At 44.8% G+C, this 250,762-nt stretch overlaps 15 protein-coding genes and 1 long non-coding RNA gene across 35 annotated transcripts; 5 read left to right on the top strand and 11 right to left on the bottom strand.

The window, feature by feature from the left end:
• Positions 1-15,928: 15,928 nt before the first annotated feature.
• Positions 15,929-22,766, bottom strand: hoxa9b (homeobox A9b). The gene is made up of 2 exons (XM_023802593.2): positions 19,903-22,766; positions 15,929-19,420 (listed from the first exon to the last, which is right to left on the bottom strand). The coding sequence occupies exons 1-2, from the start codon at positions 20,444-20,446 to the stop codon at positions 19,182-19,184; spliced, it is 783 nt and encodes a 260-aa protein (XP_023658361.1). The 5' UTR covers positions 20,447-22,766; the 3' UTR covers positions 15,929-19,181.
• Positions 22,767-22,886: 120 nt separating this feature from the next.
• On the bottom strand, positions 22,887-25,794 carry hoxa10b (homeobox A10b). The gene is given in 3 exon segments (XM_023802591.2): positions 22,887-23,906; positions 25,016-25,761; positions 25,763-25,794. Coding segments are annotated over 3 exon segments (1,053 nt in total). The 3' UTR covers positions 22,887-23,631.
• A 3,080-nt stretch (positions 25,795-28,874) lies between these two features.
• Positions 28,875-36,766, bottom strand: hoxa11b (homeobox A11b). Its single transcript, XM_023802675.2, has 3 exons — positions 35,890-36,766; positions 30,735-31,474; positions 28,875-29,951 (listed from the first exon to the last, which is right to left on the bottom strand). The coding sequence occupies exons 2-3, from the start codon at positions 31,336-31,338 to the stop codon at positions 29,719-29,721; spliced, it is 837 nt and encodes a 278-aa protein (XP_023658443.1). The 5' UTR covers positions 31,339-31,474; positions 35,890-36,766; the 3' UTR covers positions 28,875-29,718.
• Positions 30,721-49,392, top strand: LOC111839075 (uncharacterized). Of its 2 annotated transcripts, none has more exons than XR_011992854.1 (3): positions 30,721-30,843; positions 48,751-48,912; positions 49,026-49,392. It is a non-coding gene; the product is annotated as an uncharacterized lncRNA (long non-coding RNA). The 2 variants fall into 2 exon arrangements; XR_002837013.2 differs by having other exon boundaries at positions 48,988-49,392.
• Positions 37,420-41,007, bottom strand: hoxa13b (homeobox A13b). The gene is made up of 2 exons (XM_023802674.2): positions 40,270-41,007; positions 37,420-39,777 (listed from the first exon to the last, which is right to left on the bottom strand). The coding sequence occupies exons 1-2, from the start codon at positions 40,910-40,912 to the stop codon at positions 39,533-39,535; spliced, it is 888 nt and encodes a 295-aa protein (XP_023658442.1). The 5' UTR covers positions 40,913-41,007; the 3' UTR covers positions 37,420-39,532.
• Positions 49,393-52,749: 3,357 nt separating the features above from the next.
• hibadhb (3-hydroxyisobutyrate dehydrogenase b) lies at positions 52,750-71,958 on the bottom strand. The gene is made up of 8 exons (XM_023802608.2): positions 71,839-71,958; positions 69,364-69,524; positions 67,884-67,993; positions 65,931-66,052; positions 57,652-57,785; positions 57,426-57,502; positions 53,742-53,898; positions 52,750-53,484 (listed from the first exon to the last, which is right to left on the bottom strand). Exons 1-8 carry the CDS (start codon positions 71,906-71,908, stop codon positions 53,326-53,328), a joined length of 990 nt encoding a protein of 329 aa, XP_023658376.1. The 5' UTR covers positions 71,909-71,958; the 3' UTR covers positions 52,750-53,325.
• A 1,229-nt stretch (positions 71,959-73,187) lies between these two features.
• Positions 73,188-90,776, top strand: tax1bp1b (Tax1 (human T-cell leukemia virus type I) binding protein 1b). Of its 3 annotated transcripts, none has more exons than XM_023802550.2 (18): positions 73,188-73,267; positions 74,396-74,594; positions 81,124-81,226; positions 81,613-81,797; positions 82,039-82,197; positions 83,737-83,885; positions 84,092-84,182; positions 84,583-84,768; positions 85,054-85,305; positions 85,424-85,597; positions 85,679-85,769; positions 85,856-85,974; positions 86,158-86,283; positions 87,561-87,647; positions 88,684-88,867; positions 88,985-89,133; positions 89,445-89,518; positions 90,021-90,776. In XM_023802550.2, the coding sequence occupies exons 2-18, from the start codon at positions 74,418-74,420 to the stop codon at positions 90,220-90,222; spliced, it is 2,508 nt and encodes an 835-aa protein (XP_023658318.2). In that variant the 5' UTR covers positions 73,188-73,267; positions 74,396-74,417; the 3' UTR covers positions 90,223-90,776. The 3 variants fall into 3 exon arrangements, with proteins under 3 accessions (XP_023658318.2, XP_072572100.1, XP_023658319.2); XM_072715999.1 differs by having other exon boundaries at positions 73,228-73,377; positions 89,448-89,518; XM_023802551.2 differs by having other exon boundaries at positions 73,228-73,377.
• Positions 90,777-91,032: 256 nt separating this feature from the next.
• Positions 91,033-109,480, bottom strand: jazf1b (JAZF zinc finger 1b). Its single transcript, XM_023802525.2, has 5 exons — positions 109,246-109,480; positions 99,753-99,825; positions 97,805-98,001; positions 93,836-94,005; positions 91,033-93,142 (listed from the first exon to the last, which is right to left on the bottom strand). The coding sequence occupies exons 1-5, from the start codon at positions 109,358-109,360 to the stop codon at positions 92,966-92,968; spliced, it is 732 nt and encodes a 243-aa protein (XP_023658293.1). The 5' UTR covers positions 109,361-109,480; the 3' UTR covers positions 91,033-92,965.
• A 3,036-nt stretch (positions 109,481-112,516) lies between these two features.
• creb5b (cAMP responsive element binding protein 5b) lies at positions 112,517-160,015 on the top strand. Of its 3 annotated transcripts, none has more exons than XM_023802524.2 (11): positions 112,517-112,632; positions 119,533-119,610; positions 120,408-120,501; positions 122,595-122,716; positions 125,973-126,118; positions 140,095-140,221; positions 141,168-141,278; positions 152,150-152,452; positions 153,751-153,975; positions 155,246-155,354; positions 156,637-160,015. In XM_023802524.2, exons 2-11 carry the CDS (start codon positions 119,557-119,559, stop codon positions 156,789-156,791), a joined length of 1,446 nt encoding a protein of 481 aa, XP_023658292.2. In that variant the 5' UTR covers positions 112,517-112,632; positions 119,533-119,556; the 3' UTR covers positions 156,792-160,015. The 3 variants fall into 3 exon arrangements, with proteins under 3 accessions (XP_023658292.2, XP_072572099.1, XP_023658291.2); XM_023802523.2 differs by lacking the exon at positions 112,517-112,632 and adding an exon at positions 113,614-113,778; XM_072715998.1 differs by lacking the exons at positions 112,517-112,632; positions 152,150-152,452 and adding an exon at positions 113,613-113,778.
• A 5,326-nt stretch (positions 160,016-165,341) lies between these two features.
• cpvl (carboxypeptidase vitellogenic like) lies at positions 165,342-173,258 on the bottom strand. 3 transcript variants are annotated; one of them, XM_023802501.2, is made up of 14 exons: positions 173,150-173,258; positions 172,943-173,039; positions 172,505-172,705; positions 171,954-172,072; positions 171,075-171,189; positions 170,925-170,983; positions 170,482-170,561; positions 170,290-170,356; positions 170,035-170,157; positions 169,695-169,826; positions 169,276-169,374; positions 168,933-169,106; positions 167,331-167,513; positions 165,342-166,064 (listed from the first exon to the last, which is right to left on the bottom strand). In XM_023802501.2, the coding sequence occupies exons 3-14, from the start codon at positions 172,680-172,682 to the stop codon at positions 165,969-165,971; spliced, it is 1,425 nt and encodes a 474-aa protein (XP_023658269.1). In that variant the 5' UTR covers positions 172,683-172,705; positions 172,943-173,039; positions 173,150-173,258; the 3' UTR covers positions 165,342-165,968. The 3 variants fall into 3 exon arrangements, with proteins under 3 accessions (XP_023658269.1, XP_023658268.1, XP_023658267.1); XM_023802500.2 differs by lacking the exon at positions 172,943-173,039 and having other exon boundaries at positions 173,150-173,254; XM_023802499.2 differs by lacking the exon at positions 172,943-173,039 and having other exon boundaries at positions 172,505-172,644; positions 173,150-173,253.
• A 9,060-nt stretch (positions 173,259-182,318) lies between these two features.
• On the top strand, positions 182,319-190,680 carry chn2 (chimerin 2). 3 transcript variants are annotated; one of them, XM_023802505.2, is made up of 7 exons: positions 182,319-182,679; positions 184,637-184,721; positions 187,916-188,089; positions 188,280-188,357; positions 188,574-188,711; positions 189,005-189,110; positions 189,288-190,680. In XM_023802505.2, exons 1-7 carry the CDS (start codon positions 182,416-182,418, stop codon positions 189,457-189,459), a joined length of 1,017 nt encoding a protein of 338 aa, XP_023658273.1. In that variant the 5' UTR covers positions 182,319-182,415; the 3' UTR covers positions 189,460-190,680. The 3 variants fall into 3 exon arrangements, with proteins under 3 accessions (XP_023658273.1, XP_072572096.1, XP_072572095.1); XM_072715995.1 differs by lacking the exon at positions 182,319-182,679 and adding an exon at positions 184,042-184,251 and having other exon boundaries at positions 184,587-184,721; XM_072715994.1 differs by lacking the exon at positions 182,319-182,679 and adding an exon at positions 184,042-184,251 and having other exon boundaries at positions 184,437-184,721.
• Positions 190,681-195,348: 4,668 nt separating this feature from the next.
• fkbp14 (FKBP prolyl isomerase 14) lies at positions 195,349-197,756 on the bottom strand. Of its 2 annotated transcripts, XM_023802537.2 has the most exons (5): positions 197,619-197,756; positions 197,040-197,178; positions 196,439-196,590; positions 195,980-196,107; positions 195,349-195,809 (listed from the first exon to the last, which is right to left on the bottom strand). In XM_023802537.2, exons 2-5 carry the CDS (start codon positions 197,096-197,098, stop codon positions 195,651-195,653), a joined length of 498 nt encoding a protein of 165 aa, XP_023658305.1. In that variant the 5' UTR covers positions 197,099-197,178; positions 197,619-197,756; the 3' UTR covers positions 195,349-195,650. The 2 variants fall into 2 exon arrangements, with proteins under 2 accessions (XP_023658305.1, XP_023658304.1); XM_023802536.2 differs by lacking the exon at positions 197,619-197,756 and having other exon boundaries at positions 197,040-197,479.
• Positions 197,757-197,837: 81 nt separating this feature from the next.
• Positions 197,838-206,557, top strand: plekha8 (pleckstrin homology domain containing, family A (phosphoinositide binding specific) member 8). 2 transcript variants are annotated; one of them, XM_023802532.2, is made up of 13 exons: positions 197,838-198,074; positions 198,699-198,815; positions 198,905-199,060; positions 199,269-199,399; positions 199,472-199,636; positions 200,026-200,066; positions 200,337-200,455; positions 200,741-201,029; positions 203,283-203,368; positions 203,700-203,758; positions 204,522-204,723; positions 204,861-204,922; positions 205,018-206,557. In XM_023802532.2, exons 1-13 carry the CDS (start codon positions 198,035-198,037, stop codon positions 205,213-205,215), a joined length of 1,665 nt encoding a protein of 554 aa, XP_023658300.2. In that variant the 5' UTR covers positions 197,838-198,034; the 3' UTR covers positions 205,216-206,557. The 2 variants fall into 2 exon arrangements, with proteins under 2 accessions (XP_023658300.2, XP_023658298.2); XM_023802530.2 differs by having other exon boundaries at positions 199,469-199,636.
• Positions 206,558-207,907: 1,350 nt separating this feature from the next.
• On the bottom strand, positions 207,908-218,726 carry colq (collagen-like tail subunit (single strand of homotrimer) of asymmetric acetylcholinesterase). 2 transcript variants are annotated; one of them, XM_023802534.2, is made up of 17 exons: positions 218,433-218,726; positions 217,766-217,875; positions 217,198-217,311; positions 216,149-216,193; positions 215,850-215,876; positions 214,666-214,741; positions 214,059-214,159; positions 213,651-213,677; positions 213,443-213,487; positions 213,136-213,171; positions 212,938-213,018; positions 212,548-212,644; positions 211,437-211,576; positions 210,442-210,561; positions 209,946-210,072; positions 209,715-209,817; positions 207,908-209,345 (listed from the first exon to the last, which is right to left on the bottom strand). In XM_023802534.2, the coding sequence occupies exons 1-17, from the start codon at positions 218,551-218,553 to the stop codon at positions 209,276-209,278; spliced, it is 1,440 nt and encodes a 479-aa protein (XP_023658302.1). In that variant the 5' UTR covers positions 218,554-218,726; the 3' UTR covers positions 207,908-209,275. The 2 variants fall into 2 exon arrangements, with proteins under 2 accessions (XP_023658302.1, XP_023658303.1); XM_023802535.2 differs by having other exon boundaries at positions 214,059-214,121; positions 214,670-214,741; positions 218,433-218,724.
• Positions 218,727-220,692: 1,966 nt separating this feature from the next.
• hacl1 (2-hydroxyacyl-CoA lyase 1) lies at positions 220,693-233,979 on the bottom strand. 5 transcript variants are annotated; one of them, XM_072715988.1, is made up of 17 exons: positions 233,839-233,979; positions 232,057-232,161; positions 231,923-231,963; positions 230,977-231,057; positions 230,800-230,872; positions 230,402-230,479; positions 229,174-229,268; positions 228,885-228,997; positions 228,644-228,779; positions 228,202-228,307; positions 227,871-227,954; positions 227,622-227,723; positions 226,864-227,018; positions 225,656-225,814; positions 225,188-225,295; positions 224,907-225,093; positions 220,693-222,611 (listed from the first exon to the last, which is right to left on the bottom strand). In XM_072715988.1, exons 1-17 carry the CDS (start codon positions 233,887-233,889, stop codon positions 222,579-222,581), a joined length of 1,707 nt encoding a protein of 568 aa, XP_072572089.1. In that variant the 5' UTR covers positions 233,890-233,979; the 3' UTR covers positions 220,693-222,578. The 5 variants fall into 5 exon arrangements, with proteins under 5 accessions (XP_072572089.1, XP_072572091.1, XP_072572090.1 ...); XM_072715990.1 differs by having other exon boundaries at positions 232,606-233,938; XM_072715989.1 differs by having other exon boundaries at positions 232,057-232,782; positions 233,839-233,927.
• A 2,496-nt stretch (positions 233,980-236,475) lies between these two features.
• Positions 236,476-250,184, bottom strand: ankrd28b (ankyrin repeat domain 28b). 4 transcript variants are annotated; one of them, XM_023802589.2, is made up of 28 exons: positions 249,909-250,183; positions 245,832-245,915; positions 245,647-245,725; positions 245,211-245,281; positions 244,922-245,122; positions 244,415-244,502; positions 244,122-244,264; positions 243,799-244,011; positions 242,747-242,825; positions 242,254-242,368; positions 242,090-242,172; positions 241,915-241,978; positions 241,753-241,821; positions 241,506-241,646; positions 241,304-241,415; positions 241,145-241,171; positions 240,865-240,939; positions 240,117-240,318; positions 239,871-239,958; positions 239,678-239,795; positions 239,166-239,385; positions 239,000-239,087; positions 238,842-238,925; positions 238,555-238,700; positions 238,355-238,437; positions 238,125-238,207; positions 237,766-237,857; positions 236,476-237,589 (listed from the first exon to the last, which is right to left on the bottom strand). In XM_023802589.2, the coding sequence occupies exons 1-28, from the start codon at positions 249,978-249,980 to the stop codon at positions 237,324-237,326; spliced, it is 3,186 nt and encodes a 1,061-aa protein (XP_023658357.2). In that variant the 5' UTR covers positions 249,981-250,183; the 3' UTR covers positions 236,476-237,323. The 4 variants fall into 4 exon arrangements, with proteins under 4 accessions (XP_023658357.2, XP_023658356.2, XP_023658354.2 ...); XM_023802588.2 differs by lacking the exon at positions 249,909-250,183 and adding an exon at positions 246,985-247,404; XM_023802586.2 differs by having other exon boundaries at positions 241,915-242,172; positions 249,909-250,184.
• Positions 250,185-250,762: the final 578 nt, after the last annotated feature.

Below are 250,762 nucleotides of genomic sequence, written 5' to 3'. Positions count from 1 at the left end.
CTAAATATTTGTTTATTTAATAACAACCCCGAGGACTAAGCTTGACTGATCTTTGGACCCGGGCATCACCCCTGATCATATGGGGAATTACAGATGATTGGTAAACATATAACCTATTATGATTTAATATTAAAATATAATGAATGATTGAATTGTTTCTCATAAGATTTTCACTTTTAAAACTGCGACAATTCTAAAATATATAAAACTAAGAAAGTTTAGTAGGCCGCTCTTCTTTTATTGCCTGTGTTGCAGACAAAGAGGAGTGTGAGGCTAGCTATCAATCTTGCTAGCCAAAAGGTCTGACAGCTTAGTGCCCCGAGACCGCATTTAAACATTCGCTGTCTTTAACGTGAAGCAGCCGGGCAAAGCTGAAGAGGGCTACATTTAACTGAATGCAGGCTTCATACTTAAAATATAAATGTTTTAATGCTTTAATGTGTAATTTGTTCTGGCTATGTGCATTCGGTGAGTTACAAACGTTTATTTAAAACTCATTAACGTTTCCTACTTGGTATAGCGCCTGCCTTTAGCGCAGATTCAATTGTTTTTTAAAATAGGAATGGTTTTGCAATTAGATACTACCTCTGTGTGCGGGAAACGAGTGGGTGTCGGCATTATGCAAAAATTCAGCTCACTCCAACGCATTTTCTATCTTAGAACAAAATTGTGTCTTTCCCCCAAGTGTTAGAATAACGACAGGAAATCAATTTATTCCGTAGAATGGGTTCGTTTATTTTAGTGTGTCACATAACATCAACGTATTTCAATAACAGACAAAAGCAACGTGTATCCGCTTGACTTTCCTGTTCCTGCTACAATTAAATCAGAGAAGAAATGCTTTCGCGAAAAAGCTGTCAGAAAAACAGGCAGAAAACGTAAGTATATTTAAACTAAATACAAAATTGTTTATTTATCAAAATTATACATCAGGGTAAGATAAAATACAAACAATAGGTATTTTAGTAGCCCATGAACTCTATTTGTAAAACAGTCGCTGTAGATATGGAAAAGAACCTTACATCAACTAATCAACTTTAATATAAGCTAATATTAGCCTACTTTACTGCACTAATTTTCCGAATAAAATAAGTATTATGGGGCTATTTATTACCTATAAATATATTTGGACACTATAAGTATAAATAATCCATATTTTCCCAGAAACGGCTGAAGGCCCGGGTCGTTTAGTTTAATGTTGGAATGGATGTTTTCACAAGTCTATGGGGCGTAACTGCACTATGCAAACATGCGCAGAAGTCCAAGAAAACCAATGATAAAATGTTATATATTTGTACTGAAATACTTTTTAAGTCGGTTGATGGAAGAGAACGAGTCTCTCTTTGATGAAATCCAATTATTCGAATGTAATGCTGCTTCTACACGGTTTTAAAACACTACCTGATATATATATACTTTGATCAAAGGTGGTCTAGTGTGTTTGTAATAACACGAGTCGTATTATCTAAGTCGTATACTGTTTGTATTTCAATTGGAATTTTGATTAACACTATATTAGTATTAGGCCTAATATAACTTAAAGTATTTGCATACTAATATATGCGAGCTGTTAAACATTACAAAATAATTTTGCATTATTTTCTATTCAACAGTATTAGACACTAGAAAGAATGGTTTGACTTGGCTTGAAATACTGTATTGAGTAAATCACGATTGCGCTTCCCCCGCTGTTGTATAGAAGCGGTGTATCTATATAATGTATCATAGGATATATGCATATATTATAACATCCGTTTATAAACCAAGTTCAGAATGCTTTTAATTCAAGTTCATGTGACATTTTCAAGTATGCAAACTAATGACAAAAATCAGCTGTACAGATGTACCTCTGCATACTTTAAAATGTTATATGAACTTCAATTAATGTGTAATATATTAATGTATAAATGATGTATTTTGAAGTTATATAAACTCATGTGTTAACAGGTCCTCTAAGCAATATTTAAATTCATCTAAAAAATACATTTTCGGTGATACTTTTTTTTGTTTGTCTGGGTTTGTGTGCGCACAACAGGTTTAATATAAGGCATTCAGTTTTCAAGCATTTCAAGCATATGCATTAAAACGCAGGGTACCTCAAATTAAGGCATTTCGTTTTGAACGAGATCACCAAAACTCCGAGTGCTGATTTTGTTCAAATGAGCTAGACTGCGTTAAATGTGGTTTAAAACAATTAATGAAGTTCTTTGTGGGTGGCGCCTTCCCCATAGTCCCAGTTTCTACCCACTGATACATCGCAATGTCCATCCAGCCATCCATCTAACAACTGTTTATAATGACCATGGTCGTAGAAAGACACCCTAGACGGGATGAAACTAAAAGATTTAAAGGAACTGCATGTTTTTGGACTGGGAGGAAACATTAGTGCTCATAGCCTACAGTGGAAACACTGGGACAATATGCCAAAGAACACAAACGGAGCCGGGATTCGGACCCTTAACCTTTGGGGGTGGGAGAGAAGAGCACTAGCCCTACCCTATGAAACAAAAAATAATAATAATGACGTATCAAGAATGCATGCTACCTCAATACCATGTCAATGACTAATAAAATGTATCCAAAAAGAAAATTTTCGGTGATGCTTGTTTTATGGACGTAATAGAATCTACAATATATTGGACTGCATGAAGATTTTGCTCTTTGTTTTACGGACAATATGCGCCGTTCTCAGTACGGGCACATGCCTTTGGGAAAGACAGGAAGTTTGCTAATATGCCTCTTGGGGGTGCCGGACATGACGTAGATGCATGGAAATCTTACTGTGATAGTTAGATAAATGGATGTATTGAGTCCATTTTTAAATTCTTCTAACCAGTGGATCCATAGTTAAAAACCTGCCTGGCTGTCTATGTACTGCTGAACTTAAAGGGAATCTCGGAGATGGCATCCTGTACTTTGCGATGCTTTCATTCTTCATCATGCTTATCTGGAAGGAGCCTATTTGGCATTTTTTATTTTTATCGGCAGGATGCTGTGTCGGAACTTTGCATATTTTTTCCGTTAGGCCGAAGATGTTTTATCATAAATCATGTAGTTTTCGGTTCTGCTTAATATGTAAAATCATGCCGCATTCTAGGATTGTTTAATGATAGCGTAGAGATTCTTTATATTGGGTTACTTAAGCATATACATTTATCGGGAGTTGTAAAATAGCTAAGCTTATAAAGTGTCGAGTACATGTATCTAAGTATTTATTTAATGTTATTTGCCCGTAGGTGTGTTATATGTTTGCAGTATCCTGTCTCTAATTTTACACGGATCTGTAGAGGTATAACTCTTAATTTATAAGTCAATGCTGTTTGTCAGAGGCAGCCTAAGCAAAAAAAATTAACCAGCGCCCTTTTAAATCAGCTAATACTCTATCTATCCCGCGTGGCATCTTCTTGAACATGGATTTATCGTATGTTTGTTTTTAAAACAGTTTTAAGATTTATTACAACCATTACAATGCTTATGCAGCTCTACTGCTACTACTAGCGTTCTGTATAGGCTCGCTAACTAAATGTACTATGGTGATGACTTGTCTGTATACCAGACCGGTGCTCAGCAGTTGTGTGATTACGTGGGCGTTAGTGTAAGGAATTTTGTATGTGAATACCGGGAGAATTTAAGCAAATCCCATTCGGGGTATTCTGTTTTATTTATGTAGGCCTATTTTGTATTTGTAATGTTTTACACCCTTGGTCCGCTAAATGGGTGCACATTAAAGTTAGGGCGGGTGTACCGCTATTAGACCGCTGCACAGATTTCCTGTTGGGACGTTATTTCTACCTCCTTGTAATCGATGCAGACAAGTTGCATGAGATACACCTCGGGAGGTGTAGGGCGGCTCTCGGGAATATCCAGATGATCCCTTATCCCGAGGAGCAATTTGTATTTAAGTCTTCTTAGTTTCGTGGCCCATACATTTGACGGGAGCTCATTTGCTAGGGAAACTTCACTGAGTCTGGACGTGAGAGGGTACATTGTTGTTGATTTGTCATGAAAACCGCGTGCTCCGCTTAACAGGTCACTGCTGCCAGCCGCACATTTGTAGCACATCTTGTTCCCTCGTATTCGGCGGTAGTTGGGTTAGACTCCCTTGTCTTACTGGTAGTTTTAGTTAGGGGACATTGTTTTTTTACGAATGACACATTACACTACGTATTCTAACAACACACGTTCTTACCAAGATATTTGCATAAATAAATAGAATACTTACTCTGACAGAGGAATACAACAATTTACTTGTCCCGATTCTAATTAAATTATATTCTTACCATGATAAAAGTGTTTGATCGATACTCGTAACTTTAGTCAGAATAGTGATAGAGCATTTTAGTAGTAGGCCTGTATATGCAGTAGGCCTATATACAGACACAAAGATGTATGCCCCCGTGTTTCAGATATTAAACAAACCGGTCTCAGTCGTTCGTGCCGTACACATTTCCGTACCGGTCTCAGTCGTTCGTGCCGTACACATTTTCGTTTGTGCTGCGTGTCTGAGGGACATGATGTTTGTGAAATAACAGGGAAAAGTTTAAAGTCAACTAGAGGTCAAAAGCATGATAGTCTTGAAACCTTGGCTGGCAAAATAACAAACCAAACTGGCCTCAGTCGTTTGTGCTGCTTTAGTTTTTGAGGTATATATGCTTGTTTACATGGTCACATGACACCACCGTGAAGTTCTATTAATTAATATTTTAAAATGCTTACATTTAGATCGATAGTATAACAGACATGTTTTATTAGATTAATAAGGTATATTCAGCTCAACGTTTTATCGATTTTAACCGTATATTGTTATACAGTAATTGTATATTGTTATTGTTTCAGTTGTTTTATTTATCATTATGGTATATAACATCCTCAGGGCAGTGGTTAACACTGTTGCCTTCCACTACTGGACCCGGGTTCAAGTCTCCGCTCTGGCTCTGTGTATGGAGTTAGTGTGTCCTCCTCGTCTCATCCTGTGGCCTGTACTACGAAGCAGGGTAATTACCTTATCGGGGTAAGTTGTTGGATTTAAGGTAGTCTAGGCAAAATGTAAGTAAACGCATATGAAGTCCATTTAAACTGTGGTACCTTAAATCCGACAAGTTACCCAGATAAGCCAGTAACCCCGCTTTGTAGTACAGGCCACTGGAGTTTCCTCTCATTACTTCAGTTACCCCTACAGTCCAAAAAACATGCTGAGGTTAATTGGAATTATCAAATTGTGTGCATGAGCACGTGGGTACTGTGATGGGTTGGCGCCCCATCCTGGGCTGTTCCCTGCTAGACGTGTAGTCAAGACTGCCTAAACCAAGACCAAGACACTACCCAGACCAGAGGGTGTCGAGACAAGACCGAGACCGAAAAAAAGAGACTCCCTTAACTTTTGTGTGCTTTTGAGGACTGACATGACAGGTACTGACTGGTCCCAAAGTCATCTGACAAAACAGTAACACCTCCAACAACTGTCTAAAGAATGGGAAATATGTAACTGATTTCAATTATACTTAATTTGTAGATGAAAATGTAACATCAAATTGAAGACACACAATTATAAACTTGAAATTGCATCATGTCCCATTGTAGTAGTACTAACCAAATGACACTGTATGATATCAACTTCCCTGAAATGGATTAGGCCTGTTAAGTCAACACAACGTGATATGCAGATGTTAATTGAAATTCAATGGTCACATTTATTTAGTCAAACAACACCATTTTAAGTAAAATACTGTAATCAAACAATACAAAGACATGCGCACACGTCACATGAATCAAATGCAAACTACAAACACTATATACCAATACAAACTGCACATCAAATTGTGCATTAATAAAAATAAGGACAAGTGCTTAAAAGATTCTGACATCTTGATGTCTGCAGTGGCATCTGCAGTGGCATGTGATTACAACACACTGCCAATGATATCAAGCCTGTTGTTCAGTCGGGCAAGAACAATAGAACACAGACATTATGGACAAATAACAGATTGATAAACTAATACAGTTAGATGAAATACTTAAAAATCAGAGAGAGAGAGAGAACGAGAGCATCACTGTTAATAGGCATATTTTGAGAGAGGAAGGAGAGAGAGAAAACAGTTCACATTTTAAAATAGTGGTTGATTGCACTTCAGGAAAAATAAAGATTGCAATATCTTATAGCCTGTGATGCTGGATTTAATGTTTAACTAGCGCTACACTTATTTTGTGCCTATAACGCATATTTTGATTGGATGAGCGCCAATGTCTGAATCACAACAAAATACATGTATATCATTGATTGGTTGCGTTTGAAGGGCGCGAAAGGCGACATAATAATAATGTTGCATTATCGAACGTCACGTTGTGTGTCATGGATACTTTTCGCTCCAAATCTCCCGACCACTATGTCGATCTGAGACAGCAAGATCAAGACAGCGAGACCAAGACAAGACCAAGGGATCCGAGACCAAGACCAAAGACCATCGAGACTGTGACAAGACCAAGACCACGTAAAAGTGGTCCCGAGACCAAGACTGGTCTCGAGACATCCAACTGTATTCCCTGCCTTGTGCCCATAGGCTCCGAATCCTGAAAGTTACAGGAAATAGATGGCGAGAACCCATTTGCGAATACGTTTTAAAGGATTGTTTTTATTAATTCACTAATTAACTTCAGGCAGGTGCTCTGGATGGCTGTGTTAAGTCACGTGCCTCTACATGGCCAAACGGAATATTGCAGTGTTCAGAAGAAAGCCGAACATGTAAGAAAACGAAATTTTTTACATTTATTATACATTTAGAAGTAAATGTTACAACCCAAACGCATGTCATAATAATTCAAATAATTATAGAACAATTGTAAAACATAATAGGCCTAGTATATAGAAATATATAACTACATACATGTATATTACTATTAGGTATAGTGTCATTTGCTTGTCAACACGCCTAGTACGCGAATCAATTAGGCTAAACGACTGGTCGATTAAAAAGTAATTGTTGCACTTAAAACGAGTTTTAAAAATAAGTTCAAAGGAAGTAGTGTGTTCCTATAAGCCGAAACGCATGTACCTGTACCTGCGCTCCTGCGAGAGTGGGGAAGAACAGAGACTGCCTCGTCTTGATGTGCTTCAACTGACCGACACTGAATGGGTGGATGTGAAAGGAAAACAGGCTAAGTATGTGGATTCGAACAAATATGAGTCATTCTCATGAACATTTATTTGTAATTTTTTAAACCAGGTTGACAGCAGACTCGCATTAGGCCTATATTACTCTCTAAAATGTCGAGTTTGCCTCTGGGATAGTTAATCCGTGACAAAACAACTGAATAAATGAACGCATATCTTATTATACTAATTGATTGTCTGCTGTGTCTTACTTGCAGTAAATGGGATGTGAGAATACGCAACGTGCTTTTTTGACTTAAGTGGTAGAATAAACCCCTCACTGAATACAGCTGTTTTAGTGAGATCCCGGTAGTTTTACGTTACTTTTTTCATAATTTTAGATAGAATTATATGTATTTTATCTTAGATTTATTCATTTATTTAGGTTGTGCAAATAGCCTATCACATTAATCGAAGGAAATAGAGTCCCGGGGAAAGAGTGTCGGTTTTCTTCAGTGCGGTATAGTTGATAGTCTACCTCGATGTCTTCTGTCCTGTCATTTGTCAGCCTCATATTGTTGGAATGTTGTATTGCTCATTTTAACTTTTTCCTGCAGTGGAGGATGGAAACAATTATCTCAGCGCTATGTTATCATCTGTGGCCTGACAAAGCGTAAACGATTCGGCTCTTCTCCATACCAGCAATCACAAGCGTCAGACATCGCCTTCAACTGCGTCGTTTTCAGGACCATGTTACAAAGCTGTCTTAAGCTCCGTGAAAGCTTAATAATGTAGTATTGAATAGATGATTCCAATAATATATCTTAAGATTTCTAATCTAAAGGTATAATCTAAATCTAAAGGTATAAACCCAAATGAAAAGTATTTTATATGTGCAGCTAAAAGACATTAATATATTAGTCTATAGCTGGCCATATGTATCTTGCAGATAGGCTACAAACCGTTTAAGATACCGAATCATACTGAAGAGGACTGATCCAGTTAGTCTAATACTACTAAATATATCATATGTTTATATATGTTTATCATATTTCCTATTAAGATTTTATTATTTGGCGTATTTGGATGCTATGTTTGAGAACATCCATAAACCCATCCATCCATTTTCTTTACCCGCAAACCCTATATATAGGTGTTTATCAATACGCATAGGCCTACTTAACTGTTCTCGCGCGCCCGTTTAACTTCATCTTCAATTGCCGAAATAGAGTTCAAATACTCAGGAACAGAAGTACGGAGGACGGTTAAAAAGATCCTCGAATGTCGTTCTCGCTAAGTCCCAAATGTCAAGGATGCATCGTCTGGGAGTCAACCGTGGATTTGAATCACGCATGCGCTGTCGATCTGAGTCAAAGGTGTTAAAGTATAAAACTATTAAGCTAGTTAAGTAATAATGGACTTTTAATCTGCCAAACCTGCACCCTCAGGGTTTCTGACTCTCACGCTCAGCCAAGAAATCCTACGGCAAATCCACATCATTACATTCTAAACCTATAATTAGCTACATCAAAAGCGTCGGGGTAGTTTGCAAACCCTGTAGATTATTGAGAATTAATAAAACTGTTACGTGCATGTAAATGATTGTGCAGACTTGTCTCAAGTTGAAAATCTCAAGCTGACCAAAGTTGGCAATGCTGTGCCCTTACCAATTCTAGAAAGTCAAGGTCCATCTCATGTACTTGCAGGAATTTTCACAAAATGGCTGATTACCTTTAATTGTCTGTATTGACACTGATCCTGTAATTACGGCATACTTGCCAACGAGAACAATCCCATGACTCATTGCGTTCCAAGTAAGTTTCTAGGAGGAACGCTCTTGCTAAGAACAGAAGTATGTTCTTTGGTATTGATAAACTTAAATAGGGAACTGTACCTCGGCAATGGAAGATGACGTTAAACCGGTATGCGAGAACACAAGGGTCAAGCACGCATAAACCAGCATGGACCAGCGCTTTTTTACTACGTCATCACTGTACATTTGACGTTCATTTTGGGGCTTCCTATTGTGATGTGAACAGAAATAAAATAAAATTCATTACAGTTTGGCCACCTTCATGGTATATACATGTTATAGTATAGAGCAACTTGCGAATTAAAAAGAAGTGGAACAGTAATAAGTGTTGCTGTGTATAACAGCATCCATCCATTACCTACACCGCTTTATCCATCTGGGTTGCAGGGAAGCTGGAGCCAATCCCAGCATCATCGGGTGAGAGGTGGGTCCACCCTGGGCAGGCCAGCTGACCTAACCTGCGTGTCTTTGGACTGTGGGAGGAAACCCACACATGCATGGACAGAACATGCAAACTCCACACAGACCTGAGGATCAAAGCCAGGACCTTCTTGCTGCAAGGTGACAGTGTCAACCACTGCAACCACTGCAATCACTGCACCACTGTGCCGCCCATGTTTAACACCAGAAATATTAAAATGCAGTTAATGATATTGACCAAAGACTTTTCTGCTTTGTGTTCTGTGTCCATCTTTGACACTTTCTGTTAGTAATCTCGCTTGAAACTAAAATGGGGAGGGTAAAGTTATAGGCTATTTATAAATAAAACTATTTAAAAATGAAACAATCAAAAACTATGTCTGCCATTTTCCCTTCATTCACAAGAGACTAAAAGGCCATTAAAGTCCTGTGAAGAGGCCACTGTGAATGTCACAGTGGCCATTTGGTTCAGGCCACTCTGCAGCCCCGGCTCAGAATCACATATTCAATTACGTCTCGTACAACACACCACAAGGCTCAGGCTGTTCTAGTTAGTCACATTTTACAGATTATGAAATTATTTTATATATTTCAATAATTTTTCAAATATATTTCAGTGAGTGATTCTGCTGAATGATTAACATTTTTAACTCCCATTACATTACCCCGTCCAACCACACCCAAAAACAAGCCAACAAAATAATTAAAACATTGATAATTACAGTGAATCGGCATATAGTTGGAGATGGATGGATGGAGGAGCTGAGTCTTTATTTGGGGGGGGGGGGGGGGGGGTGATGGCAAACATATATAATATAAAAAGCTATTTATGACTTAAGCCAATAGATGTACATTTATTTGGGGGGACATTTTAAAATAAACATTCTAAAATAGTAAATGCAATTATATTTAAATGACTGCATCAAAACCATCAGCGTTTGTGAAACACAGAAACAGAGGTATAACTGCCATATAAAAATACACATTAAAATCTCCAGATTCGTCTATTTTAGTTTAATAACTTATATTAATTTACATACCTGAACAACAGGTCTGGGACCAGTCAGTATGACAATTTCTATCAGCATCGTAATCAAAACATTATTTGTGTATTTCGTGCAACTAAGGTATAAGTTGTTTATGTCAATGTTACTGCTCTGGTTTGCGAAGAATAGAGTTGAGATGCTGGGTAAGAGAGTGCGATCCTACCAGAAAGGCTAAATCACAGCACAGCTCGGAGGCCAGCGTGGTGCTGCCACTGTGGTAACCCCTTGGAATTTCCCAGTGATGGTGTAAAGAGGCTGTGCGCACAAAGAGAATCCTATAGAGGATACTGGGCGAGGGTGCGAGAGATCATCCAAAAGAATGAAGCATCTTTACTACGGAATTTTGGAGCTGTTACCTTATCTTGTCAACACTGTCTATATAGATTCTGTGCTTCTAATTTTCCTTCTTATTTTGATCGACTTTGTCGGTGTGACTGGTTTGCTGGCTACACTCCTGAAATCATTCAGCTGTTTTATTAAGTATGATCATAGTGACAAATTGACCAGAGTGCCCGAGTAGGAGTGGCAACAGCTCCGTCAGCTAGCAAGACCAAGAAGAATGACTTCAGGGTGATCAGGTAAATCCCTCAGCATGACAGTTTCCTTCTTAAGGTTTAGAGGTAGAAAACATCAAGAGTTTTAATGTCAGTGGAATAACAATAAGGAGGATACACGTTTAGTGCCAGTAATTTATAATGAGGCCAACATTCAAACTATCTTTTATGTTTATTGCAGCCTAAAGGCCAGTTCATACGTCACTTTTACGTGCGCACTTTAGGGCTGCGGAGAGTCTTGCGTGCGGCAGCTCGTGCTCATACACGGATGCAGATGATTGCGATCGATGCAAGGATACGGCAGTGATATTCCTCCAGACCAGGAGAGGGCAGATGTATTGCAACAAACACAAACAGCGTAGGGAAACGGGTAAAGTTTTATCAACAGTTTTAAAGTCTTTAATCTAGGCTTGGGGCATACTACATTAATATGGCATACCGTTCATGTTCATGAGAATGACTCATATTTGTTTGAAACCTTCTTAACGTTACGTCATTCGTAGTTTGTACCTTAAGTTCCAAGGTGTTCTCTGAAATGTTCTTAGCTAAGGATACCTTCTGTAAGAGATACTTTCATAAGGCCTGTCTGATCCAGCCTTAGCTATAACATTTCGATGTCAGCTCATACCGCTAGTGGCTCCCAATGTTCCCACTGCACGTCCCAGAAATTAGCAAAATGCTGTTAAGCAATACGTAGGCCTACACTAATAATTCAGCAGTTGTCAATTGTTTTACTCCACAGCTGATTACCTATTTTAGATAATTAACTTGTAGGCCTTTAGCCTAATGTATGTTGTCCGACTAATTTTAAGAATTAGAGAAAACTGATATGTTACGGTAATGAGTTTGTCAGAATAACCCACAAGAATCCATAGGCCTGTACTTTTAGGGCTTTGGCTTTCTTAATTTCCTATTTATTCAATTCCTATTTATGCAATTGATTTATATAAATTCAGTAAACAAGGTAATGTTGTTAACCAACAAATAGTGTAAATTTTGATATCATTAGTAGCATGGACTGGAAGTTTGGAATACACCGCTGACAAAATAAAAATGCAATCAGTTGCGTAATTCAAATAGGCTTATATGTTACAGTGTAGCGTGCAGTGTATTACTGCGAACCAAATGCTGGTCACTGATATTAAAAACCCTCACATCTGTCCATTGAGAACAGAATGGTTACCAGTTAGGCGAGTAACCTGTTAAGGTAGTTCCATTGGGGACAATTGACCTACTGCATGCATGAAACAATGTGTACTAACATAAGGAACAAATTGTTTCTGTAGTGGTACAGAAAGATTAGCGTTTCATGATCCACCCGGAAACATGCGATGCAGTCAAGTGTCAGTAACTGAAATACCTCAAAACGAGGGCGTGTCCGTTTGTCCCCTTCCCACAGTGCAAGTACATGCACTTCGGTTTACAGGATTGTGGGGACACATTTAAACTTATTTTTTGCTCATTTAAATTGATGTGCTTCTTTTTAATGGGCGAGTCTTTTAGTCTAATTGATTCGTTTTGGGTGGTAACATTTACTTCTAGATTTATAATAAATGTTCAGCTTTCTGAATACTGCAATATCGCGTATGGCCATGTGGAGGCACTTGACTTAATGCAGCTCTCCAGAGTGCATAGTGAAAAATGCAATTAAAAGCTCTTAAGTCGGTGGCGGAATGCAGCACCGTGACGTGCGTAAGAGTCGTTTGCATGCAGCACGTTCATACTTTGTTCTTTTCCCATCCAAAATGTATATCTCGCAGTCAACGGTAGAATACACTTAAGTGAAAAATCGCCCAGCTACGAGTACGGGAGAATAAAAACATGCAATTCAAATTCCGTTCAAATAGTTTTAGGGCGTTTCTCAATTCAGTTTTGAATGGTGCACAACCCTGTTATGTACTCAAATTGTACACAAGCGTTAAAGCTACAGAGAGCCGCTTTTCTGCTAATTTATAGCATAGGCCTACATTATAATTTTATATTGCAACATTGACCTATTATTATTCTTCTTATTATTACGTTGTCCAAAAAAGACTGTCAGTGTGTTTTTTCTTACATACTTAGGCCGACCCGTGTGCTACAGAATAGCTAGCAAAAGTTTAAATAAAGAATGATGTAGAAAATAATGGCTCACTCGTCAATGTACGAACGACATTACGAACTATAGGGTTCTTTAGCTACGAAGGGTTTCAGGAAACACTCGCTAATTAAAAAACGATATTAAGTACTTGATAACGAAGTAGGCCTGTGCATCCCAGACTAGTCCTTTGGATTTATTTATTATGTTTGGGCTTGTTTAAGTTTCGCAAAAAAATCATACATCATACATTATTGAAATAACTGCCCCTGCAACAGTTGTGAAGTTGGATGGCTGGAATAATTAAAAAAAAAAAACTCATGACTTCTGGACTTAAGCCAAAAATGTTTTTTACCGTGTCAACTTTTTTTTTTTTTAATCACATGCTTCACTGAGACGTTCTCCAAATTTAACAAGAAGATAAACGCACATTCAGCAAATACACATTAGGCGCGTTCGCTCGGTCTATATATGCGGGTCACAAATTCCAAACGCAAGGACGTGCTAGTATTGCTCAAAATCGTGAATTTTTGTGTTATTTCTATAATTCGTTCATTTATACAAGTTATGTACAACTATTTCATTAGTTTGTTTAAAACTCATTTAAAGGATTTTACTTAAGTAAAATGAGAATTATTTTGCTAATTGTTAAATTAGTGGCAAGATTTAATGAATCTAGTGACACAGTCACCATATATTTGCAAACTGTATCAAATTTTACTGAGGAAGCTCGATATTGTATAAATGAAACACAGTCTATAATGCGACGCCCGCTGTGTTTTCTGTGTTAATGTTATTAAAGTCAGTCTTTAATCTCCGAACGACGTTGGCCCTACCAACGTATATCAAATACATATGCTGATAACCTTTTAATATACCATTATTTAAAGCGGGCATTTGAATGATAAATAGATTGGAAAAATGTTACAATACTGGTAACAAATTTTGTCAACCGCAATAAGATAAATAATCGAATATATAATAATTAATAGTGTTGTGGGCCTATTTCCTCGGATACAGTAGCAAAAACTACATGCGCTCCCCGCTGCCGATTCCGAGTTTCAACTGTTTCCATACTCGCCTGTGTTTTCTTGTTGCTACCACGTGTTGTTAACACATATAAAGTAAATTAACTACCTGTTCATGATAATCTCAAAATACGTGGATATACCGTTTAGTTGACAAAGTAGCACTGCCGTAGCACGATTTAAATACGGCCCTCTACATTCTGTAGATATATGTAGGATTAATTGTAAAATTGCTAACAATGCAGTTGTAGTACTCGAATATGAGAAGTGTAGATCACTACCTATCCACCCACAGTGTAATATTCATATTTTGCTTCTGGAAGTATAAATGTACATACAAGTCATATTAATAATTTCAGTAAAATATTGAATTTTAATGTGCTTTGGGGGAATTTCTGGGTGGAGTACACAGAGAAGTTTAAGCTTGTTCTGTATTGGCGAGAACATCCATCCATTTTTTATAATGGTCTGACTCAGTCTGAGTCAGGTCTGGGGGGGGGCTTATCCCACGCAGCACAGGGCACAAGCGAGAACTTGGACGAAGTGGGACAACTTATGCAAAATGACACAGGCTGATGAATTACACAAGGTCACTGTTGCAGCCAAACAATGTATTGAGATTCTTAAAATTAAACTGTATATCTTCTGTACGAAATAGCAGATTAGTGACGTTTTTCTACTGAACAACAGCCACTCCAATAGCCATTGTCTCGTTCAAATTGAAAATAGTAACAAAAACCTTGTTATGTATTTCAAATGCAGTATTACGCATGTGTACTATTAACGAGTGGTTATGTGCAGTATTAATGTTGGCGAAGTTGGTGATCGATTATTCGAAATGGTGGAATAGTCCAGACTGATTTTCTTACTAGGCTACTTGATGCACATTTCCATGGTCACTGTGGCACATAAGTAATTAGTGAAAGTTTCAGATAAAACCAGAAGATGTTCCCAGCTGTTTCTCAAATGCTTTCAAAACAGTTAAATTCTAGTGGAATTAAGATAGTGTATGTATGTATATATATATATAGAAATGACGTGTACGCTGCTCTTTACGTACTGCAGTGCAATCAGAGTGTCAGACAAATGCTGTAAATTTATCGGTATCGAAATTATGACTTATCCATTAAGGTTTATGATCCTCACTTTCGGTTCGCTCAATGAGAAAAACCACCAACGCAAGAACTAACACCATAATGTCTATAGTAATAACGGTCCGTCAGCCAGGCAGCCTTCAAGCCCATAACAATGAACCTACCTGAAATTCGCATGCACGGCTACATCCGGAGATTGTGATCCACCTGCGAGATGTACTTTCTGAGCTCATAACAGCTGCCTCTAGTATAAGATAACTGCAGAAACTATTCTATTCAGTACATTAGAAATGCAATTACTGGCTCCCAAGTATCTATTGTAGCCAGAGGTGACCAGAGAGAACACTAGCTATAATATCCTGGGCTGTTGACACTAAAAAGACGGGAGGGGGGGGGGGGGGGGGGGCGGCACGCTGTACGTGCTTATAATGCTCTCTCTGTGCCCTGTATGGCTGAGTGCAGAGGAGCGCTTGGTCAACACTTTTAAAAAGCAATTTCCCCACTATATATATATAACAGTCTATTCACACAGCAAGCAAAACTAGCAGTTTGGCTCAATAATTTCTTCGCAAAACTATTAAGCTTTGTTTTTACGAGTTAACGTGATAAACGACAGAGCTAGGCCCGATAAATATATACTGGGAGTTTTTCAAAAAAAAAAAAAAAAGCGAGGAGGTTCGGTCACATGACGATTAAGAACCAATCGTTTTGTGGTTTAAAGAACTGGAAAGGGCAGGTTGCAAAATGTAAGAGAAACGGCACACGTAGTCCACATTTTTGGAAAATAAAGAAACGAATGGATCAGAAAATCATGTTCATCAGATATTTTATTTTTAATGCACATTTTGTCAGTATGGCGATAGAGCATTTTGAAGTGACGTATTTAAAAATAATTCCAGGACAAAAAACAAAATCAGATTTAACATAGACATAAATGTTGTTTCTCTACCTTGAGCTCCATGTTACAGCCCTATAAATACTCTAAACTCTACATTTTCTAGACCTGCGCTTTTTCAGCTCAAATACTACATTTACGAATATGATGCAGGCCTACTTAGCTATTTTTGATTATTCAGTAGCGGTGAACTAAAAATATATTTCCTTTTTGTAATTAGTAACATTTATGTTTAGAAATAGGTGATATTTTAAAAACGGACAATGAACGTGTCAATTGGCATATCCAATTGCAGTTGTTAAAAACCATTGCCAATTTCCACGTAACTGTTTTTGTTCAGATTTTAGAGCACACCTTTGTAAGAAAAGGTTTTGCTGTTTTTCTTTAAATAATGAAGGTTTATTCTGAATGTTTTAGAATACTTTATACTTGGGTACGCTTTGTATTACATCTTCTTATATTTAACATTTGAATTTGGCTCACGAATATAATGTAAGTCTGCTGTATGCTGTATGAGAAGACGCATGCGCACCTTTTACCGTTTGTATCAATGTTGCTTTAACTAAAGAGAATGAATGGGGAGTGATGAGTTGGGTCTATAATTAAAAGTAGTAGTAGTGATAATAATAACATGATCTATTTGCATAATTAGTAATGCGCGTTTTATGACAGGTTACTCTGATACAACAGGCTGGTGTTAATGTTATGCAGTTTTGTAGGCCACCTTGTGAAGAAGCGATTATTATCCTATAGTCTTAAAATGACGCTACAGTTAGACTATTTGACTGTTCGGGAGAATAAAGCAGAGTACAGTCAGTATCTATATATCATCCTTTGTCGAATTACGTGGGGTGTAGTAAAAAAAAAATCTGAAATTGCGGTATAATTCGTTAACCTACATCATTTTGTTTCTCCAAAAACCTATTCACCCTAAAATGCTCCTTTTTTACGAATCATTGCTGCCATCTCTCGGTTATCTCTTGAAATACCAGAATGAAACGAGTTTGGTCATTGTTATAGTCGATGATTTTGACTAATGTGCCTTTTTGTATATGACTGTTAGTGTTAAAGTCTTGCAACGGATGCCGAGAAGCACGATATCGAGCTAGAATGCGTGATGCTGTTGGGTGCTTATTTACGCAGTGATTGACACACACGCGGACACGAAGAGCTCTTACAGAAGCAAGAAACGAGCAGGTTCGAAAAAGAAGTGACTCGATCTATTCTGAAATGTCCAAAGAATCACCCTTATTTAAAACTTTCCCAGAGCAGGTACAACAAAGAAGGAAAGGGGCCATGTACGGAGACTCTAATAAAATGGGGGTATTTCCGCTTGCCTTTTGTGTAAAGAGGTAGAACAACAAATGGATGCGCGTTTTGAAAGTAACCTATTCGAGGCTAAACAGTCATAAACCAATAAAAAGCGAAATTCCAGACAGAAAGGCAGACCGCACAATTTATTGCGCTATCGCAGGACATGCCTTTGAAGTTTGGTTCATCCGCAGAGGAGCGCTGGATTTAGAAAAATAAGTCCGATATGTGGTAAATTATTACTCAGCTTAATATAGACGTATGTGTACAGTAAAGTAATGTCAAAGCTGATTTTTAATTTCCTACTTTAAATACGTCTCGCTAAATAACCTTATTATTTCCCAATCTGATCAACCTGTTATGAAACGGATTACTCAGTCTCAAACTGTAAATTAAAATGTTTATATAATCGATATAAGTCAAACAGGATTTTGCGTTTTTTTTCCGGAACCTTTGAATCAACTGTCATGAGTCCAGCGTCTTTCTTGTGTTTTATTCTCTCACCCTCGAGCTTGTTGCACCCCATAAACAGTTACAGCCGCGATTGTCTTTTATTGCTGCAGATACAACTATAGCAACGTCCTCTGCCAAAATGCACGAGGAGCAACACAGGCCCGTTCACGCTCACTCAGGATGGAAAAATTCGCCACCTAATTGGCAGTTGCTTTTATTTTATTAATTTGTTAGTACTTTGTGTATTAGTGCCATTAGTACTCCATAAGCATTCCCTGATCCTTTAAATATCGCAGAAAAGTGCAGCAATGAATGTGCAGTCCTTTGGCTTTAACCCACAAGCGGAATAGGAAATAAAACACTTATTCTAGTAGAATAATATATTACTACATTAATATAATTACTGTCGTATATGTTTTGATTATTATATTGGAAGCCACTTTTCATTTTGTGCATATTAGGCTAAAAAAAAATCGAGACTATTTGAATAATATTTAGTATAATTGCAGGATAATCTGGCATTGCATTTGAAGGACACAGTTGCATTTTGGTTCATTATTTAATAATTATTCTTAAAATAAATAAACATTTCAGTTTCACAGGTTTCACAATAATAAATAACTACTCTCAGGTATTCAGATATAGTAATAACAATAATAAAATGCATACTACAATCGCTACTGTTGTTGACAATGCTATCGTTAGGCATACTACTACTTAAGATTATATTACCAGTATTACTAATACTGAATAATAATAATAATAATAATAATAGTGGCAATTTCACGTTGAAAAAACTATACATACCAAATACCCTATCACAAATCACAAAAATATATTTCGTAAGACATATACGCCCTACTTTAAAATTTGATATAGTCTAAGCCTATAGAAATAAGATGCGCAACTGATTATATTGCTGATACATATCGTACTCAGTTTTTAGCCCGCTGAACGACATATAAGAGGGTATATAACCGCTGCATCCTGTTCGGAAGGGTCTCCGTTTAATACGTAAGCATTCGTATCGACGCAATTGAAGCACATGCACCCGTTTCATTTGCAAATGGAAACAAATTTAAATATAGTAAATACACAAATAATGCATTCACCGCACGAAACAACTCATCACTAACAGAATAAAATTATTATCAGATTTTTACAGAATTCCTGAAAACGAAGCTTACAGTTTACGCCAAACACAAAGGTACGGTCTATATCAAACGATATAATACAAATAGATACGACAAATCAAATACAGATGAATTTGGCGAGTTCAATAATTTACCGCATGAAACCTGTATAAGCTGGGAAACAGATCTGTAAATTTTGCTTATGAAGCAAATACCACATAATAGCCAGTTCTTCATTTTCCATTGTATGCTCTTCACCATTTTGTAGCATCAATCGTCTTTTGGTTGGCATTTATTGATTTTCTTCATCTTCATCCTACGGTTTTGAAACCAGATCTTAACTTGTCTTTCAGTGAGATTTAAGCATCTTGCAACTTCGTATCTGCGATCTCGAGTAAGATACATGTTAAACAAAAACTCTTTCTCCAGCTCCAGAGTCTGGTGTTTTGAGTACGGGCAGCGCTTTTTTCTTGTGGACCTTGCGTGAAGCCAGTTGGACACAGGATTATCTGAAAAAGGGGGATCGAGAAATGAAACAACAAATCCAGTGCCTTCTAATGGTAAATTCTGATGCTAACATGAATAAAATACCGTACATTTTTATTTATAGCCAAACGATGGCCAATATGACGCAACGGCACCTTTCATAATATTGGCTGCGTATAACCTAAAAAGCCGGTATTGGTAACCGGTGTCACAAAGTCTGGTATCCCAGTGAAGGTTTGCATATCGCGGTCAACTAAAGTAAACACTTCTTCGACCGAATAAATGTAATAGTTACGTATTGTAGTTACGATATCAACATAAAACGCAACGATTTCTTTGGTTTAAGTTTACAAAGATTTCATTAAAGTGATGGTTTAGGCTACATTTCAGGTAACGCGCTGGACGGAAATATTTCAGATATATATATATGATATATATATATATATATCATATATATATATAGTAAACTGTTTTAAAAACCAATGCACTTGCACGGTGTACTCACTGGAGTCGATGTCTACCTTCTCCTCGGTGGAACCGCTCTCTTCAGTTGGCTCGGAGGAATTGCTGTCGCTGGGGATTTTTTCTGTCACGACTCGGGAAAATCCCGTCGAAAAATCAGACAGAACCAGCGTATTCGATTCAAATGTAGTGCAATCTCTTCTGTCGGGCAAAGGTTCAGCTTTGACGTGATAATGCCCGTTTGTCTGTAGTCCAGTAAAAGGCAGCGATCCAGTAGACGGTTCCAACAGCCATGATCTCATGTATACTCCTTCAGAGCCGACTGTCTGGCCCTGTGGAATGGCGTACGGCTGGTATATAGAGGAAACGCTGCTTGGATGCTGCTCAGGCACTGGGGCCCAGGATGCGCCGAATGGAGATGTTTTCGCTGGGTACTGGCACGGATCGAGGTCGCTATGGTCATTCAGGACAGGCTGCCTCGCATGCTGGAGCCCTGAACTCGAATGGTATCTGGGCACTAAAAGGTCCTCTGACTCTGGAACCGTGTGATTGTCTCCAAAGTAACCTAATGCCCCTGACGCTGACATTTTAGAAACATGGACTTGCACAAAAACACAGAAAAATGCACTGTACTATCAACACAAAATAATCAGGATCTACTTGGCCTCAGTGAGACCTGCGGTTAGCCAGGAGTTGAACGTTATCTGCTTTGTGATTGGGCAGAGGAAGCACGTGACCCCAAGGCACAACAATAAGAATAAATCTGCTCCTTCATTTCAAGATGTTCTTTGTTTTGCTGTCATTTTTGCAAAATCGTATAATTTTATGGAAACAAAACAGATGAGAAAATAAATGTGTGTTAATAATGCCGAATCAGATGCACCTTTGCTGGATGGATTGATAAGTGCGTTGGAAATAGTCGGGAGAAACCTTCGTACGAGGATTGCCATCTTTCTCATACAAAAAAATGGCATCCACTTGATACTTAATCAAAATGCCTCTTTTAAGCCTAGCATGTTAAATTTACTGTAACAAAAAGTGATTCATTACTGTAGTTCTGTAAAAATTAACTGGGCCTATTCACATTTTCCTATAAAAACATTACTTGATTTACCAAATCCAAAATTACAATTATTATTATTGTTAATAGTAATATATGTGCGCTACTGGGTCTGTGTGCAAAGTCTTAATAAATATTTATTAATATATAGAATATTATATGCGTTCATGCGTCTATAAATTGTATAATAAATACTTTATGGACGTAGGAATGAACAGTATTTATCTTGTCCTGTATTGTATTAAAGATACTGTAATATGCAATAACTTCTCCGATTTTCTTCAATTCCTTCACTGTGTTTATCTTCAGTTTAATTAAGTTATAATTCGTAGCTTTAAAAACCATATAGGCCTTTTTATATATTAATCTGCAAATGGCTATACGCACGTTAGACATAATTAGAAGTACGGTTGCATATAAATTTATACTTAACACCGAATGGCATTTTAAATTCAGTAAAAATAAATGTGATACATTTAAGAATTTGGTTTTAGCCATTAGTAACCAAACCCACTTTGAAAAAGTACGGTCCGCCTAAGCATCATTTTATCGTCCATTCCGTCACTGTTTATTAGAACCGAGCGGCAAGTCTGCACATTTTATAGGACCACGATTAATTCCTGTTTACTGCTACAGGATTTTTTCCTTCCAGAAGGACAATCTAAAAAGCAGGACAGCGCGCACAGACACGGGCGAGTGGAGCAAAAAGTTCGTTAAAAACTGTGGCATATAGCCTATATATATAGCGCGTATACATACCACGTAATGCTGTTTATCACAAAGTAAAAGCGACGGCTATAGCCCCAATGCTAGTGGTGTTACATTATCCTCCGGCAGACAACAGACTGATCTAAATATCGGCAATAAAAGCTTTCTTTTATGTTAACCTTAGTGGCCAGCAAATGCATCCGGACCTCTAAGCGCGAGCCACTGAGGTCGCTGTTACGCTCACGGCTCCGTCGAGACTGCAGTGATCGTAACCTAGGCCTTGCAAACCTCTTCTTTAAATCACGCAACAACCAAAGCAAGCTAATTCCAAGCCCACCCCCCTTCGTTCCTTTTCAAGGACCATGCCCAGCTTATTTACAAATGTGGTACGACAACGTGAAGGCAGAATTAAAGTATATTTTGTAAATCTGCGTCGAAATCAGCTGCAAATGTCCACAGAATATTTAAAAATAATGGTACGGATCTAGGCTATTAAAAGCAAATGGGACAAGGTGGAATCACACTAACTTTTAAATTGTAGATAAATAATATATACCACGGTATACAGTCGATGGATCGATCATTCGTTTTTTAGACGATTGTGAGCTCAAGGTATCCAATAATAACTTCTATAGGCGTGGCATTGAACTGGGAGTAATTCAGACAGTTTCGTGTTGTGGCGGTAAGAACTGGAGCCAAACAACATGAAACTACCTAAATCACTCGACAGTACCCTTGATTCCAAAAGAAAAGAAATACCTCTCGTTGCAATAAAAAAGAACGTTCATTGGTGAAAATGAAAATACATGGATATCTTAAGAGTATTAAAATCGAATGTAAAAAAAAACTAGCCGTAGTCGATATTCACATTACAATTACTTAGCATAACACGAAACAATTTCCATATTACACGAAGGAGACATTGGCATATTTAAGATCAAATCTAAGAATTTCCGAGCTGAGTACTACTCAATCAGGTATTCATCTGCTTTGCTGCATAAATGAAAATCCTTGTTAGAGATGATTGACCTCCATCGCTCTTTGTAATACTGAAGTATTCCCACTTATTTAAAATATCAATGTTCAACAGACCAAACGAAAAAACCATACTCTTGTTTAAATAGAATATAAGCTACATAACATTGGGCCTATGAAGAATAAAATGGGGCAAATATACTATATGACTATAGGTCAATAGCAAGTTATAGTTATTTAAAAGCTTTACATAATGAACAATGATGAAATAGAAACATTAAATGTATGATCATCATTAAACTGAATTTTCTTTATTAAAGCAACATAAATTCATTAACGTTTCTAGAGAAACATCTGGATTTTATTTATTGTCACCACACCACAATAAAACATTTTCACAGTACATACTGGATATATATTCCGCCCTTTATATGCCACTTACAATGAAAATGGCTGGAAAGCAAACAATTTGCTTTGATGTCGAAAATATTTTTTTATCGCTTAGTAGCAATAGTGTATGTAAAATATCTATCAGTCTCACAAAATGGGATGATCAGGAAAATCTGCACAATTTGTTTCAAATAGGTATGTGTAATAAAAGTTGTCCACGACAATGCCATATCTCCGCAAATGTGCAGGTAAAGATATATATATGTTATATTCAATGTTTTTAAATGCTTTACAAACAAATTTCATAATGTTTGGGTGACTCATGCACGGTTAACATTGAAGGGGTTTTGTGGTCAAGTCCGCCCGAAATCCTAGACACACAAGTCATTTTTGACGACGGAATTTCTTTCCTTCTTTCTAATAACTGAATGGGTCCACATTTTCACAGAAATTTGACATATTTTTCATCTATATATTCCAACTTAAAATACACGTTGTTTTTTTGTAAATCACCAACATGCAGGCACTCAGAAAAGTCATTAATCAAATACTTCCTGCACAATCATTGTGCAACCGAAGACAGTTGTAAAACCGGATTTAATACTTCGCGCTGACGACGAAAAAAAGGTCGTAGGTTCCTCACGGAAAATTAAAGTTGGTTGTAAGATCCCGAATCCTATTTTCCCGGCTCATTTTCTTCAGTTTCATTCTGCGGTTCTGGAACCAAATTTTAACTTGTCTGTCGGTCAAGTGGACGCTACGGCTGATCTCTAGGCGCCGCTCACGAGTCAGGTACATGTTGAACAGGAACTCTTTTTCGAGCTCCAGAGTCTGGTGTTTAGTGTAAGGACACCGTTTCTTCCGTCCACTCTTCGCTGTTAGCCAGTTAGCTGCATTTTCATCTTTCGTGTGTCCTAAAGAAATTTAAAACAATACATCAGATGCAGGAACTGTAATTTTGCGGGTCCCGCAGAGTCAATCACGGGCCTGTACTCAGCTTGAACTTGATATTAGTTAGATGGTTATCAAATTTTATTTTTCAGACGATGAGCAAAACAGTTACAATATGAATTCGGACTGTTTCTCATTTTCACGTCTACAAAATGTATTATATTTAAACGCTAGGTAATTAGAAATGTTAATCCGGCTGCCTCATTCTTCCCAGAAACAATGTTGCAAAACAAATTCGCATGATTATATGTATAGTAGCGCAGTTGAAAACTGATTTTGACCTTCATAATATTTCATTAAGTTGACTGTTACGAAACTATGACAGTCCACATAATAATTAATAAATTATCGTGATGTTTTTTTCCTCGGACCCTACAAGTAACATTATTTAGAAACAGCCAATTGCGAAAATAATTGATTTTTATAAAATTATTAGTTTGTGCCTTTTACCTCTACAATTAGGCCTGTAAATTTAAAATGATGATAAATAGTACAGTTGCCTTGTTTACCAAATATAAGATTTAGGCCTATCTAAACTCTGCAATTATAAGACAAATAAACGAACCGCATAGCGCTTCATGTTCAGCACGTTTAAGGATATTTATTTCAGATATTTTTAGAGGCAGATGTAATTTAAAACATCTAATAATCCTATTGTTTTAGAATAATGTATCCCTGTTAGTTGTAATAAAGTGTTAGTCCCGAGTGACTTTGTGGTTTAACAAAAGCCATAGTAATAGGAACAGCATGTATAGTTTCGCAATATGCAGATACTTATATACCGAGCATAGTTTATCGTTTCCAAATTTTAACTAATTTAAGCATTTTAAGTCCGATTATTCAACTTCCAAAATAAAGTGAAACTGCCCATCGAGACGCAAATAGTCTCTTGTTAGAACATTTAAAGTAGAGTTAAAGTAAACTAAAACTAAAATTGCAAGGGCTAAATTGTTTTTCTTGCAGCAATGAAAACTCACCGGGATCACACATATATTGCCTGTAACCATACCTGCTAAAACATGCAGTGACGAAGACGGATATGGGCACACCTTTATGGCCGTGTACTACTCACCATTTGTGATCCCCTTTGGACTTTCTTTGCAATTTTCTCGGGGTTCTGGAGAAGGTGACTCCTCAGTCGAGGAGGATACGCCCGTTTCCTCGTCTTTTTGCCTGCCTGGCAAACAGCTGGAGGAGCCATCCTTGTTATCCCTCCTGGCAGGCTCTACCGATGTAGAGGAGGAAGGCGGTGTGTCGAAGTGAACGGGAGGTTGTAGTGTAAAGTGTGACGAATTTGACTGAACATCGTGATAAACCTTAGAAGTTGCGTAAGTCTGAGATAGGCGGAAGTAACCAGGTATCGGGACCATGCCACTATCGCTACTCGGACACGAGCCCGATGATACACCGGAGTAGCAGAGGTCTTCTGTATGTGAAGGTGTTGCAGTCTTACCCGATTCATAGATGGAGTACGTGTTCTCTTCTTTAATGTTAGGCGAGAATGAGCATGAGGTGACCTGCTGAACGGACTGATCCATTCGGCACGACCGCGCCGTGTCCAGCCATACTTGCATTCCCGGCATATATGGGTTAGAAGCGGGAACCATGTTTTGACAAGCTGCTTCGTTTCGTTTGCTCAGTCCTGGGAAAAATCCACAGTTTGGTAGTCCATAAGGCAAATCCGAACCAGGAGGAAAGTACACGCCGCCGCCTTGGTAGTAATCTCCACCGCTTTCAGTTCGGGTGCTAATTAAGGAATCTACCAAAAATGAGTTCCCAGCTGGGCTGTCTGAGCATGACATTGTTGTGGTAAAATTTCACTAGGAGCAGATAACAGTTTGTGGCTGACATTTCTTGAGCAAAACATGCTGAATAAGATTACAGATAGCTCCCCTTCACTGTGCTCATTGATAGCCAATTGAAAGCCGAGAATGCTGGAGACCCCGCCCTTGAAAAAGCACGCAATGACGTGGACACATCAATCAGAGCTTTCAGTAAAAATGAAACAAAATCTTAAGTTTTATTTCCCATTGTTAGCGTTTGAAATAAAAGATATGGCAAAAGACACGTGGGTGTACATTTCACTTTACTGAAAACGGTGTCAAAACGTAAACATGACTCTGAGCATGGGTGGTGAGAGAAGGATTGAATCATTACTGATTTTAATTAGCACAATACAGTATGCAAACGCTTCATATATATCATCAATCTATATCAAAGTCCATATATTGCTAAACCTAAATATGCAAGAATATTTCAAATAAGTGCATATAGTGTGGTAGATTTCGAAACCACAAATCGTCTAACCGTTTACGGACAACTAAAAATCAACCCAGAACGCAACAAAGCGAGAATCTGTTATCTAAATGTAATAATAGTAATTTTAGTCTTAATATTACGCACTGATAACCGGCTTCCATTTTGACATAATAAATCAGTGATTTCCTGGCAAGTAAGCTAAAAAAAATAAAAGCTGTTTTTCTTAGTGTGTTCTTTGATATCATTCTGCGGCATACATATTTAAGTTTAACTTCCCCCGAGAACAGACGTATACGCTTGTCTCTTGGCCAAATCCGTGCCACATCCGCTACTTGCAGGTAGCCTTTCTCTATATAACGTTCTATAATCTGAACTTTTGTTTACATTTTTTTTTCTATGTAATCCTATGTAGGAAAATGTACTTCATGGCTTTATGAAAGAAAAATAGCATGTACTTTACCCCTAATGCGACTTTAAAGTTAAAGAATCGTTGTTTTTATTACAGAGACAACATAAGTACCTATGGGTGCTTTGAAATTACACAGTAGCAGTAATTTTACTTATGGCTTTACTAAACTGGCTACTTTCTTGGCAATTTTTAACTCTCCTTTGACCTGTTATGCAACACGAACGAGTGACACCCTGCAGAGGACAATTTTTCGTTTGAAATAAGAGCTTTATATGATACGAACGGATCAGAATATATAAAAATAGATTTACATTTGTGGTTGCTAAATTTATATTTACGAGCATGAATTAATTACCTTCAACAGGCCCACGGTTCATGTTACTCACTGGCTATATAATATATCCACAATATTATTTTAACAGCGTTTTTATTGTCGCGTGTATGGCTATTGGCCTATATCCTGTTGTAGCAAAGCTTCCGTCATTTGCCCAGTATTTTTTGCGGTAGCATTCGTAGGCCTAGTATTTTGATGCCCTTACGTACAATAATGTGCCGTTTTATTACATCCAGCGGAAGCTTTTATTTTTCACTGGAGACAAAGCCTGTGGATATGGCTATTTAATCGTTTTGTTCGTTTTTATTTCCTCAATACTATCTTTTCATGCTTCTATAAAACGTATGATTTAAAACTGTTCTTTTATGAAACATGCCGGTTGTGACCGCTTGTAGGAAACAGAGGACTATTATAATTTTATACCAAAAGCAGGCAAGAACTGATTCACAGCGCAAGCACGAAGTGTCAGGAAACTAATGTTATTTTACGTTAAAATAATTTCACAGTTTAGTTATAATGTGTTTACATTTATACACGCATACAATTATAAATTGCTGAATTTCTGCCACGAATGGCGTGTGACTTTTGTATTTATTACACTTCATATACGTGAAAATAAATTACAAAAAAAACATCAGCGCTATGATTTAAATCCGGCAAACAACCTATGTAATATATAGCACTTTACCTGATCGTTATCTAAAAAATGCACGTATCCTGCACAATATATGATTTATAAACAATGTTTCATATTTGTAAAATACATATATAATTATGCTTCATAAAACCGAAAGCATCAGTTGGATTAACTTATCCAAATTCGTATTTATATAGAGTTAAACGCCCGGCAGATCTTTACCTGTCTTGCAATAGAGGGGCTGCAGAGTTGTTTTGATAGACTAAATTTTAAAAATCCTCCCGTCATCTTGACATCCTCGGCAATGACATTGATCTGAAGTGCGCCGCCCAGTGGAAAAACATCTGTAAACCAAGCCTGAGTATCGCCAGCAATGTGGGACTGCGAAAGAGCATTCACAAATGAGATTGGAAAGACAGTGGACAACCACTTTCAGTGGTTCCCGTCCTTCTTCTCAAGCCCTTAGTAACAGCTAATAACCTTGGTCTCAGACAGTTTATTGCCGCACTCCGGTTGTGCAAATGCTCCAGACTCAGACAACTTTTATGATATAGTTGTTACAGCAACAGAGAGGATGTGCAGTAATTAGGTCGGAATTCCAGAGATCCTCAAAGGATGCGAGCGGCAGGACCATCGCGTACACCGGCGACCATAAACTTCTGGCCTTCTTTGTTTACTGGTCTTTTTTACTGTGATACATGTCACTCGTTAAGTGTTGGCGGAACAACTAGGATACCCGGTTGAAAATGCTTCAAATAGACGAATAATGTGGAAACGTAAAGCCAAAAAAAAAATCTCACAAAAATAAAATCGAGTTACAGTTCAAAATTTCTACAAGATAAACACGAAAGACAGGTCTTGACTGAAAAAGTGACCTGAAATGTGCCGCATACTTTCAAATGCCATTCTTTCGCGTTTTCCAAACCTAGGGAACAATAAAGTTGCTTTTTATTCCCTGACCAAATGGTGACCTAAAACTAAACGGAAATAAACATTATAATTATATAACGACAATTTAATTTTAGCTCCCATGGTTAAAAGAAAAAAAATATTGTGACGTCTGTAGTCTTATTTTGTAATGATCCTGTTTTGTCTATGGTAACTATCTCCGCGTGAGCGTACCAAGTGTATATTACACCAAGGCAATATATTACAGCAGGACAAGGCATTGCATTACCTATATTTTTATACTGAAAAATCCAATTTGACCTAATCTCATTAACGGAACTTCAACCATTAAAGCCATTCAGCTCAAAATTAGAACGAGAAGATCCCAATGAAAATACTGTACAAAAACGTTTGCTTGAGATAGCTATACAATGTAGCCTATTAATGGTGATGCGGAAATGTCATAAATGAATTTTAATTATACACACTAGCATAAGTACATACACAATTACGCGGTAGTTTTACCAGGATACATCTGAACCTTTTTGACGTTTTATCTGCTTCGCTTGTACGTCGCTTCGGACAAAGGACTCTACTAAAAACACAGACGTAAAGCTTTTCTCCAAACAAAATTATGTTTAATGCTATAAAATCGCTTTATTTTAGCTTGAACATCGTATGACATTTTTGATGTCTAGGCTAGCGAAATGTCTATTTCCTGCTCTTGTTTACTGATTCATATATAAAAAAAAGAACATCGACGATGTGAAAAAGCTACCTTCCATTTAAATTTGTATTCTACTGAAAAAAAATTACTATTTAAACAGAACTATCATATAGCATTACCACCTGCCTTTTAGGCGTTACAAATCATATATTTTTGTCGCACCAAACTGTATACCCACAATGAATAAAACATACAAAACAGTAACACATGTCATATTTGGCTAAATGCGAAAATAAATAGACATGATAACGTCAATGTTCAGTGATTACAATAATTGGGGTTGGGCGACAATACTTAGACAGGTTTAAACTTGTGATTTAGACGCCACTACATGATTGGAATATATTATATACATTTGGATAAAAAAAAACAGTTATTTTCATCCAGGAAAATGTATAAAGTTCTTTTGGAAACATCCAGTTCATTGTCTGCGGGGAATGAATCTACATCCTAGAACTTGAAATTAACCGTCGTGCCTCTGTTTCAACACAGAGGGAAAAGCCGGGTCCACATGCATACTGCTAATGCAAAGGATTGACGGTGTAATATTGTAAACGATCCCTGTTCAGTTTCTTTTCTTTCATTCTCCTGTTTTGGAACCAAATTTTCACTTGGCGATCGGTGAGATTTAGCATTCTGGAGAGCTGCAGACGTTTTTCTTTGTTGATGTACACACTGAAGAAGAACTCTCTCTCCAGTTCTCTGATCTGGTATTTTGTGTAGGGACACCTCTTCTTACGTGTCTTCTGACCACCTAAAAGAAAGGAATATAATAATAATAATAATAATAATAATAATAATAATAATGATAATAATAATAATAATAATAATAAAAACATCATAAATCGGGTTTTAACATAACTACGTAAAATCTTTATTAGATTGTTTTTCTATTCAAACATTATTACTCTATTTAAACTTATTACTCGATACTATGTTTGTTTTATTCTAAAATAAGCCCACGTTTTGCCTATAATAATGTGAACTGTGTGATAATCATTTTGTAGATAATGAATATGAAGTGTGTATTTTGTTGTCTTACTTTAATACTCCATGCATATAGTGATGACGCAAAGTTAGCAATTAACGGTTCAAGATATCATACATGATATGAGAAACGATGTGCAATACATATAAAGCATATTTTCGTATTTTATTTTGGTTACATTTCTATGTTTTCTGTGTAGTCTAAATTAATAAGCTCAGTGAAATTATACTGGATATCAACACTATAAAAGCACCCCTCAGTAAATATATTACGTATTAAAATACAATAACAAGTTGCCATCCAGAAAATCTAAATATATCACAAATGATTTATGAAATAGATAGAAATAGAAATTGGAAAAAGGCCTGAGATTTCCATTGGCCAAATTCAATCGTAAGCACGTGATCTTGTAGTTTATAACAAAGTTTTGTTGAGCAAATCTAAAGGACCCCCATAAACCTTATGCGCTTATAAAACAGCATATAAACTGTTTAACAGCAGCGCGCTAGATTGCGATCTTTCATAACTGGGGCGCGTCTTAGTACGTACTGCTGTTAGATTTCTCTTCATTGTTGCCGGAAGAGGACTCTGGACTGCTGCTGTCTTCTCGCCGCTCTCTTCCCCTTGTTTCCCGGCACGTGTCGGAGCCGGACCCTGGGTTAGTCAGTTTCGTGGTATTTTTGTCCAGCGGGTTGTCGACCGTTCGGTTTTCTGCATTCCCATACGCCGTCTCGAAAAACTGATCAAAAGCTTGGGGCAGCACACCGTTCCTTCCCACGCTGCTATAGAAATTAGTCGTGGAGCTAGAGTTCGAATGGTAGACAACAGAATTGTTTTTCGCGATCATTTCCCCTAGAGATGTTGGACCAGACAGACAGTCTCTGTGAACCATCTCCTCTGTCGCATAGCAGTGCGACAAATTTCCTCGGTGGTGCCATTTACTGGATGTATCAATAGCATAGTCCCGAAAGGTAACCTCTCTCATGGACTGAACCTGCGGCAGGTTAGAAGAGTACGAGTACGTCATTGGTCGAGAAGACGGGGTCTGAGATAAAAACGATGGGAGACTCGAAAACTCTGTTCCCGGGACGTAGTACGTGCAACTGGGCAAATACATATTCGACCCAAGCGGTACACGCTCGTCAAAATCCATTATAGCTCTGTCGCTGGTTTTCCTTCATTAAGTCCTCGTGGCATGGTTCTCTTGCGCCGTTGCTACAGTCTCTTTGAAGCAGATCACTGGAGCAGAAATTTTGAGACGTAGGCTGACGTGGAGATCCATCTCCATCCTAGAGGGGCGCCAGTCATGTGACCGAGAGCAGAAAATGACATTATATTTTGCGCGGGTTGTGTCTAGATTCATGTTGATGCACTGATGCCCTGGGCTGTATATTTGTGCTTAAAATCTGCGTTGAAACGCAGTTTTGCTGTTTTGTCAATTCCTATTACTTCTCGGGAAAGCTCAGTGAAGCTGATATTTGAGAAGCGTATGAAATAATCGACCGACTTTCAGTCTAAACCTGTTAACATTTGTGGATATGATATAATTTACTTGATACAACAGCCAGATTGAATAGCGGCTAATTAGCTTATTCTATGCGGGTAATGCGCACGCCCATCAGTGCACATGGCGGCTGATGTTTTTAATACACATAAGTATTATTTTTTTTGCTTGTTTATTTGACAATTAATTAATCTGTTTAGCCCAATAAATTGCACAATTAAAAGCGATGGTTATCGCAAATTAGCACACTTTGAGTCTTAATCCATCTGTCAATCTGTCTCACTGAGGGCTAACTGTACCTACTAATCAACTGCACGCAGGAAAAAGAAGCCAATTCAAAACACTAAACAGAGGTCTTGTGTATGTCTTTGTGTTATATTTGACGTGTACATGATACATACTTGGCATTGGCTCCTTAGTCTGTATCCAGAAGTAAGAAAAGTGACTTATAAGTGTCCTGCAAACCATTTAACATAAGTTTTCATTTTTACAATACGACAACAGACAACAGCGGAGGACAAGTAGCCGTTACACACATTTCGTCTTTATCTAGACCCACCTGCATTGAATACACATGTATGCATGCATTTAGCTGCTCATTTGGAACGATAAACTTAGTATTTTATATTCTGTAACATCATGGAAGTATTTTAAATCAGTAATTCAGTACGCGTATGTACTGCATTCTCCAATAATAATGATTTTCCATGTGTAGCATGTTATCGTCTTAAAATTTAGGTTCATTAATGCCTGGGGAAGCAAATGTAAAGATATAGTTTCTATAATATAGATGTTTTCAAGTTAAAATTAAAGTGTCTTGGTAGAAATAACGCCCTTTCGTATTTCCTAACAATGGAGAAAAGCCACTCTAATTTTGGAAATGTCTTGGCCGTAAAAGAAAGCAATCCTTGTCAAATGGATTTGTGAAGGTTAAACTGAACAGTTTCCTATGATAGAAAAGGGTAATATAAAATGAGAATTAAAAAACCGTGTGAAGACGATGTAAAATACCAAAATCACGCGGTTCATGAATGAGCCAAAATTACTTGGCCTTTTTAAAATAATCCCGCTTAAAATTACATGCATACGGGATTTGGTAAAAAATTTTCATTAGTTTTTTACGAATATCATCAGAGATCCGCAGGCAGAATACGAATTTGACACATTATCTTCTCTCACATGCATGCGTACATCATCGTTCATTTTAAAAGCTAAAAAAATAAACTGCATTTCATATAGCTATTATGAGTATATACATTTTTAACAAACTACAATAAAGATAATCCAGTCTGACTTTACAATTAATATCATTTTTGGTCCTCTTATGAAAACCAAGAACTGCCACAAAATGTGGTCTTCCGAATATTCTAGATCTGTTTTCGATGTCTCGACAGGGTTCCATTTTCTTTCTCGTAAAAGAGAAAAAATACTTCGTTATGTATGAAATAGTATTATACATAATATAATAAAATACAGTACTATAGTCGTTCCGTACGAATTTAAATCACGTGATCGTTAAACGATTACAGAACACTGAAGTGTACTGTTGTATCGGGGTGTTCGAATACGTGCTTTAAGAACAGCGAATCCGAACTTTAGTCTTTTTTCTCCTTTCTAACTACCAGAGGCATACAGCAGTATACAATGAAATGCTGAAGCGAATGAGGAGGACACCCCCGGCATTTTCAGATGGGGAGCAATAGGTGGAGGCTAATTACAACATGTATGCAGACTGTTTTTTTATTTGTTATTTTCCCAAATATAATTTTAGCATAATTTAAAATAGCTAGAACGAATTATATGTAGCTGTTATATAATGACGAGCAAATATTGTATTTTGACGTATTTTTCAAATAAATATGAGTTCGGACGATATTTTTTAAATACTGTCCACTTTTTGGTTCCCATACTGGTTGTATTTATTTTTAAAAGCCTAAACATTATGGCATCTGTACGTAAACAAGCATCCGGTGGCCTTATCAGTGTGTTAGACATCAAGGTCGCGCGAGGAGGAGAGTCAACTGGGTAAAATTGACTGTGGACAGCATTTAGTGCATCACATGTCCCGGATGAAGTTATCCAGTCATTTATTAAAATTGAATAATATTAGGGAATAATGCAGAGAAAATAGTCATCAATAAAACATGACAATTCTAATACAAAAATATAAAGTGTCTGTGTGTTTAATGTTAACCGACCAGTTTTCAAACCCTGCCACCCCAATGCATTGGAATAACTGCGGGAATTGGACGTCAGTACTGGATACAGTTGCAATGCAGAATAAGTATATTTTGCAATAGATTCTAATTTAGCCGGACAGTATCATAGGTGATATCAGGTATTATAATCATCTAATCAAAACGGACTGTTACGGAAAACCTCGAATGGTTTTTTAAAAAGCAGTGTACAGAAAGTCAATTAATGGAATACCATTCTCCCTCTAAAAAATTCAGAACGTCCTTGTTAGGTTTAATGTCAAGATTGCGATGTGATTTTGTGAATAATGGGTAACAGTTCAGGCAAACACTCAGGTGTGTTTCCATTGATACCTTGCAATTTTTGTTTTATTAATATACATGTTTTTGAAAGGTGAAAACGAGGAAGGCTGAAATGGCAGCTGAGATCGAGCAAATCAGTTTCAAAGTCAGTTTTGAAGGATGTACAGACACCGCACAGACTTGGAAGAGAAATGTAAACTTTGAAGGGTCGGCTGTGATCGATCACCTTACTAAGTGCGACGGTAGGCGCGAACTGGAGGTCAGACTTATGGCTAGACTTATAAGACCTGAAGGCCACGTTCTGATGTTAGTAGCAGCTGAAATTTTCTTTCGTGTAGTTATTTATACAAATCTATGCGAGACGGGTCACCAAATAAAAATGTTCTGTATTGAAATATTGAAAGGGTATTTTCCATTAGGTGAGCAAGCTTAAAGCAAAGACTTTCACGCCGACGTTTAACCTTGTTAATTGGAATGAAACATTGAATGTTTTGTAAAGGCTTCAAAGAAATGTTTTCATAAACAATTGAAGCTTTGTTACATTTTTATAGTACGTTGGTACTATTACTACTGCAACTGAAACTACTACTGCTGTTACTACTACCAATAACAATAATTGCAATGAGATTAATTCTACTACAAACTTGACTCAAAATGGAACCTATAGGAAGCTACATTTTTCATTTTCAAATATCGCTCTTGATATTCATCTAGTATTTTGTAAATGTCAAAGATCGGCAGAAAGCATAATCCAAATAAATTCTCATTATTACTACTGCAGTGTTATACTATTGCTGTATAAAGAATGTAGCATGTCTGTCTCTCTCTGACTGTCTGTCTGTCTGTCTGTATGCATGTCTGTGCGTGTGTATGTATGTATGCATATTGTGTCTGGTGTGAGTAACATTTTAATTATTCCCCCATAGTAGTTGGCTTGAAAGAAAGCAGGGGGAAATGTGGTTCTGATGTAAGACCAGTATGTTATCGTTTTCTTTTTAATAATTAATTATAATTTGTCTCACAATTTCCTGAGTCACTTAAGTTTAAGACTCCAGCCAAGTACAAGCGCACAGAAATCATTGTAACTTTGACCTTTAAATCAAATTGAACTTCACGTACCAAATGTTGAAATTGTCTAATTCAAAACACATTTTCGAATGTGTTTCAGCCATTTGTCACACTGACTGAACATTGGCTAAAAAATCGTGCTACATTTACATTAAAATTCCGTGCGCATAACAATACGTTTGCAATTAATTGATTAATGAATACCTATATAAGATAAGGATTATTTATCCTATTTCAATTATTTGAGAAAACAAATCAGCCAGTAATGTATATTAAAATAATTTAAAATTCATATAAACCAGGCATTAGTAAGTACGTGCACTGCCAATCTGGAAAGATTGTTTATATTTTACATAACACATGCTATATCATTAATATTAAAATACTACTTCATACATATATTTCCCATTGTGTAATACTGAAAATGCCCTGTATACGTTATTCCAAACTACAACAAGCTTAAATATACAGGAATATATACTTAATTATACAGTACTAGCATATACTTGTATATACAACAAGCCATATCGCACATGTCATAGAAAAGACATTTTTCCAATTTTGAGTAACTAAGGCTATTACAGCAACATATTGATTAATCCGACTTTTAGTGAATACAACCCGTTTTACCTACCTTGGGTGACGTTACGCATTTGTTAATTTGTTCTTGATGACTTAATTACTGAGTTTACTGGACCTTATCTTTAAAAGCTGGATTGGGTATATGTAATTCTATACGCCTGTCTCAGGATCAAGGTAACCTATGTTAAAAATCCGCCAGGACCATTGTAGTCTAAGCGATTTGAGAAGGTCAACAGTAATTAGCAGTGCCCGGAGACCTTGTGTGGCAGGGTTTCCTTTATCCACCAAAAGATTGGAGCAAAGAATGCTGGGACATAGTTTTATTACCTCTGCCCGACGACAAGTTAAAAGCTTTTAGCACCACACAACAATGAGCCGATAAAGATATACTGCAACCTCCAGGTTCACCAAAGTAAAATAATGCCCGACGGCACGCAAAACGATATGAAAACTCCGTACAGGCCGTCCTCGTTCCACTCGTCCACTGCTGCGCCATGTATTTTGAAAGTGCACGTGCAGCATCGGCTAAATGGTAGTAAAACTGCTATTACATGTTTTGCCTTTGGATGGCAGCAAATTCCCGCACATCATTCCAAAATTTTCAGACATTTCCGCCCAGTACCTCCGCCTCCAAATAGACCCCGCACGCGAGCCCCTGGTAATACTTAAACGCAACATTTCTGTCACTGCAGTATTAAATCTATGACTTTATTAGCCGGACGTGCTATATTTTAAAATTATGCAGTGTCCAGACTGCATTGTAAAATTTTAAATGCAGAATGCAAATCGCTTCTTAAAATGGTTGTAGTTGACGTGTAATTTCTATCAACACTTTTGCCATGTTAAATGTTAAAATATTTCAGCTGTGGTTCTCAACAATTATAATATGTAATGTGCTATGAACTTCATTCCACTGTATTCATGTACATATTAGTATCCAGTTCAGTTAATAATAATAATAATAATAATAATAATAATAATAATAATAATAATAATAATAATAATAATGAAAGTAAGCCCGCATTCTCAGGTACAAACCCGACAATAGTGAGACACACACACACACATTTATTTTTTTACCATCATCATAACTAATGTATTTTTGCGTGAAATATGACAAATTGTTCTGTGTTGTGTCGATTATAATCTTAAACTCTGAAATGCTGTTTTCAGCAATTGTATTCTTGCCTTTCAAAAGAAGCACAAAATACTTTCTTAACATTTACTTTAAATAGTTGCAGATGGAAATGCATATAAATAAAGGATGAATGTATACATTAACAAATAATAACGATAGAAAAATGTTTTTGGTTTTCGAATGATTTATAAAACAGAATAAATAAAATATAATTGCACAAACGCACCACCATTTTTGTATATATTACTATCACACAAAATTCGTCATACATGAAATTTCATTTAAGCTTCATGTATAATGTAAGCCTAAAGTAAATTTTCTAAGAAAAATATTCAAATCTTCTTTATCCTGCATTAAGATGTTTTTTCCAAATGTGTACTTAAATATTCAAATCCAGACAACATAAAATCACATCGATTGAATAGAACTCATCATTACCTAACGTCAAATTACACAACCCAAAATATTTTATTTACATTTTACATATGTACTCCGATATTATAGATTTATATCATTCTGTCTCATGTAACAAGGCTGCACAAGACGTACTGGCGACGATCATCTTTTGAAGCTCTTTTGCTTATTATTTGCATTGTCCTGTAAGTCACTTTAAAGCGAGTGTCCCCTAAATGCCTATATGTAAACGTATATAACAAAAAACATGAAGGCAGTTTCGAAAGTTCAGTCCGACGTACTTGAAATGTGAAATCTGCCACATTTGAAATTTTAATAAAAAAAGAGTTTGGGGTTGTTGTTATATTTTTATTTACAAACGAATGCCACTCGGTTTGTGTAGTTTTTTTTTTTTTAACTTCATGTGTTTTCTTAATGATTTATTTTATCAGTTTAATTTGGCGGAAAACTAAATAGAAAAATCGGGATGAGCAGAGGGTATATCAAAATAACTGCGATGTAATATTCAAGTTAGACAAGTAAAAAGAAAAACCTCATTAATAAGCATGCGAAAAAAAGATACATTGTAACAAAACATTATAATGTTTTCCCACACATAGTGGTTGAAGGCGAACAATTTAAATGAACTTTTCTGAATTACGCAGTTCGATTAATCAAATTTCCTTTCTTGTTATGCTTGTATACCGTAGGATACTCCTCAAATTTGAGAGTGTATCTAACAGTCAAATTTAACGCATCTTAAGATAATAGCAAAGTACGTTTAATGCAGCGACTTGAATTACTCTTTGGTTAAAAAAATTATGGCATTATCTTTGTGTTTTCCGAGATGTTCAGTCCACCTGTAACTGATGTTTGGTCCTAGTCTGACATGCCGTTTGAGTTTACAACATACCAAGAATTGATAAATAATAAAAAAGTATTCAATAATTCTACAAAGAACACATTATTGCGTGTATATTATTATTACTGCCATTGCTATCTATAAAATCGTTTTTAAAACAGCTAAATTCTAATTTAAAAAGCTCTGCGCTTGCCGGTTTTAAAAATGTGTTAATTACATTCTTAAGACACCAGATGGCAATGTTGTTCTACTTTATACTGAAACTCCTCAACTTCAATTTTCCTCAAGGTCAAGGTATAGTCTCCATCCCGTTTATTCCTTAAAGCGATCCTGTAATTTACCGACAATGCGTCGAAAAGTTCCATAATAAAGAACATATCTTTTCTGCACAATATTTATAAGGGCGATGATGTTCATTTCTACACCTATAGGCCTATATACGTCTCAAAAAGTAAGGAATAAAACAAGTATAGTTTGCATTTACATTAAAAACAATGTTTGAGCGACAGCTCGCTGTACAAATAAATATATGAGTACAGTTTAAAGTCCATGTCCAGTTTTATTTGGACATAGTTTACCACTTTGGCAGACACAGATAACTGAGCAATTCAGACATTCAGTGATTTGCGCTCAATAGTTCAGCGTTAACATACAGTCAGGCTACACAAATACGACAGAGTAGTTATTTGAAATGGACAATCTGAAAACCTTGTTTTCAGAAGAAGTTTAAAATACTAGCGTGATTACATCAGCATTTTCTAACGCAAGGATTTATAAATCTTGGAAATTAAAAGACACGTTTTTGAACATCGTCTCAAATTACTGAAGTGCGAATTGTTTATTTAAAAAGGGATTACACATAATATATTTTCTAATTTAACTACGTTTGATTGTTTTAATCTTGCTGTGTCCTTTTCACGAATCCCCAAAATTTGTCTTAATATTCTTTTAACAATTACAATGGCAAATGACTTAAATATACATTTGGCAAACGTCTTCTTTTCCTGAGAAGAAACTGGACAGTCGTATAGATGCGATTTCACCGAACAATAACCTATTTCCTTCGAATTGGTCTCGTGAACAGCAATCTGCTCCCTGGTCCATGCTTGTCGTACCGCACGGCCATCTATAGCCTTTCCAGCTTTCGTTTCCGACCAGGAGGCCAGGATCGAAGGCCTACGGATTTTGCGACTTTGGCCAAGTCTCCCATCCACTCACGTCGAGTGGCAAATTCTTTAAAGTTAACAAGTCACAATAAAAGACCTTTCGTAAGAGCTTCCCAGTTATTTTATTATATCCAGGCTAACTGGGGTTCTTAAATTTGTTGATGACTTTCTTTTCTTTTACTCTTCTGTTCTGAAACCAAATAGTAACTTGACGCTCGGTCAGGTTTGTCTGGGCGGAAATCCTTCTCCGCTTGTCCTTTGTAATGAATTTATTAGTGGTATACTCCCGTTCCAGTTCCTTGAGCTGTATCTTGGTGTACGGAACACGCTTCTTTCTTCCTCGTCTAGCAGAACCGCCCTCTCCGGCTTGCGACACTGCGTCTGAACGTAGAAAGGAAAAACATTTCATTCCTAAATATACAAACATGCTTATACACACATATACACATTATACACAATTAGTAGTATTCCTTACGCTGTATTCCTAGCTCATGTTTATTATTATTATTATTATTATTGTTGTTATTATTATTATTATTATTATTATTATTATTATTATTTTAAAATAAAGCGCACCAAACGGCTATCTGACATTTTCATATTTTCTTTCACACCCCCAAGAACCTATGAAATACTGAGACTTTCGCCAACTGCGTCTCTCCTTCACTAACATCAAGGGGTAACTATAGATAAAAAGTCGCAATACAAGATATTTTGTAATCGAATAAATCGAAATCAAGAGGTCGGGTACTTGGTACGAAGGAAAAAAAAAAGTTGAAGTACAGCACTACAAAAAGTAACTGCGTTTTAAAAATTACTCACAGGGTTGCTTTCTATATCTGTTGACAAATATTAAGCACGAACTGGGCGTACCTTGAATTGACGATTTCCACAGATGGTTAGCCTGAGTCTGGTCCTTCGCGCAGTAAACCTGACCGCTCCACCCGTTAGTGATACCCCACGGCTGGTAACTTTCCATGGGCAGGAGTGGATCGTGTCTGGGCTCCGCGGGGCCACTTATGGTCGGCACAACGGGCACGTCCAAGTAGCCTGGCACCGACTGGTAGGGACCAGTGGTGTAACCTTGATAGAAAGCGAACTCCTTTGCTCTGGACGTGAACTCCTCTCCCGAAACGGATGTGTCCATATACTTCTCTCCATATGTGGAAGGTTGCGCGCAGGACTTGATGCCGCCGTGATGTGTCATTCTACACGGGTAGTAGCTGCTGCCGAAATAGCCATAGGGTAAGGAAGCGCTGGACGAGCTCTGTGCCGCGGAGCACGGACTACACTGTTTGACAGGTTCGCCCATGCCAGACACTGGAACCTCACTCGACGTGTAAGCTGAGCTCGCAGCCAGGGATGCCGGATGAGCCATTAAATTCCTGCACTGATTTGCAGCAAAATTGCCTCCAGGATATCCTTCCATGTTCTTGTTCGCTTCCTCTAAAGCGTTGTCGTAGAGGAACATCACCGGGTCAATCCAGCGGGAGTGAAGAAGTAATGACGCTGTCATAGCACGTCCAACATTGAGACGACCAGCTCTTTTTAAAATCCCCAACACTTAAAAAAGAGGCACTAACTCTGGGAGAAGAACCGACAGCGACGCGCCTGTGTATAGCACTGCTCCGCGGCTATTGGCCGGATCGAGGCACGTGATATGCAAAGAAGATATAAACATCTCAATTGCAGATAATCAGGGGTTGGTCCCCCTTGCAAAAATTGAACTTGAGATTTCATCTTGTTTCTTGCTTTCGATCGCAGCTGAATTCAAGTGAAATTTACATAAGTTTAGAAAACCACAAGTGGCCACGTCAAGAGTTATTGCAATTGTGTCGTTTTAGGGGATGTTGGATTCTCAGCGACGAAAGAAGTGGCGAGTAGATTGCAAACCAGATTAAATTATTCACTCTGATTATAACCTTAAACTGTTATATCTCAGTTGAAAAACTGTTTTAACGCAAACCCGAGGAAATCATGGGCTCGTTTAAAATGTTTTATATTTACTTATTTTCATGTGCATAAACAGCATATACAATGCAGCTACTACATTACTACGGTTATTTCTTGATGTGCGGCGTATCACCATATTTACCTAAGTCACAATATTGCAATTCAGGATTTTACTGCAGAATTTTTATTTGTTAAGTGACAAGGTGTATATGTGCTTCATAGATATTTGCCTAATCTATAGGTGGTAAAGTGGTTCAAACCGACCTCATAGCATTATGCTGATAATCCGGTACATTCGCGCTCTAAAATACGTGTATACCTTCTAACGATATTCCATTTATCGCAATACAAGTAAGTAGTATGTATTTGGCCACTTAATTTCATTTTCAAATTACTGTATTTAGTTATAGTGTTTAAAATAATATAGTTATCATGGAAAATGCGTATTAAAAATTTTTGTGGAAAAATCAAATGGTGTATAATTCGTTTCTTTGTGTGTGTGCGTGTGCTTAAATTATTTATTATTTATTCTATCTGTTAACTATTACTTAAGTCGGACTTTATCGATTGGAAAAATTGTGTAAAACTGTGTAAGATAAAAGACTATCTTATTTTTAATTGTATAATTTAGAGTTACTCTAAGAAAGCAACAAAATGATGCATCTCTTGTATTACGATTAACCTGGACCATTTGTAAATATGTTTCCCGTAAGACCAGCAGGGAGCTTAGGAACTCCACAATTGCTACAACGTTTCTAAAAAAAAATCTTTAGCTGCCGTTTTGGAAACGGATGCTGTCGGCTTGAGTGAACTGTGGACATGTGATTTGGCAAATATCTTCCATTATGATTCAACGTTCTTTCTTAATCTGAACAAATGATCACGTTATAATGCAGACGCGTGTCAGTCAACAACATAACACTGAAACACTGATTTTTATTTAACGGGTCGGACGCTTGTTTATACGGAATTATTGTTGAACGCACGTTCTGACGTGTTCTCACCCGCGTGAACAGCGTTTCAGTGCCCATTTGCTGGTGCGTTATTATGAGACGGTATCGTCTGTTACTGAAATAATAAAGTTACTGTTAATTATAAGTAGACTATACATTTATTACATTTAATAAAGAACGGAAGTTCGGTTTTGGCAATGGTTCAAGCATGAAATATTGGTAGTGTTTGCATGAATCGAACAAAGCGAGTATAAGCCACCAACTTAGCTCTGTTTTATAAACGGTCACGACGGCCAAGGTCAAGTTGAAAGTTGACGTCTAGCCACAAAGTTTGATGTCATTTACCGTTTGACGGTCTCTTGAATTCCTCAACGGACCGGTAAGGAACTATTTCTCCGTGGCATTTTGGAAATGAACGACGCGCCTGTTCTCTGATTCATTGGTTTTATATAGGTGATTCGGTATTTTTTCCCTCCATGCGGGATAATTAACTTTGCATAATGGGTGACAGATATATCGATGTGATTAGACCAAGTCTATGGGCATCCGGTCTGTTTACGTTTGGCTCTTATCCAGGAAATTTAAGAGGTAAACAGGATGCTGGCTAGCACTCAGACAAAATTTAGTAGGCTATGTAGTGAAATTGGGAAAAATAAATAAAATAAATATGCCGCAACGGACGAGAGTTCCTAACGTTAAAGTTTCTGAGTTGACAAAGGCGCAAAAGCTGGCAACTATTAGATTTCAAAATTAGACTTTCCTGTTGCCAGTCTTACCACTAACTTCTTTGTACACGTTTATAGTGTAGAAATAGGCGACGCATATGTATTGTGGTCTGGTTTGGTCGTTTTAAGTACCGAGGCGAATATTGGGCATTAAGGCGAAACACCATTTTCACATTTTATGTCACATTTTATAATTAGGCCTTTATATTTTCGTTTTATAATCATCAGTCTGAAAGTGTGATTTTTAATTGTAGGCCTATCACGCAATCAATGGTAACAAGAAAATATGCCAAAGTAAAAAAATCGTGCCATTAATAGAAGTTAATATTAAATACTAAAGATTTTGTCCACATTATTATAGTACTAAGAAACTTGTGGCATACTATTAATCCATCCATCCGACTATCAAACCGCGTCACTTGATTATTTGCGGTTTAACCATCTACACAAAAATCGCTAATACCACAGACTAGCTGTGTACAATAGGCCTATAGGATGTTTAATTGGTTTGTGTGTGTGTTAGTGTACAATTCACATAATTTGTGAGTTGTTAAAATAAAGTCATCGTGGAGTTTTTCTTATTTAAAATAGGGAATATAATTTTGTAAACCACTGTGGTTTCATAGAGCAAGATATGAAAGTCTGCAAATAATCATGGATTGTTTTACTTTAAAAAACAAAGGAGCATGTGCAATTTGACACAAGCACGTGCATTAGGGGGAGCGTCATACTTCAGAAGGCATGTCCCTCAATTTCTATATGCTTGAGGAAAGTAAAGTACAATATCGGGCACTAACCCCCCTCCCCCTTCATCGGCTGATCAAAAATATCGACATTTGAAGCTACGAATTAAGCCATGAATGTAAACGATATACTGAAAAAATGAGTTTTCATTTACAGTTATTGTTCAGTTAAATATGTTTGTTTATTGCAAAACAGCAGAATGACCACATTAAAGAACTACTACAAATACTGCTGGCAGTTAGCATGAATTCTGATTTTCCTGGATAAAATCTACAAGGAGATCCAGTAACTCTGTATACTGATAAGAATACATGAATGCTCCGTACTTTCGGTAACTTGGAGTATAGGCCTAATGTGAAAAGTTTAATTAGATTGTAATTATTAAGAAAGTCGGAGCTAGGCCTAAAATGTAGAAAACGTTTAATCAAAAACAATCAGCATAAATGATTATTATAACATAACCTCTGATAATATATAGGCTGCAATTGAAATGATATCAGTGATGGATTCATTTCTGTAATTGAGAAGCGTAGTATATCGTTTCTAAAAATTATTTTACCTGGGAATGCCTGAAGTAGTTTTGTCGTTAAATTATTAACTTTGGTTAATTTCAATATAAAATATAAATTGCAATATAACAAATATAAACAAATTGTGTTTGTAGAGACAAAATTAGAAAATTTGACATTTTTGCTTAGAGAACAATACCATCTGAATTATATATTTAACCACTGACTAAATCTAGGCTTTAATGACAGAAAGAGTTATATTCGTTGTTTTAAAATAATTGTTTTTTAAATCTTTCTGTTAAAAAATATTATTATAATTCGGTATTCATTAAGTTGAATATGTGCCCAGCGTTAAAATTTGAACAATCTCAGTCGTTTCAAATCTCGATCGTTTCTAATTTATGCTGTTTCAATGTCAGCTTGAACTTCGCACGAATCTCATTGTTTTCTGTAATAACTGTATACTTTTCAATTTAATATCGCAGTGTGAAAATCATTCAGTCTCAAATTTTTGCGATTGAATCTTCTGGGCTTAAAACAAAAGGTCCTATTGGATGGAAATTATGTTTTAACCTAAATACGATACAGAAACATCGAGTTTCTCTTCTGCACTGAGAAAATTAAGATACATTTTCCGAACCAAAAGTATGATTTCAGATTCTTACTTCATACCAAAGCCGATGTATTTGTCATATATTCATTTGCAGGGCAGTGCATTTATTTTCCATTGAAATAAAATACGATACGTACATTACACTCTACTATGCATTTGTAATTCATAACCTTATATGATTAACATTTAACTTGCTGAGGGTTTCAGGCTAAGTACATGCTTTTTGCATCATTGACGAGGTGCAATGTACATTTTTTAAAAAGGAATCGTTTATGCACTGTTGCGGCGCAACGTTGTAGCGGTGTGGTAAGCGGCAATAGCCTGGGGCTGTGACGTCAAATGAGCGCTCTTTTGAGTTTAGGTAATGGGTTTCCCTTCCCGAGATTCTAGCCGTGAAAACAATGCTGAGGCCTTAACTATGTTATTCCAAAAACCGCTTTGCTACTTATAAATTAATAAACTAACTGTGACGGGGTTCCGGTCGCTTGTTACTGAAAGTTTCTCCTGCCGCAGTGATTCATTTATTAGTCTGTATGACTATCACAACAGACTAATTACTAAACTAAAGAAGCTTATTTATTGTCACGGCATAATTCCAGACGCATGTAGTTATATAGACTACTTTTGCGCCGGTGTCTGGCATCTTTTCGGTTACTTAATTTGAGAATAAAAGTAGGTGAAACCGTTTTCGCGTATGAAGTAAAACCATGAAGAAATGTGATTTTAAACATGATTATGTCGCAGGGACATGGCCTCTACCACCTGCTTCCTTGCGGTTTGAGGCTTGTCTAGAATTGTAAACGTCGAACACTTGTTAAAATAGTGTGAAGTAACATTACAGTTGCACTACTATGGACGAAGTCGAATGCTATATATAAGACACAAGCACATTAACTACAATCCGTGCAGACACTCATGTAAGAAGAGCTACTGGAAAAATATATCCTAACACTTTAATTAAACTAGTGACGGTTTTATCTGTGGTGAAACAGCTTACAGAACAAACATTCCTTTGCTATTTTCATTTGTTGTTTTATGTAATGCTAAGCGTCGATAGATGGACGTTTTTGGTTGTACTGGCCAGAGCTTGCAGAGGTAAGTGATATCAATTAGTCGCGCATATGCTGCTCTATTCCTTATAACGCCTCTGTTGTAAACTGATATACAGGCATATATCGCTATTTTAAAAGCAACAAATATGAAATAGCAAACAAAGAGGGCAAATTTGAATTCGTTCTCCCAACCGGCCGTCTATTCTAAATTACATGCAAGCTGGAATTTGATTTATTTTGGATACGTTAATACGTCGTTTCTACGTGTTAGAAAACAGCACCTCCAGTCCTTTTCAGACAGTCAATTTCCCTCTTATTTTAAAATATCCATTCAACTTAACTTCTACATGTTATATAATGGGCCTACTTTAAGTTAAGGTGCCGAGTCGAGTCTGTTTTCTAACGTATGCGTGAATGATACCGATTGGTGTAGGGAATAATATTAAACTGAATTTTCCGTTTTAAATATAGCATACTGGAAAAAAAACTGCAGCATTCGTTAAGCAAAGTCATCTGGTCAGCTTTCCTTCACTGAAGTTATTGTATTCAGTTTAATTCCTGCATTTACATGATCTCTGCATATTTAAGTGCATGCGTGTATGTATGTATATATCTGTATGTATGTGCAAGTGAAGTATTCAATTTTCCCTTAAACGGCTTCTCATACAAACTCGGTGATGCGCGCCGCTTAAATTTTATATTTCAAATTGGGTTGTAACAGCTTCCGATTTTAAGGTGCAACTAAATAACAAATTTAGTTTTTTAATGCCAATAAATAAACAATATAATTTCAGTGACTAATTCGTAAAAATGAAACTCAAAATTCCTGTTTTGAATAATTGTGAGGATTGCGCTAAACTGAATTATAGACCTACAAATTAATGTGTGCAGGTGAACATTAATCATACCAAAAATATTTTTTTTTCATGGAATACTTTGTCCTAATTTATATATATATATATATATCACCACAGGTATATTAGTTTACTTCATGGACAGAATATCGCACAAATCAATGTCCAAACATTAGCCATTAATTGAAACTCAGAGCCAAAACGATATACTAGTGGTTAATAAAATACAATTCTTAGACTGATTTAGCTTGTTATATGGCAAAGTTGTACTACCCTTCATTTTTCTGGTATTTTTCTGCGCCTAAAAATGGTCGTCGTTGATTGCAATGCACTGATATTTCCGCTAGGTGTCTACTGTGTTACCCTGGCTCAAGAACAATATGAAATTTCACCACTCGAGTGACAGCTCACACTCGTGTAAACTTCCCCTGATGGGGTAATCAAAAGTGATCCTCAGGCAGTACACTAGAGGAGTAAAAGGAACGCCGGGCTTGGCCTGCATGAAAAGATCACAAACCAACTCCACCCAAAGAAAATGTCTGTAATAGTAAAACAGCTTCCATTGGCCCAAGGTCAAGGACACAGCAAGATAGCTTTCTATCTATCTATCTATCTATCTATCTATCTATCTATCTATCTATCTATCTATCTATCTATCTATCTATCTATCTATTCTCATATAAGGGAGAACATTATATAGAATGCGTTTTTTTTTTAAAGCATTAGGTTATTGCAAAATCTTTTCTAAGTTTTCTTCCAACATGATTGATTTTTAGAGCATTTTATTTGTCGCTCAGTTTTTTTTTATTAATTTGTTTCTTTATTTTACTTGTATATTTTGGTTAGTGATTACACACTTTCTATTTTGTTTCCAGCTTTTAAAAAACAGTTTGGGTAAATAATATGCATAACTAAACTTTTTCTTTAGTTTTCAGTAGAAATATTTTCCAGATGTTCCAACTGTTTTGTTTTTTTGTTTTGTTTTGATGTAAGTGAACGAGTATGAAGTCCATTTAAACTGTGGTACCTTAAATCCGACAAGTTACCCCAATAAGCCAGTAACCCCACTTTGTAGTACAGGCCACTGGACAGGATGTGCGTCCATAAACACAAACACAGAACTTTTAAGCTCCGTGTGGCTGGACTGTGGTTGTACTGACCAGGCAACCTGCCACCCCAATTGTATTATTTTCCAATGAAAAATCCCCATTGCCGTTCTAACACACCAGCAGAGAGAATGACTGGTTTGTCATGATTTTTTCTTTTCTATGAAGGAAAGTGCTCATCATACAATATGTCCACTGGGTCTGAGCAGAAGCCCTCGTTCCAGTGCAGCTGCTTTTCTACTGAACTTTACAGGTGATATCAAGGATGTTGCATTAGTCCAGTGGGCTGCTGCTTTCTATAACCCACTAAATTAAATACATCCCTGTCCTTCGGGCCACAAATCCCCCGAATAGCTAATGAGTATCTGAGCAGGCCGTTCATGTCTGTCGAAAGGTAGCGGGACACTCGGCGTGATTTAAAATGTCGTCACCCTGTTTGGACAACTGCTGTTCTGTACTGCCAAGCAAAACTCTGAAATATCTGTAATGCAGAGCATAAATCTTTGGATTTATTTCATGCACATGAAGAATTATGCCATGAAATAAGCGAAGGAGAGGAGAGTACTATGAAAGGCAGCCACCTCATTTCAGCAGGACGTTGACGCAGGACTAGGTACAATTCAACGATGTTAGAAATGGTAAAAACAAAAAATGGGTGCCATAGGAACAAAATGTCATGCAAGAAATAATATTAACAAGCAGCATTTAATGACTGGGAGGGCGTGTTAGTGCTCAGATGTTTCCAACAGTATTTTCTATCCAAAAATTATTTATCATTGTTATCTTGCCCTCATCTCCAAAACTTTGGTATTACTTAGAAGCTAAAACAGCTGTTTAATCTTTAGGGGATGCATGGTGCACAGGAAATGATGAGTTCTGGGACTTTGATGTCTGGGACCACTGGTGTGTGTTGAAGATGGCAGCCACAAGTGTTTCACGTCTGCACAGCTAAGTTTGGCTGTGAAGCGGCCGAACAACAAAGGAGAGCAAGTCGTATCCTCCTGCAGGTCAGTCACTGGGCTGTTCTCTGAGGCCTGTCTTCACACAAGTGAAAATGTAAACTGCGCTGCATTTTTTTTTAGCACATTAACTGGAGAAGCTGGCATCTGATTTTACACAGAAGGTTGCCTGTAGAAGCCGGCAGAGCAATCAGATGGCCGCTTTGTCCAGGGACTGAGGCTGAGAATGGAGCGAATGCGGGGAAAAGCAGCCGGGCCTCGTAAAGCCCGTGGGATGCAGTGGGGAAACTGTGGTCTTCGCCAGTGGGATGCAGTGGGGAAACTGTGGTCTTCGCCAGTGGGATGCAGTGGGGAAGCTGTGGTCTTCTCCTCTCGCACCGTGAAGTTGTACTGGCTTGTTTTCAGATTCGGGAAATGCTAACTCACAAAGAAAAAATGAAAATGAAACAAACTATAAAACAACAAATGCTGTAGCTCCTTTGGAATTTGATTTAGGATCAATAAAGTACTACAACTACTACTGCTACTGCTACTACTACTACTAATAATAATAATAATAATAAAAAATATGCAACAGCAAAATGAATAACTATGGCAAAGTAGAGCTATATTCTAAATGAAAATATATTTTCGTTATTTTATATATATATATATATATATATATATATATATATATATATATAATTGTCATACAGTATAGTTAGTGGTAAAAGCAGTAATATTTTCATTGAACAGTTTTTTTAAATAAATTAATCTTAATATGAATAAAACTGATGTTGTTCTAAGTTGTAACAGGCAATTATTTTGCTTGAAATTTTTAAGGAATCAAGGGATATTTCTAAAAATGCCACAGTGTTAGTCATAAGTATTTTTAAATTGACTGGGTTCTCACCAGTAAAATGTGAAAAAGTGTTTCTCCTGAATTGCACTACATATTTTCATTTATTTTTCTCATTCAAGTGAACCTCTGCAGATCTATTTCTCAGCTGTAATCCTTCAACCATAGAGTCACTGGCTACCAGAAAATTCCGACATTTTTGATGTGTGTGAATGCAGAGCGCACACGATGAACGTGCACCGACACGCATCCAAGAAAAGGCGCCTTCTCTTTGTTCAGAATTTGCAGTCCCATAACCTGAAGGGCCAGCAGAATGCAGACTTCCCTTGACACCATAATTTTGTAGAGAATCTGACTCCTTCTTGTCTTGGTAGTTTGATTCTTTTTCTTTGTGGAACAAAGTTTTTCAGCCAGATCTGTTTTAATTTAAAGCAGAATGGCTGTTTATCCCCTTTTTTTCATTTCCCCTTCTTGGTTCTGACTTTGCCTTTGGCCAAATGACACTTTGCTGAGGGTCTTCATGGACGGTGAAACAGCTTTTTAAATAGTTTTTAACAAACCATATTTACATCACGTTTACATGTATTTCTTTGTTAGATGTTTTTGTCTAAAGCAACGTACAAGTGAGTCATACAACAACACAAAACAAGCTTACATCTGTCACAGAGCTAACTTACAAGCGCAAGACGGTTGTCGGGATATAGAGCGAACAGATATTGCTTAAAACCCTGCATCAAAAAAAGCTACACATACAAAATTCACCCTAGAGAAAATCTAAGTGCAATATACAAAAACGGAGTGCCAAAGAAACCACTTCACAAGGTAACAAGCCACCAGTTAATAGGTATAATAGGGAGTCTGTGAAAGGGATGACGCCATAGTTTTGTCCCTGGTTTTAATCCCCAGGAAAGGTAGCTGGTTGGCCCTGTTTAATGAAAACCTTTAATTAGCTTATGTATGCGTACCATGTTATGTATATTTACTAACGATCGACTTTCCCTGCTCAGACACTTCATTCAGTGCTCTTTCCAAAAGGCAGGAGGAGGAGTTAATGGAAGAAAAGTTGTTTTTTTTTCCAGGCGTGGAACGTACGCACGCTGGCAGGTTTGCATGGGGTGAGCCGCTGCGCTACGCCTGATCCCCCGCTGTCACCTCGCCGCCACCGAATGCGCGAATGCGTGTGAAGGACGGGGAAGCACGATCGGTAGAGAGACACCTGAAGTTATTACACGGACAGTGTTGCAACTTGCATCGGCAAACAAAACTGCAAAGGAGTCAATTATTATTTCACAGGCGCCAGTTGTGCGCCTTCAGCGGCCCGGTCACGCCTATCCTACTCGCGTAGCTTTTTACAGATTTATTAGCAAATTATATAGCAGTGGTTTCACTGTTAAGATGATTACAATATTTGGCACTGTGAGAATTCAGATACCGTTATTTTACGTAATCTGCACGTTAGATATAGGCCTACACTTCGTAAGAAGGAAGATTATTTTCCAAACAAAAAAAATACTGAAAACATCACCGTACTAATAGTTGAGCTATTCATTATTATTATTAATGAAAATACACAACAGGTATCTCGGTTGTGAATGGATTGCATGCTTAGTAGACTCACTCATTAAACGAAATGAAATGATCAGTGTAGTGACCGAGATAATTTCGTTAATTTACAAGATCATTAAAAAAAACGAATCATTCAAGAACCAACAGGCTGATCGCTGGAAAAAATGAAGGAACATTAAAGCATAAGGTACAATCAATCAATCAATCACAATGTAGCACATTTGCACAATTTAAATACATTAAATCTTAATTACAAATAATTTGTCATTTAAAAAAAAAAATTCTTTTCTTCATGTACTAGATAGGAAGCAAACCCAGAACCATAATCTCATTGTGTTCAAGCCGAACATCAGGCGTTTTAAGGAAACATTTTAGTATGCATGAGTTGAAAAGAAAAAAATATCTTCACTGCACAGCCGTTATGTATGAAAATGCACCGCTGAGACTGCAACTGTCAAATTTTTAGATGATATTTCATGTAGATTGTTATTTTTGCTTAATGCAAACATTGAGCAGGGTTGTGTTCTTGCTTGTTAAAGCCAATTCATCAGGAGAACAATGTGGGAACGTTCGAATGAATGAATAAAAAATGATAGATCATACTTGGTAGAAAGCAATATGTATTACATGCTTGGGATTAAGATTGTAATCATCAAAACCTTCATGCGGTTGTGTTCGTCGCAGTATGTTTAAATAAAGGACCAAGGCAGCGATCAACTTTTTCGATTATTTATTGAGGAACTCTATGGATCGGGCAGTATAACAGAACGACGCCTGCGCACCTCACGTGACTCTCCAATGACACACATGCTGTAATGTTTAAGTGTGAGGCATGAAAAAGTAGGGTGCGGCATGTGGACGGTTCGGATCTGTTTATGAATTCCCAAGATGGTGGCTTCCATGGTCCAGTCTGCTGGGGGGGTACATGGTCTGACTAAAGAGAGATTTATGGCAGATCTCAAACTTCTGCCCAACGAGCAACAGTGTAGCATGAAGGTCTCCAAAGCTTAATGGAAATCTTACAGGTGTGCTTCATGATTATTCGCCACCTCCATTCTCTGTGCTTGACTCATTACAGTCTTGCACCACCATTACAGACTGGAGTCTAACTCGGAAAAAGAGAATGATACTTTGTAAGTTCTATTATGTTCTTAATTAATCATTTCAGGGCCTTCCATCAGGGCTGAGTATCCCGACGCTTTCATGGCTCATATGTTCTATTTTTTAACAAAGTTACGAATGACATAGCATTAAGAAAGCTTTGGAAACCCACCCCAGTGCATTTAGAAAGTTTATATATGGGGAGAATGAGAGACGGGTGTAAAGCAGCTGGAGGTCCGGAAACTTCGGTAACCTAAGACGGCATGTCCTCGTTTTCTCTCGGCTCCTGTCCATTACAAAGAGATACAACACAAGTCTTCCATTGCAGAAATGGTCTAGATGCCGTTGAAGCAAGTGAATAAGGTGACAGTCAAATGTGGTCATGGTTATAGAAATGCTCATCTTTAATTTAAAAACAGAAATTGCACATTAGTAATTGGGGATAACATCCTATATTAATTACATTCATAAATCCCATCACTACCTCCCCTCTAGACCTAACAAAAGGGGAAAAAGGGGGAAAGGAGTATCTAGACAATCAGTAACTAGAAGAATAAAGCAGTGCACAGCTTAGGGATTGAGTGCGGTTATGGAGTCTAAACTTGATATCATCTCCCCTTTAAAACCACAGCTTCTTTGCAGGTCTTCACCCTCGTGCAGTGCTGTCCCCATGATAATTGACTGTGCCTGAAATAAGCATGATTCAACATTCAAACTCACCAAATCTAGAGTGAGAACAGCTGCATTGCACGTGTAACAGATTTGTCCAAAAAGGAGAAACAGGAGTTCACATTATCTACCGATCACCTACCCTCCCTACACTTCAAATGAAAGGCACGACAGATGTGCCCCCCCACCCCCAACCAACCCTTCCTTGAGACTTCGTATTGTGCCTGGAGTCTAGGCAGGCGGGGTCATGGATGAGGGTGGGCTATAGGGCCCCGCCCTCCCTTTCCCTATTCCTCCTCCTCCTCACGGAGAAACTGGAAAACCGAGGAGAAGTCCTTGCCGGCATATCCGCGGGCACACATCATGCGGTAGATCTGGTGTGCCAGGGAGCCCAGGGGGACGGGGGTCTTCGTGTCCGTCGCTGTGTCCTGAGCAAGTCCCAGGTCCTGAGAGGAGATGCAGGTTACTTGGGGAACATCTGCAGCAACATCTGCGTCATTCTCAGGGGGCTCGGTGTAAGTACCGCGCTCATGCTCCTCAGAACACCAATGACAAGCTCGGTAGTGTCATGTAGGACACAGGCAATGAAACATTATAGACGCAAGGATTGGGTGCCCTCTAATAAAATCAAGAGACCAATCATGCTTATTACTCTCTAGTCAAAATTATTCCCTCCCAGCCCATTCAGATAGGTCGTACCCACCTTGGCCATCAGAGTTGTGGCAAAACCACCTTGGTAGTTGTTCCCAGATGGCACCCCCTCCATCACGCCAGGGACGGGGTTGTAGGCATCACTGGACCAGCAGCGGCCAGAGCTCATGTTCAGGATCTTAGCCAAGAGCTTGGGATCAAGGCCCAACCTGCGAAGGTTAAGCGGGAAAAAGAAGAAAAACCTGGAGTCATCAAGATCCTGCCCAGATTCAACCCAAACTCAATTTCTCACCTAATAATTCTCCTGAATACAGTGCAAAGCATCAGGCGTCTCTGCTGGTTAATTACATGGTCCTCAGTCATTACAGTTCATCAAAAAAATGTGCAAGAAAGCATTAGTAAAGCACACAGTGCAGCATTCGCTGCACTGCACTGTCTGCCTGCTCATAAGGGGCGACTCAGAGCCTCTTTAATGTCACGCTCTGCCGAAGATTGATGTCCCCGAGGAAATCCCACAGGACCAGGAGACAGCTGCCTGAAAAGGCAGCTTTAATGGGGAAGCTGCTTCGAGGCTCCTGACCGTGATAAAAGCTTATTGCCGTTTCCCTGTAATTTGGCGGCGAGCATGCAATCCCTTTGGCTCGAGAGCCGAGCTGCGACTTGACAGATATACAGCACGATTCTCGCCGTCAAGGTCCCAGACCGACGAAGCAGCAAAGTGACTACAAGCACGAGAGGCTCGGACGTCAGTCATCTTGCCGCTCTTCAGGTACAATATGGACGCCAGCTTTGCTGGATGGTGTTGTGCATCTCCTGCTCCAAATGTGCATGAACTTGTAACTGGGCATTGAATGGAAGCTCAGCCTAGCTGCCTGGTCACCTTCCAGACAGAACGTATGTTTGTAAGGTGCTACTTGGCTCAACTGCATGTTACTTTGGACAAAAACATCTGCTAAATGAAAAGAAATGTAAAGGTAAACGAGGTGCATTGTGAGGCTGGCATCCTGTCCGCACACCGGCATTATGCCCCTTGGCGCCAGGTAACCCTAACTAGTATAAGTGGCTAATAGATAGATTAAATAATCATATTATCAAGAATTTCATATCTGAATCATTTATTCTTGTGAATTATTAAAGCCATACTGTTGTAAAAGCTACATTTCGTCATGCGATTAGCTGCAAACTGAATCCGTAACATGATGAAGTACATTCAGCACTATCATCACCCTTCTGGCCGACTGTCTTTCGCATGACTGCAGCAGGGCTGAGTGGAGGTCATCTGGGGTCACGTGGCTGCATACGAGCCCCTCGGAAGCGCGCTGGGCACCCGGCACGTGCTACGACCGCTTATAGGTGGCTGTACAATGTCCCAGCGAGCTGCCACGCGACGGGGCAGAACAGCCAAATAGCCAAACCCCAAATGATCCTCAGGACGTCCAGATACGTAGGCGAAGTGTGGAAGAGCAGACAGCACGTTAAATATGGGCTCGGTTTTTATAACTCTGTGCGGGTGGGTGGATGGGTGTGTTTCACAAAATGAAAAATTCCAGCTTCCTCGCACAGTCCCAAGCCTGCCCCCAGTGTGTGTGTGTGTGTGTGTGTGTGTAAGGACCCCTGTGATGGAACAGCAAGCTTATCAGGGTAGCAGAGCCTCCTTTACTGAGCCTACCGGCATATCTTCCTGCATGCATCCATGACAGGTTCTCTCTGAAATGAGACTGGATGGATAAAGCTGTACACGCATTCTGCATATCTGCTTTTCATACGTTATATATCAATGGCTTCCAGGGTTGCCAGTAAATTAGATTTCAATTTCCATATATAATTTTTTATTTTTTTTCCAGAAAACTGAAATCTAATTTACTGGCAACCCTGGAAGGCATTGATACTGTGCTTTTACAGAACCCCCATCTTCAGAAATTAATATAAAGCAAAAGCAAAATTTGGATTATTGTCCCTTAATTAAAACTTAAAATGTCACTGTTGCGGTTTAGTACCAATTTTTTTTTTGCCTTAACGACTCAGAGTATTATTACTTTATTTCATAGCAGGGATGCACATCTCGCATTTTTCCAGCACTGTTACCGCAGGGTTGGATCCTCACGCACGTCCCACCAGCTAAGACCTCTCACACACAGCCGAGAGGCGCGTCAGACTGCGCCGAACACAGCGGCTCTCGAGAAACTGCTCATTACAGACCTGCTAGCCCTGCCAACGCAACAGTTCAGCAGGATTTACAGCACAGAATTTCTGTTAGCAGATGCCAGTTCCCCACCCCACCCCACCCCACCCTCATCTTTGAAAATAAATCAGGGAACCCCCCCCTCCCGCTCCTCCCGTGCTCTGACGCGTCCGCCCAGCAGGCCCAGGGAAGGAGGAACTGGTTCAGCTGCACCCCTGTGACGCCAACAGGGACGTGCGTGAAAGAATGTGAACCTGACGCTGCAGAAGACCGTACCCGAACCTCGATTGTGTGCCAGTGTGTGTGATGTACGTACGGACACGCCACAGGAGCAGACAAAGATGAGATGAAGGGATTACTGTGAGCAAAACACGGCCATTTGGTGTCCCTGGTGACCTCTCGTGCAGTAATTAAGATGACGTAGCTAAAGAATGATGATTCAATGATTATGACAATTATAACAATATTGTATTATGTATTATAACAATATAGGTTCTCTTGTTCTGCACTCGTACCTACTATACTTTTATACTCTGCCTTCCTGGTCGATTGATCTTTTTTTTGAGAGAAAGGTGAAGTTGTACGAGGACTTCCTAGATTCATGTTGGAGAAACTCTTGACAGGCGAGTTTAAAGGTTTGACAAGACATTGAAGGAAATGGACACCATGTGTTTGATTACTTAGACAATACTGCAGGGTCAGTAGTGTCCTTCTGTATGCCTTATCTGTCCCAAGTGGGCATCATTCCCTACTCCCAGGTTCCTCTATTGCCATTTCCACTAACACGCAGCTAGTGCTGGTGCCGGGCTGGTTCTCGCTTGGTGCCATTTGAGAACCTTCCCACGTTTCCACCGATTTCAAAAAAGGACGGAGCACAAAAGTTATAGGCCGAAGGGAGAGTAGAGTAAAGGTTCATATTTATCCTGTTTCTTGGATTTATTTTGATCCGTTTCGGATTGTACGTTTTTATAAGCCGTTTTCAGAGTATGACTCGTTGTGCCCCGTCTCTATTGCCTTTTGTCTCCTTAAAGGCTCCCCCAATTGTGCGTGTGAGTTTTTTCTCGCTCACTGTTTCACCCCTGTCCTTTTAAGAATCGCACAATAGAACGTAAAACAAGACTCTGCTAAAAAATTGAACTTTGCCGTCTGTCTCATGATCTCTTCACTTCTCATGCAGTACAATATTTAATTATTTGACCTTTAACATATTTATAATTTATTAAATCTGGCCAACTTTTGTTTTCCACAGAATAAAAAACACGACGCAACGTTATTCTGCTAGCAAATATTGGTTATGGACTAAATTTTCAAAGTAAGCGGGAGGTTTGGATGCAATAGCCTGTCCCACTTTCACTGACGTCATAGTGGCAAATCCTGAGACTAGCTTTCCTGTGGTCCTGTGCTGGAGCCGTGTTTTTCCTGGCCTAGCGCGGAAGCGAGTGGAACTAGTTCCGGACTGGGAAAAAATCCGGCACTGGCACCGCGTCGGTGGAAACAACACATATAGGAGCTCTATGCGAGTCCCACCTCACTCACCACCCTGGTAAACTTTACCTGATCCCAAGATTCATGGTCTCAGCCGTCCCAATCATCCCAATTGCCAGCAGCATGTTATTGCAGATCTTCGCTGCCTAGAGAGAATGAGCAGAAGCATGGCTGGGGGACGAACGCACCGATAACGCACCAATAACGCACCAATAACGCACGAGGAGACGCGCCCACTGTGGAGCATCTACCCATTACCAGGTACTGGCAACAGCACAGGGATGGGGGTCCTTACCTGTCCTGTGCCAACCTGGCCACAGTAGACCACGTTGGTCCCCATGCAGCTCAGCAGCTCTTTGGCAGCGGTAAACTCCTCCTCTGCCCCACCCACCATGAACGTCAGCTTCGCCGTGTTCGCCGCTCCCACACCTGCCGGAAAGGAGCACGGACACCGTTTCCTGTTAAGACGAGGTACCTCAGAAAGCCAACCTGATGCTGTTCCACAAAAACGAGAGCTGAATTTCAACTCCCTCCTTAGTTGGGATTATAAACCGTCCACGGAATAAGGCGCTGCACACGGTCTCATACATTGATAAATCACTGCCGACTGGACCGGAGTAGAAACAAAAGTACCCCGCAGGCAGCCAATTAGCCCGGCAACAGAAGTCCAGCCGTGCGGCTAAAACGCACACATGCCGCGCTAGGAAAAACGGATTGATGTACACAGGCAAGTTAGCATAACAGGCCCCCAAGACGTTCGTGTTCCTAAGCTGTGCTCGTTTGGAAGAAAAGCTGCTGCCCAAGTTGCCTTTGTCAACAGCCGCCATGGAGACTTCAGGGTCATTTACAATCACTTCTGCCGGAATCTGGTGGAAACACGAAACGCTACAACTACACTGGCCGAAGATTTCTGAGCAATAAGAAATCTGCCATCTTGTGCCCTTTGTTCTTTGTTGGTGTTACACAGCAGTATTTACATGCGTCCATTTTCCTTCCAAACTACTTATGCTGGTTAGAGACACTGGGGCCTGTCAAGCTCCACACAGCAGGGGAAACATCCTGGGAGGGATGCCAGTCTATTGCAGGGCTCATACATCTGCATTTTCGCATTCATACACTACGGGCAATTTATAAATGACATCCCTACGAGTGTACAAACCCAGTGCTACATACTGAGCCACAGTCCTGTCCCCAGTATTTACGAAATACCCTATTTGCAATAAAGTAGGCGGTAGCGTGACCTGAATCCTCGAGGTTATCGTGTGACAAGCCACAAAAGCCGGTGGCAATCCCTCAACCGGTCCCTCCCGGTTAATTCAGCCATAGTACAGTAAGCTCAGCATGCAGAATGAGGTGGTTTCATTTTATGACTTAATACATGACAGTAATGAGTTACTGTGTACAGAACTGTGAGATAAGGGAGGACACAGTTTCGGGAGATGGGCCAAGACGTCTGTCTGCAAACAGGCAGCGTTACCGTGTCAACATCCTGCCAAACACACAGAGTGAAACGCAACACACGCCCACATAAAAACAACACGCCTAAATAACAAAGTCCGATTGGGCGGAGTGCACGCAGAGGACCGGCACGTCGATGACGCAGGCGGGAGATGTCAGAAACAAGAAAAAAATATGCCTTAAATTAATCTGCCTTAATCTGCGCATCAATAGCGAAAAGTGACCGGGAGCTCAGGACAGAGAAAGGAGCTACACAACATGAAAAAGGTCTGAAAACAAGGCAACACGCACACGCCAGTAACGACAATGAGATTCAGTTTCAAGTTAAGCATATAAAATTAGATGCAGCCCAGGAACACTGGGATTTAATCTCAAATTAGGCACCTAAAGTGAATCCCTACAACTAACTTCAACTCCCGTGACAGTATTTGCATACGTTTATTCCAGTATGCAGAAGCTCTGCCAATAATTGTCCTGCAGGCCACTAAAAAGGAAAGAATGTGGTTCTGTAGCCAAAGAGGGGAATGTCGAGTGCTTTGCCCCGCCCAGTATTTCTCCATGCCCTCCTGAATAGACCAACCCTGCATGGTGCCACTATTACAAATAGTTACCCTATGACAACCAATCTTTAGGCTGCTCTGCAGAACAGACGTAAAATTACCTCTGCCCCATTAAACGAGGTTTGCTTATAGATTTAAAAAGCCAATATCGTGTACCGCCACCATCTGTTCATGGCAAAAACCTGCTTTTTTAAAATCACATTCATTTAATCCTCATGCATTCAATTCAGTCTATGTCCTACATGCCAATATGTGTATTTCTCTTCTTGCTTATGGCGCTATTGTCCATTATAGAATTTATACAATGTCTCTAAAACGCATAAATAATTCTCTTTAAAACATAGATACCATTGTCTCTTGAGGATATAATTTCTTTAAGAACAAAACTGATACTTTTCTAGATTTCTCCAATCAGTGGCCTCGCATACAGACAACTTGCCATCACATCTCTTCCATTAGGGGGGAAAAGAAAGAAAAAGAAAAAAAACCCACAAATTTATTCATCTAAGAAAAAAAATGACTAAATTTCTTCTACCAAGACTAGGACTAGGGTAATTATTTTTTTCCTCAAATTTTAAATGTTTATTGGACTCATTAAACTGCAAAAGAAAACAAAACAAAACATGATTGTGCCAAATACATGATTGATCCAGGCCCGGCATATCAACTTCTGACAACAGGAAGGAAACACTCAGCTGGCCAGTTAGCCAGTGCGGTACTTTTTTGATACTGCGGTTCACGTTTGTGTTAAACTCCTCTTTTGTTCTGGTACGAACAAAAAAGGAGTTCAGCATAAAATTTCTCACCAACCCTCCTAGGAGGGATTTTCTTCCTTACTGTTAAAATGATTATGACCGTCTCAGAGAACGCATGCATTTAAAAATATCTACTAGATAATCTTGAAAAGGAATACATAAAATTGCAAAACTTGATACATTTTCTTTTCCTATGACAGTGTAAAAATGTTTCAGCAAAACCTAAACTCCCAGCGCTATAATGTCTGTACCGAATTGAAGGCAAGAGAAAGGGTTAATCTAGCGAACTCGCCGTGAGAACAGCATGTGCATAATCAGGGGCGTTGCTAGAGATTTTGTGTCCCATGAAGGCATATCATATTGGTCACCCCCCCTCCACCATCCCTGTGCATAACATGCAACATTGGTATTAATATCGCACTTCACCTAGCCCTATAATAATATACTACAGCCATTTTTCAAATTCAGTAGAAAATACCCTCGCCTTGCGCTGTGATGTCATTCAGTGCCAGTACCGGTTTTAACGCCAATGGAAAACCAACACCTTGAAGTACCGTATTTTTGGTACTTTCTTGAAGTACCAAAAGTAAAAGTACCTGGTACACTGGAAAAGCACCCTGTAAAGAGAACACAGAATAATGGGACGCTTGAGACTCTCTGGGCGAAAGTAGGGGCACTTGTTTCGATCCAGCTGATGTAACAATGTAGAGGAACCATTGTAAATTAGACTGTATAGAGGTGTGAATCAGACCGTATAGAGGTGTGAATCCAGATCGCAGCTTTATTTAATTTTTTTTAACAATTAATTGTGCAGCCCTAATCAAGACTAATGCATAATTCACAAGTCTACCCTTTCAGGGATAACATTACCTCAAAACAAGTTTTAGTTACCAACACTGCCAAAAATGATATAATCCTATATAATGATATAATGCCTATAATCTGGATCGTGATTTAGAATTAAAAACTTACGAAGTTAACAAAGATGAGTAAGAGCAGAGAAAAACCCCCGCTTACATGCTAATTGGGGAAGCAGCTTAGGAGACTCATGTACAAATAGGGTCAAATAGGGATACGGCGGGGGCATTGAAACCCTGGCAGATTCGGGGGAGCAGAAGCCCTTGAATTTGAAAAAACATAAAAATTATGTAAGGGGGGGGGGGGGGGGGGCAAGGTGACTCGTCAAGGGGCCTTGATTTTTAGCTGTGCCCCCTCGAGTAATGCTGACACTCATTCAGCTCACCTGCTAAACCTGCGTCTTGTTCAGGCTCCACCCAGAGGACAGACCCTACTGCCAGTCAAGCGCCACAGCCTTCGGTCACCTGACCAAGCTACTTTTTTGTACGCTTTCCCCCCCAAACAGGTATCAAAACTCTTTTCCATTGCCCCAACCCTTCCCATCAAACCTGAATCTAATCCCACCCCTAAATAAAGGGCCTGCATAATCCTCATGTTCGTCATCCTACCCGGAGCAAGTCTTAAACCACTGCTTGTCGACGCAGTCATCGGGGTCCAGTTCGCAGCTCACCTGAATGAAACAATCCAGCAATCATGAACACCATGCTGGGCAGAGCAAAAATGCGGACCTTCTGGGGGTTCTAGACCGGTGTAAGAAACAGTCTTAGAGCGTCACACTCGGAAAAATATGGTGCCGACCGTGCCGGGTTGTAACCTGACGTCAGAGGGTATCTATAGAGGGGCTCACACTGCAAGGCAAAATAGCGCTGAGCGGATTTTACGGGCATTTCGGCAGAGGACGCCCGGTCTGCCCAGCCTGTCAGTCAGACAGAGTCCTTCCAGATTTATCACCGCTGGTGGAGAAAAAGAGATGGAAAATCTGCTCCGACGGCTTTCCTGCCAAACCTCGCGGACACATCTGACGTATGACGAACAGCAGAATTAGCTTCTGGGCTTCTCTCTTAAATTTAATTCATACTTCACAAAACTTCAGAGAACAATACACTAATTAAAAGGTACCAACAACAAATAGGGGAAAAGTTAAGGCAGCAGGAGCTGTGCAGAGTGATTAAGCGAAACTTAGTTTTGGAAATGGCCCAGAATTCATTGTCTTACAAATCATTTTGGCAACATTGATAGAAGGAGAAGTCTAGGAAATACTACAGTACATATCAATCACACATTTTCTGTCAGAGAATTAATTGCTCTGCAAGTTAATGCTGAAAGTCAACTAAATATGAAGCCGGTTTCTGGTTTCTTCCAGAAAGCTCCAGAAGATGGAGGTTCCAAACTCCCTGAGAAACACACCACCGTAATAATAAAACCTGCCTAAAAGAAACTCAACCCCAGTCTACGGAGAGAGGAGGGAGGGTTAAACTGATGACATTATCGTTCAGTTATTCTTGTAATGAATAGAGACATTTTGTAAAGGCATGTCTTAAAGTCAAAGATATCGATCCAAGCTGTAAAATAAACACAGAGATGTACGTCGTAACATCTCTGGCACCTGCGCTGAACCACATGATTCTCGACAACTGGCGCTGTCTAAATGTTAACTACTTCTGCAGACTTTCTTCAGGTTACAGGGTACAGCGTCACCACTTCTACTCACTGACGATGTGGGGGGGTAGGAGTGAAAATTACTTTATTGTGTCACTGCGAGTTAAAAAGTCTAACCACCTACTCCAACCCAGGCTGAAGAAAGAAAGCGAACCTTTTAGGTAACTAGCCATGCATTATAAAACAATCAAGCTATCCCAAACATTTACCCGAAAACATTTCGGGTAGTGTTTGAGGCTTTTCCGCCAACCAGATAAAGTTTCATAGAGCTTAATATACACCCTTTCATTTATTTAACCCCGTTTCCCCTCTTGGAACAGGATGTAGAGACTTTGCATTTAAATCATCTATAGATGATAAATCTCTACAATGAAGCACACTGCACCACAATCCCAAAATAACCTCCTGTTTTCGCTGCAGTCGCAGCTTAATTACATACGCAAACTGCCACCAGAATATGCCCGAGCATGCTGAGAAAATCAATCCGCCGGGCATCCAAAAACAATATTTTTATTTATATAAACACATAACCTACGGGCGTTTTTGAATGAGTCAAATTATCGAGGAAAAACACAAAAACTGCACGGTGCTTATTTTTTGCACAGCGGTTAACCGAACTCGGCAGCCGCATAAAGGGCCGGACACTCCCCCGCGCGCTCCCCGAACCGCGGGTGCGTGCCTGTCGGCGATCTGCGCGAGCCTGACCTGGGCGGACAGGGATCGGGAAGAAATGACGGGCAAGGAGCATTACTTGGGTGGCCCCTGCTCTTGGGCAGCTATACGATTTCGCATCGCCACCTCCTGGTCAGAAAACAAGAGCGGTCGCGCTCACCTTTCGCTATCCTCACTCTTTTTTTCCCGGAACAACACTTTGTAAACTATCCATTGCCATGTGCGAAAGAGCTCAACATGCTTTTCCTGAAGTGGATCATCTAGACGGGATATTATTTACAAACTACATCTTATTTGCTTGGTAGGACAACGCGGTTTACCTCTTCATATAATCAGATTTGAGTTCTAATTTTAACGAAGTATAATTATAGCTAAAAGGAAAAGCTGGTCATGTCATAAAATGCCACTTAAAATGCCATCCAATAGGTTTTGCGCTAAAGGAATTATTCTGGCAACTTTCTCACAGGCACAGACACAAAGAAAGCCCTTGTGGGGGGGGGGGGGTTACGGCTGCTGTGACCCACGACCTCCACCAAGCCAAGTTCAATGTGGGCTGGGGGGCGGGCGGAGAGTTAAGGCTTCAAACATACTTCACTACTATTACACGGGGGGGGGGGGGGGACTCCAGAAAGACAGAGGGTGAGAGATGAGTAAATCATTATCAATCTTCTTGACCAGGCTGTAAAACGGGTTTACTTTAGTTTGATGGATGTGGCCTCGTTGGATTAAACGGCGGGTTCAGAGAGCCACCGGACACTTCGGACAGCAAACAGGATGACCGTCACCAGATTAACAGCTTGTGGGAGTGTGTGTTTGTGTTTTCGAGCACAGACCCCCCGAGGTAGCAGTAATCGCCAGGGCAAGAGCATATGCGAGAGACTGGGTGTATGTACTTAGAGTTCCAGTCCTGCCTGTAATTGCCTGGGTGAAAGAGTGTTTTACTGCTCGGAGTCTGGATCTCAAGGCGAGAGCTGTTATCTGCCTTTCCCCCTACACTCAATGTCAGCCCCAGTGCAGTAAAGTCAGACGTATTCTCCCTTTATGACCCTTTATCTACATGAAAGGGAGGAAGGCAGGATATACCACTAAGTCACCTCATGCACATGAAAGGCAGATACGATACGTCATTGTGGGGCAGGCCATTAAAGACACTGGGGGCTGCACTCCTGTGCATTATCAGAGATGTCAGCGAGATCCTGTGACACACAAGGGGCCCCCCGCCCAGAACGCAGGAGCGACCCGCCAGAGCGGCTCCACCCAGAAAGCAGGAGCGATTCGCCAGAGCGGCTCCACCCAGAACGCAGGAGCGACCCGCCAGAGCGGCTCCACCCAGAACGCAGGAGCGACCCGCCAGAGCGGCTCCACCCAGAACAGAGGAGCGACCCGCCAGAGAGGTTCCACCCAGAACGCAGGAGCGACACGCCAGAGCGGCGCCACCCAGAACGCAGTAGCGACCCGCCAGAGAGGTTCCACCCAGAACGCAGGAGCGACACGCCAGAGCGGCGCCACCCAGAACGCAGTAGCGACTCGCCAGAGCGGCTCCACCCAGAACGCAGGAGCGACCCGCCAGAGCGGCTCCACCCAGAACAGAGGAGCGACCCGCCAGAGCGGCTCCACCCAGAACAGAGGAGCGACCCGCCAGAGCGGCTCCACCCAGAACAGAGGAGCGACCTGCCAGAGCGGCTCCACCCAGAACGCAGGAGCGACCCGCCAGAGCATTGCTCGCTGGGGGTACAGTCTTTGCTGTAGCTATGCAATGAATTTTATATGTAGGCAAAGAGTTATCATGCAATGCATAATGTGATTATTATCTTTTCAACATACCGCTTGCAAACTTTGTTTTAATATTTATCATCAAGGTTGGACTTAAGCGTTGGCTAACTTGAGCTGTAGCCCAGAGCCATGAGTAGGTACATACAGCTCTGCAGAAGAAGAAAAAAAGGACCACTCTAGATTCTTAAACTCATCTGCATTTTTAAATTCTGGTTTGATCCTGATTCTGCTGGCAGAGGCTACACTGAGCGGCAGGCTGCTTCCAGGCTCAAAATTTCTAAGGCAGCAGTGCACAAGAACGAAGTGAAGCAGGAGAGACTGGGAACGACCAGAAACCAGCCGGGTAAAAGATAGAAGCAACTTTCTAATGCCAGAGATGACCGTTAACGTCCAACAGTCTCTCATGAATCAGATGATAACATCAAGTGACCTTCAAAAGGAATGGGAAACGTTAAGGGCAGGTCGTATCAGGTTCCTAGGAGCAGGACTGAAGTCCCATAAAGCAAGGAAGAAGCCCTTCATCAATGAGAAGCAGGGAAGAACCAGGCTGCTGGTTGCAAAAAAAATATATACATTATTCACAGACACACACACATAAATTGAGAAATTAGTGAATCGAAAAATTGTGCTGTGGTTTCTTAATTTTTTCCCAGAGCTATACAATTAAAAATCCATATTTTGGCAAACATTGCATTTCAATAGCTTTACATATTTGGGTGCACTAACATATATAGGGAATTTTATCACAAGGCAGGTTAATACACAACCACGTTACATTCAGATTACGACAACTTTCTAGTGCAGTTAAGCAGGTAGAAGATAACAGAGATGGATCTTACCCCCAGACACCGGAGCATCCATAAACACAGCCCCCATTTTCTCTGTGGCCGCTGCCATCTCCTTGGAAACGGCAGGGTCTATGGTGCTGGAGTCGATGAGGAGGGAGCCCTTCTTCACCTTCCTGTAGGGGGGGAGGAAAAGTGCTGGGAACCACAGAGGGGGGCACGGCGAGGGGGATCACCACGTCGAGCACGAGGACACCAAAGAAAAGGGAACATCGGCGTATATCTCCGACAGGGATCACCAGCCTGGGCCTTACTGTCTGACTCACTCCGAATGGAAGAGAGAGAGTCTCCTTTAGTGAATAAGTCCGTGCAGAATCACTCGCCATCTCTTACACACAAATAAAGACAAGCATGTGGAGTAAAAACACTAAAACTAAAAAACATTTTCTCTGTAACTATCCAATGTAGAGAACATCCCACCCCTTCAGAATTATATGACACAAACGCCTCCTGATGCACCCTGGGTAATTCCTGTAAAATTCCAGTATCTGATGGGTATTTATTAATAATAAAAAAAAATAATAAAATAAAAAGCTGGCTTGGCAGACAGCTATCAATCCTACGCGAGTACAGCTGCACATGTCTGTGAAGAGGCATAACTTATCTTTGGCTAATCAGTCCCAGGGTGGGGGTGGAGGAACACAGGTGTGGATGTTTCCAGGTGGTAGGTTGGCTCTCACCAGTGTTATTGTGCAGTTTTGATTCCAAACACGCTGAAGTTGTAGCCACCCCCCCTCCTGCCAAATAATCAAAACCAGCTAATACAACCCCTGGACCCCCGTAAATGGATGGAGGCCTCAACCCCCCCCCGACGCCTCAAACACCACTTGCCGGTTTTACCACACGCACTCAGATGATCCTCCAGGCTAATCCAAAATGAAGTTCTCACACCCATTTCCAAGCTGGTCCAAAATAAATCACACGCTCTCATGTACTATTAATGATTCACTCTATAATACCTCATTCGTTAAAATTCAACATATTGTATAATGGCCAGTAACAGCATGACTAGAGGGTTAGTAAAGTCAATTCCTCATGAGTTGCTTTTCCACAGGTGTTAAATAATTAAAACTGATTATGATATGTTACATTTGACATGGGGCCTTCACTTTGAAAGATGGATGCATGATTGAAGGATTTTTCCAGGTTGGGTGCAATTATTTCACGCAGTTAGCTTTCATCGTACACAGTATTTCAGGTTGTTCAATTAAGGTGTGCACTGAATTAATGTTCCACAGATTTTGCAAAAGGGACTGTACACCCAAGTGACCTCACACCTCTGGGTTCAAATCCAGCCTCAGCTCTGCGTGTTGAGTCTGCATGCTCTTTCTGTGTTTGTGTGGGCTTCCTCCTGGGACTCCAGCCTCCTTCCACAGTCCAAAGACAGGCAGTTCAGGTGAATGAGTAAAATCACAGCCATCCTAATGGGATAAGTGGTGCTTAACGAACAGACGGCTTGATGTTACAATCAGAAAAATGCTGCTGAACAACCCAAATCATGCATACTTGACCCAGATCTGTCAAGCTGTAAAACATGCATGTTACCATGTTACAAACAATTCTGCTGTAGGGGAACTTTAATGCGAGTAGCCAAATTAGGCTGACAGGAAAAAATTAAAAAAAGTCACATAAGGGCAGGTGATAATGTTCATATCAGGAAATAAGAAAAATAAGCAGTGATGAAGGTTCCTGCTCCTGCCAGTGGGTGAAATGTTTTAGCAGACAAAGACTTTCCTTGGAAACACCCTGGGAATAAAAAAATGGCCAATTTCTTGACAGGGATTCAGATTTAACAGAAGAACCCCATAATTTGTTACATGTGGATTCCTACAGTTTCCACTGCATTCCAAAGACGACAATCTCCCCATACCTCTTACCATGCGCTGGCATCATTAAGATTGCGAGAAGAGGAAACATAGTTGATGCGGTGAGTAGAGCAGCACTTACTTGAGGATGCCATTGGGTCCAGTGTAGACCTCGATCACATTGGGACTGGAGGGCAGCATGGTGATGATCCGATCAGTCTTGTCAGCGATCTCAGCAGGGCAATCCACAATCTGACCCCCGCAAACATCCAGGTTAGACCCGTTTCCCTAAACGACCCTAACCCCACGCATCATGCCTCAAGCCCTGTGATTCTAGGGCGAGTTTTACCAAGAGCTATGGAAGGCGGGTAGATGGATGGATGGATGGATATTGTAAATGAGACCATCCACAGGATTGAATATATTTTAACATCAATGCCATTTTTACAAAGTAAAATCACTCAACTTACACAAAATTCAGGCAGACTTTTGAGGGCGCAGATTTATAACCATGCACTTTACAGCTATTAACTACCATGTAATCACACGTCATATTGCCTATTCATCAATTTGCGTGACGCATGAGAATATTTACATTGAAATATTTCCCAGTGGCTTTATTTACCTTGGCTTGGCTTGAGTAAGAACATAAAACATGAAGGCAAGATCATTTTGAATGTCAATCCAGAGCTGTGTGTAATGATTCCTTTCCTTGAATACGCCTTGGAAGGGTTCAGTAAGACTACATACTATCTGCTACCTCTGTCTTCACTCTTTCTGTACACAATGAGAGCTACTTCTACAAAGAAAATAATCTACGGGACCAAAAACAGCTGTCGACTGTGGGGCGACAATAGAAGCTGTCACAGGGTAGGCGGAAGTTTCAAAACAGTTACTTCAGATTAATAGGTTTTTCATTTTAAAGACGACTTTGCTGTGTAAAATAAACCCAAGTGCATTTTGGGTTTTTTTTTTTTTTAAGCAGATTTTCTCACACTCTGCAGCCATTTCTGCACAAATTCAGATAATTCCACAAACATTTTACACAGGTGTATACATCTCGCTGTTTAGCCAGATCACTCACTATAACCCTCATCACAATAGATAGGCTGCAAAATTCCTTAATTATAATGTGAAAATTTGTGTTCATGCACAAAAATTACATTCATTGCTCACTAAAACAAAACTAAGCATTAAATGGTATGCATTTCTGCTACAGTACATGAGAAATGGTATTTCTGAATGCCAGCAAACTTCCCACGTCTCACGTATATAGGAAATTCCTTAAGTGTCTCTCCTCAAAATGTGGCAAACTAGGTTATTCTTATTTAGCTTTAAGCAAAGTTGTAAGATCTTCAAATAGCCAATTATGCCAACGGTAATATCATATTTATGAGCATCAAAAAGATTAAACCTAGATTAGTCAATCATTTCAAACATTTATAATATTCTGTAACGGTCACATGGCCTCTTGAACTAACTACCTTCTGCTCATGTCCTTAAGCTCTGCAGAACCAGACACGCCTGTTGATTTTGTAGGAGTATAATGGATTGCCAAGGATATTGAGATTGCAGTGCTCTCACGTCCCAGCACGCAGCAGGCATGTACCTGGGGAACCCACCTGAGCGCCAAGGTCTTGAAGCTCCTTGCACGACTCGGGAAAAATGTCTGTAGCGATGATGGGATAGCCTTGCTTCAGCAGGTTCTTGGCCATGGGCCTTCCCATGTTTCCCAAGCCGACAAAGCCCACCTGCGTCTTGGAGGCCAAAGCTCGAGACAGGGCTGAACAGGAAGAAACGCGCATTAATGCACACTAGACATGAAGAGACCACATTCACCACATGTAGAATTACTAAGCAAGTGTGTATTTTGCTTGTATCTTCTCTTCTGACCAATAGTTCCAGCCCAGATTATTCTTCAATTAAGAATGGACTATTTAAAAACTGAACATGCTCAGTATTCGGTCTGCCTACTTTCAGTTTGGGGTAAAACGGGAAACCATAGATACTTTCCTGTGCAAAATTATCAAACAAATTATTTGGGGGCGGGGGGGGGGGGTGTGGAAAGTACTAGGTGCAGTGGTGCTATGTGGCAATGCTATGGTCACAAAGGCTGAAATACGACCTCAACTAGATAAGGCACATAAGCTATAAGTTCAAAAACAGGGAGGGACACGTCTCAAGAGTTTAGTAAAGTTTTGTGGACAGCTGAGATGAGAGTGACTCTTGATGGAGCTGACGGGTGGAGCTGATGGGTGGAGCTGATGGGTGGGCCAGGGGAGAGACACCTTTCTCGAGTGCCAACAAGGTGGTGGAGGAGAGATGATGCAGAATGCTATTATCAATGATGAACTTGTTTGACTATTCCAACGTGCAAGGGGAACAGTCAATTTCAAGAAGAACAAGAAGAAGGTTATGCAGGACAATGTTCCTTCCCATGCATTGAAGTATTCCATAGACTGGCCAATAAAGGGCTTGAAATGTGATTGAATTATGACCTTCATTGCCTGACTTAATCCCCATTGAGAGCAACTGGGCCTAGCTAATGTGGAGGATGGACCAAGGCAGCAGGCAGTGCACTTCTCAGAGCAGCATCTGGGACACGGTCCTCGCTGCCTCAGCTAATATAGAAGGTGATCAAATCAAAAACCTGCCTGGTTCAATGGACAACAGGCTCATGATGGTCATTAATAAGAAAGGCAGCTATACAGGACATCGAACTTGGTAAAGTTGACTTTATATAACAACCGATAGTTTCTTATTCCTTATAAACTGGCATATTTTGTTCTGTATTAACATACTGAGAAGGTCTTCTAGGCTGGAAAAGGCTTGACTTCAACATTTTGGTCCTTCAAAGCTGAACACTTCCCTCAATATAGAAGCCCATTACAGGACAGCAACCTCATGGATGTTACTACAGCATACAAACTGGACACCCAAGAACACAGCTGGGCATGGAAGAACAGTAGCTGTGTGACACTAATCACAGCAAAAAGGGTTCACATATAATCTGTATGTGTACAGGGATATTTCCTGCTTGGTATGAGCTTGTTCTGATGCCAGCTAAAGTTAGTTAAACAAAAACCTTGATCAAAATGGACACATTTAAATGTATATATGTATTAAATTACAAACTAGTAGCGATTGTTTGCCTGGTTTCTGTGACGATTTCAATAATAATTACCATCCATTAAACCTACATGACTAAACAAAAGTTAAAAAAGTAAAAATTATTTCCGTAGGAACAGCGCCTTTAAATTATCTAGGCAAACCAGGCAATGTGCTATGCAGGACTTTTTTTTAATCGCTGCTTTCTTTTAGAAAGGTGTGCAAAACAAGCAATCTGACAGAGCTGGTATCACACACTGCCAGATTCACCTCACCTTACCCCAGAGGTAAATTAAATCCTACTTCAAAAGTTACTTTCCATTTAAAGTACTGCATAATAAACAAACTCACTTGCATTTTAATGTGGACGGTAAGAAAGCGGTGGTAGATGATTCTCATATCTTTCCGTTTTACAGCAAATAATACATGCAATTTGTGTATGCAATTATCAGCATCACTCAAATTATTAACTCATTAAGTATAGTTGCATTTTTGAAGCTAAACGCATGTTTTAAGATGCACATCTGATCCATAAACACAACTGCAGCGCAAGCTTTAGTCGGCAAGAGAAGATTGCCTTTTATTTTCATTATCATTTCATTTGATTTCATTTGTACCTGAAATGGCATAATACTCCCTAATTAAATGCCTTAGTTGCCTTCTGAAATCCCCTTTCCGGCCAAATAACTGGTTGTTGAGTTACATCTTGCGATGCAGCAAGAAACATCTAGGTGACATTGAGGTATGCATATTTTGGCATTTAGCGAAGAGCCGATGCCTAAGAAGTGGTACCTGGCAAACGATCGGCATGACAGACAGCGCCAGCACTGGACGGCTAGTCGACCCGCTAAGGCTGCTACAGCCAATAAACGACTATTCAGGCAATTTTACCGACCTTCGCCGTCCTCACGCAACAACAGTAAACGACGCACACAGCAGATAAATGTGCACTCAGTTTGAATATGTATGACAGTAAGAGCATACGTTACCCAGCGAAACGACGACATGCTTATTCCACTTTTTAAATAAATTCTGAGACCTTCTAACGAGGGCAGCCATGCTTTTCTCGGTTTTACGTCGGCTGGAAAAGATTGATTGGAGATTATGTGATTTTTATCCAATCACCAATGAATGCTCAATCCTGCGTCCAATGAGAATTAAAGGAGGGCGGGCGTGAAGATGTATTATTTCAGTTATTCTGTTCAAAGAAATGGACCAATGGGAGCTGTGCACCCATGTTCATCGTGACAGCCTACAACCTTCAGTCCATAATGGTATGCAACATTTCGGAAAAAAAACAGTTTTGTCTGGACGATTGCTCTTCACCGCTGGTTGATTTCATTCTAAACGATTAAATCCGCGCCTTGTTTGAAATACACCAATTGACTGGTGTGTGACCCCCCTCCAAATTTACAGTACCCGAATCATAGTTTCCATTACAAGAATGACGTTTGGAGAAAAGGTGAAATTAGTACCGGATATATAATTTGCTGCAAAACAAGTTTGTCATTAAAACGCGTCCATTGTTGGTCATCACTAGTTCAGTTAAAACAAACTAATATAACAGACCAGGGGTCTCAAACTCCAGTCCTGGGGGCCGGAGCCCTGTGTAGCTTAGTTTTTTCCCTGTTCCACCATAAATGATTCAGCTCAAGAGCTGTGTGGTAATTAGCACAAGGAGTTTAATCAGGTGTATTAAATGAGGGTGAACCAAAAACTGTGTAGGGCTCCAGCCCCCCAGGACTGGAGTTTGAGACCCCTGGTGTAACGCCTTGTGCTACTTGGAATAGGCTCCAGCCAAACCTGTCCAGGATAAGCAGTTTAAAGATGAAAAGACATGCATAACCAGTGTTGGGGAGTAATTACGTAAAGACGTAATGAAATCACAAAATAATGTAACTGTAATCCGTCATTTACTGAGAAAAATATGTGATAACACTTCAGGGGGCACAAACAATGTAGTATTATGCTATTACTTATGTATCAATTAACCAAAAAACAAGTCTTAGTTACATACTGATCACATGTTAATTCATTAATGAATCGTGACGCATGTTTTATCTCAAGCAGTTACTATGTCTGTTAATTCTGTAAACCTTTGGAATCTACTGAAGGAACAAGTCATGCATAAAACAAGTGAAATACTGATTTCTACTGATTACTACTACATTTCAAAAGTAACCCTCCAAATACTGTGTATATCCACGTAAACGTTAAATGGAAAAATGGTAAATGTAACATCATTGTCCCGATATTTCGGAAAAATTCATGTAATTTGGGGAAGATGCACATGATGCAATGAAACATAACATCAAACAAAATAGCTCGTAGCCGTAGCGCGAGCCACACCGGAAGTGATGTCATCGTGTTTTGAGACTTCAGGAAGACGGCGAGAAGAGCAGCACTCCGGATAACTGCGTCAGTAGTGTTGAAGATAAAGTTTTACACACATTCACGTGGAAAATTATATTGTTTTAATTATCCTTTTGGTTCGTTGTTTATAATGTGTTGTATCCTTGACTAGCTCGGTAAATGTATACATTTCTGGTGTTTTCAGTTTTTGTTAGTTGAGCGAATGTAAACAATTCAGATAACAATGTGTTTGTGACTGTCCGTGTCCAGTGTCTTCTATTTACCGGCCCTCGGTAATATTTGTAAAGGCAGCTAGTGAAGTTTTGACGTTTTACATCGTATGATACATTAGCGACAACTGGCTAGCTGCTAGCGTGTACGAGCTGCGTGAGTTATTTTCCTGGAGCTTAACGGCCTGGCCTGTGGAATGGGCCTTAAAGGAAAAGGTCGATTTTTCAGACGTCACAGGCCGCATTTTATCTATGTTGAGGTAGTTTTATGCGATACAGCGGACCGCCGCCCGTAATGGGAGATCACGTGACAGGCTTTGTTCCCCAACCGTAATCCGATCGCTTCCACTTTTAAGCCGGACCCTTAAAACATGGAAGAATCAGCCGGGTTTTCCATGATTAATTGCGTATTTTGAATCCCAGAATTTCTACCAGCGAAAGTTAAATGCCCATGACGTTGTTGTTGATCCTAAGACATTGATAATATGTTATTTTTTGACGATACAATTAATAGGTTATATATGGGTTAAATGCAGAGGACACAATTCTTGGTTGTGCACTGTGTGCTGTGGTGTATCAACAATGACAGTTAACTCCTTAACTTTATTCACTTCATTATTTATGGTTCATTCTTAGCCATATTTATTGGGTAAAAATTGGTTAAGTGGGACAAAATGAAAAATGGGACACTTGTATATTTTATACTCTGTCTTTATGCATCTGTGGTCACTTGCGCTCAGTTCTTGAGCTTTTATATTAAATATATAATAAATATATTAAAATATGTTTTAATGTATTTTTTAAAACTTCCCCAGTACGAATATCTATCCTACAGTACATACTGATGAGTTCGTAATGTTGTAGAGCTTTCATGCACTGCCAGTTAGACCTCTCACTAACAGATAGGGGTTACTGCTTTGGTACCATGACATGATGTGCATCCTCCGCTTCACCTGTGCTCCAGGAGTGTCTGTTTGGACCGGGGAATGGCGTTATTCCACGAAGGCACATTGGCTAACAGTGGCATGGAAACCTCCAACTTCGCCCATGTTATCTTCCAGAACATGGGGAAGAGTTATCTTCCCCATGCGGCGCTGGAGTGCAGCTACACTCTCAGCCAATACATCAAGCCACATCCCAAGGACTGGGTCGGCATATTTAAGGTCAGTTTTGTCCTCGTTCCTATACCCTTGTCTTCCTTTACTCCTCTACTGTTTTGTAGCCTCTAGGCTCGTTTGAGTCATTCCGGGGGACCTCTTTTAGTTAATAATCCCAAACAGAAGAACCTTAACTTCTTCCACTTCAGTCTACCTAGATAATGGCAGAAGTGTAACAAGACGGCAAGGAAAAATTTGCTGAGGTGTTTGATATTGGATGATGGATTCTGTGTTGACAGATTCTGCCCTGGCCATTTGTTGGCTCTAATACAGGAGTGGGGAATCTGATCCATGGACAGTCGGCGTGGGTGCGGGTTTTTGGGATGGCCTCTCAATCAGCCAATAACAGTGGGTCTCCGGGACTGGAGTTGGGAACCACTGCTTATTATTAACTGATCGAGAGGGCATCCCGAAAACCTGCACCCACAGCGGCTCTCCAAGGATCTGGCTGCCCAACCCTGCTCTAATATGTCTTTTCATCACCCTTTTCCATTTTCTTGCACTTATGAAAAAACTTTTAAAAAATGGTAAACAATCGGTGGATTTCCTAAGATCATAAGTATGTACCAAGTATATCGGTATAGTCATATCTCATTATTAGAGTAAAATGCAGAAGTTGTGTTACTGGCAGTATTGGTTTTGCAGTGAATTGTGAGATGTAAGGTTGGTTTTTGGGTATGCTGTAGTGCCTGCTGCAATACTCAGCCACTTAAGACCACCTTAGTAAGGTTTTAAATATATAATTAGGATCTCAAAAAAGTGGTAAGAGGACTGTGCCTGTAAGAATGGCAAAGGTTCTCACAGGCAACCTGTTTGATGGAAAAATCCCCTGTAATGTAATAGTAAATCAGAAACAACATATGATGCTAATACATTAACTTTCTTAGCATATTTGATGTGAATGATGATGCCTGATGACTCAGTGGTAAGTATACAGAGTACATCTTAGTCATTTCAGTGGGATTTTCTCAAGCAGAACGGTTAACTCTGTGAGTTTGTGTTTGGGCCCAGATGGCTTGATTTTCTTCAGTAATTTTCAGGGTACAGTTTGCGGCTTTCAGAGTTTTCTTTACGCCTCAGTTATTTTGCACCTGAGCTCCTCCCCTGAGTGGTAGGATGTTGGCCTGTATCTTGCATAGTCAGTTATGGATTTTGGTGAAATTTCTGAATTCTTTTTTTCTGGAGCCAGTGTAAAGCATTCCTTATTTAGCACTGCTTAGCGGGCATGAGTCCGTAGAGGATTTTAGGCGTGAGCGCTTCTGAAGTGGTTATCCGTCCCATTTCAGCATCCGACTCCTGCCAGGCTTTTGCTGAAAACCACAGTTGCTTTGCTGGATTTTGTCAGACTGGAATTGCATCTTGGCTGAAATATTTATTTATAGATAACCATGACTTAGTTACAGTCGCGGGCATATGGATTGTCGCATTCTTGAGAGTCTGGTTAGAAGTGAATGCTTGACATGCAGATTTGTTTCCTTGGCCTTCAAAGTTGAGAAAACTTTCCTGATCCACCAAAGATCAGAGTCTGGCAGGTTTTAGATGGTTTTAATTTGTGCTGCCAGCAGCAGTGACTTAATATAACAATTAATGCAGTGAAAGCTATGAAAGATGAAGGTACACCAAGCTTGATTTAAAGCATAGCTACTTACTTATAATAAGGTCTATGTGAAGGTTGAATGGTGCAACAGCATGTATATTAAGTCATCTAACAGCAGCCAATTGGAATAAATTATTTTGTCTTGTGTCTTCATGCATGTTGTTTGAATGGGGCAACATTTTTTGGGTTTGAGCTTTAGCAGTGTGAGTTCATGTATTGTGCTGTTTGGCAGTAAATATGTGGAGGGATTTGGGTCTGGCTGCTGTTGAGGAAATCAGTGCCGCAGGTAGGTAGGAGATGTTTCTCAGCTTCTCAGGGAAAGTGAAACGACAGGTTGTGTGTCCACTTTGGGCGGAGCAGCTGCTGACAGAGCCGGACCACAGGGGGCCGAGGTTGAGGATGGCAGTATATGAGCGGGTGGGGCCGTGAGGCGTCCCGCAGGGGGTTAAGCCGGTTGGATCCCAAACGCTTGATTGTTAGAGCTCCAGGAAAAAGCGCTACATGTGTTTGATGCTGGGGCTTCTCTCTTTTTTTTTTGTAGCTTTTAATTAATGGCCCGTTCAGCTCCTTGAGATTAGGACAGCTTGCCTGAAAGGCAGTTTCTGAAATGTAGATTTATTTGGTATGACGACCAAATGCGGAACCGCCGTTGTACTGGGGAAGAATGAAATATGATGGTTGACAGGCAGACAGGTTTGGGGGGAGCTCTGGCTGATTCTGATAGCTGCGGAGGGTGGTCTGCAGCTCAGTGGCACTCATTGATTATACATGGCATGTGGGTTGAGGGGGGAGGAGCCTGGCATAGACCCGTAGGTGAGGCATGCTGGGACCGGGACGTGTGGCCTGTGATCCAGCCTCTAATTTGACCCCTTCAAAGTCGAGGTGCTGGGGCTCTCTTTCTGTGACGCGTCAAAGGCGGCCCTTTGTGGGGCATGCCATCTTCGCATGCCTTCGTTACATAATTGAGGCCGTCCTCGTGAAATTGCGGAGGGAGGCGATTCGACCACATAAAAAGGCATTATCGTCTTGGAGAGAAACCATGAAGAGCTTGGCCCCATAAATCCCGCCTGAGATTAAATGTTCACTTGAATGTGCACTTATCCCTCCCCACACCTACAACTCCCCCCCCTGTTGTCCGGTTCTGGAGGGGCCGAAATGTGGCTGCTGAGACCCAAGTGCCAAGTTCTGGAACTGCAACAGAACATATCTGATGACTAGTTGGTTACTGAAACTTTGCCTCACACTTTGTGTGTGTATTTTTTATTCACACTTCTCTTAGTAACACGGTAACAGAATCAGAGATATTTTATACTGTCTTAAGTGATTTGAATGTCTTCAGGGTGGTTGTTGGGTCTGTACTGAGCAACCCTGGGAAAGCAGAAAGCAGACCCATAAATCCTTCACACAACCCTATCTGCTATGACAGACAAGCCCCAGGCAGCATTGCGCTCAAACCCTCATACCTGGCTGATGTGTCACTCGCCCTCAGCCACGTTCTATCACTGAGCGTTACGCTGTGGTGAGATGCAGTCGCCCCCTAGTGGCAGGCGACTGGTCTGACCCCTGCACTACTGTTCCCTTCTCGCTAAATTCCTTGCTTGCCCGCCAGGCAAGAATGTCCCAAGTGTGCTTCTGTGTCTGAATCTTTGCCCAAGGTTTCTGTATGACTGTATGGGTTCAAAAGTCATTGCTCTGATTTCATTCCTGTTGCAGAAAATAGCAGCGTGCAGAATTACAGTGATTGCAGTCTGAGCACAAATACCATTTTTCATGAAGCATCTCTTCCTGCTGTTAAGAACTTCATGTAACTTTATAATCTTTACATATTATGAAAATAAAATCAAATGGACATAATGGAAATATGCTTTCAAGAAGTATCTGTAAACGGTTGCTTTAGATCTTGTATGCAGTGTGCTTAAAACCTGTAAGGACCTAGAAAGTGTATATTAATGACTTTGCTTCATGATTAATTATGAAGGATAACCTAAATAATTTATGTGACTGTGTCAATATACATGACAGTTCTATGATGTGATTTCTTGTTGAACTGATTTTAGCACTTTATTGTTATTGCTGATAGATTTCTGTATGTTACTTGTTTCAAGTGGGGGGAGGGGATGGGTTCTGGGGTTTGGATGCTCAGAAATGCTTCCGTCAGCCCTTTGATGCGCCTCGTCTATACGGGGGCTGGCTCTTAAAGGAGCTCCGCACGTAGCGCTCGGACCGTTGGGACAAGTCGACCAAGTCGCCCGGGAGAATCCAAACAGCGAGTTTATAATTAGCCTGTCAGCTCGGCACTGAGTGTGACTTAACTCCCTGATTTATTGAGATCTCTCTGTATTTATTCGAACAAATTGTTCCTGTGTGTACTTGCTGCCAAGAAGTGGTCTGGGCTGCCTAATCACCTGCAGTCCTCTGCCGTGCAATTACGCAGTTATTTACGATCAGCTCTTCTCTTCGGGGAGCCAAGCAGTCACATCCGGTATCCGAACGGATTTGGCCTTTTGATGTCGGAAGCTCGTGTCGGCGCCCGCTCGTGTCGCCGGCTTCGCAGGCCGTTTTCAGCCCACTCCGCATGTACAGATTTGACTGTGGATGGTTTTTAATTGGATGTTATTGTCAGTTGAGTTGAATGCCCATTAATGTCATTACAGTCCAGATGACGCAGTTTGGCCCTGGGACTGAAGACGTGGTTCTCCCCCGTCCGCCTCTGAGTCTGTGACACTCTAACAAGGGCTGAGTGCTCGCCTCGCTAATGACGTTTGGGTTTTAATCACTTCCTGTACCTTGTAGCCATAATTAATGGACAACAGAGTCCAGCAGTCAAGAAATATGTTGCAGGCTAGTTGTAAGGAAGGACCTAGAAAAAAGTGGTGTATCTCTTAGAATTAACATCAGAGGTGTTCAGAGGTATTCTCTATGACTCCTTATGGACAATGAAGAAACAAGACAGGATCAGCATCAATGAATTTGCACTTAGGTCTTGGGGACTTCTACAAATACTGTAGACAAGAAATGGATTGTTGATCAAATTTAGCCTGAATTTTCACTTGAAGCACAAATTACCAGATTGAAGCAGTCTTAATTTTGGACATAATGTGAAAAGACATGGTGCATTGCAGATCATAATGCACTAGGAAAGTTGATTGGAAATGAGGAAGATAATGACCAGCAACGAGATGGATGGGATCAGCATGCTGTGGGAAACCCTGTGGTTTACATGTCTGCTGTCAGTGAGCATACCAAGGGAAAACCTGAAGTACCAGACAGAAGACGAGACATTTTGAAGGGATGGTCACCAGGAATCAACATCAACTGGATGGTACCTAATAAATAGCCCCCCCACTCCCCCAGTCCAGGGTACAACTTTTGGATGTCAAACATTATTTGAGAAACAAGATCAGACCCTGGACATTTTTAAGGAAAAATGGGAAAAATCTATATGGAGACCAATGCAGTTGCTGTCAGGATAGCAGCCGCTTACACGAGATCAACCCCCTGGATTTGGGAGCTCAGGATTGTGAATGTGTGTGCGCGCATGCGTGTGCGCACGCGTGTGCGCTCGTGGAGGTTCACCGCACACTGTCCGCACGTGTTTGGAAATGCAGCCTCCTCTGCTTGAGTCTGATTCTGTCTGACAGTTTTATGGCACAAGGCTGAAATTATGGATGTATTTTCTGTACTCCCCTCATCAGCCATCAGTTAACAACACATAAAATTCCTATAATTACGCCTCGGTTTCCATTTTGAAGTATGTATAAAATTTTCACCTATTTTCTCCTTCCTGTCTGAAGCTGCAGCGCAGTGGCCCAGCGCAGCCGCCAGAGAGAACTCTCCGGCATGTTTCCTAAGGCATTCGTATGCCTATTAGATGTCTTGTTTGATATATATTTCTGCGTATGAGATGTAATATTTCATGTACCTTTTTGCACCTGCCGAAGGCCCCCAAGGCTGTTTGACCAAGTTTGCTAACATTAAAGGGGATTTTTTTTTTATTTGTTAAAGTAATGGTTATGTGCACAATGAGTCACCAGGTGTTGTTTCTGTTGCAGTTTCTATTGAAATGTTATAGATTAAAAGTCTGTGCACTGCAGAGGACAGAATCACTCTGGTTTCAAAGTGAACACCTGTCGATTGTGCTTTGTTTCTTATAGATATGTTGAAATAACTAATATATATTATATTTGAATTATAAGACCGAACCTCATCCATTTCTGTATCTTACAAATTCTCTGCGCTGCCCAAAGAGGAATATTTAGTGTGGTGATTGTAAGATTCCCACTGGTAATTTTCTGTGACCTCTGACTATGACCTACAAGACTGGAAACTCAATTCAGAAGTGCTTCTTTTTTTAAACTTAACAAACCAGTTTTTTTTTTCTTTTTCTTTTACTTGGCAAACCAGAAGATTTTGCATGTTCCTCGTCCATTCCTTGGAGAAAATGATCTGAAGTGACCTGATTTTAGTAGAAATCTATATAAAATCTGTAGAATCTGACAGCTAAACACTTTTTAGGGCAGGGGTGGGCAATCTTACCCAGAAAGGGCCGCTGTGTATGCGGGTTTTCACTGCCACTCCCTAATTAGATTACTAACTAGAGGACTGATTGGCTGAAGAGTCCTCACACCTGGGTTTGAACAGCTGACTTACAGGTCACACACAGCGGCCCTTTGTGGATGAGATTGCCCCCCCCTGTTTTAGGGGCACAACTTGCAGTCAGTGCAAACACCTTCTGTAATACATTATCTAGTAGACAGAAGCTGCTTTTTGGGTTTAAACTGGTCTGGCGCCCCTGGAATGAGTTTGCCAGGTCTGGTTCTCGGTGGAAGCCTCAGGCTCTTGCAGAGTTAAAGGAGCTACGTGTGACGGCGTGTCTGGTGCAGCCGGGGATCCCCTCCCCCCTCGCCTTCATCCCCGAAATGGCCCTGTCCTCTGCAGGTCGGCTGGAGCTCTGCGCGAGACTACCACACGTTCCTGTGGTCGCCGCTGCCGGAGAACCACGTGGAGGGAACGACGGTCTCCAGAAGCTTGGTGTTTCAAGGTAAAGTTGGTTTGTTTGTGTGGTTCCGTCATTTTTTATTTTTATTTTTCTGGGATGGGCTCCTTGTCCGGGAAATCTGCGCCTAGGAAATACGCTACACTTGGGCCATTAGACTCCTGACTCATTTCCATGGCCTCCTGCTTTTAATGTAACCCCACTGTAACCCTAAACCCAGATTAAGGTGAGTCAGATCCATGAATTTTGGGGGGGGGGCACACTGGCTTCTTGGCTGAGTTTCCCGTTTTCCATTTTTTTGTCCAGTTTTTCCAGTTTGTCCATTTTTGGATTCAGACAGGAGAGCTGGCATTAGAAAGGCATCACCATAGGAACCAGAGACAGCAGGTGCTTCTCTGCATCACCATCCCTCCCCCCTCTCCTCCATCCAGGATACTACGTTCCCGGAGATGACGGCGAGTTTTACCAGTTCTGCTACGTCACTCACAAGGGGGAGATCCGCGGGGCCAGCACGCCGTTCCAGTTCCGTGTCAGCTCCCCTACGGACGACCTGCTCACCATGGAGGACGACAATTCCGACATTCTTGTGGTCACGACCAAGGCCGGCTTTTTAGAGGTGAATTGAAAAAGTGACAGCAGTAATGGGAATCTAGGGGTGAGAGCCATGAACCACAAACACAAACAGCCTTGTGTTCGACGGTATCTTTTAATATACCCAGTGTGGTCAAGTGAAGTTGGGCACAATTACTTTTCCCTCTGTGCCTGATCACGAAAAACTCCCTCGGCCAAAACCATAGCTGCTGTGCTCATGCGAGACGCATCATGGCTGGACAGCGGTGCAAACCCTTTCCCTGCAGAAAAAGCTGGAGGACCTTCAGAAGGAGAATGAGGAGTTGAGCAAGGAGGCGGCTGACAAGCAGAAAGAGAAGGAGCAGATCCTGGAGGAGCGGAAGGAGCTGGAGAGGGCGTGCGAGAGGGAGAAGGTGGCATGCTGCCAGCTGAAGACCGAGAACCAGGTGAGTGGCAGAGGAGGGGGGTGGGAGACATGGGAAAATCCTGCAGAAATACCCCCCCACCCCCCCCCCCCCCGAGTCACTCTCTGCTTCTCTGTTCTACAACTTTTATTATTTTATCTTTGCAAAGTGATGACATTGTGATAAATAAGAAATCCAGTGGATTGCAGATGCAGTTTGGAGGCGGTTAAGACGCGAAGACGCCGCAGACAGACAGACAGACAGACAGACACGGACAACACTTTGGTTTCCAGATACTTGATTTTTGACATTCCTGTTTATATTTGCCTGCATCCAGTAAAATGCATTCTAGATTTATCCAGAAAACCCAGAGTGTAATGGTAATATAAGCAGGCCTTTGAAGTGGTAGTCAGATTTCTGCCCCCCCCCCCCCCCCCCCATGGGTTTGTGTTTCTTTGACATTACACGGTTACTAAGTGGGGGCCAGTGTCTAAAAAAAAATACTAAAAAAGGTCATTTTGATAAATTCTCAGAAGCTCATAGTTTTGTGTCACATTTACCTTGTAGTGCCCCCTTGTTTTTATTATGCTCTGTGGTCTCTGTTGTGTATATCATCTGACCACGCCTCCCCCCACCTTCCTTGCAGTAGTCATCTTTGGGATCGGGAAGGGGGGGGGAGATTAGAAGTGCAATTTTATCCTGCATCACAGTTTTAGACTGAGCGTGCTGTGAACAGCTGTGCTCAGTGTTTCTCAGATTTGCGCCCCCCCACCCCCCCAATACCCCCGCATGCTCCACAATCCGCACAGAAGGTTCCATGGTGTCAGTGTGTGTGTGTGTGTGTGTGTGTGTGTGTGTGTGTGTGTGTGTGTGTGTGTGAGATACACTGTTGTTTTGACGTTATGGAGACCATGTTTCAGTCTCCGTAAAGGGAAATCCAATCTCTGTTTGGTTCTGTGACCCCAATCGAAAAAATGAAAATGCCAAAACCTTGTATTTTGTTTGGTTACTTATGGTTAAGGTTAGGGCAGGGTAGGGGTTAAAGGTCATCATTGTTGGGATTATAGTTTTCCCCATAGGGATGAATGGATGGTCCCCACAAAGATATGAGTACAAACCTGCGTGTGCATGTGCGTGTGCGTGTTCGTGTGTGACTCATGTGAGGCAGACGGGCCTGGCAGCCTTTTGGGAGCGAGCCGTCATGCACCTCAGCGAGCAGGAATCCACGTGGCCGCCTGTGCCCCAGATGAATGGGCCCTGATCTCAGGACCAGAGGGGTGTCATGACTCAGCCGGGCTCGGCCCCCACTGGAGGGGGTCGGATTCCAGACCTGCGTCGCGCTTTTTGTGGAGCCGCTCCTCCTCTTGCGACGCCGAGATTGACGATCGCCTTGGGCCTCCCGCTTAGTTTCCTCCAGATTCCTGAAGGATGCCGTAATTCCTCATTCTCTGCCTTTCTGATGTACCCCCCCCCCGACCCCCCCCCGTCCCAGTCTTCAGTCTTCCCCAGATAAGTTGGTTGTAGTCCCTGCATGGTTCCTTCTCCATATTGATGCTCCCCTCAAAATTCTGCCGCCTTCAGGAGCTCCTGGGCACGATGCGCACCCTGCAGGAGGAGCGGGAGGAGGCCAAGAGGAGGCACGCAGAGGAAGCCTCCAGAGTGGCCCAGCTGGAGCAGGACCTGATCGGAGTCACACAGAAGGGGCTTCAGAAGGAGACGGAGCTGGACTGGTGGGTGGGGCGGTCGCTCCCGTTCTCGGGTGTCACAGCGGCACGCCCGCATGCAAAGCTGCCCGGTCGTCCTTAAACGCCACCGATGCTGCCCTCACAAAACTTTCCAGATGGTTCTGTCGGCCTGTGATCCCCGCAGGGGGACTGTGTTCTTCCTCCTCTGCCGGGACACCGGCGTAGCTGTGATTGTCTTCATTTTTGGACAGCCTCAGGGACAGGGTGAAGAAGCTAACCCAGGAGAAGGATGCCCTGGAGACACAGCTGCAGAACGAGCGGGACGAGAAGGGCCTCTATAAGGTAAATGGGCCCTTGGTTTTTAATGCGTGTCGTAACTCATGCAGATACTCCTGTTCGTCTGCGCAGTGTCAGCAGCCAGTCTGCACAGCTGCCTTTCTGAGCCTCGCTGCCTTGCGGCCCCCACCTCTTTACACCATACAGAACCCCTCCACCGCCTTGCCCAACCAGACACACTCAAGCATTGCCTTTTGTTTGATTAAATCCAGCTGTTTTATGTTCTCCTGTTTAAACGACTTTTTGCGTTCCACACTGTTTGTGGTTCCCCTCTGGGTGCCAGGCAGGTAATTTAATGTGAAGATCTAGAACCAGGTTTCCTGTTTGGTATCTGTGTCCAGTTGCACGTCCTGCCTGACACAGCCACGAATGTCTTAAGAGTGGTTCTGCGTTCCTGTCACCACAGGTTCACCTGAAGAACCGGGAGCTGGAGAACACCAAGCTGATGGCTGAGCTCCAGGTGCTGAAGTCGGTGGATGTGAACAAGGAGAACACCATCGTCCAGCTGAAGGAGGAGGTCGGCCAGCTGGAGGCCTGCGTGGCGGAGAAGGAGAAGCTGCAGCGGGAAATCCTGGCCCAGGCCTCAGCCACGGTACTTACGAGGCACGGGAGAAGTACATTTAACCAGGAGATCCAGCATAGTTGATTCTCTATCCACAAACACAAAAGCCATGCCCAGTGGCTTGTGTCTCCCATAAGGGCAAGGCGATCATGGCCATTTAAGAGTCTTGAGTTGACAACACATGGGGTACTACAGAGATAGCAGATGCATCTGAATTTGTTAGCATGCGCTAACGTATGTTAGCGTGTGTTAAAGCATGTTAGCATGCATTAGCGTTTGTCTGTAGTAATGCGTCGTAATGCACTTTTGTGGCAGAGAGAGACTGACACGCTGAAGGAAAAGCTGCGCCAGGCTGAGGAGCAGCTGCAGTCGACGCGCCAGCAGGCTGCCATGCTGGCGTCAGAGCTAAGGGACGCGTCGAGCGCCCGTGACCGCAGTGCCTCGGAACTGTACCGTGTACGGCAGGAGCTGGAGGAGCTGCGTACAGGCCAGGGGGAGGCCTGTGCAGAGTGCGGCCGCCTGGCAGATGAGCTGGACAGGGCGAGGGGCGCGACTCGACACAGAGCGGTACGCAGCCGCACAACACACCTGTACGACGCACCTGTACGACGCACCTGAACTCACCCTTCGTCTCCAGCTCCTCCGCCCCGCACTGTGCTGACTGCAGTTTCGCACTCTGCTGCAGGGGAGCTGTGAGGAGATGGGGCCCAGTGTTACCATGGCTACAGAGGCAGAGCTTCAGCGGGAGGTGGAAGACCTGAAGCTGAGGTTACAGATGGCTGGAGAACACTACAAGGAGAAGTATAAGGAGTGCCAGAAGCTGCAGAGACAAGTGGCCAAACTCTCCGAGCAGCAGGAGGTCAGTCCCGCCTCTGCTCCCCTGGTGGCTACTCATGAGGCCAGTGGCAGTTTCCCACTGACATCGTTTTTCTGTTTCCAGGAGATGAAGAAAAGTCCGGGGGCCTCTGGAGCTTTGGTGTCGGACGTGACGGCCAGCCCTCCGCCCAAAAGCCTCGAGCCGTCGACCTTAGGTAGCCCCATCTCCTCAGTCGGCTACAGCCATCTCCCAGATCAGAAGAAGACCCCTCTGATCCGTGTCTGATGTTCCCTGGTGCAGGAGCTGCGACCTCAGTGGACGTCTTGCTCGACACACTGATTCAGGAAAAGCTCAAAGACATAAGCAAGGAAGTGGTAGAGAAAAGTGACAAGTACAAGAGATGCAAGCAGATGCTGAGCGTAAGTACTGTGTGGATGTACTGCGTGGATGTACTGCGTGGATGTACTGCGTGGATGTGGTACAGCCCCTGTCACACAAAAGGTCTCGAACTGGGCGCCGGATCAGCGTCGCTTGGTAACGTCAGGAAGAGGTGATGCGGCCAGACAGGAGCTGGTGGGAAAGCTCTGTGTCATGCTCTGCAGGAGGAGAAGGAACGGAGCAGTGTGTTTGCAGACGAGCTGACCAAGATGGAGGCGAAGTGGAAGGAGCAGCTGAAGATCAACGAGAACCTGAAGCTGCAGGTGGCCGCAGAAGAGGATCGCTATAAGGTCAGACGGCCACACGATCAACAGCAGCTTTGGTCTCTGGAGAAGGTCAATGCAACGAGGACAGGTGTTATAGTTAAGCAGTAACATACGAGTACTCCAGTATATCACGGCTGTACTCCAGTATATCACGGCTGTACTCCAGTATATCACGGCTGTGATTCTCTTAGGCACGAGGCCACAGGCCATGAAATATTGGAGTACAGCCGCACAGCTTTGAATATGTTATTGCTTTTATACAACAGTTCATCGAGTAGCACTTCTAAGTTAAAACTAATAAACCACAACAGATAATATTTTGCTTGATTATTTAAACATTTATGCACCTCTGCAAAAAAAAATTAATTCCCACCAGCCAACTGCTCAAAATTGCCAAGGACCTCAAACATTCCAGTGTAATGCTACTCACCCACTACTCACCCACTCCCAAAGGCTTTGGATCATTTACATTTATTTGTATGTTTCCATTAATGATTTTTAGATACAGCTGTAAGCAGAGTGGTACGTCTGAGATGAAATGTCCGAGTGCTGTTATTTTCTGATTATCACTCACAGAAAGCCTCTCGTCCAGTTGGATTTCTTGGTTGGAGCTGACTGTTGTATAATGCAGAATGTGACTAGTAGACTAGTTAAAACATGGGTTATCCTCGTGTCCATAATTATAATGAAGAATATGACCAATAGGTTAGTGAGGGGAAGGATTAATATTTACATGGCCAAGAAGCATGATTATTACTTGGGTAAGTATGGGTAAGAAAGAACTTCAGACAACGGTAAGATCAGTCTGTTAGCAGTAAAGATGTAGAGCTGTGGGGGCTGGCAGGTCTCCATGAGAGTAGTTTTCCCAGCACCCACTGGTCCCCGAAGCCTGCATCCTTTCAAAGATGTTTTTATGGCTGTTTTAGATGAAGAGTTGCTCTTTGATGCCACCTTTGGAGGAGTCTAAATACACAAACGCAAGGTTTACAGACAGGCGATTTGGGAGACGGCTTTTACGGCTGTTTATGTCAAGGCTACGGTCTCTAATGCAGTTGTTGGCTTGCAGTGTTTCATGTCAGCTCTGTGCATGTCCTGGGATGGAATACTTTTATAGATGTTTGTCACGTAAATATGTCCATCATGCAAACTGCAGCTTGGAGCCGTTTTTATTTTCAGGATCCACTTTAAAACCCAGGGTTCACGCTCCAGGTTTCTTATCTCCTCAGTGTCTTCCAAGCCCTGGGGAGGCACCGAGCCGTTTCGTGAGCCCGCTTGGTCCTTTAACCGTTTCTCCATCTCAGAGTCAAGTGGCCGAAAAGGGTCGTGAGGTGAAGGAGCTGAGGGAGAGCCTTGCTGTGCTCACAAAGGAGAAGGAGAAGCTGGAGGAGGTAAGAGCTGGAGTCCCGTTGTCTGGAGGTGGCCGTTTTGAGCTAAGAATGCTGTGTTTTGGCCCGCAGACACTCTTTGGTTTATCATTGCTCTCTAATTGGACCAGCAAAGTCAGTGACTTCTTATTTTCCATTCAATTATTGCGGACCACAGTGAGATCCACACAGTCGAAAGGTAACACACTTACCGCTCATAGGGTAAAATGACCCAATTTGAGGTTCAGACTCAATAAATGAAATTGGCGCCTTTAAAAAAAAAACGTCAATAAAAAGCAGACTTAAAATTCCTTTGAAAATGAGAGGAGTTTTTTTTTTTTAATGAAGGAGCTAACTCTGTGTGTGTGGGAGAGTCCACTGGTCTGGGTTTTCCGTGCGTTTACAGGCGTGTGATGTATTGTTTGAGGAAGCAGTGGAGGGCATTGACGTAGGGAGTCTGAGTTTGATTGTAGCATTTTCAGGCGTGTGTATGACAAGGTACGTTTTGCTGTATCTATAGACGTAAAAGTCGTGTACTGCTCGCTAAGTTTCCGTAGTCGCATACACATTTAAGTGCCGTTTTGAAATTCTGCTACCATGCAATGAATGTGTGTGCGCTTGTACACACACAGAGCTCTTAATCGGGGACGCTGGTTTTGTTTTATTGAAAGTCAAGTCATTTTTCCTTTTGGGCTGCCTGGGTCGTTCAATAAATGCAGCTGCCTGGCATGAACAGATAACGCAATAAAGCTTGTGGCCTTTCTTTTCCTGAAACAGCTCTAGTTTGTTGTCAGTTAAAAGACACTTGATAAATTCTTGCAAACCAAATATATTTGCTCACTATTCAATGAAAGTGAGCAGCAGAAATGCCAGTTTGGTCACTCATGAAAAGTCCCCTATGATCTTTCTGCACTGTTTAAGCCCTTAGTAAACATGTTGTCTGCACCCATCTCTATTCCCCATCACTTTAAGATTGTACAGAATTTTTGAGATCCTGCATCGAGCTTGAGATTCCCCATCTTGTAGTTTGACTCCAAATTGCATGATCATGTCTCTGCAGGAGCTGCAAAAGGCACAGAGGGAGGTGGTCCAGCAAACGAAGAGCGAGAGCTTAGAGAGGACTCCGCCCGTGTTACTGCACTACCCGCTGCCGTACCCCGAGGACCCCCCACTCACCCCCCTTGTGCCCGGGCTTCCCGCGGACCTGCAGTTCGGGAACCCCTACAGCTCCCCACATATTCAAGGTGGGGGCTCCCTATTCCCCCTCGAATGGCACCAGTGTGACACTGAACTATCGTCTTGGTTTAGAGGCATCACACCATTGATTTTTCAATGTCGTTTTTTTCTTTCCCCATCGTCAGATGGCTCTGATGCCGAACTGTCCCTGGAGCAGATCCCCAGGCTACCCCCTGCTGGACCCCCTTCCTGGGACAGCGATGTCGTCTGCATCCAGCCGTCACCCAACCCGAGCCGGCCCGATGGCCTGGAGGACCCTGACGAGCAGAACAATGTGAGTCCTCCAGATGGGCCGTACTGAAGACCTGCCGTCTGTCCACAGCGCTGCATGTTAGATTATAGGGCCAAGTTCAGTATTATAACAGGAGGTGTATTGGGAGATATTATGAAGTTTTACGAGCTGTTGCGGGATGAGTCCACTGGTCTGGATGATTAGTCCTCACTCAGGGAGGCGTGGCTCCATGTTCCTCCTGTGTCTTCAGTTGTAGGCTGCTAGTCTGTTAGCCTAGAAGCTCCTGATCCTCTCCAGGGGCACCACACAAGGCCCTCGGCCTGCGAGGTGATCTTGCCGTTTCTCACATCCAGCAGGAAGGTGGAGACGAAGTGCAGAGCAGCCCCCTTGTGGAGGATACCCAAACCCCCTTCCGCTTTGACTCCAGGTAACCTACTTCAGAGTTAGAGGACGCCGGCTCGCTCCTGGCCCGTTCCTCGTCCACGGGAACCCAGTAGTGGGACCGCGATGCTGATGGCAGGCTGTTGACAGGCAGAGCTGTCAGGTTGGCCAGTGGTTCCGGGGCCCACCCAGGCAGACACATGCTGTTTATTACACTGCCTCTCGGGGCATCAGCAAGCCACCGGGGATCTTTTTATGAGAGCGCGGTTTGAAGCCTGACAGATGGGAGAATGGATCTGACAATCAAGAGGTTATAGGTTCAAAACCCGTCATGTTACCGTGTGTCTCGAGTCCGGAACTAAACTCAAAATGTCCCAGTAAAAAGTGTTTAAAGTGGAGCAAATTAATAAATGCTTAAAGTGTAGTAGTGCAAGTTGTTTTGGATTAAAGGCTTAGTAAATAATGTAGTAAAATGCCCTTAATTGTCCACATAAGCTTCAGAAAGTGAGATGTGGGTGTGGGGCAATTCCCCGCCCCTTTCTTCGCAGCTCGGAGGTCCAGAAGCGCTGCCCGCTGTGCGAGGTCATCTTCCCCCCCAACTACGAGCAGAGCAAGTTCGAAGAGCACGTGGAGAGCCACTGGAAGGTCTGCCCCATGTGCGGCACGCAGTTCCCACTGGACTGCGACCAGGGTGCCTTCGAGGAGCACGTGCTCACGCACTTCTCCGGCGAAGCGCTCAACTTCGACTAGGCCCCCCCCTGAGGCAGAGGAGCGGGGGGTGTGACCGCGTCAGCGTCGCTGCCCGTGTCGCTAAGCATACACCTTTATGACCTAATTGCATGCACTGAAAACGAGAAGATTTAGCTTAATGACACCAGTAGTTCTGCTTCTCTTTGTGTCAGTGAGTGCAGGTCAGGTTAGTAACCCTCATTTTATTGCGTGAGTTGGGTCTTAATCACATGAATATTTTGAACTGAAGAGTATCAGCCGTGTGGGGGTGTCGTGTTGCCGTCGTGGAGTTGGTAAGATAGTGACTCCTGTGAGTGTGCGATCTTTAGTTCAGATGTTTTTGTTTTCCTCACCGTCGGCTTGGTGTTATCTTACCGGTTTGAGTGCGTTTGGTCTCTTCTACCATCACACAGGTTTTCTTTTAGCTCCGATTTTTACGCTTGTATGTGATACAAAAAGCCGCCGTCTGTGAAACTAATCCTATCATAAAGCCTTTGGATCTTCTGTTTAATTCCCACTGTTGGTTCATGGTAAAACTAAACAGAATAATAAAATTTTATATGAAAAAAAGCTCATTCCTGTTCCTTGATTGCTTTTTAAATGGTCAAATTAAATCACCTACCATATAAGTAATTCTGAATGGGCTCAAATGGATGGGATAGTTGGAGTAGCCATCCAGAAACTATATTTAGCAGTATGAGGGCGGGACAGTGACTCGGGGCAGTGACTCTCAGCACATCTACCTGTGTCTCTGCCAGGCTGATCGTACTCCGATAGCGTCTCTGCGGTGGATGTGTTCCATAAGCCATACATCAAAGTCACACCTGAGCCTTTCATACTTTAAAATTTAATAAGATTTACATTTAAGAAGCAGCTTTTTAAAGGAAAGTTTGACAGAATATATCACCTTCGGTTCCAAAACATATCCTCTTTTTGCCTTCATACATACTGGTACATTATTCTCTACACACATACGAAAATATAATTTAAAGCACTTACAGGAGACGTAACAATACATTCACTATACACAATATATCAAAATAGCCCCCTCCAAACCTGCTGTATAATACTGTCACAAAATTAAGCTAAGTATGACCGAGTTCCTTAACAATATTCATAATCATGCAGCGATGGGTTGCTGGAGAGTGTCAGACGGGCCTGTCGCCTCCGCAGGACGGCGCTGAGAAGAGCACTCTTAGCGGACGAATGCTTTCTCACCGTACCGCCGCGTCCCTATCCACGCCGTACGGACGCCTTCCAAAGGAGGCAGGGCTGTGATAAAACAGACACCTCGTGCTGCACGAAACGGGCAGAATACTAATCGATAAGGTTCAAACTAAATACTCCACGAAGTTTCACCATAAAGCTACATAGGCATATACTGGAATGCAGAGATAGAAAATACAAGGCTGTCAGAGATCGGGTAAATGCACGGCCTACTAGGGAGTCATGGGACGGGGGGGGGGGACAGATGAAACGCGTGTCGACAGCAGTGCTGCCGGGCTGATAGCTCTCGGGTCAGTTTTGTTTTCCCTGCGGGTCTGCGGGCTCCCAGGCACACTGCAGCCCTGCGGGACTGCGGGCTCCCAGGCACACTGCATCCCTGCGGGACTGCGGGCTCCCAGGCACACTGCATCCCTGCGGATCTGCGGGCTCCCAGGCACACTGCATCCCTGCAGGACTGCGGGCTCCCAGGCACACTGCATCCCTGCGGGACTGCGGGCTCCCAGGCACACTGCAGCCCTGCGGATCTGCGGGCTCCCAGGCACACTGCAGCCCTGCGGATCTGCGGGCTCCCAGGCACACTGCAGCCCTGCGGGTCGTTGGCAACGGAAACAACAAAACGCTTTAAAAAGACTTCATCCAGGTGAGGGAGGGGGGAGGGGGACGACCGTCCTCCAACTGCCCTCAGGAGGGAAAACCAGGGCCGCGCGTGTGGGGGATTCCCAGGAAAACTGTTCGGTCCAGATGTCGCGGGAATGTTTGGGCAGAATCACGTTTCTCGATTGCTGGCAAAACGATTGACCTGAGATCGTCTTTTGGCATCAAACACAGAGAAGTCATAACTATCTGGGTCTGATAAACTTTAAAAAATAATAATTAAAAAATCTAAATATTTAAGCAGCTTTTAAGCCTAAAATGCTCTCAAAGTATCGCGAGTAAAATATGCTACAGAATGAAACGGGGAAATAAAGCATACATTGCAAAACTGATTCTGAAGGCATAATTTTCACATACATTTGCCATATACCAGATAATAACTAACGTCGATTATAAACATTCCGACTGGCTTGCTGTTTAAGCTAACCCTAGATAGCCGACTACCAGACTACTTTCTGTTGGAATGATGGAGTTTGAGTGGAGACGTTAATTCCCAACCCCCTAACTCGCCATTGGTCAATCTCCCCTCCGTTCGTGCCCCAGCGCCCTCCCGTGACCTGTGCCCATCGGGATGGCGTCAGGGATCGGGCTGGTCTCACAGCTGCTATTTTGTCTCCAAGATACGTTTCATAGTTTTTTTTTTTCTTTTCTTTTTTTTTTTTTAACAAACATTTAGCACCGTAATGACGAAGTCGGCAGAAATACGTAACGCTAACAAGTGTGCAAATGTATAAAAACCACTAAATCTGCAGGAATCCACCATTTCAGATTACAGACGGGAAACGAATGGGAACAGTTAAAGCATGCAGTACGACTGTAGTGTTGGGGAAGGTCTCGGGGTGGGGGTGGAGGCTGGTGTGATGAGTTGGCACGGCGACCAGCACTACTGCTGCATCTTGCGGATGATGTCGGCCGACACGGGCGGGTGGAAGTTGATGGTGTGGTGCCGGAGGCCCTGAGACGTCTTGTAGCTCTTCCCGCATCGGCACTTGAAGGGCTTCCTCACCCGGATCTGCGTCCGGTGGCCGTTCTTGGCGTGGTACTTGATGCCATTAACGTTCTGCACAGTGGGGGGTGGGGTGGCAAGGGTGACATGACGAAGGAGAGGACGAGGACCCGCAGACACACACCCCCACCCCCCCTAAATTCCAGCAGCGACTTCCCGCTCGTGGCGTCATCCTGCCTGTGCTCCTAATTTCACTTCGCCTGTGTAATTTATGTTGGCCGCACACCAGATGTGAACGGAAAATCCCGTAAAAACTTACAAGGCCCTCTGAAGTGGATTGATATGTTATTTTAAAAGCACTTTTTCATGTCATCTCTACGCAGCGAACATAAGGGAGCCTCTTAAAGCCATCTTAATGCCCCCCCCCCCGGCTCCGTGTGGCTGCCGGGAGGAACACTTGGGGCAGTTACTTCCCGGTGCTGTTTTCCTGACACGCTGTGCTCAACTTTTTATGGGTGTCGAAATTGAATTTTAAATTAATGACTTTAAACGAATGACATACGTGTCCACGGAAAGCCTCGAAAACCACAATATTTTGTTCAAACCCAAGTTCATTAAGTGCTTCCTCAGATTTCTGGTGATAGTCTGGCCCACCGGGGAGTAACTTACACCAGTGATGACAGACATCGCAACCCAACTCTCCATATCTGATACTGTAGCTACGTCTGTTTTCCCTACATGAAAGCTTCACTGTTTTCTGGCCTGGTCCCACCCTGCCAGATGCCCCCCCCCCCGCACGGGCCTCACCTTGTATCTCTTCTTGCAGCCGGGAACGGGGCAGGCGAAAGGCTTCTCGTCCCCCCCATTCATGCACATGGAGCTCAGGATGGACTCGGAGCTAATCGCACTTTCGGTGGTCCAGGACTCGTCGCTGTCCGACTCCTCGTAGTCCACCTCCTCCTCATCGTACTCGCTGCCTGCAGGTGGTGGTGTCACAACAGAGAGTGAGGGGGGGAGGGGGGGGGGGGCAGTCTCTCCCCACAGCAAAGCAATCCTGTCTCACTGGATGAGAAGCTGAATCAGATGTTCTATCTAGACAGATGGAACTAGCCTGCAGGTTTTTACTTTGTCGCTCTGAAGGCCAAGTTGCCATCAGTTGGCTAATGGGGGGGGGGGGGGGGGGTATTGGCCGTGAAGCAGAGCCAGGAATGCGTGAAGACAGTGGCCAAGGGTGGGAGCTCAAGCTGACTTTAGGGCCGCAGAGCAGTGGGCCGGTTGGGCGAGAACTTTTCTAGCTAAGGCAGCTTCGGTGGACTCCGTCCTGCAAGGCCACACTGTGGTGTCAGGCATTGTGTGTGTGCGTGTGTGCGTGTGTGTGTGTGTGTGTGTGTGTGTGTGTGTGTGTGTGTGTGTGTGTGTGTGTGTGGGGGGGGGGGGGGTAGGTAGATAGAATTTATACATTTTCCACCGTGGAGCTGGTGAAGCCTTGGACCTCGTTAAAGGTTCTGCAATGGGGCTCGTGTGCAGAAAAGTGTGCCGACATCTGCTGGGCCATTAAAACACCTTGTGCACGCTGTGCCCACTGTAATTAGCCCTACTGAGAAGGCAGCGGACCACCCTGCTACAGCCGGGCAGAAACAGAACCAGAAGCCGGGTCCGAGATAGGAGGCCGTTCTCAAGGTCTCCTCCGGCATACTGACGAGTTCAGCTGAGTGAGGAAAAAAACATCCATACTCTATTTGCGGAAGCTGAGAGCCCACAGCAGGCAGGGAGACCGAAACCCGGAGCCACACAGGCCCTAATTTCGACCTCATTTGGAAAATTAAGGGGTAAACATCACGCACAAAACATGGGAATCATCTGACACGGCGCTGGCCCAAATGAATGCCGAACAAGCATGAGGTTCTGGGATTTCCTGCCACGTCTCCCTGATACTTTTACTCACTCAATGTCTGGCTTCACTTATTTCCCAGCAGGAGTACAGTCGTGGCCGAAAGATTTGAGAATGTCACAAGTATTGGTTTTCTGCTTCAGTGTTTGTAGATCTTTTTGTCAGATGTTTCTATGGGATACTGAAGTATAATTACAAGCATTTCATAAGTGTCAAAGGCTTTTATTGACAGTCACGTTAGGTTTATGTCAATATTTCAATATTTGCAGTGTTGGCCATTCTTTTTCAAGACCTCTGCAATTCGCCCTGGCTGCTGTCAATCAACTTCTGGGCCAAATCCTGACTGACAGCAGCCCATTCTTGCATAATGAATGCTTGGAGTTTGTCAGAATTTGTGGGGTTTTGTTTGTCCACCTGCCTCTTGAGGATTGACCACAAGTTCTCAATGGGATTAAGGTCTGGGGAGTTTCCTGGCCATGGACCCAAAATGTCGACGTTTTGATCCCCGAGCCACTTAGTTATCACTTTGCCTTATGGCACGGTGCTCCATCATGCTGGAAAAGGCATTGTTCCTCACCAAACTGTTCCTGGATGGTTGGGAGAAGGTTGTCTCGGAGGATGTTTTGGTACCATTCTTTATTCATGGCTGTGTTCTAAGGCAAAATTGAGTGAGCCCACTCCCTTTGCTGAGAAGCAGCCCCACACATGAATGGTCTCAGGATGCTTTACTCTTGGCATGACACAGGACTGATGGTAGCTCTCACCTTTTCTTCCCCGGATCTTTTTTTTACAGATGCCCCAAACAATTGAAAAGGAAATTCAGAGAAAATGACTCTACCCCAGTCCTCAGCAGTCCAATCCCTGTACCTTTTGCAGAATATCAGTCTGTCCCTGATGTTTTTCTTGGAGAGAAGTGGCTTCTTTACTGCCCTTCTTGACACCAGGCCATCCTCCAAAAGTCCACCTCACTGCGTACAGACGCACTCACACCTGCCTGCTGCCATTCCTGAGCAAACTCTGCACTGGTGGTGCCCCGATCCAGCAGCTGAATCAACTCTAGGAGACGGTACTGGCGCTTGCTGGATTTTCTTGGGCGCCCTGAAGCCTTCTTCACAACAACTGAATCTCTCTCCTTGAAGTTCTTGATGATCAGATGAGTGCCATCTTACTAGCAGCAATATCCTTGCCTATGAAGCCCTTTTTGTGCAAAGCAGTGATGACTGCATGTGTTTCCTTGCAGGTAACCATGGGTAACAGAGGAAGACCAATGATTTCATGCAACACCCTCCTTTGAAAGCATCCAGTCTGCTATTCTAACTCAATCAGCATGACTGAATGATCTCCAGCCTTGTCCTCGTCAACACTGTCACCTGTGTTAACGGGAGAATCACTGAAATGATGTCAGCAGGTCCTTTTGTGGCCGGGCTGAAATGCAGTGGAAATGGATTGTTTGGGATTAAGTTAATTTTCATGGCAAAGAGGGACTTTGCAATTAATTGCAATTCATCTGATGACTCTTCAAAACATTCTGCAGTGTATGCAAATTGCCATCATAAAAACTGAGGCAGCTTGTCAGGCACTTTGTGAAAATTAATATTTGTGTCATTCCCGAAACCTTTGGCCACGGCTGTACTACTGGTGAGGCAGTCAGGCCAGTCTCTTCAGTATTCATCTTTCACATTGTCTCACACATTCCCCATAAGCCATGCAGAGAGAGGCTATATTTATCAAGGTATTTTCATTTTAGTGTAGTTTTTGTGACACAAAACTATTCAGAAAAAGGAACGGGAGTGTTTTCCACATCCGCATCTGATCCAGCTCTTCTATACTTTTTACACCTCGTAAAATCCTTAAAAAATACGGTCAGTTAAGTTGCCGTAGTGAATTACCTACTTAGAACAAGACCTTCACTAGGGACCTGTGATTTACACGGACAGCCACCTTGCTAAGGAGTGAAATAGCAGGATAATCATGTATGATTATCTGGTACACACAGGTAACTTCACAAGCCATAATTTATGCTAAACTTTATGTACATTGTAAAACTTTGTAAGGTTAAGTCGTAAAAACAATTTTTACATGGACACTGTTCATAAACAAGACAGAATTAACAGATTACACTCAAACCACATCAATATCTGTGTAAAAATCACTCAGCCAGCAACCATCTGTACCTCAGGCGACTTATAAAATGTATTTAGACACAGTTGCGCTCCCTGCACTCACAAGCAGAAAGGCTACATTCTGCAGTGTAGAAGTTCTAAGAGTTCCACTGAGCCCCAAAGGCCTGCTTACAGGAACACCAGTCAGTCCCAATGGAATGCTTGTAGGAGTACCGCTCAATCCCAAAGGCCTACTTACAGGAGTACCGTTCAATCCCAAAGGCCTGCTTACAGGAACACCAGTCAGTCCCAATGGAATGCTTGTAGGAGTACCGCTCAATCCCAAAGGCCTACTTACAGGAGTACCGTTCAATCCCAAAGGCCTGCTTACAGGAACACCAGTCAGTCCCAATGGAATGCTTGTAGGAGTACCGCTCAATCCCAAAGGCCTACTTACAGGAGTACCGTTCAATCCCAAAGGCCTGCTTACAGGAACACCAGTCAGTCCCAATGGAATGCTTGTAGGAGTACTGCTCAATCCCAAAGGCCTACTTACAGGAGTACCGTTCAATCCCAAAGGCCTGCTTACAGGAACACCAGTCAGTCCCAATGGAATGCTTGTAGGAGTACCGCTCAATCCCAAAGGCCTACTTATAGAACTACTGCTCAATTTCAAAGGCCTACTTACAGGACTACCGCTCATTCTCAAAGGCCTACTTATAGGAATACCGCTCAGTCCCAAAGGCCTGCTTCTAGGAGTACCACTCAATCCCAGTGGCCTACCTGTAGGAGTACTGCTACGGAAGGAGGAGGAGGGAGTGATGGGTGGAGTGACGGGTGGGGTCAGGCTGCCACTGCTGTGCCGGGGGGGTGTCGACACACTGTTTCGGGATACACCGCCTGTCAGAGGCAGAGATAGTTTGGGCTGGATCTTCTTCTTGAGGGTTTCCTGCTCTCGACGGGCAGCTTCAGTCATGAACCTGGAGACAGACAGACACACACACAATAAATAAGACTGCATGTACTCTAACACACAGGAACTATGGTATTTATTTGAAATAAAGTCATGAGCAGAAATGGTTGGAAATCCTCTGATCGCCATGGCTGGAACACAACAGACAGCATCCTGAAGCCTCCCAGATATCAGGAAATGGGCCATACCAGTGAGCTACACTCAGGTTGTCCTATCCGTGACTTGCTGACTTCACTGCAGAACAGCAGAATCCTTCCTGCAGCCGGGGCACTTGCTCAGGCCGATTAAAGCAAATCTCGACCAAGGCGGTATGACGGAGTGCAGCGTGAAGGAGTGCAGCGTGAAGGAGTGCAGCGTGAAGGAGTGCAGTGTGAAGGAGTCTGCAGCACATGCGGCATGGTGGGGTAACGACACGGCCACCTGGGACCGCGTCTCATTCCTCTCGAAGGAGGGAGGACAGACGTGAACCCGCTCATCGGATTCTCGGGGTTCAGGGTGCTGGGGGGGGCGGGGCACAAGAGCGGTGAGTAGGACTGTGGAGGGAGGAATGCATCACCGTGTCATCCTCTGGTAGCCATAGTTGGTCATCAGCATGAATGGAGTCCTATCATGCTGCTGAAGAGCCAGAGGGGGCGCTAGTGGGAAAGGCAGGAAGTGGTTGGGTGTGCGGCTGGCGGCCGTTGACCGTGTACAGGGAGCTGCGCTAACTGGACTCTCCTGGACTGTTACATCCAAATATCGCTGCTGAAGAATTCTGTTGACCATGACAACTAACCAAGGGTTGGTCTTGTAGGGTCCACCTGGACAGCTCCATTCAAGGTACACAATGAGTTGAGAGCAGTCCAGCACCCTATCACCCCACATACTGGCAGCTCGCAGGCCGTGACTGTCTCCTATTGCGGCAAACTGGAATCAGCTGAATGCAGGTGTGGAACCCAACTGGGAAGCTGGTTCACTGTGCCCGTATCGATGTGACATACATCCCAGCTTCTGGGTCCACCCTCAGAACAAAGGGGCGGCTACACTGAGGAGCAGGAAGTTCTGGTTTCTCTCCGAGTTTCTCACGGTTCCCCTCCTAGCTTCCCTGGAAGTCGATGACTGGTAACACCGCTACTACACAGCCTTCGCCAAACATAACCCGCCCGGCTGCCCTCATTCCAACTCCGTCTGAGAGATCTGTCAGTGAACGCACAAAGCATCCCTGTGGGTCTGTCGTAGAAGCAGCTTTGGCGTGCCACTGGGAGAAAGCGACACCGGAGCGGCTTCCTCAGAGCACGGCAGAAACGGGAGTCCGCATCACCACCAGAGTAATGATGCAGTATGTTTCAAATCAGCGATTCATTTAGATTTCGTCATTTTTCAACTCTATAATTTAGGCTGAATTTTACTGCACACTGTAAAACGTATTTTGTAAATATACCCATAAACTACAATATTCACACAGACACTTAATAAAAAAGTGGATTTAACAGATTACGTTCAAACCACAAAAAAGGCTGCCAAGAAAGGAACAAGCCCTTGTACTCTCAGATTTGACAGAAATGTTGTTTTATGTTTTTCTTCTTCTTCAATTTTCATTGCAGGTACACAGTAAACACTGATATGATTCCTTTTTGGAGAAAGTGGAGAAAGCACAACCTTAAATCAAATATGCATGCAAAAAATGTCCTACATGTGAATTCACACACAGGTTGTAATTTTTTTGTTTTGGCAGGGTGAGAAGGCAGTAAGCGGGCAGTGGGGGGCGCCGTGGCTCACCTGTTGATGTAGCTGAGAGCGACGTACGTTGGCTGCTGCAGCTCCTGTTTCTCTAGCACGCGGGGATCCGTGTCTAGGCAGGAGGAAGAGGGGGTGCGCATCAGTGTGGGTAGCACTCTCTGGGACGTGCCATCAACACATCAGCAGTGGGGGTGAAAACCACACAACTCAATCCTGCCAATATAAACATATTTGCCGAGAAAAAACTTCTAATTTATTTATGATGCTGCTGAACCATTTCCATGATTGGGAAACTAGTCATGGTGGTGAATCTCAGGAATAATAGAAATCTCGGGGGGGGATGGCAGTCTGTCAGGACACCCCCTGTCTCTAGTGAACATTTTCATTAATTCCACTAACAGGCTAACCTCTGAGTCAGTCGTACTGGTGGTGGAACTTGTGGAACGGTGTGGGGGGGCGTTTGCCGGCGGCAAAACCTGCTAGGCTTGCCAGTGCAGATTATCAGAGTGATGCTACATGTTTCTTATTCTGTGGTTTATGGAAGATCGACATGTTATGGGCCGTATAAAACATTGGTACATGAAGACCTCTTCCAAGTGGTGAATGAGCCGACGAAATCTCTCATCCGCCTCTACGGAAAATAGCTGATCATTCAATGCAACCGTCTCCATTATTTTAGTAGTTACATCTTAAGCTTTGGTGCTGACTTTTAGTATTGATGCAGTTTATATATCGGCCGGCAATATCGGCTAAGTCTGAGACACTGGACCAATGCCGGTATCTCGATTTGTAACGAATACCGATCAATACCAATACATTAACTGATGTATTGTACACTGGGACAAGCTGAGCATGCTGATGCCGCCTTTCCGCCGGCATTCTCCCACCGCCCCCCCCCCCGAGTTACAGACCCACTTCACACGCCACACTTCGTTAATTAAACAGCAGAGGTAAAGCTAGTTATAAGTGCTCCTGTAGGAACGTGTACAGGCCTCCAGTTCCCCCTTTCCTGTTTTAAAGCGGCCCTCTTTTCGCCCTCTACAAGACCACACTTGACACATTCATTTTTTTTTGCCACTATGCCTTTTTTCCAGACGTTTCCCGGCCTTTGTACGGCTGCTCTGCGCAGCCCCCGCACCCTGAGGTGAGCCAGCCTCAGCAACCAGCCCGCTGACACGCATCTGCGTGCCCAATAAATCATTTGCTAGATTTAGCCAGCTTTGGAAACACTGACTCCTTGTGGCTGACATAGGAACATCCACAAAGGAAAAATATCCTAGCAATGTATTTCTCATGAAGTTTCCAAATATTTTACTAATTAAGGGATACTATATTTTATACAAAGTGATGCGATTTAAATATTAAATGGCTTTCAAAATATCCAGACCGGTAAAAAAAAATATCAATATATGTATTTTTTTCATAAATTAGAATCTGCAATATTTATAAATACATTTCAGTGTCAACAGCATACTACTAACCAAATCCAAAACACACAGTGCATTTTAGTCCAAATAAAATATAAAAAAAAAAAATAGAAGAATTAGACTGCTGACAAACATGTTCAATAGCAAACTGTCATACTTGTGAAACTTCAATAACTTGGCATCGAATAGCGTACAGACAATCTCCAGTTAGCTTGAAGCCCAGCAGAATTCTTCTTTTAAATGAAAAGTTACCTTTCCGTGTTCGTTTACTGTCACTCAACCAAGTTTTGTGCCCACTGGCTTTACTGAAACATGCAGTGGGCGAGTGCCGTGTGTTCAGTGAAATGCGACTTCCGCAGTGCGCGAGTGCCGTGTGTTCAGTGAAATGCGACTTCCGCAGTGCGCGAGTGCCGTGTGTTCAGTGAAATGCGACTTCCGCAGTGCGCGAGTGCCGTGTGTTCAGTGAAATGCGACTTCCTTGACAGAGCCGCTAATGTGGCGCAGATGCTGCCATTGTGGTTTATCATGCCACTTTCCTGGAAGCCGCTCCGGGCACTGTTACGGCCTCACCCTGAAGCGGCAGGACGAACCTGGCGCTCAGAGAGTTGTTGGGTGCGGCGTTGACACACGGGAACACGCGGGACATTTTTTTGTAATCTCTGATCAACAGGCGTCACTGTTTTGGCTACGCCAATGACTACAAAACTGTGACAAATTAAGAACACAAATATTTATGCTCCTTTTGTCAGGTCTTTGTACAGGTTTCGGGATCAGAGTTGCATCAGACCTTACGCTATAATTACAGAAGGTAAACAGCCCGGGTGCTGTGACTTAAACAGGGAAGCTCACTTGCGCTTAATGATCCACGGGGATCAATAAAGTATCGATTATTTATTCTCCAACATGACTGCGATGCCAAAGTGCTCTGGGTGTGCGTGGAGCACTGGCTGAGACAGGCCCATCCGGGCGTGAAGGAAATTAATGGGGGCAGAGATCTGGGATTGCGGAAGTCTGGGGTACCCCACCTCACCTAGGGCCCACGGTACGACTTTCACATGCGTCTGTTAGGGGGGTGAGTGGCGCACCTCCACATGGAGTGTCATGTGAGCTCTGCTAGCCAGCCAATTAGCTGGCATTCTGCTGGGCGAGATGAAGGATCATCCCACACACAGTTCCCGCGGATATGTGAACACCCCCCGGCATTGGACTCACGACTGATGATTAAACGCTACAGAATAAAGGCAGGGCTTCTTCGTGAGACCGGTTCCCTGTGGTCCTTGAAGCCAGCGTTTCTCAAACTTGGCCCTCAGAGACCCCTAGAAGGTCCATGTTTCTGCTGCATCCCGGCTCCATGCCAGACTGTCCACATTTTTGCTCCCTGCCAGGGCTGGGAGGAAGGAAAAGCATGAACAGTCTGGGGGTCCCCAAGAATCGTCTTGGGAAACACGGCATTAAGCCACACCCTGATGTGGGGATGTCTGAGAGAGCGGGCCCCCTCCCCTAGCCAGACTGGGCTACGGTGCGGACGGTGCCCAGACGGTGTTGGTGCAGAGCCTGTGCATCATCAGAGACCTGTGTGTGGGCGACATCCCAGAGCGTCTGGCTTGGTGTCATGGCAACACCGTGATGCCTTTCGTGGATCCACACCCCAGCCTCTAAGCATGCTGATCCACGTGCTGTCAGTACACTCTACACACCAAAGCTGAACCTGATTAAACATGATTAATTATTTTTTTAAAAAATACAAAATTTAATGAAATGAAATGCAACACCTATACAGGCATTCACAATCCCATCAACTCTGACTAAGCGCCATGAATTAAAACCTAAAAGCTTGCTATCTGTGACTTGTGATAAGTTTCATTAACTTGATTAAAGACAAAACAAAGCACACACACGTTATTACATACAGTACTATTACGCAAGTGTTTCATTAGTGCTGTTTAGTGCACGGCACCCTGCAGCCCCACGCCCCCCGGCGCAGACGCACACACATAAACGCGGAGCAACACGCTGCGACGTTTTGCGAGTGTGACATCAGGAGGCATGTGAAGCCTGGAGAGGCCTCTGGGGGCAGGATGTGGGGGTGATGACTGACCATCCGGGGGGGGGGGTTAGAGAGGAAGCCCTAACGAGCAGGCTAGAGTCAGGCTGCTTAATTGCTTATTGATCAATCCAGTCCCACACGCTATAAATCTACAAGCACCAGAGCCCTGGGTGGTAGTGGGGGTAGTGGAAGGGGACTCTGAAGTGAAGTGGGGGGGGGGGCACGTCCTCTGACTGCTTTGTCAAAGGCCACCAAAGCAGAGGGGTTTGGGGGGGGGGGGTGAGACTCACGTAAATGACAACAGGTCTGGGGGACCAGAAGCAGGGAGGTGGTCTGTCTAACAGGTGGTCCGCAGCGGTGGTCCATTGGTGGTCGTTTACTGCGTCCTGTGTTACTCTGCGGGCCTCGACCGTTCCACAGTTCCCCCGAAGTGTGTAGATTGCGACATGACAGCGTGTCCTTACAGCGTGTCACTGGCTTTTAAAGACGCAGCCTCTCTGCCTGTTGCTCGCGTGACAGCTCCGTTTCCAAAAGGGAAGCGCTTCATGCTACTTCCCCCAACGGAAATTGCTGCCCCTCCTTGCTTACAGCCCCCCTGTTCCCCCAGTGTGCCATGCACCACATGGCTATGGTGTGCCAAACGCCATGGTGACATGTTTACGACATGGCCAAACTGCGGCGCACTTAATGTTCTGACTGACAAGGAATGTATTAATCTGTGATTTGTTTTCTCAAAGCTGCCATTGTACCATGCACAGACCCCCCCGGGCTCAGAAAGACCAGCCACAGTGCAAACGGCATATCCCTACAAAAAAAAAAAAAATTTTTAAATGTAACTCTTGCAGAAAGTCACTCTAAATTTTGTAGTATTTTTAAAGAGTAAATCTATGATTCATCTTGATGACCATTATTACCAGAAAGAAAAATCCTCTTGGGACTTGTAAATAAATGTTTCTTCAGTGTAATTAAACAGCCACAGAACTGCTACTGAGGCAAAAATCTAAATAAATAAATAAGGAGCATCTCCAGCATTTACAATCGCAGGCAAGTCCACAGACTCACTTCTGTGCTGAAGCCTGTCCAGGAGGCTTGTATCTGAACAGGACTTAATCTTCAGCAGAGTCATGTTTACAAGTTCAGTCCTATTCTTCTTCAATCAGTTTAGCTATGAAAGTGTCAGGCTGATGGCTGGGGGGCAAGGGGGTGGTACTGCAATTAAGTCCACCAGGTGCAGGCGCTGCAGTACCAGAGACTCTGCTTTTATGACTTCCGCTCTGATTTGGGGGAGAATTCCACGCCTCCTAAATGAGCCTCCTGCATACAGCTGTCGGGGTGGGGTGGGGGGGTACAACCATGCAACCCAGTCAGAACCTCAGGACACGAACAGCTCAGACAAGGTAGAAACAAGTTAAACCAGACAGGACATTAACCGTAACTAGGTTACTTGAGCAGAAACCCCCCCCCCAGCAGACAAAGTCGTCTTTTTTTTTTTTTTTTTTTCTTTCACATTTTCAGCAAATGTTCTCAGCAACCCAAACAGTTACGGCACAGTAAATAAATGAATGTAAACAGATGAACCAATGAATTAGCAGTAGGACACTATATATATTAGTCAGGTTTTTTTCACAGCACATAAATGAAAGGCAAAGGCACTATATTAATCATAATGCAGGCATCACACATGCATATGGGCATAAACTTAAGGCCACAACAGGGCTCAACTTCCATAAATATGTTTCAGATTAGTATGTCATTAAACCAGGATGCAGAGCTGTCAGGCCGTATGTCTCGGGGGGGGGGCTTCGGTAAAGAACTGCCGGTGAGAACTCTTACAGTGCACTGGCGACCCCTGCTGGCTGCCAGCATGAACCTCCAGCCCGCCGCGGGCCGCACGGTGTGCGAACGCAGGGTTCCGTTTTCACAGCGCCTTAATTAAACGGAAGAATGCGCTTTGAGCAGCAGGACACCAGATGAAAAGGAAAGAGAAGCCAAATCAAGAGCCCCCTTTTTCTCTGTAATTAGGGCTGGCGGCGCATCGCAGAGCCCGCCAGGAACGGCACTTCGGCAAACGAGGGAGGGGCTGGGGGTATTTTTTCCACTCCGGAGTGCACTAACTGCCTTTTTATCCCCCCTCAAATAAGCCATTTAGGCCATTTCTACTGAAAAATCCTCACACCTCAGAAGCACACAGACTGCAAACTGGCAACCACTGCAAAAAAAAAAAAAAGCATTCAGCACCTATGTGTGCCACAGAGAGGGGTCCGACACACACACACACACACACACACACACACAGGTTTGTAATTATATATTTGTGGGGACTCCCCATTCACTTCTATGGGGAAATCGCTAATACCAACATGACGACCTTAACCCCTACCCAGCCCTGACCTTAACCATGAGTAACCAAACAAAATACGAGAGTTTTGGCATTTTTAGTCTTTTGACTGCATTCACAGATCTTTGTGGGGACCTGAAAAATGGTTTTTATCACATAGTCAGGGACATTTGGTCCCCACAATGCAATACAAACATAATCCCCCCCACACACACTGAGCTGGACACATGCATTTAGGGAATAGAAAAGTATTAGCTTAAAAAAAAAAGGAAATAGTTTCAAAGCAGCTTCTACAAACAGCCAATTTCCAACAAACGTGGGGAAGGAATGAGGTGACATTATCTTTGTGCAGCTCACTGTACTTTTACTATAAAGCACAGCATTTACTAAAAGCATATTAGTTATTTACACGTCTAAATCTGACATGTTTAACTAGCTGTGGTCTTATAAAATGTAAGCAGGAGTGAGAAATTTCCATCTTTGCAGCAGGACCGCAAATACATACCAACTGCATCCTGCCTCACGTGACACTGCACTTTCTGTCTGACTCACAAAATGTGTCCCTTTGCTGTTATCAGTCACTTATCAGCCACCAAAACACTGAGCACAGTGAAGCTAATGGGATGGCACTAGAGCAACAGGTATGCTGTGGTGGGGGGGGGGGGTGTGTTCTGAGAAGCTTCCATCAGACCAGCACCAAGTCCTATCTCTGCCCCTCTTAAACCATGCTTGTTAATTCTCCATTTCATCCTGCAGGTATTTTTCTGGACCTTCTAAACCCAGGCCTTGATATCAAAGGTTTGCTGCAGGTTGCCTGCCAGTGACTGCGCAGCTGCAAGGCTGACACCTTCAGCCATTCTCCGCAGGCCTACACGTGACACCCCCCCCTTCCTTAGTCAGTGCTGGGCTCACCAGCCCTCTGCTGGCCATATGCTGTTGGTGCAAGAAAGTGGATTTTTCAGTTCTACTTTTCCAGTTAGTAGAATTTAAGCTGCTAAGCAACACAAAATCCCCATCCCCTGTTTAAATGCTGTAGTCATGCATGCAGATGCAGGGCAAGACAAGGGAAGGAAGGGCTCTAGGACAGGTAACGCAGCAGAAGAGTGCAGTGATGTCACATGAAAATGGGAAGCAGGTTTCTCCCATGCGTGACAAGCAGGGAGGGGGAATGATGGCATGGAACTGGAACGTGCCGGTATGGGGAGAGATGGCACCATGCCATCATGGGTACACAACAGCACTAAGCAATTCTGACATGCGGATACCTGTGGATTCCTGCCCTGCTTTTACGTGATTGATTTTGCACAGATTGGAGAAACGGTGCCCTAGTAATTGGGGACAATGGGGCAGAAGTGCTACGTTAAAAAGGAAAGGACGCGAGTACAGCAAGACAAACTCAAACAGTATCCCAGCGTTTGGTGCAGACCTACTCAACCTAGCGTTTGGGTGCAGACCTACTCAACTGTTCATTGCATTTGCTTTGCAGGAAGTGGAGATGTTTGTAAAGTCTTCAAGGGGACGGAGTGAAAACATAACACGCGTAATAAAATCCTCCTGCTAATTTTTGCTGGAAAAAAACATCTAATTAAAATGCAACTTCGATACAAAGTGAGGTCTCACAAAGCAGAATGTTAAGTGACCCATAAACATTTGTGGTTCATAGCTAAGCAAGGTTTTTGTACTTCCTGTCCTTCCCAACTAGTAGAAAGCTATGTCCCCAGCCCATGAGACCAAATCCTTTCTCCATAGAGAATCAGCTCACAGGGGGGAGACAGGGTGAGGGGTGGGGGGGCAACCCTGTGCACGGGACCCTGACAGGCAAAAGTCTCTGATTCCCTTGTATCTGAAAGATACTTTCAGTTTTGGCCAGTGCTGGGAGTCGAATGTCAAGACAATGCCCTTCCTGGACAGATGGCTTGCCAGACTGCGCAGCTGGAGAACAAACATACGCTGCTGCCAGAAGAACAGCCCACAGCGTGAGCCGGCTGCAGTCACCGGGAGATGCGTCCATGACAAACGGGCAACTGCTAAAATGCGACAATGGATAATAAAACTTCTATTTTTCAATATCCACTCAGTAACAATGGACGCGCACTGCTAATTTACTGATATACAGTGATGTTAAGGACACGACCCTCAAAGCTCCCTGCCAGACACAGCCTGATCACTAATAATAACATGACACAAAACCCCTCGCTTCCTCTGCTAAAGTCACATAAAGGCACTTTCTCATGAAACTGGAGGGACACATTTATACAAACAAGCTCATTAAGAGTAGACTGTTAGTCACAGCTCGGAGCTATGTGAAGAGGAAAAAAAAGTGTGTTTGTACAATTCATTTAGGTGGAAAAGGGTATCAACTAAACCTGTTAGTACTTGCTTAAGGAAAATTTTTCTTTTCAGCATAAGCTGTTATAAAGCCAGTTAAACAGACTGGGTTCTTCCTGGGAAATACATATTAATCATGTGCTACAGTACTGACTCCAGGACAGGACACATCAAGTCCCCACTTGACATGCCTGCACTGATATATGCAATCTTCAGTCAAACAATCAAATCAATCAAAATGTGACATACTATTTTTACTTATCTCATTTTCATCCAGCACAGTACTCTTTTTCAAGTTTAAGTCTTTTTCCAAAATGCATTTGAATAACAGAAGTATTTATTTGCTTAATACTTACAAAAAGCAAAACTGTTCTGCATTTTCCTCACATCACAAGCAGCAACCGCACAGGTTTACAGTTTAACTTCACCCCTTCGTCCATCCATCCATCTTTCATAAGCACATACCCAGTACACCGTCAGCATGGAACCCACCCCGGAAGGCACAGTTACATAACACGGGGGCACCGGGAACGTGATGCCAGTCTGTCACGGGGCAGACACAGACACAAAGAGCAATTTAATTGAGAAAAAAAGAAGTCTAAAACAACAGAAGACTAAAACAAATTACGCGAAATAATAAGGGAAACGCAGGAGTCGGAAGCCCTAACAGTTAGATGGGGAGGAGATGCACTGGAGAACTGCAACAAGTGATGCACCGGCAGCCCTCGCGGTGAGAAAGATCCCTGCGCTGTTACATTCCCTCCGGCCGCCAAAACGCTCAGCACCGGACGATCTTCACTAACATAAGCCCCAGCAAAAAAACACGGCACCACGACCGCCGAGCAAGAAGAAATTCAACGCGTAATACCCCGGCACCGCAGAGCTACGGGCGACAGCTTTAGCCAAATGTTTCTCTACGCTACTCGCCGTTGTTAAACAGCCATTTCCGGTGTCCAACAAAGGCGTGATAAAAACAACAATGTTATTTTTCATGTTATTTATTAGATTAGTATATCATTTACTGCTTTCACTCAGCGCCGGTCCCGTGCCGAAGCGCGCTCCAGGCCTAGCGGTGACATGACAGCCGCGCGAGCCGCGCGCCCCACAGAGTCTCGAGTCGCGCGCACACATGGCGCCGGCGCGCTGACCCACCCTAAGCGAGCCGCGGAGACGAGTGCTCGCCAAAAATACGTCCAGCTACTGTGTCACTTGAGGTTCACAAGTCCGTCGCCGAACCAGAAAAGCGCCCTTCGGAGCACCACACCCTAACGTCGGCGCCGCCGGGTACGCAGGAAGTCGAAGGGCTTAAGCGCCGCTCGCAGCACGGAGCCGGGCCGGCGGTCTCATCCAGACGGGCTTTCCGGAAAGCGACTCGGAGCGGCCGGCGCTTACCGATATGGTTGTCCTCGATGTGAACGATGAGCTCGTTCAGATTCTCGAAGTGCAGCCCGCAGCCCCCGAACCGGCAGGTGTTGGAGAAGAAGGAGGCGGCGGCGATGCCCGTCATGATGTTAGCCAGTTAGCTACATTGAAAAATGGTGGGCGGCGCGGGCGTCCACGGCCAGGCGGCGGCGGCGGCGGCTGGAGCGGCGTCGCGAGGGGAAACGGGGCAGCGGCGGCGAGGAAGCGCCGTGACGTCACACGTACCTGTCCGCGAGACTCGTCAGCCGGCCACTTAGCGAGCGGGTCGCACTGTGCCGGTCCAGTGCTGCTAGATCACAAGTCTTCCGAAATAACTTATGAGCCTGAAACACGGCGGGTCATACAAAGCACCGCACACCCGAAAAGTAACAGAAATATCCCTAAAATGCGTTGGTCAGTTCAGTCGTCGTATTATTTTAGGTGTCAAGCCCAATCCACACGTTTATCATTTAATTTTTTAAGATTATGCTTTCCTTACCTCAGTTCCCACTGAAAATGAAAACATGGACTTGCACTTAGCAGTGTACAGTCAAAACGGCAAACATTAATGGATGAAATGTAACTCTTCACTTTTTTAATCAATAAATTAGATTCATGAAGTTAATCTAATTCTTTTTTATACTTTGTTATTCAATTATGCTAATTGTTTTAGAACTATTTTTCCACTTGAAAGAAATCGTAAAGGGTTATTACAATGAAATAAAAAAACTTATTTCTTATCTGGTTCTTTTACCTTGTTCTTCACGCGTCCTAATTGTTGTGATGATTTTGTTGTCTCCACCATTAGCACTAAGGTTAGCGGCGGTTCTTCTGGCTATAACATTTTCTTCCTCACATTTAGCCGAGTAGCTGAGTGTTGTGTCATCAGCATATCAAATGTCGTTAATATTTCTTTCCGAAATTTTGAGTCCACAATTATATTCTATATTATTTGTCCATAGTAAAGCAACACTTTTAAAAACATGCTTTCATAGATGTCACAATTTAGCTGTAATATCTGAACGTCCACTGGAGGACGCTGTAAACCACGGATCTTCCTAGGTAAATTACAGGCTGTTAGTCTCACAGTCTGCTTAATGCAAACAAGTATTTTATTTGCGTTTAGGTATTGCTAAATAAGTTCCTGTATTTCTAGAATGGTCTACTAGAGTAGTATTTTAAATGTCTGATTGCAGAACACTAACATCACAGAGATATGCCTCTGAGTATATTAACAAATATATTTTAAATTACCAGAATAATTTACAGAAACTTGTGATCCCAAACAATAGGGTAGTGAGTATTTGGTTTACTGACTGATATTAACCATCACAGGTTGAGTGTGTCTGATTAAGACATTATAGCACTTGAATCTGAGCTGGGTAAACCATGGTAACTGAGGAGGTTAGTAATGTTTAACAGTATTACTCAAATTACAAGTAATAGTACAATGCAGAGATATTAAATATGTTCTCATTGTTCTGTGTCTGGAATACACTTTCTAGGACATATAACAACCACAATTAAATGTGTGCTGTTATTCACTGTCCCACATATGCAATTGGTGCAGTGTAAGAAATACTGCATGGTTTAAGTCACCTATCTGTAACACAGAAACCTAACTTGGCAATGTCTGTCACCACAGACTAAACACCCATTCCCTATTCTGGCTGCTCTAGATTTGTTTCACATTTCAAAAAGTTTAGTAAAATCACTTGGAATATCTACAAAAAGTAGGTCCTGTGTTGTCAAGACAAAATCTTGTTGTCCGCTTTGCTGGTTCTGCCCCATTTCAGTCTGTGTCTTGAGACTTTTCCCCCGTGTTTCATTGGTGATTGGTCTACTCCTGGTCTGGTGCCCAGAGTGCATGTAATGGGGACTCGCTGGGCCTTGTCCGTGATTCCTGTGAACGTCAGAGCACTCAACACGCTCTACATGGATATGTTTCCCTTAGGTGCCAGTGTGCATGTGGTATGCATTGGGAACATGACATCACTGCCTACTGTCCCAAAACAGTTCAGAATGGTTGACGTCCATACTGATGCTAACTCAAGGACACCCATAACCAGTGTCTCTGATCCATTTCAATGCATAGTTTTAAGATTCAATCAGTTTGTAATCAAATGCTGTCAAGAGGCCATTTCCATTTTTTCATAATAAATAAATAAATTTACTATTGACATAAGGTTGTGTCTCAAATGGAAATGATGCACTAAAAAGCCACAGTGGGAATACACAACAACAGTAGATGAAGGCAGATGGTTCAGAGTCGTTTGCTCTTAGCTGACTCTTTTTTACCCATAAGCCCTCGGCCAAAACAAAGCCCCCGTCATATCCGAGGCAACTGTTATGAGTGCAAGAGCAGCCCATTGTGTACATGCAGTGTTGAAAAGTGCAAAAAAAATATCTTCATTCTCGGTTTTTTAAAATAACTCCAGAAATACTGACACGATTGTAGGGATTTGTCCGAATAAGTCATTGCAATTCCCCATAGCCAACCTTTGATTAACATTCAAAGTCCTTTGTTTACATTTTGACTCCGCTGTAAAGAAAAAAAAGTAATAAAAACAGACAAAGGTAAATATTTGTGTTTACTAATTCCATTTTTAAAATATAAAAGTAATTTTGCTTTTTCATTTACGTTTCATATTGCTTATTTGCCGCCAGCAATATTAGACAAAGGTTATAATAACTTTTTAAAGTACGAATCTTTAAAAGAAATCCCTTAACTCCGGAGATTGTCTAAACAAATGACTCAGTAGGACTGTTATTGCCTTTCTATATCTACCTTTAAGGTCTCTACTTATCGCAATTATTTATTTACTCAAGTCCGCTGTATTACTCATTAGTCGTATTAATACGAGTCAGTCAGTAATTTACAAAACAGTGCCGCTCAAACGCTGTTTATTGGAACTGGTATAGACGGGGTCTACACTCCACCCATCTCTCCGATTTCCCATAAAAAATTCACTTTATTTCTCTGCACTCACAAAACGCTTTCTTTAAATGCCCTAACAGATGTCTTCTAACCTCTTATATAAGTGTTGAACAAATTCGGTCACACGGCTCTACATGGATGTTTTGACTTTTTAAGGCTCGCAGTCTACATGCAGCAGCACGGCACAGGTCCGTGAACAGGCCGTCTCTGTCGCTGGCCGAGTGGCACACCCACCTTACGCTACACAGTGCGTGAAGTCGCTGGCCCCGCCCAGTTTTCCCCGCCCCCAAGCGGACCGCAATGATTTAGAAGTTCAGGAATCCCACGTGACGTCACCGAAAGGTGATGTAATGCTTCTCTAAATAGAACGCATTGTAATCTTCTCTCAGTTCAACGTGGTTCGTTCTCCGAGAGTGCTGCTTCTTTTCTGCACTTGTTTGGTAAGTTATTAGAATTGCCTTCCGCCGTGAACAACTCGTATTACACCTCACATTGTACGTGCAGACGCGAGTTGTAAATGAACTTAATTTCGTACTGTTTTTCTTTTCTCAGTTGTGAAAAAGCAACCGACAGCAGTCTGATTTTACAGTGCCCAAAATATTTTTTAAAACGTTTCCTGTGGGTAATTAAGCTTTGATTCAGTGCCTGGGTAATGGACCGTTTTCGCTGATAAAGTCAGAGGTGACAGCTTTAGCTACCTGCGGGAGTATAGGGTGCTGACAAATAAGGGGATGAGATTGCGTGTTGAATGTTGCTGAAGTTGTTGCACCAGCAGACAAGTGCCTGTCTCCACCGGCGAGCTGTCAGGCGCGCTCCTCTGAACCCGTCCTGTTCCGAAAACAGCGCATGCGAACTTGTCTCTCCCGTCCGATGCACTGAGATCACGGTATCACGGGCTCAGAGGATTATCCGCCGTGCATTCGCTTTCAGATACTTATTCTTTTTTTTTTTTTTTTTTTTTGAAGAGGTGAGGTGGACCGAAAGAAATCGGTCCCGGGACAAACCGCGAAAGGCTGGCACCTTGGTCCTCATGATCTCATGCGCTAGTCAGTTCATTCATCACCGTATTGCCAGAGACTTCATACCAAGTGGTATTTTGAATAGTTACAAGTTTCTGCTCCAACAAAGAGTCGTTGCAGCCTCCCGAGTCAAGTGCACGGGCATCACCGGCGGCTTCTCACTACGCATAGTTTCATGCTCGTGTTGAATCGCAATGAGTGACATGTCGAAAATAACAATGCTGTATTTACCCTCAATTGATTTCCGGTACACTGAGAAATGCGTTTGTATGATTTTTTTTTTTTTTTTTTTTTTTTTTTTGCAAACGAGAGAGATATATTTTGGCATTACGTCATTCTGCAGGGCAGTCTGAGTATTTGATTAAGCGACGGAGATATTGAAGGGTCCCAGGGACCTGCTGACGAAGCACTCTCAAGCTTAAAAGCCCACGGGCTGAAAACTCTCTCATCTGAGGCCGCGAAGTTACTAAGAACTTGTCGTTTTTACCACTTTACACAAATTTTAATTAATTGTGGAGTTTTGTCCATCGCGGGAAATTTACTGTCATGGAATACCACGCGTGCCCGGTACAGAATTTGTTTATTTGTTTGTTTGTTTGTTTGTTTGTTTGTTTGTTTGTTTGTTTGTTTATGTATGTATGTTTTATCATCCATTACTTTTGCTTATGTTAGGTCATCTGTGTGTCTAAACTTTTCATAATCGGATTAAACGTAGCATAATATTAACAAACTTTTTTTTTTTTTTATAAAAAGTGTAGTTACCGTATACAACTTTAATTATGTGATTCGAGCATAAATGTAAAGCATGCCTATGTTCTCTAGTCATCCAAAAAGCTATAAAGAAGCCAAAACATTTAGACAGGGACTCGGCTACATAAAATAAATGTTCAGTTACGTTTTTGTTAAATGCTCTGTTTCTGTTCAGTGTGATGGGGCAGATCAGCCATTTGAACATGTTTCAAAACCAGAGTTAAAATTGCTGTGGGAGTCGTTTGCTCAAAAATAGTCAACGTTATAAATGTAAATTATTTTGACCTAAATGTGACAGCAGGAGATGTTTAGATTTAATTTTAACTTAAATATATTAGTCAAGGTTTTACTATTAACGGACAGTAGCCCGCTATAGCCTTTACATCTTTACTTTTTCTTAAATCTACATTTTAAAATTACAATAATAAACAAACCATAGTTACAAGCGCAATACATAAGCCACATTTATGTAATGATAAAATAAAAACGAGGCTGTTTTAGTTTTATTTATTGTTTATGTGCGTTATTGCTTCTTTGAAACAATAACCCAAGTAAAACTCTAGTTGTAGAGATGGGCTTATTAGGAGAGGTGCAAATGTTTGGCGTTGCATAACAATACTTCATTAGACATGTTCGCTCTTGCTGATCACATACTGACATAAACATTTTGAGAAAAGAAAGTATTTCAGAGGAATGTATTGTATGTCGTTTTGCTGGGCGAAACAAACCACATGGATTTTTGGGACAACAAACAGAAGTGAAATTCTGGCCTACGCTATGTTATGTGACAGTATTTAGGCACATGCTGGAAGCCGCTGTCAGTAATGGCCAGTTAGTATTTAAGTAACGACGACGATCATATATGCGGTTGGCTTTTTGTCTTTGGACTGCAGACACCTTGTTCACTTTGCTTGGGTTACAGGTTCAACAATGCCTACTGGTTTTTATGCTTGAGAACAATGAAGAACTGATGATACTTTTTGCCCCCCCATTTGGTCAGAAAAATATCTTGATAAATGGACATTTAAAAACTTCAGCACTCATTGTTGGACTTTACTTAGACTGTTCTGGAAACTTTGTGCATTCTGTTTTTGTGAGCTCTACACTGTCTTATTATCATGTGAGTCAAATAGGATCATTAGGGGTAGATATTTGGAGGTATGTTAGTGACAGGGATCTCCTCTCCAGTGTAGTGAAGGGTGTTCGAATGCTGTGGGATCGCTCGGGAGGTTTCATCGTATGGGGTGTAGGGGATGTGTTGCTGAAGACTTGGTTGACTGCTCTGGGGGGGTGTTTGTCTCACTATTATTAAGAGCTGCTGACGCGTGTTGCCTTAGCAACCCTCCTTTCCAGCCTCAGGGTTCTTCGTTATCTCACCCCAAACTTGTACTGGATAAGGCCAGCAGAGCGGGAGATTTGGGGCTGCGGCAAGTCCGTGCCCATCCCTCCCCCCCCCCCAGAGATGTGCACCTTGAGTGCTCCTCTGCAGCGTCCCGTGAAACCGGACCCCCCCCACCCCCCCACCCCCGTCCCGCAATCATGTAGCGAGTTTGCATCACGAGCCGCTTCTGGCGTGTCATTGAAAAAATTTCCTTGGCCAGTTGAGACGTCAGTGGTTAAGCCGAGGGCCCTCGCATGTGGGGCAGGGAGTCCGCGTGGCCGCTTCGAATGAGCAATCGATTGGTCTCTTGCTTGGGGGGTGGGGGGGCATGTGAAACGTGTGTTATGAAGCTACACTTGACAAAGTCAAGGTTAATTGGCTCTTATTGCAGAGCGTGGCTCAGCTACAGACCAACGCAGTGAATTTTAATTACTGCCTAATAAAGTCCCTCCGCATGGTTTTGTTTTTATTCTTCAAATCTTCTCTAGCGGAAAGGAGGGGGAGTTATTTTTGACGTTTTGTTTTTACGATATGATCCTTTTGTATTTGGTTACTCTCTTAATCCTATATTCTGCAACCCTTCTATTCCATGGCCTGATATTGACCCGGACAGGACTGCTCTGATTCCAGCAAGGTTATGCAGATAGCATGTCTATGACCAATCAATTTAGCGACGATATTATAACCTAACGTGTTCCTGCTGTTGCGTGTGCGTATGTTTGTCTGTACGTAATGCCTTTGGCCGCCCAGCTCCGAGCCGATCGCTTTTCAGTCTTGGCAGCGGTCAGATTCCCATGTTAAAGTTTGATTTCAGCGTTTGAGAGGGATCTGGGTGACTGTAATGTGGGTATGAGAGGACCAGTCAGAGCGAGAGACCGTCTCTGTTCAGTGCTCAGGAGGTGCCAAGCTGTAAGAGATGATTGTGGTCTTTCTGCTGGAAAGTTCTAACAGTTTGTGACAGCGTATCAAACTGTGTAGGAGAGTGACACTGACAAGCAAGTCCTTCAAATCCAGGCAGCCCTGTACCACTGGAACTGCTTTGCTGCCCTTCCCCTGTATCAGCCAGAAGACCAGTTTTAATATTTAAAAAAAATTGTATTTCACTATTATCATGGGAGGAATGAACTGCGCATTGTAAAGTGTAATGCAAATGAATGCAGCCCCTGTGGTCACTCGCGGAGGAAGTAATGGCCTGAGAGGAATTTATGTCTGTTTTTATTCATCAGCAACTCAGAATGGTAGCTGTCTTGAGTGAGGTTCAGATATTTGTTTTCCCAGAGTGATGGTGAAAAGTATTACTCAACTCTTTTGAAAACATAAAAACAAATAAGGTCAAAGTATAAAACTGGGCCATTTGTAAGCTGACCCCTCTCAGTCCACAGGCAGCTTGTGCCATCTGGACCATTCTCTGCACCGAGTTAGCGAAGTATCTTTCTCCTTTGAGCTGATGAGATGGCCAAATGCGAGAGAAAGGGGCCTCGGGCCTCATCGCTGTCTAATTTAGTAACGGTGACTTGGGGCGTGATTGCTCGATGCAGGTTTTGTGGGTTAACCTTGTGCCGTTGGGGCTCGGCCCTCCCTCCCCCCCGGCCGAGATCGTCAGCACTGTTAATAGAAGTCTTGCTCACCCGCGAGAGCCACGATCACAAGGCGCTGGCTTGATCCTGGCGGCGGTAGGGGCTGCGTGGGGAACGCGACTATCGCCGTGGCGGGAGGCCGAGATGACCTGTGCGGAGGATCATGAAGGAGGCTACATTCCGGCTCCTATTTTTAGCCAGATGGTTGCCTTGACGTTACAATGCCGTCAACAGCAGAGGCTCACTTTGCGTTAAGTTATTGTACGCTTGAAGCTTTGCATAGGCTATACCTTCACCGGAGCGTTTTACACCCGCAGCGTTTTACACCCGCAGCGTTTTACTCATTTGCCGTCGTTGCAGTCGGTTTCTGAGCTGTCTATTAAGTTTCCACCTGAAGAGCTCTAGGCCCGGCCCCGTACTGAAATGACCTACAGTTTAGAGATCCTCAACTACCATTTTCCACAGATAAATAGTAATGAAAAGGATTCTTCATAGCAGCCATTTATTCTGTTGTGTTTATATTCAACTACATGCAAAGCTAAACTGGAGATGGGTGATAAAAATATACATATGAAATCTATAAAAGTATTCTATATTCTGACTGTAACCGATGGTGGACAGCTATAAGTCTCTTCAGGGCGTTAAGTTAAAAGTATCCTCGAGAATGAAAATAGTATATTTAAAATATCTGCCTAAGTGAGCCTAAATCTGTCTAACGAGCAATCAGTGATTTACACAAACGCAATAGCTAAAGCTCTCTGTAGACCTGTTTTTTAATTGCGGATTTATTTTTATGTTTTTATTTCCTTCTTTTTAATGGAAACATCCATACCTTAATTAACTATGTAAACCAATGACTCAACAGGTCTGCTCGGGGGAATGTTTGGTGCCCCGTGGAACTCGGCGCGAGACAAGGGCGCGTTTGTTCACAAGTGCGTTTGAGGCTGTGTTGTGCATGAGCCGGGGCCCGGTCTTCTCACAAGCGTCGCAGAGCTGCATCTCTCCTCCATGCCCGAGAAGCCTGCCGAGTTTGGCGCAGATCATGCACAGTGCAGCCCCACAGAAGTGCAGTACCTGGAAAAACCACATGCTTCACTGTGAAAAACCACATGCTTCACTGTGAAGCCCAGAGGTTATACTGAGAGAAACGGAAGGTTCCGGATACTCGGCCGCTGTGGTAATTCTGAGGCATGTTGGTGTGGACATGGGTCTTTTAAATAGAAACTTATGAATTTCTAAATAATAAAAAGCTATGCATTACCTTTAGTTTCAAGCGAGACTGGCTTCGTGGGACGGGGGAGGGGTTCTTATAAGATCCCCGATTTCAGGCTTCGCCAGTACCAGAGCTGGCTGTCAAACTGGTTTACAGAACAAGACGCTGTAACATGCTCTAATAGCTCCTGAACTTGTGTGAGAGAGCAAATCCCTTCAGGCCACCCTTTGAGTCGGCCATTCTCCTCCCTGAGACCTGGTCCCGCAGGTCCTTACCTTGGTAATGATGGTCATGCAAATGTGCACCTCCAGTTCTATTGAGAACTGGAAGATAAGACCCTGCATATAGTATAACTGCAGTCCCTCTTCTGTGTCGCAACCTGGGCAATGCAATACCCTGGATGCAGTGCCAATTCACTGCAGGGCACAAGTGCTATGGGAAATTTAGAGACACTGATTAGCCTAACTGCATATCTGTGTACTGTGAGAAGCAACAGTACTGAGGGGAAGCTCATGCAACAGGCGGAAAAGATGCAAACTCCATATACACAGCAGTGGCAGGACATGAACCGCAAACCTCGCAGGGGTCAGGCGACACTGTTCCCCACTGCCCCTATGTGTGTGTGATCATATACATCTATTTGTATAATATACACTCTGATGCGGCCACTTTATTAGGTACACATGTTCCTTAGTGCCAACAGCCTGCCTCTACCAACAGAGAATTGTCTAAGACTCAAAACAACAAAAAAAAACATGCAGGGTTAAAAGGTTCAGAAAAGCTTTAGAATGGGCAACACGTGTGATGGAAGTGCTTCCGATCTTGGTCTTTTAGTTGGTGCCAGACATGGTGTTTCCAGCACCTCAGAAATGGCCGACATCCTAGGATTTTCATGCGCTACAGTGTCTATAGTTTAGAGTAGATGGTGCGGCGCATTTAAAAAGTTGCAGGCAGCCGCATTTCCGAGGGCAGAAGCACCTTGTTAATAAGCCAGACCCGTTAAAACCAACAGGAATGACCAGAGGTACAAAAATGTCATGGACCAAACCAAGGGCATACCTTTGGGTTGAGCATTGGGGGGTTGGAGTCTCCACCCATTTAAGGGGGTCCAGGCGGTTGTATTGGCTGGCTTTAATTTACGCCCATGGACCAAACTCTATAAGCACCTTCCAGAACCTTGTTGAATCCATGCACTGAAGAATTCAGGCGGTTCTGTAGGAAAAAGGGAGTCCTGAATACTCCTAGGCAGGTGTACCTAATGAGGTGGCCACTGAGTATGTACACATACACTGAGGTTTGTCTACAATGCGGGCACCTGACCTGCAGTTGGCGCTCTTGCGCCTGCGTTCCCTCCTTTGAAGTGAAACCTGATGTGTTTCTCTCCCTTTGCCGGCGTCCAGTTTTATGAAGAGACGGCGACAGCGATGAACTCGGAGCAGGACAGACCCTTTGTGTGCAGCGCCCCCGGCTGCTCCCAGGTACGAGGCCCCCCCCGCGCTGCAGACTGGCATCTGCGGCCTGATGAAGGACGACAGACCGACACGTGGGCTGTAAAACCTCCAGCCGTACATCACGCATGTCTGCTGCTGGTGCTCTCCTGTTATCCGTAATGGAGACTTAATCAGATCCTCACATGCGAGCCAAGTTTACCAGTCACAGGCGTATCTTTCAATGAGGATGGAACATCAGAATGAAAATCGAGACCATATGTGTAAAATTAATACCTAGAGTCCTCTCTTCCTCTCATGATTTAAGGGTTTAAGGCAACTGCCAGAGTGTGAAGCTGTTTTTCTGTTTTTAATATCATCTTTAAATTGTTTCCTGTCGCCTGGAAATCTGGATGATTTGTAAGAGTAGGGATGGGTCGGCTGGACTGGCAGTTTTAATAGAGGCGTCTGTAACGTTCCATGCCGTGACACTCTGAAGTGGTCACTGTGGGCTGTTCCGTGCCTGTGCGTGTTAGGACTCTGTGCCCGTGAACAGAAGGTCGCTGGTTCAAATGCCATGGTTGGCAGAGTCATGCCTTCATTGTGCCCTTAAGCAAGACCCTTAACTCCAGTTCTAGAGCCTGGGTGACCCAGCCTTCTCAAAAAGGTACTTTGTGTAAGAGCGTCTGATAATATATGTAAATGTCTCCCCTGGAAAGCTTTGCCATGCTGCATCCTCTTGACAAGGGTGATATGTGGACGGGCGACTCAGTCCCCAGTTCTTGCTCAGGCCTGTGTTGCTGTATCAAGCCAAATATTCAAAAGAGTCTGCCATCTCTATCTAACAGAGGTTCCCCACAGAAGACCATCTGATGATTCACAGACACAAGCATGAGATGACTCTGAAGTTCCCCTCCATAAAGAATGATAACATCCTGTCAGGTAAGGAAGTGACCCTTTCTGTGGTTCATTCACCATCGTTGCTGGCAGTGATGATATCTGCAGCTCTTAAGGTTTCGGCGTTCTGCTTTTCCCTTTACCTGTCCTACCGAGTTATTGCACTTAACACAAATGAGGAGTCCCGTTTGGGCTTTCTGGATAGCCCAATTGACAAAGACTTCATAAAAATGTGACTCATCTCATATACGTTGTCAGTTTTTAAAGATGCGTACCTTTTGCTCTTCTGTGGCTGCCTGTTTTCCTACCTCGAGCTTGTATCGAGTGTAGGGGACACAATTAAAATAATCACAAAGCATTTTATTTAGTCTTAATCAGGGTTAAAAGGAAACCCATATTGGTTTTGCATCTCTGATACCATTTGTTTTCTCTGCGGCTGTGAGTAGAGAAAAAGTTTCTCATCAGTTCTAGTCCTCGTTCAGAACTTGGGTGAAGGTCTGGGTTATTCTGCTTTTCATGGTTAAAAATAATTCTGCTGCAAATACCTGCCGGATGGCCCGGCCTAAGTGGTGGCTTAGCAGATAGTACTTCAGCCTTACACCTATAGGGATGTGGCTTCGGTTTTTGCCCAGATTCTACGCAAATGTGTGCAAAGTTGCCCGTGGCATGAGCTCCCTGTGTTTGTGAGGGTTTCCGTCAGGCCCGTCGGTTTCCTCCCACAGTAAAAGGCCATGTGGCTCATGTGGCTGGGTGTTGTTGCCCATGTGGCTGGGTGTTGCCCATGTGGCTGGGTGTTGTTGCCCATGTGCACTGTAATGAACCAGCATCCTGTCCAGGGCCTCCCCCTATCTTGTGCCCTGTTCTTCGTAGCTTGAACTCTAGATTCACCCTGTATTGGATGAGGGCTTATGGCTCATTGCCGGTTATCCAGGAGTTTAGTTGCATTGTCCTCCATTTGTTTTGTGGCTAAATCTAAAATCCAGGAATTTGTGCAATATTTCCTACTCAGCAATATTATGTTTATAGCGTGTAATGAAACGACTAAAACGTAATAGGTTCCATCAAATGGAGCATTGAAGTATGACCTTTTGTCTTACTCTAAAAGTGTAACGTGTTCGGGATTGCAGTCAATTTGGAGTAAACAGGGAGACTGAAAATTTAATGCAGGTGTGACCGAACTCTAATCAGAGCCAACCTCTCTTGTGCTTTTATTGTTAACACTTATCCAAAATGTTGAAGACAAATAAAGAACCGTATCGTAAGACTATAAGAAGAGCCCAAAGTTTTCTGTGGGATGATAGTGTTATTATCTTCATTAGAAGCTGATAGGGAGAGCGTGAGTATTCCTGAGCATGAGTCACTGTATAGTTATTTAGTGTTATCAGCATAGTGAGAGAACAGACTCGTGCGGCGTAACTAGTGTAACCAAACTCTGAGTAAGCATACAGATACACACAGTGGGTGAGTGAGATTTTTTATTGTAATAAACTTGTGTTTAAGTCAGTCCTCTACCATACCAGTCAATTACCCTTTTTCATTCAGTTCCAGGGCCTTTAGACATAAAGCTCTACTGGAGCACCAACCCCCCACCCACATTACCTGATGCGCACAGACACATACAACGTGCTCTTTGCTTCTGTTTGTGGGTTAAACTGTGTCGCTACACTTTCAGAGTAGAAAAACATCCACCTTTTTCCCGATATTATCAATCTAAATTAATGTACTGCCAAATAAATGATTTTGTTGTTGAAAGCTGAAGGGGAGGCTGACTTTACTGGGGCACAGCGCATTAATACTGGGCCACGTACCCCAGTAGAAGGGTTCTAGTGACACTCGTCTTTGGTTCCGTCAGCTGCACACCCAACTTGATTTGTCCAGTAATCGTTTGATATGTGGCTCATGCATGTGGTTAGTAGACAGAAACCATCTCGCTAATAAGGTGGCCCGTTGAAGACAGACATGAAAATGCACACGTTGCCGGTCGGTACTGAAGCCTTCGGAGTGTATGGAGTGCATGCAACATGCTGTCATATTAGCCTCCCGCCCCCGAACTTCTGAGAAATGGTTGAGGGAACACGACGGACCTCTCGGCGGGCCTTCATGCTTGGATAAGCACCTGGGTGTCCCTGCCGTTTCAGACCAGACGCCAACGCCAACACGGTTCCTGAAGAACTGTGAGGAGGTGGGGCTCTTCACCGACCTGGACTGCTCCATCGAGCAGGAGTTCTGCAAAGCCCAGGAGGAGGAGGACAGCAAGCAGGTGGGGGAACGGCTCTGGGGCTCTGATGTCGGCGGTCACCCGTCAGGTTCCACTGGGGCTCCGCCCCCGCTGCCAAGCAGGGGACGAGTACGCTTTCTGTTGTGTCTTTTCTTCCTTTTTTGTTTTTTTTTTACTTAGGCAGATGTCGGAGATTCGGCAGTCTGGGTGGAGATATCTGTGAAAGGTTAACAAAGAGGGGTGATAATTTGAGTTTTTTTTCCCCATCAGTGCACTTGGCCTTAAGCTGTAGATATCCTGGGTTTTAAACATGGGGATTAACAGGGATTACATCTAAACATGCTCCTGGCTGTTGACGGAGTCACTCCGATAGGTAGACGGGAGATCACCTTAGAGGGGGGGGAGCCTCGGCTCCATGGCCGTGAGCAGTAAGGGCCCACACACCTGAAACCTGGGCACATGACACCCGTGGGGGCCTGTCCACTACGCCCCCCGGTGTCTGGGATGCGTCCCATCGCCAACCCAATCCCCCCCCCCTTTGCTGAGCTCGTTTACGGGAGGCGAGTCACGGCAGGCTTTTGGCTGCGTTAAGACTGAAAAAAACAAAGAGAGAAGTATCTGCTCCTCACAGACCATGCAGGGCATGTCGCTAAGGTGTTCCTACTGTGTAGATGAAACTGTTGGAGGGATAACGATCATCGGGGTTTGCAATGTGGCAAAAATGACATCTATATGTTACTTTATATATAATGTGTGTGTATATATGTACACATACATACATACATACATACACACATACACACATATATATATATATATATATATATATATATATATATATTATGTATATATGTGTGTGTGTGTATATATATATATATATATATATGTGTGTGTATATATATATATATATGTGTGTGTATATATATATATATATATATATATATATATATATGTATATATTAGAATGGTACTGAAAGAGTCTCAAATAATTCGTGATAACAGAAAAATCGCCGCCGTTCAGCTGTCAGACCTGCACGGCCCAGCAGAAGCAGCAAGTCAGCGTCCCAGATCGGTCCCGACATCCCCCCCCCCCCCCCCCCTTAATTTTAAGAGGCTCCAAGCGTGACGTAAGGGAGTGAGTCACTCATTCACCCAAGGAGTCAAACAGCAGGGTGAGCAGAAAGACTCGGGAATAATGATAGGCTTCATGCGAAAGTCATGATGTGTGCTAAATGCCAGAATGAAGGGCTTAGGAATATGGAAAAATTACAAGTAGTTGATGTGCATCAGCTACGGAAAAACATGTTTTTCTATAATGAATGTTATGTTTATGATGTAAATAATAGAACGCTATGAATTTGAGATATAAATAAAAGGCAGGAACCGTAAATATCTGGAAGGTCACTGTCACCGTTAATATGTGGAAATATCCATAACAGCTGTGACTATTCATTAATTAAAAAATGATATATTTGATGTGCCCTGGTGTGCGCTGGGTTTCCCTGCCTACAGTGAATAACAGTGAATGAGAATCTCTGTGTGATGCAGATTTGTCCCTGATTTGCACGCTAAGCCTGTTATCTAGCACAAAATGTTCAATAGCATGAAAGACGATCGACTCCGTCGTGACATTTTGAACCACATACGGATTTATGCCTGCGACTGAGGTTTACGACAGCTTGCTGAAATAATCAAGACCACATTCGGCTGAGGTGAAAAGTATGAGAGTTGGCTGTCATTTTTATTAAATATGTTTCATGATCACAAAATGAACTATTTCTGAATAATAAACCAATAATTATGCATCTCAATTGTAATATGTTATATTCATTTACTACTTGCACGTTAGAAAAAAAAATGTAACAATAGAAATAAATTTTCTATTCAAAATTTTTAATACCTAGTGTGTAGAGAAATTGTGGTCATTTTTAAGTCCACGTGAGGTAGATGTAGCCTAGAATTTATAAGCAGACCCTCTGCTGGATATTTTTAGCTACTTTAAAGAAACCCACGATTGATCTTCTACATCTAATGCTTTCCTTTATTAAGTCATTCATATATCAATCAATTGCTGCTCTCCACTTTATAAAATTGCATTCATTACTTGTATATTCTTCAGACCATTTTCCAAACATGCTGCCTGATTGCAGAAACCAAAGTGCTAGGGAATGATTTTTATTTTCCCCAATATTCTCCTTCTGTTCGTTGGCTTCCTCCGGATAATCGGCTGAAAACCACATGCTCTGGGGGGGTGCGCCTCTGAAAATGCGGTTGGCCCATGTCACAGAGTGTTTTCTTACCCCCAGAATGCCAGTATTCACAGGTCAAAGCATTCAGGATCCTGGGATTCGTAACACTGTGCCCTGGGCTCTATCATTAAACTGGAGCATATGCACTACAGTTATTTGTGCACTCAAATTTATATGTGCGCTTTCTTCACAAGTCGGAGGATGCGGGAGGTGTGGTCGCTGGATGTTTCCCATGTGCAGTACTGTGCGAAAGTCTTGGGCGGGCACCGAAAATGTTTAAAGCCTGGGTAGTAAGTGTATATTTGCCCAGAAAACACAATTTAACATTAGGACTTATGCCAACAGTAACATAATAAAAACTAACAAGAATTTCTTCTGTTCTCCACGAAGTTACTGATAACTAATTAGATGGTTAGAAGTACAGCGCTTCGGTTTCCAAACCCCCCCCCCCCCCCCCCGCCCCGTAGGAAGCTATTCCATGTATGCGTTACATTTCACCACAAGGTCAATAAATGAATTATAGTAAATTATTTAAATAACAGGATGAGATATTGATTAGCCTAACAAGATGTACGAGTGGTCAAGTCAAAACACACGTGTGTCTTGGATGGTTGCTGTAAATCCTGGGGCGACTTTAGGAGAGGTTTTGAAATGGCTAAGCTGACACACTCTAACGGACATAATATCATAGTTTTATATCAACATGAAGATCATTTAAACACTTTCTTTGACTGCCTAAGCCTTTTCCATAATACTGTAAGTCTATTCTGGGTGCCCGAAAGATCACATCACGTTAGATAGGTTACAAACAGCCTCTTGAACAAATTCAGCCTCTGAGCACTGTTCCTCACTTGTCTTGAAATCACAACCTTTTGCCCATAAGTCACCCAAACAAACAAAATGGTCATTTGTGGTGTCAGTTTGACCCCAAATGCATCACTTATGCCGTTGGCTTTTATTTGACGGCTCCAGTGTGTCTCCGAAAGAGAGCCCCCCCCGTCCTTCTTCCTCACCCATCTCCTTCATCTTTCCTCCCCACCCATCTCCAGAACATCTCCCTACATGGGTCGACAGGGCAGAATCAGCACCACTCCCGGATGCCGAACCATGACAGCAGCATCGTGATCCAGGCGCTGCCCTCACCTCAGTCCAGCTCTGTCATTACGCAGGCGCCATCCACCAATCGACCGATAGGGTAAACATCCACCGTCTGTCGCCTTCATATCTTCATCAGTAACCTACTGCCACTACAAGTACAGGCCAATCTTATGGAAGGAAGAGTCTCATGCATCTCTGTGAGGGTTTCTTGTTGTTAGTTGCTGTTCTTTTTCAGAAAGACTTGGATGGTTATTATGGCTAGATTAAGAAATGGGACAAGCAGAAAATGCAGCAGTGGAGCAGAATCTGTGAAAGTACAGTTAATCCTCATAATGCTTTATTAGTGTGGTGATTGTTTCCAAGGTTCAGGCAGATACAAAAACACGTAAGATACATGGTTTCTAACTGGGCAAATTACATAAGCTTAACATAGCAGCTGAGTATGCCAGATTCAGGGGGTGTCGGTGCTGCAGGCTAAGGTGCTGTTTTCATGCAGAAACGCAGCGCTCCTCAGAGTAACCCTGCCTCATGGGTGCCAATAAATGTTGTCTAAAAGGAGAGCTGTGGTATTTTGATGACCTGGAGCTCCAGCAGAGAGTTTGAGTGAGTCTTTGGTAGGTGTGCATCAGGGCTCAGTTTTGGGGTCCATGCCCATTGTCCCCAGATGTTTGTGAGGAGGCCCATGAGTTTAGAAGGTGCGAGCAGAGGCAGAGGACTGCACACCAGTGACACAGCAGATGAGTGTCAGAGGCCACGTGTTGTGATCGTGAAGCTTGGGAGCTCACGTGTAAAGACGAGCACAAGGGCAAGGTAATGAGCTCTCCCAAGTCACTCGCTGGTAGGAATCTCACGGGCTTTGCTGGCGGTGACATCAATCCTCACTTTGTGTGAGGTGGGTGGGAGAATCCAGTGGTAGATAAGGAGGTTCCAGGGCTGTGGAGTAGGATTATATACTCTGTTTGGCATCACTCATACTGCTGTTTACTGTCTTTATACATATTCCCGCACAAAACGTAGAGGATTAAGATCTAGAAAATAGACGGGATAGTGTCACTGGTGCTAGTTCTCTGCCGTTAAGCTTCCATAAATATGGAGCTCCATGCGCATTCATATTCCTTTTAAATTTGCTATGAATCACTGTAAGGGTTAGTATAATGTATGTTAGTTATCCTCTGGTGTTGACCTCATTAAATCACAAAGTGTCTGTTTGCCTGATGACTCAGTCTGGCGTTGGTGTTCGGGCTGCCGTGCCTATAAATTATAAAGTGGAATATATGACCACGCAGGTCGGCATGTGAGTGCCGGGGGCGTGTCCCGTGATGACATCATCATCCACCCTGTCTGCTTTTTAAGGGTGACTCCCATATTGCCATTTTTCACCTCTCAGTGCCATAACTGATTCTGAAGGCTTCCTGGCTGCCAGACAGTCACAATTCTGCTTTATCTATCCATCTTCTACCCACTTGTCCTGGTCAGGGTGGGCTGGAGCTTATCCTTGGCAGCAAATGGGCGCAGGGCTAGGGTAGACTCTGGATGGGATGCCAGTCAGTCACAGGGCATAGAGATCCAACGGGCAATTCAGAAATACCATTAAGCGTAGCTGCATGTCTTTGGACTGTGGTTGCAAACCCAGAAGATGCGCTGCATTTTTTTTAAAGGAAAGTCAAGGAAAGGAAAAGTTGCAGCAATGGTCTTCGAAATGACAAGAAGCCTGCTGTAGAGATGACGTTGTGCCCCTCTGTGCTCTGGCTTGTCCTGCAACGTCTGCAACGTCAGAGCAGATGTGAATTTTCTTTATTATGTGTGAATGAGGTGCCTCAGTGGGTAATACTGTGGCCTCATGTCCAGGGGTAGGGCTGTCATTCCTCAGGTTTCCTCTGGGTTTAACTCTGGTAGTCCACAGTGCCTCAGTGTCTCGAAATCGCCCTTAGCATGTGCATACAGTATGTGTCTATATGTGACCCACCATAGACTGGCATCCCATCCATGCTGTTCCCCTGCCTTGTGCCTTCTGCTTCCTGCAACTTGGTCCCGTCTCGGTGCGACACAGTGCTGGATAAGCAGCTAAAAGTTGGGCGGATGGATGTTCTATGATTTTAGCTAAATGAGAAAAGGGAAAGGATGTTTCTATCAAATAGGCAGAGCTGTTAATTTACCTAAGAGATTTGTGAAATGTCGTAGAATGAAAGTGTCCTCGTAAACAGGGGTGCCACTCCGAGCTCTTTCCTGTTAATGGTGCGTCCCATTGCACTCCTGCTCAGACTGATTGGTCGCTGCCTTCGCCCCGCAAGCCCAGAGCAGCATGAACAGGACTGTGACGGCCTGTTTCTCACATGGGTGAATTAGACGTCTTCTGAATTTTACATGAGATGCCCATCAGTGGCTCTGACTGATAATCCAGCGGGGCCTTTAATCTGGATGGGGATGAAATTTCACACACACACACACACACACACACACACACACACACACTGCAGGGCCTCCCAGACAAGCTGCAATCAGTGCGTCTCAGGGAGTCTCTATCGCTCTTGATAGCATAACGCTCTTGGCACCTCATGGTCTCGCATGTCTCCATGTTTGCTCACCTCAGCACCTTGTGAAAGCGACGTGCTGCCCACACCCCATTCTCATTCGAGTCACACATGCACACAGCTGCAAAACCCGAAGTATGCAGCGTAAAACCAAGTGTGAGGCGCTCCTGTTTGTAGCTGTGGTTGTCAGAACCAGATTGAGTTTGGCAGGTAACTCTTCGCTTATCCTTCGCTTGAATCTCTCAGAGGTGTGTGCCGGTGTGCCGGTGTACACAAGCGCGAGACGCACACGGGCCGTGAGCTCTCTTACAGAAAAGAGTCTCTTTAGCGTTATTAACAGTCAGAATCTTAATCTCTGATGTTTTCCCTGAGTGCAAACCTGGCACCTGTTCAGAGGGACATGAGAAAAAGAGCCGCACTATTAATACTAAATATAAATATCCCTCCTCATATAGATATCATAAAGAAAAATCACTGTGGGACATATACAAACATACATACAGACAAAATTAATTTTTCAGTTTCTGTTACAGAGTTAATGTATTAATGTTCTCTGCAGGGATCCAAGATGTATAGTCATGAAAAAAAATTTGATGCACTGTCCTGTGCAAGGGCCTGAGGGGGAGTTTGATGTCGGCAGGGGGGGCACAACATAATAATTTAAATGCCAAGGTTTGTTTTGTTTTGTGGTGGTGGGCGGAGGGGGGGTGCAAATGAGGCCAAATTAAATATTGGGAGGTGCACACCCTTGTTCCTATACCACTGGTCCCGTATTTGTTTTGCCCAAAAGGCACGTCTCTGCTGTGCGTGTCTGGCGTGGAGCACCTCCTCTCCTGCTCACGGCTGACGGAGTGCTGTGGCGTTGAGCACCTCCTCTCGTGCTCACGGCTGACGGAGCGCTGTAGCGTTGAGCACCTCCTCTCGTGCTCACGGCTGACGGAGCGCTGTGGAGTTGAGCACCTCCTCTCGTGCTCACGGCTGACGGAGCGCTGAGGCGTTGAGCACCTCCTCTCGTGCTCACGGCTGACGGAGCGCTGTGGCGGGCTGCTGTTATTGGGCTGCCATTCGGTGCCATTTAGTGTCAGTCCGGGTGGTAAACTGTTTGCGAATGCTGAGGGATTCTGACATAAATATTAGGAGGAAAAGCTCTTACAACTTATGTGTTTGTGTTTGCTTTGTGTAGTAGAGCTTTGAAAATGGCTAAGGTGAGAGCTTCGGGACACCGGTCACTCTGCCTGCGCTCTTGGGGACAAACACGGAAAGGAATTTGATTTTCTTTATTGTCCTAAAGTCATTGTGCCAAGGTCACTGCTAGTATTGTGGGTTACCCCTATGTATAGGGGGGGGCAGGGGTTCGGGGCTGTTTTGGTCCCTGCCGAAGATGAAATCAAATGTGCGCTCTTGCATTGTCCAGTTAGAACATTGGTTTTTGTTTAGTTCAGTAGAGCGAGGAGGATGGTGGACCTCTTTGCCGATTTGGGGGGGATTCTCCTGCAGGCTGTTGGTAGGGTATTTTCGGTCACTGTGTGTTTTGTGTGCATGTTGAGGAACGGGGGTCATGGTGACGGACGGCCGTGTTTCCAACAGCTCGCCGGTGGCGACACTTTTCCCGCTCGTGGGCAGGAAGGCACTTCCTGAAAAAACACAGGGTTTCATCCTCGCGGGGACTTGGGGCAGCGAGGGCAGCATGAGGTCTGTAGGAGTGTCGTTGTTTTTGCCAGTGTTTACCATGTGATGAAGACCTTTCGTACTTTAAACACCAATTGTGTCAAAACGGGCTGAGGAAACTATGATTACACTCTGTAAGCCGTTTAATGTTCTCTTGTGGGTTTAATGGTGGGTGAGCCTGGGTTGGGGGACAAAGTACTGCTTAATGGTCCAGTCACTATTTGAATAGGGGGGCAGGTTGATGGAGACATGACTGGGGAGACTTTGGTGGGTGGGGGTTGTCCAGATATTGAGCTAGAGTGTAGGGTGAACCCTCTTTCAGGTCGTTTTTCAAGGCTGAGAGGAGATCAGGTGGGTGGGGTGTGGGAGAGCGGAGATGGGGAACTAGTGAGTTTACACAGAGGGTGAGTAGAAATTTCTGGGGAGACGCGTGTCCAGGATGAAGGAAGACCCATTAGCAGAGAAAGCAGGCAGATAATCCTCATCGGCAGGGAAGCCGGGGGTCCCCGATCTGAGGTGGGCTGCTCTTCACAGGAAGCCAAGGGCCAGCTGCCCTGCCTGTCGCATGCCACTTTCCCCCAGGAACTTCCTACCCGCAGACGACACTTTCGCTGCCCTCACGCCCCTGTGAGATCGTGGGCATGTTCTGAAATAGCTGACCTGCGCCTACACCTCACCCCACGCGGCTCACACTCTGGGGCACCGGGGTGTGGAAACTGCAGCAAAATGCAGATTATAGGCCGTGAGCATCAGGCCATCGTGCAGTTTTACTTAGAACAGAAATTCTGGACGCAGTCAAATCACTAAAATGTCTTAACAAACAGAATGTGTCATTCTGTAAAATATCAATTAGCCTTAACGATTATTGCTCAGAGACTATAGATAGAGGCAAATAGGTTGTTCTCAGTGTTGTTTCCCTTCATTTGGTGCTCTGTGGGACCGGGTTACATTTGTTCGGTGAGAGCTGCATCTCACAGATTGTTTGTTTGGTGTGAGGTGCATCTTGTGGATTACGTTTGTTCTGTTTAAGGTGCATCTCATGGATTATGTTTGTTTGGTGTGAGGTGCATCTTGTGGATTACGTTTGTTCTGTTTAAGGTGCATCTCATGGATTATGTTTGTTTGGTGTGAGGTGCATCTTGTGGATTACATTTGTTCTATTTAAGGTGCATTTCATGAATTACGTTTGCTCAGTTTGAAGTATATCTCACGGGTTACCTTTGTTCGATGTAAGGTGCATCCTATGGATTATGTTTTTGTTTTGAGGTGCATCTCGCAGATTACTTTTGTTTGTTTTGAGGTGTATCTCATGGATTATGTTTTTTCGTTCTGAGGTGCAGGGGAGCCCCCTCGATGGAGTCCTGGATCTGGGATGGACTTCATGCTCTTCCCAGCCCCCATTTCAGTGTAACGAGTTTCATGAAATGCTCCCCGACTGGGCCAGCACAAGGATCGGGTGTCTTCCATACTAATCGATCGTTTAATTTATTCATGAGGCCTCAATCCCAGTGAGGGGGAACTCTGGAGGGAGTCGGCAGAGAGGTGTGTGTGTGTGTGTCTGTGTGTGTGGATTATGTTTAAATTACATTGTGGGGACCAAATGTTCCCCACCATGTGATAAAAACCTATTTAGACGTTGTGGGGACCATTTTTTCTAGTCCCCAGAAAGATCTGTGAATGCAATCAAAAATCTAAAAGTGCCAAAAGTCTCGTATTTTGTTTGGTTACTTATGGCTACGGTTAGGGCTGGGTAGGGGTTAAGGTCTTCATGCTGAGATTAGAGTTTTGCCCATAGAAATGAATGGAAAGTCCCCACAACGATATATACAAACCTGTGTGTGCGTGCGTGCGTGTACATGTGTGCATGTGCGCCGGTGGCAGCGTTGGACTGAGGACAGCATGCGCACTCCCCTGACCTGAGTATCGTGTTAGTGAATGTGGATCGTAAAGTGAGCGAGAGTGTTGCTGAATGGCAGGAGTCTTACACGGTGAGCATGTGACTGTGTGACTCATCAGAGCTGCTGCTGGCTGGGGGGACGGAGGAATTGGGAAGTGTGAGGAAACTGGGGGGCCTGTAGTAGTTCTCCCCTGCCCCCCCTGAGGCGGTCCATATTTTTGTTCAGTTTCACCACCTGCACACCTGATTTTACTTGTCAGCTAATTATAAAGCCCTTGATTACCTCCCTCTGGCATGCAGGTGGTGGACTGGAACCAAAATGTGGACCGGCTTGGGTGGGGGGGGGGGGTGGGGGTGTGTGCTGATGACTGGGTTCAGAACCAGTGTGATTTTGATTGCTCCCCAGTGTTTACAAAAGGGCTCATAGGCTTGGAATCAATTAGGGCTGGCTTTCTACATGTTCGTTTATCCACTAGTCCAGCGGAGGCCTGTGGTTTGTGAAACTGGTTGTCTTCTGGACAGAGTGGCGTCAAAAACCCCAGGGAAGTAGAGAGAAACGATTCGTAATGTCACGGAAATCACTCTCTTGCTACGGAAAGGGATCCCACGTTTGGCACTGCCCCGTGCTGAATTGTGAGCACCTGTCCATTGCCTTGAATGTCAAGGAGTATGTAACAATTAGCCTGTCGAGTGCATGAGGCCAACCGTTAATGGGGGGAACAAGGAGGAATACTGAGTCTATTGGCTGAGCCTTAAAAGTTCCAGGAACGAGGGCAAAAATCACTGTGCAGCAGAATCACCGATCTCTCTTATCTCACGTAAATGTTTTGAGGGTTCCCATGCTGCAGATTTCCTTTGTGTATGAGAAACACATGGTTGATGAAAAAGACACATTCCGAGGGTCTCTCCCAGGCATAGTTGTGTTGGGGAGTGTTCCTGTTGCCCCCCCGGCCCCCCAAAGTCTGTTGGAATGGAGAATTCCAGCAGCCGCTGGCCCCTCTGGTAGTCGAGTGGAATGTTCCACTACGCTGTCAGACTCCTTGTAATGTCGTGACCCGCTGATTGCTCTGGTGTCAGGGCTGCAAAGCGCTCGAGGAAGTTCACAGCTGATGCTTCATATTTACTTGCCAGATGTTGGAAGGAAGTGTGTATATACCACAATATTTCTGTGTCATTACATTGAGGAGACATACTGCAGAGAAGCAGGGCTATCGGTGAGAAAGATAAAGATCTATCATTGTGAAGAACGCAATGTCTGTTGCCTGATGCTTTCACCTCAAAAGAGTAAAAGAAAGTTACCAGTGTGGTCAGCTTTGATGTTTCAGCTCTTCCTACTAGCATGAAATCCACTGTTTTAATATATTTCCATTCAGGTACCTGTGGACTATTTCAGAAAGGGTTATGTATTAAATTATCCTTAAACTATATGCATGAATATGTGCAGTTTAATGATTTTAGGATGGGATACCTCACTAAGCATAAATCTCCAAAGAAACTGCAGGCTCCTGGTCTATCTGCCCAACTTGTCAGAGTCATTCGTTCAGAATCATAACACGAATGATCTTTACGGTGATGTGTAGCGCGAGCTTGACAGCACGGCTTCTGCATTGGACGTCTTGCTGTTCATGTCCTCCTACATTTGGTCAGTCTCCAGTCTGTGGGCTCTGGCGTGGAGAATATTTGCAAGCTATTCGGCAACGAATGGGGAACAGGGAAAAAAAAATATGGCAAAAGGGGGAACGGAGTAGAAGCTTCCAAATGATCCTCAGCGGGGGGATCTGGAGCATAGCAGCCAAAGCGAAGGGGTAGTGGGCAGTTTGAGCTATTTGTGGGCCTGGATGGTGTGGCGGCGTGGGGTGGAGCTGTTGGTGGCTCAGTTCCTATTTCCAGAGTCAAGAGAATTAGTGATCAGATAAGCTGGATTCACGCTCCCACAACACAAAGCTTTGCAAGAATGCAGCAAGAATATGTGTCTGTCGAGCATGCGCTGGGCCCGAGTAAACCACACGCGCCAAAAGCGTGTGTGGGTGGGGGGAATTCAGTACCTTCTTTTTTCTATATATGAATTTCATGTTGCAAATACATACATAGTTTTCACACCTCTGAAAAACACAATTTGAAGGAAGTTAAAACCTAAATAAGAAGCATTGTGTGTTTACTGACATGCTGCGGATATTGTGCCGGTGGTCTCTCTTATTTTTGAGACATTTTTTTCTTTTAAATGCAGAATGCATTCGCCTGTTGTCCCAGCATGTTTTAATTTCATAATGGAGTTTATTTGGCATCTGTATGAAAGAGCTCCTTGTCTGGGTCGTCTTCACTACGGTAAGAAGGTTCTGGAACTGCTCGTGAATCCTGAGTCTTTGGGATGTGGATTCTGTCTGAGGAGTAAAAGTTTAATGAGGATGGATGAGAGTGCTTGCTGTGTGTCACCCTCTGGGTCACCCGTGAGACTGGAGCGCAGGGAGATGATGGTAGGATACTTAGTGGTGGATCCTGTTCGTGGGAGGGAGGCCATTGGCGTTAACACGGCATAAGCACCTGCCAGGACTGGGCTCTGGGGTGCGTTGGCACGCCAGGGGATTGGATGGGTGACCCTGCCCGGCCAACACCGAGCTCCGCAGAAAGTCAACGCGGGACTACATCTGAGCTGAATTAGGATGAGCTCATTGTGTACTGCAGCGCGTTTAATAGTGCGTTTGGAGAGGAACGCCCAGGCTCCGTTCCCTCTCATTCCAGCGCCTCTGTGTCATCTGTGCCTGGGGCCACCACATATGCAGGCTGCGGCACATCAGGGAGAGAGGGGATCTGCCTGGGGGGGTGGGGGTGAAGGCTGGGGTCTCTCCTGGAAGATGGCGGGGCTCTGTCCTGGGAGATAGGGGGCCAGAATGGGATCTGTACAAGGAGGCTGAAGTCTGTACAGGAAGATGGGGGAGAAGGGCGGGGGTCTGTACGGGGAGATGGGGGGAGAAGGGCGGGGGTCTGTACGGGGAGATGGGGGAGAAGGCCGGGGGTCTGTACGGGGAGATGGGGGAGAAGGCCGGGGGTCTGTACGGGGAGATGGGGGAGAAGGCCGGGGGTCTGTACGGGGAGATGGGGGAGAAGGCCGGAGGTCTGTACGGGGAGATGGGGGAGAAGGCCGGAGGTCTGTACGGGGAGATGGGGGAGAAGGCCGGGGGTCTGTACGGGGAGATGGGGGAGAAGGCCGGGGGTCTGTACGGGGAGATGGGGGAGAAGGCCGGGGGTCTGTACGGGGAGATGGGGGAGAAGGCCGGGGGTCTGTACGGGATGGGGAATGGGTTCTAGGGGGATCTATAAAGGTGGAAGAAAGAAAGACATTTAAGAAGTGTGTGAACAGGGCATAAAGAAAGCAAGGGCGTAGATTTGGGTGTCGATTTGGGTGTAGACCTTAAGGTCACGTCCCTGTCAGTATCATGGAAACCGTGTGTTTAGGTGGGGTTGGGGGTTTGCGGCCGATTTGGTCCCTTCCAATGTGGAAACCAAACCTACGCCTTGAAAGATAAAAAGGATCTCTGAATCCCTGGATAAGAGTTGCTTGTGATAGTATATCCCTAGGTCTGTATTCGTGTTGTTGTGTGGTCCGTTATGCTTTCAGGAATACTGCAGTCCTCATGGGCTGGTCAACCTGAGTGTCTGGCTTGGTTATAGAACAATAGCCGTGCGATGAGCGTATCTCCACTTCAGAACCCTCAGCATCCTTAAGAACGCTGCATAGGTCCGTCTTTTCCGTCCCTTCATGTGTGCTGATCCCTCTTATACCCCGAAATTAAGGTTTCTTTCTTGATCCCAGGGGGGAATTCTGCTGTATACGGTAGAAGGAGCGTAATACACATACGAAAATACATAGAGTGTGAAGACAGCACACATACTGCAAACATGCTGCGTCAAATTTTAAAAGTACACAGTACACTAATAGAATATCCTGAAAACAGAATATGGTAATATTACAGAAATAAATGTAGAGATGACGATAATAATAATAATAATAATAATGATTATTATTATCGTTATAATAGTAATAATGATGATAGAAATCAGTGATGGTGATACGGATAGCTCTGGATTTGTGTTTTTACAGAGATGGGTCACTTCCGGACATGTTATGGTTGGGGGGGGGGGCGGGGGGGAGTGGCACATCGAGAGGAGGTGCTGTGGTGTCTGATGGCAGCAGGCAGGAATGACCCCAGTATCTTTTTTCAGCACAGCGTAGTGGAATGAGCCGGTGGCTGAATTTGCTCCAGGATAGCGCCCCCTGAAGTGGATGGGCGGAATTGTCCAATTTTGCCAACATTCTCTTCTCCGCTACTATTTACTGTCCTGCCCCAAGTGCAGCGGTACCCCTGAACCTCGGGTCCGATCCCTGGTCCGCTAATAAAAGTCAGCCTTTGTCGTTAGCCATTAGGCTTGATTTATTTGATCGGATTCTGACTGTTTCCTCAGCCTGAGCTCCGTGGCACTTTCCTCCCGCATGTGATTAAAGGCAGTAAATCACTGACACGTCCTGCTCAGTGTTTACTCCGAGCGCCAGGCAGCTGCAAGCCCTCTCTGGCCGCTGTTTCTCTCAGTGTTTGCCCCCGTCGCCACGGCGACCACGCCGCGGCGGCTCTATGCATCTGGAACTCGGCCCTGGGCTGTTTTGGTTACAATCGAAAGCTTTTTTTCTCTCTCTCTCTCTCTCTCTCTCTCATTCGCTGTATCTAGCAGGGTTAGCGGTGACTTCACTAGCGTGCGCGGCGAGGCTGGAGTTGTCGGATGAGGGAAAGGGGTGGAGGGGCAGGCCGAGCCAGGCCGGGAGGGCGGGCGGGCGGGCGGGCAGGCAGGCAGGCAGGGAGGGGGAGGTGGGGGGAAGCGAGCCAAGAAGATTACATCAGCGCTGGAGCGGGTTCAGAAGGGAAGGATGTGAGTCAGTGGTGCGGCTAAACCTGGCTCTCTCTCCTCCCTCCGCCTGGGCAGCGGCCAGCACGCCTCAGTTTCAGTCACACAGCGAGCGAGTCGGGATTTAGGACCCAGGATCGTGCGCATGCTGTCTGCGTGAGTGCGGGCACGGCTGCGCGGCGGTCTGGCCCTGGCAGGAAGAGAAGGCAGTGCAGCACTGCGAGCTCCACCGGCAGACCGGGCGGCCGTGGATGGTTTTTTTTCTTTATTTATTCTTTTAAATTTCACATCGCAGGACTGGGTCTTGGTCCAGTTTGGGAGAAAGAAGGGAGCGAGAAAGGGAATGAAGGGAATGAGACGGAGAAAAGGATGAGCGATGGGAGGGAGGGCGGGAGCCAATGGGGGAGTGGTGATGTCATGCCGAAGCCGTGAGGTGCAGGGTAATGTGAGAGCGCAGGGTCAGGACTGCACCGCATTCACCTGCCCCCTGGGGGGGCCGGCGAGCGCTGATCGGCAGGCCCATGGCCGCATGAGCGCACGTGCTGTGCAGGCCGTGTTCGGTTCGCCCAGTGCACACGCAGACTGAGTGGTGGTTTATTTTCGCCCCGTTCGATCCACGCTCAGAAAAGGGCGCTTGTTTCCCGCGCCGGTCCTTCTGGACGCCTCGCGCTGTTGATTTTTCCGTCGATGGGCCGTCAGCCGCAGGTGAGCAGCTCTGACGGCCTGAAGGGGGGGCAGGGGACCTGGGCGCCTTCAAAGGCCTCTTTCTTCTTGCACAGCTGGAGCCGGCCCTAATTAACTGCCCTCCACACATTAATACGCTTTTCTATTGGACAGCTGTCAAGAGGCTTTTTATTTTTCCTTTTTTTTTTTCTTTACAGCCAGCGGTGTGTTTCAGAGACTCGGCACTTTTCCAGCGCTAGACTTGCTCTTTATGACGCTCCAGCACCTCCAGACTCGCCGAATTCGGACCTCACTGGGCCGGGGCAGTAATGACAGCTGTGGAGGGATATCGAGTGCAGGGGTCACTGGAGGTGGGGGGGGGGGGGGGGAGAGTCAGGCTTGTGAGGGCCACTGTCACTGAGGAGTGCAATGCTGAATGCTAGCAGTTCAAACTTCTCGCACGCTGAAGTCTAAACACAAGTGTGGCCACGGCCGCGAGCAGTTGCACCTAGAGCAGTTCTGTGACAGGGGGGTGCTGCTCTGTTGATGTTGCCATGACCCCATTATTTTTCATTTCTACAAAAAAAAAAAAACTTTATTTCTTATTTCAGAGGCAAGTGATGGAAAGCTTAAACATGATCAGGCACACTGTGGGCACCCCGAACGGCTGTGGGGCTTCTGCCGTGTGACCTGTCACAGTCTCAGCAGAATGATGGTTTTAGGTTCTGCGTGCGTGCGTGCGTGCGTGCGTGTATGCGCGTGCGTGCGTGTATGCGCGTGCGTGCGTGTATGCGCGTGCGTGCGTGTATGCGCGTGCGTGCGCGCGCGTGTGTGCGTGTGTGCGCACGTGCGTGTGTGTATGCGTGTGTGTGTGCGCGGGCGTGCGTGCGTGTGTGCGTGGGGGCTGGCTCCCAACATGTGATCACGTTGAATCGGGCAGGAAAGGTGTCGAAACGAAAAGGATGTCAGGGCTGAGCTGAGGGCCGTAGCGTAAATGTTGTCCAGCCCGGAATCGTACGAATATTTGTGCAGCAGGATGAGAGCCAGGCTGCCAGCCCCCCCCCAAGCCGCCCCCGTATCCCAGGATTTTCTCCTCAACTTCGGTCGCCTGCAGCGTTTCGCGGCCAGATAGTTTGGATCGACCTCCTCAGTCGAGTCACACGCAGAGATTAAGGGGAGATCAGCGGAGATATCTGTCTTGCGTATGTGAATTCAAACACCCTCATTCTCCTGCAGTCATCATGACATATTCTGGGGCAAATCATTCTGGGATTGCTAAGTTTCTATCTGTCTATCTGTCTATCTGTATCTATCTCTATATGAATCTCTGTCTGTCTGGTTTGTATCATATCACAGTTTTGAGTCATGGACTGGATTATTTTGCTTTCCATTTATTACTGAGAGAACTTAAAGAATATGCATAGCAAGGGAATTTTAACATGCCCGGTTTACGTGAATGCACACTTGCTTCATCTGTACCTTTTCACCACGTCATACGGAAGTTCGTAGAGAACATCCATCATTGTCTTTTTCTGTCTTATTTTTCTCATGATTTCAACATAGCCAAAGTTTTCTTGAGATCACAAGTTATTTTATTGAGATCATAGAATAACAAAAGTCAGGAAAACCATTCAAACAGCTTGTCAAGAGAATGGGAAGCGGGTGGCACTAAAAAAATGCCAAAGCCAACCCTATCAAATTCGCACTATTTTTTTATTGCATCCCCACTGAAAATCTATACTTACCCCCCCATGTGCTTCACATAAGGGGGGGGATTTCTCCCCCATTGTGAGAAAGGAATTTCAAGCTCTGAATGCATGTCCTCTGTGGCAACGAGATTTATCACTTTAAAAAGCAGAAGTGTATTTCACACTATTATGGTTAAACTTTGCAGTGAATCCATGATTCAGTTGCACGCTGAACCATGGCGCCTGTACAGATCGTGGATCAACTACGATCTGTTATACTACTTCTATCTGTCCATCTATCTCATCATCTGTCTGTCTGTCTGTCTTTTTAGTTTGTGTGTGTTACTGGGGGGTTCATCCTTCTTATGGGAGTTTGCGGACCAGTCAAAAGGCTGAGCAGATGTGGAGGGTGAATCGTGTCAGAAGATAACTAGTCTTGGGGGAGACGTCAGCACGCAGCTGGGGTGGGGGGCTTCAGCACATGCCCTCCCGAGGCCCCCAAAGCTCTGTCCACTTCCCCGTCGGCCTCTCATGGCGCTCGGGGGCGTCAGCAGCCGCCGCTGATGTGTCACACACATCCAGACGGGAACCTGAAGGCCTTTAATTTAATGCTGAGCCGGGATCGCAGCGGAACCGAGCCGGGATCGCAGCGGGACCGAGCCGGGATCGCAGCGGGACCCTGGCAGCAGGACCCAGGTCCTCGCATGTTAATCGTCTGTAACTCTTGCAGGCCCATGCCGAACTCGCTGTCGTCACTGCTGCACATGAGGAACAGGCCGCGCCAGCCGCTGCCCGCCTCCATGGCCGGAACGCTGCCGGACCCCACCATGCCCGGGTCCTCGGCAGTCCTCATGCCTGTAAGTACCCCCCCCCCCCCCCGCTGTACTCCCCCTTATTAACATGCACACAAAGCCTATAATGTTCAGGGGTTCTGCTTTCTGCTCCTCTGAAGTACACTTATACTGTACACTTAAAGCAAAACCTCTTGTTCGTATCCGAGGCCCCATGAGGCAGACAGTGTGGGTCTGTGAGCCGGGACGAGCCCCCGGTGAAGAAGGGCCCCACCCTTTGGCATTTAATGACATCACACATCATGCGGTGCCAGACGGCCTGTTTTTTTTTTTTCTTTCTTCTTTTTGCTGGCATGTTCAGTCTCAGTCAAATCGTGGGGCTGTCTGTGTTCCCGAGGTGACTGACAGCGGTGGGTCCCAGTGGTATTTTCACACTTAACACAAATCGCCCCCGCCCAGTATCGGGGGGCCCCAGCTTCTCAGCGGACGGGGGCTGATATGTCTAACAGCTCCTGGTGGCCCCAGCCTGTGTGACGGAAGCTAATGCCACACTACCTGCTCTGGTCTCCATGGCTTCAGAGCCACACAAACTCTGCCAGGTTTCAGTCAAGGAATATTTTTGCACCTGTTAGATTTGCCCTACAGCTTTCTCACGCCATGGCTGCATGCGGGCGCCTCCGGAACACGCGGGCGGCTGCGGTGCGGCTCGCGGGCTCCACCAGCCACGGTTATTATTAGGCCACTGGAGATGTATTCTGGCTGCGGGTGTCTTCCTGTGTTAGTTTCTCTTTGACTCACCATTTAAACTGCTGAGAACCAAATCATGCGGGGAAGCCACAGGGATGATGTGTGAAGTCGAGGTCATGGAAGCGGAGAAGAGGCCCCCTTTGCGCCAAGCTGCATAATTACAGACAGGCCCCCACACCCCATCGAGGGCACCTTTGTGTCAGGAGGTGTGGACTTTGCCGGTTCGCGTGCTGATCGCCCCTGTGTCTCACCTTGACCGCTTCAGATGGAGAGACAGATGTCCATGAGCTCCAGCATGATGGCGATGCAAGGCCCCGCCCACAACAACTCTTGCTCCTCCCCCCACGTCCCCGGCATCCACTCAGAGGCCAAGATGGTGAGTCGTGGTGCTTGCTGACTCATGGACACGCACACGCCTGCTGGACTTCTCCTCACCGGAGCCCATCCCGCCGTGGGCTTTTCATCGCTTGGTACTGAATGGAAGCCAGGTCTGGATGGGGGGGGGAATAAAGGGGCCGTTATGTGGCAGGCAGGGGCCGTCCCGTAGAGAGCCTGATGTGTATCTTAATGTACAGAACGTGCTCCCTGGGCCCTGCGACTTGTTCACACTTGTCCGGCGCGAGCTGGAACGAGCGTCTGATTACCTCATCCCGACGGGGCGGGCGGGGCACCTGCGGCGCGGACAAGGCGGGTAGCTGTGCTACTGTTACCAGCCCCCCCCCTTACAGAAACACCCCCCCTTCCTGGTGGGTCTGAAAAGAGCCAGGCAGTGTGCGACATGGTGCCAGTCTCCTGTCTCAGTCGCCAAATCGTCACTGGAACTCACTGCGTGCCGGGGTGGGGGGGGTCACCTTCCAGCAGGACTCAAACAGTCAAACCAAATCACCTCGCCGGTGTGGGGGCAGCTTTCTGTGATCCCATGCATCTGTTTCTCTGAAGTATGAGTCCTGCTGCTCTCTGCTTAGCAGTTTAGCGTGATTCTCTGCAGGCTGTTTGCATGTCTCTCCCAGGTCCTCTCTTTGCATGTCTCTCCCAGGTCCTCTCTTTGCATGTCTCTCCCAGGTCCTCTCTTTGCATGTCTCTCCCAGGTCCTCTCTTTGCATGTCTCTCCCAGGTCCTCTCTTTGCATGTCTCTCCCAGGTCCTCTCTTTGCATGGCTTTAGGTGTTTTGGTGCCTTGATTATATGGAGTGTAATTAGTGAGCTGCTGCTTCTCACCACAGCTCAGTTCCCTTTTTCTCTCTGTTTTTAACCTGCGTCGTGAGCACGGACTCCCCCCACCTGCAGACTCGCAGTCTGATTCCGCCCCCCCATCTATGTGACTGAGCCTTTCAGAGTTTGCCTCTGTTTGTGCAGAGAGCTGTGGAAGGGGGGGGGGGGGGGTTGCCGTAAAATACACAAACATGCACGCAAAACCGTTAGCGTGTTAGCATTTCTGCTAAGCTTAAAAACACAGGCCTGGTTGATGAATCCTGACGGAGCTGTTTATTTTTGGGGTGTGTGTGTGTGTGTGTGTGTGTGTCTGCATTTTTTTGGAGGTTATTGTTTCTGCCAGGTGGGTTCCTCTCAGAGTCTGTCCCCCCGGAGTCACGCACACACACACACACACACACACACACACGCATGTAGGGTAAACATATCCTTATGGGGACCGCTCATTCATTTCAATGGGAAAAAAGCTAACGCTAACTATGACAACCTTAACCCCTACCCTGCCCTAACCATAACCATAAGTAACCTTTTTAGTTTTTTCATAGCAGTCACCGATTTTTATAAAATAGAGTTTTCCCTTATGGGGACCAGGAAACGGGTATTTATCACATTATGGGGACATTGTGTCCCCATAAGGATAGGTAAACCCGCTCGCACGCGCACGCACACACGCACACACACACACGCACGCACGCACGCACGCACAAACGCACACGCAAACACACACACACATACACACGCACACAAACGCGCACGCACACACACGCACGCACGTGCGCGTGACGGCCCATCTGACTCTGAGGTCACAGGGGGTAATCGTATCTGATCCCAGATCCAGCTGCCTTTTTCCTTTCCGAGGAGACGTGCGCCTCCCTGCCCCTGAGCTCCGACTCCCTCTCTCCTGGCTTCAGATCACTGCTCCTCCTTCATCTCGTCTTCGGGAAGCATCTGCTCTGGTTAACCTCTTTGTAAATAGTGCCGTCTCCCTTTGTTGAGGGTTTTTTAAAGCAAACATACAAACCGTAGGGATAGCAAAGCATTTCTTCCTAGTCGTGTATATATGTGTTTATCACAAATAATCCTACACGTCATGTATTTATACCGGATGTGTCCTGAAATATTTTATATAGACGGAGTTTGTCCTGAGGCTAATATAAGCTCATGGAAGTTTTACGTACACAAAAATGTTCTGCAGACAGAAGGAAAACCAATCAGATTGCAACTAGAGGAGGTGGGACTAAGACACCTGATTGGTTGCTCCTACCTCCTCTAGTTGCTTGAGCCTACCTCCTCTCCAGTCTGATTGGTTAGCTCCCTGATCCAGTCATTTTTCCTTCTGCCCTCAGAACATTTTTGTGTACGTAAAACTCCCATGAGCTAGATTTAACCTGTATGTCTGTGGATGCCCTTATCTGTTCTTTTTTGGGCAGCACAGTGTTTTGCAGGATCGCACCGTGACATCACCCCCCAGGAATGCGACAGTCTCTGTCCATCGATCTCTGTGTTGAGTTTATAAGTAATGGTCACAGTCATGCTGGTTTTCATTTGGATATTTTGGGTTGGGTTTGGTGGACTGGTGTCAGTGCTCTGCAGTGGCCCAACATCCCAGGTGTCCCTGCGCTGGTACCCAGGGCTTCCTGCCATTGGCTGAGTCTCCCCATGACCCCACGCTGGATATGCAGGCATAAAGCGTTTGTACTGATGATTCTCAGGTCCCACGCTGCATAAAGCAAGCGAGATGAAGGCTTCATTTCATTTAATCATCCGTTTGACAGGTTTATTTTGTATTCTACATTTTTCGTGAGCATTCCGTGTTTTAATGCGAGGGATGATAGTCAGACGTTTTCTTTCGTTTTCCAGGTTAGTGCCTAGTTGCATCATTGCATCAGCAGTGTGAAATCCGTTGCTGTCTTGCAGCAAGTTAAGGGTTCCCTGCCTGTCAGCGACCATTAAAACACGACCTTGTCACGAATAACCGCTTCAGTGTTGGGGTGGCTGAGGCTGGGATCAGGGTCTCACAGGTCCCATGCAGGGGGGGGCAGCAGCTTGGGTTAACCCCACCTGACCGCCCCCCCAGGAAGCTACCGGAGTTTCTCAGAAATATGTATGTGTGCAAAAACAGAGAAAATGCTCTCTGCAAGTATTCGTAACGTATCTGTCGCCAAATATACTTCAGTGCCTTCCTTCCCAAGGCCGACGGCCGTCAGTTCTCCGGGACGCTTCAGGGTGACGTACGGAATTACGATGGGCGTTTTCTTAGTTTGAACCCCAGTGTTGTAAAGGAAGTAGGAAGGGAGAGAGCACACGCACAGCGACCTGACATTAGAGCGAAGGATTATGGTCCGTATGGAGGGAATCTGGAGGCTGAAGGGAAGAGGAAGGCTTTAATTGCATTATTCGTGGCCATGGATTCATGAACGTCCGGCAGGTCTCCGATATCCCCCCCGCCACCGCACCGTAATTACCGCCGCGCTATCGGATGACAGGGCGGTGAACAGTCCCATGTGTCCCAGCCAGCCCTGATCACGTTATCCGCTCACATGGCCTATCTGCACGCTGGAGCTTTCCCCGGCGTAACCCCACACCCCCACGCATAGGGGTGGGGGCTCATTCGCTGTTCGGCCCAGATGGCAGCGTGATGGCAGGGAGGGGTCGCCACAGCAGGGTCGGCTTCCTGTCGGGAGCGGGTTGGGGGGGGGGGGTTCTGTGACGTGCAATGGTGCTAAGTGATTTTATGGGGAGATGTAGCTTCTCTGCACACGGTCTCTGGTGTAAATACTTAATGAGCTGAGGAGCAGCGCTGAGCTGAGGAGCTCCGCTGAGCTGAGGAGCTCCGCTGAGCTGAGGAGCAGCGCTGAGCTGAGGAGCTCCGCTGAGCTGAGGAGCAGCGCTGAGCTGAGGAGCTCCGCACTCCCTGACTGGGGTCCCCCTCTGAGCCCAGGAGCTCTTTTCCATTTTGTTTTTTGGGTTTTTTTTTAGGATGGCCTAGAGAGGATTTCGGGGCACTAATAAAAAGGGCCAAACTCATGCAAATCACATGCCTGCCCACCCACGTGGGGGGGTCCGTCCCAAGGATGGCACACGGACCGACATGAGTGACATCATGAGGGAATGCTGCGGCTCGCGGTTCAGCGGGACCCTCGCGAGGAGGGGGAGGGGGCCGGGGGCCGTAGACACGCTTGCATTATTCTCTGAGGGTTGTGCTCCCTCCTGTAGAAACGCCCCCCTCTCCTGCTACATGTGGGTGGGGGTAGTGCCTTGTTTCCCATCGCTTACAGTTCCTTTCCACGATAAGGGCCCCCCCTGACTTATCTCTGCTGAGAGTCTTACAGGCTCCCCTCCCCCTTATCACGTTTAAGAAAATACTCCCGGCTGTGCCAACTTCATGACGACCGAGCTCGGAAATCTGAGTCGGATAGGATCTCAAAGAGCCGCGCGTCCCCCCCATTTGGGGGGGACGCTATCGCATCATTTTTTTGTCTCTCATCTAGGCTGTATTTCGAACTCCGAAGCCTAAACGAGCCCTTATCAAGGCGAAGCGGGTTTGCGACCCGGACTGTGAGATTTTGTTACATTAGTAATTATCTGTTGTTTACATTGTTACTAGGAACGATAACTGTACCGCTTGGATTCAGAGTAGGTGTTGAAATATTCTTTGGTGAGCCATGCTATATATTCATCCACCAAAATGCTGCCGGTTCGAAAGCTGGCTCCCATTCGCCCGATGACATAATTCTTGGCCCACACTAGATGTGGGCTTCTTCACTTAAGGGAAAAGGTGAATTCTTGAAGCAAAATCTCATCTTAGAAAGCGATACCATCACAGAAAGATTAAGTAATCAAAACGTGATTTAAAACAAAGACAGTTTATGTTTCTAACAATAGCCCATTTGATTCCTGGAAACTTCTGAAATCCAGGTTATGGTCTTGTCTGGACAAAATAAATCTGCAATTTCTACTGTAAATTTATGGCTGATTACTTTTCTGCACTTTTATTTTCCAAACACTCAGGACGTCTACAGAAACAATAAACTGAGAATGAGGGTTTTTTTTCCCTCAGCTGAGAGTCCAAATTCAGAGAACTGACTGGCTGTCAGGCCAGGTAGGTTATGCCCCCCAGTGAGAAATCAAGCCCCAGAGACTGAACTTTAGCTAGACCAGTAACACAAACGCCTCCCTCGGCAGCACATGGAGAAACTTGTGCTCTACCTTGTGGATGTTTTGGTCCACGGTGGAGGTCGTGTGTTTCTAACTGCCAAAGGGCCTTCAGGAATCTAGGTAACGCAAGATCCTGATTCCTGGTCTGAAAGTGTTGACATACGTGTCTCACCCTGAGCGACCGATAGGAGATTATAGTGGACGTGTGATGGGTGGGACGTGGTGCACTTTAGAGGCTGAGGTCTTTGCTTATATTTGTGAGCAGTGCAAATGCACATGCTCAGTGGGGTCTACACATGCTCAGTGGGGTCTGCACATGCTCAGTGGGGTCTGCACATGCTCAGTGGGGTCTGCACATGCTCAGTGGGGTCTACACATGCTCAGTGGGGTCTGCACATGCTCAGTGGGGTCTGCACATGCTCAGTGGGGTCTGCACATGCTCAGTGGAGGGCCTGATTGCTGTAGACACCTCAGCAGTGCTTGTTCTCCTTCGGGTGCCTAGCTGCGGTATAGGAGTGCTGTATACTGAGGTATTTGTACCTATTTTAGCCATTACCCCAATGGATGGTCACGGGTAGGTACCTAGGTCCTGCCCCCCTCAGGATGCTTGTCACTGATAGGCCACTGGAGTTATCATTCATAGGTCACTTACTCGGCAAATTGAACAGTGGGGACCCATAAAGAGGGACCCTCCTTTTCCAATGACTCAGTCCTGTGGGGGTGTGTCTGAGGGTTGCCACGGTAACCCTCTTTGTCATCTCCAGGTCTACGCAGTGCCTGGGCATCGTGGGCAGCCACTCAGCGGCGTGTAACTTCGCCCATCCTGATGTGTCACGGGGTTTTCCCCACCTACCCCTCAGTAACATGACCTCCAGACGCGCTGATGTCTCAGGACGGCCTTGGTTCTGGTCCAGGCCCAGAGCCCCTCCGCTTAGCGTCGGGGGAGGCGGGGCAGAATAGGCACCGGACTCTCCTGGGCCGGGAACACCGGGATGTTTCCTCAGAGCCGTACTGGGGAATCTGGCTCCGCAGAACTGCTGCAGCCTCCAGAACGGCCCGGGGAAACAATACAGGTCTCAGAGCAGGTCGGTGTTCCTGTAAGAAAAAAACAGTTTAACAGTCCCCCCCCCCATGTGGGCTAGGGGAGTGGGAGTGAGCTTTCAGTTGTGGGTTACGGCCTCTCGAGGCGAGAGGAAAATCTAATAAAGTAGGTTAAAGGGGAGCATTGAGCCGCGGGTATGGCTTTCTTGGGGGGGGGGGTAAATGAGAGCCTCTCAGGATTGGGGGGGGGGGGGGTGTAATGAGAGCCCTGCTCCCTCGCAGCAGATGGGGACCCTCACCCACAAACATCACTGCCAGGAAAGTTACTACCTTGATTTATTTGGTCATTATGCCCTCCATATGCACACACACACACGCACGCACACACGCACACACACACGCGCACACACACACATACACACACACACACACACACATATACACACACACACATACATACATACACACATACACGCACACACACACGCGCACACACACACGCGCACATACACATACACACACACACGCACATGCACCACACACATACACACACACACACACACACACACACACACACACATACACGCACGCTGAACATGCAGACGGACACACGCTCAGTACTCTGTGGCCTCTACCCTCCAATCCGGAGTTTGTAACTTGCTCCCCTAAAAAAGCTTAGCACAAAGTCCGCCCCGTTCACACGGAGATAACCTCCATCCCCAGCCAGCTGGGCCACCAGCATGCAGATGTGCTTCTCATTCACTCCTGTAACGTTCTGTCGCATTGTCACTGAAAACTTTGGGACGTTCAATTATCCAGACAGATGCTTGAGCTGGTCGTGTCGAGTTTATCGCCAAAGTGTGGGTTCTGGCCACATGGCCGGTGTGATGAAGGATTCCCAGCATTCTCATGTGGGTCCCTAGAAAACGTCCCTCTGCCACATCTGGTGTCTCAGCAGGGATTGCCGCTTCAAGATGAAACCCGCCGGCTTTGGCTCCGAGCGCCTCCCGTATCGCCGTCCCGACTTGCGGCCCGTAATGACTGTTTTCCACGCCGGGGCAATTAGTGGACGGCTCATTTCGTTAAAGTTCGGGGTAGCTGGCCCCTGTGATGAGCCTGCGTCCCGTCAACACGCACACGGTGGTTTTGCAAAACTCATCATCATCTGGGTTGGGAAAAGCCTCCCGCCCGCCGATGGACACCCCGTTTGCGTCAGTAGCGGTCTCCCGGAGCGGCGGGAATAGAGACGGCTTTTTGCGGAATGAAGAAGGCCGTCTCCTCTCTTTCACGGCCAGACTTCAGTCTGCGGCCTGAAGCATCAGCTGCTGTCAGGTCCTCCGGGCGCCTCTTACTGGTTCTGGTACCAGTACCCACCGTCTGATTGGTTACCCGCTGCCACATGTCCCCCTCGTGCTCATTGGCTGTCTGCACGGCCTGGGCTCGTAGCTGTTGTTCTTTATTATATCACATCACTGTCCCTCAGTCTCTGGGTTAACTCTTCCGGTCCGTTTCGGCACCGGGATGCCCGCGGACATCAGACATGGTGATGTGTCTCTGTGACGGCAAAGTTCTGCATGACGATGCTCTTAACTCTCCTAGACCCCCTCCCCCCCCCCGTCAAGGGGGTGCCTGTGTACAGGAGGGCCGAGTAATTGAATTAATAAACAGAGAGTCCGGCTTGCCAGCTGGAAGGTTAGCAAGCCGCCTGACAAATGACCGAAATGCTGGCTGGCAGACTCCACCAGGAGAGGGGGGGATGTCGATTGATCGTCTCCCCCACCCCCATTCCTTCACCCCACCTTGGGCTTGGCAGAGGTCCAGACGCCTCTCCTGCCCGCTAGGGGCCTGTTAATGCGCTCTTAGGCAGCCCCCTCTGTGGGAATGGGTTGGGGGGGGGGGGTTGGTGGGCCAGAGGGAGATAAGCTTGCTGGGGCAGCGGTTGGTTCTCACACAGGCCGTAGCATCAGCATGATGACAGACAGCCAATCGCTGAAGGATATTCAAGTGTGCATGTTACAAACTGGAGGATGTTTCTCTCTTGACTGAAAGAGAAGAAGAATTTCTGTAACAACAAATATAGAAAATTAAAACAAATAAAATACTAAATAATAATAATTGATACTTTATTGATCCCTGTGGGGAAATTGTCTTTTGCGCCTCCCTCGTTGCAGAGTGGGCTGGCTGTGAAAGGCAGCCACCCATGGCGGCGCCCAGGGAGCTGGGGGTTAAGAGCCACACGCTGATTACGGGACACATCTCCCCTTGCATAGAAACTAGCACTTAGCAAACAATAATCAGTTTAATGCAGTTGATCTAGTTTTGATGGATACAGCCTGAACAAACTGCTAACTCGTGTCTGTTCCAGAGGCTGATAACACACGTTGCTACTCCCCACCATTAAACACATTGCTATCTGCTGCCCCCTAGAGGAAGGGGGAGGCACACTCTTGGGTACTTAGCAGGCAGTGGTGCAGATGTGGCTCCAGGCTGGGGACTGATTGAGCAGGGGACCCGTTTCGTGAAGGTGGGCCCGGGGGGGGGCGGGGTTGCCGGTCTCAATGGCGGGCTGGGGGGGCGAGGGTTTGGGGTTTTTATATCCCGGCCAGCTGGCCTGCGCTCCCCCCGGGGGGGTTATGAATACGCAGCTTGTTAGAGCCGTGGAGCCCCCGACACGGGGCGATACCGACTGACAGCAGCTGTGAGTGTGGGAGAGACCGGGGGGGGGGCGGTGGGGGCGAGATGGGAAAGACGGGTGAGAAAGAACATAAGCAGGAGAGCGAGTGACCATGGGCTGAGCCACTCGCATACTTACTGCTTTACTTACACGTGGAATGTTAACAAGATTAACACATAATAAGATGTTTTAGGTGTTTGGTTTGAGGAAAAAAAGTCTTCTGTGGCTGGAAGGGAGCCGATATGTTACAGCAGTTAGAGTTAATCAGTAAAATAATGCTGAATGACCTGAGAGGTGCCAGTTATACCTAATATCTGTAGTCTATCGCTGTCCTTATTAATCTGAGTGATGCGGGTTTCTAAGTGAGTATCCTGTTAGCAAAATGATTTTACAAGAAGTGAAGGACAAGTCCAGTAACACCCAGACTCTACATCTCTAAATCTGGAGCTGATTCACATGATTCAGAAGCTGATTGGCCGAGCACCATTACAGACCCTTCCTTATTGGCCGAGCACCATTACAGACCCTTCCTTATTGGCCGAGCACCATTACAGACCCTTCCTTATTGGCCGAGCACCATTACAGACCCTTCCTTATTGGCCGAGCACCATTACAGACCCTTCCTTATTGGCTGAGCACCATTACAGACCCTTCCGCACTGGCCGCATCATCCACAGGGAGCCACCGCAATCCCTCCCAGACAAGCCAAAGCCCATTTTCCACCCAGAACAGCCCCAACAGGAAATGTCTGGATGCCCCGCTGACAGGTCGGGTGGCACCGCCCACACCCCCAGAGCTGTGTCCAGCAGGTGGAGCCAGGATCTGTTGCCTCATTCCGCCTTGAGGCTAATTGACCCCCCCACCCAGCCCTGAAAAACAACAGAACTTCAGAGAAATGGAAATGACTGCATGGAACCAAATGCCTCGGCTTTATATTAATTTCTGAAGTTCTGTTTCTCTTTAAACTGCATTATTTAATACTTGCAAATTGTACACAAAATTACAATAGACCATTGAGTATTGCACTTAGCTGAAGACTAACTGAGATTGTATCCTACTTCCATCTTGCATCCAAGGAGCTTTTAGTGCCCCTTCAGATAATATGGTTGCATAATTTGTAATAAAATAATTTAACCTGCTAAACATAACCATGCTTCATTATGCATCATTCATCTATCGCGCAATAGGTTATCCACGGGAGGGTCACGCTATCCCAGTAAGCAAGGGGACATAAAAGTAGGGAGGCCAGTCCCATCTCGGATAGACATTCACACATTTTGTGTAAAATGTCTCCTTAAAATTCAGTGATCAATATAAGGTGCCTGAGTTTAGAGGTTTGCATTTATCTGATGCTTTTACCCAAACTGAATTGCAGTAAAAGGAAGCGTCATGTAAAATCTGTGTGTTTCTTGAGATTTGAACCCACAACCTTTGCATCGTTAGGATAGCACTCTACTTATTGAGCTACAGGAGCCGTATAGATGAAGCTTGTGCAGCCGTGGGGAAGGCATCCTTAAACCTCTAGCGGTCTCCGCAGCTCGCTGAAGTGCGTGTAGACGCGTTTATTCAGCATGACCGCTTTCACTGGGCAGTGCTCTCGGTGGCTTGGGCCGCCGGCCCCGCACTGGCACTTCCTTATGTTTGCTGACGATTATGTTTGTTTTCTCTATGGCCGACCGCAGGTGACACGAAAGCCGGCCCGGACTGGCGCGGCAGGAGCACCGAAAACAAGTGCACCTTGTGTCGGGCCGCGTAGCTCGTTTGATGAGCCGGGAGCGCTCGTTAAGTAGACCACACAGTTAAGCAAACAAAACGGGCCGTAGTGTCAACACAGCCCGCCTCCGGCGCAGAGCCGGCCAGGTGCAGAAGGCCGTCCAAACCCCAACCGGAGTCGCTTAGCCTGGGCATGACTCCAGTCCGGCCCGGCCCGGCCCGGGGAGGGCCAGACAGGAAGGTGCTGAGTTGTGGCGGCGGCCGGAGCCCTTGAACCCTGGTCTTTTTATCGAGTCGTTCTCTGCGAAGCGTGGGAACGTCCATCCGCCGCGGCGGACATCCTGGCTCCGGGGTCAGATGGACCGGCTGAGCCATTGCCAAGAAGGTGGGCAGGCTCTTCCTCATTTGGGATAAAGATGGCCTCCCCTTTTCCTCTCCCTCCCCCCACAGAGGCTGAAAGCCACCCTGACGCACCACCCGGACCCCATCTCCAACGGCAACATGAACGCCATGGGTCACATGATGGAGATGATGCCATCACAGCAGGAGGCGGCCGGCCACCATCACCACCTGCACTCGCACCCCCACCAACACCTGGCAGCCCCACCCCATGCCTACCACCACCACCCGCATCACCAGCACGGCCACGCCCAGCAGCCGCACACCCACCACCATGCACCCCCACCCCACCTTCACCCAGGTCACCACCAGAGCTCTCCACACGGCCCGCTCCACTCCGGGGTGCCCTCACAGGTATGTGTTGACCCCCCCCGCAGATGTGGTTTAGCTGGGTGAACTGGGCCTTGAAACCCACGGTAGCTGAGATCACTGGGCGTCACTTCCAGGTTTATCCCAATAAACTAGCCCATAGGAGGCAAGTTCAACCAGACAGTAACTGTTAGGCTCATGGCACTTGCCCGCTCTCTGGATTTTCTACACGTTGGAATCTTGTTCTACAATTGAGGTTGACACTTTTGGGTCTTGTTTTGATTGGGCGTGTGTGTTTTTTTGTCAGCCCACACCTACTGCAGTCTTGACCCATGAGATTTTCCACGTGTTTTTTTGTTTTTGCTGGAATATACAGCAGCAATAAGGCTGAGACGGAACTGTCTGAAAAGACGAGTGGTTACCAAGAAGACTGTTCAAGATCGCAGTCAGAACTATATTCAAGACCATATCTGAGATTGTATTCAAGACTGCATTCATGATTCAAGACTAGTATTCAAAACCATGATAAAGGATGTATTCAAGATTATACTCAAGACTGTAATCAAGACCGTATTCGAGACTGTAGGGAAGACTGAATTCTACGGCAAAACCATTTGATTACAAGACTGATACTCAAGCAGAGACACTGTTATGTCTCACAGATATTTATACATACTGCCACGCTGCACATGAACAGCCTATAAATATTATCTGACCAAATACATATAAAGACCTATAATAAGGCCTGAAGACCAAGTCAACGTCTAGAACCTGATCCTGTAACTCAAGGATGCAGCGTCGGTTGGCAGCAGGTCAGTGGGGACCATCAAAGCCGCGCCGCTTTCCCCGGCCCTCTCAAACGGGGCCGAACCATAAACATGACATTTAACGTTTTCTTAACTGTTGCCAGTATTACGTTTTTACGCTCCCCGTGTTTTTTTTTTTAAACGCGCTGCCTCTCCTTAGGGGCCTGTTTCCACGCACCTGAGCGGGGGCTGGAAAGCGCCGTCCTGACACCTCCTTAATAAGCCGGGGACGGCAGTAAATCAGGCGGCTTTTGAGCCGTGCCACCTCTGTGGGTGTGTTGTTTTTAAGGCTCCTTCCAGACAGGGAAGTGTCGCAGTGGGGCCCGACGCTGGGCTGCGCCGTCCAGATGACTGGCGGGCGAATGGGGGAGGGGCGCAGCGGAGGACGCAGACATCTGATTGGCTGCCGGCCAGGGGCGCCCCGGGTGCCAGTGCGGTTGCGGGTGGGGCGGGGGCCTGGCGGTTGGCCGTCGCGGGGGCTTTTGATGGTGGCGCGCGTCTGAACCACACACCCCCCCTCCCCCCACTGTGTTGCAGCTGTCCCCGGCTGCGCAGCAGATGCAGCCCACGCAGACCCTGCAGCAGCCCCCCAGTGGTGGCAGACGCAGGCGGGTGGTGGACGAGGACCCAGATGAGCGCCGGCGGAAGTTTCTGGAGAGGAACCGGGCGGCGGCCACCCGCTGCCGGCAGAAGAGGAAAGTGTGGGTGATGTCGCTGGAGAAGAAGGCGGAGGAGCTCACACAGACCAACATGCAGCTCCAGGTAGAGCCCCTGATGTCGTCGGAGCGGCTGCGCAGACGCATACCTGACGCACAGCCTCATCTGCTCCGTTAAACAGGTTCTAATCTGCGGGTCACCTGGGTGACCAGTGAAAGGCACAGATTCGATCGTTTAATCAGCATGTCTGTCTCATCTCTGCCCTGCTCCCGGAGTTGGTCACGTTTCACTGTCACCTAAATGATGAGACACATCCGTATGGTGTTTATATGTGACAATGAGTTACGGTGTTTTTACGTCGTTTCGGGGCACAACCTGCAACGGGAGGCTTTGCTGAGGCAGTTGATGTCTGGCAGAAGGTGGAGAACCTAAGAAAGGTCATCTGTCCCCTGAGGTTTACGCCCTCAAATCAAATCATAAATGAACTGTAGCTTACTGTACATCATCAGTGCCAAGTGCAAAGCAAAAATTAATATCTTAACGCATGAACGCTCAACATTTATGCTTTTACATCGAGTGCGGAGAGGCCCAAGGGTTTGGGGCGTGTGATTCCAATGTTTACGTTTATTACAGAAAGTTAATTATTAAAGCGGTCACACATGAGCTTTGCCAGACTGCAGGCTGGAGGTCTGTGCTGAATGCGGAGTCAGTTTGGATGTGGAGGACAGACAATGAGAGACGTTTGTTTGTTTATCCGCTGTCGGTGCCACCGCCCCCCTCTTTTCTGAAATCCCAGCACTCTTGGCAGCGAGGAGCCACGGAAGAAGTGCCAGTCGTCACATAGACACCACGCACTGACAATTACATTTTAATGGATGTTATGTCATCCGAAAAAGCTTTGGTGTATGATAGGGGCCGCCTTGCAGAGGCCTCGTCCCGATAAACGTAACGCCTGTAATTGCCTTAGCTGGATTGTGTCGATTCTTATGCTTTTTAGCTGAAATTTAACTGGTTAGGGCGATGTTCCTTATGCTGTGAGAACCCTAGAACCAAACAATCAAGAACACTGAATACCTGGTACTGGTGCATCGGGAGCTGGGGGGGAGCAAAAACATGGACTCCCTGAGGATCCCCGAGGTCCAAGTTGAGAAACACTGGGTCAGGGTGACCGCAAATGAGCCCGTCTATGGTTAGAGTACCGGTAGTCCAGTTGTACGATGGTAAGGTCACGTCATGTCACAGAAACCCAGCAGTTACACAGACGGCTAATGCCCACGACGGTACGCATCAAGGCGTAACGGTGATTATGGTTACCCCAAAACATCGTTTGCCACATTGGCGGTTTTGCTGATCCTACATGTCCGTGTCGCCCCAGAACGAGGTCACCATGCTAAAGAACGAAGTCACACAGCTGAAGCAGCTCCTGCTGACGCACAAGGACTGTCCCGTCACAGCCAGACAGAAGGAGTCACAAGGCTATCTCAGTGAGTACCCGGGCGTGGGGGGGTCAGGTGTGGGGAGGGGGGGGGTGCTGTCCAAACCCGCGGGCTCAGAGGGGTGAGACCGCACGCGTACCAAACGTTTATCTGTCAGAACACATTTATGGACCACAAAAAAAAAAAAAACCCTACACCGCCATTTTTAGCCTATTACCTATAATAAGAATGAAATTGCAGCAACTCCTAGGGCAGCTAAAACTAATCTGACATCTCTGAGCAGCACAGAGACCATGTTCAGCCTCAGTCAGGAGAAAGCCCAGTTTCTCCTCCTTCGAGCTGGCTGGCAGGCTGGCCTGGCCGCTGGGAAAATGAGCTAAACTTCACAGGCAGGCCCTCTGATGCGGGCACTGCTGCCAGTAAACTCCTCGTTCCCATCGAGAACGGGAAAAACATGCTCATTCTCCTGGTTCCCGATGCCTTTTCCATTGGAGCAGTGGTAAACTCCACCCTCCCAGGTCACTCCCAATGAGAAACGGCTGTGATGATGTCATCGGCAGTGTACTAAAAAACATTTGCGGGCTTCACTGATGACGGATTGTGTGCAGTAGATATTATTCTTAACTAATTACATTGTGAGCAAAATACTACTTGTTTTAATATATGTGACTGATGACTACTTCAAGTATTGCAATGTTACTATAGTGTAAAAGACAGCAAAGTACGACTCTTACACATGGAGAAGACCAAAGAGATGTAGGTAGTGGTGAGATCACTGGAATTTTGGCGAAACGTAGCATTACGTCATTAATTTGCTTTGTGATGAATGACTCGGGCAAGTAAAACTGACTAGTTGCTGCGAGGCAAAACCAGCGTGTTTAAGAACAGAAAGGAAAACAGGAGCGACTGCGAGCGACTGCACAGGGGGACTTCCTGTCCGGGCCGGGACAGGATGGACGAGGCAGAGGGGCAACATGAAATTTGAAAAGGCGAATCTTTGGCGGGAGGAGAAGTAGATCTGGGCCACGGGTACAGGTGCAGAGGCTGGAGTAGGGTTCCGGGGGGGAACAGACACTTCACCATATTTCATCTGACAGGGATAAAGCGAAACAAGACAGACAGTCCCTCTGCCCTCAGCCTCCTGCTAAAATCGGCAACCCCCCCCAGGTTACAGAGTTATATAAATATACAGACTGCTTCTGGGAGGTGGAGAGGGTGCTGTTGGGGTTTTTTGTGCGTACATGTAACTGGTCGCTTATACTCCGCGGGCGCTCCGAGAGCCACGGTCTCGCAAGGTCTGTTCCCTCATTGGCCCACTTCTCCACCCCAGGTCCGGAGAGCAGCCCCGCAGGAAGTCCCGCCCCGGCGTGCTCCCAGCAGCAAGTCATCCAGCATAACACCATCACCACCTCCTCCACGGCACCTGGGGGGGGCCCTCCACTGGGCCCAATGAACCACCACGTGGACATCAACCCCATCCACTAAAGACTGGCTCTCCTGCCCCTCCCCTCCCCTCCCCATCCCTGGCCACAGCGCCTCCTGCAGGATTGCCTGCAGAACTCTTACTATTGCATTTTCTTTTATGGACTTTTATCTCATTTGTGCATCTTATGTAGCCTGTCAATTTTCTATTTTTTACAAAGCTGAATGGGAGAATTGCCATTCATGCACTATTAATGTGGGGGGGGGGGGAATCATACATAGACTTCCTGCTTCTGGTACAAATACAAGAGATTGTTGGGGGCAGTAAGCTCCTAGAGCTAGCTGACCTGTCGCAGTGGGACCTGAACCCCAAACTTAGCTTCTGTGGCTCCTACATTACTCCCTCATCTTCCGGAGCGTCCCACTCTAAAATACTACTGTCTAGGCAGTATTATGACATTTACCCTCGAGAAGCGCTTATGCAATATGACGATTGTGTCCAAGAGTCATACTCCGAATGCTCCAGCTGTAACCGGAGCATGTAATCAATAAGTCCTGCCTTAAATCTAAGGATCTGGGGATCAGATGGTTTTTCCTCTGTGAAATCAAAGTAATAAGCCACCTTCCCTTTTGTGGGGATGCCTTTTAAAGGGATTGTCCAGACGTTCTTCGAGCTCTGAGGAGCGTTCAGTATTGAAGCCATAATCGCTGTAGGAACTCGTTCCCGTAGCTGCGGCCTCGTTCAGGGCTGGAGATACAGGGAGCCTATCGCGCCTTCAGCCACACTCGTACCTTTTGGTCCAGCCCGAGCGCCCAAGCCGTTCCCCCGTGCCAGCAGCGCCGTGGATGGACGCCGTTTGTGTGTCCGCCTGCCAGCTCACGCTCTTACCGCTACCTACCGCTAGGACCAACCCAAGCCTGGAGGAGAGTCGTGCGAGGGGCTCCGGAACATTCCAGGGTCCCTGCTTCCCAGCTTCTCCAGTCCCGTGACGCAGGCCAGGCGTCCTTCACGCAGATCTTTTGCCATTGGCGTTGAAGCCACAAGGGAGTGAAGCCATCAGCCGTTTGCCAGAGAAACACCATTTTCTACGAAGAGCAGCAGTATTATTCAAGAGATCAAAAGATTGAAACAGGACTTCAGTCCGTATTGGTTTTGATAGGACGGCACCTGACTGAGTCTTTCGCAAAGGCAGTTCTGGATTTAGTCAAAGGGGTACACAACTCGTCCCCGATCAGCAGAACGTCCGATAGACGCATCTCGCAGCCGCATCGATGACCTCATAACAAGTGGCATTAACGTGGTAGCGTGCGAGAGCGTTGCGACTGAGTGTGAGCTGTACGCCCGTTGGTGGACACGAGTAGCGTGACTGCATACTGTGTCATTCTCAAACCTCGGTCCAGCTTCAGAGAAGACGACAGAGGAAAAAAGTGTTTCATTTGAAAGACATCTCATTAAGACAGCCCTCCAGGTTTTCGGGAAACCGGCCGCCATCTTGGACCCTCTGCTGAGGTGCAGAGGACCAGGCAGTGCTCGAGGTGGACCAGTACTCACCGGTACATCGGCTTAGTTTGTCTAGTCAGTACCGGGGACATTTCTTACGTACCCGCGCCTCTCCCGTTACTGGCACCTGTATATTTTTTTCCCCATTTCAAGCACTGGGACCAGGTTGAAGAACTACTTCCTAAAGTTTCTTATAGGAATAATCTCTTCAGGTTTTCTGGAATTTTCTGAAAGTGAGAGCAGTCAAGAATTCAAAGTATATACATATGCACATGTTTAACCCAAATATCTGCTTGGACATTTTCTAGATGGTTGTTTTTCCAGAGCAGGTCACCCACTGAAACCAGCATATACTGTATATATATAATCCCTTTGTGTTCCCTGATTTTGTCGCATTATGACACCCATTGAACAGCCCTGTACGATCGATCGCTTGGCAGTGATGTGAAGATGGGTAATCGTCACGCATGGGTCTATGCACTTTGCCTCCTGTGACTCCAGGGAGCTGGAAGAGCCATATTTGAAAAAATCTCAGTGATAACTTCGTGATTTTCCTGCACCAGCAAGAGATGCACTTCTTTTCGAGTGAGCAAGGCCAAGGGTGTCTGTGTGTTACCACGTAAGAGAGATACGGACCTTGTCAGGTGTGCATGTGCGCGCGTGCGTGTGTGTGTGTTTCGGAGAAGAAGAGAGTTCACATCAGGACTGGGTGTTTTTTTCTTGGGAGGGCGTGGACTCCGTTGATTCTGAAGCTTTAATAATTCCACCAGATGTCACTGTTGTATGTCTTTGTCCTCGTTGCTCTTTAAAAAACGCTTCCTTGTTTAGTTTCCCTCGGTAGCTTGAATTGTCCGATTTTGCACACTGTGAAGACAACAGACAGTATCGCGAACTGGAACCGCGTCCGTTCCCCCGTCTGTCGCCCGGGCAGGCGGGGGCGCGTCGCCGGCTTCTCGGCGATTGGTGGAGGTTGACTCTTACCCGTCTGGTCAGAGAGCGATCTACACCTCAGCACGTGCTGTATGTAGTGTTCATGGGCCTTGTTTTGCATAAACAGCCTGCTTCATTTTGGTGTTTTCAGGAGCGAAATGATTTTCTTTTTTAAGCTTGGTATGGAACTCATTACAATTGGTTTCCTTACTAGCCCTTTTGCGTTTTGAAAAAATCGGGATTTTTCCGCCCTTTTCTAGGTAAAAACGAATTGTTTTTGATGTAGGCCTAATCACCATACATATAAAACATGCTGTGCCTCTACTCACCCTCAACTGGAAATTATTACGGTAGACTTTGCAGATAATACATGATCGTCGTTACGTTTCACATCGATGATGTGCAAGCTGTCTTGGAGAACAGCAGTCTTTGTCTCTGTCTGTGTGTATGCGTGCGAGGTGGAAGACGACCTGTGTGCAAAGTGTCATTTTAAATGTAAAACTATAAATACTGTATAGAATCTCATACTTGTTTTGTAATCTCGTATGCCTAATGCAACCACCTTTCTTTTCGAAAGGAGTCAACGATTGGTACATTTGTAAATATTGTTTGCATATAGCACTTGTTACTTTAAAACGTACGTCAGAACTCATTTCCGCTAATAGGGCATGTTTATTGATGATTATGCATAATGACCTATGAATTTATATGTTTGCATAACTTTGTACATTAATGTGTTTGTTAATGCCTCGATCCATTTCTGTCACCTGTCATTGCATTTCTGTTGCATTTGTACAGACGTGAAACTTGCAGCTACAGTACAGTATGGAAATAAAGCACTTGTTTTATAACATGACCCAGAGAGGCCGCATGCTGGTTTTTTTATGGAGAAGTGATTTTCAGAACACCAGTCCCACAGGAGCTATCTTCTACAGCAGGACCTTCTTTGGCCCATGTTCTACCACACGGGAAACGTCTGCAGAGGCTCGCCCATTTTTGACAAATAGGCCTATTTCGGCAGGACCATACAGATACGCTAGGACTTCGTACCAAACCAGTCCATTTTTAAAAATAAACATTCGATTTTACTTGTCAGCTAATTATAATTAAATCTTTATAATTAGTTGACAGAAAGTCATGTGTGCAGCTGGTAGGACAGAAATTCTAAATTCCAGACACCGCACAGTGACGTTTGGTCTGAGGGCTGGTCTGACTCGATAATGCTGCTGTAGGGGGTCAGTGGAATATATCAGTAATGTTTCGCAAAGCAGTAGTGTGTGTGTTGTAGGGTTATAAATAACCATGGCTAAAGCTGGCAAGTCATGAGACCCGAGCGGGCGCGTACTCACGGTGGCGGCAGAGCAGCGTCCGCTGGACCACATGCTCATCTTCGCTGCTCATCTTCGCTGCTCGGGCACCACGTTTGGTTGCAGCTTCCGCCTGCAGGTCAGGGCGCCCGCAGCTGACCGGGACTTGCTACAACTAGCCAGCGCCCCAAATAGCACTTCACAGAAAACAACCAACTTCTGAGACCGTCTAGACGCTGCGAAATGACAAAATAATATGTTGGTTTACCTCACTTGTCTGGTGTGGTCTAAGCCACAGCATGCCCTGTCTTTTTCAAAAGCACTGATTCCCATAAGAAAAAAAATATGCTTTTCCTACTTAAACACATCGTACATTATAGGCGATGACATTCCTAATATTGGTCAGTATTATCTTGTACGGGGTTATTCCTAGGAAAAACCGCCGAGTAGAAATGGGAATCCTAACCAAATGAATGTTTTAAAATAGAATAGCTACACGCAAATACCATTTCAATGTTGAAATCCACTTGAGATCCTGAAGACTTCCTTTAAAGTGTAGGAATGTGTAATAAAATTATACACTTCGATCACTCACCTTTAGCACACAGAGGACTCATTTATACAGCAAACCTCTGAAAATAAATATATTAATATACAGACAAGTACCAAAAAAAATTCTTCGATGCTTGATGACAGGTGTCACTGGTACTTGTGCACAGTAAAAAGGTCTTTGTTAGTACATTCTTGATAAGTAAATGTACACTCACTGGCCACTTTATTAGGTACACCTGTTAAACTGCTTATTGAAGCAAACATCTAATCAGCCAATCATATGTCAGCAGCACAATATATAAAATCATGCAGATACAGATGAGGAGCTGCACTTAATGTTCACCTCAAGCACCAGAATGGGGAAGAAAGGTGATCTAAGTGACTTTGAACACGGCATGGTTGTTGGTGCCAGACAGGCTGGTACGAGTATTTCAGAAACTGCTGATCTGCAGGGATTTTCACACACAACCATCTCTAGGGTTTACAGATAATAGGCTGAAAAAACATTCAGTGAGTGGCAACTCTCTGGGTGAAAATACCTTGTTGATGGCAGAGGTCGGAGAAGAATGGCCAGGCTGGTTCAAGCTGATAGAAAGACAAAAGTAACTGAAATAACCACTCATTACAGCCAAGGTATGCAGAAAAACATCTCTGAACACACAACATGACAAACCCTAAAGCAGACGGGCTATAGCAGCAGAAGACCACAGCGGATGCCGCTCCTGTCAGCTAAGAACAGGACACTGAGGCTACAGTGGGCACAGACTCATCAAAACTGGACAAAGCAAGATTGGAAAAACGTCATCTGGTCACATGACTCATTTCCTGCTGCAGCGTTCAGGTGGTAGGGTAAGAATTTGGCATAAACAGCATGAAAGCATGGATCCATCCTGCCTTGTATCAGCAATTCAGGCTGCTGGTGGTGTAATGGTGTGGGGGGTATTTTCTTGGCACATTTTGGGCCCCTTAGTACCAACTGAGCATCGTTTTAATGCCACACCCTTCCTGGGTACTGCCACTGACCATCTCCATCCCACTATGGCCACAGTGCACCCAGCTTCTAATGGCTACTTCCAGCAGGATAACGCACCAGGCCACAAAGCTCACATCATGTCATACTGGTTTACTGAACATGACAACGAGTTCCCTGTACTCAAATGGTCTCCACAGTCACTAGATCTCAATCCAATAGAGCAGCCGTGGGATGTGGTGGATGGGAGATTCGCGTCATGAAGGTGCAGCTGACAAATCTGCAGCACCTGCGTTATGCTATCAGGTCAGCATGGGCCAGAGTCTCTGAGGAATCCAAGGTGCTCCAAGCACCTTGCTGAATCTACGCCATGAAGAATTGAGGCAGTTCTGAAGACAAAACGAGGTCCAACTCAGAATTAGCAAGAAGTACCTAATAAAGGAGCCAGTTAGTGTACATATATATATATATATATATGAAAGCCTGTGGTGCATAGCTTAACTTATCTGGTCACAAGACGCAATCTACACCCAATACATTAGGGGCACGTACTTTGTAAAAGGGCACAAGGAAGTTAAATATGATATGCAAGCCGCGATTTTAGCAATTTATGTAAATGTCACACTTTACTTAAAAACCGAAAACAAAATGACATCGGCATTGTCGTTGCTCCGCATGCAGCCTTTCGTGTAACTATAAGCTATTTCAACTGCCCTCTACAGCCGACGGTGCCAGTTTTGTTTAATGCGCGAATGACAGTAATGGGGCAGTAGAGCCCCCTGGTGTACGCGGTCAGAATTACAACAAAGTGATTTCGCAGAAGTGGCACCTTTTCAAAATTGTGGGTAAATCGTTTATTTCAAGCATATGATGCTCGTTTGAACTCTCCTGTGGCAAGAAACAGGTGCTGGCAATATAGCAATCACACCTGGAGCCAGTTAAATGGAGAAAGGTTGACTCGACCTTTCTGTTGTGTGTCTGTGTGCCACACTAAGCATGGAGAACAGAAAGAAGAGCAGAGGATTATCTGAGGACTTGAGAACAGAAATTGTGGAATAATATCAACAATCTCAAGGCTACGAGTCCATCTCCAGAAATCTACATGTTCCTTTGTCCACTGTGTGCAACATAATCAAGAAGTTCACAACACATGGAACTGTAGCTCATCTCCCTGGACGTGGATGGAAGAGAAAAGTTGATAAAAGACTGCAACGAAGATTAGTCCAAATGGTGGATAAACAGCCCCAATCAACTTCTAAACAAATTCAAGCTGTTCTGCAGACTCAGGGTGCAACAGTGTCAGCTCGAACTATCCGTCGACATCTGAACGAAATGAAACGCTGTGGCAGGAGACCCAGGAGGACCCCACTGCTGACACAGAAACATAAAAAAAGCCAGAACGGCGTTTGCCAAAATGTACTTGAGGAAGCCAAAATCCTTCTGGGAGAACGTATTGTGGACAGATGAGACCAAGATAGAGCTTTTTGCTAAAGCTCATCATTCTACTGTTAACAGAAAACAGAATGAGGCCCACAAAGAAAAGAACAGAGTACTTACAGTCAAACATGGTGGAGGTTCGAAGATGTTTTGCTGCCTCTGGCACTGGGTGCCTTGACTGTGTGCAAGGCATCAAGAAATCTGAAGACTACCAAAAGATTCTGGGGTGCAATGTAGGGCCCAGTGTCAGAAAGCTGGGTCTGCGTCAGAGGTCCTGGGTGATCCAGCAGGACAATGACCCCAAACATGCCTCTAAACGCACCCAGAAATGGTTGAAGACAAAGCGCTGGAGAGTTCTGAAGTGGCCAGCAATGAGTCCGGATCTAAATCCGATTGAACACTTATGGAGAGATCTCAAAATTGCTGTTGGGAGAAGGCACCCTTCAAATCTGAGAGACCTTGAGCAGTTTGCAAAGAAGAGTGGTGGAAAATTCCAGCTGAGAGTAACAAGCTTGTTGATGGTTATAGGAAGCGATTGATTTGTTATTTACAACCAAATATTAAGTTGAGGGTGCCAATAATTTTGTCCGACCCAGTTTTTGAGTTTTGTGTGAAATGTCAAATTTGGCTATTTTTCCCTGTTTTTTTTGTGTTGTTCCAGTGCACATAAAGGAAATAAACATGTGTATACCAAAACACTTATAACTGTAGCAATTTTCTGGGAGAAATGGTGCATTTTCTGGAAAAATTCCAATAATTTCGGCCATGACTGTATAACTCCCAACTCCCTCTCAGAGTTCACTCTGTAGGATTTCCATCCATCCATCCTCACCACTTATCCTATTCAAGACTGCAGTGGTTCTGGAGCCTATGGTTGCAAGGCACACAACCTAGGATGAGGTGCCAACACACACACTCACATGCATGCTCACACATACACACCTAGCAGCAATTTAGCAACTCCGATTAGCCTCAGCAAGTTTTTGGACTGTGGGGGGTGGGGGGGAAAGAGTTGGAATACCTGGAGGAAACCCCAGAATGACATGGGGAGAACATGGAAACTCCACACACATGGAGCCACAGCAGAGACTCAAAGGTGTGAGGTGACGTCGCCAGCCACTGCACCACCGGGTGTGAGGCGACGTCGCCAGCCACTGCACCACCGGGTGTGAGGTGACGTCGCCAACCACTGCACCACCGGGTGTGAGGTGACGTCGCCAACCACTGCACCACCGGGTGTGAGGTGACGTCGCCAACCACTGCACCACCGGGTGTGAGGTGACGTCGCCAACCACTGCACCACCGGGTGTGAGGTGACGTCGCCAACCACTGCACCACCGGGTGTGAGGCGACGTCGCCAGCCACTGCACCACCGGGTGTGAGGCGACGTCGCCAGCCACTGCACCACCGGGTGTGAGGTGACGTCGCCAGCCACTGCACCACCGGGTGTGAGGTGACGTCGCCAACCACTGCACCACCGGTGCAGTTACCCAAATATGACAAAAGAGGAAATTAGCTCTGCCAGGCATCCTACCGATTAATTCAAACGTACTTAATTACCTGTTGGCGTTATATAATTGCATTTAATGTATTAAAAGACTTAAGATTTAAGACTGATTTGCAGATTATTGAACACTGTAGCAGGTTTTGACCTCATACCCATCATTACTATAATCAATACAAATGAGCAATTTAATTAAAGCACAATCCTATTTGGAAACACTGACACAATGCTGACAAGGATCCAACGGAAACTCTTAGAAAACACACTTCAAGAGCAAGTAGCCTTACTCAGAGGTGCAGAGGGTGTTGGTAAGAATGTAATGTGGCAGTATTCTCCGGATCAGCCCTAACCCTGGTACCAACAGGGACTTAATCAACCCACAGGTGACAGATATGTACGCAGAGCAACACCGCAGTTTTCATGTTCAATTTATTTCATTTAACTTTTGCATGCTCAGGTGTTTCTTTGTAATCTTTACAGGAAAGAAAGATGTAATCATTAACTTATCTGTCAGCGAAACTTATGTAAACAAACTCCCACCCCCCCCCCCCAGCACATTTCAGTTTCTCTTGTTGAACCCCCCCTACCCCCCAGAATTTACAACAGCAGCTACACCCCTAACCTTTGTCCGCCCTGCAGACCAACACGCTTGCTCCACTGGCTTGGACCATCAGGTCACATGACACGGGGGCGGAGCTACAGACTGAACACAGCACCTCGGAAAGCCAGTCGCCAAAGGCCTACTTAATGTACATTATGTGATTGTTACTCCATGTATTAGTGAGGTTTTCATCCGAGAAACAGAACCGTAGGACAAAGTGCTGATTTACTATTTCCGGCTTATACTGTTAAATTTTGTACACTAATTTAATTCCATCTTTTCCAGTATGAAAATTCTGTATCCGGAATATGCAGGAGAATAGGAAAGCATTACACTGCACTCCAGCTGCACTGAAAAGTAATGCAGATGCTTCTTACAATCATAAAATTAGATATTTCTACTAAAAATTCTAAAATTTTCCCCATTAAGCGAAGTCAGTTACCATCCCTTTGTGGACAGAAATCTGTCAATCATATCAAAGGACCTTTCTGGCTGGTCATAAGGCAAAATGTGTCCTCCGCCTCGGACAACTACCTGCATATGAGAGAGAAAGAGAGAGAGAGACAGAGAGAGAGAGAGAGACAGAGAGAGAGAGAGAATGTTTATTAATATAAACATATTTTAATTTGGTTACATTGCCAAACAACGTCATTTCACTCCTCTATGTCCAAAAACGCTCATGTTTTTTTTTCCTAAAGTTTATGACATTGTCCTCAAACCAGAAGGTGGATGCTTATGAGCAAAACAATGTTTTTTTGCAAAAAAATTTTGTCACAGACATTGCAAAGACTGGGGATCTTGCAGGGTCACTATTTGCAAGACTGCAACTAGATTCGTTTTGAGATTATTCCCCATCATGCCCCTGTGTAAATTTACAGGAAGAGAAAACCTATTGAACAATGGAACAGGAACAGAAACAGCTTTTGGCCACAGCTGCTTGTGTTTGCAATTCTTTGCTGTGATAAAATAGTGAGAGAGGTAAGAGAATATGGACACAACCCCAGTTGGGTGAACAGCAAGCTATTCAGCAACAGCACTTCTAGCCAGGTACATTGTTAGCTATTGTTAGCAATAGCAGTAGGTACTGCAGTACCTGGTATTTTCTGGATACAAAAAACCAAACCAACATGTCCACAGATAGAACTTGGACAGTACTGTGAGAATGACCGACTTAACGAGACATAAATCAGACTTAAGTGCTAAAAGACAGTACATAACTACAGCTGTCATTTCTGTTGATCAAGGACACGGCCATCTTGAATTCTGAGGGTCCGGTCTGCAGAGGTTCCTGTGACTTTCCGAGTGAGAACTCAGACTTTCTGGGGTGTTCCAGTTGAAAGTTACGACAAGGAACTCGAAAATTCCGACTTTTGAGTACAAATGGAATGCTCCATGTCTACTCTACCTGAGATCTCGTACATACACTGCTGCTTCCTCCTGTCTGCTGCTAGAGTGAGCTCATCTATTGGTTGTTGACAACGTGCATGTCACTATTTGCATGAGCTAAGACTAAAGACCTATGATAATATTAAACACTTAATTTTATCGGAATATCAAGTCAAGAAAAAGATTAAGACTGACCACCTTACAGCAAACGACTGAGATGACAGGAGCTTGCCGCAACTCTAGCAAAACTCTGATTTTCTTCTGACACTGAAAATGTGTCTGCGACAGTGAAATCACTTGAAAAGTCGCTTGCATTAGCTGCTGTGGAACATGGCATCCAGAACGTGACGTCACCAGAAACCACAGACACGGGCCCTCGCAGATGTGTAACACTGTCGAGCCGCCCGCCCCCACCTGGAAGAAGTTTCCCACTTGGCGCACATAGCCGGCCACCTCCCGGTCCTTGGGCTGGACCCTCCAGCTGAGACGCTCGGCCTTGCTGTACTCCTCAGCCCCCTTCCAGGCTACGGTGGGCAGGAAGCGCTCGGTGAGGGGCGTCGCCACAATGACATCCAGCTGCCCGCTGTAGATGAGCACCTGCAGGACAGGAAGTCCACGTGTCGGCAGCCAATCAGGATCGCACGTTCGCCCTCCTGCCCTTATCTTAGCCCAGTGGATTGGTTGGAGGTTTAATGTCTACGACTGCGGCTTTGGCACGCTCTCAACACCATCTCCAAGCTGAACGCAGCCATGATTTATCGGTAACCATCCATCCTTCTTCCAAACACTTATCCTGAACACGGTGCAGGTGGATCTGATGCCAACTCTCTCAATTTTTCCTGCCTGTCTGTCTGTCTGTCTGCCTGTCTGCCTGTCTGCCTGTCTGTCTGTCTGTCTGTCTGTCTGTCTGTCTGTCTGTCTGTCTCACTGAACAGTGTCAGATTTTTAGACAAAATGCAACACTAAACAAAAGGGCAGGTGAGCAAACGCTCAACATTTTTTTTAACCGTTTCATTTCTTTAAGGTACAAAGTCAACTAGCATTCCGCGTACGCGATACCATTTTAGTTATGTGTAAAATAAAGAACGGGCAAAATAAAAGTTTCATTCATCATTAACTCAGAATCCAACACAGTTTGCCGATTTCCTTGCTAGAACACACCTACAAACAAACCTGATCATTAACGCATTAAGATGTGTCAGAGCAGGGAAATTCACAAACTGCACTGGATTCTGACCCTCCTGGACTGGAAGAGGGGAACCTGGTATTAAGCTAATATAACGGGATGAGATGGGGTTAGAAAGGCATTTCTAAGGCTCTGGGATTCCACCGGACCTGTGAGATCTGTTAGCTCTAAAGCGGAAGACGAGAAAGACGTGAGAAAGGCGAAATCTCTACCAGGGGAAAGTGACAAAAGGTCAGGTTTACTTTTTCACATGGGGATACGGGAGTAGGAATGACTGTTCCTTAAGTGAAACCATTTAAAAAATGTGTTAGATGTTTACTTTGTCTAAGATTACATTCTGCCTGAAGATCTGAAACTATTTAGTGTGGTAAATATGAAATAAGGAAAATCAGGAAGAGGATATGGATTTTTCCCCACATAGGGGGACATGAGTGGGATAATCCTGTTCCTTAAACAAGCGACTTTAAAAATGGTCTGGGTGTTTATTACGGTTCCCTCTGTCTAATGTTACATTCTGCCTGAAGATCTGAAACCATTAAGTGTAGCAATAAGAGGAAACCGGGGGTAATTACTTTTTCACATGTGTGATATGGGTGTGGAATAACTCTGTTCCTTAAAAATACCAACCAGTACCAACCAGTCCGCCTGTTTCTGCATGCCCTTACAAATCGCCACCCGAGTTTGCCCAGGATCAGCCATTGCGTAACCCTACCCTCAAGGCTCCGAGGTTCTGAGATCAGCATTTACACTTCTGGTAAGAGCAGAGCAGCAGAATGATGGGCGAGCCATGTAGGATCCCGGTTTGACGGCCGCGCACGCCTAGCGCTCACCCTGTAGTTATCCATGAGGACGGCCAGCCAAGGTTTGATGGACTTCATGACGTCCTCCTGAAGGTACTTCTCCACGCGAGAGCCGTCGTTGAACGTGAGATTCCCCACGTGGATGGCGGCCCTCACCTGCGGAAGCGTCACAAATCGGGCGAAGTACTCCTGGTCCTCAGGCCCCTGTGGCACACAAACGAGAACCGCAAACAAAAGCTCGTTTCAGGCCCCATTACTGCTGGCTGAGCTGGATTTGTGTAGGAAGCAAACAAACAAAAAAAGTTTTTGGCAAATCAAATAAAAAAAAAAATTAAAATCCTATAAATGTCATAAGGCTGCAAAGCACAGGTACCTCACACTGAAGGTAGTTGTAGTAATTGGTGCAGCCAGTGACGTTCTGGAAGAAGGAGGGGTAGGGGGTCATGTCTCCATTCAGCAAGCTGTCAAATACCTGCGTTCAGAGAGGGGGCACATGCCAAATTCATATGGAAACGTGGGGGCAGCCAAGAGAAAAAATGTCCCAACAAATACAGACTGTGGGGGTGCATAGGATCTGTGTGGGGGGGAAATCCAAAGAGGTTCATGTCAAGGATAACAGACGTTGTGAAGATGTTCCAACAAAAATAACATTCAGACTTAATTTACTACACACATTTTATTTTAGTGACAGTTCTGTCCAAAGCAACCTGAGCTTCATCTAAAGCTTCATCTGCTTTGGAAGAATATGACCTTCTGCTAGGGTTATGTAGCCTGTGTGTGTGTCTGTCTCACCATGAAAGCCTCCAGCCATTTCTGGCTCTTGATAAGTTGCACGCCGATGTCTGTCTGCTCCTGTACATACTGCTTCTGCCGCTCATCCACCATGCCCGTCTGGTACAGGAAGTCAGCGTAGCCCCCTAGCATCTGAAGGAGGGGGGAGGGCATGGAAGGGGGGGCCATCAAGATCACGGAGGGGGGGGGGGGGCACCACAAAGTATGGGCTCCCACTCAGCGAATCAAGTAAATGAGCACAGAGCTACATAAACCCCCTCCCCTTTCCCTGGAGAGGGGGCCCAGCGTTACCGGCACCCCGGTCACTCAAAGGAGGACGAGCGGAGAACGCGACACGCACCACTTCCGGGTCACACAGGCCGTCGCCGACGGCGATGCCCTTGAAGTTGATCTTCACCTTGCCCGAGGGGTTGTTTTGGTGGATGTAATATCCAATCGCAGGAACATACTTGCCTGCGTATGACTGAAGAAACAAGGAAGCGTAAATATTAAAAGCATATAATGAAACATAGTGCAATGAATGATCTTAAAAGCAAACCAAAAACTATTTGTTATATTATGTATTTCGGCAGGACGCCCTGTTCTTGAGACCCACCTCCCCGGTAGCGTAGAAGTCATTGAGCTGGAACTCGCTGAAGATCTGGAAGAACTGAGTGAGGGCACTAGGGGGAGACAGAGAGAGAGAGAGAGAGACAGAGAGAGAGAGAAACCTCTACCATCAACAACAAAACAGCAGGATAAATGCCTCAGCATCGTGCGCCCTCCATCTCACCCTGCCATCTCCTACCTGTATAGGTCTCGCGCCACGTCGTCCTGATTACGAGCAAAACCTCGATCGTCGTCGCAAAAGCTAAAGCCTGTACCTACCTGGAAGGAACAGGAAAAAAGATAAAACAGCGAAGATTAAGCAGCAGCTGGTGTTTGCCCACGATATGACTGGGGTCTTCACACTGGAATGGACTGATGGCTATGTCTTATCATATTTAAGATTAATACTTCAGCCAGCCTAGAACAAAAGTTCAACCCCCAAGGGTTATACAGAAGCAGTAGATGAATTGGTCTGGTGGGAAGGGGGGGTAAATCTCAGACAGACGCCGGTACAGGACAAACCATTCCTGACAGATACAGGGGGACACTTGAGCCCACAGCGCCTGTCAGGGGTCTTGCCTCAGACGTCTAAGCATGGCCCAGTTATCAGTGTTGAGGGATCATGGGGGCGGAGTCACTCACTGGATTGTCGATGTACAGGATGGAGTATCGGGATGTCCACGGAAAACTCCGGAACCCAACTGCCAAAATGGAAGGTGCCGCAGAAAGTGTCAGTCAGCGGACAGCGTCACCATCGCCCGAAATCGATCCATTTGCAGAAGGGATGTTTACCTGTCAGGTTCTGATACACGACGTATGGTCCGTGTTCAACGAAAAGCCCGAACATAGAGCTGCCCCCCGGCCCCCCCTGCAGCCATAGCAGGACTGGGGCACCTTCAGGGAGTACCTGAGGAAAACCGATCACAGACACGCACACACACACACACACACACGCACACACAGGCACGCACACACACACACACACGCACACAGACACGCAGCCAGGCACGCACACAGAAAAGTACGAACATAAGTATGTAAACACATTTCAGCCTAATTCTTCGGAAAGGATAACTGGATTAGCCGATTAATCAAACCCAAACAGTCTGTGGCACCGTCAGAAAAGTTCTTCAAAAGTCCAGCCCAGCACTAAGCTGTAACGGGACAGCAAATTACAGGCTTTTACAGCATTCAGTCCCAAAAATCACACGGTTCCAGCAATCACCACGGAGACCAAATCAGCTAAACGCCCCTTCTAAGTACTCGAATGCCGAGCGGTTTACTGGGAGGGGGAAAAGCTGTGAAAACTGCAAGTGCTCCAGAACAGGCAGGCCTGCAGAACAAGGTCCTTAAATCCCATTTGTGAGTTTAATTTACGGGCTCATGGAAACCCACGCTCAATGTCTGAAGCACAGCCATGCTTCCTGTAGTGCTCAATGCTAAGATTTCCAACTGACACAAACTCCACGTGCAATTTTCTTCTATTTTTATCAGACTAAAGTCCTGCCCAGCGATCAGCAGATGAAGTCTCATAGGTACATGACCGACCCCCAGACAGTCCAAGCAAGAAAATGTAGACTGTCAGCGAGCTGAGAAGGAGCAAAAATGTGGACTGAGGGACCCTGAGGACCGTATTGGAAAACACTGGTGTAGGGCAGCAGCCGAATTTACCTGTGCAGGAAAGAACCAGAAGAACAGATTGCTGTTGTAGGTCTTGTTCACTGTGAGGTACCCAGAGTAACTCTTAACATTGGCTCCAGGCAGAGGTCCCACAAGACTGAGTTTCCTGGCTGGGATAAAAGTACCACAGAACTATGTCACATGTATGCAGAATCAACTATTCTTACATTTTCCCCTAGTCCTACACACTGTTTTTTATTATTATTATTTTTATATAGTGCCTTTCACAACAAAATGTCACCCAAAGTGTCTTTTTTACTAGTTAGGGGGCTAGTCTTCAGTTTTTTGTACTCACTACATCAGATCTACTCATTTTAGAGAAGAGAGCTTTCCAGTCATACTAAACATCTATGCTGAAAATACATTAAAAACGTTCATTGTTTAGACATTTCACTTCCTTGAAATGACCAAAACACAAAGGAACTTTGACACTTATGTTGCAATCTAAAATACAGACGCAGGGGGAAAATGCCAGTATTTAGTTTGACTGAAGGACGCAGGAGTCGCCACTTTGCTGCCCACTATCAGCGCAGAGAGCTCACCTTCCTCGATGTTTCCCCGCTCTATGTAGGGCGATAGGAAGAGAGGTTTCCCCGGGTCGGGTCCCTCAAGGTTGCTCGCCCTTCGAGATCTTCGACAGAAGAAACTGGAACAGCCAGTGGATAAACCCAGATCGACGAGGCTCCAGAAAAAAACGAGACAAAGTGTTTCCTTCAGCATCTTGTGGTTTTTGAACTGAAGGACTGAATAACAGAAAAACAAGCAGTTAGACTTATCGGATATCAAAATATAGCTTCTGTTAGCAGGGGTGACTGAGAGCACGTCTGGGAATAAGCCAATGTTGTGTAAGAAAATACATTAGTGAACCAATTCGTATTATTTTCCAAGAAAGACGTGTTAAGCTAGGCACCCTGGCGTTATAACTGCATTCGCTAGATAACGCAAACGTAGATGCTCTAAAAAAACCAGCCAAGGATTACCTTGTATTAATCAGCAAATGCTCGCCTGCGATAACTGTATGCACAGCAGTACTATAATCCTTGAGGGTGCAGCGATTCCACTGGCATTGCTAGCGCGCTGTTATTTCCACAAAGCACAACACTGAAGTGAGTTATCCATATTTAATAATGACACAAAACAATGAAACACAACTGAATTAATCGGTTTTTTAAAAAATACATACTGACCCAGCAAACAGTCTGTCAACAACGGCGTCCCCTTCCTCAATGGCCCAAACAGCACACAAACTCGAGATACATGCTTGAAGAATTGTCATATGACCTGTCGTCACGTGACCTAATGTCAGGCGAACATGCGCAGTTTCATGTTCTGGTACGTTTGGGGTGGATGGTGTGATGGTAGGAAAGAGTGGGTAACAGCTAGGGGAACGTCTAGGGATTCCCCAGAAGAAGCTGGAGTGTCTGACCATGGAAATAGACATCTAGCGTGACCAGCTCGGAAGAGAGATATTTAATCACTTGTCACCAGTGAAGTATTGTAACTGCTTGACGTTTTTACAACAGCTTACGTATCTGTTGGTCTAGTAATCAGTCCATTATAAACCTAAAACTAGCTACAACGCTACAGAAGCGTTGGGGTAGTTTGCAAACCTAACAGCGTTATCTTGAGTAACGCTAATCCACTCGTCTTCTGTTCGCTTAAACAGTAGAGGTCGCACGATGCTACTCCATCGCGGGGCGCGCGACTGCGCGCACAAACACACACACACACACACACACACACACACGTTGTTTTTAATCTTTTTGGGGACTCTTCATTTCTATGAGCAAAACTCTAATTCCAACTGCGACAACCATAGCCATAAGTAACTAAGCAAAATACAAGACTTTGGTAATTTTTAGTTTTTCTTGCATTCACAGAGTTTTATAAAGTTCGGCTTCCTCTATGGAGATAAAAATGGCCCCCCACAAGGTCATAATAACAGTTTTTATCCCACTGTGGGTTAATTTGCTCCCCACAATGCATTATATACGCGACCACACACACACAATGGTAAATTTAACTGCACGTCTTCGGTGCGGAAGAGAACAGGCGAAGGCGGAGGGTCTGTCAGGTTTCCAAGTTTGAGAATGAAACGAGATCATTTGCGTTGTAGTATCGTCCCATAACTGTCCACATGGTGGAGCCCGTGAATAATAGATTTGAAAGTTAACATGATTTCGTTTAACATCAGTGCTTATAGCACAAGCCTGGGTACTATCAGGATATGATGCCCGTCCATTACAGAAAGAAATCGCTAGAGATACAATTTCACTTAAACGGCATGTGTTTGGGAGGAGACTGGAGTACATGTATTCTCAAGAAGAACATGCAAGCTCCACAAATACAAGGACCTGGGTGGGGGTGTCTCTGGAAGCCAGTGTGAAGCCCTCAGCAAGTACAAAATATGAACATAAATAGGTATGAGTTTGGTCACTGCCTTCCAGCACAAGTAGAATTTTGGAGAAAAACGATAATCATCTAACATCCAACATCTATTTCCATTCCCACTTTTTCCATGCAGGGTCGCGAGGGTCCAGAGTCTATCCCAGAAGCTATGGCTAAAGGAGTAATTTTAATGAGAACAGTAACTCAAACGCATTGCCAGATGCTGACCAAGAACAGACAGAAGAGGGTTGTTGCATAAATCATGAAAAACTTTTGTGTATGAAATACCAGTCATCTGATGATGCTAATTCATTCAGTATCACTCTTCTCATTTCCAGCTCAATGGTTCAAAATGGTCAGAAATGCTTAGCTCTATGCAGCTCAACACAAAGAGTTTGAAAATACATCAGCAACAGAAGCAGCAGTTATTGCTCGTGAAGCTGGACATCTGTCTAAAAATGATAGAATGCCTTTTGTATGTAAGCATTGATTTGGTTAGGAGATGGTAAATGATGTACACCCTGCCCCAACCCTCAGTGAAAGAATTTAACCAGTGAGACCTGAATTCAGAAGACTCAAGTATAAGACCTTGTGCTTCTCAAACTCAAACCTCTCAGGTTTAACTTTTCTCATTAATAAAGTACATCTGGATTTTGGCAAGAAAATTCACCACATAAAAGCTGCAGCCAAAAGAGCCCCACAGGCAAATATCCCGTTTGATATGTGATGCAGCACCACAAAAACCTGCTAGAATGAATGTTAGAACGCTTTGATGTTCTGTTCCCGAGGGGGCATGTTTACATGTCTCTAAATTGGCCTTAGAGAATGTTTATTATAAACTTTTGCATTTTCACAATGAGACGCTGCACTGCTGTCTCTGTTTATGTGAGGCAAAGACAGTAGTGGGCCTTAGTAAAAAGGTCTTATATGAGACGATTCAACTGAACAGTCATCGTACTGAAAAGAGCCAGTCCCACCATGGCAGGCTCTGAATCACTGGATAAGCATTTACTGGGAACTGGTGCATGCACAGATGGGCTATTATTCCACATGACATTTCCTTTATATCTTGCTGTGTTATTGGTGGTATTTTGGTTTTATTCAGGTCTTATATTCTGGTGACGTCTCCAAGGTTGTGGGTATGATTGTGTATGTGTGTGGAGTTTGCAGGTTCTCTGTATTATTTGGCTTTCCATCAGGTTCTCCATCAGGAACTCCATCAGGTGCACCATCAGGAACTCCATCAGGTGCTCCATCAGGAACTCCAATTTCCTCCTCAAGTCCAAAGACAAGAAATCATGTAAACTCATGCTTCTAAACTGACCGTAGCATATGTGTGTATGAGTTCCCTGTACTGGACTGGCATCCTATCTAGGGACGCCCGGTATGCTGTGCTTTCTTGGAAAAGCTCCACATGCATCATGACCCTGTGGTAGGTCATGGAGAAGGGATAGATGCTTCTGTACAGGGCTAGGTGGGCTTCAGCTCTGAGCATTTCACTGTAAGTGACCTCACAGACGCACCTGCCATCATGCCTTGTGTTACTAGGTGGGCTTCAGCTCTGAGCATTTCACTGTAAATGACCTCACAGATGCACCTGCCATCATGCCTTGTGTTACTAGGTGGGCTTCAGCTCTGAGCATTTCACTGTAAGTGACCTCACAGACGCACCTGCCATCATGCCTTGTGTTACTAGGTGGGCTTCAGCTCTGAGCATTTCACTGTAAGTGACCTCACAGACGCACCTGCCATCATGCCTTGTGTTACTAGGTGGGCTTCAGCTCTGAGCATTTCACTGTAAGTGACCTCACAGACGCACCTGCCATCATGCCTTGTGTTACTAGGTGGGCTTCAGCTCTGAGCATTTCACTGTAAGTGACCTCACAGACGCACCTGCCATCATGCCTTGTGTTACTAGGTGGGCTTCAGCTCTGAGCATTTCACTGTAAGTGACCTCACAGACGCACCTGCCATCATGCCTTGTGTTACTAGGTGGGCTTCAGCTCTGAGCATTTCACTGTAAGTGACCTCACAGACGCACCTGCCATCATGCCTTCTGTTACATTTGTTGACCTGTGCTCAGTTAACCCCCCCATACCTTGTCCCAGCTCTCGAAATGGTCAAGGATGCCATAAGGAGGGGGGCGGGGGGGAGTAAGGATGATTCCAAGGGCACTATGACAGGGGGCCTAGAAAATATAACATAACATAATTACATTGGTCTGGGGGGTTGGGGGCCCAATATGATGTCCTGTTCCGTCCTACACCACACCGCACCAAGGGATCGGCCATGCAACTGATGCACCTGCGTGCTGGGAGGCTTCTCCCAGTCCTGCTTAGGTAAGCATGTTTCCATGCGACGTGTAGTCGCTCCACTCTGTCACCATGGACACCAGTCATCACAGCTGACTATACCAGTACGGCAGCTCTGCTCCTTGATCTCTCGGTTCACACACCTTGCCTATTGTGTGGGCCCTGATCACCCCGGCATTCATACGAAAGCCAATTTCAGCGCCGAGGAATGCGTCAGTCATGTCAGGCAACTGGTTGCAATTTAGATTCCAGGGAAGCTAATTATAACCCCTATCTTTGCTACAGGGCTATTTTTTCTTTTTGCCTGCAGGTGCACCGCACCTCGGCGACTTCAGCTTCACTCTGCTGACTTTTCTTCAAAGTATGAAGCTGATGGACAAGAAAAGAATGTCACTTTTCAAGAGATTTGCTCTTTTTTTATGCTTTTAGCAGCAAGAACAAATCTTGATGGTGGTGAAGTTTGCATCTCCATCCTTCATGTTTGTCAGAAGCCATGAGAGACCCCCCCTTAGGTCGACACAGTGAGCAATCGGGCTCGACCTCTATATCGCTATGTCAGTAACTATTAGGGTCAGTGCCATTCTGACCCTGTTCTCTGTGTTTTGTTTCCTTCTGGCCAGCAGGCGTCACTGGTCATCTTGCTTCCCCCCCCCCCCCCCCCTCTGTTTTATAACCCTTCAGCCCCTAGTGTGTTTCCCTGCTCCCCAGGTCAATACATAGCTCAGTGGGTTGAGTGTGTAGGTCAGAGTCTGACGACCTCTAGCCTTGAGTTCAAGGCTGACCAGAGGCCAACCCCACCTCTTGCTTAATATTTACTGATTTGATGTTTTCTTTAGTGTCTGTTATGGTTTTATCTATGTGTCCGTGTTTATGGTTACACTGCTTGTACCTTGTTTCTTCTTTCATGTTCTGCTTGTACTTGTGTTCCTAGTCTCTTCCTATTGTTGTTAGCCCTCTGTGTTTGTTACTGCTTCCTGGTTCACGTGATAGTTAATTCTAATTTATTCCACCATTTTCTTGCAGTCCAATGTCTGGTTATGGTTCACGTCTGCCCTTGTTAGGCCTTGTTATTTGTGTTGATTTAAATGCCTGCCCTCACTCTGTTTATTAACCCTTTATTGTAATTGTACTATTTGTTATGCGTGTTTGTAGTTGTTCTGCTTGTCAAAGACAAAGTGAACTTCATTGTCATCTCCACCATATACAAGTATACAGGGAGATGAAATGGCAAAGCTCAGCGTCCACAGTGTCACTTACAGCTGTGCTCTTCCCTGTGCTCCTACTCATCAGTGTCACTTACAGCTGTGCTCTTCCCTGTGCTCCTACTCATCAGTGTCACTTACAGCTGTGCTCTTTCCTGTGCTCCTACTCATCAGTGTCACTTACAGCTGTGCTCTTCCCTGTGCTCCTACTCATCAGTGTCACTTACAGCTGTGCTCTTCCCTGTGCTCCTACTCATCAGTGTCACTTACAGCTGTGCTCTTCCCTGTGCTCCTACTCATCTGTGCTTTAGCTGCCCCAGTGCAGTTGAAGTTCCAGTGTTTGTGTTTTTTTTTGCAATTCATTTAGTTCATGTCAGTATTGCCTGTTCTGGGTTTGACCTCTCGTGGTCCCTTTAACTTCCCCTTTGTGATCTGCTCAGTTTCTCAAACCCCATTTTTGTTGGACCAGCTCCATGGATCGTCCCCCCCTTAGCTGTGCCCCACCATAACAGATCAGATAACATAACAATGATGTATCTTTAATCATTTGTAAAAAAAAAATCAAACACCTAAAAAGACAAGGACGGGTTAGACTGAATAGTCAGGTCTGCAGAAAACATCGGTGTTTACCTGCTCACCCTTCAGGAAATAGGCAGGAAAATCATCACAAACCCCTCACACCCAGAGCCTTTGAACTTCTCCCCTGCAGCAGATACAGATCACCGGGTGCGAAAACAAACACGCACAAGAACATTTTCTTCCTACATACCGTCACTCATATGGGCAGCTGATCCAGTTGCCTCAGCCCAGTTGCGCTGTCACCCCCCCCCCCCCATAAGCAATACCTTCCATCCATCCATCCATCCATCCAACCATCCATCCATTTTCTGTAGCCACTTGTTCTCACTGTATTTACTGAATTGTTTTGTACATATTTGTATTTGTGAAAACATTTCTTTCAATGACACTCTTGCCCTTTTTATGCATTTATCAACCACACATGCACATATATATCAACCAAAATGTATGTTGACCATTGTCTTGTCTTGTCTTGTCTTGTCTTAACTCTGTCAATGTTTTCCAACTTTGGTCAGCTGGCTGGCGTGAGACAAGTCTGCACACACACTTACATGTATGTAACAGTTTTATTACCTTGAAAACAGTCAGTGGGGTTTGCAATCTACCCCAATGCTTTGATGTAGCTAATTTTAGGTATATATTGGAATAATATAGATTTGCCCTGAGGTTTCTTACATGTGTGTGAGAGTCTGAAAGCATGAGTGTTACGGCGGGTGTCTGAGAGTCTGCAGCCCTGCTCTGCATGGTGACCTGTGTCCTGCAGTCCTGCTCTGCATGGTGACCTGTGTACTGCAGCCCTGCCCTGCATCGTGACCTGTGTACTGCAGCCCTGCTCTGCATGGTGACCTGTGTCCTGCAGCCCTGCTCTGCATGGTGACCTGTGTCCTGCAGCCCTGCTCTGCATCGTGACCTGTGTACTGCAGCCCTGCCCTGCATGGTGACCTGTGTACTGCAGCCCTGCCCTGCTTGGTGACCTGTGTCCTGCAGCCCTGCTCTGCATGGTGACCTGTGTACTGCAGCCCTGCTCTGCATGGTGACCTGTGTACTGCAGCCCTGCCCTGCATCGTGACCTGTGTACTGCAGCCCTGCCCTGCATCGTGACCTGTGTACTGCAGCCCTGCTCTGCATGGTGACCTGTGTACTGTGTACTTACTTTTATTTACCGCGGTTAGACATACGTGAGTCAGCCAGCATCAGAAATCCACTATCTAATAAATGTATGAAGTCTACCTTCACTTCACTGAATGACAGAAAAGGAAGAAGAAGACCGTAAATCACAAGACATTGTATTTGTGTTGCTCATAAACGATTCAGGGTTTTTGTACAAATCTTTGTAAGTGAATAAAATGATATTGGTTTATGCACTGATTCGTTCATTTCCCTCAATGAGTGATTATCCTTCGTTTGTTAGCCTCTCTCCCCCCCCCCCCCCCCCCCACATATGTAAAGATGTACTAATGTCAGAAAAAGTCAGTATGCTATTCATTTAAATTCACATCAAATTATTTTTTAAAATAATTAATTTTATTATCAATAAGTAACTTCAACAAAAACATCCACGCGATGGAAAAAACGTAATCAAACGCCAAATAAGACAAGAGTTTTTATTGACTGCCAGGGAATAGAAATATTATACCATACAAAACTGATTGTTTATATTATTTTAACAGTGTGTTTATTTCTGAGTTTGACAAAACCAGACCACTAAAGCACTGTTTAAGCGAAACTATTAGTGTCGGCACCATATAAAATGATGTAGGTGATATTATCTGAATTTTTAGCTCCTTGGAATCTGTATCAGTATCAGAGACAAAGTGCTCATTCTGCTGAGGCCCTAGAGCGCAGTGACCCGGCTCTGTTATGATAACACAGGCGTATTTAACATGTCACGCTGCTTCAGTGTAAACAGCAGCAGTATGTGGGCCATCTTTGATTGGTTCCTGCAGAGCGTGTCCAAGACGCTGCCCGGCTCCTGGCACATTCTGCCTTGGCGTCCCTTGGCTGTCTGGGCATGCTCAGTATCCGCTCATATCACGTGCTTCTCTCAGCTAAATGGCAGCATGTCAGTGCAGAACCCAGTGCAGCCTCATTAAATTGGGATGATGAAGAAAAGCCTGAAAGAAACCAACTGGAGAGGAGTCCTTTTTTTTGGTGGGGGGGGGGGGCAGCCTTTGTGCTCGTCTTCCTGCTCCTGTGGAACACAAGGACCATCTGCTCAGGAACAAAGAGCTCATCCCTTTCTCACACTCCCCTCTGTCCCCTTTTGTGTCCCCCCACCCCGCTCCCCTGGCTGCCCATTGGACGGGGGCCGCCCTCAATCACTTGCTGTTCTGCCCCCATTGTCCCGTGAGCCCAGGTGTGCCGACTGGATCTGGCCGGTCTGCTGGCATTTAGGGCCGTGAAGGTCCTCCCTGAAACTGAGCACCTTGTCGTTGTTTAGGTAGAGCTAGGAATATGGCCGCCATGCCGGTGTGTCACTGCGCTGGGAATATGGCCGCCATGCCGGTGTGTCAATGCGCTGGGAATATGGCCGCCATGCCGGTGTGTCACTGCGCTGGGAATATGGCCGCCATGCCGGTATGTCACTGCGCTGGGAATATGGCCGTCATGCCGGTATGTCACTGCGCTGGGAATATGGCCGCCATGCCGGTGTGTCACTGCGCTGGGAATATGGCCGTCATGCCGGTATGTCACTGCGTTGGGAATATGGCCGCCATGCCGGTGTGTCAATGCGCTGGGAATATGGCCGCCATGCCGGTGTGTCACTGCGCTGGGAATATGGCCGTCATGCCGGTATGTCACTGCGCTGGGAATATGGCCGCCATGCCGGTATGTCACTGCGTTGGGAATATGGCCGCCATGCCGGTGTGTCACTGCGCTGGGAATATGGCCGCCATGCCGGTGTGTCACTGTGCCGAGTAGCAGGGGACATATTTAATTAAATGACCACTTTGAAATAATTCTGTTTTTCATTGCTATTTCGGTATTTTTATCCTGTAATAAAATCTCTGCATTGTATGTGCAGCTCCCATTGTTCAAGTGACTGGAAGCCATTTGTGGAGAATACCTCAACTGATCAGACTGCCTGTGGCTATTACACCCCAGTGATTCATTACGCTGCTCTTATTTTGTTCGTAGCCCTGTTTTTTTGAGTTATAGGGTTTCAGACTCCGCCTCCTGCCACCCACCGGCGCGATGGCAAGCTTCTCCTGTAGGGTCCGAGCTTTCAGGGAGCCACGAGGCTGCTGGCCGCTGATGAGAGGAGACGCTGCAGTGCTGTCCGAGGCGGAGACAGCCATCTGCTGCTCCTTGGGGGTGGGGGGTGGTTCCAGGCATTGCTGGGCTGCCAATGGAGCTACCTTTCTAGTGGGTGTTATGTCCCCCCTCTGTGCCATGCTATCGACCTGGGGGGGTAGGTGGGGGGTACCTGGGTGACAGTCTTGAGGGTGGGGGCCCAGACAGGGTGAGCTCAGGTAACCCATTCAGATGTAGCAGACCAGGGAGGAATGTGAGGTCATTATTGTATTCAACAGGCTTGAAATAGCAGGGCTCCAGATTCCAGTAGCCAGGAGGGTGGAGGGGGGGGGGGTCTGTAGCGTTTTTGTATTGGTGGGGGTGGGGGGCTGCAGCAGGCCGAAGGCAGGACTTTGTTTTTGTTTGGTGTCTGACAGCCAAATCAATTCTGCTTTAGGAGACTCTTGAGCCATGTGGATTAGCCCTGACAGCCCTCCCCCCCCAAAAAAACTCCCCTTCTTGTTCTTCTTGTCTAAGTGTGAATGGGACCTATTGTGTGAGGCACACTCCCGCCCCCCAGTGCACCCCCGCACTGCTACTTTCAGATACACGGACTCCCTCCTGCCTGCCAGTCGGCCCAGGTCACCGCTGCAGAGAGTAGCTGCTGAGCTGGAGTGCAGCTCCTGTCCACGGCGCTTCCTCTCCAAGAGCACGTGGCTGAGTCCCGCCGCCGGGGACATGGACTCGCCACGGAAGCCAGAACCATCAGCCCTGGAGGGGCCCAGACCCGATATGGACCTGGTGCGGCACAAGCCCAAGCGGGGCTACACGCACCAGCAGATCCTGGCCCTCACACTGGGGCTGAAGCTGGGTAGCCACTCGTTACTCTGGAAGCCATTCAAGATCCTCGCCTGCCCCAAGCTCACCTCGCCCCTGGAGAAGCGGCGCTCACTGGCGGAGAACGAGAGGAGCCGTGCCTACGAGAAGGGCCATAATTTCAAGGTAAACTGCAGTTTTTTTTAAAGGAAAGTCATCTGGTCCGTGTTGTGAACACTACCTGCTCCCAGGCCTGCACTGTACTATGATTCATTCTCCAGCCAAGTACTTTGAATGACATCTGAGTACTATGAGTAGTTTTGAGCCTTGTTGAGCCTTGAGTACTCACTCTTAGGGCCTGGGGTGAAGGCTTCTCTGTTCCTTGGTACTTGGGTGGGCCTATCAGGAATTTGCCGTGGGTTCCGCGTTTTAGGACAGAGGAGGGAGTTGCTGGTAAACGTTGCTTTGGTTACTGGGCCCCCTAAGCATGACGACTAACTGTCGCAGATTTCGGTGTCACTGCGGCGGTAGGTATTCATCAGGATTTACCTTTCATGGAAGGAGACACGCCGATGACCTCCACACAGCCGTCTTTATTTTACGGCGAGTGACGGGCGTCTCTGATGGGATCAGCTGTTGCAAAAGGCTTGCCCTCCCTGCCCCCCACCACCCCCGCATGTTAATGCGTGTTTTCTACGTGAGCGGTGGTACCGGCATCCTCATACTCCCTCCCGCTCTCCTCCACGCATTCTTTCCATTGTTCCTCCTGGGTTTCGGTGACATCCGCGTCGCAGTCTCACCGTTTACGGAAGGAAGGCAGTGTTTCGCCGGGGCCTCCTGCACTAGCTTTTCTGATTTGCTCTGTTTACATTTCAGCGCCGTTTTCGGAGGCCGCAGGTCGGCTCGTGTCTGGTCATGTCCCTGGCGGCGTGACCTGCAGGGAGAATCCCTGAAGGTGACACGATCCGTGCGGGCGGAGAGTGGGGCCCCTGTCCACGTTTTTTTTTTGCCCATTAAAAGTGATTAGTGGTGATGTGTTATTCAGACAATAAGTAAATAAGAAAGTGTAGCTGGGTCTAACATTGTTACCACATCATTACAACATCATCACAACATAAGCCCATTGTTCTGTGTCTGAGCTTGTCCACAAACCTTTGTTTGTGTGCGATAACAGAAACTAACTTTTCAACACTACCTCACAGAATTCTCTAAATCCTGTAATTTGTCTAATTCGCGAATGTTTTTATAGTGCAAAGTCCCTGCTGACCTATCGCACACCTACGAACCATAAAACTCGCTTCACTGACAAGGTTTTTCGTTCCCAGCCTGGGAAAATGCCACCTTTGTTGGTACATCGACTGACAACACCCACATACACGGACTCCCACACTAGCAAAACAACACAGCCATCATTACATTTACCAGCAGATTTTCTTTTTTTTTTCCCAGGCTCAAGCCGAAACACAAAGCACCCCTCTGACAATTCATGCTTTAACGTGTGTAAACCACTCCTCAGCCTACTTGCATACCAGTACAAAACCCATTTGTGAGCCTCTTGTCAATCACGGATGTGCTTATCTTTACCAGGACATGTGATGCAATGAATGTTGAAATAGTTGCACTGAAGGGGATACAATTAAAAGGAGAATCTTTATTTTTTTACGGGTTGGACAGCAGTCGTAACTGTGTTAGGGTCCTGCTTTTTCAGTCATTTGATTCTGTTCATTGTAAAAGTAATTCAGTATTTCCTGGGAAAGGGTAAGTACTCAGAAATCTGTAGTGCCACTGTGGAGAGCTGGAATAGTAAGTTTTCTTGGATCTGAGGTGGACATTTTCTCTCCCACTCAGCTGGGTTCTGCAGCGTGTTTATCATGGAAGACACTGACCAAGTGTCTTGATGGCTGATTGACTTGGTTAATGATCACATATTTCCTGTGTTACAGGTACACACAGATTGAGTTGGTTAATGATTGCATGTTTTCCTGTGTTACAGGTACACACAGATTGAGTTGGTTAATGATTGCATGTTTTCCTGTGTTACAGGTACACACAGATTGAGTTGGTTAATGATTGCATGTTTTCCTGTGTTACAGGTACACACAGATTGAGTTGGTTAATGATTGCATGTTTTCCTGTGTTACAGGTACACACATTCCAAGGACCGCAGTGGTGCAAGTTCTGTGCCAACTTCATGTGGAGTTTGATTACCCAGGGGCTCCACTGCACAGGTAATTGCTCCTCTCTCGCCCAGGAGATGCCATGTTGTCAGTCCATAACGTCAATATTCATGCTATCCATACTTTTAGTTTCTGATGACCTAATCCTTCAATTATATTCCGTATAAAGATCTTTGTTGGTCAAGCTGGTCAAGGGGGAGTGGTGTGTAACTCAGCAGGTCAGGGTGCTGTTCCCGTGATCGGAAGGTTGTCGTCTCAAATCCCAGGGTCGGCAGCGTGATGTCACTATGTCACCATTGGGCTCATGAGCAAGGCCCTTAACCCCCCTCTGATCCAGGGGCTGTCTGACTCTGCTTCCTCGAAAATGTGCGTTGCCTTGTATAAAAGATGGCTGAACAAATGGAATGTAAGGTTGTCACCACTGTATGCAGTGACCTGCAGGTGTAGAGCTTTGGATGTGGACTTGCATGAAGTCTTATGGGTCCCTGCAAGGAACGGTAGCTTCAACGTTATAATTTCTTTACATGAAAACTCTTAGTCTTATTTTTTTATAGCTTCTCTGCATCCTGGAGCAGCCTATTTGCTTAGAGGGTAGATGTGTGGATGTTTTAGCATTTTTTCGTTGTACCTCTTCTACTTTCCTAAGTGATCTGAAAACTTTTTCCAACCTACTGAAAGCATTTTACCAAACCTGTGTCAGAGTGGAACATAATGGTGCAAACAGGTTTTAGACTTGATTCCAGTAAGTGCTGCAGTTCTGCTGCAGAGCCCTGCACTGATTTTGTACCTGTGAGTCAGTACTGGGTCTGAAATGCAGGCATTTCACATTCCTCCAGGAAACCTGACACAAACCAGTTCTGCTCCTTTCTCGGGCCTGGGCTATATTTAACTGCCCCGGAGACGAGCTGAAACTGCGTGGATGGTACACACCCAGCCGGCCTGAAACAATCACACAGCGTGGCTAAACCTGGGAACCGGCTGCATGCTGATAATCCCCCCCCCCCGTACACACGCATATGTACAAACCTCCAAGCCTTTGCCATGACGATGGCTTATTCAGTGTGACATCAGAAGGACACTGTGATGATGTGTGCAGGGGGGCGGGGGTGGTGGGGGGATAATACCTGACATACTGACAGAATAATATTCGATTATTAATCTCTTATTTAAAATTCTGAAAGACCTGCTGACATTTTGACATTTTAGCTCCGGGCTTTTCTCTCCCTGACACTTTCCTAGAAAAGAAACCGTAGATTCCAATCTCACACCTGTCTCCCAGTACCTGTCCTCCAGTACCCGTCTTCCAGTACCCGTCCCCCAGTACCTGTCCCCCAGTACCTGTCCCCCAGTACCCTTGCTCAAGGGTTCGAGCGCTTGTCTTATCACCTGTGAAAAGACTGACTGTAAGGAAATAAGCAGAGTGAAAATGGAGGTCACTGTGTTGCTCTGTCAATGTAATATCGTTGTTCCCAAGGCATGACGGTAGCAACCTTAATCCAGCGCCTGGAGGCCAGAATCATTAAGTAGGAGCTACACAGACCACACAGACACACATGCTGCTTCAATAGGTAGCACTGGAGCCTCACACCCATAGGATTGTCTAGTTTTCATGTTGCTCATTGGTTTTCTGGAGGTACTTCAGCTTCAACCCACAGTCCAGAGATTGCAGTTGTGAGTGTGGGCCTTGAGATGGACTGGCATCCCATGCTGGGTGCCCACTGCTGCCTGGCCAGTGCTTCCTGGTGTGGTGTAGACTGTGGTGTAGACTGTGGTGTAGGCTGTGGTGTAGACCGCAGGCTCACAGTGACTCTGTAACAGACAAGCAATTATGCAAATGGAGGGATGGCGTGAAATTATTACATAAACTGCTACATAGACAATGCATGGATAAATAAAACATCCAAGTGTTCCTTAACCAGGAATCATGGATAATCAACAACGTCCAGCATCTTCTGAAAGTATCTGCTACGGCTTCCAGAGCTCATGATGCTGAACCTCCACCTAGGAGCAATATCACTTAGCTTCCAGGTCATAAACATCAAATGAGGATGCATCAATGTGGTGCACAGCCAACGACCTAGTCCTTGACATCGAGAAGACAAAAGACCTTACAGTGGATTAAAAGAAGGGCGTACTCAGCCATTCACTTCAACGGATCATCAACGGAGATGATGTAGAGCAGGCTCGCAGCTTTAAATTCCTCGGAATGCACATCACTCAGGACCACCCATGGCCTTTCAACACCTCCCGTTTGCTTAAAAGGTCACAGCAAAGCCTACACATCCCAAGGAGCCCACCTGCCAGAGCAGCCCCTGAAACATCTCTACAAGGGCACCACTGAATCTATTCTGACTTACTATACAACAGTGAGGGACACCACCTGCTCTTCTGCTGACAAAGAAGCCCGAAATCAGGTGCTTAAGGCAGCTGGGTGCCTCTTCGGCTCACAGCCGCCAGCCCTTCGGCTTACAGCACTAGTTGCTTCCGGAATGCCCCAAATGCCCAGCACACCCCCTACCATGGGCATATTGAACTGCCATTAGGAAAATGCTGTAGGGCTATACACACCCCAACAAACAAATGACAAAATAGCTTCTTCCTGAGAGCAGTAACTCTGCAGAACACTGACTACTATCACTATCATTGAAGTGCAATATACAGACACTCCCCAGGTTACGATGGGGTTACGTTCCAAAAAAAACCTATTGTGAGGCGGAAATGCATTTTAATACAGTAAACCCAACCTACCAAACATCATAGCCTAGCCCACCTTAAACATGCTTAGAACACTTACATTAGCCTACAGTTGGGCAAAATCATTAACACAAAGACTATTTTATAATAAAGTGTTGAATTTCTCATGTAATTTATTGAATAATGTACTGACAGTGGAAAACAAAATGGAACTGGATACCCATCGTAAAGCTGACATTGTAATATGGACCATCATGACCTAGGGAGTGTCTGTATATGTATTTTGTACCTGTGTGTCGTACTGTTTATGATGTGCAATACTGTCAATAACTGTATGTGCAAACTACTGTTTTCTAAGTGCAGTATTTGTTAAACACATGTAAATCTATCCCTAACTGCAGTACAATCAGAAGTATAATACCGACTGACCATTTGAGTGCTGCCTGATTTGTCTTTTGCTCAGTATATTTGCATTGTTTAGGTCCTGGGCTGCACTGTCTCTGCTGTTTTTGAGGCTTTGACTGGTGACCACTTCCCCCTGGGTTCTGCAGATTGCGGGCTAAACGCACACAAGCAATGCGCCGGGCACGTACCCAGGGACTGCCAGCCGGATCCACGGAGGATAAAGAGGGTTTTCAGCTGTGACCTCACCACGCTGGTCAAGGCTCACAACGCAGAGCGCCCCATGGTCGTGGACATGTGTATCCGGGAGATAGAGCAGAGAGGTGTGTGTGTTTTTAAAAAGGCCTTCAAGCTGTGTTTGAAAGTATTACTGTACATCTAGAAATACAACCTACACACCCTGGGATTCTTTCCACACCCTTTTCTTTCGGTCACCCCAGGACTGAATGGGAATAGTGGAATATAGACGGCATAAGGTTCTGCGCAGCATCAAAAAGTGTCATCTTCTTGCAGGTCTCAAGTCTGAAGGGCTCTACAGGGTCTCCGGCTGCACGGAACATGTGGAGCACGTGAAGCTGGTCTTCGATCGAGGTGGGTGCATAACGACCTCTCCCGCTGCCCCTCCCCCCCCTTCAAAAACGACAGGCTAAGTCAGCATGAAAGTGAAGCTAAACTGTGGTGGCTGTGGGCACCCGGGCGGGCGGGTCAAGCTGGGCAATGTGCTGGGTGTGTTTTAACACAAGCGGGGGGGTGTAGAGATGCGGGCATCGCCGCCACCTCCGGCGTAACTCCGCTGTCACCTTGCAGAAGGAGAGAAGGCGGACATCAGCGCCAGCGTGTACGCGGACATCAACGCCATCGCCGGAGCGCTGAAGCTCTATCTGCGAGAGCTGCCAGTGCCCGTCATCACTTACGATCTTTACCCCAAGTTCATACATGCAGCGAGTAAGACAGCTTTAGCGTGCGGCAAGAATACATGTAGCTACTACAAGATATTAATGATAACAACTTTCTTAAACACACTGACACCCTGTACTGGATAAACAGTTATGGACATGTATAGATGGATGGGTCTTAAACAATAGACTTTATTTGTGATTTATGTGTTTTATAGTTTTGCTGGTCATACGCCTCCCAGTGTACAGTATGGGTACTGTGTACATTCACAGACCTATTGAGCTGCTGCTTGTTTCCATGGTGATGTGGGATCTTCTGTAATGGTGGATTCCTTGTTGTAGAAATGCCAGATCCAGGCGCCAGACTGGCGGCTGTTCGCCAAGGTCTGCTACTCCTGCCGGCCGCCCACCAGGAGACGCTACGTTACTTGTTGGCACACCTGAAGAGGTGAGTCCAGGAGGCTTCCTGTCACGTGACCGCCAGCTTCCCGTCACGTGACCGCCAGCTTCCCGTCACGTGACCGCATTGAAGGACCTCTGACATTGGCGTATGTGGGGTTCCCTGGGAAACATTCTGTGTTACGTCTTGATTTTGACAATGTTTGTTTTTCTGTTTTCCCTTTAGGGTCACCTTGTTCGAAAAGGAAAATTTTATGAATGCAGAAAATCTGGGTATCGTGTTCGGGCCTACCTTAATGCAACCACCAAGCCGAGATACTCTAGAAACTCTGAATGACACGCAGCACCAGAAATTAATTGTTCAGCTCTTGATCGAACATGAAGACGTCTTGTTTTAAAGAATCAGAATGGAGTCACCTTTTAAAGACAGTGAAGTCACTGGGTATATTCTCAGGGTGACATTTTCAACACCGGTACAAATATCTTTAATTCGATGTTGCACAATATGCATTGAAACATATATGTGTAGTTCCAACAGAGTTTTGGAAAGTGTGGGTTTCATAGTATGTGTGACAGATTTAATACAAAAAAAAAAAAACCGACTTGGACAAGAAACGTACCTGAAGGATCTCACAACTTAAATCATGACTTGAAGAAAAATGTATACAGCAGTCTGTCTATGGCAGTGTCTCCATCCCGTTCTTGGGGACCCCCAGACAGTCCATGTTTTTGCTCTGGGAGCTGGGAGGGAGCAAAAATGTGGACTGTCTGGGAGGGAGCAAAAATGTGGACCTTCCAGGGGTCCCCGAGGAGCAGGTGGAGACACACTGCTCTACAGGACTGTCCAGGTGCAAAGATGTCTTCTTTTAGGATTCTGATGCATTATTTTGAAATCAGGGGCTTTCGCAGGCCAAAGGACTATGCATTGAATTTCCGATGTTAAGTAATCAACTATGTAAAATGTTTAAAATGCTTAAAATGACAGACATCCATATTTCATCTGTTTCACAAAACAAGATTTATAGCACAATGAGTGCATGAGACAGAGGAGAGCATGTTGCCTCCGGTCCTCTTAGGATATAGGCAGGAGGTCACTGTCACTTACGTTATTGTCACTTACACTGTCACCTGTACACTGCCTTGTCTTTGATTAATCATCTGTATTTTCCTTCTCAGTCCACTACAAAAAAACTCTTCACCCACAAGAAAGGATTGTCCCTTGTATCCCAGTTTATTTGGTTAATATGTAATGAAACCTGAAAAAAGAAACTTGCCTTCAGATGTTTTTTGCATAAAGCTTAGGTATGTTTTTAATCGTGTAAATGGGTTTTGTTTGTTAGAGATGTTAAATGTGTCCCCAAACTGACTGCTTCAAGTGACAGAGTATGAAATGACTCACAGTTAGTGTTGTAAGTATGTAGCCCTACAGTCATGCAGGTACAGGTATGAATCCAGCCTCAGTATAAATGCTTGTATAGATTTTGCATCTTCTCTGCATTTCTGTGTCTCCCAAGATTCTGTCCAGGGTGCATGTGTGTGTCTTGGGATAAATGCTGCATTACTCTGGCCCGGAATAAACAAACAGATATCAAAAATAAATGGACAGAGTTAAGGTAAAACTGGACTGAATCAGAATGATCAAATTTATTTATTTATTACAGGGAAGGAGTACTTTCAAAAATGTAAATTTTTAAACGTCAAAAGTAGATCGTTCTGAAGAGTCTCTTTTTAATAATGCATATGGCATAATAATGCATTTTATTCAGGGGAATATGCCAAACTTCCATACATCTATCGTCCCTATTATTAGTACAGAGCTGGAACCTCTCCAAAGAATCTCAGGGTTGGGGGCCCGCAGTACATCGGTGGGGGGGGGCAGAACATGCAAACTCCACATCCAGGGGGGGAATGAAACCCATGCCCCTGCAAGCGGGGGTCACAGGTGGGGTGACCACTTAATCCATGTCCGGACGGACACTATGAACTATGATCATTTCAATTAAAAGGAGCTGGATTTCACTTGGTGTGCTGATTGGTCAGACTCCTAAAATCATGTATGTGTCACTAATGTTAATGTGAAACTGCTGGATGAGTCTTTAGGTCAAGGAAACAAACCAGTAAAAGTACAAAGAACTGAACTAATTAACCAAACACAGGAGCCTTTCAGTTTTAGAGCAGTTTGTAAAACCTGAAGTAGCTGATAGTAGCTGTCGCTCCTGACATGGAGTAGGTGGTCACCCTATAGTCACAGAGCAAGCCAGTAAGCCATAGTTTTTAAATGAAAAGTAAATTCACAGAGAAACTCACATACTGCTCCTATAGCTAAACAAATAGAATATAGTACTCTAAATTGTAGTACATGAATGTTGTGGATTCAAATCCTGAAGTGCACACATCAGTTGTAACCTTTCCTTCCACTGTGACTTGCTTTGGATAAAAGCACAGGGAAAATGAACAGAGAAGCGTGATTCTTATGGAAACAAAAAGGGAAATTTACAATAGGTTTCTCATCTCTCTCTAGACGTGACACAGGTCAAATTGCTATTGAGATGATAAATGTCAGTGGTAAGTGATTACGTAAAATATCACAGTGATTCTGACAAGCATACCTTGCTAGAAGATGATGGATGGATGGGAAAATGAATGGACAGATAGATGGATGAAGACATGGATGGATGCTCACTTAAAATGTGAGGCACACCTGTCTCGCAACTGCATATATGTCTGTAATTAGAGATTTGATTGTCACCACACTATACAAACTGTAACAGTTTTTCATCACCTAGGCACAGTCGCCCAGCAGCCAGCATATTCAACATATCTTTTGCTCACTAGCTGTATAACACAGCTAATTATTCCACGTATATTTTGGCAGGTGACCTTGGCACTTCTCCAGAGCTTGATTTCTCCACTGTCAGCCGTACCCGGTTTTGCTTTAGATAAACTTTGTTCGACAGCGCCTTACCTGCTAGTAGGACGGCTGAACAGGTGAGAATGAGCCAATCGGTGCGAAAGGAATGCTGCGCCTCCACAGAATATAATCAACTCCGCAGGCTTGCGTTTACACATTTCTCTGAAAGATTTACCTGTCCGGCCACGGAGGATTTAATTATCACCTGGGAATATGCTTTATCACTGCAAATCGCGTCAATTTCGTCTCACTCCATCGTAAACGGATTACCATCGCAGCCCCTAACATGGATTACCTATAACCTAATACATTGTTAAAGGGAACATATTTTCTCCGTACTAAGTTTCAGAGGCAGCCGTGACTGGTGCAGCCGGCTACAGCCAGGTGCGTGACTGTCGTTCGCATACGATTTGTGGTTTCGGTTGTTACATTGTAAGCATGTTTTGCCGGGTCATTTTTCATATTAACATAGGCCTACTGATAATAAAAGAATGACAGTTTAGTAGAATAATTATAAAAAACTAAACTATTAAAAAATCTCTTTAGGAGACTTTGAGACCAGCGAACCATCGTGATTTGTATGATATGAACACTCGGTTAATAGTTTATCATGTATAGCCTAATATTATTATTATTATATGTTGTTATCGTAGATATTCCTACGCCCGCCGAAGGAGATGGCAGAGAGAAGCCCCTGGTGGAAATCCTTTACGGTTAGGAAGAAAGTCACTTCCAGGGACTCCGAAGTGGCCCATAAGGAGAGCGGTCCGGAGACCCAGGCTGGTCCGGAGAAGACGCCGGCCGGCGGAAGCAAACCGTCCGCGGAATCTAAGGAGAATAAGGACTCCAGCTTAATAAGCAATGAAACCTATGACGATTCGCAGTTTGAGCCCATGTTTAATGAGAAAACGTGTCGGCGCACCTGGAAAGTTTCCCGTTCCGGACGTTTTAAAGAAAAACGCAGGATAAGAGCCACTCTACCCGAAAATAACAACTTTTACGAAGGAAACAGCGCACCTGGCAAGGAGACTTTCCGCTGACGGAAGAACCCCGGCTGCTTTCTGTGTAATGAAAACTGAGATGCAGAGATGCAAAGATATTTTGTAGGCCTATATAGATACTTGCGAACAAAAATGACACAGGAATTCCCCGAGGAGTAGGCTAATGCCTTTAGTTAAGCGCACGTTATTTAGTTTACAGAACGACTTTGGGGGGGGGGGGGGGGGGGGGGATCCTCTAAAGAAGACCAAGGGACACAAAGTACACCAAAAATAACCCAAATATAGACCTGTTTCTGTTTTAGTATATTAATTAATTTTTGTATGTTCATAGGCTGTTATTTATTATAGAGCAGATATATTGGTGGGGAGATGTCATTTCAGTAATTGTTATGAAGGACATACTATGAAGAATTGCTATGGGCAAGAGTGTAAATGAAGGGTGAATATTTATTCTGTCAGTTTTCTTCCTTAAAAAATATATTACACAATTCACAGCAGAGTTGGTCCAAACCTTAGAAGAAATGCACACTAAACGAAATATGTAACGTTTTCGTTTAACTTTGTTGCCATGCAGTTATAATTACAATTATTGTATTTTTAATTTGTATTAATAAAATGAAGAGAGCTTTATGTTAGCTTATATTTAAATTTCAATGACTTAAACACATTTGTTGAACAAAATTTTAACCTTCGTTGGATGATTCATCTGTGATTTAAATCTCTGATGTATTTTAATGTTTTTTTTCCTGTATGCATGTCAATGAACTGTGTAATTCTGTATTGAACAGAAAAGCGTATGCCCAACCCATTCTCTCTTTTAATCTCCTCTGAAAGTGCAGCAAAATGTGCATGATATTCTGAAGATCAATGACTAGAAAGCAGTGATACATTCCCTGGCCTTTGTGTGTGTAAATATCTGTTCTTTTAAACCTGAGCCCCTTTCATCTGCGGCTTTACTCACATTCTTGCTTCAATATGTTCTTTCGTGGGAATATCTGAGTGAAAGAGGCGGCTTACATTTTCTGCTGAACAAACTTGTACTGAATGTCCTTCTGGAATGTAGTAAGTAATAGCTGAGTCTGATGTAAATATTACTCAATTGATCGAATGAATTTCATTCAGTTAGAACAAGCACAACTCAAGCTGTCATTCCCAATTCATAAAAAGTAAATCAGAAGTTGTACTGATAAACAATTTAACTTGGAAAGGAGAAGTAACTTGTGCCACCATCAAACTGAAAGGATAAATCTTATCTGTTTTCATTTTCTGTTCTTTCTGAGCGCTGCCAAAAGTGAAAGGTTATGTAAGTTGCCAGTGTGGTAACATATTGTTAGGGTTACTGTAGGCAAACCATAAAATATTGTGGTCATGCCGACTGGTTTGGGCTAAGGTAAAAGTATGTTACTGCCCCCTATGGCACTAGAGGGGCAATTTCAGTTTTTCTTTTTTTGCATTTTTTTTTCCTTTTAATAAAACCAAATGAATGACTGCTTTTGAGCAATGGGTTATGAATTCAGTTATGAATTCCCATTCAGGAAGTTCTGAGGAGTTTAAACAAATTAGCTAAGAACAAGAAACTACACGAACCAGGAACCAATTAAGTCAATCTTAGGACTTCAAATCACCAATGTACTAAGCTGATGTAGCTATCTATGTCCAGCTTAACAGAAATACCTCTCCTCATTTTGTTGACCACAACATCATTCTGCTATTTCTCACAGTGTCCATTAGCTCACGTGTGAGAAGCGAGATGTTTCTATCCAATGCTGTCTGTCTCCTTGCCGGCCAATCGAGCTTTAAACTAGTAAGTCTAAAGCACCATGTCAGTATCTCTCAGTGCTAACAGACCACGTTCAAACCGAAGAGGGCGTCAACTAGGCGAGACAGAACACGGTTGGCTAAATAAGTTACAAGCGTGGATACGTCTATAGCCTTGCACACTTACATTGTGGGGACCGTTTTTCAAGCTCCACAAAGATCTGAGAATACAATCAAAAAACTAAAAATGCCAAAAGTCTTGTATTTTGTTACTTAAGGTTAAGGTCAGGGCTGGGTAGGGGTTAAGGTCGTCATGTTGGGATTAGAATTTTCCCCATAGAAATGAATGGAGAGTCCCCACAAAGATATAATTATGAACCTGCGTGTGTGTGTATGTGTGTGTGTCATGTAGGGGACTGCCATCCCATTGCACCAAGTGTTCCCTATACTTCCTGGGATAGCCTTTCCATGACACTACCTTCAATAAGAGATAAAGAAAAAAAATACCATCAACAGGTATTCGGGGAAACCCAAAGCTGAAGTCAATGCTCAGCAGTCTTCCCACATCAGAGCAGCAGTGCCACCTTGTGGCTTCAAGACACAAATGCAGAGATAAATTATTCTCACATGGATAATTTATTCTAGTAAGAAACTTAAAAATGTAGTGTAAAAGCAGGGTGCCTATTAAAAAATATGTTAAGATACAAAGATCAACATCCTCAGTCAAAGGGGAAAGAAAAAATGACAAAAAGAAATGTCTGGGAGCGTGAAATGGTTTCGTCCATCACATCCAGAGAGACTTTCACAGGAATTCATCAAATCCAAGAACATGTTAAATGTCACACCTGCGCTTGTAACACCCAGATTTACAGTAAAACTACCAAAAAGATCCTCTGAGATGTATGAATTCCATTATTGTCTAGAGTTCATCGTGTTTGTAGGTAAATTCTCTAGCTGATATGTACCCGTCTTTATCCTCATCTTCCTTGTTGAATATATCTTCAACCATAACCTCATGGTGGGTGTCATTGGAGGGGTAGCCGTGCTTCTCGAACTCTTTCCTCAGGTACTCCTTCACCTGCGAGAAGCAATCAGAAGCATTTTCAACTTGGGCATCAAAGAGAAAAATGCAAAGACCCCTCTGAACTTAACGGAAAAGCAGACACACGAGGGCCCCCCTTAGCCCTGACAAACAAACCCATCCTGTGCACCCAGCATTTCTCACAAGGCAGCATCACGAAGGCTCACCTCTGCTTTGGACAGCTTCCAGTCGTCATTAAGATCCATCTCCTGGAAGGACTCGTGAGACCTCGGGCCATTTCGGATTTCGATGATCTCTATGTCGAAGATCAGTGTACTTTCGGGAGGGATTTTTCCTAAGTAGACAAAGTTTCACTTTAATGAAAATACTTTGCCTGTAAATGTAACAAGAAAATGTCTCCAGTTATTATTTGAAATGAAACAACCCTTTATTTGCCATTCGCACAATTACCGGTACATGGAATGCATATTACTGCATATCCCATCCTGCTTGCCTTTGAAGTACAGGGACAGGCCATTTATTTAGCCCGCCTGGATCAAGGCTTGAATCAGCAACCTTCTGATCAAGATACAGAGGCTTAACCCACTCAGTCTCACACAACCCCCCCCCCCCCTAAATATACATATTACTACTCATGTTAATGAATTTCTGATAAGATACTTTACCTTTCCCTTCTTTCCCATATGCAAGGGAGGGGGGGATAGTCAGTTTTCTTCTCTCCCCTGTACACATGTCCTGCAAACCCTTGTCCCAGCCTTTGATCACTTCTCGGATGCCCAAAGTGAGCCATATCGGGTGCTTATCGCCATGGGTGCGGCTGCCGAGGGGCACACAGATTCAGCAAAGCATTTTAGGTGAATACCAGTGGTAAACATTCTCTGCCTAATTTTTAGGAGCATCAAGGCCTTATTTCAGGTCTATATGATCACCCCCTGCACGTGGTTGTACGCGATTTAACAATGGTTTAAATACTAAATTGTCAAACATATCTTCAGAAGGGTATTTTACTACGATAAGCAAGTGGCGAACGGAGAAGTAAATTCGGCAATTATAAAACTATGCGGAATGATAAAACTAGTAATCAGTTAACTTTACCAATGCTGATTACACGATCTAAGATCAAAGATCACAGATCTCCAGGTTCGGTAGGACCCAGAACTGTATAGCATACAACTTGATTGAATGACAAACTGGTGTCAGCAGCAGATAACGTCTTCTTTGGATAAGTAAGTTGCCAGTTATTGCCGAACCAAGTCGATATTTCACCTGGAATGGAACATGGTGCCATTGCTCTCCAGAAATCCCTCGTAGTGCACCAGGAGCATATCCCCGTACTTGGACTTGCGGTGGCAGAGGAAAGGTTTGTGTAAAACCTCGATTTTCACCTCCGGCTCTGGAAGTTTTGCTCCAGTGACATATAAGAAAAATGATGTGCAAAACCAACTGATACATGCAAGTAACATTTTACGTTAAGAACACGTTTGTTGACAGTTTGTTTGTATTTCAAGTATGAAGGTTTCCTGGCCGCTACTCACACAGCCGCTACCCGAATACGTGGCAGCCCTCGCATTTTTTAGGATGGGATATTTTTGTTACAGACACAGTTATTCAGTTCGCGAGAAAGACCCACATTGCACTCCATTGGCTGAAATGTAAGGAGATGAACGCCTTAAACGAAATATCACGTTTATAATTGGATATAACGCCTGCTCATCTTATGACCACACCCATTCGCTCAGCAAGAGCCCCAAATGATGCGTTTTTAGGAAATCGAGCCGAGTTTAACGTATTACATGCAAGTCAAGACGTGAGATGTGTTTATGTTTTGTTTTATATGGATAATACCTTTTAATTTCTTAAAATCGCAGCTTGACAGACTCAAAACCCCCGGTGGGGGCAATGGGGAACGCAGACGGTCGTGAGAGTAAAGTTTTTACTCAGTCTTAAAAATTAAATACTTGTCGGTTTGAGGTGAGGCCTGGTTTTGCTTTGCGGGGCGCTGAGTGGAGAAAATCCACCATCTTTAGTTCTGTCATTTTATACATCAAATTTGTGTGAAGTGAGAAAATAGGGCGGGACTTCGCATGTACGTCGCATTCACGAAGACTTTACGCCCACAAGCAGCGTAGCGCTTGTAAGAAGAGAGCCGTTCGCTCAGAAAGTTACGAAATTTGTGCTGCCGAATTAAATGAAGACCTGAGGTTGATTGAAGGTTTCCACACGTTTTAATAATGACCTGCGACAGATAAACAACATAAATCATGGAAGGAATGCTTTATAAGTGGACTAATTATATAAGTGGTAAGTATGGTGACGTTTGCTAACTAAACGTAAGTGTTGTGAACGTGAAAAGCGTTTGATGTTTGTAGCTAACCAGCTAGCTAAATACTGTAGATGCTGAGATACCTCGTTACTTGGCTCTACTTTTTATTTTGTCCGAATCATAATGCATAAGAAAGGAAAACAATGAACACTGGATTTAAGTTTAAACGAGCTAAATTAGGAAACCTTCATTTCGTATCCAATTTCTTCGGGAATTTTCCAAATTTGCTCTGGAAGTTTATTTTTTTAGTTGCTCCAAAACATCGCCTTGTTTTCTAATATAGACACATCTCTTGTGTATCAGCATCTAATCCAAGTATGGAACATCTACTGCTAAGGATATGTCTTTATGCGGCTAACATCGGACATGTTTACATTCATAAAATAAAACTTTGGTCGCCTGTGTTGACGACTGTGAATGATTCGGGGAGGCAGGGCACCTAGTACTGGTTTGACGGGATAAACGACTGACAACATTGCCTTAAGCAGGATAAGATCCACGACGAGTGTCTCTCTAAAGGTCATGGGGACAGCTAACCGCATAGATATGCAGCATGTGACCAGCAGCTCCTGGTTTACTGATGTGAAAAATGACTTGTTTAGGTTGGCAGCCCCGTTGGTTTGTGCTTGAAGGAGACACGCTGTCTTATTATGACTCTCAAGAAGATGTTTGGAAAGGCTGCAAGGGCAGTATCAAAATCTCTGTGTGTGAAATACAAGGTAAGAGCGTGTCGGCGATGTATCACGTTTCATTAAATTGGGTGTATTTTTCCACACGAGTGACTACACTTTCTGATGCTCTATTCCAGTTCACTTCTCAGACTCTACCAGGGTGGACTTAACCATCCCAGGGGAACAATATTTTTATCTCAGAGCCATCAATGCTGCACAACGGCAGAAGTGGTTGGTTGCCTTGGGAACTGCAAAGGCTTGTCTTACAGACAACCGGACCAAGAGAGAGAAAGGCGAGCTCCTGTGTGCTTACAGTCCCCGGTCACCGCTGTGTCCCCTGCCTACCCTTCAACCCCTTTACAGCCAGAGCTCAGTGCTCTTTCCCCACTCAGTGCTTCTCCGTTTGTTTCTAATCGTGGTTCTTTCAAACCAGCTATTATTCTGTATATAACAATTTACGATCTTCAAAGCTCACCCAGCTTCTCTGATATTTCTCTCTAGAGCTTCAGGAGAATGCGGAAGCCTTGAAAATCAAGATGTCTGAGCTGCGAATATACTGCGACCTTCTCCTTCAGCAAGTCACCAAGATCAAGGATGGCTCTCAGGCTGAGCTACCAGCCGCTGCGGCAGAGGTGAGGTAGAGCCGCTGGAGTTGTAGTGTACAGCGATCATTCTGGGTTTTCACGGCTCTTTCCCTGGAGGAGGAGGAGGAGGGTGAAGCCGTGGGGACCCTGGTAAAAACCACCTGCACCACCTTCCTGAAGACACTTGAGGAGTGCATGCTGATCGCCAGCCGTACCTTCAGTTCTGATCTTTTGACTCAGACCCCACCGGCGTCTCCTCCGGTTCTGACCATCAAACCCCACAAGGTGAGACCACAACTCAGGGACCACGCAGCAACAGAAAATGGCATTTTTTTAACATTAAATTTAATGTCTTTGAATGGTGCTTTAATTTAAACTTATTTTGCACTTTAAGTTTCTTGTAAAAACTGGAAGCATACTAGTACGACACTGCACCGACGACGTGCTTTTCACAGAGGTCTATTCTCAAATAATTGCCTAAATAATGGAATATTTTAACTCGCATTACTAGACTGAGGAAAGTAGTATTAGTAGTGTTTGCATTAGTCATTTAAGTATTTTAGCTTATGAAGGCCTCCCAATGTCTTGAAAGACCCTGTTGTTTGTATCTGTTCCTCTTTAAGGAATAATTGTCACATTATTGATCTAATAATCAACTGCTCCCTCTCTCATAGGTCAAGTTTGCTAGCCAGTCAAGCCAGAACTCCATTGAAAAGTAGGTTATTCAGTCTAAATGCCATGTACGTGTCTTCATGACACTAATGAGGTCCTTTGGGTGCTCTCTACGCAGCTGTGGAATTAATTTTAGTCGGTACAAAGTCAAACGTGTAAAAGTACAGCTTCTGAAGGTTGCTTTAGCTAGTAACTTCTACTGCTTCTTCACTTTGGTGTTCATTGCAGTCCATGTTCAAAATAACAATGATATGTAGAGATCAGGGCACGTTCTAGAGATGTGTTTTAAGGTTTGATGATCTCTTTCATTCAGGAAAAAGGAACGAAAGCGCAGTTCTGGAAGTGTCTCGGGGAGTGAGCTACTGGAGTCTTTGATGGAGGGACCGACGAGTCTAAGCTCATCTCCTGAAAACACAAAAACCCAACCAGAGGGTAGGTCACCTCACCATGCCAGCAGCACAGCTACTGCTAACCTTTGCCCTACATCTGAGGGTGAAAAGGAATTCAGTTAAGCCCAGGTTGGTGACTAATGGATCAAAGCAACATGGACCTGTTTTCAGGCACAGTCCTGTATACATCTATAACTTGGAAACTTTTAGTTTTTCCTAGTCATTCCACAGTCCTATTAAATTTGAGGCCAGATGATTTCCAGCTTTTTCATTGGTCTTTGAAATCTCAATTGTTTGCCTGTGCTGTGTGTGTGATTTTTGTCTGTAGGTATCGATGTAAATAAAGGACCGGTTCGGCACGCCAAGGATGTGGATGCCCAGCAACAAGTTCCTCAGCTGGCTGACGGAGGGCAGATGGAAGCGATGAAGCAGAAGGAGGCAGCCCTGCCTGACCAGGACCTCCAAGATCGACAAGAAGTTAGCCCCGTACTGCCTCGGGCCCAAGAAGTGATTTCTTCTGACCAAGGCGTGGGAGAAGTGGTTGACCCCACTAAACCGCAGACCCACCGTGAAGATCCAGAGCAGGTGGAAACATTCTTCAGTACTATGAGTCACCGGTATGATGACCCCCTTCCATTGACGTGTCATGAAGACGTAATTAGAGCTTACTGTGCCTTTAATACATGGTGCCTGCAAATCAAGATTGTTTCAAAGACTGATGTATGCAATTCCACAATCTGTTTTTTTACACAAGCTAACCCTGAATTTTGATCTAATCTTCAGCTAATATTATCCAATTAAGTCTTGTTGAACAAAACCTACATAAACATTTTACGTTGCCATATCTAGACTGAACAGATGGTTTAAACGGTTTAAACGATCAAAATTATAGGTGGTAAAATGTGAATCTAATATTTAGTGACTGGTGGAACCTCCATTAAGTTCAACCAAATGCTGTCTGTACCTGCAGATTGGGTCTGCACAGTAGTAGGAAGGTGGTTTGGGGAATTCCTCTACAAAGATTTCAGTTCATGTAAGTTTTTGGACAGTTTGCTTCAGATCAGGTCACAGCATAATGCATATCAGTGGTGAGATCAGGCCTTTTACTTAACAATTCTACAATACAGAATTTCTTCTGTTTGAACTACTCTTGTTATTTTGTGTTTTGGATCATTGTCTTGTTGCATGACCCAACTTGTTTGACTTTGAGATCATAAGGTCTTTGAGATCAGAAGGTGTCTGTCTATCTTGGCACATCCTAGAGTATATTGGTCTCTCACTGATGGTGAACCATGTGGGTCATGGGGCAGTGAAACGGCTCCTCACCAGTATAAAGTTTTCCCTCACTATCCGAAAGTAGAGCATTCCTATGAAATCTTCTGTAAGCTAAAATGGTGTAAAGTGAAGAAGCAATTACCGTCAATTTATGTGGGGAAAATTTTTTGAGCTTTCCCAAACCAAAGAAATTACCTACCTCATTGTACCAAATAAGATACAACCTAAAATAACATTAACATACAGTAAATGCAGAAATAATGATAAATACACAGCTATATAAAGTGGTCCTGCTACCAGTGTGTTTCTGAAAAACCTTGTGTTCACTAAAATTTTGTACTAAAATCCAATGGGGGGAAAAACAGGGTTAGAGGAATGTGAGTCCAAAGGCTTAGTAGCTTACCCATCCATCTATTGTCCAACCTGCTTATCCTACTGGGTCGCGGGGGGTCCGGAGCCTATCCTGGAAGCAATGAGCACGAGGCAGGGAACAACCTGGGATGGGGGGCCAGCCCATTGCAGGGCACACTCACACACCATTCACTCACACATGCACACCTAAGGGCAATTTAGCAACTCCAATTAGCCTCAGCATGTCTTTGGACTGTGGGGGGAAACCGGAGTACCTGGAGGAAACCCCACGATGACATGGGGAGAACATGCAAACTCCACACACATGTGACCCAGGCGGAGACTCAAACCCAGGTCCCAGAGGTGCAAGGCAACAGTGCTAACCACTGCACCACCATGCCGCCCCCTTAGTATCTTATGCCAAACAAAATGAATTAAACAATGAAAACAGTGGTACCAGTAGCCAATTATGTAATTATATGCACTTCAACTAAGAAATAGTAATAATAATAATAATAATACACCAATAAGTTATATCATAAACAATTCCTATTGGTCTTATTAGTCTCAGGTGATTTGCCTAGTAACTGGTGAGCAGAGGGGCACCGTGCGGCCGGGCGTGAACACAGCACAAGTGTGAACATTCCGCATACCGGAATACCAGCTTTATGAGTTTGAACTGTTTTTCTGAAATCTCCTTTGATCAGACCTTATTGCATAATTCTCTTGTGAAGAGCAGGTTACCATGACAGGTTAAACCCACATCTGAATTGTTAGGAAGACTTGCCTCTAATTACCCTCTTTTCAGGAGGCCGTTGTCGTAGAGGTTCACATACATTTTTACGTCAGTGACAGTGTTTAAACCATAATGTTTTGGCAACGTAAAATGTTGTGTGGTGTTTAGTCTTGTCTGTCTGTCCTCGATAAGGGACATATTCCATTGCACTGATATCGTTGCAATGTAACGTACATCACCCAAGGCAAACACAAAACACAAAAAACCAACCAGATGGTATTATTATTTGCACTTTCTTCTTACTTGCATTTTTCCTGCTTAAATTTCACTGTGATGAAGCACTTTTGAGCCGTATAAAATAACAGTATTCTATTGCGTTGAAAAAAAAAAAAATTCTGATGCTTGTATTGGTGTAGATGTATCTTCTTGCAGTAACAGGCTAAGATGTTAGATGTTTTGGATGCAGCCTGTAATTTCTCTTCGTTTTTGGGTATTTTTTGATCCACAGCTTTAGCGATATAGAACTGGAGGAGGACGCTGGAATCCCGACTCGGCCTTTTCTGGACTCCTGTTATGCCATAGTACCAGTGCTGGGTATTCTGACTCCTCCCACTCTCTGTCAAACTCCCTGTTTAATACTCTGTTATTTATCCTCCCAGACTTTATAAGTCTCATGGTCTCTTTAGGGCTATAAATTTCCTTTAGGTAGCTAAATGAGCCTTTTTATCACTAACAAAGAGCTTACTTTGTGAAATCTGAATTATTTAAAGAGATGATACTATGGACTTGGATCTGTGTCCAGAAAACATTATAGATCCAAAGAACCTCCTGGTAGAATATGAGTTTTGATAATTAAAAACAACATTAGACTTAACTAATATGAGGGCAATTTGTGCAGCTGACTTGTGTTAATTTTGTCCTTCAGATAAGTTGGGCCCCACAGTATTTGCACCAGTTAAAATGGACTTTGTGGGAAATATCAAGGTAGGTACACTAAGTATGGTGTTTTTTTTCCTGATGCTTTCAGCTGGGCTAGATAAAACATTCACATAACAAGCGACATAGTGGGTGAGTGCGTCACTGTGGTGCTGCTGTTTGAAGGCCAGCCCTCGGGGTTGAATTGACCCTGTAATAAGCACCATCTATTAACATCACACCCATGAATAAATGCTCTACAGTTTTTAGATACACACAGCAGGGTATCTAGCATGGAGATGGCTGGACTACATAGAAAAGGATAAAGTTGCAGTTCCTAACTTGACCACAGAGTGGCATTCCGGTCTCCTAATTGCAACAGTTAATTTAAAAACACGTAGAAGTTTTGCACTGAGAACTACAGTAATTTGAAATATGTGCTCTCCTTTTATGTGGCTTTATTTGATTTGCTTGGGCTGTTTTGGGGTTTAGCGTATTAGCGAGCATATGGTCGTCAGGTGGTCTTACGAAGTGTGAATGGCGTTTAAGCAGGATGGCTGGCAGATAGCTTGGTTCATGGGAATATTGGCTTCTTAGAGTTTCTGATTCAAATCCCAGGGGATGCTCTGCTGTTGTTCTGTTGGGTAAGGTACTAGATCTTTTTAAGTAAAATATACAGATGTCTGTGTAGTTTTGTGGTGCATAAATCACATTTATCGAAAGTGTCAGATAACGAAACAAAGTGTAATGTGCTGAACTGTCAACAAATCAATCAACTTTGATGTCTGTAACAGTGTAATAACTAAAATCGATCTGTTCTGGCTTCCTGCAGAAAGTCCATCAGAAGTTCTTGTCTGATCCGGAGAGATTCCCAACCTTGCAGGCGATTGTGATGCATGAGCTGGAGACGGAGGTAGCACAGGTGCGGAACTCGGCCACGGAAGCGCTGCTCTGGCTAAAACGGGGTCTCAAGTTCCTCAAGGAATTCCTGTGGGAAGTGAAGCAGGGCGAGCGGGACATCCCTGGAGCGCTGAGTGAGTCCTAGGGCGACGCCAAAGCCGGCTTTCACGTGGCAGGACCCCGTCTGCTGACTGAAGCCGACGGGCACACTGGGCATGCTCCACAGATTACGGAGGACCGTAGTGTTCACTCGATATCTTTCTCCTCGCAGATAACGCCTATGGGAAGACATTGCGGCAGTACCATGGATGGGTCGTACGAGGGGTTTTTGCTGTGAGTTCTTGCTATAATCTCTTAACATCGTATTATTCGTCGTTTTTCTTACTTTTACTGCGTGAGTGTCCTGTCTAACTCGTGCTTCTCTCCAGCTGGCCTTGAGGGCTGCCCCATCGTATAGGACCTTCATGGGGGCGCTGGTGTCCAGGGAAGGGGACGAGCTGAAGGAGGGCTTCGTTAGCGGCATGCACAGGGACCTCGGGACGTACCTGCCAGCCATGGAGCGGCAGCTGGGTGTCCTGGACACACTATATGACGAATATGGCCTGGAGTCGGACGAGGTGGTGTGACCATGTGGACTTGAGCAGTGGCTCGCTCGCCCTGACGGGAGGAGTGGGCTCAGAGCAGAGGGTATCAGAGCAGAGCTTGTTTCCAGAGCACCTGGTCCCAGTGGCACATAGAGCCTACAGAGCCTGGAAGCAGTGATTGCTGATCCTTTGAGTTCTGGGAGCTCGTCAAGTTTACATTTCAGACTCTACCTGTAATAAGTACGCCCTCCCCTCAGTCCAGATGCTTTCGCCCTCACCAGTTGTGAAGATGGTGTAAATCATAGGGAACGGTCTTCTGCCGAAGACATGGAGGTTCCCGTAGTAGCAGCTTTATTTTATGGGATGTTTCTCCTCCCGAGTCTCGCTCTGTAGCCGAAGGACTCCGATCTGTCAGAGCTGGAATCTCCCCCTTTAAATCATCTTCAGCTGTGAGGCTTTACAGGCCAATAGGAGATGGTGTGAACTTCGGGTTGAGTTGGAAGTTCAGCCAGAGAACATTTCTGGATACTGATACTTTTTATCGCGATCATTTCGGGGAGGAAATACCAAGTGTAACCGAGGTGGCGTTTAGGGGGTGGGGGGGCTCGGGGGTGTCGGCAGCTGCACATTTGGATGTGTGCCCTCCTCCTGCAGAATATATGGTGGTCGTGCAAAATCGTGTACCTTGCACGACCCAGTAACACGGCAGTATCCTATATCTGACGTCATATTAAAAACGTGCGTTTTTGCAATGGGACATGTTCCTTCCGGCACAATCCCACGCCATCGTCAACACTAGCAGCGGTCAGGAGAGTGATCCTGTACTGCGCAGCTACATGGAAACGATACACTCTGTATGAATATAACACTTATGGTAACTTTATTTATTTTTCCTTGGAAAATATGTATGCATTTCGTTTATTTAATGTCAGGCCACTGCAGTCATGTTCCGTTAACCAATGCATCTTGTGGGATATTTAATATATCTTATTTTATTGCGTGAACAAATCAAAGGTGCCAATTGCTTTCTCTGCCAACTGTGTGAGACAGAGGTGGGTTGCTTTCTTATTCTTATATTTCATGCAGAAAAACCCCTACTTTGCTGTAGGAAAGCATCTTGATCCACGGATGCTTTGGTCTTAGTGGGCTTCGACCAACAGTGGACAAAAACTTCTCTGATGCCCTATGGTCGCTAAATATGTATACGCCAGTGAATTCTCCAGCTGACTGTGGGGGGCTCGCTTCAGCCTGGAATGTAGAGATGAAGTCTTGCTAGTACATGACCTTTCCTTATCAAAGAATGTCCAAGACAGAATTACAATTTTAATGGAAGAATGCTCTTTTAATTGTTTTTTTTCCAGATTTATTAAACCAGATTTACTTAGCTGCTTTTGTGGAAGTATTATTTACCGGCAACTCTAAAGGCCATGTGGGATAAAGAAGGATTGATGGGTAGATCGACCACATTCCGGATGACATTCTTCTCCTGCCCTGCTCTGTCCCTGATGGAGATACCTGCTTGAGACTCATGGTTTGATGCCATGAAGTCCGAGATTCTGAAATCCAGGTCCAGAGTCTTCCACTGGCTGAAGATAAAACCCTATCACAGGCCTCTACTGTAGAGTCAAACACTACTGCAGACAATTTCACATGAGGAAATGCATGTGTACCTACATCTTAGACTAGCCCCTAACACAGATGACCTATTTTACAGGTTTTGCACCCCTTACATTACAGCACACCTCTCCTTACATCCAGAGATGTGTTCAGTAATTTCCTGAGTACCTAGCATTCCATAGACTCCTCCCTATAGGCCAGGGTTTTTTCATTGGGCCTAGTCGACAGCTGGTCCCCTGCCTGTTTCCTGCCGGGGTCACTTCTGCCCCACATCAACAGTAATGTGACACTTTTCAGCCAGCCCCAAAATAATCGCTGGTTTGACTGGAAAAGTTGTGGGCTGGTTTTTATTTCACAACACTCTGCCGAGTTTCCGGTCAACTGCTTAGACCCAAGGCCAAGTTCAGAAGGCCTCTAGAATATTCCTGGCCCTTCATGGACCCAACAGGAGGGAATTCTTTTAGGATAAGCGTCCAATTCCTAAGTGACGGTTGACCTGCTAATGGAAATTTTAAAGTCATGTATGAGAAAATATTGTCATGGCAAAAGGTATAGGTCTGATTTATCCCAGGCTAGGTAATTAGTGCTGGAAAGAAGAAAAAAACGCTTAGGCGAGTCTTTTCGACGGGCGTGTCTGTAAGTAAATTTTCTTAATGTAATTCAGGTGAGAAGCGAGGCCAACTAATGCAGTTAGCGGCAAACCTCAGCTTTGAACCCATCTCTTTGTGTTGCAATGGAGGCGTGCCATGCCCCGCCCATGTGCTGTGTCAGCTCGACCCGTTGGCCACAGAAGCTGGCTCAGCATTGAGGGGGAGGCTTAGCACAGTCATCCTGCCCAATCACAGCAAAGTCGTCCTGCCGCAGGCTCGCCAGTAGCCAGTCCATCACTGTCACTGCCAAATAGAGCAATTCACTGAGTGGAGCAGCCCAGCCCCTCCCGCTCCCAGCTGGCTGGCTCACCAAGACAGCGACAGCGCACTTTGTAAAGACCCACGACAGCGACCCGTCGATTCGGCTGTGTTTAAAGGATCTGGGAGGTAGTTCAGGTCATCGGGAAGAAAGATTGCAATTAGAGTAATGAAGGGTACATTAGCAAGATTGTATAAATTCTCTCGGCTTGATTTCGCTTATTTATTCAACCACATTGCAGGCGTAAATCAGACATTTTTGGAATAAATTAAAGGTTCACAAATGGCTTTTGCTCGCCCACTGACGTGGCGGAGAATGTAGCACTTTGTACAGACCACAGTACTCATGAATGTGGCCAAGAACAGCCTAGTCAGCCACTCATAGCATATTCTACAGTGCAGTCAATGTATCGACACATGCTAACATATCAAGTGCACTTTGACGTGTAAACTGTATATATGAACGTGCAGTTCAACCATGACCCCGATTATAAAAGTAATGCACAATTGCTGATGATAACTCAACATTTACCTGGACATTAGCTAAGATAACTGAGAACTAAGGCAGCGTGGTCTTTCATGCCACACGAGGCAGACCAATATGATTTGCTCACGTGTGACTGTTTGCTCCTACTAGCCTAGCGTGACAGCCACAGCTGTGCTAAAAATCCAGCTAACAAAAACAGCGCTGGATTCTCATCATTAAGACAATAACACTGCTGATGCTCATCTGGGAAGGGAATCAATATTTCATGGTATCACATCAGGCCGGCCGCCTGTCCATCTCAGTGGCCAGGAAATATGTGAAAATGATCCCCTGAGAGGTCAGGGTCCTATGCAACCTGCATCTTTCATGCCCATCTGTGCTACAAACTAGCAGCACATTTTTTTTTCCCTTTTTCTGTAATTATTGGGTCATCCATCCATCAATTTCCCATAACCACTAATCCAGTATACAGTCAGTGGTGAGTCTGGAGCTCGTCCCAGGAACCACAGGCTACAGGACAGGAAGAAACCCCAGACTGGATGCCCATTGGGTCATATAACAGAATATTACAGGGACAAACATAAATAGCTTTATTTACATAGCTTATTCTGATAAGTAGACTGTCTACCTGGCATTAAGTTCTGCCTTATGATCCTCATGCAAATAGTACAGCGTTTTATTACTGAAAATATGCACAGCACCTTGGTCAAGACCAGTTGGAAGAATGACTCCCACGAAACCTGAAAAAGCGGTAATTTGGTAATATAAATGTCCTGTAGCCAAAAGGGGCTTTTTTCCCCTGGGGAGGAGCCTTTCATAGGTCTACAGCTCCGCTCCACAGGCTCTCCTGGCTCAGCCTTTAAGACAGAATGCAGTGGTCCTGTATGCCTTCTGATGATACGTTTCCTGTGGTGAAGAGCTTCTCCGCCAACTATGTGCCTTTATAGAAACAGTGTAGTAGAAGAGTCATGCTTATGGTTTCTCTTAGATGATCATCTTGTCTTATTCCTAGCAGCTTGGTCTTTTCACCTAAGTCACCTTTCCATCCTGGGAAAGTAAGGTGGGTCCTGCACAGTCCCTGGTCTCTCTCTCATGTGAAATACTTGCAGTTTGTAGAGTCAATGAAACACTTCTCAGTGCACCTGAGCTGTCCATATGACCTTCAAAACAAAAGAGACACCACAACATACTGAAACTTTTTATAAATATAAAAGAGAATATTATTTCAAAACTACACTTGCCATATTTGTTTTCATATAAAATGCATGATTTAGGACAAAGTATCGCAAACTCTTTTGTAAGATTGCTGAATGGTCCCTTGAAGGGATAATAGCCAACATTATTTCTGTTTTCAAACAATTGAAGTATCGCTATGATCGATTACGTTGAGTTTAATGTTGGCCCCATTTTGCTTTAACAGGGAGAGCATTGAGATTGAGGGTAAACTGAAGCCTGGGTAAATATATAAGCTGGAACAGTACAGAATATTCAGTTGTGTATTACACTATGGGAGATAAAGAAGGACGCACCCAGGAAGATACACTTTGCATGTTTGATAGCCGAAGTCCTTCCCATCACACTCTTCGACTCCTTCATGGCGATATCCATCTCCACAGTATGCTAATTTGCACCCTGCATAGGAAACAGGTGCTGGATGGTTTTAGCTCCTCATGATGCCTGGGTGGTCCGTCTGCTTGGTGAAACATGACCAGACCCAGACCCAAATGGGGAGTGGTGATGCGATCGTTGGTGCCACTTACTGATGCAGCCGTCAGTGACCACCTTGTTGCCGTCGTCGCATTCCTCTCCGTTGTGGGTCTGCACTATTCTGTCACCGCAGACCCCCTCCACACCTGGGGTGTTGTCCATGGATTGGAATGGGCTAAGCTGGAAAATAGAAGTGTCTCTATAGAATTTAAAACCTATGACGGTCTTTGGGGTTTATTGGGATTTTCATAACAATAATTCCTCGAATTTTCTGTCAAAATGATAATACTTTATCTTGTCATTTGTACAAGTACATAAGAATTCGACTTTCACATATCCCATCTTGCTCTGCTCTGCTTGGGGTCAGAGTACTAGTTTATCCATTTATCTAGCATTGCTGGAGCATTTTCAGAATTAAGGACCGTCTGTCAATGGCCCAACAGTGATATGATGACTCTGCTGGGCACAAGATTTAAACTAGTGACCTACATGCCATCCCAGTTTGTTATCAGAAGCATACCACATATATGATGATGATGTGTGAAATACCTGAATGGGTTTCCATCCTCCAACATCTTTAAAATAAAGAGACCTCTGATCTTTTCGAAATGCAATTGCATTTCTTGTGTCTAGGTGGTGCAGTTCTTCTTCATTATTGACCACAAATATCTAGGAGAAAAGAGGGGAAATTGGTTACCTTTTAAAGTAGTTTTCGTTTCCCTGGAGTTATTTCCTTTTAGATATGCAGTAATCCTACAAAGTGTCCAATACTTCAAATATTAGGCTACCAGACATATTCAAACTACTGTCCATTGGATCTGGATTTTCAGTGGTCTTCTACTTGCCACGGATAACTGTGTAGTATCAAGTCCTATGTGCCATAAGCTCAGGAGTCCTTTGTCATCAAGCTGACATTGAAGACGAGTGCTTTGTCCCTAACACTTGTCTCTCCCAGGGTCTTGGCTGTTCCTCATTTGCCCTTGAGCATCCTCAGAATTCCCATGTTACCTGGCATGATGCCTAGTCTGGAACAGCAAGATTGGCATCATCAAGCAATGAGTAGGTCCCATCTGGGGGTGGGTTGTTTAATTGCTGTGTCTCCATTCCCCCAGTTGCTGAGTCTTGGACAAATCTCAGCCAAGAGTAAACTGTTTAGCTCAACTGGCAGTTCAGCACTCCTTGTGTTTTCAGTCTCCTGGCTCTTCTTTTGTTGGGTTCTTAAATAACAAAGAGTTTGAATGGCCCTAAACCTCAGCCTGATTGCTTCTTCCTCCCTGCACCGAGTGCCCATGTATCATTTAACTCCAAATCGCCTGGTGAGTCAATGGCCTTGTCACCAGGCAGAGCCCTCACAGATTTCAAATATAGGGGTTTAGCCAACAGGCTAGTCACTAGGCGGCCTTAATGTACAAACTATACCAGTCCAGAAGTAGTGAGGATGTGTTTATTTCCTCTTTATCCCTCTAAAGTGATGTAAGGTTCAATGAACCAATTACAAGCAAATGACAAAAACTGTTGGGGCCATAGGAAGTTGAGGTTCTTACCATGGGTACTTTGTCATAATTACCCACATGGGCCTGCTCGTCATGGGGGGGGCTGTTTACGCTCATGGGGGCATTGCAGCTGCATCGACCAGGAGAACCAGGAAGTCCCTTCTCCCCCTTCTGTCCAACCACAAAAACTCCTTTGAGAGCAAAGCAGACACCAAAGACGTAGAGGTTACAGTCACACCAAAGACGTAGAGGTTACAGTCACAAACCAAATATGTAGAGGTTACAGTCACACAGGAAAGACGTAGAGATTACAGTCACACACCAAAAATATAGAGATTACAGTCACACAGCAAAGACATAGAGGTTACAGTCACACAGCAAAGATGTAGAGGTTACAGTCACAAACCAAAGACGTAGAGGTTACAGTCACACGAAAGACGTAGGGGTTACAGTCACACAGCAAAGACATAGAGGTTACAGTCAAACCCTGCAGCAGTGCTCATGCAGAGATGGATATTAGAGGCAAAGACCAGAATTCTCCCATCCTTTGGGAAAAAAAACCCATTAGTGTTTCTCTGACTTGTTTAAAGACTTAAGAAAGTAACCTGAAGATAAATATATTGTCTACATAATGATTAATGATTTGCTTGAATGCAGGGGCACTGCTAGAAATTTTGGGCCCCATGAAAGCAGATGATATTGGGCCTCCAACCCAGACCAATACAGTCACGCTCCAGGGCCCTTGGAATCATAGTAACTGTCCCCCTCTTACACGATTTACCCACTGAGCATGTAGAAATTCAAGGGCACCAAAATAATTTCTAACAAAAAATTAAAAGTTTCTCTATAGAGTACTAATGTAAAGTAGTTTGCCAGGCCAAGAAACACAGAACAAGATACCTACTCTAATGTCCTGGGAATTTACTCACTTATTAAGCAGTGAGAACCCTGCCCCTTAAAAAAAAACTATGATGTCACATCCCTAGGATCCATTGGCATAAGCCGTCCACTTGAGTTGGTATCAGATTCTCAATTGACGCATAGCGCTAACACTCTAGCTCTACCGTTCAAATACTAATGCTCTAAATCTGGTGACTCCCACATGACACTTATAGCTCCCTCATATGAGCTGCTCTAGTTGACATGATACAGGTATTCTCACCCGAGGCTGGCAGGCCTGGGGCGCCGGGGGGGCCGGAGGGGCCAGGGTGGCCGATGGGACCCATGGGGCCAAGTACTCCAGGGTCTCCCTTCGTCCCCTGAATGGAAAGCACAGTCGTTTGTTTATATGACCAGTTACACCACTGACTCAACACCTTTCCCTTGGCTAGCCGGAGCCGTCTATGCAAACAAGTGATCAAAAATATCATGTATATCTAGTGACGTTGTTAAGGTCAGAAAGCAGGCTGAAGCAGAACGGTCAAACTCATTCTGAGACATTTCTGAGAATGTCATCACTGAGATGAGTTGTAATGAGCACCGCTACATTGTAACCAATGATCAATGTTTAAGAGGACATCTCTGTGTCTAGATGAGGACTCTCTGTCCTTACCTGCTTTCCTCTCTTGCCTGGTCGACCGGTGGATCCTCTGTTTCCTGTGACGCCAGGCTCTCCCTGTGGACCCATTTCACCCTAAGATGGGAGGTTAGGGTTTGCTGACAGTAAATTACCAGGCGCATAAAAGCAGCAGTAATTAACCACTTGCTGAAATAATGATGACAAATGATCGCAGTTACCATGTCTACTCACCTTCTCTCCCAGCATCCCTGGGAAACCCATTGCACCCTAGAGTGCAGAGAACGCAAGAACACAAAGTTAAGCTCTGAACACAAGCATGTGATCTGCCCATGGGAAGAGCGATTTGATGCAAGATGCTGGCCTTATTGCACCTTTGGCTTCAGAAGGTAATACTGAGTTGCTATTAGCAATTGAGTACGTTACAGATTGATGGTGGATAAAGAAAATGTGCACATACAATGAGGAACTGAATCTTAATACTGAAAGCTGATAGTCATAGAACGTGTATCAGATTAGACCCTGGACCTTAGGAACCAACCTTAAAACCCTTTGCACCAGGTTCCCCTCGTTCGCCTCGAGACCCCTGATGGGACATTCATTAAAAAAACAAAACAGATAAAGACAGGACCTGAAATGAATCTAACTTATAAAAACAAAGCAGTGAGTAGTTGTGTCCAAGAGCTACAAACACCACCACCAGGACCACTAGGAATGACACGTCACAACAGAGATGGTTGTGAACTCACCTTCTCCCCTTTGTATCCAGGCATCCCCTGTAGGTGAGATGGTGCTCTCAGTCTCAGTCACCCAAACGGGGGGGGGGGGGGGGGGGGGGGTGCCAAAGAGGACTTTCCCTGTCTTTTGTTTAAACACTTACTTATACAGCCTGACCTTAATGTAGCATTTCCAGCAGCACTGACACACCATTATTAATTTACTCCTTAACAGACACTTCTATCCAGAGTGATTTATAATTTTACCTATTTATATATCTGGATGTTTAATCGGTGCCATTGCGAGTCAACAGTTTCCTTTAGGGTAGAATAGTGCAAAACAGCGAAGCGACAGTGCACCCCATGCAGCTTCAGCGTGATGCTAACGCGCCGTTAGCGCTCTCCGCACCGACGGGGAGTAGCCCCCAGAGCACTGCCTACCTTCGGTCCCACTGGTCCTCTTGCACCAGGCATTCCCATCAGCCCAGAATCTCCCTTCTCCCCCTGCAATGGGACCAGTGCAGTGATGGCAGGCTCAGGCACTGCAAAGGCTCAGGCTAATCATATTGCACTTAAAATACAGATTTTTGGTAGCAAAAGGAAACAAGTTGTTTCAACATTTTTATAAGTATCAAATTTACTAACTAGTATGCTGATATATTGCGATTAGCGAAGCAGTGAAGTGTTGATCTGGATTAACACTGTTGGCTGACACCTCCAGGATAGGAGGTTCGAATCCTACTTTCTCTCTGCGTGCATGGAGCTTGCATGTTCTCACTGTGTCATACAGGGACCTCTGCTTTCCTCTAACAGTCCAAAAGCATGTGGCCACTGGAGTCTCTAAACTGAGAAGGACTGGAGTCCCACCCAGGGTGCACCCCAGCTTCATGCCGTTACTGCCTGCAACGGGCTTCCGAGCCCCCGCAACCCTGACCACAATCAGTGTGGACAGTTCCATACACTGATTAGTATAGTGTAAGGTAAGGTAAGGTAAGGTAAGGGATTTTAAGTTAAATTAGGGGTATCTGTACCAAAAAATCCGACTTACTCACTTTGGGCCCATATGGTCCCGGCCAGCCTGGTGCTCCCTGTAGCCCTGGCAGGCCGGGTGGCCCAGTATGACCCTGAAAAAGGGCAAAAAGTCCGAAAAAAGTAGGTTAGCAAACCATTGCCAACTTGAAGCTCCCTCCAGCGTGTCAGATGGTTTCTCTTATTTGGCTCCCTGACAGTAGAATGAGCTTCTGAACCACGTCTGGTCATCAGACTCCCTCTCCACCTTTTATAAACGCCTCAACACCCATCTGTTCCATTAATTCCTCAACTAGCCTGATGCTTCTTTAGATTCTCTGAATGTCCTTAATGTTGCACTTCAGGTCACTGAATAGTCTTATTAGGTTCTTGTTTTGTTGCATGATGTTGTGTAGCTCTTACTCCATTACTGCTTACACCTGTACCTGGGTATTCTTTGGAAGCTCAGCTGTACAGATACTGAGTTTGATCCTGTTTGTTTGTTTGTTGTTGTTTGTTTGTTTGCACTGTGCTCTTTGCCGTACGATGCTTTGGACAATATATATATATATATATATATAAATGCAAAGAAATATTTTCTTCCCAATATTTTCTTACACATCTTCCCAAATGTATACCCATTGCCTGCATTTCCCAGAAAGGTTTAATCCCAGGGCAAGCAAGAGAAGAGGTTTCTTGCTTTATTTCCACCTACGGAGGCGGAAACTGACATTAAAGACGGCCTTCCTTAATTAAATGACAGACTGTATGCTGAGCAGCGGTCTCTCCTTATGAGAGACAAATGACTTATGGGATTGTACCTGCACTAAGCTAAATTAGGTAACAGTATTTCCAGGCCTGCCCAGTGTTTTGGTAGCATTTCCATCACCCCCTTCCCCCCTCCCCCACTGCCATGGTACCCCCCCCAAGAGCAAAGGAGATGCAGCCCACTGCTGTGCAGGCCTTTCTGGTAGGATAATTCACTTTGGGATACAGCGGGTGTCACTGAATTATCCTGACATGGAAAGATCAATTTGTCCACTCCCTGAGTATGCTGTCGTCCGAAAAGGCTGACATGCAAGTTCTGACTGGATGAGGCTCTTCTAGAATCTCATTCCCTGCAACTAGTATTTAAACTAAATAGATGACATCCATCTCGAAGTGGCTATTTAGCGACCCTGAAGTTAGTTTGTAATGAAATTAAGAATTAATAGATGCACTCACCTTCTTTCCTGGTCTTCCAATTTCTCCCTTAGAATGGGGGGTGGGGGGCAGTAAGAGAGTACAATTAATGCAGTTCAGTTTAACTGGACAATAGGCTAGACCAGTGTTTCCTAACTCGGTCCTTGGGAACCCCTAGATAGTCCACGTTTTTGGCTCCCTGCCAGACAGTCCACTTGACCTGTCTTGGGGGGGGGGGGGGGGGGGGGGGGTCCCAAGTCCAAGTTTGGAAACTGAGCAAGATAAACAAGAACTGACAGCATATGGCATGATGCCCTTTGACTCCATGAAAATGGTATTACCTTATCTCCCTTTGGTCCATTCACTCCGGGAATTCCGTTTGGACCCTGGAAATCAAGTCCCTTATTTTAGAGATTCATACTTTTCCACATTATTGCTTGATTTGATTGATTTTAAAATGATTTTTATTTGTATTTCACATGAGTTCTTGATGTTTTTTCCATTATGTAACCCACCAAATGTGATTAAAAGTTATTCTCGTTCACATCAGTTAGTTTTGGTTGGTTCTAATCCTAGCTCAGCAAATAATATCAATCCATCCATTCATTCATTGTCCAACTGCTTATCCAGTTCATGTAACATGACTAGTCTATATCAGAACTCAAAAGCCAATTATAACTCAAAATGTTAATTCAGCTATTTAAAATTTACGCTTAATTCTTACACCCAGTATTTTGACCACAATTGAGTTTTAACCGCACAGAGGGATCTCCTGTTAATCAGCTGATAGCTTTTCACACATCACCTAATGTTCCTGGCCATTTGGCAGTGAAACCTAAAAAGCCAAGACGAGCAGTTCCTGAGCGGCGATAGCTAGTGGAAAGACTCTATTTCCGTCTCGGCTAAAAGTGAATTGTTAATGGGTGTCTGTGTTGGAGGTCCGAGGTCCCTCATTATGCTTACAGCAGGAAACGGCAGCTGCGAGTCACACACACACGTCCTCCTCGTCGAACACACCCATCCCCCCCTAACCCCACTACTGGCAGAGCAATCCAGAGATTACATCACCGCCGTACCACATTTTAAATTTACGCTTATTCACATAAACTGCTTTTTGCCTGTTCACCTTCTCTACTCTGGGAAAGTGTAACTGTCGCTGTTCTGCCCAATCATACCTCATACTGATGTGAAATCTCTTGCCCCTGTTTAAGTTGCACCACCGCATAACGGTTTCATGCACTTCTCAGTGTGTACTGAGCTGCGTCGTATGTCTACGAGTCTACGAGTATCCCTCTGGATCTAATTATTCTGAAGGAACTGCTGAAGCTATCCGGGCTGGTTTGATGTTCACCGATGTTGAGATGGCTTGGGGCAAAATTGAGTTTCCTACCTGAGGACCTGCAGGTCCTGAAGGACCAGGGGCACCAGGGACGCAGACATCAGGCTTCTGGCCCTCAGGTTCCGATGCAGTTCGGCTTCCTTCCTCTGTCGGCGGGGGCTTAATCTAAAGCACAGAGCCGAGATACGGGAATGTACAGAGAAATACAAATGCGGGGCTAAAAACCTGCACTGTACAGGGTGATATAAGTCCTTGTGGAAAAACCAAAATTACTGATAGAAAGAACAACAACCGTATAATTCCCTCCTCGAAGACATATGCAATTTTCATACATTGCAGGTCATTCTGCATTTACAGCACATTGCTCTTTTGAGAACTCTTCAAAAACACTTGTGATTACATAGATGGAAAGTGGTTCCCAAATGGTTATTTTTGCCTGACTTTTGTTGAAACTATGCTCTTCCCTGATCAGTGTCTGGTGCCTGACGTCCCTGCACGCCGTAGCCTCAGCATCGCCGCAGGGAGAGCGGTTTGGAATCTCTCCAAGTCACGTGACCATGCCACTCTTAAGAGGGAAGACTCACAGGCGTCACATGACGAGTCATGGTAACAAACTCACAGGACTGTACTGTTCCCATAGTGCAGAGGGAGGTGGGAACATTGGGGGAGGGGGCGGAGTCAGCAGGCAGCAAAGGTTGAATTTTGTCTTGTGCTCCGGAGTTCTGTAAACTAAACAGATTGCAGCCATACAGCATTAGCGACTTCCTTTAAAAGCTCACAGACTACCCTCACAGTCGGTTTGGTAACAGCCATACAGCATTAGCGACTTCCTTTAAAAGCTCACAGACTACCCTCACAGTCGGTTTGGTAACAGCCAAGCAGTAACCCTGAAATCCTCTCAATTAAATGCTGACTAGTTCATCATCGGAAAAGAGGCATTGTGCGTAATAAAAGCTTACAGAATCTCTCCCCACTTGAAGAAAGTTTGGCAGCCTCTGTGACAGGGTCAGGCCCGACTGGCTGTCCTCCATCTTCTCTAAATGTTATTACACGTGCAGCATGCCGCCCCGTGTAAGATGCAGTGAAAATCACCGCTTTCACTACATGACCATTTGTCCATGTCTAACATGTACGAACCCAGCAGCTGTTGTGCTTCTTACTGTGGGAGGAACAGGCCAGTGGGGGCTTCCAGAGCCGCAGGACCGCTGACGCTCCGGCGCCGGATCCTTCCGCCCGTGACACACACACGTCCGTCATGCAGGTACCCCCGACACAAGCGAACCTACCTGCTGGAGTGGAGAGGAAGCTGCCCATGGCCCAGAACTGGGACAGCATGCAGCAGAGCAGGAGCTGAATTCTAAGTCCAAGCATGACTGAAAAAATGCTGGGTGGGAGCGCTGTGCTCATTTAGCTTGAGTGTCTTGGGTTGGCTTCAGGTTTTCTAGGTCTCATCGTTTGTGGCTGTGTGTGTGTGTCTCTCTCTCTCTCTCTCTTTCCTCCCCCCTCCCTCTCTCTCACTCTGGCTTGGTGACTGAGAGAGGCTTTCTCTCACTCTCTCTCTCCCCTCTCTGCCGCTGGATCCTCTCCCCCTGCAAGCCCATAAACAGGAGGAATGTCAGACAGTGCCCGTGAAAATGAGACAGGGCTATAATTATGGGGCATGCCTGTCAGCTGCCCACTGTGCCAATGTTGGATGCTTATACTACTACTGTAAGTGTGCTTTGTGTCTGTCCCCCCCCCTCCCCCCGCCCATCTGTGTGTGACACAAACACAAAACTGAGTGAGGTCATTTTAATTAAGGCGGAGTTACAAATAATAATTATATAGTTACAAATTATAATTATATCACAACCGTCACCAGGAAAAGTAGTGTGAGGGATAAACAAACAAGCAAGCAAACAAAATAATAATAATAATAATAATAATAATGATGATGATGATGATGATGATGATGATGATGATGAAGTGTTCATCGTTTTTCCAAAGGAAGTGAAGTCACTACATCTGACTCAGTCTTATCGTTAATATTAAGAAGAATATGATGATGATGTAAATACAGGAAACTTTCCCGGTATCATGACTGAGGCGCTCGTTTGACTCAGCACGTCCGGAGGCCAGCGGAGCACAGAACACGCAGCCGTCCACTTTGATTGCGCTGTAGTCAGGGGTTATCGATCAGCCCAGTTTAAGCTGAATTTATTTGTGTGTCTACTTCCGGAAACTACTGACTCATAGCGTTTAACTCCGTCAACCCATTATTCCTATAAGGCACCAGCAACTCAGCCTCAGAATTAATAGCATGACATTAAATAAATAAAGTGACTTGATAATGTATGAACAATATAGTGTGGAGTGCAGCACAATACATACACTCACCCAAAGTACAGCGTGCAGTGCAGCACAATACATACACTCACCCAAAGTACAGCGTGCAGTGCAGCACAATACATACACTCACCCAAAGTACAGCGTGCAGTGCAGCACAATACATACACTCACCCAAAGTACAGCGTGCAGTGCAGCACAATACATACACTCACCCAAAGTACAGCGTGCAGTGCAGCACAATACATACACTCACCCAAAGTACAGTGTGGAGTGCAGCACAATACATACACTCACCCAAAGTACAGTGTGCAGTGCAGCACAATACATACACTCACCCAAAGTACAGTGTGGACAGGCTACATATAATAGATTTTGAACTAGATAAGTCCCAATTTCCACTCAAGCCGGTAGTTCACGCGACCTATATTTGTGATAATCTAACAGCTTCTCCAAAGACTACAAAAGAAGAACGCATGATTGCCGGTCACCACCTGGTAGCCTGTATGCGACCTTTGGCAAATATCCTCAAATACCTGGGTCATACACGGTACCAGTCAAAAGTTAGGACACACCTACTTAAAAGAGTTAATGACCCTAAGCAAAGAGATGGAGCGCTGTGGCAGACGACCTGGTCCCTGTTGGAGAAGCATTCTAGGGACCTACAAATGGAAGCTGGTTGAAAGAGCCTGTAATGCTGTCATTAAAGCAAAAGAAGCCTAGAATCTGAGGAGTTTCTGAGATGCTGAAATACTTCTTTTGGTTGATGAAGTATTTGATATGTATTATGTTATGTCCAGACTTTTGGCTGGCATTAAAAACCTTGCTCCACACACGCATCGCTATGCGCTATATCTCAACAAACTTGTTTTACACTTTAGAAGAGACATTTTCAAAATAATCATAAATGAAATCGATGTTGATGGACTGAGGATCTGCATGTCACAGGACACTTGAACTGACTGAAATCAGACGCCTTCATTATAACTGTACAGATACACACTCCCTTATCCAGAAGAGATACATTTACGCATTTCTCTTTAGGACTCTAGAGTGACTCAAAATGACAAAAATATACAGCAGTTATTTAAAATGTTTCCCTAAAAATGTGCAGAGATCACGCAGCTGAGTCTAAGAACAGAAGAATGAAATTGCCGTTTTAAGATTGTCAGGCACAGCGTAAACATGTTTACATAATAAATAATTCACTTATTTACTCAATGAATATTTACATAATTTATTAAAAATCATTAAAGCGGATCACAAACAGGTCATAATGAACGTGGAAATCAGCAGGTCATATAACACTAAGCCAATACACACAATGGATACCTTATTAACATCACAGTGAAAACACAATTTGTTTAGAGAAACACACAAAGACTCGTGCAGCACTGATTGAACTGTTATACAATTTTTTGGACAAACTGGTCGATGAATTCAGAATTGCTCTCTCTATATGGCCAACCTGACAATACTGGAATCAATGGGTCCATATGGCATATAACTATTAGGAAAACCTTGATATAAACTCTCCTTCTGCCTTCTCCCTTCAACTTCTCCACAACGAAGATGCTGCACAAAAAGTATTTCCAGGTTTTACAATCAGCTTGTGAAAACATCACCCTCTGGCAGAGAACAAGCTTTACTACTATTGTAACTGCAAATTATTATTACTGTCCAAATAGTACTGTACACAATTTAATCATAAACAAGTAATTATGTTATAAACAGTCTTAAAGTCAAAATATTATGCCTTTTGTTGTTTTAATATGGCAGAAAAGGGAACATGATTACAATACAAAGCTAGGTTTTTAGCACTTGTAAAAAAATGCTGTAAAATGTGAATTATTTAAAACATTTTGCCATGATTTTATTTATCAATTCACAACACACAAAGTGCATAAACAGGAAAAACCTAAATCAAATCAATATTTCACCCTTTGGCTTTAAAAGAGCCCCAGTTCTACTAGGTACACTTGTGCACAGTGTATTACGGAACTCTGCAAGTAGGTTGTTCCAAAGATCTAGGACAACTGACCACAGCTCCTCTGTGGATTTAGGTGTGTCCGTTACTTTTGTCTCTATGCTGAAATCAAGGCTGTGTGGGAGCCAATCTGTCTCTTCCAGCAACCCTTGTCGTTCTTCTCCTTGAAGTGAGTTCTTTAGGACTTATTATAACACTCTTCGGCCATCCAGTGAATAAACTACCAAATTCTTTGAATCTTGACTCATCAGTTCAGAGCACCTGCTGCCACTTTTCTGCACCCCAATACTTCTGTTTTTGTGCAGCGGTGAGCAGCTCATCCTTCTTTCCATGTCAGAGGGATCGTTTATTAGCTGCAAGTCTTGCATGAAGACCCTTCTGACCAGACCTCTCTGGACTGTACACGAGTGTACTGGGGTCCCACTGATCTCTGCCCAGTATGAGCTGATGGTGCCACTGGACATCTCCAACTGCCAAGGGAAGCCAACATGATGAATCTCATCTGCGGCACTAAATCTCCTTGGCCGACCACTGCACCTTCAGTCCTTAGTGATGCTGCTTCTTTGTGCTGCAGAAGACGTTGGACAGCACATCTGAAAATACCAGTTTGTCAGATCATGTCTCTTCCTAACCCAGTTTCATCTCACCTTCAGCTGTTTCTGCTTTCCGTAGTGATTGTCTTTTAACCTACATATTTATAGTACCTCTTTTGTATAACTGATTGATCAGGCATGGACTATATGCCTACAAAATCTTTAACTGTGTGCATGAATACCTAGGAGAATTGATTTTTTAAAGGCAAAGGATGGTTGCACCAAATATTGATTTGATTTACGTTTTTTTGTCTGTTTATGCACTGTTTATGCTAATTAATAAATAATAATTATTCATGGTATTATTTTTCAAAGCATCAACACTTTAGAGCATTTTTTGCAAGTGCCTAAAACTTTTCCACAGTCCTGTATATTTCATATATCCTGGTTACACATTCTACAAATTTCAAAGCAATTAGAAAATTCTGATAACAGAATATGAATTTGCTGACACGAAACAGTACAGAAAATGCTGTTCTCTCCTGCAAAGGGGGGCAGGACTCCTACAGGCTGCCCCATTCATTCCGTCACAGGTTAGATCGCGTCAGCCAGGGGAACTCCTAAAAAAACAGAATATCACAAGGAGAGAGATTTCAAAAACCAGCCTGATCAACAGTCCATGCTTCTAATCCAAATCTTTTAACAATGACTCCTCTAAAGCACACTGGTTCTGTACATACATGTAAAAAGTCCAAATCATGATTTTGTTCAAATATACAAGACAAATAGTAGAAAACAACACGACGTGAAATGAGAGATCTTGCATTACAATGCTGGTATGTTAAAGGGCGTCACGGATCAGCCAAACTGGGAACTGGCCGCGTTTGTAACACGGGGTGGGACGTGAAACCCCCCCGGCTTTGCATGGGACACAGGGTCCAGCCCACCATTACCATGACAACCAATTCTGAGGAGGCCCAAACACAAATCAGCATAAACAGAGGGGGTCACGCTCTCTATAACGGGAACCCAAAATAGGACGGGCAGGGAGCGGAATATCCCGCTTCACTGCAGTGCACCTGGGAGGGGGGATTACTAGGCCACTGCCTGTCATTCATATAACTGCGGGGGGGGGGGGGGGTGAGGTCAGTCAGCTGATACGGACAGGGTATTACAGTATTACCGTGAGCTCGCATTCACAGTAAGATGAAATGTGGTGGGGGGGTGGGTAAAGGCCACGCATCACTCTTCTTCCCCCCCCCCCCCCACCAAAACTTCTCTCGCTACTATTTTTTTTCCTTGTTGTGTCCTTGTAATAACAAATATCATGCCGTGTCGCTCTCTGACAGTACAGCTGTGTGCATCATCATGTTCATTAAATAACTAAACTTCAGCTTAAAACATTCTCTGAAAAGTAAGCTAATGTAATGATGCTGATTGTGCTGATCCACGCTGCAGGTTTGTCCAGCCCAGTCAGATATCTATATTACACACATATATAGTGCTGTTAACAATAACATATTAACGCTCGTGATTAATCTGCCAGCCCTGGCGCAGAATTTTGTTTTTAACACAAATGAACCCTTTGGAGTTGGCGGATAAACCAGAGATCCCACCAAACTGTTTAAAAAACTCGGCAAGTTTTTGTTAGACACGCAAAACAAACACCCCCAGAAGTCTTAAACAGTCTACTTTTCAAATTTATAATTGACATGATATTCCAACAGTAGTTATTGGGTCAGGAAAACAAGTCAAGTCTTTAACAATATGCAAACTATTGGTAACTAGGTTGTTCTTCTATCATTTTTCACTACTTTTTTTTAATCATTTTTTACTACCTTTATGAGACTTTTACGTAAGTATAAGGCTGTTCTCTGTGTGTTCAAAAATGGAAGAAACAAAGTCGTGCTGCAAAATTAAAAAATAAAAACAGAAGGGGCTACATTTCCCAAAAACATAGTTGCTAATTACATTAGTGACTTTACACATTTGGAATCATGCAACTGAATGATTTCAGCTATCAAAACCAAGATGTTATATTAAAAAAATGCGATTCTTCTGACCAGTTTGTCCTGCATTTCTTTGTTCCAAGACCACACAGGTTTTTGATTCATCTAACAAAAAATTTAAGCAAATAGCCTAATACCTTTTTAAATTAGTGATTAATCGTGATTAATCACAGCGTATTATTGTGACTGGCTGGATTAATTTTTTCAATTGATTGACAGCACTAATATAATCATAAAAATAGCAGCAAAAACAACAACTTTTGGAAAAAAATAGTATCAAAAAATAATTTTTTATGACCTTTCTAGACTTACATAGTTAAGAAACAAAATAGCCTAGACTCATTTTTGAAAGTAACTTACCTTTGCTTCAACTGAATGAAATATGATACAGACAGTTCCATGTAACCCATTCCTACAATTCATGAGTACTGCAATTTTAGAAATGTATTCTTTATGAAGCTAGTGCATTTTTTCCATAACAGAGGCTGCCACTATAATTAGCATACAAATGTAGGATATTAGTGAGAAGGGCCCCCCCCTGGTGGTGGCTTGTGTAACATCTGCTTTAATAGGACACTGAGGAAGGCAGGGCTTCCAGCAAGCTGCCCTGTCCTTAATGACAAAGGAGAGGCCAGCTGACATCGGGCACCAGGCCCCAATGCAGCTCGTTAAGGGAAGTGCAATTTGAATGTTATTGGTTCAAGTTCTATAAAGTCCAGAGGCCATGGTGATGTAGCGTCCGTTGCATGTAGACCATGTAGGATGAAAAGTGTAGCATACAGGGGAAAAAAACACTGACACGGGGTTTGTCCTTCATGCTGCCGCTTGCCATGTGATACGTAAGGCAGAAACGCAGCAAAATGGAGCCTCACTCAGGCACCTGATTTGTGAATAATCAGATCTCACCTGCTGCTTCCTGTCTGAAGTTGGGTCTATCAGCACGTTCAGTAGGCTCGGCCTCTCCCAGTCGTCCAGGCTGAGGCTGAGCGCCTCCCTCAGCTCCCGCGGTGTCCGTACCAGGAAGCCCCGCCCACCAAACGCAGACATGACCTCATGGTATCGGGCTTCCGGCAGCAGCGTGACGGGAGGAGCCCTGGGGGATGTGGGCGTCGGCCGTCATCGTGCACATCTCGCACATGCCGCTAAATCTCTCAGCCGGGGCGACGCACACCTTCCAAGACACTTACATAGTGGTGAGGTCGCCCATCTTTGCCATCTCCTTCCATGTCTCCACGTCGACGCCGCTGTATATCCCGTTGTTATTGACGACGATGATGATCACTGGCAGCTTGTACCTGAGTGATGGACCCTCTATTACGTCATTATGGGTTCATGTATCTGTTCATTTCTATAAAATGTACAACATTGTTTCCTTGCCAATTAATCCCGGAAATGACAGCGAAGACTTTCTGAATTACCGCTGCATTTGTTGGAATAAAAAGTACATCGATATAACAATCCTGGCAAACCACTCTGTAAAGAAAAAAACTATAAACAGAGAAAAAACAGCTGAAGATTCTGCTGAAACCAGCAGGTGTCAGTGGTCCTGAAGGCGTATAACTGTCATCAGCCAACCAAACTGGGGGGGGAGGGGGGGGGACGAGTGTTACAGCTGCAAGGATCGTAGCTGTGGGATGGGGGACGGACTGCATCACCTGCAAATGGTCTCCACTTCCATGCCAGAGAACCCGAAGGCGCTGTCCCCCTCCACGCAGACGACTCGCTGCCTTGTACTCGGGTCACTCTGCACCATAGCAGCTGCAATGCTGAAGCCAAGCCCCACCCCCATGGTCCCGAACGTTCCAGCATCCAGCCTGCGGGATCCAACCAGGGCGTCATGTGACCATGCCAGAATTCCGAATGACCAAACTGGAATCTGATACACTCACTTTTCAATTATTATTATTGACGGAGCCTGGCGTTCTACCTGTGCCTCGGGAGGTAGTTATGGAGCCTGGAGTTCTACCTGTGCCTCGGGAGGTAGTTATGGAGCCTGGCGTTCTACCTGTGCCTCGGGAGATAGTTATGGAGCCTGGCGTTCTACCTGTGCCTCGGGAGGTAGTTATGGAGCCTGGCGTTCTACCTGTGCCTCGGGAGGTAGTTATGGAGCCTGGCGTTCTACCTGTGCCTCGGGAGGTAGTTATGGAGCCTGGCGTTCTACCTGTGCCTCGGGAGGTAGTTATGGAGCCTGGCGTTCTACCTGTGCCTCGGGAGGTAGTTATGGAGCCTGGCGTTCTACCTGTGCCTCGGGAGGTAGTTATGGAGCCTGGCGTTCTACCTGTGCCTCGGGAGGTAGTTATGGAGCCTGGCGTTCTACCTGTGCCTCGGGAGGTAGTTATGGAGCATGGCGTTCTACCTGTGCCTCGGGAGGTAGTTATGGAGCATGGCGTTCTACCTGTGCCTCGGGAGGTAGTTATGGAGCCTGGCGTTCTACCTGTGCCTCGGGAGGTAGTTATGGAGCCTGGCGTTCTACCTGTGCCTCGGGAGGTAGTTATGGAGCCTGGTGTTCTACCTGTGCCTCGGGAGGTAGTTATGGAGCCTGGTGTTCTACCTGTGCCTCGGGAGGTAGTTATGGAGCATGGCGTTCTACCTGTGCCTCGGGAGGTAGTTATGGAGCCTGGCGTTCTACCTGTGCCTCGGGAGGTAGTTATGGAGCCTGGTGTTCTACCTGTGCCTCGGGAGGTAGTTATGGAGCCTGGTGTTCTACCTGTGCCTCGGGAGGTAGTTATGGAGCCTGGCGTTCTACCTGTGCCTCGGGAGGTAGTTATGGAGCCTGGCGTTCTACCTGTGCCTCGGGAGGTAGTTATGGAGCCTGGTGTTCTACCTGTGCCTCGGGAGGTAGTTATGGAGCCTGGTGTTCTACCTGTGCCTCGGGAGGTAGTTATGGAGCATGGTGCGCCCAATGTCCATGGTATTGGCTCCTTCACTCACGATGATGCAATCACGTGGCAGGAGCTGGGAGACATGGTGGAACACGGTGTAGTAGTTCATCGGGAGTGATGAGCGAAGAGCCAGCGCCTGTGGAGAGAGAAGCGTTCCTCGTGGTCAGGTTCCCTGTCTGAGAACAGCCAACACGTGTCACCTGATTGATCATCCCATCACCTGGCAAATGTATATGAGTCGAACCAACGTCATATTTTTGGAATGCAATTAATTTGTTTTATTTATTTAGATGAAGTGTCCCTTTAAACTTGAGCAGAACCTCCAAAACAACCAGTATCAGTATCAGAGTCAGTTTTTGAAATAATCGGATATGGCTCTGAAATTTCCTGATCACTGTATGACTAATAAACCTTGTATAATTATGTGTATTATATACATGTGTTTTGGACTGTTTGAACATTTAATTCTAAATATATATGCTGCAAAATTTTAGTTTTGTTTGGCTTTCTTGACTCTGCAATATTGCATTTGGCCAGTAGAGGCGCCTGACTTACAGCCCTCAACAGTGCAGGTCTCGGAATATATATTAAGTTGTAAGCAGAGACTTGAGACCTGACTTGGACTCGTCCCTCAGAAACTTAGGACACGATTTGGTCTAACTCAGAGACTTCAGACTTGTCAGACTTGCATTTTGTGACTCATGAACATCTCTGACAACCCTAATCGCCAGTCTCGTACCTTGGACACTTTTTCATTGGCGACCATCTTCTCCCTCAGACTCTTCCACCACTCCGTATCAGACCCATACTTCCACGTGTCTTTGCGGAAACACCCCAGAAGCTGAAAACCCGAACATGCCGACATAAATCAGCAGAAAAGTCAACAAGAACCTTCAAATCATGCAACTGTTCAAATCTACACTGACATTTAACAGGTTGGCAAACTTATCAGTCTAATGGATGAAAGGCGGCTTTAGCGGAGCAGCACCTGAGCGACGACACCGCGAACGTCTCCTAAGAGGGCGACGGCTGGCTTCACGTTGTTCCCCAGCTCCTCGGCACAAAGGTCAACCTAGAGCCATATGGCACAGCCTCACTTGGGTCACATCCAGAAGTAATACCAACCACCTCCATACTAAGCTGGAAAGCCATTACCACTACTGGGTACCAGAACCCAACAGAGAAGACGTACCATCAGTATGCATGTGTGGTCACAGCATAAATACTCACTGCACCACATCATGTACAGAAACCTGCTTGTGTAACAAGACTGTGCCCATCACTGGCAGCTACTGCACCTTCAGTGACCTTCAACGCACCTGGATGACCTTCACTTGGGGGCTAAATCTGGGAGGGTGGCCGAAGTGCAGGATCCAGTTGAGCCTCGCGCCCAGGAGCACCACAACATCAGCCTCGAGCAGAGCCCTGCATCCAAATTCAACAAAAGCTCCTTTCGACCTTGTTCATACATCTAAACGAGTACCTCCTCAGCGGGAACAGAACCAGCAACTTAAAGGCTACAGGCTGATTTCTTAATGGGAATGAATCCACAAGCTTGATACCCTCTGCCTTTTGGTAGAACCAGAATATGATTATGCAGAGGTTAAGGTACTGAACCAGAAACTTAAACCCAAGAGCTTGATAATTCTTGAGTGTAATACTTTAATGTCACTGGGAGGATGAAGTGACAGGTACCTGAGGAAAAAGACGCAACTCGGGAATCAACAGTACTGACAGCAGGCGGGGGAGGGGGGCACAGACCTGGATCGAGCTGCAGCCACACAGTTCGGGTGATCGTCTGGCAGGACGCCCTTACCCATGGGGGTGGGCAGGAAGGGCAATCCACAGAGCTCCACTAGCTGGCAAATCTCATCCTCCGCTCGCCCATAGGCTGCCCCTGTAAGAGCCAGAACAGCGCCCCCTCCAGGTAAGCCGGTTACAGCCCATGCTTAGCGAAGTCTCCTGTCCCGTAGGCGCCCCTCGAGGATCTCTCTCCCCTCACCTTTTCCAACAATAATCAGTGGCCGTTTGGATGCCTTCAATACAGAGACTGCTTCTGCGACTTCCCCGGGACCAGCCAAACTGAGGGGAGGGGGTGGGCAACACGGCACAACCCTGCCAATCAGAATCGATCAGACACAAGCATGAGAATGTGCCCAAAGATGCCCAATTCTAACATAATGTGTGCAAAACTCATTACTGTGCAATAACACAATACAATTTTTTATTTTTTTTTATTCTTTAGCGGGATAGTCCGGTTTTGGTTTAGATTGCCGTCACTTGTGACAGACCTCACTCCAGATTTGTCCACGCTAGCGGTCACCATGTCCCCGGCGATATCGATGTAGCAGGCACCCGGACGGCCGTAGATACTGCTCCGAACGGCCTGCGGGACAAAACAGCCCATGCCAGAGCGTGTGGAAATGTGGGACAGCGGATAAACTCACTAACATTTTTAGTTATCTGAGAATTCTGACGGAGAGCATTTATATATAAGTTGTAGGAAGGTGGATGGTGTATTTATTCTTGTTTATGTAGTTCGTAAACATTATCATACTAAATAAAACTTATGCAGTGCATTTTTGGACAAAGCCATCTAGTTCCTCAGTACTAAGGTTCACTAAAGACCAAACCAAAGCCAAAGCCAAAGCCCTTTGCAGACTTGCACAGAAAGTTAAAGGATTCCTCCTGTACGCCACCTGTAGGCACCTGTGAGCATGACAGGGAGGCACCAGCAGCACGTGGTCAGTGCAGGAACGTGGCACAGAAAAAACCAGGGGCCTCGTTTGTCAAAAAGAAGCTCAGAATGTGTGTAAGCAACTTTTCACACAAAATCCAGGATTTATCAAATAAAACTTCTGCATTTTTATGGACACTCTGGGGCAGCGTACGCAGCACTCTGGATAAATCTGGAAAAGCTGACACCCATGATAAAGCAGGGAACTGGAGGAAAACCAGCTAACTAAATGTCCGCATGCCAACAACTCATAACATCAACTGGACACCTTCACATAAAATTGTAAAATGTTAAGTGGGATTCATTAATGTTTCATTTATGTAAGAAAAAAACTGCATGCGACTAATTTAATTTGCTATTTCAAACACTATTTCTTGTCACCTGCTCCCAGGAAACGAAAATATCTGGAGCCATCGGTAGCTGCACCAAGTGTGATTTAGGTGTCATACTGTAGATGCCATGGACAGGGTGGTGACAAAGTATTCCCTGTATTTTTGATTTTTTATTTACAGATGCTATTGTTGGACTTTGTAATCAGAAAGGCTTCATTTGCATATTATATGAGCATTGCCTTCATTTCCATTGATCCTTTATGGTTATTTATGGGTGCCAATTAGGCAGGACCTCAGGCTTATGCATATTTAAAAGATTTATCAAGAGGAAATTGTGTAAATATGTGCGTACACCAGGTTTGAGAAATTCTAATTTTTTTATGTACGCAATTCTTCACAATAAAACTTAAGCAAAGTTTGAGAAACGAGACCCCAGGTGTCACCCTGCACCTTCTCCATCACTGACGGAATGGCCCCTAGGCTGCTCGGTCTGGCCGCAAACTTGCTGTAGAGTCGACAGGCTTCCACCTGCGAAGGTTGAGTGGAAGGAGAATGATTATTTTAGCCCTTAAAAAACAAGCAGCCCTTCTTGTGTGTGACTATGCTCTGTGATGGATTAGCAGAGGTGGACAGTTCAGGCCCAGAAAGTAAAAATCCAGACAAAGATTTAGTTTCAATCAACCAGTCGAGTACAAAGAGTCACAGAGAACTCAGCTGGCTGGCTGAAACAAAATCTTGGTCTGGATTTTTATTTACTGGACCTGAACTAACCTCTGTGGATTAGCGTAGCATGCAGCAGATCCCATGCAGACCCTGTACTTGAAGCAGGTTATGGAGTAGTGCTGTACCTGAGGAAACTCCTGGAAAGCCCCCATGGTTTCTTTGTTTTGATCCGAGGAGCCGCCAATAACAAGCAGAGGCCTGCAGACGTGACACTGGTGGAATCAGGCCTCTGGGGCAGCAGAAGGCAAAGTGACCCGCAGGAAGCGGCCTGTGTGACAGTATGGCTCTGAGTGGTAGCGTACCAGCAGTTAATGTTAGCGTTCGCCATCCCACCCAGGGCATGGATGAGTCCAGGTCCTGACACCACTAAGCACACTGCAGGGCTGTGGGCAAGTACAAAAACATATATATGTATATATTAACAACAGTGCTTAAAAATACAGACCTGAATTAGAAAATCTGTCGCAAAGAGGCCAGTGTTTTCTCTGACAAGTTATTCTGTCTTCTCCAAACTTCTACTTAAACAAAAGTCATGGGTAGGGCTGCCGCGATTGGTCGACATACTTTTCAGCGTCTACATCAGTATTTTAAATCAACACATCGTTTTTAAAATTATTTTTATGAAATTACCATTATGATTTCTAAAACCCTTCAATGCATTATAACAAATGTTTTCCTTTAATATCACTATGTAATATTTAAACGGTCTATTTGAATATCTGAAGGAAAATAAATCGTTCAGATTTATTGACCAATCGGTAAAATAGTTGATTGATTAGTCCATAGAAAAACAGTATTAGTGGCAGCCCTAAAAATATCATCACGATATTTTCAGAGATTTTCACAATATCAATATTTATCATGATATTCTAAAATACATATGCAGAAAACAGTAAAATATGACTGGGGGTTTAGAGTTTTTTTGATTATTATGGTCAAATTGTTTTACTAATTGTTATGGAGCGTGTGAAGGTATGATGATAAATTACACCAACAACAGACTAATACCTTGATGGAAGTGTCTTAGCTATACCACAATTCAAATGACATTCAAATCAATGGTGATATGAATGTTCATAATCACGATACAATATCTGGTTGACACCTTTGGAAAATGATGTCTGAGCAGCCTAGTGAGCTGCACTGCTGAGTGCTGGACAGACCTTTAAGTACTGCTCACCAGCCCAATTAACATTTTTAAATTCAAGTTCAAATCTCTTCAATATGAAGATCTGAGCATGTCCATACCGTCCAGTGAGGTACCCGACCGCAGACGCTGCATAGCAAGCCTGCAGCAAGACAAATCTTCGTCATCATCATCATCATCATCATCATCTTATGGGATTATGGTAATTACAAAAAGTTTCAGAGAAATACCGTACTGCTTGTTCATTGCGCATTCCCACATACTTGATCCCAGCGGCTTGAGCTGCCATGGCGATCTCAATGACCGGCACACCAACAATGCCAAACATATACTCCACATTCTGGAGCACAAGGAGATTGAAAGTGATTATAAGATATGTGTCGACTTGAAAATGTAATAAATCACAGGTTCTGTGCCCGTACTCCAAAATACTAACAAGAATGTAGTGCAAACGTATCCACACACCAGGGGGGGTATTCCACAAAGCAGTATATGTTGCTCAGCTGGATAACTTGTTGGATATAAGGTAGTCCCCAACACCCCCCAGCTTTAAAAATGGCATTATTTCAAGGATAACAAAAATATATACTATATGGAGAAAAGTATTGGGACACCTGGCCATTACACCTACAGAAACTTCTAAATCCATAGGCATCAGTATGGAGTTGGTCCCCCCTTTGCAGCTGTAACAGCTGCCACTCTTCTAGATCATCCCAAAAATGTTTGATGGGGTTAAGGACAGGACTCTGTGTGGGCCAGTCAAGTTCTTCCACACCAAACTTACCCAACCATGTCTTTATTGACCTTGCTTTGTGCTCTGGGGTACAGTCATGCTGGAACAGAAAAGGGCCTTCCCCAAACTGTTCCCACAAAGCTGGAAGTATAGAATTATCCAAAATGTCTTGCCATGCTGAAGCATTAAGAGTTCCCTTCACTGGAACTAGGGGGCTTAGCCCAACCCCTGAAAAACAACCCCATACCATTATCCCTCTTCCATTAATCTTTACAGTTGGCACAATGCAGTCAGACTGGTAACGTTTCCACTGCTCCAGAATCCAGTGACGTCATGTTTTACGCCACTCCATCCGACGCGTGGCATTACCCTTGGTGATGTGAGGCCTGCATGCAGCTGCTCAGCCATGGAAGCCCATTCCATGAAGCTCCCAGCACACAGTTTTCATGCTGGGGTTAATGCCAGAGGAACTTTGGAACCTTGCAGTTATTGAGTCAACAGAGCATTAGTGACTTTTACAAACTATGCGCCTCAGAGTTTCTGTTGTTCCTAAACACTTCCACTTTGCAATATATGTGGCAAAATATGACAGCACCGCAGTGGAAATCACTGTGCTCTTCAGAATGACCCATTCTTTCACAAAAGTTTGCATGCAGTACATGGATGGGTGCTTGATGTTATACATCTGTGGCAATGGGTCTGAATGAAACACCCGAATTCCATGATTAAGTAGTTTGTCCCACTACTTTTACCTATATAGCGTATCTCTCGCGCACGCACCTGTAGTGTAACATGGGGCAGTAAGTATCAGTGGCGGCTGGTGGCTAAAAAAATAGATTACAGAATAATACATTTTACAGTATGGCAATACTTATTTTTTCCAAAGAACGGAGAAAATGTCATTTTAAATAATAAAAAAATATTAGTAATGTCTTATGTCAAAGTTACTTGTTCCATAATTTACTTTCAAATACAGAGCATGTAGTACGTACCTCCTCTACCTCAATGGAGCAGCCGCCTCTGATACATATATATATAAACTATACTGCAAAGGGTGTAATCGATTGATTTTACAAAATAAGTTCCATGCCCTTTCCTATAGCTTAAGAGATCGCTCATTGCGAGGTAAAGTATTGAGCCCCTCTGCTCAGAAACAACCTGCAAATTTCTAAGAAGCTCACTAGCTAGCTGCGAACCATTCACAAAGTTTTCAGTTAAGATCTTTGACTAGTGGGTTCGTCTGAGCTATAGGTTTTGCAAATCAAAAAACTATTCATATCTCACCTGAGCCCTGAGAGCCTCGGCAATAACCTGCGCCCCTGTTACTTCCCCCATTTCCCTGCGCGGTGAGGGTGAAAGGGCACCGAACTGACGGCCAAACAAAACATGGAAAACGCTATTTCCAACCCAGTTCCAGTAAACCACGCCCTCTGTGGGACGTGGCTCCCGTTGTGATTGGCTGTAGAAAACTGATTGATGGTCACTAACCTTCGCATTAACAGAAGCAAATACAATGCAAGAAATAAACGTCAACACCGCTATATCACATGGTCAGCCAGTTAATTAGCTGGAATTACGATATAGTTAATATTTGGGGTCACGTTAAGTGATCGGATAGCCAACCTGCGCCTCTACCCGCGTCGGTACAGGTAGGTCTAGTGCGTGAGACTGGCAGTCTGGAAGACAGAGCCATATATAAATAATAGTCCTCATTATAAGCCTATTAAAGACAGTTCTCTGTTGCGCCTAAAACAATTTTTGTTATCACTTTATTTGACCGGGCACGAGTAATACAGTATTATGCTACTACTTATGTATTAACATAATGATTGATTCATCATTAATGAATTGTAACGCCTGTTTTATCTCAAGCAATTACAATCTGTGTTATTATATATGTTAATTATGTAAACCTTCGTGAACACTGTACATACTGGTCTAATATTTATTCATCATTAACGAATCATGATTCATCTTTCATCCCAAGCAGTTACTATATTTGTTACTATATATGTTAGTTCTGTAAACCCTTCTAAAGTACTGAAGGGACAAGTAATGAATAACACAAGTGTATGGCATGTCGTTTTAGCTTTAAATGATATTATATTCATATTTTGACTAGTTAAAATTGAATTACAACTAGTTACAGTTCAATTCCTGGTATCAAAAATTGGCTTTTTAACTCATATTCCAACCACAATTGAAGCAGATGAGAAAGACGTTTTGAATCTCCCTAGCTAAAATAGAATTTCTGATATCAAGAACTAGCATTATAACTAGTGACTTTATTTGTTCGTGATTTGTACTTCAGTAGTGAGTTATTACTAAGTATTTGTGAGACGTAAATTGCCACCCAATTTTTAAGAGACCTTGTTTATTTCACAGGGTATAAACTCACCTGAAGCGTGTTTATTTTGCCCACATACATGACTACCTGAAGGAGTCATGTATGTGGCTGCAGGTTGGCACAGAAGGAATGGCTTCTCTGCCACCCTGATTACCCTTAGTTGTACCTTGTGTTGTTTCTGGGTCTGCTGGGAGATGCACTTCAGCTGTGGAGGGTATTATGACATCATCTGGTAGAAAAAGCAGGTCCTGGTTTACTGACCTATCAGAGATCGGTTGGGTCTGATGAGGGAGGAGCTGGTCAACATGACGTCTCCATTCCTCAGGGGGACCTACATCAACGCAGTAGACCAGGCCAGTCTGAACATTCAGAACCCCTAGTGTCCATCTCGTTCTTCACTTTTAATCACGAGCAAGCACTGCATGACCAACCACAATCTATCTGTGCTTGGATCAGGCAGCCTGTCTGGAGATTTGTGCATCCTTTAAGTTCTGCAGGCTGGACTTTAAAGCGCCTATTCAAACTCACAGCCCCTTGAATCCCACCTGCATCTGTCCAAAGGGGCTCATGGCACTAGACCTAAATGTCCAGGTGACATGCAACCATCAAGGACATTTTACAGACATTGTCACCAAGTGGCATGGATCACAGGATGCTTATATCTGGTCCGGCCTTGTAGTGAGTCGGCAAAGGATGGTGGGTTTGCTGGTGGCTGGTTCCTGGGAGACAGCAAGGAATCCTCTTAGCGAATAGCTGCTGATTCCAGTGTTGAATCCCTAAGCTGTGACTGAGGAGAGGTATCAGACTACACTGCACAGCAAAGACACACACTGCTGCAGAGACACACACTGCACAGCAGAGACACACACTGCACAGCAACGACACACACTGCTGCAGAGCGTGCTTTGGCCATGTGGATGATGAGAATGTGGATATAACCTCCTTTGACATTTGAAAGCTGTGACCTCATGTAATAAATACATCCGAATAAAATGTCACTCTCTGCAGTTTTTAATGCTTTATTCATAAGTATTACTGATGGTCAAATACGTCGATCTCCTCCTCCACTGCCGTGACATTTTCTCCATCTCCTATACTCTTGTCCACCTGTAAACTCCTCCAAACTGCCTTGAACCAGGTATCCATCTCTTTTATTGCCTTCTCTCTTTTATATCTCCTCCATCATCTAGATCTTAGCCTCCAGCACCAGCTTTCCTTTAACCTCATTCCTTTCCTCCTTTCTTCACTCGTCTCCTCTACCACTTTAATTTCTTCATCTTTCTCCACAGCATTGTTCTCATATTTCATTTCACTGTTTGCTATGTTACATTTTCCCCTTCTTTTGGTTTTAAAAAAGGTAAACCTCTTTGTCCAGAATTCCTTTTATTTTCTCCTCTGCTCTCCTGTTTCTCTCATGTTTCCCCGGATAGAAAATGCCGGCACAGGGGGCCTATTCTGGCTTAAGACGGCACACCTCATATTTAAATGCATCTCCTTTGAATGAAAAACTACTGTTAGGACAAAAATGATCAAACCATCTCCCTATAAAAATCTAAAAATATAAGAAAGTCAAATTAATGTTCTTCCACGTTTAATATAAGCTTTATAAATTGTACATATATCCAGTTTAAAACACTTGTAAGAATGTTTGAACAGATGTATTTCAACCATATGCTTTTATCCAATTTTTTATTCAACTGTGATAATATGTAGGGAAAAATCCCACCGCTGACCTGCAACTGGTATAAACTGTATGATGTATAGAAATCCAGTATCACTGACTCAGACTAACTGTGCTACTCAGCAAAGAGGGAGACAGGGACGTAGCTGGCCCACGTCACACTTCACGAAGGCACAAAACCATGTGCATCGACACACCACACGTGTCGCTAATGTAAAACAGTCATTTAAAAGATCACTACCAATCAGGGGCGTGTGTTTGCTACTCAGCTCCCCTCACAGTGCTGAACACATCCACTAAGTTTCTACCTCATAAATACCGTAAATATACAGTTTTTCCACCCCTTCTGAAAAAAAAAAAATGGCACCACATTCTCATGTCAAGGGTCACGGGAAAGTTCAGCTGCTGTTTGCCCACATCCATAGAAAAGGTCACGTGTTTTAGTCAGTCAGAATGGCACAGATTTTAGTTACGCTTTTCTTTCTTTTTTGTAAGAAGCGCATTGCTTCTTTTGGCTGATAACGTCTTCCAGATTGGTCCGTGAGGTCTTTAAGGACCTGCGAATTTACTCTGAGCTTCTTTTTTCATTTTTAAAAACCAGACAAGAAAAGCAACCTAGGGAACTAGAGTGAAGGCAGTAGAAGAGGATGAAGCTGGACGGAGAGGCTGCCTGTAGTGTTCTGCTCCAAGAGGCCTCCTCCGTCTCCAGCTCCCAGCCAGGGTTCAGGCAGCTGCCCCCCCTCAGTAGGTCTCGGAGTCGGAGTCGTTGAGTTCCTCGCCTGGCGCGTGGACACCGTCGTGCCGACTGATGCTGTTGAAGCCGCAGTAGGAGACGGAGCTGCCCCTGAAGGTCACTGCCTTGGAGGCACTAGGGTAATGGTTAAGGGCACTGAAGCAGAGGTTGGGGGTTGTTGGGCTGGGGGAGACGGGCATCATCGTCGCCAGGATGAGGGCGAGGCAGTCGGCCACGTCTCTGTTCGGAGTGCAGGCCAGGGCTGGTGTGTATCCTGGAGGGGAGCCGTATGTTAGAGATTCATCTTGGAGGTTATTGGACTGTGCTTCTTACTGTGGTTTCCGAGACCAGGAGCGTAGGCTCTGACGAAACATCGAGCATCGTATGGCACCCCGCGCAGAGGAACTCCGATACGGCTACCTGTCACGCTGGACAGGAACGGCTCCTTACCGTTTTCGTCGATGGCAAGAACGCTCGCACCCTTGCCAAGCAGCTCCTGTACCACCAAGGTTAATCCACTATGGGCTGCCACGTGCAGGGGTCTGGGAGAGAAAGGCGGCACACGGATAAACAGAGACAGCACACAGGGCACCGGAAGCACAACAGGAGCCGGAAATGCACGGGCATCACAACAGGAAAAACCATCACATTCAAGTGGAGGAAATTGAGAATTCAATCGCATAACAGTGCCACTAGAGGGCACCAGAAACCTCAGTCCACCTTTTCAGAATATGCATGCAGGATGATGGGTGAAGTCCAAATAGCAAAGAACTTGCGGGGTGGGTGACATTTGCCGTGGGAATACATACGTCTGCAAAGCAGCGTTCGTCAATATGATGAGGTTCCGGTCAGTTATCTTCTCAAGTATTAACAAGGCACTAGTTTCATGCCCCTTTGGAAAGCAAATGGAAAGAAATCATTTGCAAGGCGGCCTCCAGCAGGCAAATGTCAACATCTCTTGGTACTGAGAGGTCAGGAGGGAGACGTCATCGGGTAACGATACACCCCCCTGGTGGCAGTAGGCGGTAATGCCGGTCACCTTGCTGCAGGCGAGATGAAGGGCAGTGTTCTTGTTGGCATCCTGAAGTGCAAGATCCACGTTCGTGTTGTTCACCAGCACCTCTGTAAGCGGCAGGACATGACGCATCAGTAGTGACCAGTAGTGACAGCCCCAGACACGCAACCTGTATAAAACAGACACTGATCTCTGGATGCCCCCCCCCCCCCAGGGTTGCTTACCCACGGCGTTGGTCTGGCCGTTCTCAGCAGCCATCATGAGCGGCGTCTTCCCCGACGTGTCGGTGCTGTTCACCTGCGAGCTCTGGCCCAGCAGGAGCTGCAGGCACTGCACGTGGTCCGCGAAGGCAGCGGCGTGCAGCGGCGTCCTGCACCAGAGGGTGAGCACCGGCAATCACACCCACCGTCAGCCTCCCGGTCCACCCAGCCAATCCCTGAGCGCCCTCAGGTGGCAGGGTGGAGGTACCGCAAAATAAGGTGCTGGGTGATTTACACTAAGGTCAGCTGACCTGTTTTTTGAATCGGTGGCATTCACGATGGCGGGACCCAAGGCTTCGATTAGCATCTCAGCGGCGCTCTCGTTGTTATTTATCCTGAAATAGGGGGAGGGTGTGACCACCTGACCAATTCACACGGACAAAGGCGCCGGCCAGGGCGGGCTCCTTACGCAGCACAGTGCAGAGGACTGAAAGGGTTTCCATCTCCCTCATGAAACAGATTTTGCTCCAGCAGCAATTCGACACAGGGGTCATGACCTGGTAGAGAAAGGTACAGAAAAGTCAGATTTCAGTACAAGCCAGCAGCACATGCAGCTCTGAGGAACACCAAGTCACCGTTGTAGCAGGCCCAGTGCAAAGGGGTGTATCTCCGATTGTCGGTGATTGGGGGGGGGCTTTCCAATGACCGCGCAGCCTGCAGCAGCAGCCCCAGGATGCCGACGTGTCCCCCAGCGGCAGCCAGGTGCACAGGAGTGCGGCCCCTACTGTCCCGGGTCAAGATGTCTGCCCCGTTCTGCAACAGGAGGTCCACGCTGTCCTCACGGCCCATGGCCACCTGTGGTGGGAGAGCCACACTCAGGGCAGACGGCCGAGACATGCGGTCGAACCTCATAGGCTCACCGGTAACCAATCACGTAAATTTAATTTTATGAAGCTAATAACAGATTCACCAGCACGCAGTGTGAATCTAGTAGGCTCACATAATCGGCTAACAATGTGAAAACAGACTAAGTTAACTAAACAGCACATCTTATCAATGAACCAGGGTGCCGGTTTATACAGAAGACGGCAGGTGGGGGCAACGGAGAGCTGACGCGGATGGTGCAGGACCGGGGGGGGGCACTCACCGCGCGGTGCAAGCCAGTCCTACCCAACCTGTCCCTGATATTCACGTCGGCTCCCTTGTTGAGCAGAGAGCACACGCAGTCCGAGTTTCCATTCAGCACAGACAGCATCAGGGGGGTCCTGACAGGGGGCAATGGGGCAGCGTCAGAGGGGGTCACTAATCCCGGGACCCACAGCACCGCGCTCTGAACTTACTGGCCAGCGCCGTCCTGCACGTCCACGGCCGTCTGCGCGTCTGCATTCCCCACCAGCAGGCGCAGACACTCCGCGTGGCCGTTTGCAGCTGCAGAGAAACAGAGAAGCCACGTTGGCAAGAGCTGCGACAGCCGCTGACATCGGCACCAGCACAGTGGGTTCTCTTTTTTATTTTGCATTTTCTTGATGTGTTTTGTCCTTCAGGGCCACCATAATCAGGATCTGTGGGACCTCCGACTCTTTAACCTGCAGCGTGAATGGGAGTCCGCTTCAGGACATAGTCCTTGACCAAGATGGAGGCGCCCTGGTTGATCAGGATGTCCACGCACTCCACGTGCCCACGCAGGGCTGCCAGGTCCAGGGGTGTGCGGCCCTGTTTATTCCGGACGTCCAGGTCTAGCAGGGACTGCACAAGGACCTCCACTGCCTGGTGGTGGCCGTGATATGCCTGGAAAAGAAAAGTCTGGACTAATGAACCAGCACACAGATGAAGAGGAAGAATGTAGCCATTGCATAAGTAGGTAAATTTATGTAAGGGTCAATTCATGACAAGCATCAACATGTATTACACATTAATAAATGCAAATGTAAATATATATTCAGCCATTGTTTTATTAAGTTAGCTTTATGTAGCTCCTGGTATTCAGCTGCATTATGGGAAAACACAACTTATTTAGTGTTTACCAAATATCAATTATCAAAACTGGACTTGAGTTCCATCTGGTTTAGGCTTTAGTAAACTGGACTGTAAAGTATGACTGGACTACAACTGCATTATATCAGTAAATCATTTTGGAATTTAATCACTGACCACAGGTGCTGGTCCTCGGTCTGAATCACAGTCTGAATGAATGTAGTGATTTCCTTGTTTTTATAATCTCTGTTGATATACTACTGTGATTAGTCTGGCTGGCAGTACACAAATTAATCAACACCCTGCAGATTTGAGAGTGCCGTGGTGTAATTGGCATTAGTGAACAGTTATTTAACTTACGGCTAAGTGCAGTGGGCTGATGGGAACCAGCACATCAGCGTCGCACAGAAGATCTGCCCCAGACGTCTCCATCAGCTGCGGGAAGCCAGCAGTTTAAAGCTAACAATGCTAATATTAAAAAGCTATAACTGAAATTCATTCTAAACCAAAGGCAGCTTCTGAAGTCACTGCTGTTGGATGCGGTTTAAATAGTCGGGTTAATCCCACCAAAGTGGTACCTCAGCAGGATCAAAACGACAACTCAGGTGCCCCCAGAACATGCATGGTGGGGGCCACTTACCACATCTAGGGGTGTTTCACTTGCAATCTAAAAGAGAGGGAGAAACAGAGATGCAGGAAATGCAGGTGACCACAAACTTGCTGCGGAATTTTTCCCGCTGTGTCACCGGCACCCCCTGGTGGTGGCACAGTGCACGTGCGGCGCCGGGTCGCGACTCACCAGCTCCAGGCACAGGCGGTGGCCGCGCGCGGAGGCATAGTGCACGGCGTTGTAGCCCCGCTTGTCGCGGATCCCCGGATTGGCATCGTTCCTCAGCAAATATTCCAGGCACCTGGGGGATGGAATGTGGTGAGATTGTGGCAAGCAGACGGCTGGAGTTCGGCGGGGAGCGTGAGCCCGCAGCGGCGGGGGGGCCACTCACTTGGCGTGGCCGTCGGAGGCAGCGGCGTAATGCAGCGGGGTGCGGCCTTGCTCGTCGGCATCATTCACGCCGGCGCCGGAGCCCACCAGGGCGAACAGGCATTGGTAGTTGCAGTTGCCCGCAGCGTAATGTAGGGGGGTCCTGTTCGAGAGACGGAGGCAATGTTCAAACAGGCACCGCCCCCCCCCACAGCCTTCAGTTTTATCCACTGAACTGTCACCCCTAGACAAGAGTGATGCGAAGTCACCTTCCAGACACGTCCTTCCTGTTGAAATCTGCCCCTGTGTTAAGCAGCAAATTCAGGCACTCCAGGTTCCTGAGATGCAGAAATACGTCTCTGTTAACACTCCAGACCAGGACAAACGGTGTGGCAAGGCGGACGTGCCCCTCCGGCCCACCCCCCGCTTACCCTCCGGCCGCTGCCGCATGCAGGCAGGCCCTTCCCAGGTCGTCGGGGCTGTCAACGCTGAAGTCTGAGGAGATCGGACATTTAAGCGAGTATGAGGCACCAGCAGAGGGCAGCAGAGAGAGAATGAAGAGAAAGAGGCAGAGAGCCAGAGGGAGAGAGGGCATGGCGTGCTCACCGGGAGAGAGGAGCTTACGGCAGCAGTCGGAGAAGCCGCTGAGGGCGGCCAGGTGCAGGGGGAACATGCCGTGGATGCCACGCCTGCGGGGATTCAGGGAGGGGGGGTCAGGGGGGTGGGCAGTTGGCCCACTGTGGGGGGGGGAGGGGTGGGGGAGTACTCACTTGGCAGTGTCAGCCCCGCTGGCAATGAGCGTGTTAATGAGCAGTTCATGTCCGTACCGAGCCGCTATGTGCAGGGGGGTGTTGCCGTTCACGTCTTCACAGTCTATCTCGGCGCCTGGGGATGCAAGGGACTGCTCTTCCAGAATATTCTTCCCTCGGGTAATTACATGCTACTTTATGCTGGTGTGTCAAATACAGCACAACCATAGGGAAACATACTGAGCTTTACAACAGACAAAGTGGACGAGTCTTCCCTGTGGTGTGTGAGGTTTGTCAGGCCAAAGGATATCAAACTGCCCGTGTCCCTGACCTGGGTGGTTCTTCACAGAGCACTCACACAGCGCACTCACACAGCGCACTCACACAGCGCACTCACACAGCGCACTCACACAGCGCACTCACACAGCGCACTCACACAGCGCACTCACACAGCGCACTCACACAGCGCACTCACACAGCGCACTCACACAGCGCACTCACACAGCGCACTCACCACTCTGGATGATAGCCTGGGAACGGGAAAACCTTCCATGAATGGCTGTCATGTGCAGGGGGGTCTTCCCATCTTTGCTCTGTGGGGGAAGAAAGGGCCTGATTTGTCAACACAAAGAGGGCACCATTCCAATACCCACTATCAGTATAGTACCGATATTGGACAAAGATTCTGGACAGTTATAAGGGGGGCGGGGGAGTTAGAAACTGATCCAATTTTCCATCAGATAACAGTAGTGAAAATTCTTGTTGCCTTAGTGCAACATACCGTAACATAACTGAGGGTCACGTCATGGCTAGTTGTTCAGCAGTGCATAGATGGCAGAGTTATTATGTGGGCTGTGTGGAAATAAGGTCACCCATTCACATAGGGTTTAGAACATAAGAAATTTACAAACGAGAGGAGGCCATTCGGCCCATCAAGCTCGTTTGGGGAGAACTTAACTAATAGCTCAGAGTTGTTAAAATCTTATCTAGCTCTGATTTAAAGGAACCCAGGGTATTAGCTTGCACTACACTAGCAGGAAGATCCCCATGGAAGCTAGAATTTGGTGAGTAACAGGCACCTCTAACCTCAACCTTACACAGTGGTGCCTGCGGTCTATGAACAATTTGGTTCACAACCAAAAATTTCGTGAAAAAAAAAATAAAAATCATTGGTTCGTGTACAAAATTTGGTTGGCAAACAGATTCCTCGACCAAATTCCTTTTTTTTTATACTAGTGCAGCACCGGCGGGGCTCATGTCCCAGCATGCCCTGCGTGCGATTGTAAGTAGAAGGACCACAACAGGCAGCCAATGAGCAATTACTACTATAAGCACTGGCAGCACTACGGTTTTTACTCTTTACTAAAAATGCTAAATTAACAGCAGTGAAATGCCACAGTCACAATGATGGGTAAGACGTTAGCCAGGCGGGTCGCTGAGTGTGGTGAACCCAAGCCAAGACATTTCATATTGAAACTGAAGGTAGGATTCAGTCGAGGCTGCGGGAGGTAAACAGTGTTACAGCTGCAGTTTGGTGAAAGAACCAGCAGGGGGCACTGTCCCCACCTTGATGTTGACGTCAGCCCCGCTGGCGACCAGCAGCTCCAGGCAGAGCGCCCCGTGGCGCGACGCGGCCGTGAAGTGAAGAGGCCCCAAGCCCTCGCCGTTGGTGCAGTTGACGTTGGCGCCGCACTCGATCAGCTCGTTCACCACCACGTCCTGCCCGTTGTAGCAGCCCACATGGAGCGCCGTGTTGCCGAAGGCATTGGGCTCGTTAATCTGGGGGGGGGGGGATTTATTGCGCACTAATCAATTGGTGACATGGAACGGCGCATGTAAACCCCACCCATGGCTCTCCCGTCAGCGGTGAACGGGAGACCCGGACTCACGTCGACTCCCAGACCCAGCAGGTACTTCACCACGCTGATCATGCCGCTGGAGGCCGCCGCGTGCAGGGGGGTGTAGGACATCTTGTCTTTGCAGGTCACCTCTGCGCCGTGGGAAACCAAAAGCTTCACCACCTCCACATGCCCTGAAAGGCATCCAGCACCCATCAGCAGATACCTCATAGTAACTGAGGGGGGTTTGAAGACACGGCTCTCTCAGGATGGAGATGTCATCTAAGTGGCCCCTTTTGCGCCCTCTGGTGGTGATGAGGCACCTCCCCCCCCCCCACACACACCCATATATGCTGCCCAGTGGATCGCTCTCCGGTCCTTCTTATCAAAGGCGTTGATATTGGCACCCCTGGACAGCAGCAGCTTCACCATCTAGGGGAGGAGACCAGCTGGTCACATGACACCAGCCTTTACCACGTGTTAAATCCAAACCCTTATCTGCAGACTCATCATTCTTAATTTAAAAAGTGACAGCTAGCCTGAATACTGAAGAGGCAGTGCTCAGACAGGTAACGTACACTGCATCGCCGAACGCCATCAAAAGATAAACGCGTCTAACGCCATGCGATATTGTATGAAGCTACTCTCCCCTGCAAAATGAACGGACAGCTTGCATTCATAAATAGGGTACATTTTTGAGTTCTAGCTCATCAAACAAATGATAATAAATTGAATTACAGCTGTCCGGTTTCCTTGGGGATAAACACAAGCCTGCTGACAATATGCAACAGCATCACGCAAAAACAACATGCCAATTTAAACGGGCCCAGCTGGGTGGGCCGGGCACCGACCTCCTGGTGCCCGCTGACGGCAGCGTGGTGCAGGGGCGTGCGGCCGGCTCGGTCCGACACGTTGGCATTGCCCAGCAGCGGCACCAGAGACTCGGTGCAGCGCATGGCCTTGTTGGCGGCTGCCACGTGCAGTGGCGTCTGCCAGTTCTTGTCGCGCGCGTTGACGTCGGCCGAGTGCTTCAGCAGGACCTGGACGGCCTCCTGTGCAGGACGGGGAGGGGTGGAGCTCATCACGAGGGACTGTGCGCGTGTGGCTGTAAGCGTGCATAGCAAGACTGTACCCACATACCTCGCTGCAGGATGCCACAGCTCGGTGCAGAGGGGTCAGCCATCTGTTATCCTTGGCGTTCACTCTTGCTCCTAAATTTGGACAATTCAACTTTTTAAGCAATATTTCTGGGGACAAATCCATACAAGATAAACATTCATTTGCCATTTGCACAAGTACAGGTACAGAGGAATGCTTCTCTTCACATATCCCATCATGCTCTCCTTCGAGACAAATATACACACACAGGGTCTGACATTTATTTGCCCCCCCCCCGGAGCATGCTGAGGAGATAAGGGCCTCGGTCAAGGGCCCAAAGGAGATTTGACTATTCTCTTTGTATTTTCGGCAAACATCAAAGGTTGCATATTAATCTTTACGTTCACTCCAGCAATGCCACAATGGCCCCACTAAACACCCAGATGGTGTCGGAGAGCCGGGAGATGCAGACGATCACCTGATAGAATGAGCAGCTCCACGATCTCGGCGTCGCCCAGGTAGGCGGCGGCGTGTAGGGGGGTCCGCTTTTCGCTGTCCTGCGTCGAGCATTAAGGCAGAGTCAGGATTGGGATTTAAGCAGATGGAACGTCTTGCTCCAGCACATGCTGAGCGGACACCGCTGAGGTCACCGGGATGACACACCTGCACATTGATGTCTTCCTTCTTGTATACGAGGGCGCGGACTTCGTCCGGGTCCACATTAAATATGGCCTTAAGCAGGGCAGGCTGGAGGAGGGATGGGAACAGGCCGTATGGTTACCGAAGAGCGGGACTGCGAGGTTAGTTAGCAGTACAGCGAGTACAGCGAGTACAGCGAGTACAGCGAGTACAGCGAGTACAGCGAGTACAGTGGCTAGGCTCTGCCAGTAGGCCGGGCAGAGGTGTTTACAAACCCCACCCGCTAGGTGGAGGAGCTGCTGAAGGGGGAACGCCAAGAGTCTGAGGATTCGCCCTCCTGGCGTGGGCCGTGTGTTTTCGCAGGCAGGGACTTACAATGGAAAGTTCCAGAAAGGCAGGCGAAACTAAGACATTTATCACCAACTGAAACCAAACAAACAAAAGCAGAAAACACCAAATACACAATTCAATCCCAGTCACTACAGCGCAAGGGTAACGGTCATAACGTTAACGCGCATTACTATACATTTATCTCATACTTTTACAAATAAAAAGTGGTTGGATAATTACTGCAGCGTGTGGCTAGGATGGTACTTTATAACTATTTACTCACAGAAATAAAACAAACACTAAGCGAAACAAAGCACCTGCCGCGGAAGGGCAGGCAAACAGACAAAAGTGAAAACAAAACAAACAGGCCAGAGGACGCATCTCAACCCCCATCTCTGCTCACCTGACAAGCCGGCTCATTGGCTGGTTCACGCCAGCGGCTTTACTGGAAACAAAGCAGGACGGCTTCCTTTATTTACATCACCACCCTGGCCCTGATCAGTAAAGCCCGATTTTCCCAACTTCCTAGCTGGACTGTTGAAATTCCCAGTAGCCTGTGGCATGAACTGTACACGACAGAGAAGCCCCTGCTTCACTAGAGATTAACACGTGTCAGTTTAATAATGACGAGCGACACAGAGCGACACGAGTGGTGGAATAACCCTCAACACACACCTCTGGCATCAGTTCATTCGATTTTACAGAACAAAACGAGCACAAGCCACACATCAGAAGGTGAGCAGTGGCTTCACGCCGACAGGTAAAGACTCCTGAAGGTTCACGGGACAGACGCTTTGAGGTCGTAACTAATGCTGAAAAGAAAGCAAGAGCAGCTGATCCATCTTACCCTCGATTTCAATGAGTCACGGTCAGCCGCACCCCTGGAGAAATGGTCCCGAGGAGGACGGGAACGCCTCACGGGCTGGTCCACCGCCTCCTCCAGGACGACCACGCACACGCGGCTCATGCGCTCCACTAAACCGCCACCGAGCCCTTCGCTACTCGGTACGAAAAAATCCTTCTCTATTGGAGTACAGCGGCAGCATTCCAAGCCGAACAGCAAGCTTGTTCGAGTGTCGGCGTCATACTCCGACCCGTATTCCGTAAAGCGGACAGAATGCGAAGCCTAGGAGACCCCGAGCGGACATTAGACTGACAAAAGCAACCCGTGCTGCATCCATGAAACTCGTATCAGCACGCCAGAGGAATCATCTGCATCCAGTCTCTCCGTGGCCAACAAGCGTCCCTTTGTGTAGGTCTGTTTGCAAATGAGCACGGGGCCGGGGGGGGGGGGGGGGGGGAACGCAGGGCTCATCCAACTACCCTGCGGTCGGAGGGCAGCAAGAACAGACGAAGGCCGTGAGTAACCCCTGCCTGGAAGCGAGAAGCCGATAAACACGGAGACCCCGTTCTCTATGAGAATAGACAAAAAGCAAGGCATGCTGTCAAACACACTCACGAGGAAATCTCACACACACAAGCCCGTCATCTTCCATAACCCAAAGCCAATGAACGGTCACAGCTGGCGAGATGCCTGTCCAAAGGACGAGATTATATAACAGGACATCGGGCTCAGGGCAGAACTGCGCTGAAAAACTCCGCTAAGCCCAGAGGATCGGGATAAAAGGGGACTGCCGAAGGGGGACTGCTGAGGGGGGACTGCTGAGGGGGGACTGCTGAGGGGGGACTGCTGAGGGGGGAGCCCCGATCCTGCACCGGGACGCAGAAGCTGTGACGGGGACTAATCACCATTATCAGATTCTGTTCATCTACTGAAAGAGACACTATGTGAAGAAGCAACCAGTGAGTTTTTAAAATAGCTATTTAATAACTAATAGCCACACTGGGGTTCAGGCAGTAATAGCCACACTGGGGTTCAGGCAGTAATAGCCACACTGGGGTTCAGGCAGTAATAGCCACACTGGGGTTCAGGCAGTAATAGCCACACTGGGGTTCAGGCAGTAATAGCCACACTGGGGTTCAGGCAGTAATAGCCACACTGGGGTTCAGGCAGTAATAGCCACACTGGGGTTCAGGCAGTAATAGCCACACTGGAATATTTGTGCATTAATAAGGCATTAGAAAACCAATTCATGATTTGTACCATAAGTAGTATCCACTATCAGTGGTCGCACACAGAAAACCCCAGAAAGCGAGACAATGAAGTTTTTACTCTCGGCCTCACAAACTGGCGATGGCACCTACGCGTCCAGCCCAGGAGAAGATCAGCAGCCTCGGGGCAGGGGGACAAGTCATCCAGTCATCTACAACAAACTCCCAGTGAGACAGCGTGCCACCGGGAATGGCATCAGCTGATCGCGAAAGCCTCAGACAGTCAGCCGTGGAACAAAGACGCCCATTTGTTGCCCGGGGAAGAGACTCGTCTGTAATTTGTGCATTTATCGCTGCCCTGAGGAATTACATCCAATCAGATTCCTGGACGGGGGTCATGGAATAGTCGGTTCCGGATTTCCACAAATATAAAGCACTTTAGGCCGAGATACTGAAAAAGCACCGGATTTTGATGGACTAAGAGTAAAGAGGAGAAACTGTGTCAGAGGAGCGGTAATTCTAATTACGGACACAGAGCTCTTTCCTACAATTGTCACGTTGCTACAATGAGTCACCTTCCGGCCACGCTGAGCCTAGCAGTTCGCTGGCTGGTTTTATTTATTTATTTAAATTCTACTACAGCTTTAACAAGAAATGCTTCAACAGAGGATGCCTTTCTCTATTTGGTGGTCTTTTGTTTCTTATTATTTGCTATTTAAAAGTAATTGGTGTGAAACTCATTGAGGACATTCTAAATTCCTAAAGGAAGCCTTTTGTAAAGCCTGCAAAGGCGTCTGACAGGTTTCCTGTGTCCTTGTGTGGATGTTTAAGCTCTGCGATGCCCAGAAAGCCTGCTTTTAGGGGAAATGTTACTTAATATTTCATTTTACAACATGCAGCACTTCTGGCACAGCACAGCACCACAGACACACATCTCACTAGAGAAAATATTTTACCTTTTCCCCCTGGCCATACAGATTGTTGCAATTACCGATACATCCATTTTTAGAACTATCCAGTTGACATCCTAATATTTTTATGTTTGCTTTTTTTGGTAAAACTTGGAATAAACCTCATCGTCAACTCCCAAAACACTTTTGAAAGTATACTTACGTCCCAAAACTTGCACGTGAAAAACCACTAAAGAAAATTCCTTTGTATGTTTAGTATGTACTTTGGAATTATGGTATATTATGGTATTATGTCAGTCACCTCGGGGTACATGTTGCTGCACACGCCTATATGACTGTAGCACGCTTGAATAAAACCGAGCTCTATATTTTCTTCCTTTTTTAAGCTGGTAATGGGGATGGGGGGGTATTCTCCCCCAGGCACTGTGATTAATTCGGCGTTTCATCAGGTAACCCGTTATGACTTATGGCTGCAGCGCAGGTACCGCTCACCCTGTGCATGGCATCGCTCGCTTCACAGGCTTTAATGTAGGCTATAAGCGTCGGTAAGATATTGTGCTCCGCAAAACACTTACATGCAAACCAAATATACCTTACCATTATTACTACTAGCACCTCACACGCTTTACTTGAGTAGGCGACTGACACAGTCCTACCCGCCTAAGTTCCGCACACGGCCATCGGCCCGGAGACAGTCGGCAGGCCCGAGGTGACAGCTGCCGACCGCCCGGTTCGCTTCGCTTCGCTTCGGTTCGGCTCGGACGCACGTGCGCCGCCGGCTCCCCGCGTGGCGCGCCGCGCCGCGTACCTGCTCGCGGATCCTGAGGATCGCCATATCTGCACAGCGTCGTCGGGGATCCCGTATAGCATGAAAACTCATTGAAATCCAAGCTGCTTGTGGAGGAGCTCAGAGGCACAGGCGTGCTTCAGATCGCTATTCGTTTCCCTCCGTACTCTGCATTGGGCCCAGTCCCTGTGCTTTCCTTATTCTGTGTACCACGGCTGGGTATACACAAGAGCGCATACACACGTACAAAAAAGCTCCATAACATTACCGCCACCGTCATCGAGCTAAAGTTGCACTGATTGGCTGCAAAAGGGGGCCGGACCAGCAGCAAGAAGGGCTACGGTAGGCCCGCTATTGCTGAGACTGAGAGAAAGCTTTAACCCCTGTTGTGATGGCCACAGCCTTACTTAAAGGAACGCTGGTGATTGGGTTTTTAAAAGGACCAAACATTTGTACGCGTTATTTCAGTTACACCTTATAGCTGTGCAGACCACCCCCCCACACACACACACACACACATTAATATAAGCACGAGACAACAGTTAATTACATTCTTTGAGTAATATGGTAGTGTTTTTATTTTGAACTGTTTGCAGACCACGAGCATTTTTGGGGAATTGCTATAGAAACATGGTGAAGATTAATTACCCATTGACACCTTTTTAGTTTTTCATTTTCAAGTATTTATATAAAAATATATGACATAAAATATGACAAAACCTGGTTTCCAGCAAGCTTATTCAAAGTTTTGGCTGGATCTGTATTTTTCAGAAGAGTTTTGAGGCAGGCTGACTCAATATATATCTTCCAGATTTAGGACCATTCAGTTTATTGCTAAATCAGTTTCGGTTTTTACACACAGTAAGACCGATTAC

The sequence above is a fragment of the Paramormyrops kingsleyae genome, chromosome 9 (assembly GCF_048594095.1).
Source record: "Paramormyrops kingsleyae isolate MSU_618 chromosome 9, PKINGS_0.4, whole genome shotgun sequence".
In the NCBI taxonomy this organism is placed as follows: domain Eukaryota; kingdom Metazoa; phylum Chordata; class Actinopteri; order Osteoglossiformes; family Mormyridae; genus Paramormyrops; species Paramormyrops kingsleyae.
This window is presented reverse-complemented; position numbering and strand designations above follow the sequence as displayed.

Coding starts and splice junctions, on each gene's coding strand:
- hoxa9b (XM_023802593.2), bottom strand. CDS start 20,446: ATGTCAGCGTCAGGGGCATTAGGTTACTTTGGAGACAATCACACGGTT. Junction 19,421..19,902: donor GAAGGTAGACATCGACTCCA/GTGAGTACACCG, acceptor CCCCTTTTTCAG/ATAATCCTGTGTCCAACTGG.
- hoxa11b (XM_023802675.2), bottom strand. CDS start 31,338: ATGGATTTTGACGAGCGTGTACCGCTTGGGTCGAATATGTATTTGCCC. Junction 29,952..30,734: donor TGAAGAGAAATCTAACAGCA/GTACGTACTAAG, acceptor CCTTTCTTTTAG/GTGGTCAGAAGACACGTAAG.
- hoxa13b (XM_023802674.2), bottom strand. CDS start 40,912: ATGACAGCGTCATTACTTCTTCACTCCCGCTGGATTGACCCGGTGATG. Junction 39,778..40,269: donor GTGGAAATCGTCAATTCAAG/GTACGCCCAGTT, acceptor TTCTACGTTCAG/ACGCAGTGTCGCAAGCCGGA.
- hibadhb (XM_023802608.2), bottom strand. CDS start 71,908: ATGGCTGCCCTCGTTAGAAGGTCTCAGAATTTATTTAAAAAGTGGAAT. Junction 69,525..71,838: donor GCATGTCGTCGTTTCGCTGG/GTAACGTATGCT, acceptor CTTCCTGTTCAG/CCCTGTCTCGAGCTTTGGCC. Junction 53,899..57,425: donor ACCATGAATCTTGGGATCAG/GTAAAGTTTACC, acceptor TAACCTTCGCAG/GTTGGGCCTTGATCCCAAGC.
- tax1bp1b (XM_023802550.2), top strand. CDS start 74,418: ATGGCGTTATTCCACGAAGGCACATTGGCTAACAGTGGCATGGAAACC. Junction 81,798..82,038: donor CCAAGGCCGGCTTTTTAGAG/GTGAATTGAAAA, acceptor CTTTCCCTGCAG/AAAAAGCTGGAGGACCTTCA. Junction 89,519..90,020: donor CCCTTCCGCTTTGACTCCAG/GTAACCTACTTC, acceptor CTTTCTTCGCAG/CTCGGAGGTCCAGAAGCGCT.
- jazf1b (XM_023802525.2), bottom strand. CDS start 109,360: ATGACGGGCATCGCCGCCGCCTCCTTCTTCTCCAACACCTGCCGGTTC. Junction 98,002..99,752: donor GCTCTCAGCTACATCAACAG/GTGAGCCACGGC, acceptor GTCTGTCTCCAG/GTTCATGACTGAAGCTGCCC. Junction 93,143..93,835: donor GCTGCAAGAAGAGATACAAG/GTGAGGCCCGTG, acceptor CCCACTGTGCAG/AACGTTAATGGCATCAAGTA.
- creb5b (XM_023802523.2), top strand. CDS start 113,758: ATGGAATACCACGCGTGCCCG. Junction 120,502..122,594: donor GAATGATAACATCCTGTCAG/GTAAGGAAGTGA, acceptor CTGCCGTTTCAG/ACCAGACGCCAACGCCAACA. Junction 141,279..152,149: donor TCCACTCAGAGGCCAAGATG/GTGAGTCGTGGT, acceptor CTCCCCCCACAG/AGGCTGAAAGCCACCCTGAC.
- cpvl (XM_023802499.2), bottom strand. CDS start 173,238: ATGACAATTCTTCAAGCATGTATCTCGAGTTTGTGTGCTGTTTGGGCC. Junction 172,073..172,504: donor GCGGGGAAACATCGAGGAAG/GTGAGCTCTCTG, acceptor CTTTTATCCCAG/CCAGGAAACTCAGTCTTGTG. Junction 170,357..170,481: donor GTGGCGCGAGACCTATACAG/GTAGGAGATGGC, acceptor GTCTCCCCCTAG/TGCCCTCACTCAGTTCTTCC.
- chn2 (XM_023802505.2), top strand. CDS start 182,416: ATGGACTCGCCACGGAAGCCAGAACCATCAGCCCTGGAGGGGCCCAGA. Junction 188,090..188,279: donor CCGGGAGATAGAGCAGAGAG/GTGTGTGTGTTT, acceptor ATCTTCTTGCAG/GTCTCAAGTCTGAAGGGCTC. Junction 188,358..188,573: donor GAAGCTGGTCTTCGATCGAG/GTGGGTGCATAA, acceptor GTCACCTTGCAG/AAGGAGAGAAGGCGGACATC.
- fkbp14 (XM_023802536.2), bottom strand. CDS start 197,236: ATGTTACTTGCATGTATCAGTTGGTTTTGCACATCATTTTTCTTATAT. Junction 196,108..196,438: donor ATATGGGAAAGAAGGGAAAG/GTAAAGTATCTT, acceptor TTGTCTACTTAG/GAAAAATCCCTCCCGAAAGT. Junction 195,810..195,979: donor GGAAGCTGTCCAAAGCAGAG/GTGAGCCTTCGT, acceptor TGCTTCTCGCAG/GTGAAGGAGTACCTGAGGAA.
- plekha8 (XM_023802530.2), top strand. CDS start 198,035: ATGGAAGGAATGCTTTATAAGTGGACTAATTATATAAGTG. Junction 199,637..200,025: donor TGACCATCAAACCCCACAAG/GTGAGACCACAA, acceptor CCTCTCTCATAG/GTCAAGTTTGCTAGCCAGTC. Junction 203,369..203,699: donor TGCCATAGTACCAGTGCTGG/GTATTCTGACTC, acceptor TTTGTCCTTCAG/ATAAGTTGGGCCCCACAGTA.
- colq (XM_023802534.2), bottom strand. CDS start 218,553: ATGAGCACAGCGCTCCCACCCAGCATTTTTTCAGTCATGCTTGGACTT. Junction 214,160..214,665: donor ACCATATGGGCCCAAAGTGA/GTAAGTCGGATT, acceptor GAGCCTTTGCAG/TGCCTGAGCCTGCCATCACT. Junction 213,019..213,135: donor CAGGGATGCTGGGAGAGAAG/GTGAGTAGACAT, acceptor CTCCCATCTTAG/GGTGAAATGGGTCCACAGGG.
- hacl1 (XM_072715988.1), bottom strand. CDS start 233,889: ATGGGGGAAGTAACAGGGGCGCAGGTTATTGCCGAGGCTCTCAGGGCT. Junction 232,162..233,838: donor CCGAGGCTCTCAGGGCTCAG/GTGAGATATGAA, acceptor CTTGTGCTCCAG/AATGTGGAGTATATGTTTGG. Junction 222,612..224,906: donor CTTCAGACAGGAAGCAGCAG/GTGAGATCTGAT, acceptor CTGTTTTTTTAG/GAGTTCCCCTGGCTGACGCG.
- ankrd28b (XM_023802585.2), bottom strand. CDS start 247,104: ATGAGCCGCGTGTGCGTGGTCGTCCTGGAGGAGGCGGTGGACCAGCCC. Junction 245,726..245,831: donor AGGAAGACATCAATGTGCAG/GTGTGTCATCCC, acceptor TGCTCGACGCAG/GACAGCGAAAAGCGGACCCC. Junction 239,796..239,870: donor GTGCAGGACGGCGCTGGCCA/GTAAGTTCAGAG, acceptor GCCCCCTGTCAG/GACCCCCCTGATGCTGTCTG.